Consider the following 288,358-nt stretch of genomic DNA (forward strand, 5'->3'; position numbering starts at 1 on the left):
TTGCATGCTCTTCTGACTGAGCCAGCCAGGTAACCCCAATTTCTCCTTTAGAAGAATGTGGGTAAAATGTGATGGAGATTAAAAGAAAGGGAGTTAGGAATAAGAAATTAACTTCAAGGTTCTTTCAGACATTTTTTTACTGCTTTCATCCTGGAATATGGAGAAATGATAACACAAGAAAGTACTAACCTATGTGTTTGCTCAGTGAAGTTCACAATTACTCAAAATATTATCCTGAATATATACTGTAGTCTCTTTATAACCCCTCTTGGTCTCTTAGCATTTGAGTTCTCAGTCAAACATAATTTTTCTCTTTAACACAAACCCCACATACACACCCAAATCTTTATTTTAGCATTCCCATGGGTGGCTCGGGCTCTCTGTTCTATAAAGAAATATTGGAATTGAAATACTTAAAAAAAAAAAAAAAGTTTAAGTAATCTCTACATCCAATATGGGGCTTGAACTCTCGATACCAAGATGAAGCGTTACAAGCCAGGCGCCCAAAAATTCACAACAGCCTCTCCCAGGAAGTTCCAAATATTCAGTATTTGTTCCATTTCCCCAATCCTGTTGTAAACAACTTAGGATCTCATCTTCTTAGGCCATAGTCACCACTTGACTCATACAGGTAGAGTTAGTAGCTGGTTATGAATGAACACCAAGGCAGCTATTTTTAGATAATTAAAAGAAAGACTTTCTGGCTAACCTTTATCAATCCAGTGAGTCACATTCTCTTGGTAAGAAAACATGCATAAGCTGCTCTTTAACCCTTTCAGATCCTTTCACCCAAGTTAAGTCTGCTCTCAGCCCCAAGGTTAGGACAGCTGACTCCTGGCTAGCTGTCACAAACAACTTTTAATTTCAGAATAGCTTGGTGCCTCTCCTTGTTTTGTTTTGTATTTAGATTAATTTAGGGACAGTTGATACAAATTTGTATATGGGGGCCTCTAGTTGTATTTTTTAAAAATAGAAAGAAATCCTATGAAGGGGATATGATGATTTTTAATGAACCTGAAGTCTTTAGTAATAAAAGAATATAAATTTGCAAAAGGGTGAAACATTGTAGTTGCAGATTCCTTGGATATTAGAAACCTTGAGAATTAAAGTTACATGTCCTAGAAAAGTAAATACCATCCAAGAACCAAGGATGTGTCTTAACAACAGCAGGTGACCAAATCAGATAAGTAGTGTGTACTGGAGGTGACTTGTACTGGCTCAATGCAATGTTTGTGCTCATTTTTTCTTATCCCTACCAGTGATATCACAGTGGTAGCTTGAAATTGGCCAGGGGTGGAGTGTTTAACCACAGAAATCATCAAACACTACAAATCAGAGCTTTTCCTCTCTCTTTCTCTCTCTCTCTCTCTCTCTCTTTTTTTCTTTTTCTTTTTTTTTTTTTGTCCTTCAAGGAAGTTATTAACCACTTTTTAACATGGACTAAAGTATACAGTTTTCAGAATTTTTAATAATATAACTAGTGGTAGGTGTGATTGTATGTGCCTTCAAAGTCAGTGCTATATAATGAAAAACTACACACAAAGCAGGATTTTTTAAATTAATTTATATTTTTTAAAGATTTTATTTATTTATTTGACAGATAGAGATCACAAGTAGGCAGAGAGGCAGGCAGAGAGAGAGGAGGAAGCAGGCTCCCTGCTGAGTAGAGAGCCCGATGTGGGGCTCAATCCCAGGACCCTGAGATCATGACCTGAGCCGAAGACAGAGGCTTAACCCACTGAGCCACCTAGGTGCCCCAAGCAGGATATTTTTTGAAGTCAATCTCTGATTAATTGAAGATATACATTGTAATTCCTAGGGCAACTACTAAAAAAATTTTTTTGTATAAATGGTAAGTCCATAGTGAAGATAAAGGAAATCAAAACAAAAATGCTCAATTAACCAATGAGATGGAACTGAAAGAAGATAAAAGAAATAAAGAATAGATAAAACAAATAGAAAATAAGATTGTAGATTTTAATCAAACCACACTAAAAACAACAAATTGTGAATGATCTAAACATACTAATTAAAAGCAGAGATTTCAAACTGGAATGTTTAAAGTATACACTATTTATAAGAAACCCCATTAATGTAAAAGCATAGATAGATTAAAAGTGAAGTGATGACAAAACATATACCATGCAAACACCAACAAAAGAAAATCGGAGTGGCTATACTGTCACATAAAGTTACCCAGAACAAGGAATATTACTAATGTTTAAAAGAAAAGTTAGGGGCACCTGGGTGGCTCAGTGGGTTAAGCCTCTGCCTTCGGCTCAGGTCATGATCTCGGGATATGGGATCAAGCTCCGCATCGGGCTCTCTGCTCAGTGGGAAGCCTGCTTCCTCCTCTCTCTCTCTCTGCTTCCCTCTCTGCCTGCTTGTGATCTCTGCCTGTCAGATAAGTAAATAAAATTAAAAATAAATAAATAAATAAAAGTTAGACAATAGTAAATGGGTCAATTCTCCAAGAAGACATAACAATTCTAAATGGGTACACCCCAACAACATGACCTCAAAATACATAAGACAGAAACTGATAATACTGAAAGGAAAAATAAATAAATCTATGACTATAGAACACTTCAACACTCCTCTCTCGGTAATTGCTACAACAAATACATGGGAAATCAGTAAAGATACAGGAGACAAAAGCAGCACTATCAATCAATCTGTCAATAAAATGTCATGTTATTAACATTTATAGGATACTCTATCCAACATCTTAATAAACATTTCTTTCAGTTGCATGTAGAATATTCAACAAAATAGACCACACTAGGGGCCCTAAAACAAACTTCACCAAATTTAAAAGAATAGAAATCATACAAAGTATGTCTTTTGACCACAGCAGAATTAAACTAGAAATTAATTAAGAGGCATATCTGAAAATTCCCCGGTATTTACAAATTAAAGGTGCAATGAATATATCATCATTGCAACTGAGCTTGATGAGTTTTTTAAGTACATGATTTTTTAAAAAAAATATGATGACTCTCCCCTACAGTACAATGAATTACTGCATATGCAGTCTTGCTGTTGTCTTATAGGACTAAATATGCCAGTTCTCAAAATGATACCTGGCAGAGTTACTTCAGTGTTAAGCTGACATTCAAGAACTTTTCCAACACTGTCCCCAACATACCTATGTCCATATGACAACCTCCTAGTAATCCTTTTGGACAAATTCAAACATCATTGAGAAGCCTTCCTTGACAACTGTCACGCCTGCTCCTCATCATCCCCCCAAATTAGACTCTCTTTCCCCCCATATTCCCATACAACTCTGCACATACCTTTTGTAACGCTCTGGTGTCCTCTGTCTGGTTAACTCCAGTTGTTGTTCAAACTTCAGTCCAGGTTCAACGCAAGCATTCCATGACTCCTGTCCCCTGCTCACCTTTATTGGGTTAGACACACCTCTTATATAAGCCCCAAAATGCAATGATTAGTGTAAGGTTTCTTAACAGCAGCACTATTGAAATTTTTGACCCAATAACTCTGTTGTGCAGGGCTGTTCTATGCATTGTAGGATGTTTAGCAATATCCTTGACCTCTATCTGTTTAGATACCAGTGGCACACACCCCCCAAGTTGAGACAGTCAAAAATATCTCCAGGTATGGCCAAATGTCCTCTGGATGGTGGGCAAGTTACTCCGCATTCGAGAACCACTGAATCAGTCCTACCAATCATACTGACTGAGATTAGTCTGCTTTTCTGTTTAATTATTCTATTTTGGACCATTGATAACTCATAGGAAGAAAGTGTATTCTCTTTCTGAAGCCCAGGATCTAGCACAGAGAATGGTACCTAAGTAAATGCTTAGATGATTTGTGACCCTATGGAGTGGTATTTTTAATATTAACCAAGGCAATCACTACTTCCAAGAAGATTATCTAGAATATAAGATGCTAGTCATGCATACAATTATTATTAGGCAGAAACTTGTCTTTTATATCTTAATTCTTGCCAGGAAATACACTCCATTGAAAATCAATCAGTTAAACAATTGATCGTTAGATTGAATAACTTTTAATTATCTATTTTGTTGTTTTTTTAATATTTTGTTGTTTTTATTATTAGGGAGCTTTTATTTTTTCCTCCTAAGTATTATATTTAATATTGCTACATATGTGTATTTTTAAAATTCAGTTATTTAACATATAATGTAGTATTAGTTTCAGAGGTAGAGGTCATTGATTCATCAGGCTTATATAATACCCAGTGCTCATTATATCATGTGCCCTCCTTAATGTCCATCACTCAGTTACTCCATCCTCCAAATCCCTCTCCTCCTGCAACCCTCAGTTTGTTCCCTATGATTGAGTCTCTAATGGTTTGTCTCCTTTTCTGATTTTGTCTTGTTTTATTTTTTCCTCTTTTTCCCTATTATTCTCTGTTTTGTTTCTTAAATTCCACATAGGTGAAATCATATGAAAATTGTCTTCTATAATTATTCACTTAGCATGATACCCTCTACTTCCACTTGGCATGATACCCTCTTATTTCACTTAGCATGACACCCTTTAGTTCCATCCATGTTGTTGCAAATGGCAAGATTTCATTTCTTTTTGATAACTCAGTAGTATTCCATTGTACATATATATACCACATCTTCTTTACCCATTCATCTGTTGATGGACATCTGGACCCTTTCCATAGTTGGGCTATTGTGGATATTGCTACTATAAACATTGGTGTGGGTGCCCCTTCGGATCACAATATTTGTGTCTTTGGGGTAAATACAAATTAGTACAATTGCTGGGTCATAGCGTAGCTCTATTTTCAACTTTTTGAGGAAACTTCATACTGTTTTCCAGAGTGGCTGCACCGGTTTGCATTCACAACAGTGTAGGAGGGTTCCCTTTCTCTGCAACTCACCAACATCTATTGTTTCCTGAGTGGTTAACTTTAGCCATTCTGACTGGTGTGAGGTGATAGCTCATTGTGGTTTTGATTTGCACTTCCCTGATGATGAGTGATGTTGAGCATTTTTTCATGTGTCTGTGGCCATTTGTATGTCTTCTTTGGAGAAATGTCTCTTCATGTCTTCTGCCCATTTCTTGACTGGATGTGTGTGTGTGTGTGTGTGTGTGTGTGTGTGTGTGTTTGGGTGCTGAGTTTGAGAAGTTCTTTATAGATTTTGCATTCTTGCCCTTTATCTGATAAGACATTTGCAAATATCCTCTCCCATTCTCTTGGTTGTCTTTTGGTTTTGTCAACTGTTTCCTTTGGTGTGCAAAAGCTTTTTATCTTAATGAAGTCCCAATAGTTCATTTTTCCTTTTGTTTCCCCTGCTTTGGAGACGTGGCTAGCAAAAAGTTGCTGTGGCCAAGGTCACAAAGGTTGCTTCCTTTGTTCTCCTCTAGGATTTTGATGGATTCTTGTCTCACATTGAGGTCTTTCATCCATCTTGAGTCTATTTTTGTATATGGTGTAAGGAAATGGTCTAGTTTAATTCTTCTGCATGTGGCTGTACAATTTTCCCAACACTGTTTTTTGAAGAGACTGTCTTTTTTTCCATTGGATATTCTTTCCAGATTTGTCGAAGATTAGTTGATCATAGAGTTGAGGGTCCATTTCTGGGTTCTCTATTCTATCCCATTGATCTATGTGTCTGTTTTTGTCCCAGAACCATACTGTCTTGATGATTACAGCTTTGTAATGGAGATTGAAGTCTGGCATTCTGATGCCACCAGCTTTGTTTTTCAACATTCCTTTGGCTATTCAGGGTCTTTTCTGATTCCATACAAACTTTAGGATTATTTGTTCTAGCTCTGTGAAAAAAGTCGGTGGTATTTTGATAGGGATTGCATTGAATGTATAGTTTGCTCTAGGCAGCACAAACATTTTAACAATATTCATTCTTCCAATCCATGAGCATGGAACATTTTTCCATTTCTTTGTGTCTTCCTCAATTTCTTTCATGACTGTTCTGTAGTTTTCTGATACAGAAACTTTGCCTCTTTGGTGAAGTCTATTCCTAGCTATCTTATGGTTTTGGGTGCAATTGTAAATGGGATTGAATCCTTAGTTTTTCTTTCTTCTGTCTCATTGTTAGTATATAGAAATGGAACTTATGTCTGTGCATTGATTTTATAACCTGTCACTTTGCTGAATTTTTTATGAGTTCTAGCAATTTTAGGCTGGAGTCTTTGGGGTATTTCACATACAGTATCATGTCATCTGTGAAGAGTGAGAGTTTGACTTCTTTGCTGATTCGGATGCCTTTACTTCTTTTCATTGTCTGATTGCTGAAGCTAGAACTTCTAGGACTATGTTGAAAAGCAGTGGTGAGAATGGACATCTCTGCCATGTTTGTGACCCTAGGGGAAAAACTCTCAGTTTTTTCCACTGAGAATGATACTTGCCACGTGCTTTTTGTATAAGACTTTTATGATATTGAGGTATGTTCCTTCTATCCCTGAACTGTGAAGAGCTTTAATCAAGAAAGGATGCTGTACTCTGTCAAATGCTTTTTCTGCATATACTGAGAGGAACATATGGTTCTTGTTCTTTTCTTTAATTAATGTACTATATTACATCGATTCATTTGTGGATGTCGAACCACCCTTGCAGCCCAGGAATAAATCCCACTTGGTTATGGCAAATAATATTTTTAATGTACTGTTGGATCTTATTGGCTAATATCTTGGTGAGAATTTTGGTATGCATGTTCATCAGGGATATTGGTCTGTAATTCTCCTTTTTGGTGGGGTCTTTTGTTTTGGGATCAAGGTACTGCTGGCCTCATAGAAGGAATTTGGAAGTTTTCCTTCCATTTCTAGTTTTTGAAATAGCTTCAGAAGACCAGGCACTAATTCTACTCTAAATGTTCAGTAGAATTCACTTGGCAAGCCATCCGGCTCTGGACTCTTGTTTGTGGGGAGGTTTTTGATTACTGATTCAATTTCCTTGCTGGTTATGGGTCTGTTCAGGTTTTCTATTTCTTCCTGTTTCAGTTTCGGTAGTTTATGTGTCTCTAGGGATGCATGCATTTCCTACAGATTGTTTAATTGTTTGGCATATAGTTGTTCATAATATGTTCTTATAATGGTTTGTGTTTCTTTAGTGCTGGTTGCAATCTCTCCTCTTTCATTCATGATTTTATTTATTTCGGTCCTTTCTCTTTTCTTTTTTATAAGATTATTAATCAAATTAATTATTAATCTAATTAATTAGTAATTATTCCTATTAATTATCTCAAAGAACCAGCTAATAGTTTTGTTGATCTGTTCTACTGGGTTGTTTTTTTGTTTGTTTGTTTCTATTTCATTGATTTCTGCTCTAATCCTTATTATTTCTCTTCTCTTGCTGGGATTAGGCTTTATTTCTCCTCTTTTTCCAGCTCCTTCAGGTGTAAAGTTAGGTGTTTGAGGCCATTCTTGTTTCTTGAGAAAAGCCTGTATTACTTGTATTACTATATACTTCCCTCTTAGGACCACCTTTGCTGCATCCCAAAGGTTTTGAACAGTTGTGTTTTCATTTTCATTTGTTTCCATGAATTTTTAGAATTCTTTAATTTCCTGGATGACCCATTCATTCTTTAGTAGGATGCTCTCTAGCATCCATGTATTTGAGTTCTTTCCAAATTTCCTCTTGTGACTGAGTTCCAGTTTGAAAGCATTGTGATCTGAAAATATGCAGGGAATGATCCCAATCTTTTGGTACTCGTTGAGACCTGATTTGTGATCCAATATGTGATCTAGTCTGGAGAATGTTCCAGGTGCACTTGAGAATATGTATTCTGTTGCTTTAGAATGGAATGCTCTGAATGTATCTGTGAAGTCCATCTGGCCCAGTGTGTCATTCAAAGCCCTTGTCTCCTTGTTGATCTTCTGCTTAGATGATATGTCCATTGCAGTAAGTGGGCTTTTAAAGTCCCCTATGATTATTGTACTATTATCAATGTGTTTCTTTAATTTTCTTATTAACTGGTTTATATAATTGGTTGTTCCCATGTTAAGGGCACGAATATTTATAATTGTTAGATCTTCTTGTTGGATAGACCCTTTAATTATGATATAGTGTCCTTCCTCATCTTTTATTACACCCTTTGGTTTAAAATCTAATTTGTCTGATATAAGGATTGCTACCCCAGCTCTCTTTTGAGATCCATTAACATGATAAATCATTCTCCACCCCCTCACTTTCAATAGGGAAGTGTCTTTGGTCTAAAATGAGTCTCTTGCAGACAGCATATCAATGGGTCTTGCTTTTTTATCCAATCTGATATGCTGTATCTTTTGATTGGGGCATTTAGCCCATTTACATTCAGGATAACTATCAAAAGATATGAATTTAATACCATGTATTACCAGTAAAGTCTCTATATTATCTCTATTCCTTTCTTGTCTATGTTACTTTTGGGTTCTCTATTCACTTAAAGGATCCTCCTTTAATATTTCTAGTAGAGCTGGTTTAGTGATCACAAATTCTTCTAGTTTGGTTGCCCTGGAAGCTTTTTCTCACTCCTTCTATTTTGAATGACATCCTTGCTGGAAAAAGTATTCTTGGCTGCATATTTTTCTCATTTAGCGCCCTGGATGTATCATGCCAGTCCTTTCTGGTCTGCCAGGTCTCTGTGGATAGGTCTGCTGCCAATCTGCTGTTTCTAGGTTATGCACCTTTTGTCCCAAGCTGCTTTCAGGATTTTTCTCTTTGTCTTTGAGATTTGAAAGTTTCACTGTTACATGTTGAGGTGTTGGCATATTTTCATTGATTTTGATGGGGGTTCTCTGTGTCTCCTGGACTTGGATGCCTATTTCCTTCTCCAGATTAGGGAATTTCTGAGCTATAATTTGCTCCAAATATACCTTCTGCCTCTCTCTCTCTTTCCTCTTCTTCTGGAATCCCAATTATTCTAATATGGTTTCACTTTATGGTATCACTTCTCTCTCAAATTCTCCCCTCATGATCCAGTAGTTGTTTCTCTCTTTTTCTCAGCTTCTTTATTCTCCATCATTTTATCTTCTATATCACTAATTCTCTCTTCTGCTTCATTTATCCTAGCAGTTAGAACTTCGTATTTTATTGCAGCTCATTAACAGCCTTTTTGATTTCAACTTAATTAGATGTTAGTTCTTTTATTTCTCCAGAAAGGTATTCTTTAGTGTCTTCTATGCTTTTTCCAAGCCCAGCTAGTATCTCATAATTCTTATTCAGAACTCTAGTTCTGACATCTTATTTATATCCAGATTATATATATATATTTGATTAGGCCCCTGGCAGTCAGTACTGCCTCTTGTTCTCTTTTTTGAGGTGAGTTTTTCCATCATATCCTTCTGTCCAGAGAAGAACAGATGAACGGGAGAACAAAATACTAAAATGGGAACAATCCCAGAGAAATATACACTAAACATATCAGAAGAGACCCAAAACCAATAAAAAAAAATAGATGAATAAATAAATAAATAAATAAATAAATAAAATAATCAGACAGGTGAACAGAGCAGAGCAATACACTGGATCCTGTGTGCATTTTGGTATGTTTATTAGAAAACTAGATCCCAAAAATGTAAAGAAAAATTTACATATATGCAAAAATAAAACTAATACAATGGAAGGACAGAAGGTAACTGTAAAAATGAAAATTAAAGGACAAAAAAATAAGGACTATAAACATACAGGTGAACAGAACAGAGCAATACACTATATCCTGGGCATTCTGGTCAGTTTGTTAGAAGACACTACATCCCAAAACTGTAAAGAAAGAAAAACTTATATATGTAGAAAAATAAAATTAAAGACATTGAAATGACACAATGTAACTGTAAAGATGAAAATGTTAAGACTTTAATTTAAAAAAAGAAGAAAATAGAGAGAGAATATGATCAGACAAGTGAAAAGAACAGAGCCATACATTAGATTGTGGGTGTATTTTGTTCTATTTTTTAGAAGAAACTGCATCTTAAAACTGTAAAGAAAAAAAAAAGAAAAGCTTGTATATACACAAAACTAAAATTAAATACAACAAAAGGATAGAATGTAAATGTAAAAATTAAAATTTAAAAAGATTTTTTAAAAAGATTGATAAAATAAGAAATTGGTTGAAAAAGGAAAGAGAAAAAATTAAAATTGAACTAAAAGAAAAATTGAACAACTAAAGAATCATGGGGGAAAAAACATGAATTCTCTATTTTCACCTAGCACTAGCGTTTTGCAGGTATCTATGATCAGAAACTTGGTCTTAGCAGGATGTTCTCGCTGATATTCTGGGGAAGGGGCCTGTTGCTCAGATTCTCAAATGTCTTTGCCCTAGGTATAATTGCACTCTCCTGGTCAGGGGCCAGACTAAGTAAGGTGCTCCAGATTGCTCTATGTGGCTTTTGTTCCTTGAAGGCTTTCTGAACCACTGAAGAGGATGAGAATGAAAATGGTGGTCTCCTACTCTCCAGCCCCAGAGCTGAAAGCTCAGGGCCCCACTCTTCAGTGCATCCTCAGGGTAAAGCAGTCAGTCACTCCTGTCTCCCTGGTCTCCATCCACACTCCGTGTTCACCCAGTGTATGACCGAGCATTTCTATCTCAGGCACGTGACCCTGTTACATGTCTTCAAACCCTGCACACTCTGGCACCAGGCACTTACGCTCCCTTCCTCTGGGGGGAAGCAGTGGGGTCTGGCCATGGTTCTGCCGCTTCCTGGGACCCTGCTTAAAGAGTAGTTGATCAACCCTGCCACAGTTCACAGTACATGCCAACCCCAAGCTGAGAGCCCACTCCTGGGCTTGCTGAATTGAAGCTGGTTTGCCCACTCTAATGCCTGGGTACTCAGCCACACTCAGGCATCCCCAGTCTTCCTATGATCCCGAGGATCCTGAAACCATACTGTCCCCTCTAGGACTCCACCCTGTTTCACCACCTGAACACCATTCAGGCAAGGATGTCCCTCACTGGAGCAGATTTCTAAAAGTTCTGATTTTGTGCTCCACTCCTACATCACTTGCCATTAGCCAGCTTACAGAGGCTCCCTCCTCCCATGGTTTATCTTCCCATATATCACCTACGTTTCACTTCTCCACACCTCCTACCTTGCAGAAAGTGGTTGCTTTTCTATTTGTAGAGTTGCAGCTATTATTTTCTTAGATCTCTGGTTGAGCTAACGGGTGTTCAGAATGATTTGATAGCTATCAAGCTGAATTCCTGGGACCAGACTTAACTAAGGTCTTTTACTCCACCATCTTGGACTATCCCTCTCTTATCTACTTTGTGTCTTTTAAAAATTATTGCTACAAAAGAAGCATATGTGCATTGTAGAAAATTAGGAAAACATAATTAAATAAATCCTTCACCACCAGGGACCACCACTACTAATTATCTTAATTCTATACTTCCAGGTCTTTTTAAACACACACACACACACACACACACACACACACACATCCCTTTGCAGTTTCATCTCAGTATAAAATCATATTGCACATATTTTTTTCTCAACCTGCTTTTTTCAGTAAATTATCTCTACTTTCTCTTTCAGTACATTTTATCTCCTCTGATATTGAGAGTATTTCAAAATTCCCCATTTAATCCCCAAATATTGCACACAGGAGGTTTATTCATTCAAATATCAAACGTGAGGATGCCTGGTTAAGTGTCTGCCTTCAGCTCAAGTCATGATCCCAGGATCCAGGAATTGAGTCCCACATTGGGCTCCTTGCTTGGTGGGGAGCCCACTTCTCTTTCTGCCTGCCACTCCCCCTGCTTGTACTCTCTCTCTTTCTCTGACAAATAAATAAAATTATATACACACACACACACACACATGTATATGTGTGTGTGTGTGTGTGTGTGTGTATATATATATATATATATATATATCTCAAACATAAGATCATGTATATATATGTCTCTGGTTTTTATGTCCCTTAGTTTCTCATAATCAACCACAATTGTCTTTTTCACAATAGTAACTTTTTAAAGAATCCAACCCATTTACCTCCTGCAGAATATCCCTGAATTTGTCTACTTTATTTGCTACACTCTCATTTAACTTGTTTGTCTATATTCTATATTTCTTGTAAATTGAACATCATATTAGAGGCTTAGTAAATCCAATTTAAATATTGTTGCCTAGCATAATTCATAGGCAATGGTGTGCAACTTCACGTGGTATTATATCAAAAGGCACACATTATTTCATTAACAACCAAAAGTGATGCTACAGTTGATTGAGTCTTTCACTAATTTACTTTGTCTTCTCCTCCACTGAAAAGGTAAGTTTTTCCCTTACTATTAAAAAATAACATGTGAGATTTTCTTTTAGCAATTAACCAAATTTCCAATTAACCACTTAATGATTTTTGACACAAATTAATAATTCTTCCCTTAATCTATATCATTTGAGTCTGTGAAATTATTCTTTTCTAATTCTGTACTTTCTGTTTTATGACTGACATTTTTCTGTAAAACAGTTCATTTCTTTAAAAATCGGGATATTTGGTTACCTTCCTTGTGAGGATATAAGCAACAGAATTCCCACAGACACCTGACGGGAATATTTGTACCATACTTTTGGAATACAATTTGGCATTATCTAGCCAAGTTGAAGACACATAACCTATGACCTAGCATTTCCATTTTAGTTGTGGCATTTCCCACTTTAAGGTGTTCTCCACTTAAAAATCAGAAATCTGTTCTTATAAATTAGACATTTTAAAAATAAATGCTAATCAAGTGTCTATTTATCAACATTTTAAATAAGAAAACTTGTAACATTTTTATGTCAACTCAATACCTCAACCAATTTCCTAAAACATAACTAATTCACAGTAAAATACCTATACATATAAGTGACAAGCTGTCAGGTTAAGATGTAAAATGGCTGAAGTGTTCATTAAATGATTAATATGCTCATTTCAAACAATTACTTTGTATACAGCAACATGCTGTATTAGTCTGGATTCTCTAAAGAAACACAATAATTTGGATATATGTATGACTTACAATTCGTTATAAGGAGCTGCCTTACATGATTATGGAGACTGAGAAGTCCCAGATCTGCCGTCAAGATCCAAGTATCTGCTGATGACCCAGGAAAGCCAATGGTATAGTTCTAGTCTAAGTCCAAGGCTGAAGGCAGGGGAAGACCTATGTTCCAGCTTGAAGATAGGCAGAGAAAGCAAATACTCCTTTACTCAGCCTTTTGTCCAATTGAGACAAGCAATGATTTAGATGAGGGTCACCCACATGGTAGAGGGCAATCTGTTTAATTTACTCTATTCAAATGTTAATCTCATCCAGAAATACCCTCATAGATACACAAAGAATAATATTTAACCAAATATCTGGGCACCCACCTCCAGCCAAGTTGACATGTAAAATTAACCATCACAATGCCCTTTGCTGATTCTGACAGCAACTTTCAAAATATTAACATTTAACAATTCTACTTAGAATATAACTCAAGACTTCCCCTACAATACCCACCCCCAACACACACACAGAGTTTTCTTGAAAATGTAGTACTGTGTTTGGGGATAAATATAAATTTTTCATATAAAACATCAACTGACAAGTGTATTACAAAGATACCTATATTCTAAAGTTTGAATATCAAAATCCAAGAGGTGTTGCACCAGGGAAATATTAAAGTATGCCAGTACCTACCATAAAAACATGTAAAGATATGTACCAGCAAAAGTGTGTAAGAATATTGGCAGCAGTTATTTACAGTAACCCAAACCCACAAACAACCTGGATGTCCACTTATGGTTGCATGAATGAGTTGTGAAATATTCATACAATGGAACAGTATATTACTGAGAAAATGATATAGCCAAATGCTCTAATATAGATGGCATTACAAATACAATATTGATCAAAAGAAGAAGGATAAAAGTAATTCCGATAGTGCACTTAGAGGTGTCCACCGAGCAGACTGGAGTGCACTCTCTGGAGAGTCTCACTCTCCTTCCTCTGAATCATGTCTGACAAACATCATAAGGCTGAGGTTGAGAAATTTGGTAAGTTTAAATTAAAGAAGGCATAAAAAAAATCTACTGTCTTCAACAGAAATGACTGAACAGGAGAAGCAAGCAGGAAAATTATAATGAGGTGTGTGCCACCAACATGTACTGTGTACTCCACAAGCACTACCTTCTTATTTTACTTATTTCAGCTGTTTAACTTTATAAGATGCAAAGAGGTTGGATCAAGTCTAAATGACTGCTTCCCCTTTTCTCACCAAAGAATCAGAACGACCCACAATGAACGTGGAGCCTGCTTCCCATTTGCCTGGTTGGCTGGCAGGGAAGGAAAAGAACTTGCATGTTGGTGAAGGAAGAAGCTGGAGGGTTTGACATCAGTGAAATCTAGAGTAAAAACCAAGTTGGTCGGAGGTGTCCTGCAAACTGTAAAATGCAGTTTAATTAGAGTGTAACTTTTTTTTGTTCAAATGATTATTAGAGTACATAATTTTTAATATGCAAATCAAAAGTTTAAAATAGGAAAAAAATTCCAACAGTATGATTCCATTCATATTAAGTTCAAAAAAGCAAAACCAGAGCATTGTTTAAGGATGTATATATGGGTTGTAAAAGTATAAAGAGAAAGGTATGATTATCACACAACCAGAATAGTAGATACCTCCAGGGCGGAGGGACAGGATTATAATTAGAGATGAAGCCAAGAACTAAGTGGGTATGCTTGGAAACTGCCCAAGTTCTATTTTTTGACATGGGTTACACTACTGTTTGTTTTATTTTGTTATTGTACATTAAACAGTACAAATATATTTTATAGACACCTCTGTAAGAGAGAGAGAGAGAGAGAGAGAGAGAGAGTGTATGTGTGTGTGTAATAAAAAAGGAAAAGAAATGAATGGAAGAAGTTGGGTTAGGCATAATGTAGAAGATATGACTGCAGAATGTTGTTGAAGGGCACTGACCTCTTCTTGCTGTGTCTGAGCATGTGTCAACACATATATAATTGAACTACGGGAGAGAAAAAGACAATTTAAAAAGTCAGAAGCAAAAGCATTTGTAACAGAGCTCACACTTATAGAAAATGCTCAAAAATAATACATTTGTTGGACTGGAAACTGATAGATGAAAAATCTTGCATATGAATAAAAAGCTTTAAAAAACAGTTCAGAAGAAGATAAAAAGTGAACAACTTAATGGGGACATAATAGGCATTCATAAAATCATAAAATGTAAGAATGCTATGAACATGGTTTTGTGCAATAAATCATGCAATTTTCAAAACATGAAGTAGCCAATGAACTTCAAAAGAAGTCATTTGGGGGAAGAGCAAGATGGCAGAGAAGTAGGAGACCTAAATATCATCAGGTCCCAGGAGTTCAGCTAGATAGTTATTAAAACATTCTGAACACTTACAAACTCAACAGGAGATAGAAGAAGAGCAGCAATTCTAGGAACAGAAAATCGATCACTTTCCAGAAGGTAAGACGTGCGGAGAAATGAATCCAAGGCAACACAGACTGTGGGGGAGGGGCTGACTCCTGGCAAGTGGTAGGGCAGCAGAGCACAAAATCAGAACTTTTAGAAGTCTGCTCCACTGAGAGACATCGCTTCAGAGGCTAAGCAGGGGGTGGAGCCCTCACAGGGACAGTGTGGTCCCAGGACCTGCGGAGTCTTAAAAAGACCAGGGGTGTCTGAGTGTGGCAGAGCTCCCAAGTATCAGAGTGGGGAAGCTACAGAGATGGAATCAAGGAGGAGCTCTCAGCTTGTGGTTATGTTAAACTGTGATCTGAGGAGCAGTTGGGCCACTGCTCTTCAAACAGGGACCCCCACAAATGGCAGACCTGGGGAGACCCCTCCTTCCTCCTCTGGGAGGAGTAGTGTGGGAGTGCACTGCAGGAATCTCCTGGGTTTGGAGACTCCAAACGGGGTTGTGTGCCAGAGATAGAAATGCTTGGTCACAGGGTAGGCACGGAGTGCAGCTGGAGACCAGAGAGATGGGAGGGACTGACTGCTTTTATCTGAGGGTGCACTGAGGAGTGGGGGCCCCAAGCTCTCGGTTCCTCCTCACTGGAGACTGGGAGGCCACCGTTTTCATTCCTGTCCTCCAAAGCCATACAGAAAGCCTTCAGGGAACAAAAGTTACTAAAAGCAAAACTGAACAGCTTGTTTAGCCTGGCCCCTGTCAAGGGTGGTACATTTCCGCCTCAGGCAAATACATTTGAGAATCAAAGCAATAGCCCCCTCCACCAGAAGATTAGAAAGAACATCCAGCCAAGACCAAGTTCACTACTCAATGAGAACTGTGGAACTCCAGAACTAGGGGAAAGCAACACATAGAATTCATGGCTTTTTCCCCACCATTTTTTACCCTTTCAAGGTTAAATTTTTTTAATTTTATTTTTTTCTTATCCTATTTTTAAAAATTTTTCCTGTTTCTTATTTTAACATTTTTAAACTATTTTATGTTATCAATAACTTCTTAAAAATCTTTTTAAATTTTCATTGTTATAGTCATATTTTATCCCTTCATTATATTTAACCTTATTTTTTGTATATATATAGGTTTCTTTTTTCTTTAAAATTTTGGGATACAGTTTCTTCTAATAGATCAAAATATACCCTAAATCTAATGCACAGCATTGTTATAGTCTCTGGCCTGATCACATTCTTTCCTCTTTTTTTCTTCTTTTTTCAACCAACTTCTTATCAATTCCTTTTTTAGACTCTTTTAAAATTTTCATCTTTACAGTCATATTCCATTTCTTCATTGTGTTTACCCTTATTTGTGTGTGTGTGTGTGTGTGTGTGTGTGTATATATATATATATATATATGAATGATTTTCTTTCTTTAAAATTTTGGGAGGTAGTTTCTTCTAACAGAACAAAATACACCGAAAATAAAGTGTGTGGCTCTGTTCTATTCACCAGTTCAATATATATCTTTTTCTTTTTCTTTTTTCCCTCTTTCTTCTCCCCCCAGTTTTGGGTCTCTTCTGATTTGGATAGTGTATACTTTTCTGGGGTCATTGTTACCTTTTAGTATTCCATTCTCTCATTCATCTATTCTTATCTGGATAAAATGACAAGGTGGAAAAACTCACCACAAAAATAAAAGAACAAGAGGTAGTACCGACGGTTAGGGACCTAATCAATATGGATATTAGTAATTTATCAGAACTAGAGTTCAGAATGATGATTATCAAGGTGCTAGCTGGGCTTGAAAAAAGCGTGGAAGAAACTAGAGAATCCCTTTCTGGAGAAATAAAAGAACTAAAATCTAACCAAGTTGAAATTTTAAAAAAATCTATTAATGAGGTACAATAAAAAATGGAGGATCTTACTGCTAGGATAAATGAAGCAAAAGAGAGAATTAGTGATACAGAAGACCAAATGATGGAGAATTAAGAAGCTGAGCAAAAGAAAGACAAACAAGTACTGGACCCCAAGGGGAGAATTCGAGAGATAAGTGATACCATAAGATGAACCAATATTAGAATAATTGGGATCCCAGAAGAAGAAGAAAGAGAGAGGGGGGCAGAAAGTATATTGGAGCAAATTATAACAGAAAATTTCCCTAATTTGGTGACAGGAACAAGCATCAAAATCCAGGAGCCACAGAGAACCTCCCTTAAAATCAATAAAAATAGGTCCACACCCTGTCATCTAACAGTAAAACTTACAAGTCTCAGTGACAAAGAGAAAATTCTGAAAGCAGCTTGGGACAAGAGGTATGTAACATACAATGGTAGAAATATTAGATTGGCAGCAGACCTATCCACAGAGACCTGGCAGGCTAGAAAGGACTGGCATGATATATTCAGAGCACTAAATGAGAAAAATATGCAGCCAACAATACTATATCCAGCTAGACTGTCACTGAAAATAGTAGGAGAGATAAAAAGCTTCCAGGACAAACAAAAACTTAAAGAATTTGTAAACACCAAACCAGCCCTACAGGAAATATTGAAAGGGATCCTCTAAGCAGAGAGAGAGACTAAAGTAACAGAACAGAAAGGAACAGAGACAATATACAGTAATGGTTACCTTACAGGCAATATAATGGCACTAAATTCATATCTTTCAATAGTCATCCTGAACGTAAATGGGCTAAATGCCCCAATCAAAAGACACAGGATATCAGAATGGATTAAAAAAATAAGAACCATCAATATCCTTTCTGTAAGAAACTCATTTTAGACCCAAAGACACCTCCAGATTTAAAGTGAAGGGATGGGAAACCATTTACTATGCTAATGGACATCAGAAGAAAGCTGGGATGGCAATCCTTATATCAGATAAATTAGATCTTAAGCCAAAGACTATAATAAGAGATGAGGAAGGACACTATATCATACTTAAAGGACACTATATCATACTTCCAATGAGAAAATCTAACAATTTTAAATATCTATGCCCCTAACATGGGAGCAGCCAATTATATAAACCAATTAATAACAAAATCAAAGAAACACATAGATAATATACAATAATAGTAGGGGACTTTAACACTCACCTCACCAAAATGGAGAGATCATCTAAGCAAAAGATCAACAGGGAAATAAAGGCTTTAAATGATACACTGGACCCGACGGACATCACAGATATATTTAGAACATTCCATCTAAAAAAACCAGAATACATATTCTTCTCTAGTGCACATGGAACATTCTCCAGAATAGATCACATCCTCGGTCACAAATCAGGTCTCAACTGGTACCAAAAGATTGGGATCATTCCCTGCATATATTCAGACCACAATGCTTTGAAACCAGAACACAATCATAAGAGGAAATTTGGAAAGAACTCAAATACATGGAGGCTAAATGGCATCCTACTAAAGAATGAATGGGTCAACCAGGAAATTATAGAAGAAGAATTTTAAAAATTCATGGAAACAAATGAAAATGAAAACACAACTGTTCAAAATCTTTGGGACACAGTGAAGACATTCCTGAGAGGAAATATATAGCAATACAAGCCTTTCTCAAGAAACAAGGTCTCAAGTACACAACCTAACCCTACATCTAAAGGAGCTGGAGAAAGAATAGCAACGAAAGGCTAATCCCAGTAGGAGAAGAAAAATCATAAATATCAGAGCAGAAATCAATGAAATAGAAACCAAAAGAACATAGAACAAATCAATGAAACTCGGAGCTGGTTCTTTGAAAGAATTAATAAGATTGATAAACCCCTGGCCAGATTAATCAGAAAGAGAAAGGACCCAAATAAATAAAATCATAAATGAAAGAGGAGAGATCACAACCAACACCAAAGAAATACAAACAATTATAAAAACATATTATGAGCAACTATACACCAGAAAATTTGACAATCTGGAAGAAATGGATGCATTCCTAGTGACACATAAACTACTAAAACTGAACCAGGAAGAAATAGAAAACCTGAACAGACTCATAACCAGTAAGAAGATTAAAGCAGTCATCAAAAATCTCCCAAAAAACAAGAACCCGGGGACGGATGGCTTCCCAGGGGAATTCTACCAAATTACAGAATTAATACTTATTCTCCTGAAACTGTTCCAAAAAATAGAAGTGGAAGGAAAACTTCCAACCTCATTTTATGAGGCCAACATTACCTTGATCCCATCAAAAAAGAGAATTACAGACCAATATCCTTGATGAACACAGATGCAAAAATTCTCACCAAAATACTAGCCAATAGGATCCAGCAGTACATTAAAAGGATTATTCACTGCGACCGAGTGAGATTTATTCCTGGGCTGCAAGGTTGGCTCAACATCTGCAAATCAATGTAATGTAATGTAATACAATGCATTAATAAAAGTACATGCAAATGTAATACAACACATTAATAAAAGTAAGAACAAGAACCATATGATACTCTCAATAGATGCTGAAAAAGCATTTGACAAAGTACAGAATCTTTTCTTGATCAAAACTGTTCACAGTGTCAGGATAGAGGGTACATACCTCAATATCACCAAGGCCATCTATGAAAAACCCACAGTGAATATTATTCTCAATGGGGAAAAACAGAGCTTTTCTGCTAAGGTCAGGAACACAGCAGGGATGTCCACTATCACCACTGCTATTCAACATAGTTACTAGAAGTCCTAGCTTCAGCAATCAGACAACAAAAAGAAATAAAAGGCATCTGAATCAGCAAAGAAGAAGTCAAACTCTCACTCTTTGCAGATGATAGGATACTTCATGTGGAAAACCCAAAAGACTCCACTCCGAAACTGCTAGAACTCATACAGGAATTCAGTAAGGTGTCAGGATATAAAAATCAATACACAGAAATCAGTTGCATTACTATACACCAACAGCAAGACAGAAGAAAGAGAAATTAAGGAGCCAATCCCACTTACAATTGCACCCAAAACCATAAGATACCTAGGAATAAACCTAACCAAAGAGGAAAAGAATCTGTACTCAAAAAACTATAAAGTACTCATGAAAGAAATTGAGGAAGAAAAAATGTTCCATGTTCATGCATTGGAAGAATATTGGGAAAATGTCTATGCTACCTAAAGCAATCTACATATCTAATGCAATCCTTATCAAAATACCATCAATTTTTTTCAAAGAAATGGAGCAAATAAAACTAAAATGTGTATGGATTCAGAAAGGACCCCGAACAGCCAGAGGAATGTTGAAGAAGAAAACCAAAGTTGGAGGCATCACAATTCCGGACTTCAAGCTCTATTACAAAGCTGTAATCATCAAGACAGTATGGTACTGGCACAAAAATAGACACATAGACCAATAGGATAGAATAGAAAGTCTGGAAATGGACCCTCCGTTCTGTGGTCAACTAATCTTTGACAAAGAGGGAAAGAACGCCCAATGGAAAAGACTGTCTCTTCAACAAATGGTGTTAGGAATATTGGACAGCCACATGCAGAAAAATGAAACTGGATCATTTCCTTACACCACACACAAAAGTAGACTCCAAATGGATGAAAGACCTCAATGTGAGAAAGGAACCCATCAAAATCCTCGTGGAGAACACAAGCAGCAACCTCTTCAACCTCAGCCCTCAAAGGCAAGGGAAGCAAAGGCAAAAATGAACTATTTGGGCTTCATCAAGATCAAAAGCTTTTGCATAGCAAAGGAACAGCCAGCAAAACCAAAAGACAACTGACAGAATGGGAGAAGATATTTGGAAATGACATATCAGATATAGGTCTAGTATCCAAAATCTATAAATAACTTAACAAATTCAATACCCAAAGAACAAATAATCCAATCAAGAAATGGGCAGAAGATATGAACAGACTTTTCTGGAAAAAAGATATCCAAATGGCCAGCAGACACATGAAAAAATGCTCCACATCACTCAGCATCAGGGAAATACAAGTCAAAACCACAGTGAGATACCACCTCACACCAGTCAGAATGGCCAAAATTAACAAGTCAGGAAAGGACAGACACTGGCGAGGATGCGGAGAAAGGGGAACCCTCCTACACTGTTGGTAGGAATGCAAGCTGGTGCAGCCACTCTGGAAAACAGTATGGAGTTGCCTCAAAAAGTTAAAAATAGAGCTTCCCTACAACCCACCAATTGTACTACTGGGTATTTACCCTAAATTTACAAATGTAGTGATCCAAAGGGGCGTGTGCACCTGAATGTTTATAGCAGCAATGTCCGCAATAGCCAAACTATGGAAAGAACCTAGATGTCCATCAACAGATGAATGGATAAAGAAGATGTGGTATATATGCACAATGGAATTATGCAGCCATTAAAAAAAAAAAAACCCAAATCTTGCCATTTGCAGCGATGTGGATGGAACTAGAGGGTATTATGCTAAGCGAAATAAGTCAATCAGAGAAAGACAATTATCATATGATCTCTCTGATATGAGGAATTTGAGAGGCAGGGCGGGGGGTTGTGGGGGGTAAGGAAGGGAAAAATGAAACAAGATGGGATCGGGAGGAAGACGAACTCTAAGGACTCTTAATCTCATGAAATAAATTGAGGGTTGCTGGGGAGGTGGACGTGGGGAGGGATAGGATGGCTGGGTAATGAACGTTGAGGAGGGTATGTGCTATGGTGAGTGCTGTGAAATGTGTAAGCCTGATGATTCACAGACCTGTACCCTTGGGGTAAATAATACATTATATGTTAATTAAAAAAAGAAGTCTTTTTAACAATTAAAAGCAACTGTATCTTACACAGAAGGCACTAAATTTATAATAAGTCATTATTATTATTACATGTCCTTAAATTTTGGCAGGTGACAGGAGGAAAAAATCAAATAAGCACCTAGTCAGAATATTCAACCTCAAAGAAAGTGTTTCACAATTTCATACCTGTTTTAAACACAACAAATAAAATTCCATAAATGTTTGTCAACAGTTTGATCAGGCTCTGGCACTGAGGCAAAACAAACCATAAAAAGTTCAGAAGCATTCCCCTAGAGACTTGTGATTTCCCGTAGAGTGCTGTCCTCTGCCGGGAACTGTGGCCACATCTGATCCCATGAATGAGTACTTTTCTGTGGTACTCCATTACCATTTTTGTTTTCATGAATGAAATGTATCTATCCTCCCCTTAAAACACTTTATTTGAAATTAGATGTAAACAAACTAAAGATGTGTTATGATATGTTTTCAAGTAAACTTAAAATTAACCTCTTTTTGTATTTAAAAAGAAAATCATAAAATGATAAGCTATATACTTTCCACTGAATTGCATTAATCAGAGTACAAGAACTAAAGTTTGAAATATTTCAGAGTAATTTTAAAAACAGGTTCAAAGCTAGATATATGAACAATAAAAATGAATTTAAAATTACATATTCCTCAATACTTGGTTTACATTAGTATACTATAATTAAGCAGCCATCATTAGAAAGTTTTCATATTTCAATGATGCTGTTATCATTCAAAACCAGTTTTGAACTGCTTGTATAAAATTGCCTTCAAAGTTGTTTAAAAGAGACATAAGACAGTCTATTTTGTAATTACAATGTTTTTACTAAAAACATTGCTAAATTTCATTGTTAGCATTATTTATGAACTTAATTTTGAATGTCATTTTTATTTTAGAGCAGATATGATTTTTAGAGCTAAAGATTTTCTATTACTGAGGGTATTCAAAGGACTGTGATGAATGATTTTAAGAAATTCTGAAAGAGGAATTCTAAAAAAAATTTTGTCAGTAACAATAACTTTGTCAAAACAATTATGTATATGTTTACATGTATATATATAAAAACATATATTTTATTATATATTATTTCCCCTTTATATTTATATGTAAATTTAAAGGGGAAATAAATATATATTCCCTTTATATATATAATGGGAAAATAATCATGTATATGTAAATGCCAGGTGTCAGCTTCCGCTTAGAGTGTAGAAAGTTACAAAAAGAACGCCATTCCTACCCTAACAATAACAAGCCAGATAACCAATAAAATCACAGTTTATTAAAATTCATCAGAGAGCTAAATATGGGGGGAAATACCTAATGAATAAAACTTAGAAAGTTACAGACCTCTCTCTGCAGTGAAGACACCCAACAGTTTCTTTCATCCTTGGTGAAGCAGTGGAAAGGAGAAAGCTGTCAGAGAAGTAGGTAAAAGGAAAACTGCTGAACTTCTAAAAAAAAATTTGTAGACCAAGTGTGGCCTGTCATGATGGTCGAGAATCCTTAAGACACAGACCATGGCCACCTACCAATATTTTCTCTTGGGCCTTCACAGAGTGGCCATGAGAAATCCTGGGGTTGGGGTAAGAATGCTAAGAATGACTTTCAAGCACTCAGGCTTTATGGTGATAAAAGGCAGCAGGCACCTAACTTCAGTGGAAAAGGGGCAGGAATGCTGAGAGAGATCTGCTCCTCTGAGGTACAGTGTACAGAACCTCATGAACTCTGAGGGCAGGAAAGGAGAACTGAAACAAGTTCTGTAAATTCTCAGGGCCCAACACTAAGTAAGAGACAGTGATAACTTATAATTGGAGAGGGGCAGGAAAGCTGAAAGGGACTCTCCTCTGAAGTGTAAGCACAGGGGGGTTATTGCAGTCTGGAAGTAGCAAAGGAGAAATGAACTGAACTCCTTAGGTACTTAGGGTCTTCAATGAGTAACACGCAATGACCGATTGGACTGGGGTAGAAGCAAGAATGCTGACACACACCCCTCTGAGATGCAGACAACCAGGATCTGCAGAAGGCTGGAAGCAAAGCAGGAGAATGGAAACAAATCCTCCAGACACTCAGGACCCAAGTCTGATTAAAAAGAAAATTCTGATCCCTTGCACAAATTATTTGAAGCCTGCAGTGAAATAAATCCAACTAAAGGAGGAGACAAGTCCAGATCCAACTTAATTATAGATGACATTGACTTATCTCCTTAAATTTCATCTCCTCTTTTTAGTGGTCTGACCAAAGGAAGGTACCCTTTGTTGGATATAAATATTATTTGCTTCAGCTTCTATTGTACTATTATCAATATCAAACCATCAATCACAGAAAAAAAAAGTGACTTGTTCTCAAGAGAGACAAGAGTCAATTAAAACCTGATCCAAAGACAGTCCAAGTGCTAGAATTATCAAAAAGGGACTTCAAGATAACAATAATAAATATATTAAGAATCTCGTGGAAAAGGTAGATCGCAGGTGTGAACAAATGGGGAACCATAGAATAAGGATGAAAACTATAAAAAGGAGCCAGATGGTAATCTAAAAATGAAAAATAAAATACAAGATTAAGAATTATTTTGATGGGCTCATTAGCATAATGAACATATCACATGAATCAGAGAATTTGGATTGAAAATTAAAATTAAAATTACCCAATTTAAAACACAAAGAGAAAATATTTTTAAAAGAAGGGTGATAAGAACATCCAATAACCGTAAAACAATATTAAATAGGCTAACATTTGTGTATCTGGGGTCCCACAACAAAAACAACAACAAAACAGAGAAGTAGTATCAGAAGAGATAATGAGTGACAATTTTCCAAAATTGACGGAGGATGTCAACATATGGACCTGAGAGGTTCAGAGAAACCCAAGAAAAGTAAATAAAAAGAAAACCATACCTAGTCTTATCATAATCATACTGCTGAAATCTAAAGAGTAAAGATAAAATCCTGAAATCAGAAGAAGAAAAGAAGTATTTCATACAATGAACAATGATGAAAGTGATGGCTGACCTCTTATCAGAAAAAAATGAAGGGGGTGAGCAATGGAGTGGCATCTTAAAGCTCTTAGAGAAAAAAGAAAAACTATTAATCTAGAATTCTATATCCAGGAAAAATGTTCTTTAAAAATGAAGTCAAAAGAAACATACTTGGAAGCAAGCAAAAACTGAAAGGATTCATCTTACCTCCCATGGACCTGCACCACAAGAAGTATTAAGCACTAATGCTCTATGGGGCTTTTTCAGTAATTTTTCTCTGTTTCATCTGTATAGTTTTGATTGCTGTGTCTTCAAGTTCAGTAATTACTTCTGTAATGTCTAATCTATCATGAATCCCACCTATTATACTTTTCATTTCACACACTATAGTTTTCATCTCTGGAAGTCCAATTTAGGTCTTTATAACATTTTTTTTTGTCTTTACTTAACATGCATAATATTTCCAGCTTCTTGAAATAGGGGTTGTAATTATAGTAATTGTTTACTGTCCTGGTTTACTAATTCTGTCTTCTGTGCCAAATCTGGGTTGGTTTAATAGATTATTTTTCATCTTCATATGGATAATACATTGCTTCATTGCATGCTGATAATTTTTGATTGGATGCTAGATATTATGAATTTTATCTTGTTGGATACCCTATATTTTTGCATTTCTGTAAATATTCTTGAGCTTTCTTCTGGATTGCTGTTAAGTTACTTAGGAACAGTAAGGTCTTGCTTATGAGTGTTGTGAGGAGGAACCAGAACAGCATTTAGTTTAGGGTTGATTTTGCTACTCTGAGGCAAAAAACACTTTTGAGAATTCTACCCTGATTCCAGAATTATAAGGTTTCTCACATCTTCAGTAAGCCCTTGTTATTGTTCCCTCTAATCCATTCTGGTGGTTCTTTCACCAGCCTCAATCAGTTTCTTCACCCTCACGCACTGATCAGTACAGAGCTGAAAACATGTAGAGGACTCTGCAGATCTCCAGAGATTTTCCTCCCTCTTTCTGCATAACTCCTCCATGATACTCTTCCTATGAACTCTGGCTTGGTTGGCCTTCCCAGATTCCCTGCTTTATCTTCTCGACTCAGGGAGACCACCAGGCTTTGTCTAGGTTCTCTCTCCCTAGTGGCCTGGGAAATCCACAGCAAATAAGCTGGGGAAATTATAGATCTCATCTCGTTTGTTTATACAGTGAAGGGAATCACTATCCTTCATTGCCTAATGTTCGATGTCTAGAAAACTGTTCTTTCATATATTTTATTCAGTTTTTTTGTTACTTAGACATAAAAGCAAATCTTCTCTTTCTAAATTTACCCTCCATCTTGACTAGTAACAGAAATCTTTGTATCATGCAATTTTAAATGTTCTAAATCCATGTATTCTGTATTTTATGACTGAAATGCTTTTCCTTTGAGACCCAAGTAAAAATCCTTTTCATTCCTGTATGATGTCAAATTTAGAATACAATATGAACTGTGGAGGGAGCGAAACTATCCATAAGTAGGGGCTCACACAGAAGAAGAAAGGCATATGAAAAGACATTGACCCTATGATATTCACCCCGTTTACCTATTTTCCATTTTGAAATTCTTCTCTGACCTGACTTGTCCTAAAGGTAAGTTCCTGCATTCCCTGTGATTAGTTTCTACTCTGAGGAAGAAAGGGGTAGCATAAAATGTCTAAAAGCCCTTTTATATACCAAACTTTTTTCAAATTTGTAAACTCTCTTTCTTCTAGGTAAGGTAGCCTTGCCTACTTTCTCTAGAATTTCTCTACAACTGACAAAACACAAACATATACAACACACACACACACACACACACACACACACCTATCAATTTCATACTAAGTGTTTACATTTTAGCTTTCAGCTGGAAATGTACTTTTAACTAAAATTAATCTCTGACGTCTCTCTTTTGGACATCCCTCCTTCACTTCAAACAAACGTTATTTACCACAATCAATGATTATGAAGTGATTAAAATATAAAGTAGCATCCTATCTTCCTAAGTACAGTGAAAAAAGGCAACATGAGTAGCCTATAAATCCTTCTATTCCTTTCAGTGTAGAGAACAGGCTACCAGCTGGTGTTCAAATAACTAAATCATTTTACTCAAAATTTAGGAGAGAGGGATTGGCTAGATGTGGATGATGCATTATGTTTAGATGATTCAGTGCTAGGTTCAGGGGTTGTTGTTTTGAGGAGAATGGTTATAAAGCTCCAATGACTAAACATCTTAATTTGAAACTCATACTACATGTTGTACACCAATGAAATAGAAAAAGGGGATTTCATGACATTCATGATAGAATATTTTTCTATTGCTTCCATTTCTCATAATAAAAATATATTAACAGCATTCATGAAATGTTTACTCCTCAAAAAATTTTTGAATTTCCCACTTTTAAAAAATAACAGCACATTTTAAATATTCTCTTAAATATTTTTTAAAGTCAAGCAGTTTAATCCTGTATCTCTCAACTATGTTTGAGTCTATTAAAGCAAAACCAAGGAGCCAAGATGGCAGAGTAAGAGGAACCTAAGCTCATTTCATCCCACAGATAAAACTAGAGAATACTCACATCAGTGTAAATAACACAGAAAATGACCTGAAGACTGGCAGGACAAACTACACAACCAAAGGTAGGGAAGAAGCCACATGGAAGAGAGTATGAAGAGAAGACACATGGTGGGGAGTGAAACTTTGGCTATTCACAAAGTTGGGGAAGGGAGTCGCAGATGTGAAAAAGGGTAAGAAACAGAATTATCTATGTATCTCAGAGAACATGTCCCAAAGAGGCAGTGTGCATGGAGGGACTTCTCCAGAAACAAAGAAGCTGGCAGGTGCCATCTGCCTCTCCATTCCCCAGCATAAACACATGGCCACCTGCAGGAACCAGCACAGCACCCACATTCACTACCTAGCTGGCTTAGACTAAGCCCTGCCCGCCTGCACTTTGTTTGATCAAACTAACCCTTGCCTCAGTCTAGCCTCTGTGGGCACTCTCTCCCAGAAGACTGCTGCAAACCTTGCCATTGCTGCTCTCCTGACCCCATTTTCCAGAGCCTCTGTCCCACTGGTGGTGGTGGCAGTGGTGGGCCCTATGGAAGCCCAAGGTGCACCTTGTTAAAATTGTCCACTCTGCTCTGGTGGAGGACCAGACAGTACCCACAACAGGCAAAGACAGCCTCTAAAGACAACTGGGCTGAAAGAAAAAGCAGCCAGGACACAACAGCTAGGTGCAAACAACATACATAGCTTTAGCTAAAGTGCCCAGTTATACTGAACAGAGGACATTGCTCTGCAAGGCACTCTTCTTTATAAGGTCATTACTTTCGCGAGCAGGAAATGTAGCTGACCTCCTTAACAAAGAGAGACAGACATAGAGTGTTAGATAAAATGAGAACACATAGGATTATGTTCCAAATGAAAGAACAGGACAAAAGGACAGCAACAGACCTAAGTGAAACAGATATAAGTAATATCCCTGACAGAGAACTTAAAGTAATGATCATAAAGATATTCCCTGGACTTTGGAAAAAAGTGGAGACATCAGTGAGACCCTTAACAAAGAGATAGAAAACATAAAAAAGAACCAGTCAGAAATGAAAAACACCATAAATAAAATTTAAAATACACTATATGTTTTGGGTAGTATAGACATTTTAACAATATTTGTTCCTCCAATCCATGAGCATGGAATGTCTTTCCAATTCTTTGTGTCATCTTCAATTTCTTTCATCAGTGTTTTATAGTTTTCAGACTGCAAGTCTTTCACCTCTTTGGTTAGGTTTATTCCTATGTATTTTACTGTTTTAGGTGCAGTTGTAAAAGGGACATATTTAAAGTAATCCTTATCAAACTACCAACAGCATTTTTCACAGAGCTAGAATAAACACTCCTAAAATTTGCATGGAACCACAAAAGACGCAGATAAAGCAATCTTGAAAATGAAAAGCAAAGTTGGAGGCATCACAATTCCAGACTTCAAATTATATTTCAAAGCTATAGTGATCAAAACACCTTGGTACTGGTACAAAAATAGACACATAGATGAATAGAACAGAATAGAAAACCCAGAAATAAACCCACAACTATGTAGTCAATTAATCTTTGATGATGAAGGAAAGAATATCCAATGGGAAAAAAGACAGTCTCTTCAAGAAATAGTGCTGGGAAAACTGGACAGCAACATGCAAAGAAATGAAACTGGACCACTTTCTTACACCAAACACAAAAATAAATTCAGAATGGATTAAAGACATAATTGTGAAACCTGAAGCCATAAAAATCCTAGAAGTGAAACAGGCAGTAGCCTCTTTGGCACCACCCATAGAAACTACTTTAGCGATATGTCTCCTGAGGCAAGGAAGCAAAAGCAAAAATAAACTACTGCCACTTCTTCAAAATAAAAAGCTTCTGCTCAGTGAAGCAAATAATCAACAAAGCTAAAAGGAAACCTACAGAATGGGAGAAGATAAGTGCAAAGGATATAATCTGTTAAAGGGTTAGTCTTCAAAATATATAAAGAACTTAAAAAACTCTACAGCCAAAAAATAAACAATCTAGTTAAGAAACGGACAGAAGACATGAATAGATATTATTCCAAAGAAGACACAGATGGCCAACAGACACATGAAAAGATACTCAACATCACTCATCAGCAGGTAAATGCAAGTCAAAACAACGAGATATCACCACACTGAACCTGTCAGAATGGCTAAAATAAAAAATCCAAGAAACAACAAGTGTTGGTGAGGATGTGCAGAAAAAGGAACTCTCATGCATTGTTTGTGAGAATGTAAACTATTGCAGCCGCTGTGGAAAATAGTACGGAAGCTCCTCAAAAAATTAAAAATAGAACTACACTATGATCTAGTAATTGTACTACTGGGTATTACCCGAAGAATACAAAAACACTAATTTGAAAGGATATGTGCACCCCTATGTTTACTGCAACATTACTTACAATAACCAAACTATGGAAGCAGCTCAAGTGTCCATCAGGAGATGAATGGATAAACATATGGTATACATATATACAATAGAATATTAAGTTATAAAAAATAAAAAATCCTGCCATCTGCAACAATATGGATGGAACGAGAAAGCATAATGCCAAGCAAAATAAGCCAGTCAGAGAAAGACAAATACCATATGATTTCACTTATATGTGGAATTTAAGAAACAGAGCAGGGAACAAAGGGGGGATAAAAGAGAGAGACAAACCAAAAAACAGACTGTTAACTACAGAGAACAAACAGATGGTTACCAGAGAGGAGGTGGGGGGGGGGGGTAAGGGGAATGGGTCAAGTAGGTAAAGGGGATTAAGAGTACAATTACCTTGATAAGCAGTGAGTAATACATGGAGCTGTTGAATCGCTATACTGTATACCTAAAACTAATAAAACACTGTATGCTACACTGGAATTAAAATTAATTTTTTTTAAAAAAAGAAGCAAGGAGAAAGAAATAAAGTTGGTAAATATACATAGAATAGGGTTCAAGCAGGATAATCCTGTGCTATACAATGTTCTTATGTTCTCTTTTTTTCTGTCTCTCTCCCCTCACCTCCCTCTCCCAACTTCTCTTTCTTCCCCTCACTCCCCTCTCACTTGCTGGCTTGTTCTTCCCCTCTCATTCTCTGTTACATCAGCCTTCTCTGGTTACAATGCAGTTATAACAACCAGAGTTAAAGGCAAGAAAGGTGACTCAGCAGATGACAGGTACCTGGAGCCTGTACACACTTGATCACTTAGAGATGTAGGAGCAATATTCCTGGTCAAGAGCTTGCTAATAATCCCCTGGGCAGCCCCAGCAAAGGACACTTGTGGCCAGACTGGATATCAATAATAGATTGTCAATTTAAGTCTATAACTGCCTTGAATATTTCATGCCTCATGAATGTTAAGTGCCTATTTGTTCTTTCCATCCCTCCCTATTGTTCAGCACACATATGCACTACCCAATTTACATATGCCTAAGCCGATCCACAGGTTACATGCTTTAGTTTTATTTAAGAAAGACTATTCTTAAATAATGTAGCAAATATACATAAACATGATTTGCAAAATGACTATGATTATTAACATACCAGTAGATTATTCTTGTATTTAAAAAATGTTAATTGATCACCCATCATGTACTAGCGATTCTCTTGGGTGTTGGAGACAGGACAATGACTAAAAGAAATTAAAATCCTTACCCTTTCAGAGCTTACATTTTAGTGGAAGTTGTATAGGTAAGAAATACAACACATGTGCATGGGAATGGGTATCTGTATTATGTATTCACAGACATGTATGTGTGAGCACTTGTACATGCAAGCATGTATGTGTTGCACATACTTAAAAATTTTTATTAACCTAGCTCAACAAGTATAAAACCACAAGTCTAATAAGAAGTATTTGAATATTGAGGATAACAATGAATTACATTACACTTTCTCAATATGCTGTGTTCCACTGACTACTGAATACCCGAGTGTTAGTACTGGCTCCGTCACTTACTATCTGGGTGTCTATGGACAAATCACTTAATCTTCATGAATCTTGCCTTCTGTGTATACAGTTTCTCTACAGACTTAGTGAGATAATATGAGGGATGTGATAGATACATTAGAAAGTCACACACAAATATAAGGCATTTTCTATATTACTACCTTGATTCGTAAAGTAAGCAGTAGTGTTATTTATTGATATTTAGTAGTGATTTTGCTCCTATGGTCCCAAACTAGCATAGCAGCAGACTTTTTTTTTTTTGTTTTTGCTTAAACTTTATCCTCTAGGCTTAAGTTTATATTTCTTTCTGTACCCAAATCTTCAGTATTATTTCTTTGCTCTTCAATAAAGATATGAGAACACATGGAAGTGATGATGGTAAAATGATGTATGGAAATGCATCATTTAGCTTCATTAAGTCCCATTTTGGGTTTTCACCAATAGTTACCACCAAAGTTGCTAAGAAAATTCTTACCAACCCTGTGCTCCCTCTACCTTCTCAACTTCACTGGCCAACTCCATTTCACCACATTCTCCTTTCTATTTGAACCCTCTAAGAATACTGTGCTCAGTACTGAAAATTTTTAGCAACCCAGGATTTACTTGCGTCGTTGCATAAAAAGGCATAACCCTGTCGGTGCCACATAAATGAGAACAAGCAAAGCAGTGCTCTCTTAATTCATTAGCATTCACTTTACAGCACTGGTCTCCTAATTAAGATTCATAAATATTCATATTCATTCAGGCTATTCTACATTTTATTTGCTACATTTGGTTAGAAATATTTAGACACATTAACTGTTCTTCCAGTCAGAACAAGTACTTCCTATGTTTGTGGATAAGCCAGTTGATAATTGTCCTTTGCCAAAAGCAAAATTTTAAAGCATGTTTTGTTCCCATTTTCAATTTTCCTTTATTTCTTTATATAAGTCATTGTATTTGGACACAGGAAAGTACATTGTTCTAAGAGTGAAATTTTGAATTGGTTTGTTAGCTTCTTCCAATGGTAATAATATCCTCAAGTTAAGCTGGTAAATATATTATATAAAACTATGAACTTGAGAAGTTTGCACCTTTGATAAAGAAAGTGATCAAATGAGGGGAGGGTGACTTGAAGCTCCAACACCTGAGTAACGGTTGAAGGTTGACAGATGATTATTTCCAAGGAAAGATTTTATGCGGTGGGGAACAGTTTTTGCTAGAACATGAGAGAAATTTGATTTATTCTGTTGTCTCAAAAGATACAACCAGGATTGATATGTAGAAATTATAAAGAAAGAAATTGTAGTTCAAAAAAGGAAGACCTTAATAATTATATTTGTTCAAAAATGACATAATCTGATTTTGGAATCCCACAGGATTATGGGGCCACCAAATTTAGAGTCTCCACATATCTTCTGAATACCATACAGATCAGAGACAGTAAATAAAACTGCCAATAACTCAGACCTACAACATGACTAAAACAGAGTAATACTTCAACTTACATGTGACTAAGGTAAACATTCAGAAACCAGAAGAACTACCTCTGGACTCCTCTGTAGAGCAGCAAGTGGGCACTTGAGGTGTGGAATACAGATATAATCATCTTCCAAAAGATAGAGTCCCACGATCTTTTGACAAAAATTAAATCTGGATGTTCAGAGTTCTGAACATCCAGATTTAATTTTGGATTAATTTAAATTAATCCTTAAACAAGTATTTGGTGATGTGAAAAAATTCAAAGAATATATTTAAAAGTTCACAATAAAAATTAACATGAGGAATTGAGAGGGAGGACCTTGAAAGTGGATGAAATCATACTGGGAGTTGTATCCCTTCTCCAGAAGAGTAAAAAGACTTAGAAGGAAGAATGGCTTTGGATTCCCATGGATTTGGGGGATAAGGGGAAAGGAGGAAATGAGTAGTAGAAAACAAAGATTTTATAAAAACAAAAGAAAATGGAAACATCAGAAGACATCAGTATCCTCTCTCCTATTCCCACAAAAAATGTGGACATTAACTAAAGAACCTGTAGTTCATCATACCAACAGAAGAGGGGACTCTTGCACTAAGAAATCTAAAAAGCCACCAAACTTCCTTTTCTCCTTACAATTGTTACTGCTGGCATAGGAAAATGTAAGATATCCCAAAATTAACAGAAAAAGGAAGACATCATCCATACTAAAGGTCTTGAATTAGAAAACCAAAATATGGAAAGAGAAACATTTCAGATGATGAAAATGATTCCCCCCAAAACAACCACAAAGCACAGAAAAATATGTCATTTAAATTATAAATCCCTGGGGCACCTGGGTGGCTCAGTGGGTTAAAGCCTCTGCCTTCAGCTCAGGTCGTGATCCCAGGGTCCTGGGATCGAGCCCCACATTGGGCTCTCTGCTCAGCAGGAAGCCTGCTTCCCCCACCCACCGCTCTCTGCCTGCCTCTCTGCCTACTTATGATCTCTGTCTGTCAAATAAATAAATAAAATCTTAAAAAAAAATAAAAATCCTTAAACAAGTATTTGGTGATGTGAAAAAATTCAAAGAATATATTTAAAAGTTCAAAATAAAAATTAACATAAAAATAAGAAGATATAAAATGAGAGTCAACTGAACTCAGGAACAAAACTGAAAATAAAGAAAAAAAAAACAAAACAGACACAAAATTGGAAGACATCCAAGTAACAACACATTAGACTGAGAATATAATATGGGACATAAGCAAAAATCAGAACAAAAAAATAATTTAAAATAAAGAGCAAGGTAAAAAGGATCAGCAAGAAAATAATAGAAAAGGGGAAAAAATCTAAATAAGGAAATGGTTATTAATGACGGTATTAGCACAAAGATAACCTAAGAACAAAAACAAACACTGAACATGTAAAATACATATTTTATATATAACATATAATATTCAAAGTATTAAGATAAGGAACATAAAAATATATAGACAACATAGAAAAAGAAATGCAACAAATACATAACACACAGTAAATACATAAATATTATTTAAATATATAATAATCATATCAATAAATAAAAATGAATTTAACTCACCTATTAAATAAAAAACATTTTCATATTGGCTCATGTAGCAAAACCCAACTGTTAAATAAACCGACCCACTTAAAACAAACTGATTCGGAAAAGCTAGACCTGGTAAATACAAGTGAATAAGAAATACTGGCATTCCATGGCTTGGAAATATTATATTAGACAAAAAGTTTACTTTGTAACGTTAAAGGACCCAATTTACAGTGAAGAAGTAATGGCTACGAACACATATTCACCATAAAATGCAGTAATTTCCTTAACAAAGTATAAATTACAGAAAACACAAGAAAAAACAGATAGCCTTCTACCAAAGCTCAAAGAATATGAAGGCAAACATACTTCCAATGAAAGAAAAATAACAATAAAAGGTCATCATACTATATAGTAAAAATGAACTAATACTGAAAATCAAGGGGAAAATGAGACAACATGAGAACTCTTCACAGTGCAAAATAATGATCAATATAGTTAAGCTACTGTGAATAGAAAAAAAGGATAGAAATCTTTTGACAAATGAACACTGATCTGAGAAATTGTAAGGCGTTAAAAACCACTAAGAATTTTGCTTGCTTTCAGATAGAATGTAGGTCACAAAGATTGTTACTGCAACAAGAATACACAGAATAAAATGAAAATTATACTTTAGGCCATCAAAGTTGGTACAAAAAGTCTAAATAAATTCCAAGGATTAAATAGGCTCTTTTGGTGATCAAAGAGCTGTTGCTTTTATAGAACCAACTGCCTAGTCTGGGTGTTGTGTGTGGAATATCACACCTGTCAAAAGAAGATAGATTTTGCTGGGATAAGAAAAAGACCACTGAAGCTTTTAATGATAATATGATTGCTATACTAGATTGCAAACTCCAAATGTGAACTCCAAATGTGAAAAAAGTAGAACTCCAAACGTGAAAATAAATTGTTGAGTCCCTGACAGGAATTTTGACAAAAGACAGAGCAGGGGTGCCTGGGTGGCTCAGTCGGTTAAGCCGCTGCCTTCAGCTCAGGTCATGATCCCAGGGTCCTGGGATGGAGCCCTGCATAGGGCTGCTCAGCAGGGAGTCTGCTTCTCCCTCTCTCTCTGCCTGCCTTTCTGCCTACTTGTGATCTCTGAAAAAAAAAAAAAAAAAAAAGGTTTAAAAAAAAAAAGAGAGCAGATCTGAAAAGCAAAAAACTGTCCTGATTTTGCTGAGGACAACTACAGCCACTAGAAAGGAAAAACGAGTCTCAAAAAAGAAAAAGCCAGGAAAGGGATCACTGAATTCTCTGTCTATATCTTTGGCTGAACTTTGTGTGAAAAACCAACTCAAGCTGCTCACTTAAATATAAAGATAAACTGAATGTAGAACTGTTGCTCAAGGAACAGAGTTTGCAATTTATGTCTAACCATGTTAACTGTTTAAACAAAAGGAAAAAAAGTCACACATTGGAGAAAAATAGCAGAAGCCAGAGTCTCCACAACTTAACATTCATATTTTTCAGAACACAAAATTCTGCAAGATACAAAAAAAAAAAAAAAAGAAAGAAAGAAAATGACTCTCATTACTTTAATTAAAAAAAAACAACAAAAAAGGACAATAACAAAACTAAAACAAACACTTCCAAATTTGGAAAAAGCAAACAAGGATTTTATTTTATTTTATTTTTTAAAGATTTTATTCATTTTTTTGAGATAAAGAATGGGAGATAAAGCATAAGCTGGCGGTGAGGGGAGGGTGGTGCAGAGGGAGAGGGAGAAGCAGACTCCCCGCTGAGCATGGACTCAGGACCCTGGGATCATGACCTAAGCAGAAGGCAGATGCTTAACCAACTGAGACACCCAGGTGCCTCAGCAGACAAGGATATTAAAGCAGCTGTTACAACCGCTCTCAGCAATATACAGGAATGTATGACCTCAATGAAAAAAAAAAAGAAAAAAATCTGAGAAGAAAAATAGAATTTTAAAAGACAACCAAACGGAAATTATAGAACCAATACAATAATAAATTATAAAAATTCACAAGACTGATTTAACAAAATATAAAGAGTTTGAAAACCTTAAGATTAATCAATTGAAATGATCCAAACTGAAGAACAGAAAGAAAAACAAATGCAAAGCCTCAGAGACAGCTTATAATAACAAATAATATAAACCATGTTGTTACACAATACAGACCCAGAGAGCAAGAAAGAAGAGGGAAGAAAATACATTTGAAGAAATAATGACCCCAAATCTCACAAACTTGGTAAATGACATGAATTTCAATATTCAATAAGTAGTAACTCCCAAGCTAGATAATTATAAACAAGGCCTTCCAAGACACACTGTAGTTAAACCATTGAAAACCAAGATAAAAAGTAAATTTGAAAGAAGAGAAAAAAAAAGTCGATTATATACAAAAGAATAAAGGTGTAATTGGTGAATAACTTCTTATCAGAAATTACAGAGGCTAGAAGAAAACAAAAGAACATCTTGAAAGTGATGAACGAATAAAATTGTCAACCCAGGATTTTATATATCTTGAAAAAATAAAAGACCACTTTCATTATTTTGTAATATGTTTCTTTTTAACTTCTCTTTAATATATATGAACTGTTTCAGCAAAAACTGTTAACTGTCATCTGAGATTTATAACATATAGTGGTATACTACACTTAACAGCTATAACAAAGAGTGGTTTGAAGAATAATGAAATCCACACAGTTACAACATTTGTACTTATTACACAAATTGGTGCAAGGTTAACTGTAAGAAAACTTTCAAAAGCTACGGAAATATGTTGCAATCACTACAGCAACCTCTAAAAATGAGGAGACATGCTAAAAAACACCAATAGAAAAACTTAAATCAATTTCCAAAAGACAATGAAACATCCAAAATAGAAAGAACAGAGAAACAACAATAGGGAAGAGGGGATAAACAAGTAATAAAATGGTAGATCTGAAGCCAATCATATCAATAATCACACTAAATGTAAATGATCTAAACATTCTAAGTAAAATGTAGGTATAGTACCAGAATGGAAAAGAAAAAGGCAAAATGTGCTATATTCTATCTACAAGAGATAAACTTAAAACATAAAGACAGATTTAGGTTGAATGGATATATCAGGAGATCAGTATTTTTTTAAATATCGAAGGGATTATATTAATGTTAGAGAACGAATTTTACAATGAGTATTATCAGCAAAAAGGACACATTAATAATGATAGGTAAGGGTTAACTAATCAGAAAAATATAAGTCGTCTATGTATGTGCACCTAAAAACATCATCAAAACACATTAAGCAAAAGTTGACAGTTAAAAAATAGGCAATTCTACATAAAGATTTTAATGCCTATTGGTAATTGATAAAACTACTAGATAAAAATCAATATGGGGCACCTGGCTGGCTCAGAGTGAGTGATCCTTGATTTTGGGTTCGTGGGTTCAAGCTCCATGTTGGGTGTAGAGATTACTTAAAAATAAAATCTTTAAAAAAATTATATAGCCAATATACAATATCTGAACATTATCAATTACTTTTACCTAATAGATAGCTATAAAATATTCCACCTAACAACTACAGAATATAAACTCTTTCAAGTGCATGTGACATACTTACCAGAATAGATCATAACTTGGGCTAGAAAGCAACGTTCAACAAATTTGAAGATTGAAATTTTAAAATGTTCTCTGATAAAAAGAGACATTGAATCAGGTATCAAGAACAATAAAATATATAGCTAACAGATTAAACAACACTACTACATAATCCATGGATTGAAAAGTAATCTCAAAGGGTTAGAAAATATTTTAACTGCATAATAATAAATACGTAATATTTCAAAATTACATGAAGCTAAAGAGGGCTAAGGAGGAAATCAATAGCTTTAAATGATTATTTTTAAAAAATAAAGGAACAGTGACACCTGGGTAGCTCAGGCAGTTAAGCGCCTGACTCTTGATCTCAACTCAGGTCTTGATCTCAGGGTTGTGAATTCAAGCCTTGTGCTGGGCTCCGCACTGGGCATGGAGCCTACTTAAAATAATTAATTAATTAATGTTTTAAAAAAAGAATAGAATCAATTATCTAAATTTCTACCTTAAAGAACTAGAAAAGAGAAAACTGAATAAAAATTCAAAACAAATTTTAAAGCAGGAAAGAATATTAGGGTATATATAAATCAATGAAATATAGAATAAATCAGCAAATCCAAAAGGTAGGGTTTTTTAGGAATAATAATAAAATCAATAAAACTTAAGTTAGACTGATCAAGAAGAAAAAAGATATAAATTACCAACATCAGGAATGAATGAGATGACGTACTACAAATATTAAAAAGAAAATAGGGAGACCTACTTTTGGCATAATAACATGAGTGGTTCTGTGGAATGGCTCCCTAGAGATACTGGAGAAACTTATTAAAAAACAAAACAAAAAAAACATTTAAAGTCTCCATAAATGGTCCCAAAGCATACAGAAAATGAAGAAATATTTTCAAAAAAAAAAAAAAAAAAACTACTAAAACTCAGTAAGAACATCAAGTGTCTGGGATTTGAACCAAGACTCACTCACTCCATCCTTCCTTCAAATCAGCAAGATGGAAACTCCAATCTAAACTGGGACAGCCAAGGAAGAAGAACCATAATACCTCTCTAAATTAGAGAAGTGTCTTCCTGGGAGGGAGATTGTCAGCATTTTCCATCCTGCCCTCAACTACATGTTGCTGAAGCCAAGTTCTGAATGAGTGTACCCAGGTGTAGGAACTCCCTTTTTCGGAGCAGCACCCACTCATGGATTATAGGCTGTATCTTAGTACTACTAAACTTTTTTTTTTTAAGTCTAACTCTAATCCTAACCCAAATACTGTGCTCTTATTATAATGTTAAAATCCCTCAGTTCTAATGAGATAGGAAATGTATATAACATTTCCTCTGCAATTTGTGAGGAGAAGGTCTTATAATCATGTCTTATGGAATGTTTTCTCTACGACTGTGGAATAGAAGTTGGCTTTAAAATGTTATGAACTTTTGGGATGCCTGGGTGGCTCAGTTGGTTAAGCCGATGCCTCTGGCTCAGGTCATGATCCCAGGGTTCTGGGATCGAATCCCACATTGGGCTCCTTGCTCAGCAGGGAGTCTGCTTCTCCCTCTGCCTCTGCCTGCCGCTCTGCCTGCTTGTGTTCTCTCTCTCTCTCTCTGACAAATAAATAAATAAAATAAAATAAAAAATCTTATGAACTTTTGGTTATGTGAAATAGCAAAAACTTCCAGGAAAATTATTTTCACTGAATTAATATTAAATAGGATATAAAGTTAATTTCTGTTTCAGGAAAAAAAAAAAACAAAACAGAAGCTGTATGACCATAACAGTAAGTGCAAAACTTCCAGGAAAATTATTTTCACTGAATTAGGATTAAATAGGATATAAAGTTAATTTCTACTGTTTCAGGAAAAAAAAAAAAAAAAAACAGAAGCTGTATCACCATAACAATAAGTGCAATTCCAATGAATATTCCAGTCTTTAAGCAGTATATTTATTAAAAATAGATAAAAACTTCTTTTTAATAACCAGTTAAGGACCCTTAAGAAGAACCTATAGAAAGCTTAGCAAATTTGCTATTCTCCACCAGGGCAACCTTTAAACTGAAACTAGAAATCACAAAGAATGAGAGAAGTACAAACTTGTTCTTTACAGAATTTAATATTTTAAAAAAGAAAATATAAAAGTCATCAAAAAAAAGTTCAGGGGCTAAATGCTAGCACTGAAACTTTTTTCTTGTAATTGATTTAAGGTAAAAAATAAAAATTATGTAAAAAACACAGCAGTTACAGCTGTCCCAATATAAAGCCCACCTGCAAAAAGGCAGGACAAAATTAGCTGAGCAAATATCCACATCATGACCTTAGTAACAAGTTTCAAGTGGTTTCAGTTCCCAAGGTCTAAAAGAAGGCTCATCTTGCATGCTTAGATTCTACTTCTTCAAGAATCCACTGAATGCCATTCAAAAAACCAGTTAGAGTTTCAGCCTCTGTATCCTGGACCTATGAGCAGATAAGAGAGACCACTGTAAGAAACTGAGCCCAAAATCTTATTATTAAAAGAAACTTTTTTCTAGATACTAAAAAAAGAACAGGATTTTTAAAATCCTAACAAACTTTGGGTGAGTCATTTTTCTTCTAGAGAACTTAGATTAAAAAATATGATCTTCTACTTATAATTATTACCAATATGAGGCTTATTGCTTATCTTGAAATTCAGTTTTGGGAAGGGGAAGAACTACCATTTCTATGACTTATTTGTATGTATTAGAAAAAAATTGCTCTAAAGGATCTACTTTGAAAACTAAAACATTTTTAAATGAACTCAGCTAGTCAGCTGATAAATGTGATATTCAGTATCGCAAAAATGTACTTTTTAAGACTGCCACTCTTCCTAGCCTACCACTTAGGAAGGTACACCTTTATCAGTAGCTTTCCAACTGTGTTCCAAAGAGTCTTCAGGATTCCACAGGAGGTATATGGGAAGGAAGGAAGAAAATCCTTTAACTTATTAAGCATAATCATTTCCAATTTTTATTTTCCTTTATTTTACTTAGGGGCTTCATGTAAAGTTTCATTTGAAAAAAAGATTCCATGATTAAAGTAAAATTTGGAAAGAAAAAATAAGATGAAATTTTTATTTCTGATGACCCTTAAAGCATATTTTAATGCTGAAAAAAAGTGATACTGGTATCTTAAAAAAAAAAATCTCCAAATGCTATCTCACTATATCTATGATAGAAGAGACAAGTAGTGAGCAAATGATAGGTGAAACATTGATACCAAACAATAGTCTCCCACTGATAAAGCTATTAAAATTAACTTTAGAATGCGATTTCGGGGCGCCTGGGTGGCTCAGTGGGTTAAGCCACTGCCTTCGGCTCAGGTCATGATCTCAGAGTCCTGGGATCGAGCCCCGCATCGGGCTCTCTGCTCTCTAGGGGAGCCTGCTTCCTCCTCTCTCTCTGCCTGCCTCTCTGCCTGCTTGTGATCTGTCAAATAAATAAATAAAATCTTTAAAAAAAAAAAAAAAAAAAAGAATGCGATTTCATTAAAGATAATGAGTAGAAAAGAATAAAATCAAACAGAGAGCATTGGAAAAAATAAGATTTTCCTCACCAGAGAAGATAGGACCTTACCATCCATGGGTGGTTTAGATGATTTAGATGCAGCTCATGAGCCAAATAAAAACAGGGCATTCTTTTTACATTTGCTTGAGAAATACAAGATAAAACCAGCATAGGTCTTCCTGAAGATCCAAAAGCTGGATCTGTCATTGCCATAATACGAGAAAATTCATCTTGCCATTCATGTCCTAGAGAATGTAGTCAAAACCCTTAATTTACATTGCTTATAAGGATTTTAAAAATAAAAAAAAAGGGAAATAAAAATATTACCAGGATCCAAACTTAACAAACTGCCCCTATTGTTGTTCATTTACAGCTCTTCATTTACTGATCTATCATAAAGGCTACATTAGGTAGCCTTCAAGGATAGGCATTTCAGTGAAATTAGAGAAAAAAAAAAATCTCAGTACCATTCAGATGTCTCCATATTTTAAAGGCAAAAATACATTGATATAGATATTTTCCTCTCATACATTTTATAGCTATCACCACCCTTTCCTTGAAAGACTAGTTTAAACAATTTAAACACAGACTTGGGTCTAGCACTATTATTCAAACTAACAATCTCTGGCTTTCATTGGACTGTGTAAAATCACTGATATTGTGAGGTAGTCAAAATTCTAAAAGGACCCCCAATGACTCACACCCTTGTATAATATATGAATCTAGAAGGGAGGAATCTAGAATCAGTGATGAAATATCATTGCCATAGGTAGGCTACATTATAAGACACAGCTGACTTGAAGAATGAGTGATCATCATCAGTGATGCTGACCTAATCAGGTAGGCCCTTAAAGAGATAAGGTTCTCCTGGTGAGAAAGATTCTCCATTGTGGATCTGAAGACAAGAGGGAGTCACAAGGCAAGAAATGAAGGTATCTTCTAAAAGATGTTATCAGCCCCCAGCTGACAGGTGGCAAGAAAACAGAAGCCTCCTTCCTACAATAGTAAGGAACTGAATTCAGTCAATAACTTCAGTGAGTTAGAAAGCACATTTTTCCCAGGAGCCACCAGAAAGTGCTGCAACCCATCTGCAACCCATTTCAACTTGTGAGGCCCTAAGCTGGAAACCCAGCCATACTGTGCTGACTTCTGACACACAGAACTATGAGCTATCAGGGTTGAGAACTATGAACTATGAGTGTTGTTTTAAGCCACCAGATTGGAGGAAATTTGTTATATATTAACAGAAAATGAATAAATATTTAATGTCATTATCAACAGGGTGCATTTAAATCTAATCATATACCTCTTGGATTTTGACTTGTCCCATCTGTTCTTTGTTCCTTTATCCCCCCTCTTTGGACTGAGATTTGTAATCATTCCATTTTATCTTCACTAATGGCTTATTTAATTGTACCTCTCTCACACTTTTTTTAGTGGTTACTCAAGGATTTACAATGTACATTTTTAACTTCCAGCGGTCTACCTCTAGATAGTATTACACAACTTCACATACTGGAGAACCTTATAACAATTTATCTCCATTTGTCCCCTTCCATTTGTCTGTATTGGTATCATATATCTTACTTAAAAGAATCATATGCCTGCAATAGAGTCTTACTATTTTTCCTTTACATATTATAAAAAAATTTAAATTAGGAAAAAAGAAATCTTATCTATAGCTACATTGCTTCCCTCCCAGGGCTCTTAATTTTTTTTATAAAGATCCATTTTTCCATCTGGTATCATTTTCTTCTGCCTTGAAGAGCTTTCTTTAATTATTTCTTGTAATATAAATCTGCTGATATTTAACTTTCTCAGGTTTTGTCTGAAAGTCTTGATTTTGCCTTCATTTTGAAGATATCTTTGGATACAAGATTTTCCCCACTTTGCAACACTGTAAAGATTTCCCTTAATTGCCTTCAGCAATTCTTTCAGGAATTCTCTGTCCTTATCTTTGGCCCTCGATATATATGATTCCTTTTGCTTTGGCTGTCTTCAAGATAATCTCTTTATCTTTGGTTTTCATCAGTTTGGCTCTAATGGACCTAGATTTATTTTTTATTTATGTATTATTATTTTTTTAATTTATTTGGAATCCTCTGAGCATCCTGTCATCTTTCAGTAATTTTGAAATAATTTTGGTCATTATTGGTTCAAAAATTTCTTTTTCCTTGTTCTCTTTCTTCATATTTTGGGACTCCAATTACACATGAGTTAGACCAGGTATTGTCATACTATGGTCTATGGATCTATTTTTATAAATAATTTTTTAAACATCCATGCCTATTCATTTATAAATTGTCTATGGCTACTTTTGCACTCTAACAGCAGAACTGAGTAACTGTGAGAGATCATATAGTTTATATGCCTAAAATATTTACTATATGGACTCCTAAGAGAAAGTCTACTAATCCCTGAGTTGGGAACCCCTGATAGGTTCCCCCAGTTCTTGGACACTCTGTTCCACACTCCTACTCTTTTTTTCTGTGTTTTACTTTGGATAATTTCAGTTTATCTTCAGATTCACCAAAGGTTTCTTTTGCTGATAAATCCACTATGGAAAATGTTCACCTCCTATATTTTCATATTTAGTATTCCCATTTTACTTTTTCACAGCATCCTTCTCTCTGCTGAAAATCCCTATCTATTCACACATATTTTCCATCTTTTTCCACTAGATCCTTTAACATATTAATCATAGTTATTTTAATGTCCCTTTCTGTGAATGCCAACATCTGAGTCATCTCTGGATATGGTTCCACTGATTGCTTTATCTCTTGAAATGGGTCATTTCATTTTGATTTTTTTGTCTTATAATTTTTAATTTAATGCTAAATATTTTATGTAGAAGAACAGTAGAGATTGAGGTAAAAGAATATATTCGCAGAAATGAGCATGCTTCTCCTGTTAGACCACTAACACTGTGGGTTGATTCCAACTAGTCATTAGTTGAGCTGGACTTAGCTTTTGTTGCTCTGGTTAACTTCAGTGCACCACAAACTTTAAATCCTTTCAGCAATGTTGCTACCTTGTTCTGAGTGAGAACAATATATTATATATTCATGCCCTAACTTATTCACAAAAGATTTGGGATAAAAATTATAATACTGGTTTGTGGCCCAATAGTATTCTGATTTGAGGTCTATATAGCATCGTGAAGGGCAATTATTCAGAATATGTGGAGAGTGTTCTTAACTAATCTACTTAATTAACACTCCACCCCACCTTTCTCTTGACTATCTGGGTAATTAAAACAAAGCTAAAATTTTCCAGTTATCTACATAAATTATTTGAATAGAGCTAGAAGCAGACAAAACATCAATAACAAGTGCAGAAGCATACAACAAAGAAATACTATGTACTTATACTATAAAACTTCAATATGCATCAGAATTTTGTAGTTTAAAAAAAAAAAAAGAATGCCCAAGAGACAACCCAAATCTATGAATTATAATCCATCGGAATAGGAATCAGGCAGCTATTTTTAACAAGCTCTCCAGGTGGGTAATCCCAATGCACATTAAGGTTTGAGAACTCCTTATTAGCAATAATGGTCATAGAATCACATTTATTAAATTAACCATCATGCTTTTAAGAAGCCACAGTAAAGCCTAAAAATGTATTTTATTTGCTTTGCAAAAAAGGTTTCTTAAAAAGAAAATAAAATAATGCTTACTTTTATGAGCTTCAGCATTAGCAACATAGATGAATCCATCAACAACTTCACACACCTTCTGAATTTGTGGAATTACACTATACCGGCTTCCTTGTTGATCATCTCCTTCATTCTGTACACTGAACATCTTGTTAACTGCACTTGTATGCTCTTCTCTTGCTCTATCTCTTTCCTTTCTGCAAGAAAAATGTAAATATAAAGCATAAATACTATGGAGGCTCCACCTCCCCCATAAAGTACCCAAGTCCTGATGCCCCAGGTAGGCCACTAAGTAGGCAGCCTTACCTGGTAGTTGAATATAGTATCAGGATGTTGAATTTATGTTGGTTGCTCAACTGAAAACTGACTCCAGATCCAATACCTAAAGAAGAAAATTATAGTTATCAAAACAAGTCATTAATAAATAAAGAAAAAGATCACACTGAAAAAAAATTACCCAGTGCAAGCAAAAAGAACAACCAAAAAGCCCATGACAAATTATATATAGCTTTGGAATAAAATGAAATGTTTATGTTGAAGAAAATGTGCTGTATGCAATTTTCATTTACATGGTAATAAAAACATGGATAAAGAACAAAGAACAGATAGGCTTATAGCATTCCTTTCTGTATCATCATATCAGTAGCAGCTGCATCATTAACAGCTACTATTTATCATCAAGACTAAGGCTCATTTTCCAAGTTTTTCATTTCTCATTAGTCATATACTCTGCATATACATTCAGTGTTTTCTCCCCCTGAAAATGTTTTTAAATTGATGAGAAGTCACCACTGGCACTGTAGAAAACTGAAGAAATATTCAGATAGTAAAATTTGAAATTAAACTTGGATTTGCCACATTTCCATTTTTTGTGAACCTCAGTTTTGACATCAAAATATAGAAATAATATCGGGCACCTGGTGGCTCAGTCAGTTAAGCATCCAACTCTTGATCAGCTCCATGGGGAGTCTGTTGGAGATTCTCTGATGCCCCTAATGTCCCCTCCCTACATGCTATCTCTCTCAAATAATAAATGAATCTTTAAAAACATATATATAGAAATAATGCATACTTCTTAGAGATGTTGTAAGCATTAAATGAGATTACATATATAAAATTCCTAGTAGAGTGGTAAATAACAGATACTAAATACTAGCTTCTTGCTACTTTTACCTGAATTATTCAACATTGTTACTTGTCCTTGTTTCTTAACCTCCTCCCTTCTTTGGCTGTGTTAACACTTGGGCCTCTTCTCCTCTTATGAAAAGATCCTTCTTTCTCCCATGGCTCTACTTCTTTTTGCTATACAAATGCCCCTTTAGTTCTGCCCATCCTCAATCTTTCATTTTAGTCTAAATTACCATACCCTCAACTAGACTTTTGCAATCACTTCTAACTAGTCTCCCACATCCATTTTTTACCCCTACTGTCCATTCTTCTGACAGCAACTGGAGAGATGGCTTAAAAATGCCTATCTCGGGACGCCTGGGTGGCTCAGTTGGTTAAGCGGCTGCCTTCAGCTCGGGTCATGATCCCAGTGTCCTGGGATTGAGTCCCGCATCGGGCTCCTTGCTCGGCGGGCAGCCTGCTTCTCCCTCTGCCTCTGCCTGCCATTCTGTCTGCCTGTGCTCGCTCTCTCTCCCTCTCTCTCTGACAAATAAATAAAATCTTTAAAAAAAAAAAATGCCTATCTCATTATGTCTCTTTCCTTCAAAGCCATTGCTCTTCAAAAACAACTTAATATAACCTTACCTCTACTTTAGGACAACTCCACTTTTCACACCTTTAATCCCTGCATCATAACCAATCTAGTTGTTTAAATTAACCTGTCATGCCATCTTATGTCACCATTCCAGGTAACACATACGCAGAAATCTTGGTGGCTGAGACTGCAAGCATGGCCCTAGTCCCCTGGCCACAAGGTTTGGTGCACAAACTCTCCAAAGAGATCAAAGAAAAAAATTCTACTATTTTCTCTGATCTTTGTTTTCATCAGTTTAATTTCCAGACATTACCTTCTTAACACATCTAACCTCAACCCAATACGATCTCTATGCTGTTCTGTACCACACTGCCAACAACCCATTCCCCCTTCTTCCTTGATCTTGCAGGGTTTGAGGCATAATTAGATTGGCATTTATAAACAATCATTTCTGCTGCTGTCTAGAGAATAAAATTGACAATTCATGATTAGCAAATTTCCCCATATCCTCAACCTCTTCTTTAGAGAGTCTTCTACCCCATGGCCTTACCTGAACTGGCCTACCCTTAGGGGCTGCTTCTCTTGCAGTACATCTCAAGTAACCAAACTGCTTCTTCTCACACATCTCAGGGTAAAGACGTGGGATCAATGTTCTCTTTACTCCTCACTGCCATGTCCGGTTCTCGCCAACCTTCTTCAAAACTCCATCTCTGAGATACACCATTCAGATGCAGTACCATCTCCCTTTTCTCAACCTCATCATTTATGAATCTCCTTTTGATAACCTCTTCCACCAAACATTCACTGAAGATTTCACACCTGGTTCACAATATTCCTCTCCATCCTCAGAAAATTCCAAGTCCATGTGGACACCATGAGATTCCCAAATCTTGATTCCTAACCCAGATCTTTCTCTTGAGATCTGGATGCATAGAGTAATCCACAAAGTTATTTGTTCATTTAGTCATCAAATCTATATTGAGTGCCTACTACATGCCTGAGTTCAAACACACAGCTAAGAACAAAGCTGGTAAGACTCCTGCCCTAATGGAGCTTCCATTCAAGTGGATTGCTTATAGCAGGCATCTCCATTTTTATATCCCAGAGTTATGAGAGTCAGCATATTCCAAAGAGCAGCCGTCCTTCTTCCTATAAAGATCCCTCAAAAAACTTTATCTTCCTCCTCCTTATCCTAGTGAATGGCAATATCATCCAATATGAAAACCACACAGAAATAACACTCATACATATTCAGTCAATGCTATCCTTCATGTTTTTACAATATTATAGTGCTTTCTTAACAGGTCTCCATGTTTTATAGCCTCTTCTAATCAATTTTCCACTCAGGAGCCAGATCTTTCTAAAATGTAATCTTGATCATCTCACTGCTCTGTTTAAAATCTTTCAACAGCTCCCAAATGCTTAAGCATGGCATACACATATCTTCTCACCCAGCCCACTCTGGACACATAGATCTACTTCAAACGTGTCATATGTATCCAGAGCTCTGTGCTTTTAGAAATGTAGTTTTCACTGCTCAGAATACTTCTGTCCCTTTTTTTTTTAATGGCCTACTTTAACTCATCATAATGACTCAAATAAGGCATCATGTTCAACAAAGAGCCTTCTTGGAGCCTTATCTTTCTACTCAGGAGCTAATTACACCATATTCTAACCACCTATATACTTGTCTTTGTCCTTATCAAGACCAAGTGTCTTCAGGGTAGATAAAAATTTTTGATGTTTGTTTCAAATAGCTACACCTCTAGCATCTAATGGGTGCTCTCAATAAATGAATAAGCAAAGCATAAGCTAGATTATAGTATTATTTATACCTATATTTCCTGCTTGCCAACTAACTATAGGATTATTGTTTTCACAGAAAGAGGAGAAAGGTGTTAATTTAGCTCTTTTTAAAAATTCCACTACATATCAAAGTACTTTGCACATAGTAGATAGGTTTTTGCCATCAACATTTTTTTAAAATATGTTAACTACTGTACAAACATCCTGATAACATATAATTTACTTGCACATAATCTTATATTCTAGATTACACAAATCTGAGGAAATAAGAGGAAGCTCACCTCTGATAAAAAGTAAATCAACCTTTTCAGTCCACTGGGACCTGGGGAGGAAGAGTGCCTATTCACCAAAATACTATATTTCATTACATCAATGAGTTAATAAAAAATTTCTTTTAACATTAGTGTCAAGATCAAAGTGTTTTAACTATTATATGCTACAGATTAACATGAAAATTACCATCAATCTGCCTCTGAGGCAAACCAGCTGTTGGGCAAAGTTCCTCAGAAGACATCAAGCTCAACACCAAAGATGTATTCAGTTCTTCCAAACCTGGTCCAAACATAGCAAATCGTGGTTCATTCTGAATGATCAGTGAGTGTAAAAATGATGTGACAGCTCCATACATAGGACGGCTAGATTTCAAGGATCTTCTTGTATATGGACAGCACATTTTATAGCTGCATAATATTGTCACAATTAGAAAATAAACACAGAAAAAAACATAGCCAGTTATTCATTCAACAATATATAGTTTATTGAGAACCTGCTAGACACATTATATTATTGTATTATATAATGCAATAATTATATAGTTCCAATCCTCATGGAGGAAGGTGGAGAACAGACACATTATAACATGTATGCTGGATGCCATCACATGAAAAAGCAAAGGCACTCTGGGAGTAGAAGTGGTCCAAATGTTAAGGAAGTCTTCCCCAAGAAATGGCTACTTACTTTCTAATTTTTCATTTAGATTTTCTCATGGAACTAACACTTGGTCTAACACTTGTTTCAGTCATAAAAATTCACTACACAGAGCAGTGATTCTCATTCTGGGGAGATTTTTCCTCCCCACCCCAAGAGAGCATTCATTTGGCAATGTCTGCAGTCATTTTTGCTGTTGTGACTAGGGGTCAGTGTGTGGTGTGCTACTGGCATCTAGTGGACAGAGGTCAAGAATGCTGCTCAACATCCTACAGTGCACAGCACAACTTGTCTGAACACTTGATCTAAAATGTCAATAGTGCCAAGATTGAGAAACCCTACAATAACCTATATGGATACTTAACATAAATGTCTTTAGAGGTTAAAAAAAAAAAAGATAGAAATTAGTAATGCCATCAATAGAACCAAATTTCTTAAGTACTCCTATTAACAGCCTCCAATGTAACAGTTTAGTAAGTGTTAAATATACAGGGAGGATCTAATGTTCCTTAAAGATAACCTAGCAAACTCAGAATCAAGTGAAAAAAACAAACCAACAGTTTCTTTCAATAGCTATAAATTTCTAAATTACCAATTCTACATGTTATCAAAAGTTAGAACACAGTAACCAAATCAAAATAAAACCTAAAGCCCTTTGACTAAAGGTGGTTAAGACAATTACTGACCTAACAAGACAATGATCTTTATTTAGGAAACTTATAATTCAAGAAGGAAAAAAAATAAATTTTTGAGGCTACGTAGATCTGACCACTTTATTTATATAAGCCACTTATACTATGAACTTACGTTTTTTCATCAGCATTATTTGAGCAGTAACAATTAACCCAGGGTTGTAAGGAACAAATTAATTTATATGATTTAAGAAACAAAACAATGAACAAAGAAAAAAACAGACAAAAAAAGAAACTGGTGGTTGGCAGAGGGGAGGTTGGTGGGGGGGGTGATATAAAAGGGGATTAAAAGTACACTTAAAAATGATGAGCACTGAGAAATGCATAGAATTGCTGAATCATTATATTGTATATCTGAAACTAATATAACACTGTCTCTTAATTTTACTTCAATAAAAAATACTTTATATAATCATAAATGGTAGCTACTATGATTATTACTATTCCCAGGGAAAAGCTGGTTCCACAGCATGATATACTTGATGCTATCGTTGGTTGTGGGACAATATATAAAGTAACAACCAGCAAGTGAGAGGACAATAGCACTTACTGAAATTATATATAACATATCACATACATTTTAATCAAGTAGTCTTACAAGACTTGGCATTTAGATTAAAGAAAGATCTGAATAACTCAAATAAAATATGAAAAAACATCCTGTATCTATATACTAAATATAGCAGAGCAAAACAGTTCTTTTCTAAAACATAAATATTTTTTAAATTTTATTTCCAATGCCTTAAATGTGGAGCCCTCAATAAAGTAGGTTATATCCAGATCCAATGACATTATTTTTAAGGTGGCATGACAGGGTTCCAATCTGAATAGTCCCTTATAAGCTATATAACTAGGTAAATCCATAACCATTCTGAACCTCAATTCCACATCTATAACACAAGGGTAATACTTTCTTATTGGGTGATGGCTAAATAACTAAACATACATAAAGCATCCCTCATAGAATTCAATACACTACAGTTGCTCTACATTAATTCTCTCAGCTACATGATATTTAAAAGTGTCAATGCTTCTGGGTGATAACAAAATCTTAGTTCCCAGAATCTTGAGAATGGTTTTCTTCCCTGCGAAAGAACTGGTGTCTGATCACTGATCATTCGTTTTTTTGGATACAGAAAAGTATTCGCTATTTAACAAAATGACAAATGTTCTAAAGATGATGAAAGCTTTAAGAAATGTTTTACTTCTTGGCATATGAACTGTCTACAATTATTCAAATAATTACCACAGGTAAATAACAAAATGTGAAAACTGAAAGGGTCATATGAAGGAATTCAAGTTAATCCCCAACTTTTACAAACACAACCAAATTCCATGAAATGTATTACTGGCAGAGCCAAGACTAATTTAGACTATTAACTTGCACCACAGGCAAATTTAGTATCTTCTTTTTAATTCATAAAACTAGATACTTACACTGCCATGTAGTCAAAAAATGCACCATCAGTGACCTCAGATATAGGCTTTTTTAAGATTTCTAGATCTGGAAGAGACTTCCAGTCAACAGAAGACCAGGAAGGAAGATCCCGCAGCAGAAAATATCTCCACAGAATTGGATCTCGTACAGTTTCATTCCAATAATGGCTTGTACTTCCCAGTTGACACAGATCGTGAGGTGAAAGAAATGACAAAATATATAGCTGTACGTCAATCTGAAATAGAAACGGCAAATGGGTAAAAGGGAGGAAAAACTTAGCTTAAAAATTTTCTGATAATTATAAACAAATAATTATTTTATTATACTGGGAATCCAAAGGTCAACTGGATAGCCCATCTTTTTAATAATTATATCTATCATGATGAATTACAAAACAATTATACTAGATAACCAAAGATCAATTTAACAGTATTTTTAGTAATTAAATCTATAATGCTGAAGTTATTTTCCTGCCATCAGAAGAGAAACGTATCTGAACATTTAATTGTTGACACACTGAAACATTCATGAAAGACCAATCATTGTTCTGGTATTTTTCAAGCAAAATAAAGAGGTCCTTTAATTTCTCATAGAATTTTGCCACTACATTACCTGAACCAACCACTTAAGGAAACAATCTAGTCTTCAAAATAAAACTTCTATCAAAGCACTTCTGATTTTGTCATTAGTTCTAATCAAAGAGTAAATCTGCCATCTCACTTTCTCCATAAAATCGGTATTTCAAAGAACTTCTACAAAAGGGAGAAGCTTGGAGGCGTCCTTAGCCTGCAGTTTTTAATTTCTGATAGATGTCAGAGGGAGAGAGGTGTCAACAGTCCAGCTGAGATACAGAATTTGTATAATGTCTAATTATTTCTCCTCTCTCCCATTTTCCCATCTGCCTGAAAAGTTTAACAATAAGTGGTGTGTATAATTCTCGTGGTCTCTTGTAACTTGAGGCACGACTTCGTCATGGTCAGTTAAGAGTGAGTTCTGTTACTTGAACTGCGCGGTAAGGGACCAGCCTCGATCTCCTCGCGGTGTTCTGGTACATTGAACCTCAGATCAAAGACGCCGAGCACCCAGCAACCGAAGGCTTTCCCAGGCTAACAAAAGTCTGCAGTGGGGGGCGCCTGGGTGGCTCTGCCTTGGGCTCAGGTCATGATCCCAGAGTCCTGGGATCGAGCCCCGCATCGAGCTCTCTGCTCCTTTCTCTCTCAGCCTGCCTCTCTGCCTACTTCTGATCTCTCTCAAATAAATAAAATCTTTAAAAAAAAAAAAAAAAAAAGTCTGCAGTGGTCTCCTCCTATTTCCTTAACCTGACGTTCGGGGTGTTCTAGGGCCAAAACTTGGTTTGGGGGGTGGAAGACTTGAGGGGGACCTGGCAGGTTACCCGGGCGTTTCGCTGCGACCTTCGGTCCGGCTGCGGAGCACCAAAGTTCAACGCCTCGGCGTTTCTGGCCAACTGTTGCTCCCAGGTGACGACACTGCCCGGAACGGCCTCGCGCCAGACACAAACTTCAGCGCGGTGATGCCCCCCGAGGCCGCCAGTGCGGGACGCCCCTCCCGGCCCGGCCCCTAGGTCCTCCGCGGCCGGTGGCCGCCACTCACCGGCAGCCGCGTCAGGGTACTGGACTCCTCATCCGCCTCCTCTTGAGAGGCTCTCGGCGCTGCCCTCTCCTTGCCCACCGACTGCCAGAAGTTCCTCCAGCCGCTTAGGATGGCGGCCTCTAGACGGCTCCAGTCGCTGTGGTGTGGCTGAGGGAAGCTGCCTCCGCTGCGTGGCTCGCTTCCCGCCATGGCCGCCAGCGTCGCACGTGACGCGCCGCAGGGTCACGCACGCTCCCCGCTCGGGGCTGCCGGCCTTCCGCATCGCGCCTCCCTCCTTCCACGTCTTCCCGAGGACGGCCTAGGGACCGGAGAGGGTACGGAGGTGTGGCCCAATCACGTGTCGTCTCCAGCCGAGCTTGAACCTCGCGCCAAGAGCTTAATCCAGGCCTCAACCCCGCGAACCTCGCTTCATTCACGTGCAGTCTCTCCCCGCTTTATAACTTCCCCCAAAGTCGTTCTCTCTGTCTGGGACCCATTTCTAGGTGGCCCCTACTTATTCGATAGCTGGCCCTCCTTCGCTACCGTAGGCTTAATAGCCGGTTGCTTCCTTCTCAGCACTGCCGTGCTGGGTGTGCTGGTTTTTTATTGTTTTTCGGTCTCAGATTTACTGTTAGTTTTCCTGCGGATTAGCAAAAATGCAACATGGAGGTGACCAAGCGCCCAATCACGAGAAACCTCATGCCAAGGAGAGGAGCCTATATTTTCTCTATAAAATTTTAGGTACATTTAAAACTCCTGAAGGTAGGCAGGCATCCCATAAAAGGGCAGCAAAATAGGGCTAGAATAAGAGGAGAAACCAGATATGGTACCGTTAAAATCCTCCTAGTTGTTTTTGTTAATCTGTCAGAACAGTTATCCATTTTACTTACTTTGTCCAGCCGTACTTTGAAAGGGTTTTAAGAAACTATACTATAGCCCACATTAAAAGATATTAAAAAGAAAAACTCAATTGAGTAATGTAAAAGAGCAAACTGGCTTTATTAAACAATTCATGAATCTGGAAGCATCCCATCCAGCAAATGGAAAGGAGCTGCAGGACAAGGAAGGTTTTTTAAAGATAGAGAGACGCGTGGGTAGCACAGTGGTTAAGGGTCCTATTCTTGGTTTGGGCTGAAGTTGTAAAGGCAGGGTCCTAATCTCAGGCTCAGTGCTGCGCGTGGAGTCTGCTTGGGTTTCTTTCTCCCTCCCCCTCTCCCTCTGCCACACCCCCTTGCCCCCCAAATAAGTAAATACATCTTTTTAAAAAATTGAAAATAAAGGCAGAAAATAGGGGCACCTGCCTGGCTCAGTTGGTGTAGAATGTAACTTTTGATGTCAGGGTTGTTCAGCTCCACGTTGAGTATAGAAATTACTTTAAAATAATTAAGTCTTTAAAGGCAGAAAGGAAATTGGGAAAAGGAAATTATTGAAAAAAAGTACACTACTGTAGACAAAGCCATCCTAGTGCTAACCAGGAATTCCATGTTGAAGGTTACTTTCTTGGGGTGTCTAGGTGGGTCAGTTGACTAAGATTGGAACTCCTGATTTCAGTTCAGGTCTTTATCTCAGGGTCTTGGGGTTGGGCTCCATGCTGGCCATGGGGCCTACCTAAGAGGGGAAAAAAAAAAAAAAAAAGGTTACTTTCCTGAGGGGTCTGAAACTGCAGTTAGGTTGGATATGAAGTATTGGTTTGCTGAAGTGAGGCCCTTAAAATAAGTGATTCCATTTGGGGCCTGTGGGTTTTCTTTTCAGCAAAGGTAACCTATTATTTGGAACTGGATATAGTCTCTACTGGTAAGACGGACACAAATACTTATTTAGTACTATGTGTCATTCATTTTTAAATAAATTACTTCAATCTAATCCAAAGAATACTCTGCTCAAACACTAGAGCTCTGTTCCTTAAAGGAATATTCCATTCTGAAGTTATAAATATAAAACTTTTAAGTCTCTAGGATTATTCAATAAAGAGCAAGACAGCATTATCTGTTACAACATGCAACAAGAAAAATACACATGCCACAAGAAAAATACATTCAAAATAATCCATTTTTGAGAACAGACATAATAGATCTCTACATAATCTGGTTTAAACTCATTGTCAAGCTTTGCACAGTGGCAGTATCGTAGCCAATGAGGTTTATCCGAGGCACGATTATTGCTAATTGAAACTCATTGTCAACCAGTAGTTGCTTACAATATCCAGATCTGCAATTATCCTTTCTTTTTGTGAAGATATCAAATATGGAAATTCCAAATTTCACAATCAACCTGTCCACCACTGTTATCTTGATTGTCAAAATAGTCTCTCACATATAACCCAAGTCACCTGTTGAAAAATTAATCCCCTTTTTTTAGTCTTCAAGATAAAAAGATCACCAACTTCATAAAGCTATTAATCTATAAGGATCATGATAAGCTAAAGGGAACATATATGTAAGTCGTATGTACGTACAAATATTTAAGTGCATAATTATATTTGTATATATAGATATGTATATATATAATATACATACACCTCTCTCACACACTGTCCCTTCACATATATTAAGCAGAGTGCTTAATGCTTAATAATGAACACAATACTTACGGGCTTGAATTTATACTTCAAAAGTAAATATCTGGGGATCTAAATGTCAAATAACAGAAATTCAGTAAAGCCTGACAACTGAGGTTCTATGAGATCTGAACTTAAAGTTTCGTTATTTTCCTTGCATGCTCTTGCTAATGGCCAATAACTAATTCAACTGCAAGCTTACTTCTGTGAGGCTGGCCGGACAAGAGAAAAAATCATGAATTGATTAATCATATGGCATTTCTTCTCCCTCTCTAGGAGGAAGAACGAACTAGCACAAGAAAAACAAGTTTCAATTCAAGTATGAAGTACTGAAATGATTCTCAGCTTTACAAAGAAATGTGGACACTTACAAAGGTATGAGTTATAATTTTTTTATCGTGAAAATTTTTAAAACATGTATAGGAGAATTAATAATGTAATGAAATCCCATGTATCCAATAGCTGATTCAAGTTACCAATTTATGAGTCTTGCTCCATCACCATCTCTACCTAATACACACATCCACATTATCACTCAATTATTCTGGCTGATGAGTATTATATTTTTCAGCATGATTAACTGATATATAGAACTAGACTTAAGTTAAATAATAACTATTTTGAGCTCTTAGATGTGCTAAGCATCCTAAGAATTAATCCAATTGAATTAAGCAGTTTGAACATTAACTCATTTAATCTTCAATAACCTGTGAGGTAGGTACTATTATTATTCCTTCGTTAAATAATAGGATTATTAAGAACAGAAAAGATAAATAACTTATGTGGAGTCACGTAACTAGGAAATGACAGGGCTAGTAATCAACCTCAAATCTCTGGTTCCAGAGGCCATATACCTAACCACTATACTACCTTGTCTGAAAATTATTAGAACCATAAGAAATAATATTCAGATGTCAATGTAAACTGACACAAAGTTTTCATTCTGACACAACACTCAGATATAAAAGAAAATGAACAAGATACAAATATGGGAATATGGTTTTATTAAAAAAATTTTTATATGCTCCAAAAAATTTGGAAATCTCTACTAGAAGTAGGAAAACAAAAAACAGCAAAGAACACCAGCATGAATACATAACAAATACTTTAATTGCAGATACATTAAATGTATTTTAATATAATACTTCCAATAACATACTATCTCATACTGTGTCAAAAATAATACAAGGAAGTGACACTAGAGAACTACAGAATCCTGGATTCTGTTGCAGATAGGGTATCATTATTAGAGCCAGGAACAGAATCCTGAAAGATGGCAAGAGAAAAGTGACACGTAATCCAAAACTAGCATGTCATCCAGTTGTGGGTTTTTAAAAATGCCATTAAAATAAATCTGAGAATTACCTTTAGACACATTTCCCACATTAATGAACATCACAGAATCCACAGTGTGAGTGTAAAAGTTGGAATGTAATTTTATTGCAGGGTTTTAGCCATAACTCACCTCACTCTACTGTATGCAAAGGTATGAGGGAAAGTCTTGTCGTGATTTACACCTTAATCAACATCACACAATTCACAGTAGCCAGAAACCGTATAAATGCCACAAAGCAGACAGGCCTTTAAGTTTTAAAGCCTACTTAACATCATCACCATCATCATCATCATCATCATCATCACCATCATAATTTGCATTGGGAAAGAACCACACAAATTTAAGGATTATGAAAAAATCCTTTAACAGAGTTTAAGTTTTGTAACCATCAGAGAACTCAAAATGTAGAGAAACCCCCAGTGTAATAAACAGTGTAAGAAACACAATAGTACTACTTTCCACATTGTAACAAGCCCTTTACCCTGCTTTATTTATAGTGTTAACCACTTAATACACTATAAAATTATTTTGTTAAATGTGTTAACTTCCTCCATTAGAATATAAACTCCAAAAAATTGGTGTTTTGCAAAGCTGTATCATCAATGCCTAAGATGAAACCTGGCATGTAGTAGGCACATAATAATTAGTGATGAGGAAATTATACTGCTTTCCTTATGCAGAGTATCTGTTATCTTGAAGATACGTCATTCTAAATGAAATAGAATTACTTAGGCTTTAACATATAAAAAAATCTGTTGTTCCTTGTTTTGTAATACACCACAGTTAAGAGCATTATAACTGCTATGGTCTACAAATTATTCTCCAATTGTTGGGGGATGTAAAAGTACAAAAAGCACCCAGTAGCACCCTCAGAACTATACCAATCAGTGAGGAACCCAAGTGGTTCACAAGGGTCATGAAGGCAAAATGGAAATTTCCATTTCTGAAGAGAAAGTTATGGTTTTCTCAAGTTCCAAATCTATACAATACTTTACTCCCCTGAGGAGTAATTCCTTATTTGCCTTGTCAACCACTGGTATAGAGGGCATGGCAGTTTGGAATCCAATAGCAGCAACCCTTTTGTGCAGTGTTTGGCACTTAAGAACCATGTCTCTTATTAATTAAAAAAAAAATACTAAGGGCCTACCATTCATTAAGTACAATGTGTAGATAATTTTTTTTTAAAATACAGAGTTCACCAACTCATAAAGAACTATAAAGCAGTGTTACCTGTTTAATTAACAACTGATCATGATGCTCCAAAAAGAGTCGGGGAGGGTGGTCTGTGGTTCTTAAAATCACACTAAAAATGATGTAAATCTTTATACTTAGAAAGCACAAAGGCATTTTTATAGTAAAACTTGTTGAAAAGCAATGTTAAATAAAAATCTTAGTTGCGTAAGATTAAGTGAAAAGATGGGGCAGAGATAGGGAGACATTTTCCTTATATCAAGATGCTCTATCAGAATGTTCCTATTTATCAAAATGAGCCTGGGTTATTAATGTTTGAGGACTGGACTAGAACTGGACTAGGACGTGATTACACAGGATACATTGCAGAGATAAAACAGGGAATGTGGACAGAAACTAGATTATGGCATTCCTTATTGCCCTGCACTGTGAAAGATCAAAACCACCAAAAACATGAACCAAAAAAGATTTTAGATAAAGATGAGGGTTAGTTATTTGGACATATTGAATTTAAAATTATCTAAGTGAAGACATTTAATAGGCAGTTAGAAAGAAGGCTCAGAGAGCAGAAGCTGGGATTCAAGTTGCAAGTCTAGATATAAGCTTAACATTTTAGGTGTCAGAAGCAGCCATGGCTATGAATGACATCACCTAAGAGTAAGTTTAAAAAAAAGAGAGAGAGAGAGAGAAAGGAAAAGGGGGAGAAGAGGGATAAAGAGAAAAAGGACAGACCTCCAGGGAAGAATAATACCTAAAAGGTAGGCAGAAAAAAAGAAAAGCCCCAGGGGAAATGAGGAAAGGCAGAGACTGGCTTTCAACAGCGTGCAGGCAATCTCTTTCCTTCTAAAAATGGGGAAAATGAGTAGGGCAAAGCCAAGAAATAGAAGTTTAAGTCCTCATAGTCTTAAATTTCTGTAAGATAGGACCAAGAGCCATATCCAAGAGAGGACGGGACAGAGGACCTCATGAGGAAAGTGAGAGGTTTAGATTAGTCACCATGGTAAAAGGAGAGGAGCCACACCAGAAACAAACAGAAGGCTTGTACTGAGGGCTCTCCTAAAGTTGAAGCTGAGATACTTATAGGGATTATACTTTCAACGGCTGCATGTACTTCACATGGGATGCAGCATTCCAGAAAAGGTGGGTGACAGGATTAATTCAACACTGACACTTGCAGAATGGTCAGACTGAAGGACAAGGGGACAGTGGACTTGAAGGGACTGTGAAGAGCACTTCATCTGTATCCCTAGTATCCCATATTAGGCTGAGGCTGGTTAGGAAGGAAGAAAATCTCAAAGGGGCTGATGGTTTAGGAGAAAGAGGAACAGTCAAGAGAAGGGGCTGTGAAAAAGCTAAAGAGATAGAATAGAAATAAAGGAGAAAGAAAAATCAGTAAAAATGAGAAAGTGAAAAGCTGGAAAGATGTGAATTATTATCAATTACTGAAATTTAAGATTTCAGAAAGAAAAACTCAGGATGGTGATATTCATTCAAGGTGTAGCCATGGGAGTTAAGTTCCTGGAATGTGATGAAGTCACTGATACAGAAGTCAAGGATATCAGCAAATTATTAGATCATCCCAAGATGACAATAGGAGTTGAGGTAGACAATAAGCAAGACAGCAAGTTAGGTTCTCTGGCCTTTATCACTCATCTTTACTATTAAAGACAAAAATATTAAAATTTCAATACACATGAAAAGGGGCACTCTAAACACATATGAGTTGATGATGGACTAACCTGATTTCATCTTCATTACTCATTTGATAAACCATCCATTTTCTTTTAAATAAAATTGGAAAATAACTTGAAAATTTTTACATAATGCCCAATAGCATAAAAATTGTAAATGCCATGAGTAATGGTAAAACAAAAAATGACACATTTCTTTTGTGGCACCTTTCATTATTTATCTATTCTGGAAATGGAGTCTGAATACTAGTCATAATTTTTTATTTTGCCAATTTTTACATCTTTAGAATATATCTAAAGTGATGAGGTGAGTTGATTTTAATCTCTGAAGCACAGCAAACTTCAAGACAGATTTTAAAATAATCTGAAGATATTTAAAATGGTCAATTTATGTCACAAAAAAGCTAATAATTAAAAAAAACTTATAAAGCTAAACTCTATTCCTACTTATTAGTTATAGAACATCTGCAGTTCAGGCTGAGTTAGAATAACATACATGCCATCTTAAACATTAAAGAATCATTCTTTCATAGATTTAAAAATATATAATGAAAAATGGTGATGGCATTAAAAATAGGTAACCACGCTGGGTATATTTATGTAGTGTAACATTCTTAAACAGTGTCAAGATGTCTTCTTTTCTGGAACTTTTCCATTTCATGGGTTGTTTTGTTTTCCTCTTTGAAAAGGAATAGATAACTTACTGGTTAGTGTGATGCTGAAAAAAGTTTAAAATTTGTTTTGCATTTGTTGTATTCCATTCTTGCTCTTTCAGGGGTCCTTCACACACAAATACATACTTTTTCAAAATTTTTTCTCCTACTTCTCGGAAATCCAGAGGTTCTTTTTGTGTTGTGTAGCTTGCTCCAGAAACACCAGAATCCACTTCATGATTTTCTGGCTGTTGATCTGCACAATGCTTCAATCCCCAGTAACACATTTCTCCACTGTACATCATAGCCAGCAAATGAATGTCACTAAATATTCCTGGGAAAATCATTTAGGTTGAGAAATTAGAATTTAAATGTTTAAAAAGATAACCTGGCTACTTAAACTCTAATCAATTCCTTTTATGTCATTCAGCATTTTTCCTCTTCATTTAACAATTACCCGAGAAAAGCCGAATTATCACTAATACATTCCTTATGTAATTGGCATCTCTCTCTATTTACTTATAAAAGAGGTCCATCACCCGCACCCTCCCAGGGTACTGTCAGAGAATTTTTTAAAAATAATTATTTAGACCACTTGTTCTTAACCTTTAGGGGATTCTCTTTAGGCCCTCTCTGAGAAGCTAATATAATCAATGGAACCTCTCCCGGAATATATACCCCAAATTCTCCATAAAATTTCAGAGTATTTGGAGACTCCCTGAATCTCATCCATGAACACAACTTCTATTTTGGGATAAATTCTAGGATCAGCAATACAGTTCCAGTCAAGTATTCTACACCTCCTGTATTTCTTTTTTTTTTTTTTAAGATTTTATTTATTTTATTTGACAGGCAGAGATTACAAGTAGGCAGAGAGGCAGGCAGAGAGAGAGGAGGAAGCAGGCTCCCTGCTGAGCAGAGAGCCCGATGTGGGGCTCAATCCCAGGACCCTGGGATCATGACCTGAGCCGAAGGCAGAAGCTTTAACCCACTGAGCCACCCAGGCGCCCCCTCCTGTATTTCTATAAGAGTCTACAGAAATTATCATACATAAATATAACCCTAGGAGGCCATATAATTCTAAATTATGAAAGATGTTAAATTATATCCAAGATACTTTATATTCCCAGAAAAAAAGGAATACAATGTAGGGTTGCCATCAAGAATTAAAAGCATTCTTATTATGAAATAAAGTAATTATATAATTAAATATTTATGGCACACTAAGTATATTCATTTGGTAGACATATAGACCTAGAATCAAAAGATTTGGGTATAAATTATTGACTATGATTTTGGAAAACTTTGAGCCTAGGTTTGCAAATCTGAAAAAACCCTTATTTTATGGAGTTGTCTTAAGGAATACATAAATAAAAATATATAAAAGAGTTTTAGAAACCATAAAATGCTATTAAGATACATTAACTTCTCGAAGCTGCTAGAATACAAATAAATGATTTACTCTAATGTATGATTAGAAAAGTTTTACCTCACATCAATGAGTATCATAATCTCAGCTGCTCACCTAATATGGCTCATCAGAAATTACTATGATGGTACCAGATATAAACAAATAGAAGAAATATCCAACATTCAAATCTATCATAGTCTCTATTGTCTTGAATCTACTGCAAGCTTTTTAGTCTCAGAATTTGTCCCTACAGTTATCCCCTTCACTTCACCTCAAATTGAGGTTCTAGTACCACCAAGAGAAAAACAGGTTTAGCAGGAGAGATGACTCGTTAAACCATCAATAAAAGAAATAGTCACTTAAGAGCAGAATCTGAAGCCTATGTTCATGAAAATGATAGGCTACTCTACATTAATTATGCTTTCTATGAATAAAACATTATATACATATTGTAAAAGTGTTATATACTATGTTTAAGTATAAACATTTGTTATTGTAAATGATATATAGATATTAATAAATATAACCATTTCTTTTCACTATTCCTTTAGTTAAGAGATCATAAACCTCAGAGAGGAAGCATTAGATGTTATTCAGAATTATATTTTGTATCAGTTATGGCATTTTGTTGAATGCATGTCATTTTTATTTTTGTGATCCTATACCTTGTCTAGTTATTCCTAAAAAGAATGGTAGAGGGGAATAAAAAGATAGAAACAAAAATGGAGGGAAGGATGAACTTTTAAGCAGGCTAGAGCTTTGGGAGGAGGAACAGAAGTATGTCTCACAAAGTGAAGCCGCTTGGGAAGGGTGAGAGGAGTGTTTGCCTAGGGGACATATGGGATCCAATTTGCGCCCAAGTCTAAGCCTCGTTCTTTTTATTAACAAGGAGTGGCTGCTGAACAGGGGACACAGGTACACCGTGAAAAAAATGTTACTAGAGAGAATGAATGGCTATATGCTAAAGAGTGGTTCTCAAACTTGAGCCTACATTAGGATTACCTGGACACGCTAACATGTTGATTGCTGTACCCCCACCTCTAGAGCTTCAGATTCGAGTATAGGGTTGAGCCTGAGAATGTGCATTTTTCACAAAGTCGTAGCACTTATGGTGATGCTGATCCAGAGACTATGCTAAGCTACTGCTGATAAGTATCAACAGAAGAGATGAACAATGTAAATCAGGTACTTTCTCCCTTTCAACTTCCCCAAGGATTCCACTACTCTCCAGCTGTAGAGTTTTTGTTCCTATGAACTTTCCTTGATATATTTTTTTAAGATTTTATTTGTTTATTTGACAGAGAGAGATCAGAAGTAGGCAGAGAGGCAGGCAGAGAGAGAGGAGGAAGCAGGCTCCCCGCTGAGCAGAGAGCCCGATGCAGAACTCGATCCCAGGACCCTGAGATCATGACCTGAGCCAAAGGCAAGGCCTAACCCACTCAATATTTTTTCTCTTAATGCTCTGCATGGTTTTCAATAAAACATTCCACTTTGCACTATGCAAGCCAGTGCACTTGGTAACACACATGTGATAATGGGGGATGCAGGTAGGGAAGAGGAGAATAACCCATGAAGTGAGAATGGGGGCAGAAAGACTTCTATAGGAAGGGAAAAAAAAAAAGGTGGCCAGATTGATATCCACTAGGAAGAGTAATGTATAAAATCTGGCACATCATATTATGGGAGCTTCCTTTTTTAAAAAAGATGTTATTTATTTATTTATTTATTTATTTATTTGACAGGCAGAGATCACAAATAGGCAGAGAGGCAGGAAGAGAGAGTGAGGTGGAAGCAGGCTCCCTGCTGAGCAGAGAGCCTGGGACACTGGGATCATGACCTGAGCTGAAGGCAGAGGCTTTAACCCACTGAGCCACCCAGGCCGATTATGGGAGCTTCTTAAAAACAAATTTTCACACTCCATATATTGAACTGACCCTGCAGGGGGTACACAGAAATCTGTTAATTTTTAACAAGCTACCCAGGCAATTAGTAATGCTAGTTCAGAGCTGCTTCTTTCGGGGATCTAAAATCCCAAGTTCTGGGGTAAGCTACGCAAAAATGCTGCTGAGAAGGCACCAGGGAGGTCCTCGATGGTATGAAAAAGGTCATAAACCAAGGGTGTGCAAAGCTCAGGAGTACTTTGATTTAATCCCTTGACTCCAGGGTTATTCTGACAAGGCTATTTCTAAAAGGGGCCACAGAAGAATAAGGCTCAGAAATGACATAAAGAGGATTACTGAAGACTTTATTTGGTAATTTTTAAAAGCTGAAAATTTAATGGCATATAAGTAATGTTCAGAGGACAAAATAATTATCTCATCTCGGAAAAAGAAATAACAATCATACTAAGTATTCGGTGCTTTGAGTTTTACCTAAAGTTGGGTAAATTATCATTAAGATCTGGCCACAAAAATATTTTGGTAATTCATATAAACTTTTTAAATTAATATTAAGGATTATTCAGAATTATGCTTCCCCCTCTCTACTGGGCTTTCAGGAGTAATTCAGCCTGTGAAAGACAGGCTTGCTAGCTTCTAACCTACATCTTGAAAAAGAAGTAGGGAAAAGCAAACTGCTTTAGATGACAGCAAGAAGCTAACACCAGAAGAGGACCTAGCCCTATGGCAAAAGTGCTAGGGAACAGATATGTTTTCCTTCTTCCTGGAAAGACTCTTGATTCTTCTGTTGAAGAAGCAGTGGAAGCTAGGGGCTAGTGCAATCAAATTATGAGTTAAGAGAAGACACCAGTGGGACGCCTGGGTGGCTCAGTTGGTTGGACTGCCTTCGGCTCAGGTCATGATCCCGGAGTCCCGGGATCGAGTCCCGCATCGAGCTCCCAGCTCTCCCTCTGACCTTCTCCCTCTGACCTTCTCCTCGCTCATTCTCTCTCTCACTGCCTCTCTCTCAATAAATAAATAAAAATCTTAAAAAAAAAAAAAAAAAAAGAGAGAGAGAGAGAAGACACCAGTACCAAAAATATCCTAGAGAAAATTCCAGGCCATAAAAGTATCCTACCCTATGACTAGAAATGGGAGAATAAGGGAAATTGGTGATCTTCTTACTTTCTTTCATTTTAAGTAGGCTTTGGTGCCAATCCTGCTGTTTCTCTTCTATCAATCCATGTGGGTGGGTAAGATTTTAGAAAGGCCATTGCCAATGCAGCTAATCATTGTACTAGTTATCTGAAAGAAATACTTCCTACAAATATGTCAAAATACCCCATGTTTGTCAAAATAGCATGCCCACTGGAATGGCACTTGGTATTCACGATTTTTAGGACAAACTACTTGCCTGAATTAACCGAAGGTAATAACTTTCAGTAGCCAGTTGTATGTTAATGATACTTAAATCATGTTTTTTCTAAACAATGTTTTCAATGGAAAAGCCTATAGAAGCTAACAAAGAAAAATACTTAAAAATATACTTATAAAATTAAACTATAGAATTTTCCCTAAGTTTTCTTCTTCTTCCCCATATTTGATATTTCCCCATCATGATTCCAGATAGAATAAGACAATTTACGCATATAGTGGAGTGTTATTCACCAGGTATGTGACCTTTAGCAGATCATCTGGCTTATTAGGACCTCAGTTCCTCCATTTATAAAAAGATGGTAAAAATAAGTGGTTCTTCCCTCTCGCACCTCAGTCTAAAACCCAAGTGATGAATGAGAGCATCACTTGGGTTTGCAAGGCTTTCACGTTATCTTATTTAATCTTCACAATACTTCGAATTTGTTTAAGAATACATAGCAAGTAAAAGAGCTGGAATATAAACCCTAACATTTTTAAATGCATAGATATTTATGACAGGAACTAACAGTTGCCACCCTATACTCATTCCTCCCTTCTTTCTTAGTTAAGAGATAATTTTATTTGGGATGGCAGTATATCAGGTAAAGGGCTATCCAGTACATCCCAGGTTCCCTTGTACGTGTATGAAGTCATGCGATTAAATTCTTGCCAGTGATATGCAGGTGGACATTTAAGTGTCAGAAACTTCTAAAAAGGTTGTTCTTTTAGTCTTCGCTGAAAGAAACATCCTTTTGCCATTCTATAGACTGAAACATAGGTGAGGTGAAAGGAGCTCTAGCGTGGCACCTGAGTGGCTCAGTCAGTTAAGCGTCTGCCTTCAGCTCTGGTCATGATCCCAGGGTCCTGGGATTGAGTCCTGTGTCCGGCTCCTTGCTCACCGGGGAGCCTGCTTCTCCCTTTCTGTCTCCTGACTGTTGTTCTCACTCTTTATCTCAAATAAATAAAATCTTTAAAAATAAAGAAAGAAAAAGAAAAAGAAAGGAGCCCCAAGAGCATCCTGAGACACTGAGAATGCAGTATCCTCAACAGGAAGTCTTGCTGCACAACTCTGGGAAGCGTTTACATGGTGGTCTATATAAAGTGCCTCCCTCTGAGGCCATAAGCTGTAGTTCTGAAGATGATGGAGGAAAAAGGTAGGAACCTGATGATGCCATAACCAGCTCCAGACCATTTTTATGTGACAGGGCAACATGATATATAATTCTCCCAGAATTGCTAGAAAGGGATTAGCAGTAGTTTTCTGTATTATAGGAGAAGATATTTAAATTTTTTAAAGGCCCTTTTATTATTTTTTGGTATATAATGTAACCTGAAATTCATTTAAATCAGAGTTAAGTCTAATAAATTTCTTACAATTTTTTAAAACTTCAAAAAGAGAGCACATTACCTTCACTCAGTAATTTAGCTGTGTCTAAGTCTTGGAAAGAAACTCCTTCATTTAACTGGACAGGACACCGATAATTTAACATCTGTAGCAAGTAACTGATTCCATCAATAAGGTACTAAATGAAAGTCAAAGTCAAAGAATTACAAGTATTACATGCAGAACTGTAGAAACTTCAAATACTAATTTCCACCCATTCTTTACTCAAGAGAAATCTGGCTAAGATGTAGACCTATATGGTTATTATATTACAATGGTAGAAGGACCCACCACCCCAAACACTTTTATAAATGTAACCTTCCAAATGCTCCAATTAGCAAAAAACCATGGAGAAAAAAAAAATTAAGCAAGAACACATGATTCAGTAATATTCTTGCCAAAATGTTATCAGAGGAAGAAAAGGATAAAGATAATAAAGATGAGTTCAATAACAATTTATTAAAATATGTATGCACTTATAATTTAGAAAAATTATGATCAAACTCTTATATCAAGTGTGACCTCTCACTTCAGGCCCACATAAACCATGTGTACAATTAACTCAAGTTAGACTTCCTAGTGATACTTAACACTAAGATTTACTGATTCAGTCAGAAAAGCCAAGATGAATCAGAGGGCTACAGTATTCTAGCAGCAGGGTCACGGTGGTTCTTTATGAGTGATCTGCTGACAGAGAGGTTCACAACCAAGTTTGTTTCCTTCAGGCCAAAAATATGCTTAGAAATTAATACAGACTGTCTAGCTTGTATTTTAAAAAATAAAATTTCAAAACTTAAAAAAAGCACATAGAATTTCCCAGTTTGCAAGGCTTTCACATTATCTTATTTCATCTTCACAATAACTCCAATTTGTTTAAGAATACATAGCTAGTAAGTGAAAGAGCTGGAATATAAACCCAGACTACTGACTCCACCACTTTTCTTAATACATCAAGGACAGCTTTTTGAAACCTATAAATGTTAATGATCAAAAATGTATAAGAAACGCACTTTTACCTTTTTAAGCAAATTGGATTTTCTTGTGAGCCACTCCCTCCTTTTGGTCAGAGAATGACAATACATATAAAGTAGGGCTCCCCGTCTCCAAGAGAGACATTCCAGGAGTTCATCCCCAAGCAAATCGCAGGGCTGAAACAACAAAGACATAGCTAAAAAAAGAAACCTTGCATCTGTAAAAATCAAAATTAATTTCAAAATATTGAGCAATTCAGAAAACTTTCATTTCACAAAATTTGCCCTTTACTTAGCTACTTACACATGAATGCCTTACTTTGAATCAGAAGTATAGAAATCTATTGCTACATGAAAATTAAAATGACTATTCCTACTTAAATTTTTTTTACAAAATAAATGTTTCAGTATGTTAGTAGCTAATTCTAATATATCTAAAATAAAAGTTTTTCATAATCTAATTAAAAAGATAACTTTTCATTCAATAAGTGGTGTGGGGAAACTGGATAGCTACATGCAAAAGAATGAAAATGGGCTACTTTCTTACACCATAAGCAAAAATAAACTCAAAATGGATCACAAATCTCAATGTAAGACCTGAAACCATAAAACTCCTAGAAGAAAACACAGGCAGTAATTTCTGTGATATTGGCCTTAGCAAACTTTTCTAGGTATGTCTCCAGGGGCAAGGGAAACAAAAGCAAAAATAAACAAAAGAAATAATAAAGAAAGAAAGAAAGAAAGAAAGAAACACCAAAATAAAAAGCTTCTGCATAGCAAAGGAAACCATCAGCAAAATTAAAATGTAACCTACTGAATGGGAGAAGATTATGTACAAATGATATATCCAGTAAGGTGTTAATATCTAAAACATTAAAGAATGTATACAACTGGGGGGCCTGGCTGGCTGAGTGGGTTAAAGCCTCTGCCTTAGGCCAGGTCATGATCCCAGGGTCCTGGGATCTAGCCCCGCATCGGGCTCTCTGTTCAGCAGGGAGCCTGCTTCCTCCTCTCTCTCTGCCTGCTTCTCTGCCTACTTGTGATCTGTGTCTGTCAAATAAATAAATACAATCTTAAAAAAAAAAAAAAGAACATATACAACTTAACACCAAAAAAACCCAAATCATCTGACCAAAGAGTGAACAGAGGACCTGAACAGATATTTTTCAAGAGAAGACATACAGAGATGGCCAAAGGGCACATGAAGATGCTCAACATCACTAACCATCAGGGATATGCAAATCAAAACAACGAGATATCACCTTGTACCTATCAGAATGGCTAGAATCAAAAAGACAAGAAATAACAAGTGGGGGCGCCTGGGTGGCTCAGTGGGTTAAAGCCTCTGCCTTCGGCTCAGGTCATGATCCCAGGGTCCTGGGATCCAGCCCTGCACCGGGCTCTCTGCTCGAGAGGGAGCCTGCCTCCTCCTCTCTCTCTGCCTACTTGTGATTTCTGTCAAATAAATAAATAAAATCTTTAAAAAAAAAAAAAAAAGAAAGAAATAACAAGTGTTGGTAAGGATGTGGAGAAAAAGGAACCATCATACACTGTAGGTGGGAATATAAATCAGTGCAGCCACTGTAGAAAACATATGGAGGTTCCTCAAAAAATTAAAAACAGAACTACCATCTGATCCACTGACGGATCCACTAGTATGTAATTCCATTAGTGTGTATTTACCCAAAACAAAGACTAACTTGAAAAAAAACACACACTCCTATGTTTATTGCAGCATGATTTACAATAGCCAAGATATGGAAGCAACCCAAATGTCCATCTATAGATAAATGGGTAAAGATGTGGTGTATACATACAAAGGATTATTATTTAACCATAAAAAAGAATGAGATCTTGCCATTTTTGACAACATGGGCAGACTCAGTATCATGCTAAGTGAAGTGAGTCAGACAGAGAAAGACAAATACCACATGATTTCACTAACATGTGAAATCTAAAAAAAACCAAAACAAATGAAAAAACAAACAAAAAGCAAAATCAGACTCATAAATAGAGAACAAAATGATGGTTGCCAGAGGGATGGGCAAAATGGGTGAAGGTGAGTACAGGCTTCCAGTTATAGAATGAGTTAAGTCACAGGGGAAAAAGGTACAATGGTACTGAAATAGCCTTGTAAGATGTAGCTACACTTATGAGCATAGCATAACATACAGAGCTGTTGAATCACTATCTTGTACACTTGAAACTAATGTGACATTGTATGTCAACAATACCTCAAAAAAAAAATAACTTTAAAAAAGGGTAACTTTTCAGAAATATGTTACCTGAAACAAGATCACACTTATCTGTACAACTGCTAGAATAAAATAATGAAGATATATAAAAAAACAGTTTTAATAAATCGAACTTTTAGTGACGCCTGGGTGGCTCAGTGCATTAAGCATCTGCCTCCAGCTCAGGTCATGATCCTAGCCTGCTTGTCCCTCTTCCTCCGCCCCTCCTCTCTCCACTCTTGCTCCCTCACATGTGCACACACTCTTTCTCTCTCTCAAATAAATAAAATATTAAATAAATAAATAAGGCTATTTCCTGAGTTAAGATTTCTAAAATGAGGCCGTTGTGATTTCATTCTTTATCCCTATTAAAAAAAAAAATAAATCAACCAAACTTTTACTATGATGTATCATTTAAAATTTGGGATTATGTGTTTCCACAGTTAGCATCCCCTGATAAACACATAGAGAAAAAAAAATATCCTAGGTAAAGAGAGGCAGCAGGCAGTTAAAGAATTATTTGCTTAAAAGAGTAGCTGGGTCTAGAGATAAAAATCTTGGAATCATCTAAACAGGACACCGAAAAGCATGTGAACAAGTTATGAAGCAAAGACAGAACAGAGAGGGTCAGAGATGAGGAAGATACCCTTGGCAAGGGCCTATCCTTCCAGGATGGGAGAGAGGGGAGATGCCTGGGAAAGAATAAGAGCAAGGCCCTGAGACATGAAGAGGAGCCTGCAGGACCTCAAACGGATGGGGTAATCAATGGGAAGGAAAGGAGCAAATGTCCAGGGGGATGAGAACTGTAAAAAGGACATAAGAGATGTGGTAATTAGATCACTAGGGACTTTAGGGAAAACAGTACCTGCAAAAGTAAAGGGAACAGAAACAGCAAATATCTGTGTTTAGAAAATGATCAGGCACCATCAATTCCAACACAATTCCATCATGCAAACATTCTGAAACATATATGTGATACTTTAGTTATGATGTTGGTCTGAAGTGTTAAACTCTCATATATCCCTCCTTTAATCTTAATTTAAAATAGAGACAAACACACATTCCGGAAGAAAAATTACAGACTCTGAAGAGCAATACAGCAAGAATCAGCACCATTTCACTAAAATTTACAGGACTGCAAAACTTACTTTTGGATGCATATTATTTTCTTTAACTAAAATTTCTGGTTCTGAAAGAAAACTGATCAGCTCTTTTACTTTCTGTGAAGAATCTTCAGGAAAATCTTCATCTACTAGTTTGTTCTCCTCAAAATATGTCATGTCCAAAATTGCCTGATATAAAAGGGAAAAAAAAGAATATTCATAAAAACATGAGTAATTCTTACAGTTTAACCTTACATATACAGATGCTTTATTAGACAGTTAAATCTTCAGCACAATATTTATATTTGAAAAGTAGGAAAAATGTCTAAAAAATATTATCTGTATATGTAAAGAATCTGTAAATATATAGAAAATATAATCAGATGCGCTTTATAGGAAACTTCATAGGTATTTTACTAAAATACTGAATTAATGATCTTGCTTCTCTCAAAAAAATAAGTAAATAGAATGGAGACTTTGGATAAGCTAATCACATATGATATAATTATGAAAAATAAAATTATGCTCTTTGCAATTTACACATAATACTTCTTGAACATTTTCTCAATGCTTGCTATATCAATTTAAGGTCAATAGCTCTAGTTTTACATATTTAATCTTCAAAGGATTTGTTTCCTCAAGTGCAGAACCAGCATTTGGGTGATATGTATCCTGCCACCCAATAAAGGTAGCATTATCACCAACATTATGCAATTTAAACACCAAATCCCTAGCATTCCTAAATACAGGGGTGCTCTCTCTGTTCAAGTACCTTAAAACTAACCAACCCTTTCTCTTTTTTTTTTAATTTTTTTTTTAAAGTTTTATTTATTTATTTATTTACTTGACAGACAGATCACAAGTAGGCAGAGAGGCAGGCAGAGAGAGAGAGAGGAGGAAGCAGGCTCCCCACTGAGCAGAAAGCCCAGTGCGGAACTCAATCCCAGGACCCTGGGATCATGACCTGAGCTGAAGGCAGAGGCTTTAACCCACTGAGCCACCCAGGTGCCCCCCTTTCTCTTTTTTTAATTTATTGGACTAAGACTAAGGAAACTGAGTTCTACCACTAATCACCTAACTAACCCAGGACAAGACTACTTTCTTTTGTTGGTAAAATGAAGAAATTGCTTTTCAAAGCTCCTTGCTGAGGATAAAATGAATTAACATCTGTAAAGCACACAGAACACGAACTAGCACACAGGATTACTTAATTGCTAAGTGTTCTTCTTTGGAAGGCTTAAGCCACAAAGGGCAAGATCATTATCTTATGGATAATTACCTGTTGATTCAGAACCAAAATTAGGGTCCAAGGAAGCCTAGAGAATTTAAATCTATATCTCTAGGCCTTTCATCTTATCTTTAGGAGTAAATTAAAACATTTAGGGTCACTTGGCTGGCTCAGTCAGTAGAGCATGTGACCCTTCATCTCAGGGTCATGAGTTTAAAGCCCCATGTTGGGCATGGAGCCTACTAAAAAAAATATTAATAATAAGTAAATAAAATGTTTAGAACTCTCCCACGTGAAAGACATGAAACAAGCATGGAGTCTTCCAAAGGGAAAGAAAGCCAGGCAAAGCTCTGTCAAGTAACAGCGGGCCTTTGGGGTTTGTGAGTACAGTTTTTATAGGCTCACTGAACCATGATATCTGAAGGCAGAATCCAGCTTCCTAACAGAAAGCAGAGTGCCAGGCACCTAAGTGCTACACATGTGTACTTTGGAAGCTTACCTAAATTTAGTTCCTATAACCACTTCATCTTTATTATATCTTCGCAATCATGTAAGAGCATGGGAAACACTCTGTCAACTATAAAGTGCTACAGGAATGTTAGTTACATAATGGAATTAGGTTTCTTAATGTCAACTTGCCTCAGCAGTGTTTGAAAAAACCAAGAAAATAGGTCTTGTCCACAAAGTCACTGGAATTTTAAAGTAAAAATGGGGGTGGGGCACAGAAAAATCTTATAGACCTACATGACACTTGCAGAAGAGTTATGTTGAAAATCCTAAGAAAAGATAAATTTCAGGGGGAAAAAATAATCAGGGACTTGACAGAGATCTTCATTCTTTCCTAATAACCTTCACGAACTTGGAAATTGCATGTATTTGAGTTGGCTTAATTATATACAAAGAGAAGCAATTCTGTGATCTCCAAGATTTTTTACCTTAATACATTAGATAATAACTCTTACTTTTTTGTATATCGCCTCAAAATTTCAAGTCCATATGTTTTATATATACAGGTCTTTTTGACAAAAATTAAACACTTTGTTTTTATTTTAAAGTTATTATTTAGAAGTAATCTCTACACCCAACATGGTGCTCTAACTTACAACCTCCAGATGAAAAGCTGTGTGGTCTACCAACTGAGTCAGCCAGGTGCACCCCAAGTCAAACACTTTAAATAGAGAATAAACTGGTTTCGCCACATCTAAACTTCGGAGTCAGTCATCTCATATAGGCAATGTTCTCCATAATATGTCAGAAATCACATCTGTTTCAGTACCTGTGTGTAAAGTTCTAGAAGATTTGATGGATTTGAACATTCTTTGTCTTCTCCACACAGAAGTTTCAATTTTTCTAGAGCTGCAGAGGCCCGAATTAGAAAGTGATCTGTAAAAGATAAAAACGTGAAGATTAGTTCATATAGTTTCAAAATGTTAAAGAGAAAAAAGTGTACCTGAAATGATACTATGTTATAGCACTGAAGCAGCATGGTATTAATAATATCTTTGTAAAACATGAAGTACTGGGGCGCCTGGGTGGCTTAGTCCTCAAGCATCTGTCTTTAGCTCTGGTCATGATCCCAGGGTTCTGGGACTGAGCCCCGAATTGGGCTCCCTCCTCGGCGGGAAGCCTGCTTCTCCCTCTTCCACTCCCCTTGCTTGTGTTCCCTCTCTCACTGTCTCTCTGTCAAATAAATGGAAAAAATCTTTAAAAACCCCCAAAAACATGAAATGTCATAATGCCTAATCCTTCTTAACAAATTTATCATGGTAATTTATTCTGGAGAGCTAGAATGGACTTCTAGATTCAGTTGTCATTTCTTAAATGCAATTTGTATTTTCATTTTCATGATGCTGCTTTTATGATGTTCACACAATGTTTAAGTAATAAATTTAACTTTTATTGGAATAGTACAAGCAATATACATAAATCTACACAAAGGGCTTCCACTGAACTTGTAATTTCATAAATGAATTTTCTAAAACATGATTAAATCAAATGCCTCACAAAATGTAAGCTGAGCAATTATAACTTTATCCCGTGTCTGTGTATTTATATATGCAAATAGCTGTTACAATTAATTAAAATTATATAATCTATCTGCATATTTTATTCCTTTAAAAACCTAGAAATGGAAAAAATTACCTAATTCTTTCAAAGAAGGAACTGAGTATTCTAATATGTCCTCTAAAAACAATTCACCCTCTCTCCCCTCTACATTGTCCACTTTCTCCCTTTTCTTTAATGTCATATTCCCTTTGTTTTTATGGTTTCACTTTTTCTTATGGATTTTTCCTCCCTAACCTACAAAGTGTTCATACCAAGGTGCTAGGTATCTACCCTCTGTACCATCTCATGTCAAATTTAGACATGGCCACCATTAAGATACTGAAGTCCTTGAGTTTGCCCCTCTGCGCTTCCTTTCTGAAGTATGAACCCTTTCCAACACTAGCCAATGGACAGAAAATGTAATACATTTGTAAATACAAATAGCTAAGCTGTCACTGTTGAAGTAAAGGCACTACCAGCTTTAGTGGTATCTGCTGGTAATCATATGATGACCTCAAGTTTTCCTAGGTGAGGCCTAATCTGTATCTAAATCAGATTCTGATTGCTTTTACTTTTTTTTTTTTTTAAGATTTTATTTATCTATTTGAGAGAAAGAGTGCATGAGAGAGAGAGAGGGAGAGAGAGAGACTGAACAGGGGCAGAAGGAGAGGGAGCAGCAGACTCCCTGCCAAACAGGAGCCCGTAGTGGGACTCACCCTGGGATCATGACCCGAGCCCCAGGCAGACGCTAAACCAAGCCACCCAGTTGCCCCTCTGATTGCTTTAAAAGTCCACTATTCACATGAACTTAAAGATACTTTGTTAGCACTGCCCTCCCTCCACAGCCCAGAAGTAGCATCTATTCAACCCTGAAAAAAAAAAAAGACTACTGTGAAGTGAAATTATATGGAACATGGCACTCCTTATTGTGCTTCTTTAGAAACTGAGTTGGTATTTTCTTTTTAAATTGCAAGATTATTTTAAATGTAAAGACTTGCACTGAATTCAGTAAACCATTGCTGAAGGAGTAGCTCACATAAACTCATAAGTACAGTGGAGGGGGGATAATGGCTCACATTTTAGCAAACTTTTATAAAATGCAATACTTTCACCAGAACCATTCAGTCAAAGAAACACTTGGCAAGGGACAGACAAGTGATTATTACATAATCCTGAAAAAAAGTCCATCTCGGGACACCTGGGTGGCTCAGTTGGTTAAGCAGCTGCCTTCGGCTCAGGTCATGATCCCAGCGTCCTGGGATCGAGTCCCACATCGGGCTCCTTGCTCATCAGGGAGCCTGCTTCTCCCTCTGCCTCTGCCTGCCATTCTGTCTGCCTGTGCTCGCTCTCTCACCCTCTCTCTCTCTGACAAATAAATAAATAAAATCTTTAAAAAAAAAAAAAAAAAGTCCATCTCATGGCATACCTCCATATAGTAAACACAGCATGTTTGTATAATGAGAAATAAAAATTGATTCAGTAATAGAGTATTCTTAGATGGAATATGTAGCCACATTCCATCTAATCTGATCTGAAGCAGAAAATAGGAACTATCAATCCCTATAACTTAATAAAAATACATAGTTGTTACATTAAAGGGCACATTTTGAGTGAATATTATTTTTGTTGTGTGGAAAAGAATGTCAAGTTCAGGGGCAGCTGAGTGGCTCAGTCCGTTAAGCATCTGCCTTCCATGCAGGTCATGATCCCAGGGTCCTGGGGTCAAGCTCTCTGGGCTCCCTGCTCAGTGGGGAGTCTGCTTCTCTTTCTTCCTCTGCCTCTCCCCCTCTGTTCATGCTCTGTCTCTTGATTTCTCTCTCTCTTGAATAAATAAAATCTTAAAAAAAAAGAACGCCAAGTTCAGTTCAAACATGAAACCACGTTTTATTTAAACTTCATAAAATAAAAATATCTTGCTATTAATACTGATTAATGGCTCATAACATGGATCACTATCATTTTAATTTTAGTAAATTTTCACAACTTTAAAGTGTCCCAACAAGGAGCACCTGACTGGCTCAGTCGGTAGAGCATGCAACTCTTGATCCTGTGGTTATAGGTCCGAGCCCCATGTTGTATGTAGAGATTCCTTAAAAATAAAATCTTTTGGTGCCTGGGTAGCTCAGTGGGTTAAAGCCTCTGCCTTCAGCTCAGGTCATGATTCTAGGGTCCTGGGATCGAGCCCCGCATGAGGCTCTCTGCTTAGCAGGGAGCCTGCTTCCCTCTCTTTCTGCCTGCCTCTCTGCCTACTTGTGATCTCTGTCTGTCAAATAAATAAAATCTTAAAAAAAAAATAATAAAATCTTTAAAAATAAAATCTCCCAACAAAAATATAAAGCACTTTACTTTTACTTCCACTGCTCATTCTAGTCTAGATTAAAGAACTCTTCCATGGGAAAATGAAAATGGCTTTTCGGGTTCAGTGATAAATGAATAAAAACACTCTTCCATCTCTTCAGACTGGTTTAAATGGAGCGGGGGTGGGGTGGAGATCACTGTATAGTTTATTTAGAGGTAATCTGGATACACTTTCTGGTAATAGCCACTACAATCCAAAACCCTGGGATACGCTTACCATGTACCAAAAAAGAAATGAGCTTCAGGGTGATCTGTCGGTTTTTAAGAACATACTCCTAAGAAAAGATAATCCAGCAAATAATTTTCACTGGAACTTGAGCCATTTCATTGTGGGCCCTACTCAATAAATTCACCAACAATCAATCATCTGGCAAAATGTTTCACTACTATTTTCCTGTGAGTCCGATGACAATGAGTCAGTCCACAAAAATTTAAAAACCTACCTGCATAATGGCTCAAAACTCAAAAAGAAAATAATGTAGAACCTATAGGAAGCTGAAATGTAATAAAAGAGAATTGGACTTAAAACTAAAAGTCGAGAAAAATAAATGTATAAATAAATAATAATAATAATAAGTAACAGTCCAGGTAATTCTCTAAGCCAGTCTGTCCGAAGAAAACCATTTAGACGCTTCCAAACAAGTGTTCTAATGCTACCCTTATGAGAATTGAGATGAAGTATATGAAAGAATCATCTAAACTATACCAATGTAAAGCTCTTCCGTAGAATACTATTTACAGTTGGATTCAGAATCCAAAACAGAAGAAATGTATAACACAGCAATGAAAAAGTGGAACTGTTAGGCGCGTCTAGCTACCTTCACTGCATCCAAAACAACCATTGCTGATTTGTGTACTACCAGGCACCTTCAAACACTCATTTAAACTTCTATACTTTTTTCCAGATCTTAACCTTTTCCCAGTCGCTAGCAAGATAAAGACGAGCAGCACGGATTTGAGATGTAAGCAGTTGTCATGGGTTATGAAAAGATGCAGTTTCGACGCAAATGCCCTAGCATAACGGAACGTGAGTTCCTGGAGACAACCGACCCTGCAGTGAGGGTCAGAAGCCCAACACCCTGGGGAGCTCTGGTCTGGGAACTATACTGCCCACAGGCCGAAGCCTCCAGCCTCTACCGCCATAGAGCGCCAGCTTTGAACTATGGCCGGCCCGCCCGCCCGCCCCCCTCTCCTCGGCTCCCTCACCATCTTCGCCGGCGGCTTCGCTAAGCTGCTGTATGTGGGCCTGAGCCAGGTCCCCGAGCTCTTCCACTCGCCTCACCACACTGGAACCAGCGGCCGCCATGGCCACAACGGGCGGGCGCGCCCCAGCCACGTGACTGCGCCAGCCCGCGGTCACCTGATTTCCCGGCGCAGGCGGGGCGTGAGGGCGGAGCTCGCCCGGCTGGTGGGAAGGAACCCCCGCTCCGTAAGAGGGCTTGCACTGGCGGGTAAATGTGGTTACCGTTTATTTTCTCCCTTTCTGACTTGCCCTCCCTCCCATAATCCCGAGCAAGAGGTATACTTTAGCGGCGAGCATGACGTCAGAGTACACCTCTCTCCCGCCCCCTCCTCTAAACCTATCGGGGAGCTGTCCACGCCCTCACATTGGTCCAATGGGAAGCCAGCTTTCTCCGCGGGCGCTGGGAGGAGAGGGTGGATGCGACTGGCTGGAGGTGGTTGGCTGGCGGATCTTGCTGTTGGGTCTCTGGCTCGAGGCAGCTGTGGTCTGTAGGGCAGACGGGAAGCTCTAGAAGTTGGGTTGTCCTCATTTGGCCTTGTAGTGAGGGCGTTGCCTAAAATAAAATGATTATAACCTCCCGGTCAGAAATGGAAAGCCTGACAGCCCCCTTGCGGCACATAAAAGTCTTCAAGGGGTTATTGTGTGTCTGGGTGGAGAGCTCCAAACACTAGTAGGCGTTCCTAGTCTGCTTGTGTTGAGTGTCCCTTTTCCAAATCCTAATTTTAGCACCTGGGTTTGTTTTATTTCTGAACTGCGTTGGCTGGCTCGTATTAATGTACTTTAACCGTCTCGCGTCCAGTAGTACCAAAATTTTGCATTTACAAAAAGTTCCATTGCCACACATCTCAACCCTCAATGCGCTCATTATGTGTGAAGTTCATCCTCTCAAGAATGAATTTTAAAGCACTTAGTCTACGAGTCTAATTTCTACTTTTCATTCTCTATATTCTTGCCTCTTGCCAAACAAATCTTAACTCGTGTTTAGTTTTTCATTTGGACAAAGTACATCTTGAAAAATTTCTATTCTATCTTACTTTTTATGAAAGATAGTTTTTCTTTAATAGGCAATACTAAAAATAGGGAATGTGATAGTGTTGTGATTTATAAGTGATTAATCACAGTGGCTTCTTAGCTGATCTTTGTAACAGTTTCTTTCTCCTTCAGTTCACTCTAAACATAGGGGATGGACAGGAATCATAAGTATTCAGATGTTTATTAGTTTTAAGATTCTGTGTTATCTTGTCAGTATATTACTGTCTTGTAATGCATGTAAAGGCCAGGAAGGTTGCATTTTATGATCAGTATGGCTAAAGAATCAAAACTCTAATAAACATTTGGCACCTCGGTGTTTATTTTAAATAAATTTACAATTCCAATAATTCATTCAACAACCATGGACTTTTAGTAGAAAGCATAGTTGACACTGGGAATTATTGCTCAACCGATAACTCAAGTATGTGCTTGTTTTCAGAGAGTTGAAAGGGATGTGAGAGCATATAGTACAGCCCTTCATCTCCAGATGAAGAAATGGGACAGAATTTGACTGTGAACTGCTCCAAACCCTACAGTACACAATTTTGTGATTTGTGCAAGACCATACCAAAGTAAGCATCTGAAGAAGAGTGTCTCACCATAGATATAAACAGGTAACAGCCAGCCCCACCATGAAAGGCACTGAAGAAAATACTTGAAGCCAAAAAAACCCTGGCCTAAAAAAGAAAATGAGTAATTTTCTCCAACTTTATAAGTTATTTTTACTTTTTTTTTTTTTTTTTTAGATTTTTATTTATTTATTTGTCAGAGAGAGAGAGAGGGAGAGAGAGCAAGCATAGGCAGACAGAATGGCAGGCAGAGGCAGAGGGAGAAGCAGGCTCCCTGATGAGCAAGGAGCCCGATGTGGGACTCGATCCCAGGACGCTGGGATCATGACCTGAGCCGAAGGCAGCCGCTTAACCAACTGAGCCACCCAGGCGTCCCAAGTTATTTTTACTTTTAAAAAAACCTGTAAAAATATGCTAGATTTAAAAAACTTCTCAAAGAAATTAATAACTCATTATGAATCTACCAAATTATCTTCTAAAATAAATGATTGATCTATTTGTACCATTATCCTCATCGCTAATATATAATTGGATGAAATCCAATTAGTTAAGAGGAAATTAATTAAATTTAATAAAATTTTGGACCAGGAAGACTTTTTGTCTCTTGCAGTGTCTCTCTAGTTCCCTCTACTGACAATGTTTAACATCGTATCAGCTTACCAAAAAATACTTAAACGGCTCATTCATTCATTCATTTTTCTCATAGAAGAGGCAAAAAAGGATAAATTTAGAGCTCATAGTCAATAAATCTATAACCAGAACAGTAACAGCATATGCAATGACTCTAAGTTTGGAAATTGCTTGGCAGTTTGGAGGAATGGAAGGAAGCCAAATGGTCCTAGTGTGAGGGGGAAAGTGGAACAAGGTGAGCTTTAAGACTATCTCTTAAGGTGGATGCCCCACTCATAACCATGGAAATAAACTTCAAACCCTGGAGTGAGCTTCTGTTGGCCATATCTATGTTAATTGACCCCATCTTCTGGCCATGGCCAATTCATTTATTCAATTAGTTGCTCATTAATTCAGTGTTTAATGAGCACCTACTCGATACCAGGCACAGGTGTATGGTAATAAACAAGACAGAAGGGCCTTTGTGGAGATAGATCAAATGGTAGATAATAGATAGATCCAGAGGTAAAAATCGGACAGAAACCAAGTCAATCAGATTCTTTCTCCAGGTAATTTGAAACACTAAAGAGAGAAGCACAGAGACAGGACTAATCATACTAATGTCAGTGCTCCAGGGAGAAACCCATCTGCTGCTACAGAGGTTCCTAGGGGAGGACTTGGGTTTCTTTGGCTCCCTAAATCTTGGTTACTCAACTTTTTCTTGATAATTTCCCATATCTTTATCCTGAAACTAATTAGAGTCAGTTTCTGTTGCCCACAACAAAAAAAAAAAATACAGAATGGGTATATGTTAGTAGGGGCATATCAGGCAAGGCTTCTGATGCCATGTTAAAGATTGTGGACTTTAACTTTTTGCGGGGGGGGGAGAAAGAGAGAGGGACACTGTAGAAGGGGAGGGGCAGAGGGGGAGAGACAGAGAGCATCTTAAGTAGGCTCCATACTCACCAAAGAGCCAGATGTGGAGGTCATTCTCACAACCATGAGGTCATGACCTTAGCCGGAATCACAAGTGGAATGCTTAACCCACTGAGCCACCCAGGCGCTATTAGGCAGAATAATTTTGACTGCAGTTCTCAGAAAAATCAACTACAATCTAAACAATGAGGAAATAAATGGTTTGGAAAATGAGTCCCAGAGGTAGGACAGGCTTCAGTGCTGACTTAAATCAGCAGCCCTAGCTCCATTTTTCTGCAAGTCTTTTGGCTCTGCATTTTTTGTATGTTGGCTTTACCCTCAGCCTGATTGTAAAAGGCTGCAGCTATTACAGGCCTCATATCTAAGAAAACTACCATTAGAGGAAGAGAACAGCAGTACGCAATTTTGTGATTTGTGACTGAAAGCTCACAGAGGGAGAGGGAGAGGCAGACTCACCACTTATGGAGAGCCCAATGTCGGGCTCGATCCCAGGAACCTGAGATGATGACCCGAGCTGAAGGCAGATGCTTAACTGACTGAGCCACCCAGGCGCACCAGAAAGGGCTTTTTTCAATTAGACATTCTATCAGTGAATTAGAATTAATTGTGAGTTATAGACAAAACCACAGAGGCTGAAGACAGATGCTCATTGCTCTCTCAGATTCCAGAAATCTGTAAGTTTTCAGTCCAGAGTTGTATAAGCACTCCATGGTGTCAGGGTGCCAGATTTCTTCCATCTTGTTGTTCTGCCACAAGTGTTTCCTTCCTAAGGAAGGAAATCAGCTCTTGATCTAAGGTGGTTTGTGGAAGTCTAGGCATTATATTCATATTCCAGCCAGTAGAAAGGAAGAAAGGCAGATCATGTTCTCTCCTCGTAAGGGCATTTCCTGGAAGCTGTATTGACCATTTCCACTTTTATCCAACTAGCTAGAACTTAATCATATGGCCGTACCAGGGTATAAGAAGCTAGAAAAATGTAGGCTTTATTCCCAGCAACCCATGAGCCTTCTAGCGTGACCAATGATCCTAGTTTGTCTGGAATTTAGGGCTCCCATGAGACACAGGATTTTCAATGTTAAACAGTTGGTCACCATAGTTCCATTACTCTGGAAAGAGAGGAGAATGGATATTTTCCAACACAGCCACAATCATTTGGGAGCTTTTTTGTTGTAACTGATAAGTAGACATAAAATGGCATAAGATACAAACAGAAAAAAAAAAAAAAACAATTTGCTGAATGATGTAACTGAAAAACAGAGGCCCAAATAAAGGCATTAGAACCAGGTCTTTCTCGAACTGCCTATTGCCCTTGGTTCTCTGTTGGCGCCATTTTCAACGTGGTACGAATGGTGGCAAAAGGCTGCCAGCAGCATTGGGCTCCCATTCTTTAAATTAGAAGCCAGTCAAAAAAAAAGATCCTTAATCTCCTAACAACCAGAACAAAATCTAAGAGCCTGGTCCTCACACACCTGAATTTAATCAGCTCCTCATCCCTAAGGTCATTACTGTCCCCAGGGTATCACTGTCCCTTGGAGCAGGTGGGTTCACCCCTCCCTGCCAAACTATTAGACCTGAAAGCAAAGAAAGGAAGTTTTATTTTAAAAACTGTCGGTACACAGAAAAGGGTGGTCGGAGGCTACTGAGCAGGAAAATCACAAATGTTCACTATTGTATGATCCCTGATCCCTTTGCCATGCCTACGATATCTGAAAAGCAGAGAGATTGAGATCACTGCCAGAAAGAAAATCTTGCTCTCCAATAACAACAGATACACAGGAGATCTAGGTGATGCTCTAACGTGGTTTTAAACAGCCTCTTCTGTCTGGCTTTTCCTTCCTCATTCCTGTCCCACCTGGTCTTCATGGTCTTAATCAATCCTTTATTCCTATTCCCAGTGAGCTATAACCAGTTTTCCTAAATGGACACAGAAGATTAAAAACTTCAGATTCTTCAAGTCCCTAACAGAAAATTATCCAAAAGGCCAATACACCCTTGCTCAGTTAATCTGAGCACAATTTATGGTTTAACATCAGTGGTATTATGCAGACAGTCTTCTATTTTTTTCAGTCTTACCAAACCCCCTCCACCATACCAGTACATATATCCTGCATAATATATGTTATGTGTCTATATGATGTTAATAAAACTTATGTAATTTTTTTCTAATTCAGATTTTGAGGCAAAAACACATTTTGGTCCATATGGCATGACTTAGAGCTCACATAGTAAATCAGAATGGTAGTTGTATCAGAAAAGAATTACTTGGGGTGCCTGGGTGGCTCAATCAGTTAAGTGTCTGCTTATGGCTCAGGTCATGATCTCACAGTCCTTGGATAAAGCCCCACATCAGTCTCCCTGCCCCGAGAAGGCCTTCTTCTCTCTCTACCTCTACCCCCCTCCCAGCTTGTCCTTTCTCTCACTCTCAAAAGAATAAATAAAAATCTTAAAAAAAAAGGAATTACTTTACTCTTCAAATAAATTATATTTGTATAGCACTTTAAACATCCCAGAAAATTCTTGCATCTTATCTCTAAGTCTCAACAACTTGGTGAAGCAGGTAGATATAAATATTTTCCATACTTCATAGGTAAAAACCTGAAGCTCAGAAAAAGTTACATGACTTGTTTAATTTCCCACAAGTAGCGAGTGACAGAGTAGAAATTAGAACCTCCTTTCTCTTGGTTCCTACATCTCTGATCATTCCACACGTGTGCCACCACTCTCACCTTCTTCCCCATCTCTCCACTTTCCAAAACCTCAGCTGATTTACCACTGGGCCTTTGGGGATGCTTTATATCACACTGTGCCCTCAGACTATGAGAGACCTAGGTTCGAACACCATCTCCTCTTCTTACTTCTCACATCCTTTCTGCTCTGTTTAACATTTCTCACTCTCATGATTTGGCTATCATGTATACAGTGTATACAATGATACCCAAATCTATCCTATCTCCAACCTAAACCTCTTCATTGAGTTTCATACTTCCATATATTGTTATATGAAATCACTTACTGGGCATTTCAGCTGTAAATGCCATAGGTATTTCAAATTTAAAATGTCCAGTCCTGGGATTATCATTTCCTACCCCATCTGTGATACCCCAGCTCCTATCTTGGAATCATTCTTGAATCCTATTCACTCAGCCCCATTCCAGTTTCACCCAAACAGACACAAAGTTCTGAATATTTTACCTCCTTTCCTTTCCAAGGAGAGGTGAGCAACTATCCAACCTGAGTCTTGATTAATATATTCGATTTTATTTTATTTTTTAAAAAGATTTTATTTATCTGTTTGGCAGAGAGAGAGATAACAAGTAGGCAGAGAAGCAGGCAGAGAGGAGGGCGGGGAAGCAGGACCCTGGGATCATGACCTGAGCCGAAGGCAGAGGCTTTAACCCACTGAGCCACCCAGGCGCCCCCAATATATTCAATTTTATTAAGAGGATAATTGACCCATTGTGGTAGATACAGCAATAGTCCCACAAACACATCCACGTCCTAATTTCTAGAACCTGTGAATGTTACCTTACATGGCAAAGGAAAAGTAAGGTTGCAGATGGAATTGAGACTGCTAATCAGCTGAACTTAAAATAGGGATGTTACCCTGGATTATCTGGGTGAACCCATTATAATCACAAGGGTGAAAAGTGGAAGAGGGAGGCAGACGTTAGAGTGATGCCAGAGGAGAACTGGACTCACCTTTGCCAACTTTGGAGATGGAGAAAGGGGGTGATGAACCAAGGAATGTGAGTAGCCTAGAAAATATCCAGAACCTAGAAAAGGCAAAGAAACTTAGCTAAGGCCTCCATTAGGTTTTTATTTGTTTGTCACAGATTGCCACAAAATCAGTGGCTTAAAACAACACACGTTTATTTCCTTATGGCTCTGGAGGTCGGAATTCCAAAATCAGTGTCAACAGGTGCCAACAGGGCACACTGCCTCTCGCAGTTCTAGGGAAGAATCTGTTTCCTGTTTTTCTCCAGCTCCTAGAGCTGCATTTTTTACATTCCCTAACTGGTATCCCTTTCATCTGTCTTCAGAGCTAGCCATGTGGCAGATTCAAATCTTTTGTGCTTTTATCATATCACCTTCTCCTTTCTGATGTCAAATCTGCTTACATTCCAGATTCTTGTAAGAATCCAACATCTAATTGTTTGCTCCCAGCTCTTAAAAGACTTGTTAGAAGCTATTCATGTCTAAAGGACAGCCAGCTCTTTTATTACTATTGGACAGAACGCTGCTGTCCAATAGAACTTTCTGTGATAATGGATATGACCTATACTTGTGTTGTATTTCATAAAAATTGAATCACATATGGTCTCTTATGATTAGCTGCTTTTGCTTACACAACGTCTTCAAGGTTCATCCATTTTTGTAGCATGCATTAGTACTTCATTCCTTTTTCTTACCAAATAAGAGTCTGCTGTTTGGATTTACCACATTTTGTTTATTCATCAGTTGATGGGACCTTGGGTTGTTTTCACCTCTGGCAGTTAATATAGCTATAAACATTTCCGTACAAGTTTTGTGTGGCCCTATGTTTTCACTTTTTTAGGGTAAGAAATGAACTGCTGTGTCATATGGCAACTCTATGTTTAATTGTTTGACAAACTGCCAGACTGTTTTCTATTTTACCTTCCCACCACTATGTTAGGGTTCTATTTTCCTAACATTCTCACCAACATTTCTTATTTTCTTATTACTTCATTTCTTTTTTTTTTTTTTTGCCTCAAAAAGTGACATTTTTTTTTTTTGCCTCAAAAAGTGACATTTTTTTTTGCACTTTTTTTTTAATATTACTTCGCTTCTTGATTCTAGTCATCCTACTGGGTGTAACTGGTATTGTGTTTTTGATGTGGATTTCCCTAAAGAATAACTGTGTTGAGTATCTTTTCATGTGCTTATTGGCCATTTGTGTATCTTTGAAGAAATGTCTATCCAGCTCCTTTGTACATTTTTAAATGGGCCATTAAAATTTTTATTATTGACTTGTAAGAGCTCTTTATATATTCCAAATAGAAATTGTTTATGAGATGTATGATTTTCTCCTATTTTTTCCTATTCCATAGGTGATTTTTCACTTTCTTAATGGTGTCCTTTTTCTTTTGCTGCTCGTGTTTTTTTGTTTTTCTTACTTTTCTAAGAACCCATCACCAAATCTGAGGTCATGAGATTCATCTGTGTCTTCTGAGGATTTTATAGTTTAGCTCATTTTACATTTGGGTCTTTGATCCATTTTGCATTAATTTTTGCTTCTGGTGTGAAGAAAGGGTCCAACTTAATTCTGCATGTGGATATCCAGTTCTTGGAAAGACTATTTCTTGCCCATTGACTAGTTCTGGCACCTTTGTTGAAAATCAGTTGATAAAGTCTATTGATATTTTTACCTAGTTACATTATCCATTACTTAAAGTTGAATATTGGAGTCTCTATTACTATTCAATGGTCTATTTCTTTGTTTCTGAGCTTTTACTCCATTTATTTGGCACTCTGATGCTAGTGACATATATATTCATAATTTTAATATTTTCCTGTTGGATTTTCCTTTTATCATGATTTGATGGGTACCCTTACAAAAGATCTGGCTATGGGGAATACTTTCTCTTCCTGCCCCACCCTTCAACTAAAAAGATGTAAAAATAAGCCTTCTCTTACATGCAGAGAGTCTAGTTTTATTATTACTAGGACTGACTTTCAATAGACAATTCAATTATTATTGCATACCTATCCAATTATTGTCAGAAAAGAGGGCCACAGATTATTCTAAAACACAAGATATTACTTTTAATTTATTCATTTCATTATGACAAGAACATGACTCTCTTGTTTCCAAATCATTAGATTCTAGCTCTTTTCTAAGCAATGCCAAAGAAATATTTCTTAGAAAAACTAGACGTCTAGGGGTTCCTGGGCAGCTCAGTCAGTTAAGCATCTGCCTTTGGCTCTGGTCATGATCCTGGGGTCCTGGGATAGAGCCCCATGGCAGGCTCCCTGCTCAGCGGGGGATCTGCTTCTCCTTCTCCCTCTACCCTTACCCCTGCTCCTTCTCTCTCTTTCTCACTCACTCTATCAAATAAATAAATAAAACAAAACAGAACTAGACTTCTTGTCCCATGAAAGGGAATAGATCTCATTTCTTCTTATACTGCTGCTGTATAGAAAAGAACCTGCTCTAGAACAAATGTCTGATGACTTCAAATTTTAAAATTGTTTTTATCACCTCTTCAGGAACAGATATTTATAGATATTTCAAAAAGAAGGTGGAGGTTATATAACTTTTTATCCACAATGAAATAAGAGTATTAATTAAAACAGCATAAGGAATAAAGTCAAATCACCTGAAATTAAAGTAACTCCTATTGAAATTTCTATAAATATTCTCCTGGGCATTCATGAATAAACAAAAACAATTTTTCTTTTTTTTTGTAGATTCTTACTGTCATAGGGCTTTAATCTGATTTTTTGACTTTTCGATGTCTTGGAGATATTGAAATGTGTCATTCTTATTAATATTTCAAGGTCTGCATAATTAAGAGCTTAAGAAATTTTATTGGATAATGATTAATTTAAAAATTACACAAATAGTATACAGTCACCTACAGTAAAAATTAAAACAAGTCAATGCATACAGATGGAAAATTATAAATTTGTCTTCACTTTGGACTCCTACTCTCTCTAACCTTCTAGAATAACCACTGTTTGTTTTTTTCAGATATCTAGGAATTTCCATATAAATACCACAAATATATAATTTTGGTTTATTCCTCTTTACATAAATGAAATCACATAATAAATATTATTCTGCAACTTGATTTCTTCAAAATATATCCTGGTGAAGTTTTCCTGTAAGTACATGTAGATCCCTCTTATTCTTTATGACTGCTGTGTAGTACCTCTAGGTAAAGATATCTATGAATTCCTCCCAGTACTTTCCTAACTGCATTCTAGTAAAATAGCACTTTAACACTTTTTGACTGGTTATGCTCTAGGACTCATCAGTAATATTTGTCCATTCTGTCCTCTTAGCAGAAGTGTTTTGTTAGACATCAATAAATGAGACAGCAGGTTACTCTGAGATAGGCAGAAAACCCAATGTAGATATGCCTGGAGGGTAGCCATGCTTCAAGTCACAGCTCAAGCCTAGAGGGAACTGGCTAGTGTCCATTAATAATTTTTAAGTGGGGAGATGTTTATTGTGTTGATTTATTTATTTTCCAACTTAATAGCTTTTTATCACTGAAGTACATGTAGATTCTTTTCATTGAAGGCTGCCACCCCCATTCATCTATAGAGAAATACATGTTGGAAGATCATCACTGCCATTCCATTGTGGGTCACCACAGGAACGATTAGTGTGTGATGTGAAACACAACGTTCAGTCTCCTGAAATGCTCCTCTGGATTCCTGGGTTAGGACTGGAGAAGGCAAAGTTAGTAACCAAACTGGAAATCATATTTGTACGTATATACATATATACATATGAAATATATATAAATATTATACACAGGAAGTATATAAATATGTATATTTTGTAAGAACACTTCACACGAGATAGACCCTCTTAACACATTTTTGACTGCACAATACAGTATTGTTAACTACACGCACAGTGTTGTACAGCAGATCTCTAGAACTTACTCATTGTGTATATGTGAAACTCTACACATGTTGGATAGCAACTCCCACATTCCCCCCTCCCTGAGTCCCTGGCAACCATCATTCTACCCTCTGCTTTTATGAATTTGACTCTTTAGATACCTCATATAAGTGGAATCTTACAGTATTTGTCTTTCTGTGGCTGACTTACTTCAATTAGCATAATGTCCTCCAGGTTCATTCATGCTGTTACATATGGCAGGATCTCCTTCTTTTGTAAGGTATGTTTATATCACATTTTTTTTATCCATTCATCCGTGAATGGATATTTCTGTTGCTTCCACATCTTGGCTATTGTGAATAATGCTGCAATGAATATGATGGTACAAATACCTTGAGATCCTGAAATGGGTATTTTGAACTCACATCAAAACTCTATGTATAGGGGTGCCTGGGTAGCTCAGTCCTTAAGTGTCTGCCTTCGGCTTGGGTCGTGATCCCAGGATCCTGGGATCAAGCCCCGCATCAGGCTCCCTGATCCCCGGGAAGCCTGCATCTCCCTGTCACTCCCTCTGCCTGTATTCTCTCTCTCACTGTCTCTCTCTCTGTGTCAAATAAATAAAACCTTAAAAAAACCTATATGTAAAACCTTAAAAAAACCTATATGTATATGTGCTATTAAAAGTCAATTAGAAGTTATACAATATTTTAAACAATGACAGAAAATACCTAAAGTCCTGCTCTCATTATATGTATTTTTTTTTCATTTTTTCAGTGGTCTTTTCCAGCTTTTGGCCTTATGTGAAACTATATGACACACAGCTGTGATCATTATACAGTTTGAATTCTGCTTTTTACAATTATCCTTAACATTTCCACATGCACTTAAAATTTTTACTTTTTAGTGGTGGCAAAATAAAACTTTCAAAAAGGATGTACTATAATATAATGAACTGGTTCCTTATGCCTGGATAAGTGACCCTGAATTCTGCTCTACTGAGCAGCTAAGATAATAAACATGGAACATGATACAGAAATAAAGGGTGTCACAATGACTTGGCCGTATTTTTTTGAAATATATTATTGCAGGCATTAGTTTTCTTAGAGTGCAACTAGTGGATGGTGTCACAAAAATAAATAAATAAATAATCAATCACCCAGTCAACAGGGTACATGAAAAGGTGCTCAACATCACTAACCATCAGGGAAATGCAAAAATCAAAACGACATTGAGCTATGCCTGTCAGAACAGCTGTTATCAAAAAACAAAAAATAGTAAGTGTTGGCAAGGATGTGGAGAAAAGGGAAACCTTGTGTATTGCTGGTGGGAATATGAATTCACACAGCCACCGTGGAAAACAGGATGAACTTTTCTCAAGAAATTAAAAATAGAAATATCATATGATCCCGCAATTCTACTTCTGGGTATTTATTCAAAGGAAATGAAAACACTAACTCAAAAGATATAAGCATCTCCATGTTCACACAGCATAATTCATAATAGCCAAGGCAAGGAAGCAACCTGTGTCTATGTGTTCATCAATGGATGAATGGATAAAGAAAATGTGATATATTGTTTTATACATATGTGTACATATACATCTTCTGTATATGGATATATACAAAATTCAGTCATAAAAGAGAGATTGTTGCCATTTACAACAACACAGAGGGAACTTGAGGGCATTATGCTAAGTAAAATAAGTCAAACAGAGAAGAACAAATACTTACCATCTCACTTGCATGTGGAATCTAAAAAATGAAAAACAAACAAAAATCCCCAAAGTCATAGAGAACAGAATGCTGGTTGCCAGAGAGGGTAGGGAATAGGCAAAATGTGTTAAGGGAGTCAAAAATTACAGACATCCAATTATAAAATAAATAAATCATGGGGTGTAAGGTACAGCATGGTGACTATAACTAATAATACTATATTGTATATAATTTTTAAGATCTCATAACAAGAAAATACATGCTATTTGTATGTGGTGGTGGCTGTTAACTAGATCATTATGTTGTATAACTGAAACTAAAATAATGTTATATGTCAATTATACCTTAATAAAAATTTTAAGTGACTATCTTATACCATTTTAGGAAGATGGCTTGTTTATTTTATGATTATCAGAGGCATTTATAAGAAAAGACCTAAGTTTCACTTACATTAATTAAACAGGATTTAGTCTTGCTTACATGGCCTAAATGATTTTGTTTGCTTAGGGAATTTTCAAGTTGGTCTCCTCTTTGCATTTTATTTTAATAATAGGAAAGAAGGCATGAGCAAAGACTCCATGTCAAAAGGCCCTTGGTATGTACAGGGAGCAGAAGGTGGGCTGCCATAGTTTACTTTTAAATAAAATTGCATTTATAACCCAAATAATTAGTAAACATTTATTTTAAAGTAAAAATGTATTTATAACCCAAATATTATAAAACAAATACAAAATATTATATTATTATAATATATATTATAAACATACATTTTATATTTATAATATTAAGAATATCATAAAAGTGGTACTTTATAATTTAAATGATTTTTTCATTTTAATTGTGAAATATTTTTTCTGTTATAAATGAAGTCAATGAAGATAACAAAACTCTTTTGATGAACAAAAACTTCACAACCATGGAGTTATGCCTGATGGTTTTCTTGTTTTTGTTTTTCTATTTGGGTGCACAATACTAAGAAAATTCTGATTTATACTACAGCTTGCCCTAAAATCCTTAAAATCTGTTTCAATTAAAGTAGATCAGAAGCTTAAAAGTAGCAGAAAGTGTTTGCTTCAATAGTCAATCACTAATCATATTGGTTACTTCTTGTTTGTATATACAAATGTATATTAAGTGAACAAAATTGAAGACAACTTCTAATGCTATCCATAATATGACATTATCATGAAGTGCTTTAGGTGCTCTTGTTGAAAAACTAGTATGCTGTAATGAGAAATAATGCTAGGCAGTAGACCTATCTGAGCAGAGCATCCAAGTATTATACATCTATATAAAATTATGAGTCAACATGCAAAAGTGAGAATGATAAAAAGCTAAGTACAGAGCCTCTACCTTTGTTAACACTTATTTATTTTTTAAGTTCTAGCATGGGCATTGAGAGGACAGAGAAACTTTATTAAGATCTGCCTCCTAACTACAATCTGGTAACCTTTAGTATGTTGAAATCAGAGATAATTCACAATTGAGTGCACATGCTACTGCTTTGTTAGAATTGACAGAGTAGCTCGAATATAATTTAAGATTTAATTTCAAAATATAATGTGTATGGAACTCTGAAGTACTTCTATAAAATCATTAAGGTTATATGGTTTGCTGAGCCTGGTTAGAGAGATGGCTACAAATGAATGTTGAACATTTGTAGCCTGTGAGGATTCCTGAAAAGTTCAGGAGAGTGTGTAAGAAGACCAGAGTTGTATTGGAAATGATCATTTAAGAGGTGGTTAACTCTGAGAGGGAAAGGAAGTTTATCTAGGAAGGGACTGCAATCAAAGAGATAAGAGAAACTGAAACTGAAGTTGGGCACTTGGGCAGAATGAGGGAAACGTAGGTCTGAGGGTCAGCTTCAAAGGCATCTCATAAAAGAGGGAGGTATAAAGACAAAAGTAATCTTTAATGCTGTATAGTCTAGGGTTTGAATCCTGCCTGATATTTTCCAGATCAGAAAGCATCTGAAAAATAGTTAAGTTCACAAGGTATAACCTTCTAGCACCTGAATACTGCAAACAGACGCTGGTCTGGACATGAGCTTAACATCTTGCATTCTGTGGCTCTTTTTAAACTCTTATCCACGGTGATCCCCATAGTTAGAGAATAGCATAACCAATATCTGAACCCAGGCAGGCTAAAAGAGTCCATGTGCTTTACCTTTTGCTACCAATTTTGTTGTGTGAATTCATCCTGAGGAAGTCGAGAGGCAAAAGCTGAATAGCTTGAAATATAAAGGAAATAATGAAGGGGAAGGAGAACCAGAAGAGATGATCGCCTTCTATGCCAGGGTAGGAAGCCTGAACTTTTAATCTTTTTTTAAAAAATATTTTATTTATTTCACAGAGAGAGAGAGAGGGAGAGAGAGCGCGCGAGAGGGTGCACCCAAGCAGAAGGAACAGGAGGGAGGGAGGGAGAGAGAGAGAGTAGTCTCCCTGCTGAGCAGAGAGTCCAATGCAGGGAGGCAGAGGCTTAACCAATTGAGCCATCTAGGTGCCCCTGAATTTTGGATTTTAAAGGCAGTGGGGAAAACCACTGAGGGGTTTTAAGCAGAAGTAACAATCAAATTTGAATGCGTACAAAATGGCTTTGGTGTGTTTTGCTCCTGTAAGTTTCTTTAGCACCTTAACATAAGTTTCATTTTCATTCTTGGAGTTGAACCCTCTCCAAACATCTCATGTACTTATTTTACTTTTTCTCCCCCTACATTGTAAGAAAAATTTAATTTACTTTTATCCACTGAATATTAAATGCACATTAGTTAATACAAGGCACTGCTTCAAAGAATCTATGAAAACACACAAAAGAAGTAAATTAGGAGATGATGATTTGCATTATGAAACAATACATTTACAGATTTATGTAAAATTTCAAACTTCTGTCTTTCAAATCCACTAGAGGAAAATTATTTCTCTGAAGGGATTTGTTTTTATGTTAACAAACCATTGTATACAATGAAGCACACATTTTTTTTTTTTTTAAGATTTTATTGAGTTATTCAACAGAGAGAGAGAGAGAGATCACAAGTAGGCAGAGAAGCAGGCAGAGAGAGAGGGGGAAGCAGGCTCCCTGCTGTGCAGAGAGCCCGATGTGGGGCTCGATCCCAGGACCCTGAGATCATGACCTGAGCCGAAGGCAGAGGCTTAACCCACTGAGCCACCCAGGCGCCCCGAGATGATGCTAATAAATAGCATCTTAGGATAATTTAAACAAAAATCTCTCAAGCAGAGAATGACAATTTACAATCTAACTTTGACAAATTGTCTATATTCATTCTACAGAGAGGGAATATATATATATGTATATATATACACACACACACACATACACATATATACACATACATATATATAAATGAATGTGTATATGTATATAAAAACAACATATGATATACATATATACATACACATATATAAAATGACATCATACAAAATAAACTTTCCTTATTGCGTCTCTGGAATCAGGCCTTTTGTTTAAAAGCTTTGAATTCAATTAAATTCTTCCAATTTTTGAGAATGTGTAAATTAAGCTGTGCAAGATTACACAAAGTTTCCAGAATATATTTGCCACAAGCTGTCCTTTAAAGCAAGGGGGAACTATTCTTATTAGATCAGAAAAATTCAGATATTCAAAAAAATAGGTTTTTTCACAGACTAAAATTGAAATGGCTTTGTGGAACCAGGAGGGAAATGTGTACAAAAGAACTCTTCTGTAATTTGTTCAAGTTACTCTTATTTTAGATAAAATGTATAAAACACAGCCATTGAGCCATTAAAAAATAGTACAGTGTCTTGACCATAGAGTAGTGAGGGTGATTTTTTTCCCCACAAGAATTAAGAGTCACACAGAGTACAACACTGGAAATGTGTGTCTTTAATTTAGCCAGAAGCAACAGAGACCAGCCAAGAAGAGTGAGTCATATGACCACAGTTAGATGAAGTTGCCAAAGTTGTTTTCCATTTCATATGCCCTCTGGAAGGGTGAAAGTGGAAAAGCAGACCCAACTGCGAATGTCAGCTTTTTCACATTATGTAAGCTACAGTACAATAACTGCTGTATGCTGTATTAGGGCTAGTAATGGGACTTAAGTTCTAATACCCGAGTTTCACCTCTATCCAACTTCTTAAGATGTGTTGACAATATAGAGCATTACTAAGTTAATTTCTCTTAATGTAATTGGATAGTCTAACTTGGCATCTTATTCCCTCATTGATGTTGATTAAAATGATAATATCCATGAGGGAAAAGGAGCTAAAAGAATACAATAAAAGGGCAAATGCTTTTATGGACAGACTTGAAACTGGACCATGATTGTTCATTGCATTAGGTGTACTTGCTGAGGAAGCTAAGGTTTCATTTAATTTCCTTGTGTGCTTTGCTTTGTTTCAAAACTAACACCCATATTCCCAGGACTTGGTCAGCACTTAATAAAATAAAGCCTTTCCCCTTGGTCCTTCTAATCTGCTAAGTGCAGAGGATACTTTTGAAGAAATCAGATTTCGCTCATGTCCTCAAGGGGTTGTTCAAAAGATAAGGCTTTGAGAGCATATATTTGCCATACCAATTCAGGACTGTAACTTGAATGATGCCTAACATCTATTGAGTGTTTATAACAGAGCCAGAAGCTTCTCATGAACTATCTCATGTAGATCTTAGATAGTTCTGAGATTTAAAATTTTCAGAGGAGGCGGCGCCTGGGTGGCTCAGTCCTTAAGTGTCTGCCTAGCTTGGGTCAAGATCCTGGGGCCTTCAGATGGAGCCCCACATCAGGCTCCCTGCTCAGCGGGAAGCCTACTTCTCCTTTTCCCACTCCCCCTACTGTGTTCGCTCTCTTGCTGTGTGTGTCTCTGTCAAATAAATTTAAAAAAAATTTTTTTTAAATAAAATAAAATTTTTCAGATAAGGACACTGAAACTTAGGAAAGTTATTGTAACTTGCCAAGGGACAGTCAAAGGGGTATACACACCTGCATGTTTACAGCTGCTGAGTAATCTCTGGAGGTTTTGGGACTCAGGTGCCAGAAAAATCCTGAAAAATACAGACTTGGATGATGGGGAAGAAGGGAAGGAGGAAAAGACGGTCCCAGAGGCCCAGCCCTAACCTAGTGTCTCTTGTCCAGGTACAGTGTTGCCTAGGCTTCCCTGGCCACACCTAATGACAGATGGCTTGTGGCAGGTTCTTAAGGCAAACTTAACTTTACGCAAGCCAGGGCCAAGTGTGGGGAGAGGTGACTGAGAAATGGAAGAAATGGGAACGCTGCCCGGATGGGTAAGCGAAGTAAGGCACCTCCAGCGGGTATCCCCTTTGCAGCCCACACAGGTGACTCCGAGACAGACCCTGTGGCGCCCGAATGCTAGGCCAACTCTTACCGCAGACCTTGGGGAAAGCAAGCCCCCGCAGCCCCTCAAAGCTAACGGACTGACGAGGGGTTGCAGCAGCAAGTGCGCGCCGACGCAGCTGCCTGGAACGCGTGGGCAACGGACACTGCCGCGGAAGGGCCACGGCGCTTCCGCCGTCAACCGCCCGGGCTGCAACCGGCTCACGCTCTCCGCCGGGCCCCTCCCTGCCCGCGTCTCTCTAACCCTGCAGCCTCAGAGGGCGGGGGAGTGGAGGACGTCATCGACGCGCGGTCGAGCCTCCAGCCCGCCCCTCGAGCGTCTTCCCTTCCCTTCCCTCCCTTCGCGTTGACGCGGCTGGGCCCGGCAGCGCTCCCACACCCTCACGCCCCAACCCGTCGCCTCCTCCACGCCCGGCCTGGAACATGGCGGCCCTCAAACTCCTCTCCGCCTGGTTCCCGCTCTGCGCCTCCGCCCGCCTCACCGGGGGCGTCTGGTCCAAGGTAAAGTGCCAGCGAAGAAGGCCACGCACCGGCAGGACGCAGACGAAACGCCGCGTGGTGCCCGCGCTCTCCTCCTGACTACACCCACCCGCTCCACCCCACCAGTTAGCCTCCGTGGCGCCGTCTCCGGGGGCACCGAGACGCGCCACGCCTGCCTTGCCTCGCTGCCCCTTCGGGTGTCTGCCTTTGCGCGGTTCTGCAGCCGCTGCCCCGGGCCGGGTGCGACCAGGCGTAGGAGCACGCGGAGGGGCTGAAAGGGGGCCGGAGGGCGTGTGGCAGCTCCGCGGCGCCCTTCTGGGCTCGCTCGCGTCCTCTGGGACTTGCGTCCTCTCGGCTCGTATCTCCGCCCCGCGGGCAGCCTCCTGGGAGGGTGCCCCGGTCGAGGGATAGGTAAGGGTGACGGCAGCAGGGGACAGGTTTGCGCCTCGCGTTGGGGATTTCAGAGCAGGTTAGCTACGGGTCCGCGCAGGTTCGTCGCGGAAGGGGCGGATGCTCGGCGTCGCGGGGGTGGAAGGCCGTGCCCTCCTTGTCCTCCCTTATTAGGCTGTGCCGCACCGTGCGGAGGAGAAGGGGAACCCGCCTGGAGCGCTCGTCTGGGCACGTCTTCCCCGTCGGGCGTGCTCTTGTGGCGCAGGCATTCGGGTTGGAGGATTTCCATTTTCAAACTCTTAGGAAACCTTGTGCCGCCCTTAGTGCCAGCTCTCCACCAAGTGGTATCCTGAGACACTTTTCACCGCGATCGTTGGTTGATAAGCCCCCCCTCCCCCCGCATCCCCGCTGGACTCTGTCCCTACCTGTACCACCACGCCCAGGTGGGGTCCCTGTCTGGAGCCCTAAGAGGCTAGTACAGGCCGAGAGTGCTAGGTCCTGGAGGGTGATTTACCTTGGTTATCAGCGTAACCGCGGGAGCCTCTTCCTTCCTAGGGAAAAACGAAAAGTGGCGTTTTTATTTAGTAGCGCATTAAATAGTTTCGAGCTTGAAAGCGTATCTTGCACAAGGTGCGTACTCCCAGGGACCTGTCGCGCCCCAGTTGCTCTGTCTTTCCCGCATCCAATCTCTTGAGAACAGTGAACGCAGAGGGGCCAGTAAGCCCCTTAGGTAAATGCTATGGGATGATTTAGAACTGGGACATTTTATTCATAAATGCATTTTAGGAAGCATTTTGGTAATTGCTGATAGCTTTGGGTATATAAAGCATTATTAAAAGGGCACTTGACTGACCTTCAGTGACACTGCTGCCCGTGCTGAAACACGCATACCAGGACACTGCCATACCCTTGGATCCAGGTCAAAAACATTCCCTCTTTTGGTAGTTAGCTATTTACCTAAGTGTTATTTATTCACTTTCCTATGGCGTTAAACCACTTCAGAAGCCCAGCAAAACTCTTAGGAGACAGATGAGATGGTGTGTGTGTGTGTGTTAGGCAAGTCTGTCGAGCTTTAATGAACCAGAATTACCCGGAGGTTTTAGCAAACCAGTTTCTGGGTCCAACTCTAGAGTTTCTGATTTAGTAGGTCCCGTGTGGGGTCCCACACTTTACATAAGGAGTTCCCAGATGATGTTAATGCAGTTAGTCTGAGAACTACATTTCAGAGTCATTGGCATGGACTTAGATTTGAGTACACCATCCGAAGTTCTGTTTCTTCCTCCATTACTGTTTCAGAAGGAGCATTTAATACTATTCTCTATCCACTTTGGAAAATTATTACTGGAAGAAGTTCCTAAAAATACCATTAACACTTACCTGCCTTTCTTCTTTGAACCTGTTTTTCCCCCAGATTTCTCACCAATTCCATTCTCCCCCTGGTACAACTTATCAATCCATTCCACCTGGATGACACTTAGTCCTTCAAGCTCTTTCTGACCCAAAGGGAACCAGTCATAAAGTGATTGTTTCCCCCCTTGTTTTGTTCTGTTTTCATTATGGCCCAGAGCATCCCTACCCATCCAGGGAAATCTTGGACCCCTTCTTTCCTCTCCTCTTCCCTCCACCTCCAGTGGATAACCAGTGTCATGTATTTACCTTTAACTGAAATTTCCTTGGGGATGTCCTTAGCACTCTTTCCCAGCAATTATCTGATTCTTCCTTTTAGCTCCCTGATGAGATATTAACATTTGTATTTAAATTTTTGTAATTATTTAATGACTGTTACCTTTGCTAGTTTGCAACTTTCATCAGCGCAGGGACTATGCCTGAGTGGTTTTTTTGTTTGTCTCAATGCTGTATTCCAGTATTTCGTATATTTTATACAAAATGATTATTTTTGAACAAATGGATGAGTGAATGAAAGAATGATTTCCTCTGCCTCTTCCTGTTTCAGGCTTTCATATGAGTTTTGACATCTCTGTTTCAAAAGCTTTGGTGTCCCTTCCTCATTGAAGGAAGAAGTCAAATCTCTAGTGAGGTCCTTAAGGCCTTCCCCAGTCTTCCTTTCCAGCCTGATCTTCACAAGCTTCTCTCCATGGGGCCTGATCCCGCATGTCCCTGGGCTTGGCTCCTCTCAGTACCTTTATTTATGCTTCTCCTCTTTCTGAGTTCCCCATCCTCATTAGTATTTTAACTCCTGGCAAACTCAAGCTTTCTGATACACTGGGAAGAATGCATCATGACTTCACCTCTGCTCCTTTCAAGTGCTGGGCATCACTCTATTGTTAGAATAAAAAGAACATGTATGTTCCCTCAAAAACAGTATGCTACTACTTTAGAGAATTGGCCTAGAGTCAGTAACTCCCTGTAGGGTCTTTGTGATTTATTTATTCATGTCGTAAGTGCATAACTGGTAGTGTTTAGTGTAAGGTAAACATGCCACCTTTAACAGATACTGGTACTGTCAATTCACCCTTGACATTGGTAAGCGTTACAATACATATTACCATCTCCACTTGGCACTGATGCCATATTCTTGCCAAGCGCATGTACCTACCTGCATATTATTGCCTTTACCTTCCAACAGGGTCGTCTTCATCTCTCTCCGTATGGCTTCTCCCCACTTCTGTTTATCAAACTTTGATACTGAAGTGGGCGGTATCAATCTTCCTGTGTCTGATTTTTTTAACTGCAAGGTAACAAGGTAAATAACACCTGGGTGTACAGTTCCGTATCATTAAGATAAGATTAATTTAAAAATAAAGCAGTATGCTGTATGGATTTTCCCTGAAAGACCTTCAGAAGGAAGTATATATTTTCTTAAAGTTGGGGAGTATTGAATGACAAGAAAAAAATAAATTTAGGCAAAAGAAAGAACAGTAGGAGTGGTTAGAAAAGAAGGAGATTTTGAATTGGGAAATCATGAGATAAAATTTAGGCTCATCAGTGCAATCAGTCCTCAAATTCTAAATGTAAGGATTTGAACTAGAGGACAAAGGGTGAAGATGGAGAGAATTTTAAAAGTAGAAATAGATTAAATAGAAAAAAAAGGCAATGTAAGAATTTTGATTATTTCTTATCTTTCAGGACCTTAACTGTTCTTTTGCAGTATAGTCATTATTATTTTCTTCCTCCAATAGTAAAGCAGAAACTAGGGGCGCCATAAAACGGAATTTTGCTGAAGGTGGGAGAGTGAAAAAACAAAATGAAATGTTACCCAAATGTAAAGGAAGACCTTGGTGAAAAAAATCATGCCCAGAATACATTAGATGCTGAAGCCGTATAATTCATTACTCTTCATTTTTTTAGTGACCTCTGCCGACTTGAAGGCTATTTGTTTATTTATGTAGTAGATGTTGCTTGAATCTTTTCACCTCACTATTTTAGCATTTTAGAAAGTAAAGGTCAATTAAAGCAGTTTAGAACCTCACTTTGAATTCAGTTATTTATGAAAACAGGACACCACCTCTGCTTTCTTAGGGGGTGTCAGCAGTGTTACTCCTTAACTCCCAAAGGCTGGGAGAATGGGAGAGAATGTGGGCAGAGAGGAAGCCTGTTCAGAAAACAAACCTAGAGGCTTTCTCTGGGGTGCTGCCTCCAAGGCTCCAAGCCTTGAAGATCCACAGGAAACACTCTGGTGTTTCAGACATTCTCCTTCCTCTTTGCCTCACTACCTGTGTTTGTATGGCCAGATTGCCCAGTCATTTCTCCATGCTTAGAATGGCATACTTGACTACAGACAAAATAAACATGTTAAAGTAATCTTAAAGTTTTCAAAACCCTCAGCAAGGATGGCGTGGATTAATTTGCTATAGCATAGGTCATGGTAAAAAAAAACTCTTAGTAGAATTAGTAATGCATGCTTGTGTATATAGGTAAGGTAGAGCGTGGGGGGCGGGGGGTTAAATGTGAAAACGAAAGCCCAGTCAATGGCAAGTTAATTGTACTGCCCTGGTGGGGAATGGAGAGGGTTGTGTTGCTTAAAGGAAGCTAACAACCCCAGGGCAACTTCTGCAGTTCAAGCACCCAGTGGTGCAGTTCTGATACACCATTACTTAATCCTTACTGCATCCTTAAGAAACAACTGCAATCCTTTCGTAAACTTAAAGTTGGCACCCCTTACACTCAGATTTTGCAGTTTTCCCAGTTTCTCGCAATTGTGGCTGAACTGGAATTTGAAACAAAGGTATTTTGACCCCGAGATTACTGGAGTATGGCCCATTATGTCACACTATTGCTTTCTTAGCCAATAGATATCAAATGTCAGTATAACAAATAGATAACAAAGGTCAACAAATATTAACTGAATGTGTGAAAAATGAAAAAAAACCCACCAAAGTTGGGTGTAAATTCTTCATTATCTTGAGTCATTCTCATATTGCCTGCAAACATTTCACTTTTATTTCTTTAAGCTTTTGATTATCTGGATAAATGTGAAACACTTGAGTCTTTTCTAAAATACTTCTGAAGTATTTTTTTTAAAGATTTTATTTTTTTGAGACAGAGAGAGAGAGTGAGTCGGGGAAGAGTAGAGGGAGAGGGACAAGGAGACTCTTTGCTGAGTGCAGAGCTAGACATGGGCCTGGATCTCAGGACCCTGAGATCATCACCTGAACTGAAATCAGGAGCTCAACCCACTGATCCACCCAGGTGCCCTCTTCTGAGGTATTTTTTTTAAGGTGTGGGGCAAGCATTTTAATAATTTCTGTTTGTAATGAGGACACTAATTATCAGCTAGAACAAAGGAACAGAATTCCTGACAAGTCTGTGCTTATATATTTTTGTTTCCCTTTGTGAATCTGAAAAGTGTCCTGGATCTGTAGGAGAAATGAGTTTTCTCTTAACTTCCTCTCTGTAGGATTCATGTTTCTCAGTTTACAGATAAGTAGTTCAGGGTTATTTTAACCCCTGACTACTTAGGTGTAGAAGAGTTCTTTTATTTTCTTCCTCCTGCTAAGGCACTGACTTTTCACCCCTTTTTATTTGGTAAGAGATACAGATTAAGATTCGTTTATTTATTTATTTATTATTATTATTATTTTTTTAAGATTTTATTTATTTATTTGTCAGAGAGAGAGAGAGGGGGAGAGAGAGCAAGCACAGGCAGACAGAATGGCAGGCAGAGGCAGAGGGAGAAGCAGGCTCCCTGATGAGCAAGGAGCCCGATGTGGGACTCGATCCCAGGACGCTGGGATCATGACCTGAGCCGAAGGCAGCTGCTTAACCAACTGAGCCACCCAGGCGTCCCAAGATTCGTTTATTTATTGCATGTTTTTGCATCTTTGACTTTTTCCAATTTTATTGAGATATAATTGGCAAAACAATAGTGTATCAGTTTAAGGTGTACAGAGCAATGACTTCTCCTTCACTCTTTAGAAAGAGGACAATAGAGTTCTTCATGAAAAAATAGGGTGTTCATAAAGATTTGTTGTCTGTAAATAATGAAATTGGAGTAGGATAAGATTGAGGGCTTTTAAAAATCATGGTGAGGAGCAGATTGTGGTAGAAGGACGCTGTGATGAAGGCTAAAATCCGGGATCTGGTCTAGCTGTAACACATTGTTGGGTACATTTCGAGAACTTGCTCAGTTGCAACAACTTGACCTGTGAAATGAATTGGTTGGATTAGAATATCTGTATCTTTCTTTTTCTATTTTTGAGCAGATACCCTCGACTTTATTTTATGATTCATCTTTTGGCCTCTTTATTGAGGCTATTGAACTTTTTATTTCCAAGATTTAAAAAAATATATATTTGCATGTGTACCTGTGCGTTTAAACAGAATCCAGTAAACCCTTGCTACTGAGGATAGGACAGAGAACTAAGCTCTCTGCAGCTCAAGCTTGTTCCTTGTTAGCTCTGCCGCCATGTATTTCCCACCGGGAAGAAACAACTGGGAATAGACAACTCTCTTCACCAGACCTGAACCAGGGTTGAATTTAAAGGGACAAAAGTAATCTAGGTAACCTCTACTTTGGCAGATCTCATTTGACCTTCAGTATTGTTCTCTTAAAGGAAATAGGCTTTTGTACTATTGGATACTTTTTATGAAAGAAGTTTATAGAGGAAGAAAAGAATGCTAGAAACTCCTTAATGCCTTTACCTTGACCCCACAGGATGTCTGTCAAAGACCAATAAGGCAGTGTGTGTGAGCCTACATTTATGAACTTCTTGTGGTGGCAGCATATGGGGAGTCAGGAGCCTTTCTCTTTGCTCCCTCCCTTTTTAGGTTGAATATATAATAAGAGTAAAGGAGAGGTGATAATTATTATGAATGATTACAACATATCAACTCTAATTATCTCCTATCCATGTTGTGGATGAAGCATAGGGAGGGAAACTGTTTAAAAACAAACTGATGACAAATGTTCACTAGATAACCTGTTATGCGCCTAAACAGGTCACTGTGGTAAGACTAGCCATGCCTTCCTTGCAGATAATAGTTTGCTGTTTTTCTCAGCATCTATAAACTCCAAGCCTTATGGGCATGGGTCTTATGTACTGTTCCTTACTTGTTCCCTTAGGAGGCATTTGTTGATTAAAGAATGGGTCAGGGTCCAACTGTGTATTTGTATGTTGGTCGCTCTGTACCTGATTTCCCACAAAGCAGCAGTCATGTCTTAATATTTACTAGATGGGAATAAACAGCAGAATAGTTGACACATAGTACGTTCTCAGTGAATATTTGTTGACTGAATGCAAGGTTAGCTCGCTATCAGAAACTGATGCATCATTATTGTGAATCTGAGTCCCAGTGTATGAGCTGTCTACTTTTAGTCTTTTGGGTGGCCACAAATGTTGGCCACAGAGTTTTCCTTTATACAATGGAAGACATTCATCATGATCACAAGGGAATTCTGGTGATAATCTACAGATAGAGTATGTCTTTCCTACTACTACTTCTTCTTCTTCTTCTTTTTTTTTTTTTTAAAGATTTTATTTACTTATTTGACAGACAGGGATCACAAGTAGGCAGAGAGGCAGGCAGAGAGAGAGGAGGAAGCAGGCTCCTTGCTGAGCAGATCACGGGACCCTGAGATCATGACCTGAGCCGAAGGCAGAGGCTTTAACCCACTGAGCCACCCAGGCACCCCTATGCTTCCTACTTCTAAGATGAATTACTTGCAGCCCCACTCTTTGTTTCAAAGAGCAGATAGTAAAATTATCCTTGTATATATGAAAAGTGAATATGTTGGTGTACATACAAAATAAAGATATGTCTCCAAATGATGATTCACTTAAAATTTTTAAAAATGTTTTAGGGATGTGTTTGCTACTTTTCAACCAGCATGCGTCGCCACACCAAATTCTATACAGATCCAGTGGAAGCTGTAAAAGACATCCCTGATGGCGCAACAATACTGGTTGGTGGTGAGTAATAGTATTGTTTTCCTTTTTATGATGGTAACATCCTTATGTTTGTAGCAGAGCAGGAAATCACAGTGGCAAAGCTGTGGAATTAGAAATGCCAGTTATTTTATTACTTATTTTATTAGTTTATTTTTAGTCATTTATTGCATGTTATGTAATTATTTTATTATGTAATTATTAGTGTCCTCATCTTGAAAACTCAGCAGGGTTTAGCACTTGGTGTTTTACTTTTTCGTTTTGTGTTTTTCCATTATTTTGAAAAGCTCAAGTTTTAAATAGTGATGTCTTGTTAGCTTTGAAAACATTCCTAGATCCTCGGGAATTCTGTTTAACTAAAACATTGGCATTGATCTCATCAGCCCTTACCTAGCCACTCCTTTTATCATTCCTCATTTTAGGAGCTAGAAAGCATATAAGCATCTGTCTGTTGTCGAGGCCTCTGGGTTCTATTGCTGCACCTTGTTTAGAACCACTGTCTCACACTCGTTAAACTTGCTGCCTGATTGAGATATATTTTATATATATATGTATAATTTTTTTTTTTTTTTAATTTCTAGAGCTTGGTTGCAGGAATCTAGGCTGGTTTTTAGGGCTGCTGTTCATTCATTCATCTGCCCAGTCATTGATGTCCGTTGTAAACCCAATACTATTTGACAAATTGCAGAAGTTATAAAGAAATAAAAGTCATTGGTCTGGGCTTCCTATTCTGCAAAATCTACTCAGGCATTTAAAACAAACATGCTTGAAAAAGTAACTGTATAAAGGTTGAATTCTAAAGGTGGACAATAATAGATGTGCAGTTCAGTGCAAGATGTGTGATGTGTAGCTATGTTAACTGATTGTACCTGGCTTTATTCTTAGCATTCAAAGGTTTTACAGTTATGTCTGGTGCTATTTAATGGTGCAAAACATTTGGGTAGAGCTATGTAGCCACTTACTGAGTTGTTGAGATACATCTGTGTATTTTGCTTAATAGATCTAATATGCTTAATAGATCTAATATGCTTAATAGATCTAATTATGTGTGTGTGTGTGTGTGTGTGTGTGTGTGTGTGTGTAAAAGAATAACATACATTTCTCTGAGAGAACATCACCCTTTTCACAAATTGCCTTTTTCACTTACAGGTTTTGGGTTATGTGGAATTCCAGAGAATCTTATAGGAGCCTTGCTGAAGACTGGAGTGAAAGGCCTGACGGCAGTCAGCAACAATGCAGGGTATGTGTGCCTTTAGAGAACAAGTGACTTGAAAGAAATGACAGTTCTCTATAATATTTATACAAAGTTCATGAATGAAATGAAAAATTTCCTCATTTTATGAGCAGTATGCTCAAGCATGAAAAGATAGTTTTTAACAAGCTCAAGAGTTGGAAGTTACATTTCTTCAAATATTTTTGGTACCATCCTTCATAATCATAAGTAAAGCAGACTTGCATAAATTTATATCTTAGTCTGATGTGCTTTTATTTTTCTAAATTCCAAATGCATTATTAAAGTTAAAATACAGATTTTCAAATTGAATCATGCATTTTATAATTTAGAGATGTCCCTTTATGTTACTATAAGTCATTATATATAGAGGAAGATTTCAGTTTTAATTTGTTTCAAGTCTTTCGGGTATGCCACATTCTAGAGGATATATAAGGAGGTCACTTACCATTAAAAATGTTGCTGGTCTGGGTAGAAGGAGGAGGATATGCAGCTAGCACTTAAGACAGTAGGATCTCATATCAAAATGGTCAACAATAGCTGTAACAACAAAATATTAAGATATATTTTGGGGGTGCCTGGGTGGCTCAGTGGTTAAGTGTCTGCCTTCGGCTCAGGTCATGATCCCAGCCACCTGGGATCAAGCCCCACATCAGGCTCCCTGCTTGGCAGGAAGGCTGCTTCTCCCTCTCCCACTTTCCCTGCTTATATTCCCTCTCTCACTGTCTTTCTCTCTGTCAAATAAATAAATAAAATATTAATTTAAAAAAAAGATATATTTTGTTATGAAGAAAAAATTCTATTTTTATATAAGATGATAAGTTATCAGCTCTCTTTCAACAATGAAAGACTTTAAAGATCTTTAAAAAATTTAAAAACTAAGGATGCTTGGGTGGCTCAGTCAGTTAAGTGTCCAACTCTTGATCTTAGCTCAGGTCTTGATCTCAGTCAGGGTAGGTGCAAGTTGTGCATTGGGCTCCATGCTGGGCGTGGAGCCTACTTAGAAAAAAAAAAAACAACTAAATTGGCAGTTTAGCCAAGTACCAGAAATGCAATTAGACTAAATAGTGCTAGCTATTCAGGACATGAACCTAATCCTACATTTGTGCTCATTCTTCCTTTGCTGAGTTTATTTACACTATTGTTTGCATCTGGAAGGCTTTCCCACCTCTTCTCTGTATATCTACATCTTTCCCATTTTTCAGGATCCAAATCCAGTTACACATCCTCAAAGAAGCCTTATCCAATTATAGAACTTCTCTAGCCTTCATTGATCTTGCCCCTTTCTGAGTTCCTTTGGAGACTTCTAGCCTTTCTTCATATACCAAATTGTATTCCTTCTCCAGTATATATTATGGACTGATCCTTTTGCTTAAAATAGTTTTCTCTTCCCTACCAGTGCTGGAGCTGGATGGGATTGTAGAGGTCATCTGTTCCACTTCCCTCATTTAACAGAGGAAATTCATCTGTAAATAGAGAAGTAACTTGTTCATGATCACTTGATATTTCTTAAACATATCCCGTGCTTTTTGAGCTTACTTTGTATTTATTAAAAATACTTTTGACTACCAGTACTTTTCTGGATAGCTAAGTGCTCACAAGGGGTGGTGTAAGTCAATGAAAATCCTTGATAGAGTAAGTACTGATAACCGTCATAGAATATGAAGAAAGCTCTTTGCACACCCTCACTGACAGCTGATACTCTTAATTAGGTGGGTTTAAGGCCTAGAGGTCTACAGGAATCAGAGTTTTGTTCTGGCCATTAGATCAGATAAATGAGGAAAACTTAGCACTGCTTTGTTGGAGAAACAGATGATTTGGATTATGGAGTAAATGGAGAAAACTTAGAATTAGAAGTAATAACTGCTTTCTTGGGGTACCTGGGTGGCTTAGTCAGTTAAGCATCCAGCTTCTGATTTTGGCTCAGGTCATGATCTAGGGTCCTGGGATCAAGCCCGTCATTGGCTCCATGCTCAGGAGTCTGCTTATCCCTCTTTCTCTGCCCCTTCCCCCCTATAATAAATAAAATCAAATAAATAAATAAAATATTTTTTTAAAAAAGTAATAACTGCTTTCTTATTTAAGAAAAGGCTTTTTGGGGCGCCTGGGTGGCTCAGTGGGTTAAAGCCTCTGCCTTCGGCTCAGGTCATGATCCCAGGGTCCTGGGATCGAGCCCCGCATCGGGCTCTCTGCTCAGCAGAGAGTCTGCTTCCTCCTATCTCTCTCTGCCTGCTTCTCTGCCTACTTGTGATCTCTGTCAAATAAATAAATAAAATCTTTAAAAAAAAAAAAAAAGAAAAAAAAAAAAAAGAAAAGGCTTTTTATGGAAGGGTCTACCTGAATTAGAAGACCTTCCAAAGCTCAGGGCTCTGATTGTCTGTGTTTATTTTGTTTTGTTTTTAGTTATCATGAGACCTGTTGCCATAAGGTACCACTTACCTTGGTGTGGAGTATTAACTATTAGTCTTGATGAGATAAACCTTCCCCTTTAGGATCACTCAGATGAATTAGGACTTTGCTACAGATTGATTAGGAAAGTAGGAAAAATAGAAAATACGCTTTTCACTGATTTTTTAAAGAAGACTTTGACATACGAATTACAAGCCCATAGGAACTAAAAGTTTTACAGTATACTATATATCAACCAATTAAATCGGAGAAGTAAGGGAAGAAGAGATGTATTTTATTAGTCACGCTCATTTCCTCATTACAAGATTATTTTAGATGACAGTTCTTGAAGGTGGGAATTGAGACAACTAAGGACAGCCCAGCTTCCCTGTGGACACCTGTAAGTACCATGTGGTAATACATGTGCCCTGTGCCTGTGGTGACAGTGCTATTACTTATATGTGCTTTATACTAGTCAGCTGTAGGAATTCTGTGAGGACCCAGTGAGCAGTTTTTCACTGTAAATAAAATTTCTGTTCTGTATCAGCGGTTTCGAGCCAGGAAATAAAGGCGGTGGCTCCTTCGCTGTGCCGTCTACTATTTGTTGAGGCAGCTGCAGGTCTGAAGGGCTCAATGGAGAGCTTAGGCCATCTTGTCTGATTATAAGCATTCCCCCAAGATTTCACTATTTTATTTGAGAAGGGCTAACCACTTCTGAGGATGTGTACTTGAACTTCTCTGCTCAGCTCGTGGAAATGAGTGTTCATTTGTTCCAATGATCTGTGACCTATGTTAATGTGCTGTCCAAATACAGCACTTTCTTTTGATATTCTTGGTATTATCATAGTAAGTACACACTGTTACTGAGATTTAAGCATGCCTAAAAGGAGAGGAAATAAGAGAAATACAGTTTGGTAAATGGCTGCAAATTCATTTTTATTAGAGTTTTGTTTTGACAAGAATTACCAATTAATGAGATTTCAGAAAATGAAATGTTGATTCAGAACATGAAAAATGTTTGTGGAACATTTGTGTCTTCCATAAAATGCTGTTTTGCTTTACATGAATGTATGTATCTCTTTATTGAATTCTTGACTTTAGACTTCTTTTACCAAAATGTTTGAAACCTGAGTTTGTTGTACCATAAGAGAATGGTCAAATCTCCTTCGGGGTGCTAGGAAAATGTTGGCTACTAAAGGCAAGCAAGATAATCTCTTTGAAAGTCCATCAAAATTACCTTTAATTTCAGAGAGCTACAAGATGTCTCAATGTGCATGTTTCTCTATTAGAAATACACGTTTCTCGTTTGTAAAAGATGACCTGTGTCTGTCTTCTCTCTTTATATTGTAAGGGGTTTGCCTTTTTCATTTTTGTATTCTCAGTGTCTGATACACAGTAAAGAAGGGATACATGTTTGCTGAATTTGTGAGCTGGAACGTTATGTGGCAAGCAAGACACTCTTACTATAAGCTACCTAACAGCATTTTTTGAGTCATGAACACTAACTTTGCACCTGGTCAGGGGGAAGCCTAGGCTGAGCATCTTAAGCACTGCTAGGTTGCCAGGCCAGGTGCTAATCCAAAAAGAAAGCAAAGGCCAAGTATATACATAGTTTCCAGAGCCAAGATCAACAAATACAGAGAGGTCGTCTCCAAACAGTTAAGTTCAAATGTGTAATGGGTGAAAAGTCAAACAGAGATCCATGAAAGAGTGTGTAATGGGAAAAATCTCCAAAGTCAGTGACCTGGGCAAGTACGTTATGGTTGGTTTATCATATAGACCGGTATACTTGGAGGGAGGTTTAGGTATTTAAGACTACAGGAAGCAAATGGACTATATTCACTTTCATGGATTATTTTATTATTACAACTTTATTTAGACAGGGCTCCAGAGGATATATCAATGGTACTTTCATATTGGGTAACTGAAGAGAGTTTACTAAAGGGACTGTTTTTAAAGGAAGGGTCAAGGTTGAGGGAAAGCAGTATTAGTATTGAAGTACCCTGGAGTTAATAACAGAGGAGTGCTGTTACCACCAGCCTCAGGCCTGAAGAATGAAGACAGGGAGCTGCCAGGACCTCTAAGAAAGCTTTATGGTGAGGGCTGTCCTGTGTGCTGTAGCTTGGGAGGGAGTCAGGGTAATATGAATCTTGACATCCTTCTTGCACCTGGTCAGAAGCCAGAGGGCAAGGGAGTCAGTCTACACAGTCTGCCATCCCAGTACAGGGCAAGCTGGAGATGGACAAATGGATCTAGAGGGGCAAATAGAAAACATCCAGCATAAGAACTTTGCGATTTTCATTTTGAGCCAGTGAGGAGAGGGGAAGTGAAATAAAGCAAAAAATTCATTCAATGAATGTTCCATAAATGTTTATGTAGTGACTTCTGTGTGTTATGTAGGCTTGCAGGTGCTTGGGGGCACAAGAGTGAGCAAAACAGACCAAGTTCCCTGCCTTCGTGGACCTTACGTGCCAGTGTAAGGAGAGCCAGGCAATAAATAGTAAACATAACAACTGAATTTTCCAGTATGTTAGGTTATAGTCTATGGACAAAAAGAAAAAGAACAAGAGAGGGGAACTGGGAATGTGAAAATGGACAGGCAGTTTTCAGTATAAAATCGGGCACTCAGGGAGGGACTGACTCATTGAGGTGATGGTTGACTGGAGACTTGAAAGAAATGAGGGGTGAGCCTTGCATTACCTGGGGGAAGAGTTTCAGAGACAGGTAAAGGACAGCGCAAAGGCAGAAGAAAAGTGAGCAAAAGGGAGGTGGGAGGAATGAGGTCTGAGATGTCAAGGGCATCTCATCTTATGGGGCTGTGCAGGCCACTCCAGAGACCTCGGCTTTTACATGAACAGATGAATGCCAGGGTGGCATTATGGGCAGAGTGGTGACGTGATCTGACATTTTGTTTTATTCTTAAGGTTTTGGCCGCCATTTTGTGAGTGGATTGCAGGGGGCAAGAATAGAAGCAGGACAGGTTGCCATCTTTAGGCAGGAGATGGTGCAGGCCACACAGGAGAAAGTGAGACATGCTCAGATTCCAGACAGATTCTGAAGGTAGAGTCAGGATTTTCCCATATAGGTGATGTAGACTTAGAGAGAAGTGACAGATCCACGGCCATTACTTCTGTACTAAAGATCTGCAGGGATGGGGCAGGCAGGCTGCAGGTGTAGCTGAATTTAGGAGAATGGAATTGTTAACCTGAAGAACTGAAGGCCCAGCTAGGTATCAGTTAGGAGTAAGTAAAAAACACAAAAAACAGGGCATTGGGTGTGAGTGTGAACTAATTTTCCAGGAGAGACAGAGAATCTCTGGTGATGTGGAGCCCTCTAGTGGCCAAGCATATTATTAATCTCCAAGGAATTCTCTCTGTATCTCAGAAGCACACTCTTGAAAATAGTTGTGTGGGTTGTAGTTTTCTTTTGAAACAAGTAAGAATAAATCATGCAGCTATTCCTTTTATACTCACAGTGAGAGGGAAATGTTATCAGACTCAGTATTGGAAGGCTAGAACTATAAACTAGTTTAGCAAATGGTTGATAGTTACCTGGACTACTTTGAGGTTGTCAGTGTGCCCAGACCTCCTGGTCTAGGTTAGAGGCTTGGAAGTGATACATCCTGGGAAGCAGGAGTCAGTTGAGCTGGGATGGGCACTTACGGGCATGAGGAGTGTGAGGACGGATAGCAAAGTGAAGGTGGGAGACAAGGAGGTTGTTAGGAGAAATGTCAGTGGTTTGTCACAAAAGGTACCATACTTATCTCTCCTTAGGTCAAACACTAGGGACCATAGACTAATTTCTCACCAGTCCATTCTCCCATGCTGTTCCATTGCCAAAGCCAGAATTCTGGACTGGGTCTGTGTCTATGTCAGGATGGGCAACAAACCTGTGATTTATTCCCCCCAAATATCCCTTGATTTGTCCCCTTTTTCTCCCCTTCTGTTGGGGCTGCCTTAGACCATTGTCTACTTATTTGGATTATATCAAGCCTCTTAACTGTTTTCCCAGCCTTTTATCACTGAACCTCTCCAATTGTATACCCCGTTATTTTCTACTTAAAATTTTTCACAGGGTCTCCCATTTCCATCAGGATGAAATCCTGATTTCTTGGTATGTGACACCTGTGACAGGTGACAAGCTGGCCTGCCTTCTACCTCTCTTGCTCCCTTTTGCTTTCATCCATACTGCAGTCACACTCAACATGGAGCTTGTCCCACCACTGTGCACCTTTGCAAAGCTGCCCACCTGCCTTTTTGGATCATTGCTTCCACACCTCTACTCTGCTCTCAAAGTCTTTTATCTTCAAGTCTGTTCAGGTGTCATTTTCCATAAGCCTTTTCTGGACCTCTTTGTCCTTTGTCGTGTGACTTCAGTGTTCTCATAGCCCTTGATGCAGACCTCTTAGCACATCTCCCCTTCTGTTGTAATTATAGTTTTACATGTTTATCCCTTGATATCTCAGAGCCCCCCGTGGCCCAAGACCTGGGATACTAGCCCTGGGTGGGGGGGTGCGGGGGGGCAGTAAGAACTTAGTAAAGGACTGTGGGATAAGTGAACCATGTAGGTGACCGAGGTTGCAGAGAGGAGAGGCCGTCAGAGCACTCGGGGAATTAGGAGAGAGAGATCATAAAAGAAGGCTTCTATTTGTGGGAGGTGTTCTGGGAGGCTTTATCAGTGTATTTCTGTCTTTTAAAAAAACCTTATCATAGTATTATGTAAGTAACACAGGAAAGTAATAATATCACAGGTATGAAGTTTGAAGGATCTTTACAGGCTGCAGACCCATGTAACCAGCCCCCAGATTCTTTCAGTGGAACATGACCAGTACCCCGGAAAGTCCCTCTCACGCTCTTTCGAGTCATTGTTCTTTTTTCCTACCACTGAACTTGAGCATTATCCTCACTTCTGATCGTATCCATTCGTCTTGTGTGACTTTGAACTTCATATAGAAGGAATAGTTCAGTAAGTACTCTCCTGTGGTTCTTTTGCTCACATTTTCCCTGTGAGAGCCCTCCATTGTTGCAGGGGTTGTAGCTGATTCCTTCTCACTGCTCAGTTTGTCTGCTCTGCTGTGGAGTAGTACTGGGGAGGCTCCACGTTTGACCAGGATAGTGCGACCGAGTATCCTTGTCTCCTGGGGAACATACTTATGCATTCCTGTTGGATGTAGCCCGAGGAGGAGAATTACTGACAAGGTGTGTCCGTATGTTCAGCATCTATAGATACTGCTGTTAATCTTTCAGAAGTGGTTGGATCAGTTGACATTCTTTTCTTCATGTGTGAGAGCTCTGGGTGTTCCACATTCTTACCAGCATTTGGTATTTACTTTTTTTTTTTAATTTATTTAAAGATTTTATTTATCTGTGTGTGTGAGAGAGAGAGAGAGAGCACACAAGCAGGGGGAGCAACAGGCAGAGGGAGAAGCAGACCCCCGCTCAGCAGGGAGCCCAACATGAGCCGAAATCAAGAGTCAGATGGTTAACCAACTGAGCTGCCCTGTTCTTCTCCCTTTTAAGTATGAGAATGCATGTTCACTTTTTAGGACAGAATGAATTTCTCTGTTTCCAGTGCAGGTTAAGAGAATGGCGTTGCCTCTGCATTTACGTACGCCTTCAGAGCATAGAGCAGGATCCAGTCTGCCTTACTTCTACCCTATTATCACTTGGGGGCAGTGGAAAGAGTGAAAGGTGTAGGGCAGACTTGTAGGACTAACGTGGGTTTGAATACCAACTATGTCACTTACTGCCCAAGATATCTGTTGGCAGAAATCACTGACAGGTCTTGAGTTTTAATTTCCTCAGCTGTAAAATAAGAAAAGAATAGCCACCTTGCAAGGCTCTTTGGGTGGTAGGAAACTACAAGAGAACATGGGCTCCCTGCCCAGCAGAGAGGATTCCTTTGAATGAATAATACTCCATGTTTTCAGAAGTCAGGGATATTAGTGTTCTAGCCAATGTTCCTTTGATTGCAAGTTGCTTGCATTTTTCCTCTAGGGTTGACAACTTTGGGCTGGGCCTTTTGCTTCGATCCAAGCAGATAAAACGCATGGTCTCTTCATACGTGGGAGAAAATGCAGAATTTGAACGACAGTACTTAAGTGGTGAGTTAGAAGTAGAGCTGACACCTCAGGTAAGAAAATTTCTGTGCTTCTCTTTTATAATAGTAACTTAGTTTAAAACTTCCCTATTTCCCTCCAGGAATTTTGTTTTGCAAGAGAGGTAAGGCAGAGAGTATGTGATTTTGCCAGGCCAAGGAAATTTGTTTGTAGGTCACACCTTTGGATTGCTAGAAGCCCAGTAGCCTCTGTTGCTGTGCACTGAACAAGGGAGGTATTTCTAGTGAACTATATCCAGGCTACAGGGTAAATTTTTAACTTTGGCACTGCGGTGTGCCATTTTTCTTGCTGAAATGCTTGGGGGTTGTCCCAAGAGTCCGTTTCTGTGAAACATACAATTAGAAATATGTGAGGAATATGTTCTTGCTGAGATATCAGGAAAGTGAAGTCCTTGGAGGGTGAAACTGGCCATGTCATGGAATATGCTGGAATCAGAGCCCAGGTCTCCAGGGAATTGATGTTCCTTACCAAGCAAGCAATTACTATACTTAAATCCAGCAAGTTTCCATTCATTTCAGAAACTGTGTCTTAACTGGCTAAAGAGTTTGTCATAGAGGAAACTTTTTGAAGCCATTTGAGTAAAACTAGCCATTTGAGTAGAACATAGAGGAAACTTTTTTAAAGCCATTTGGGTCTACAGGTTATCTGCATTGGTCTTCTTAATTTGACATCATCTGCCTTCATCTCTGAAATTGAACCCACCACTCTGCTTTATTTTTGTCAACAGAGTTATTGTTACCACCGACTTCACTAAATCGGTGATAATGTGAGATAGCAACATTTTAAAAATCAATGATGGGCTCCAGTATAGGCTTGTCCAGAAAGAGTACACAGCAGAGAACTTTTCTACCTGAGGCTTCACAGCATTATTCACATCACAGCCGATCATCCTGCAGTGCTGGCTATTGTGCTTGTTGTAAGCCTTGCACTGTGCCTGGTCTTTATCCGGTTTTTATTGAAAGTTTCTTGAAAATAATGAAAGGTATCCTGTCTTAGTCTGCTTGCAAGGCTATTAAAAAATACCACAAAATCGGTGGCTTGGACAAGAGGAAGTGATTTCTTATTGTTCTGGCAACTGGGAAGTACAAGGTCAAGTACAAGCTAATGTGATTCTTGGTAGAGAGGAGGCGGGGGAGGGAGAGAGCAAGAGCAAGTAAGGACTCGGGTCTGTTACTGTAAGGACACTAATCTACTGGATCAGGGCCCTACCATAGGACATCATTTAGCCTCAGTGACTTCTGTAAAGCCCTGACTCTAAATATGAGTCATGTTGGGGGTAAGTGCTTCACCACGTGAATGTGATGGGGACACAGTTCAGTGCATTGCATATACTTTTCCTCTTCACATTATAGATTGAGATACCTTTCCCTTGGGTTGTGGAGACCTTGAAAATAACCTGTCAATTACTTCTGTTATCTTTTACATTATTCCTTCTTTTGTCAGAGGGCGTATACATGGGAATTCCTTAGTATTTCTTTTATGTTCCTTCTTTAAACTGAAAGAGATCAGTGTCTCTCTCCCCAGCTTAGTGGCAGATAAATAAACATTGGCTCTGGCAACGTGTTTTGTAGCCTGTAAGCCAGAGAAGTGTTGATGAAGTGGTAGGGATTAGGACTCCTTTGGGGTTTGGATGTAGGGGGTTGGTTGTACCTGCAAAGAACCTGTCTGTAGAAATTGTCCACTTTTAGGTCCTTGCCCATGTAGATAGAGAGCAGGAATAAAGTATTCAGGGAGGGCAGACATAAAAAATATTTTATAGTTGGGTGTATTGTTATGGTTGATTTGATGATTTAATCTGTGAATGTTATTAACTTAAAATACAATACAAAACGGAGTTATCTCTATTAGATAGAATAAAGAAACTGTTAACTGGAAGACTGTCAGTTGTGCCTCAGATCCTGCCTACCCCAGATTATCCCACCTACTTCTGACACTGTATCTGATGTCCCAACTTTCAGTCCCTTCTTTGAGTTTAGTACTTAAAAGGACCCAGTTAAAGTAGAAAATTGTTTTCAGGTTGAGATAATTTCAACATAATATTATTAAGACCTAAACCAGTTCTTACTACTGATTGACCAGTTATGTAGTATGAATATGACATAGCTAGACTGTAACAATGGGTTTCAGGGTTAGGGTGGGTGATTGGAGATATTTAGGGCCAGAGTTATTCCGCTATGGGAGAACTGGGTTGGAAAGTAGTTGGGGGTAGGGGGAGCTAGGGAAATCAGGTCTAGACCGCTGGTACCTAGGAAGGGAATAAAGATGATCAAAAGAAGATCCAAAGAAATTTCGCATACAGTTGTTTCTACTCTGAGATAAAATTTGAAGTATTCTTAGCTTTTAAAAACCAAATTACCTGTATGTTGTACTCTTTGCCTAACTTTTGATTTTTCCTTAGATAATGTAGTAGATAAAATGCTTATAAGAATATTTTATTTTATTTTATTAAAGATTTTATTTATTTTATTTGACAGAGATCACAAGCAGGCAGAGAGGTAGGCAGAGAGAGGAAGGGAAGCAGGTTCCCCGCCGAGCAGAAAGCCCGATGCGGGGCTCGATCCCAGGACCCTGGGATCACAACCTGAGCTGAAGGCAGAGGCCTTAACCCACTGAGCCCCCCAGGCGCCCTTTATAAGGGTATTTTAGATAAACTCTTAAGTAAATGAATATATTATTATTATCTAATAATGCATTGTTATGCATCATAAACTTCAGGCTATATTTGCGTAGGGCACACAGTAAAACACAAAATTTACATACATGTTTTTAAATATATTTAGTGATATATATCAGATTTGAAAATTGATTTTAGAATATTACAAATAAACTGATAGAGAATATGGTGTCAAGAGAGCAGTGGGAGACCAGAAAGCTGAGAGCACAATGATGCAAAGAAGCAGTTGCATTTGAATGTGGATTAAGAATTGAGACATTGTTGTCTGGAGGGACAATACTTGTTTTCAGTTAATCCAGCATACAGTGGTAGCGAAACACACTGATAATACAGGTACTGTTTAGAAAGAGAAGCCTCTAGAGAGAGGAACCGTGTCTGCAGATGTTTCTGTACCTGCACGGAAGTGTGCTTGATGAACCTCTTATTGTGTGTTGGTCGCTCACTTGTAGGGCACGCTTGCAGAGCGGATTCGTGCAGGTGGGGCTGGAGTTCCTGCATTTTACACCAGCACCGGGTACGGGACCCTAGTGCAACAAGGAGGGGCACCGATCAAATACAACAAAGATGGCAGCATTGCCATTGCCAGTAAGCCAAGAGAGGTAAGACTTGGCCCTTCACCCAGGTGACACTGGAATACCCCCTTTTATAGCTTAGGATTCCAGGTGGACTCAGTGGGTAGATAAGATAAAATCTGCTGCGTGTGAGAAGAGACACTGTTCTCCATTTATGTGCGTTTGGCACGTAAAATTTCTACCTAAAGCTGAGCATCTGCCAATAATTAAAAATCACATAGAGAAACCAGAATAAGTAAATGAGAAGAAAAGAAACTATGTATGTGTGAGTCAAGATTAGTTTTATGGTGGGTTTTAACAAACGTAGGAGCATTTATAACTTCTGATCATGTTCATGTGGAAAAGAGAGTAGGTGTATGATATATATTGTATTAAACTTTTAATTCTCAAGCCCTTTCTAGATGTGGGTGAAGGAGAAAAAAAAAAGCCAAGGACATCACAGGTTTGTTTGTCTACAGTTCTGAAAAGAAGGGGTCAGTTGTAATTACATAGTAAAACAGAGCATTCATTCTGTCTCCTTTATCCTTCATTTTGTATACTGGACATACTTGAGCTGACTGAATAATTTAGTTTTATTTAAAGTGCTGGATAGGATGGAGTGCCTTTATACTGGGTAACTTCACTCACATATTAGAAAAGAATATGACTCGACATACAGGTATTTGAGATACTCAGATTTGAGCTAGTTGTAATAATTACACAGGCCAATATTCCATTACTGTATTTTTAGTCCCTCTCCCTTCCCCCAGCCATGTGGTTGAAGAGCATTAGTTTAGGCTGCAGAAATGCTGAGCTTAGCTCTAAGGAAATGACAGCTTAGTAAATCAAGGAATCTCTTACCACTTGCTTTTTGTGGTTTTTATAATTTTTTTTCTTTTTTTTGCTTATAGTGATGTAAGTTCTGAACCTCCATGTTTTGAGAAAAGATAAAAAGTCATTGAACATGCCCCTTGCTGTTCAGTGTTTGTCTCTAGCAGCGTCCTCCATCTGGAGCTTTTCCTTTCTGCTTAGAATGACCTATATTGACTCAAAGCTTTGATTAACATTTTTTTATATTCTATCTTGTTTCTTTCTTTACTGCCTAATTAGGTTTAAAAAGTTTTTGACAAAATAAGACAGGAGCCTAATTTTTAAGATGGATCTTAGTAATTAGATGATGCCCAAAACAAGTAGGTTAATACTTCAAGAGTTTGCTAGAAGTTAGAGCATTAACTTGCCCTGGGAAAACCTAGGATAGACTGGAGTCTGTCCATACTTGGGTATGGTAGAAAAGGGGATGATCTAGACCAAGTCCCCGACTAATGGAGGAACTGACAAGGACTGAATTAATAAACACAAAATGTCAATAATGAAAGTGCTGTGAAGAAAAATCGAGTAAGGTGTAAGGGCAGGGAGAATGGTCACTGACCAGGGAAGGTGTTCCAGATTGGGTCACGGGAAACCTCTCTGAGGAAGTGACAGTTGGTAGACATCACAATAAAACAGGAGAATGAGTGGGCAAAGATTATTGGGTTGTGCTCTGGTCAGAAGGAAGAGGAAGGACGTGGTCCTTAGGCAGGCTAGCCCTGTTTGTGGAACAGCAGGGCAGTGAGACTGGAACAGAGTAAATGAGGCAGAGAACAGTATGATGGGAGGCTGAAGGGAGGTGTGAACCAGATCACATGAGTTTGGTTTTACTGAGTGGTGAGAGGACAGCAGAGAGTTCAGAGGTGGGAGGGTGATGTGATCTGAGTTACATTTTGGAAGGATCACTGTGGCTGCCTGGTAGAGTTTTTTGGTATTCTAAGAACAGAAGCAGTGAGCAAGTGAGGTGGTTAACAGCAGAGCTTGTGGGAGATGGTTGGAATCAGGACATGTGTTGATAGCAGAGCTAGCAGGATCTACCAGAGGATTGCCTGTGGCGTGTGAGGAATGGCCAGAATCAAGCATACTGCTTACTGAGATGGGCAAAGTATGGGGGTAATCAAAGAGCCTTGTCAGGGACTGTGTGCATTTGAGACATCCTTTAGGCTCCAGCGGAAGTTGCTCAGTCATCTCCAGCTTGGGAAGGGTTTAGACCTGGGATAGGAGCCTTGGGAGTCTTCAGCATGTAGTATTGAAATCTGTGAGGCTAGCTGAGTGCCTAGGGCTGGAGTACAGGTAGTAAATACCTCTTTTGTATTTAAAGGGTGGGGAGAGGAAAAGGAGCGGTGAAGAATGGGAAAGTGTCTAGTAAAGTGCAGAGAAACCGAGGGGAGTTTGAGAACTTGAAAGACAAGGGCAGTTTTACAAAGGAGGGAGTGATCAGTTAACAGGACAGGGCTTTGAGCTTTGGGTTTAGAAACATGGAGGTCATTGGTGACCTTAAAGAATAATTTTTCTGAAAGAGAGGATTTTTCTGGAAAGGTGGAAATTTGATTGGAGTGGATTCAAGAAAGGGATGAAAAAAGAGAAAGTGGTAACCGGGAAACACACAGCTCTTTCCAGTGAGTGTAATAGCTAGTATGGCAAAATCATTCTCTTCCCTGTTTTAAAATTTTAGAATGGCTAGCATCAGCAGCTGCTGGTTTGTAGACCCATCAGGAAACTGTATAATTGGAATAGGGGAAAAAAAGTCAATTTTTTCACATTGCCTTGGACTAGCATATATTTAGATCTGTATGTAATTTTCTAGATCTGTATGCAACATAACTCCTCTGTCATCCTTGGTGTTTTCGGTAATGACTTTGAAATGCATGAAACTCTTTAAAAAGCTGTGTATTGATGTGAAGTTTATGAATATCTTTCATATGATTTGTCTAAGTTTCACATTAGTGAGATCTTCCTTCTTCGGGAATCCCCTGGATTCATTAATAGTCTCTAGCAGGAACGTGGGATAAGGTCTTTAAGGAAGCTGTTCTTTAAGAAAGGATTTCTGCTTTAAACCGTGGTTAAAGAAAAGTAGGATAGCGCCAACTTTGTCCCGCAGCTTTCTGTAATATGCGTGCGCTGTGTCCACTAGGGGGTGGTGTCGGAACGAGAATGGAGTTCTGCCTTCCTGTGTGGGATGGAGCACGGCGCGCAGACGTTCTTCCCTCTCTTCTTTGTTTCAATTCCCAGAGCTAAATGCCCAGGCAGAAAAAAGGAACAAAATGCCACGACCTAGTTTTACTTTATGCTTCTTCTCCCCTCTCCCCACTCCATCTGTAGTAGAATTGAAAGACAATACACGTACAAAAATCAATACCATTCCATTAGACCAGTGATGATGGAGAGGAGGTATAACAGAAGAACACAGAATACTCATAGTAACATCAAAAACCATGAAATACCTATGAATAAGCCTAAAAAACATATACAAACCTTTTTTTTGGGGGGGGGAATTAAAAGCAATTCTCAGAGGTAAAAGAAGACTTTAGAAAATATAGGCATATATTATGCTCCCAGGTGGAAAGCTATGGCATGTCAGTTCTCCAGTTTCATCTGCAAATTCCAGGAATTCCAATTAAAATTTCAACTGACAGTTATAAATAGGAGAGATGAATGGATTTTTATAACTTTTATGTACAAAATACATTGCCTATTTTACTCAGCTTATATAGTTTTGTCCCTCCTGCCCCAGGGGGAGGGAAAGATGGGCTATTTTCTATATTATATATACTTAATATATATAGTAATGTATATAATATATGAATGATAACAAATAATAAAAACATGTAAATGATGTATAATATATAAATATATTAATATATAAATATAAATAATAACAAATAATAAAAAGAGTGCTAACGTATAGCCTATGCCTTAAACATACAGAACTTTCAGTTCCTCAAGTTTACCAAGCTCTCTTGCTGCTGAGTCTTCACACACGCTGTTTCCTCGGTTCCCCCTCCACCACTTCGACTAAATCCTAGTTGCCTCCCACTACTCGCCCTTGAGGTCTCTGTTTAGATTGTTCTCTCTTGGAGAAACCTTCCCTGACAAGGCTTGTATCCGTATTCTCTGCGTCTGTCAGAGCACACACCTGACAATGCCTTCTTTGTCTCCTGCAGGTGAGAGAGTTTAATGGTCAGCATTTTATTTTGGAGGAAGCAATTACTGGAGATTTTGCTTTGGTGAAAGCGTGGAAGGCAGACCAAGCAGGAAACGTGATTTTCAGGTAGTGTGATGGTTTTTAAAAAAAAAATATTAACAAAATGCATGTCAAGAACTTTACATTTCCTAAATTATGATTAGAAAACAGTTATCTTGCTGTGTTTGCTGTTTAAAAATTCATGCGAAAAGTAGCTTACAATCAAGTCCACAGGTCAATGTGTGTATGATGTGGTGTACTTAGGGGAGTCTGTTCTGATTGGATGGTGCCCACATTGCACTGCTTGGTAGCTATTTTGAATCAATTTACCCTTGTGTATAGTCACGTACAAACTATTTTTTTCCATGTGTATTTTAGTTGCCAGGAAAAGTTACAGTGTTGAGACATACTTAGCAAATGTGAGAAAAAGCACACAATTATATTTAATTTTTTATATTATTATTAATATGCATTACCTAAAATGTCTAAATTTTTTTGATATTCTGGAAAGATGTTGCTAACAACCATTTAGGTCTGTTCTTTTCCAGTCCTGTTGGTGTCTACTAGGAAATACTTAAGTAGGTTTTATCTGAAAAGTTGATTAATCTTGATAGTCCTAAACTTTCATTCTGTTACTTGGATAGCCACAGATATTAAGCCATAGCCTTAATAGATTTCAAAGTCTTTTGATTACCCTGAGCGTACTAAATACTAAGTATTTAGTATGTTGGATTTATACATTATATGGTTGTTTTGAAAATTGTATCATCTTTGAATATACATGTACACGTCTTGAAGACTTTGCCTGTTAGCTTACAGAAATAGTTTTCTTTCTTATAATATGGTCATTTACTGTTAGTAATAATTTTTATCTTTACTGAATCCACCTCTGGTGAGATCACAGTTAAATTCTCAGTGACTATTCTCATGTTTTTGTTCATTTCTGAAGCTCTTATATCAGTGCTGTATTTGATTTTTTTGAATTCAACCAGGTTTTGATTACAACTGATCTTGGCAGTTACACATTTTGCATCATGCCTGCCTTACTTGACACCTTGGTGTAATGTTTGCAAAGTTTAGTTGCATTTTATTTTTTTTTAAAATATTTTATTTACTTATTTGACAGAACGAGAGATCATAAGTAGGCAGAGAGGCAGGCAGAGGGAGAGGGGGAAGCAGGCTCCCCACTGAGCAGAGAGCCCAGCGCTGGGCTAAATCCCAGGACCCTGAGACCATGACCTGAGCCCAAGGCAGAGGCTTAACCCACTGAGCCACCCAGGAGCCCTAGTTCAGTTGCATTTTAAAAAAGATGAATGAAATTGTATAGAAGCAAATGGAAATGAATTATCTAAACTATTTCCATGAGTTTATCGGGTGTTTGGTTGCCTGGCTCTGTTATCTGAAGACTGCATTGACTTAGCCTGTGGTTACTGATAGGAGATGAGACTTCTCATCAGCAGTGGTAAAGTGACTCAGATTCTTAAGATTCTGACTGCTAGGATGACCTTCACTGTTAATGGGACAATTGGTAAAAGGTCTGTCTAGGCCATTGTTTTGCAGCCCTGCACACCTTTGCATCTGGCCACACTGCCAGAGCTTTCGATGCTGGACATGCTGGATGAATCCAACTTAGCAACCTGTGACAGTACCCAAGGACTTCTGTCTCAGGGACACACCTGTCTTTAAATTTATCCTTGAATCTAAGTGAGATAAACATTGGTGGCCTAAAAACACCAGTAAAAGAGAGATATAATTCATTTCCCTTTATCAAATAAGCATTTTTTTTTATCAACTTACACTCTCAAACAAAAAAAATAACATTAAAATTTTTATGGATGGCAGTGAGTGATGCATTAATTTAAAAACTTGAGTGCAAAATCATCAGCAAAATTGGCACTTTCTGGAAATTTTTACACCTCAGGGTCTAATGTGGGTGTTGTACTTCAAAAAATTTCATTAGAATTTGGTCCCCCGGAATGATCTTTGTAGATGACTCACACATTACCAATGAATGTTTCATTTTATTTCAGCAATAAGTTTCTCTTTAATAGATATAATTACTATACCTTCCCTCATGTAAAGTACTGGGTACTTTTTTAATATTTGACAAGAGCAGGTTTGGTGAAATATATAACTGTAGAAACAAAGTGGGATCCCAGTTAAAAGATTTAGGCAAATTAGTTTTAAATAGAGTAGCTTTATTAATATCTATTTTATCTTTCTGTATGTGATCTATATGTTGAACATGAAAAATAGTCCCTCTTTCCTTCAACTCCATAGAAATTGTGATTGAGTGAAGTAGCCATTGCTTTTATTTATAAAATTATTTTAACACTTATGGAAAATATGATACATTCTTTTAAAAGTTCCATAGATTTTTAGTTAATAGAAATTCTTTTAATCTATAAAGCTGAGAGAAACTCTTCTTATTTTTGGTCTTCTTTTCCCACTTTCCCTGACTCCTAATATAGGAAAAGTGCAAGAAATTTCAATTTGCCAATGTGCAAAGCTGCAGAGACCACAGTGGTAGAGGTAAGAGAAGAGGTTGTTTCTGCTTTCCAGAGGTTGCTTTTTAAGCTTGCTATTATATATTAGTTCAGAAAATATATAACAGTTCTTTTGTCTTCTGGAGGGCAAACAATGACTGCTTTTAAATTTTGGATATCTAAGGATTCTATTTAAATATGTATTAGTTGAGGGACACCTTGGGTGACTCAATTGGTTAAGCATCTGCTTTCAGCTCAAGTCATGATCCCAGGGTCATGGATCAAATCCCACATCAGGCTCCCTGCTCAGTGGGGAACCTGCTTCTCCTCCTACCCTGCTGCTCACTCTCTCTCTGTCTCTCTGACAAATAAATAAATAAAATCTTAAAGAAATATATGTGATAATTGAAATTTTACTGTAACATTGGCTTTCTGCTTGGGTAGGGTCTCACTGGAATGCTCTCTTTGGGATCAAGCCATGAGACTGGTTAACGTATAACAGTCCTTTGGTACTTGAATAAAATAGGACTCCTTAGGTAAAATTATAGGATGAATTTTTATATAGAGAATCCCAGAAGAATAGTTGAATTGTATCATTATCTTACTGTGTTTGATACTATGAATTCTTTAAGGAAGAAGGAGTGTAGTACAAGTAATTGGCTTTGATGTGGTTCTGTTTGGAGCATTTGAATTAAGGAACTAACTGCCTCTTCTTTGGACATCTCATGGTGTGGGAGATACTTCACTAATTCCTTTCTAGGGCTAAAGCTCTGGGACAAAAATAGATGGCTTGCCACCCAAACATGCCATTTTGTTTATATGTATTTGAACCTGAAAGGAGACTTCAAAATGATTCTTAACTTGAGGCTTTGAGAATCACCCTGGAACCAAATTTTCATGAAAGTTTGAGATAGTTTGTCTTTGGGAGAGCTTTATAGGAACCTGTTATGGGATCTGGAAATGAGAATATATGTTTGAGGTTTTTCTCATGATGGTAGTGTTGTATGTGGCATCTTTGACTCCTTGCATACTTTTTGGCCAAGGTGGTATCTCATAGGGGCAGCATAGTGGTATTTTTGAAAAATCAAATGTTAGAATTCTGTTCCTCTCTTGAATAGTGAAATATGTTATTTTTAAAGTTCTGGAGGATGTGGTACTTCCAAAGCAGGCATGGTGGTTTCTTTTGAAATGGCTTTTGTGTATTTTCTGCATTCAAAATGGACAATGTGGTTTACTCTCACTGCGTAATTTATTTTTTTTAATTTATTAAATAATCTTAATGACCTGTCCATAGCACATCTACATACTACCACTGAAAAAAAGCCTATAACCTAGCTTAAAATAATTGGTAGTTTAACCCTGTTGATTTTACGTGCTTCTGTAACACCTCCTGGAACTAATATTCCGTCTTTGAATACCAAGGGCATTATGCATCGTCCTGGCCAAAGTTCTTCTTTTCTTCTTTTATAATCTGGTTCTTTTCAGCCAATCTTATTTCTTCTAAGAACAGAAAATGACCCTCTAGTGTCTGAGAATCACTGTAGATAACTAGAAAAGGGAGGAGTTGTTTTTGTTTTTTTTTTTTTTAAGATTTTTATTTGTTTATTTGACAGACAGAGATCACAAGTAGGCAGAGAGGCAGGCAGAGAGAGAGAGAAAGTAGGCTCCCTGCTGAGCAGAGAGCCCGATGTGGGGCTCGATCTCAGGACCCCGGGATCACGACCTGAGCCAAAGGCAGAGGCTTTAACCCACTGAGCCACCCAGGTGCCCCAGGAGTTGTTTTTTGTTTTGTTTTGTTTTGTTTTGTTCTTGTTTTTGTTTTTGTTTTTGTTTTTATTTTTGTTTTGCATAAGGGATAGGGAGGTCAATTCCCTTAACTGAGCCTGTAAATATGGTAAAGGCTAGCCCCCTCCTTCTCTGAGAACAGACATCTCTATCTGTCACTGTACTCTTTTCTGCTAAATGTAGACTCACTGTGGGATCCTTTTCAATACAGTGTTTCCGTTAGCTACTCCCAATTTACTATACCTACAATGTCCAGCATGGTGGCCACTAGCACATGTGACGTTTAAAATTTAAATTAATTAAAATTAAGATAAAATTCATTTTCTCTTCAGTAGCTGCATAGGGCTAGTGACTACTGTCAACGATAGTGTCAACACGTAGAACATCATCACTGTGAAAATTTGATTGGACAGAGCTTAGTTTTGATGATCAAGATGAAATCTAATTTGTCATTCTATCTTAGGAATCTAAGCAGAACAGCTTTTAGGTAATGGATTATCATAAGCTCCATGGTAGAAGAGGTCCATATGCTCATAACTTGAGTTATAAAAACTGTGTTCTCAAAAAAGGAAAATCATTTGGAATTGGGGATGGGAGTATTTTCTGATATGACGAGTCCAGTTTGACTGTGACTTTTGTATTATTCTGAGTCTGGTGAGTACTCTGGACCTCCAGCTCCTCCTGTTTACTGTGTTCTGTGCACTGTGTTACCTGCATGGACCTCCTGGATTCTCTAATTCTCTTCTGTTCTGTCCTGCTTTATTTGATGCTGATCCTAGTGGGATGGATGATTGTGAGCTGGTTTCTGCAGTGTGGTATCAAACAGGAATCTTCAGAGATCATCAATTACCCACTTTTTTCCTGCCTTCTAGTTATTAACAATATTAATAGCTACTGTTAATCAAGTATTTGTTATGTATTAGTCACTGCCGTATTCTTTATGTACATTATTATTGTTGTAATCCTCATAATAATCTTAAAAGGTAGGAACCAGTATTATCCTTATTTTACAGAAAAGAAATTTAAAGTACAGAGAGGGTTAAATATGTGACCTGATGTCACACAGTTAACACAGCTAGGTAGACCCAGAATTACAGAGAGATTGATTCCAGGTATCTGCTCTTTTCCATTATTTTATGAAATAACTCTCAAATCATCATAAATGGATGATTTTTTCAAACTTTTTGAAAGATACTGAATCTCTGGAAGTCATCCATTTCAATGATAACTATTAGAATCAAGCAGAGAGCTCTTTGGCTAATTTATTCCTCTCTCCTATTCTTCCTTGCCAGCCATCCTGATCATGGTCTTTTTCTCCTCCACGACTGTGTACCTTGGAGCTGGCTTTGCGAAAAGCTCGTCCTGGGATCAGTAGCTCTCTGGGTCCGTTCAGTCTTCACCTCAGTTCATTCTATCTTGTAGCCTCTTTGAACCTTGCAGCTCTCCACAAATTTCCCTTAAATATGGTGAAGGTCTGTTCTAGTATTTTCAGACAGTCAAAAAATATTTTTGAGAACTCTCAGCTCATCTCCTTTCTCTTTTTGAAGAGGAACTAGAGGACTTTTCTGAAGCAGAGCCTGGGTTCCAGACTGTCTTCTGAAGCTCCGGGCTGCTCTGTGGTGCAGCGTCTTTGCAGCCTTTTGCTCCGTTTATGTCCTGTGATTTGATTTTTAAGGAGGGTAGAACTATAAATATCTATAATATTAATGATGGTTCCCTTAGGCATCCCAAAATTGTTTTTGGCCTTAGAAGCAGAGTGACAAAAGAACATACAGTCACCTCTTGCTTTTTTTTTCTCTTTCGTTCATAGTTTCTTCTCTAATTAATTTACAGTTAGTGTTTTCTGTCAAGAAGTAAACCAGGATGTTTATATCTTGAATTAAAGGGAGTATCCAGTTTGCTCTCAATATGTTATTTCCAGTTTCTCTAAGAGAGGAATATCCTCCTTTCCAGAACACTTTTCCCTTTCAGATGTGTTCTCCATAAGCTTTCCAGTTGTATAAAGCTAATGAGGTGACTGAGTGTGTCTGTTTTCCCCTTTAATAAAATCGATAGGAAGATTGCATTCATGTTTCTTAAAACCTGCAGCCACTTGCAGCTTCACCTCAAAGCTGTGATCTGGTGAATGCCCGTCGTACCGCCCGCCCTGCCTGCCATCACCCCCTTCTGGAACTGGGTGGCTACTGGGAAAAACAATACAAGTGGGTGCACGTGTTGGCACACATGCCAGAAAGATGTTTCTCTTTTTGGCCCAGACAGTGATATTTTTGGGCTCCTTCTCTTTGAGTGGGTGCAGTCGTCTTCCCTGATAAACTTCACAAGTTTAAGTGCAAAACCAGCCAGGGAATGACTCTTGGCATTGCATTCTGTGTGTATAATGAGAAGTGAGGACTGTCCTGTCTTTCTAAGGGAACTCATTTGGGTTTTGGAGGGGTCTTCTTATCCCTTAATTCCCCGTGAGCCCCTCTGCCAGTCTCCTGGGTGCCTATCCCACCACTTTGGATTTTCCTTGGAAGGGACCTGTTTCTGCATTTTTTAAAAAGCACCTTATAATAGAAAACCCGGGGGAGGGGTTGGAGTGCTTCAGTCAGGAGACTGTTGAGCTTTTGTCTCCTGCAAGCAGCCTGGCATGCCTGCTCTGTCAGAAAAGGTCGTCTGACTCAGCCACGGAAGGCTCTAGAGGCTGCCTGAGACGGAAACAACCCTGCTGGTTTCATCAGGGTTGTGCCGTGGCTGGTGTTAGAGGGCAGCGCGGTTTACACAGAGCCTCTTCTCTTTTAGCTGATTTCAGCTTTTAGTTAAAACAGTATATTTATGATCACAACTTGAATAGAATTATTTTTATGATATTGACATTATGGTATATTTGCATATTTGCATATGAAAGACTTGCTTCATGCAACTATTGCGTGGGTATAGCCCATGTGGGTTAAGAAGCATAATAACACATTGAACACCTGTGAACCCACCTCAGGTGAGAATTAGAAGATTGCTCATATTCCTTCTCATCTGCCTGGGTCTCCTGCAGCCATCACCATTATCAGGAATGTGGTGTTTTATCAGTCACTTTAAGAAAAATGTACTAAGTCGTAAGGTACGGACATATTGAAATTACTTCCCAGAGTGCTCTCCTAAGACTTGTGTGAGAAGAGGCAAGCTTTGGGAACTGTGACTTCTGTGTTCTGTGCTAATGCCTGGCACATGCCGTCTCTCTTTAGGAGATTAACTGGAGGAAAAAATGGCATGTGTGCCCGTCTGCCAAGCAGATGTGTGTCGTTTCTGATTGGTGGGTGAGGAAGGGCGAAGATTAATTGCAGTATAAATGGTATTAAAAATTTTTGTTTTTGATGTTTATTATGAAGAATGATGAACCTGTGCAACAGTAAACAGAAGAGGATAGTGAAGCCCCAGGAGCTCATCCCTCAGTGGCAATGACTGTCAGCCTATGGTCACGCCCGCCTCATCTACATCCCCATGTCCCTGTTTCTCCTCCTTTATTATCTGTAAAGAAATACCAGATATTATATCTCAACCACATTTTAAGGAGAGGCACTTTTCTAGCTTCTGGAAGTCCAGCAGTGACCAAACAGAGACACACCCCGCTCTCACAGAGCTTACGGTGCTGCTCAAGATAGACACGAGATACGTAAGGGAGGTATGTAGTATGCTGTATGTTGATGTGTGAAGGAAAAAAACCAAAATGCATGAAAAGTGACATGAAATGTCAGGAGAAGAAACTGAAGTTTTAGATAAGGCAGTCAGTGAAAGGCCTTGTGAGTACAGACCCGTAGGGAGTCAGGACACCAGCTCTGCAGCTCCCGGAGTGGGAGCAGTGTAGGTGGTAGGAGAAGTAGGTGGAAAGGCATGTGGCGAGAGTATTCCTGGTGGGTTTGAGGACGAGGGATGACCTACTCTCCCTTGTTCGTTGCAGGGTGGTAGGCTGAGGAGCCTCCCATTAAGGTAGCTTTCTCGAGGGGGAATAGCAATGTCTCCTTCTGAGGCTATGGGAAATAGGATTTGTATTTTTAGTTCACTTTGTAATAATGCCCAAGAGATGATTAGGCCTAAGTCTGGCTTTAGAACTCTGAGATGAATGGAGAATGGTTCTAAGATTGGAGCCTCCTGGCTCTTGTGACTCTCTGGCCTTGTTTGGAGAACTTTGCATTGATAACTCCTCTTGAATTATCTTAGCAGAAGTGATCAAACTGGTTGTTACTTCACTTTACAATTAGAAGGTTGGAACACAGTGGATTTTAGTGACATGACTTAATCACTTCAGTGGATTCTGTGAACATTTAATCTCCACCAAGCAGGCCAATTAATGTATCCATGTTTTTAGAGACTTTGGTTATCTTCCTTCCTGCTTTAGAGAACACAAAAATGCCTGAGGGATAAACATAATTCCTTTCCTTGTAAGTGTCTTTTATTCTTAATCTTGACATTGCTAATGCCTTTTGATATTATGGCTTTTAAAGCAGTGAAACTCATAATTTTTGCAAGAGACTGTAAAAAGAAAAAACATAGGTATAAACAGAAAAAAGTTAAAGCTTCTCTCACATAAGACAAGCACTTCTAACCAGTTAAGAGACCTCATTAGACAGATTCAGTTTGGAGCACACGTATCTTTAGACAGGCTACTAGTGGTCACCCCTGTATGGAATTCATTCACACACACAAATCTCTGATTGACATGTGGAAACATGATATTTACGAGAAGCTGAGTAGACTGTCAAGTTGGACATTGACAGTGTGAGACATAATATGCTAAGTATCTCCTACTGCCCTTAAGTATTTACCTGGTAAAACTCTACTTCAGTTAGTTAACTAGAATGAGGACAGCAAGAAACTATTACTTTTTCCGCCTGGGCCAGTTGAGTTGAACACTTGACACAAATTCTTTTTTAAAAAGGGCAGGGAGGGGCGCCTGGGTGGCTCAGTGGGTTAAAGCCTCTGCCTTTGGCTCAGGTCGTGGTCCCAGGGTCCTGGGATAGAGCCCCACATCAGGCTTTCTGCTCAGCAGGGAGCCTGCTTCCCCTCTCTCTCTGCCTGCCTCTCTGCCTACTTGTGATCTCTGTCTGCCAAATAAATAAATAAAATCTTAAAAAAATAAAAATAAAAAGGGAAGGGAGAGGTAAGAGAGCTATTTGATACAATGTAGAAAGAACGAATTACCTTCTTTCCTCCAACCCCCATGAACCCTGGCAGAATGCAGTGGCTTGCTCAGGTGTTAACTTTGGGGATGGTTGTGGTAAGCAGTGGGTATCATTTACACTGATTTTTGGTTTTAGACCTGTTAAATTATGTAATATCTTTTTTTAAAAAAAGATTTTATTTATTTATTTGTCAGATAGCGATCACAAGTAGGCAGAGAGGCAGGCAGAGAGAGAGGGGAAGCAGGCTCCCTGCTGAGCAGAGAGCCCGATGCGGGGCTCTATCCCAGGACCCAGAGATCATGACCTGAGCGTAAGGCAGAGGCTTAACCCACTGAGCCACCCAGGCGCCTCTATGTAATATCTTTTAATTTACATTTCTTTCTCTCATAGTTTTTTAGTTGTAAGATTTTATTCATGCTTTGCATTTCAGTTTATAATTATTACTGAACTACTCTGAGAGAGATATCTGTAAGTTTCTTATGCTACAAATTTTGCCAGGTATGCAGTCTTTTGACAGATAAGATAATTTCCTTACACAGCTGAACTGACTGAACTGATCAACTCTACTTACTTCAAAGTAATAAAGTATTTAAAGATCATTTATGATCATTAAAGACTTGAATTTTCATGAAATGCTACATTGGTTTGAAAATATATGAATGCTAATGACGATGTATTTAATGAAGACAAATTGTAGTTGGGTGTTTTGGCAAAAAATAACCTCAGTAGGAGAATTACTATTATGTTAACTCTGCTGTGTCCACCAAAGAAGCAATAAATATTTAAAAAGAATGGACTTGGTGAATGCCTGCTGATAACTTTACTGGTTTCTTTCTTTCTTTCTTTCTTTTTTTTTTGCATCCTCTTATAGATTACTAAATATAATTCTTAGACTAATGACCATTTACATCCAGAAGAATAGCAGAATAGAAACATGGTTTATTGATGATAAAAATATATTAAATCAAGTGCTAATCCTGACATTTTATTTCTTGTTGCTTGGTAACAATGCAAGAGCCATGTGAGAGAGTTCCATTATCTCAGGTACAATGGACTTCATTGCATTGTGGGGTAGAAATACCAATTACAGCAAGTCATTCATATGCCATTATCCTTACAAAATTTTGATGCTATTTTTTAATGTTAGTGCAGAGATCCTGAAAGTCATTTAATAACACATGGATGGATGTTTTATTTTGATGGATTGGTGAATTTTATTCTATTTTTGGCTTTTTGATTTTGTGTCTATTTATAATTTTTGAGGGTTCACAAATTTGCATTTTACCAACTTGCGCTGTATAAACTTAGGCTTTTACATTTTACTATAAGTACGTACATTCTAAAGGATGCTTCATTAACTCTAAGTGAACATTTTTTATCCATGACCACCTAGGGAGGGGAAAAAATATCTGGGCAAAATTTTTTGCCTCATGAGAAATAATCAGGGTATATTCCTCATCCTTCTATAATACAAAACATTCCTAGTTTAGTATCTGCTTCAGGAAAAAAAAAAAAAAAACCCGTGGAACCAGGACAATTCATGTTAAATGAAAGACTGATTTATATTTTATGTAACTGTGTATGTTCTATATACTGTTAGTTCAGAGTTATTATTTAAAAGGGTTGCAGAACTTTAGCCCATGGCCTCTTTTAGTACCACACAGAGTTGAGAATGTTTTTATATTGTCAAAGGGTTATTAAAAAAAGAAGATTATGTGGCAGAGTCCACAAAGCCTGATGTATTAACTGGACTTCACAGAACAAGTTTGCAGACTCTTAATGTATAGTATGGTTTTCATTTCTGTAGTCTGAATATCTTAAATGTCACTCAGTATTATTTCTTAAAAGACCCAAGGGGTTTAAGTAGAACTGAGATAGACTAATAACTGCAAAAAAAAAAAAAAAATCAATGGAAAATTAAATTGAATAATAAGAATTTGTGTGGTAGTGAAATGAATGTGCAATTTGGCAGGTCTTTCTTGGGGGCAACCATAATGAAAGGAGTATCAGATACAGCAACTTGTGTATCTGTCCACAGTTGTTAGAATTTCTTTGAAATCTCAGTGCCTTTGTCTGTAAATCTGACTTTCATATTATCATGAATCAACGGACTGATTCTATTAGAAGCATCTCGCCTTGGGGCGCCTGGGTGGCTCAGTGGGTTGGGGCCTCTGCCTTCAGCTCCGGTCATGATCCCAGAGTCCTGGGATCAAGTCCTGGGATTGAGCCCCGTATCGGGCTCTCTGCTCAGCGGGGAGCCTACTTCCTCCTCTCTCTCTGCCTTCTTCTCTGCCTGCTTGTGATCTCCGTCTGTCAAATAAATAAATCAAATCTTAAAAAAAAAAAAAGCATCTTGCCTTTTCCTGCCTGTTTGACTTGTCTTGATCCTGAGGGCTAGTTTCTTGTGTCTGTAGCGCAGCCAGGTGAATGTCGGTACCTCAGGACTTCTCCAGGCGGAGCCATGCAGCTGCAGCTCCCCTGTCTGCCTGGAGTTGGAGTCATCCTGGGTTCCTGGCATTGGGAGGGACCCTACAGCCCTGGGCTTTCATCTTCTCTGGAGCTGTACCCTCTGTTTCCCGGAGAGAGGGAGGAAGAGAAGTAGAGAGACTTTGGGCATGGTGAGGCCGATTTTCTCAGCCTTTCGAACTATGGCTTTTAGCTTCCTGTTTTCTTTTTAGTCAGAAACACACTTAGGATTTGTCTGGTTATTTCTTACTTGTTGGTAAGGTAAATTGGGAAATCAGGGACTAAACCAGGGCAGCCCTGTGCTTTCTTGTACAACACTGGTCCTCAGAGGCGATAGAGAAGGCTGGAACCAGCCTAATGTATTCTGGTGACAAGAGGCAAAAGTCAGTTATGTTAGATAGATTTACTTAACTCCTCTTCCTGTAAACAGAAGCTCAGAAAACTCCATACCTAGGCGGCATTTCTGCAGTAGCATACATTTTATATCACTTATTGTTTGTGTCATGCTGTATGTTTTTCAAAGTACTCATTTCATCTTATCACCAGATGACACAGGAGGAGAGGCGCTTTTGTTACAACATTACAAATAAAACTGAGATATGGGTAGGTTTCTAGGACTAGATCACTAGGAAGTTGAATGGTCTAAAGAAAAAGACTCTTGGAAGACTTGGTTGAAGTCCTGAATTTCCAAGCTCCATCTGCCACTGGCAGGCTATGACGACTACCAAGGCTTTATTTTTGAGATGCTTATCAATAAGAATTGTAAAATTGAAAATGTAGGTAGGTAGGTATGTGGGATTTTACGGGAGGTGGGACTTCAGCACAAATGACAGGGTCATGGTTGTAGCGTGGGTCCTGTGTGTGGAATGGGTTTTACGACGGCACGAAGGGAGGCAGGGTGACTAGTGAGGAGATGACTGCACTGTCCAGGCAAGAGGTGATGGTGGAGTGCAGGTGGGAAAGGGAGATGGAATCGAGGTAGACAGTATTATGGGAGAGGAATCCATCAGACTTGCTGACTCACTGGATATGGGGTGCCGAGTAGAGGAAAGGCAGAGATTAAAATAACTCCTCGACCTGACTAGAGTAATAGTGTGCCACTTCCTGAGATAGGAAACCTGGCAGAAGGGGAAACAAGGGTTCTGCCACGGGTGTGTTGGCTTTTTTAGGCATTCAGGTGGTAACTTTACAGGTGTCCGTGGACACGTATGTATGGTACTCAGTGAAGAGGTCTGGAAGGGGTTATGCTATTGGGAATGATCTACATGTATTTGATAATTAGTCGTGGAATGGGAAAGACCACTTAGGGAAAGAAGTCCTGGGACTAAGCCCTTAGGAGTCTCAGTCTCAGAGTCTCAGGGTCTCTTTGTTTTTGTTATTTCTTTTTATGAACAGAATCTGAGATTCAGAATTGTATCTTTGTCTCTCACTAGCATTGTGACTTGGGACAAATCACTTTAGAATGTGAGCTTCTTTATAGTGTCTCCTATCTTCCCATTTCATGGAAACAGTGGCAAAGGGCATTTGAATATATTTTCTAAACCTCTCAAGTGCTATGTGCTCACCTTGATCCCTCCTGCTGCTTTAGTCAGTAAACCTCAGATGACTGCCAGTGTTCTCACTGACCCCGTGAGGATGACTTTGGAGCTCTGTGTAGTGGGTGGCAGCTGGCAAGGCTCACCCTCCTTATCCTTGCCATGTCTTCCAAATTTCTTGAAATCAAGGGAATGAAAATTCAATCACATCCCCAATTTCTAAAATCTTAACCTAGTTATCAAAAAACTAACCTAGATTGTGCTTCAAATATATTGTTAACTTTAATCATCAGTAAATTACATAATATTTAAGGCTTATTAAAATCAACCTGAATATGTTGATATTTTCATTCAAAAACTGTGATCACTTTTAAGGGGAACGTCATGGACACCTTGAAGAAAGGAAGGTTCTTATAAATCTGTCAATAGCATAAGTTGCATAAGCTCAAAATTTAATGACCTGTCTTAGCTGTCGGGTTTTAAATGAAGCGTTAGTTAATGACCTACTTATCTCTTTTTGTACTTTGGTCCGAAGATTTCAAATACTTTGGTTTGGGTTGAAAACTAAAGTTTGTTCCCTGAGGAAATTGGCTTGTGCTGACTATCCAGCTTGACTTCTTTTGAATGAAAGTAACATTTATTATTCTTTTGGAAGCAGGAGAAACAAAATGAATAAAGAGGGACTCAGATTTTCACGGATGATTTATGTTCAACCATGGGCACACCACTGCCTGCAAACACCAGAGGGACTAAGTGTTTAAAAACAGATACTTTCCATATTCCTTAGGATGGAGCACACGGTTACATAGAAATAAGTAAGACTGAAGGTGTGTTTTCAATGCTTCCTTATGAAAGCTTTGCCTTATTGAATTTTTACAAACTCATGAAAAAAAAAGTATGTCTCATTTTGTTTGTTTTTAGAGGAAAAGGTTTGAAACAGTTGCTTAATTTGGGAAAAATAATGAAAGATTAGAAAATAAGTTATTAGAATAACTTAACTGCTAGAAAATAATGGTTTTCTGCTCTGTGGTTCATTCCATGACAAAACCAAGACCACTCAGGTCCAAGAATGTAGGTCAGTTCTTCCATTCAGAAATTTAACATTAGGACATAGTTTCTGTCACTAAATAACTAAGTCCACATCTAATTGCTTTGAAGAGAATTTTAAATCCAAATCCTATGGGAGGGAATTTAAACAGGAATGTGAAGAACTCTGGTATCTTTTTCATGCTCTCTGTGAAAAGGAGCTGGGTTATTCATTTAAAGAAGCTATTTTAGTTTCCTTAATAATTGGGGAGAAAGGATACAGGTTTTGCCTTGTATTGTGAAAAAGTCCTTTTCAGTTTCGAATTTCATTTTAAATTTTGGAAAAGCTTTGCTGGCATAGACAAAACTTGGGGAAGAAAAATTCATTGTTACCAAACTCAGAAAAATAACAGGTTGACTATTAAAAGCTACGGGATTAAAGCTGTTGAATTTGAAAGTTTTTGTATAATTTAAATTTCTCTCAGTTTGAGGAATTTATTCGTCATTCATTTTGAGAGTTGGCATCTCAGAAGTGGAATTAGACCTTTAGAAATAAAGGAAGTATTAAATAGAATTTTAAAAGCAGTTCTATAAATCCATTCCTGCTACAAAAAGTTTTTTAGCCACTGAGTTATTATTAACTTTTCCCCCAGTGCTTTTGGCATTATGTTTGCATCCAAGAAGTTTTTATTTGTCTTCTTTGTTGGTTCATATTTTTTAATATACAGAGTAGCATTTTACATGCAGATTGATGAGAACATTTATAAAAATGTAGGAAAATAATAGAATGGAAAACTTTTCTTCATGAAATTTATTCCTAGGAAGTAGAAGGGGCCATAGAATGGTCTAAGTAGACTGAATACTGCTAAGGTATGCCTTACACAGAGTGCAGTAGACTCTGTCCCTGAAATATTTCCAGCACTGACAATAGCAAGTGAAGGAATTACAGACTTGTAATAATAAAAATAACAACAGAGGGAACAAGTACTGTTTATGCCATGCCCTTAAGTGCAGAGCACTTTACGTTATCCGTTGTAATTATCCATTGAGTTAAGTTTTACTATCCTTACTTTACAGAGGGGAGAAATGAGGATAGGGAAAAATTTTATCCAAACACATTTCTTTCTGCCTCCAAAGCTTATATGCTTAAGCAAAAGTAAAGGGTAGATGTATTTTAAAGTACATTTTGTTTTATACTTCGCAGTATTAACGTTTTATTTTAATTTACTACCTCCTTACTGGCAGGGTCATAGATCTTTAGTGAATTGAATTTTTTAGTCAACTAAATACAGCTGCAGGACAGAGTGAATGCTTCCATAAACACAAAATTAGATCATTCAGTATATTAACCTCTTAAAACTTTTAAAATAAGATGGTCCCCTAATAGCTATAAAATGAGAGCCTTCACATTTGGGGAGCTAGAATGGTTTTCCTCCAATGAGAATGAGGTCGATTAGTGTTATACAATGGTCCAATTCTAAGAAATTTTAGGATTCTATATAGTAACTATTGGCAATGATTATTTACTTAAAAACTACAGACGACCCCCCTCCCCATCCATAGGTTTACTTTGCACAGTTTCGGTTACCTGTGGTTCGTTGCTGTCCAGAAGCAGATGACCCACCTTCTGATGGTCAGTAGTAGCCTAATGCTACATCAAAATGCCTACATCATTCACCTCACTTCATGTTATCATGCAGGGTGACTGTAGTACAATATTTTGAGAGAGATCACATTCACATAACATTTATTACAGCATAGTATTATAGTTCTATTTGATTATTAATTGTTATTAATCTCCTAATATGCCTAATTTATAAATTAAACTTTATCATGGTAAGCATGTATAGAAATATACATGTATATAGGGTTTGGTACTATCTTTAGTTCATGCATCCACTGGGGTTTTGGAACACATCCCTCACTACTGTAGCACTTCCAGTTTCTTGGCTGGCATCTGAGGAGCCTGGAAGTCACCAAGCCTGTCCTTACAATAAGAAAAAAACTGAACAAACTGAAAATCAGCAGTGTTTCTTATAGATTCATCAGGGAATTGAGGTTGCAAGGAAAACCATTGCCTCCAGAATGGGGACAAATAGGCTGATACAGAGAATCATAGCATACTGGAGGAGAAACCCAGGAGCAGAAATCTCTGTGGGAACCAACACTCGGGTAGGAAACCCTAAACTAACTGATGAATTGCTGGAGGCTCAGTGTGGACAAGCCTGAGAGTTAAAAACTTTGAGGTGGCCGCATCTTGGGCAGGGTAGGGGCGTACTTGCCTGGGTTTTACCTCCAGGATCTCTAGCAGATTCTCGCAATAGACATTGGAGAAAAATCTTATGCTTCTGGCAGGAGGAGGGGGAAGTAGCCATTTTGAAATAGACCTAGAGTATTCTCATTATCTTCTTCTTGACAAGGCCTGCCTTCAAGAGGAACATTTTCACCAGAGCCTAACTGACCTGGGGAAAAGGAAATACCCAACTCCAGTTCTCTCTAGCCTTCCAGGTATGGGAAGGGGAATGACCAACCCTGCCCCCCTTTCCTCTTCCTGTCTCTCTTAAGGAGAGAGAAACCACAAAACTGAGAGGCACTGGTGAAGGTCAACTAGTGGGGGGCAAAGTCTCACCAGAAGACAGACCTAGTCACATAACTGTGGATGCTTCCCTGGCTTCTCTACCTTCAGAGTAGCCACCACACAGTAGAGTTCCTATATCATGATAGGGAAATACAACAGAAAGATCTTCCTACCTTGGACCTTATTTAAGAAATAGTCTCTAGGGAAATCTAGAGACAACAGAGGACACAAAAAAACAAGGACATCACAGAAAAATTTAGCCTCTGACACCTACAGCGACAGCAAACCGTCGGCTCACCATAAGGGCCTATTTACCTCAGGTTCTTTTACCCAGTACATCGTGTCTGGCTTTCAACAAAAATTTTAAAGCATACTAAAGGCAAACAACACTGTTTGAAGAAGAAAACCCACTTTTACTATGAAGACAGATAGATTAAAAGTGAAGGGGTAGAGAAAGAAATTCCATGCTAACACTAATCAGTCACAATAACCATGGAGTAGCTCTATCGCCCTTGGACAAGCAGATTTCAGAGCTAGGGATGTCATCAGGGATAGAGGGACAGTCCATGATGACAAAGGACCAATTCTTTATGAAGACATAACAATCCTCAGTGAGCGTGCAGTGGCAGTTGGTTTTTGTTCCTGTTATTTCCCCCCATATTTCCACTACTTGCCTCGTCTTGACGTCTAGAGATACCAGCACTCGCTTGCCCGTGCCATCTTTTAGCTCTTTGGACGCCGGCTCTGTGAAGCCCCTTTCCAAGGCACCAGTTCTAGTCACTGCTTTTGTTCCCTCTTGGACTTACTAAATTGGTGTCCCCTCCGTGCTTTTTTGCCTTTTCAGATCTCCACTTTCTTATTTAAATTCTCTTTATTAAAATAACTGACAAAAATTAACTCAAAGTGGAGCACAGGCCTAAATATAAAATGCAAAATTATAAAACTCCTTGAATATAACTAAAAGAATGCCTAGGTGACCTTGGGTTTGGCAGTGTCTTTTTAGATACAACACCGAAAACAATCCATGGCCAAAGATCTGTATAAACACCTCACCAAAGACAGTATACATATGGCAAATAAGCAACATCATATGTCTTTAGAGAATTTCAAATTCAAACAAGGAGATAGAACTATCCCCTTATTAGAGTGGCTAAAATCCAAAACACTGACAACACCAAATTCTAGAGAGAATGGAAATATGGGAATGTTCTTCCATTGCTGGTAAGAACGCAAAATGTAAAACTGCTTTCAAAGACAATTTGGCATTTTCTAGCAAAACTAAACATGCTCTTAACGTATGATTCAGCAACTGCACTGCTTGGTACTAACCCACTCTGCTGCTTGTGACCCTTCCTGAGAGATGAATAAATTGCTCGTTTTTTGTTTGTTTCCCTATAGATTGTATTGTGAGCTTGTTTCGTGCTCTCAGTCTGAGCCATAGTTGAATTTGGTATTTGGTTTCTTGTATTTTTTCTCCCCAATATCCAAGTACCACGTTCCAGGTATTGTGTGCAGACTTTTACAAGGAAATAAAAGTTTTATTCTTTCAAGAGGTTACTGCACATGTGACCACGTAGAGATAAAAACAACACTTCGCTTAAATATGGGATGTGGACAGTCGGCTAGGAATCCATTCTAGGTGCATGTTGAGTCAAGTTTGTAGCTTACCAAAACAACAAATGGGAGTTGTTCGGGAATATAGTAAAAAAACATGACTGTTAAGTTCACAGATGAGAGGGATCTGCTCTGTATGACACAAATTATTTTAGTCTCAGAATCTAGCTGATGAGATAGGGCTCACCTAGAAATGAGAAGTTGTATTTAGAGCGATGTGTGCTAAATTTAATGGTAAAGGTAGCAATTGCTGTGGGATCCTCCCTGCTGTTGTGGGCTGTGGGTTTGTGCCTCTAACCCCACAGGACCCCTTTCTATTTCTTGGCCTTGTTTCTGCAGATATTTACAGTGGTGTGTTGTGAAAGGGAGGCTAGAACTCCAGGCATTTGATATCCTTCCTCTTGGCTCACAGATCTAAGGATATTTGGGTGGGGATGGGCCAAAATGGGATGTGGAGATACTTCTTACCTGGAACCAAGGGCTTTGAAGGAACAATAGAATTGATTATCTCTTGGCTTGATTTCTTTAATTCCTGTTTCTATATATTATAAAATTATGACCATATTTTATATATATATATATATATATATTTCACTACATAAGACATTAAGAATGTTTTTGCATGTTATTAAATATTCCCTCAAAAGAGGCTATTTCAATAACTAATACACAAATTTATATTACCAAATCTCTGTTGTTGGACTTGTTAGATGAGGCTAGATGTTGTTTTCCATCTTTCCCTTTTACTGACAGTGCTTTAGTGAGTATTCTTGTTTCTGTGCATGTCTGATTATTTTCTTTAACAAAATTCCTAGAAGTGGATTTTTTGGGGTGCATGCATCAACATTTTACAAACTTTGGGTAAATATTGCTAAATTATTCTCTAGGAAGGTAATTTCAGTTATCCTGTAGTGATATATTAAAGTGTCACTTTTGAACCATTCTTGACAATATGGATATTATACTTAAAATTATTTTGATGATTTGCTGTGTAAAAAATGCTGTCCTATGGTTTTAATTTATTTATCTTTGATGATAAGGGCAGTTGGATATTTGTTGGCTATTTATTTTTCTTTTGTGATTTTAGGTGTTATAGGTATTACTGTCTTTTTTTTTTTAAAGATTTTATTTATTTATTTGACAGATCACAGGTAGGCAGAGCAGGCAGGGCGTGGGGGGTGGGGGGAAGCAGGCTCCCTGCTGGGCAGAGCAGGGCTCAATCCCAGGACCCTGAGACCACGACTTGAGCTGAATGAAGGCAGAGACTTAACCCACTGAGTCACCCAGGCGCCCCACTGTCCTTCTTTTAGTGGGAATGTCTTTAGTATTTCATTCCCAGGTTCTAGAGTCTCCCACTTAGATGAAGAATTGTATGAGGGAAGAAGGGGAAGTGCAGGATTGTGGTTCATGTGTGATCTGAAGCTAGGCTCTGTGGGTTTGAACCCAGCTTCCTGGGGGTATCTTCCTAGCTGCTCCACCCTGGGAAAGAACTGGATTGGCTCTGGCTAGTAAACTAGAAAAGGAAGAGCATCTTGAACCCATAGCAGTAATTTAGTTATGGAAGTAAAATGGCTAAGGCTCTCAGAGAGACGTAGCTGGGACTGGCAGCTATACCCACAGAACGGAACCCATTCCTAAAATAAGGTGTGAGTCAGGTGCTCTGTTGATACACAGTTTCGAGACAGCTCTCTAAAACTTAAGGTCATGATTTCCCACAAAATCATCTCACTGCAAATGAGGACATAGATTCTGTTGAGAAAGGGAGAGCAGGAAAAGGCCAGAGGGAATTTCTAACATAATACAATGATTTTGGAATCTTTACCTGTGATATTCTCTTCTAAAGATTATTGAGTAGTAAGGCACGGTATGACTGGTATAAATTGAGGGGATACTCTTTCACAAAACTGTCTTATTGCCAAAAAGGACAAAGATTACTTTTACTAATTTTACTTTCTCCTTTAGTTTACCTAACAACTTTTGACCTACTTATTGATTTATTCCATGTTGGTGTTAAGAATTTAGCGTGTGATTTTAAAGTCACTCCTATTAAAATAATAGTGGCTTTCCTCACTCCTTCCAGAGACCTTGTCAAAAAATGTTATTTTTTTCCACTTCAAATATAGATCTCATCTACAAATACTGAAGTGATAATTAGGGCTTATGCAAGATTGTTTCATTTTAAAAATTAGCTGCTTTTTTTTTTTTTAAAGGAGTTACTCTCCAAATATTTCTTGTTCAAGAGTATAGCTTAAAAAAGAAGACATTTTAAAGTCATGGCTTACATAAATGATTTAAGTAAGACGTGTGTGAGAGGAAAAGTGATAAGCATTACTTATTGACCCCTTTTGTGTTACTGGTTATATTTCTTATAAACACATTTCAGGATGTATCGTTATTATAATTTTAGCACATAGCATATGGCAGCCTTCTAAAATTAGACTATATCCAGATTTCCCAGTGGCCTTTCACTAGGCCCCTAGAAAATCCAGGTGCACAACCAAAAATTAATAAAAGTGAGAGGATGTAATTGCCAAGTTGTTAAAAATTTCTTTTCTGGAGAGAAGCAACAGTAATCAAAAGAAACTGCACTAGCAGTATATGAAGTTCAGGTGAACTCTCATGTAAGTTTTTTGAAATATGAATGAAATCACATTTCATTTTTGTTCAGGATAGCTGTTCGCATTTCTGATAGCTTTTCCAAAATTAGGCTTTTCATTTCATAAAATAAAATTTTCAGACTTCTTTCTGCTGCTCCTGTTCCTGCATGCTGTCTCTTCACATTCCCCCACATCACAGTCTTTCCTGACCCCAGGACTTCGCTCTTGCATTTCTTCTGCCTGAAATGCCCTCCCCACCCTTCTTTCTGTGGTTCATTTCTGCCTTCCCGGTGGAGCTTTCCCTCTGTGACCGCATTTATCACCAGGCGTACTGGGATTTGCTGTTTACCTCTCTCCTCCATTTGACGAGGAACACCTTGTGGGACCTTGTCCTACTCATCTTTGTATCCTCAGCATCTGGCCCAATGCTTGGCACATAATAGATGCTCATTAAATGAGGTTAGAGTCACTGAGCCAGCTATTTTAAAATATAAGCATTGCTTTGCAGGCTTAGAAATGTTCTGCCCATTCTACTTGATCGGCATCATTATCCTGCTGTGGTCTAAGGAAGCAAAAATGCCTTATCCTCAGTGGTTCTTCCTGACAGTTTTATATTTGAGGCCTTTGTCAGGCCCTGAGTTGAGGAACTTGATAATCTGCTGCCAGCTGTTCTGTAATTCCTTTCCTTATTACTGTGACCAGCTTCCTCTGACTTCCCTGGGATCATTTTATCTCAAGGTGTGCCTTTTAATGCTGGCTGGAATAGATAGTGTGTCTCATTCAGTAGGCTTTTCTTAGCAGTTAAAGTAGAACAAAAACAATGGTAGTTAACTAGATAGGTAGAGGGTTATCCATTGGTGGCAAATAAACTGGCCTTGTAAATGCAACTGCCTGTTTACCCAGGTGAGCGTTGGCCTAGCAAACATGGAAGTCCAAAGGAGTATTGAAGGTAACTAAGTGGCGCAGAGTTAAAATCATGTGTTGCATTTAACAAAGTACACCCAGTAAGAAGGGAATGATTTAGTGTTCAACAACCTGGAGTAATGAAAAAGATACATTAATTTGCATACTTTAAGGTCTTTTTATAGCACATCTGAGAACTAATATAGACTTACAACATGTAAGGACTGGAAAGAATATTAGGCATCATTTAAAACTCAACTTCCTCTGACCCTGTAATTGCACTACTGGGTATTTACCCCAAAGATACAGATGGAGTGAAAAGAAGGGACATCTGTACCCCAATGTGCATAGCAGCAATGGCCATGGTCGCTAAACTGTGGAAAGAACCAAGAGGCCCTTCAACGGACGAATGGATAAGGAAGATGTGGTCCATATACACTATGGAGTATTATGCCTCCATCAGAAAGGATGAATACCCAACTTTTGTATCAGCATGGACGGGACTGGAGGAGATTATGCTGAGTGAAATAAGTCAAGCAGAGAGAGTCAATTATCATATGGTTTCACTTATTTGTGGAGCATAAGGAATAACATGGAGGACATTAGGAGGAGGAAAGGAAAAGTGAATTGGGGTAAATTGGAGGGGGAGACAAACCATGAGAGACTGTGGATTCTGAGAAACAAACAGGGTTTTGGAGGCGAGGGAGGTGGTGGTATGGGTGAGCCTGGTGGTGGGTATTTTGGAGGGCACGTATTGCATGGAGCACAGGGTGTGGTGCATGAACAATGAATCTTGGAACACTGAAAGAATAAAATTAAATTAAAAAATAAAAACCTCAACTTCCACATTTTAGAGATGAAATGACTTTAAGTGGTTCACATAAGAACACAGTGCTAGATGACATTAGGGTTAAAACCAGAATCTTCATCTTCTTACTCCAAATCCAGTACTCAGTCATACTCTGTCATCTCCTTATTTTTTAAGTATAGGAGAAGTGGATAAAATAGATGCCATTAGAATCATATGGACAGAATCACTCTCTTACAAAGTATTGGCATCAACAAATTACTGTTTACCATCAACTGTAGCCACTTACTTTACTGGGGGAAATTCTGTCTAAAAGATCAGGGTGCTTCTTTTAATTATCATTCTTAACTTGTTTCAAATATGGCATTGAGTTTCAGAGATGAGCTGTATATGCCAAAAGGACATTTTAGGTTTGGGAGTTCATCAGCTTTATTCACCGTAGGTTTTTCAGTGATTGCTGGGAATGATGGCCTCAGAGGCAGGACTGGCTCTGCTTTCCCTGATGATAACTAAAGGCTGAAATTCTTTGTGGGGGGGAAAAGAAGGAACAAAGTGATGGCAGCTGTAAAATCGACTCTGTGTACCTGCTATTTGTATGGAGGGAATGGCCATTTGCTTGTTCTTACTGTTATCATCATGGCTGAGAAGGTGATAAATATGTTTGAATTTCCTTAGGACTTAAAGATCTCGTTTTGGGAATTCTACTCTGAGGGTGGGAAGGGTATGTTGTCTTGAAGTTTGTTTATTTTTGCATATTTTGTCTACTTTTTTTTTTAAGATTTTATTTATTTATTAGAGGGAGGGCAAGAACAAGGAAGAAAACAAGCAGAGGGAGCAGCAGAGGGAGACAAAGGAGCAGACTGTCTGCCAAGCAGGGAGCCCGATGTGGGGCTACATTCCAGGACCCTGAGATCATGACCTGAGCTGAAGGTTCAGCTGAAGGCTCATAACTGAGCCACCCAGGCACCTCTTTAAAAAAAAAAAAAGATTTTATTTATTTTATTTATTTATTCATGAGAGAGAGAGGCAGAGGGAGAAGCAGGCTCCCCACTGATCAGGGAGCCCGATGTGGGACTCGATCCCTGGGATCAGGACCCAAGCTGAAGGCAGATGCTCAACCATCTGAGCCACCCAGGCGCCCGACCTAGGTGACTCTTATGTATACCTTTCTTATACTAAATCAGGGAAAAAGAAACATGGCATTTTAATGTTCTTAATGAAATAAATAGGATGCCACTTTGCTTACTGCTTTATAGAATAAAAACATATAAAGAACATTTAAAAGGTGAAATGAAAAAAGAAAGCTCTTGTTCTCTCCCACATGGTGAAGGATTTTAAATTTAAATTATCGAGTCATTCTCAAGGGGAACACTAGTTGCAATCTCTGTTAGATTAAGCTATCATGAACTGTGTTCCAGAAATGCTAGTTTAACCCAATTCTGTTTTGCAGTGTACGTGTTAAATGCTGGGTTCTTCTATTGCAGAAAGCTCCAAGTATGATTAACAGCCCCAAATGGAAGGAAACAGTTTTAAAACAAAGTTTCAGTTGACATCACTAATAGGCAGTTTTTTGTTGGCTGTAAAAACTGAACACAGACTTTCTTCCACTTCCTATTTCTCCATAACTCTCTTCAGTGAAAAATGTTCCCAGTTTAATTCTTTTAATTATATCATGTCTCCCTGTTTTCCTTGGGGTATGTGATAATGGTGTAATTTTTTCCCTTAGTATTGTAGATAAGACTGGTGCTTTGAATGAACGTGTTAGAAGTGTTTTCATTCCTTTGGGTGGATGTGCTCCTTTTAATTACTTCTCTGGATTAGCTATAGCCCTAAAAAAAATTTCCTTTTAGAAAAAGATATGACAAATAAAATGTGGATATTTATAATACTGCCTGAATGTTATAAAATCACATACTTAGTGAAGATTGGCATTTTTTGGTCAAACTAAAACAAACAATGCTAGCAAAAAACCCAACATGGACTAGACTGTTTGGATATAGTACTAGAGTATGTGGAAATGAAAATAATATTTATACGGCTTTCAATTTGTTTTTATTATTTTTTTAAAGATGTACTTATTTTATTTTATTTTTTTTTTTAAAGATTTTATTTATTTATTTGACAGAGATCACAAGTAGGCAGAGAGCCAGGCAGAGAGAGAGGAAAGGAAGCAGGCTCCCTGCTGAGCAGAGAGCCCGATGCGGGACTTGATCCCAGGACCCTGGGATCATGACCTGAGCTGAAGGCAGCGGCTTAACCCACTGAGCCACCCCGGCGCCCCAAGATGTACTCATTTTAGAGAGAGGAGAGAGAGCATGAGCGGGAGGGGCAGAGGGAGAGGGAGAGAGAATCTCAAGCAAACTGTGCACTGAGCGTGGGGCCCAACGTGGGATCCAATCCCACAACCCCGAGATCATGACCTAAGCCAAAACCAAGAGTCAAACACTTAAGTGACTGCACCAGGCAGGCGTCCCGCTTTAAAATTTGTTTCTAAAATACAGTCTCTCTGTTACAAAAACTATTGGGGTAGTCCATGAAGTATTATTCCTACTTTTTTTTTTTTTTGGATGAATACTGTCTATTAATTTTGTGGCTAATCATAGTTTTAGTAAATTAAGCTATTTTTAGGTAAAGCTTTCTTTCTTTCTTTTTTTTTTTTTAAGGATTTTATTTATTTATTTGACATGGAGAAAGCGAGAGTTGGGGGAGAGAGTAGCAGAGGGAGACGCAGATTCCCCACTGAGCAAGGAGCCTGATGCGGGGCTTGATCCCAGGACCCTGGGATTGTGACCCGAGCTGAAGGCAGATGCTTAACCAACTGTGCCACTCAGGCACCCCAGGCTTTTCTTTTAATGAGCTCAAATGGCTTCATCCGTTTTCCTTCTCATCCATGTTTCAGATGAGATATTGTAGAGTGGAAGAATAGTTTTTGTTTTGTAATGAGGAACATGAGGTTTAAGGTGTTTATCCTGAATTCTGAGGCAGGACAGCAAAGGGAGAAAGGAAGATTTTTCTGGCATTTTTGGATGTTTCTGTCACATGTAGTCTTTGTGCTGGTGCTCAGTCAAACACTTTTATATTTCCTCTTCAAAAAATTATTAGACAGGTATTACTTTGCAATATTTGTTTCCTGTTGAATTTCATTCAGTTAATATTCGCCCATTTCATTTGCCTAACCAGTAGAGACCAGATGGTAGCCAGGCAGCCTGCCTGCCTGCCTGCCTTCCTTCCTTCCTTCCTTCCTTTCTTTTTAAGATTTTATTTGTCAGAGAGAGCACAAGCAGGGGGAGCAGCAGGCTGACGGAGAGAGAGAAGCAGGCTCCCGGCTAAGCAAGGAGTCTAGTGTGGGGCTCAGTTCCAGGACCCTGGGATCATGACCTGAGCCAAAGGCAGACGCTTAGCTGACTGAGCCACCCTGGAATCCCCAAATGGCAGTATATTTATCTTATCAGTGTCAGCTCTTTTTTTCGGCCTTGTATCATTCTCCAGTCTGATACATGCACTGTTTAATTTTTACCCATTTTGTTCCAGAAATGATGTAAAGTAGCTTACAAAACATGGAATATATACAAAACAACATCATTTTATTTTATTTTATTTTATTTTAAAGATTTTATTTATTTATTTGACAGAAATCACAAGTAGGCAGAGAAGCAGGCAGAGAGAGGGGGGAAGCAGACTCCCTGCTGAGCAGAGAGCCCGATGCGGGGCTCGATCCCAGGACCCTGGGATCATGACCTTAGCCGAAGGCAGAGGCTTTAACCCACTGAGCCACCCAGGCGCCCTATCATTTTAAAGTGGGGCTGTAAGAAGAAAGAAAAGCAATGGAGCTTTAAAATGGAACCGGAATTGGACTAGAAAAATCATACTGTCATGGCAAACATGAGTGAGCACAAGATGTCAAGTAAAAGTGAAAATACTGAGATGTAGTTGATAGTACATATCATATAAAGGAAACTAATGATCAGATCAGGTGAAGTACAACTATTCTTTGTATTAAAACTAGACAGAATTTTATCTTGGCACCTCTTTTTAATTGTATGAAAGAACTCATTTGATTTTGAGGAGAAACTGGCCCTTTATAACAATGGTATAAGGATACTGCTTTGCTCCAGTTTACTGCAGACTCATCTTGGAACATAAAAGGATATTTGGACTCCTTGAATATTATTTTTGTCACTTGAACTTTTGCTGAATACTTGGGAGGTCATGAGCCTGAAATTGTCTTCTCTGACAGAGATGGAAATGTATCTGTTCAGAATTGCCCATTGCACACAGACCCTTTCCTCTGAACCACAGTGGACTCTGAATGAAGACGGAGAATGTGTTCTCTGTCTTCATTTAAGGCCTTGATAAAGTTGTTTAACAGGATAGGACCAAAGATCTCACCCACCAGAGTGGGCTTTTCTAATCTGGGGTCTGGCTGAGGATGAAGAATAGGGAGGTTTTGTTATGGACCAAACCCCTGAAATCTCATGAAGGATTTTATAGACTGGGAGATTCTTTTGGATGTAGCTTTCATGGGATTTGTAAAGAACTACACATTTTCCCCTAGGTTAAAAAGCACAGTATTAGAGACTTCTAAGGGTTTGTCAAGCCATCAAGTACTTCTGTGATTTCTTCAAGTCCTTATCTACCTATCTGCACATCATAGCAGACTTTCTGTCTGTTTTCTTCATTGCTATATCTAGTAGGTGCTTAATCTGTACTGGCTGAATATAAGTGAATGTATCCAAGGCACATTTCCCTGCTGAATCTGTACAGCATTCATGAGGAACTTGGTCAGGTTCTTTGTGAAAATTACACAGTTTTTCTGATGGCTTACCAGGTGCTAGCCTGATCTGCCGATTAATGCAGTCCATTCTGCATGGTGTGGTCTAGGGGAGGCTTGTCCTGGTGCCTCCCAATATTCTATTCTCTGTTTCATGACCTTATAAGCTCTCTGTTTAATAACCCATTTAGAATACTGTTGTGAACCAAGCCTTATTTTAAAAAGGAGTCTATTTCCTTCTCTCTGTCTTTCAATGCCGCTACCATTTTTCACTTGACTATAATTCTGTGACCATATTTTCAGGCTCTTTAAGAATCCTGGTATATCATTTTGTCTAGGGCCTAGTATTAGTTCAGAGAATCTAACTCTTCTTGGAATTTAGTTCCTCCTTAGCCATATTAGTACTGCCCTTTCCTACTCGCTGATGGGGGAGTCAGGAGCAAAATGGAATCGAACTGCTTTCTGTCCTGTCTCAAGCATGCTGATTACCATTTCTAAATTCTTCATCTGCAACAGCAAAGTCACCCCAGAGACCACTCTCTCCTTATCTGTAGCATTTTTGGTTATGACTCATCTCATTTCAGTTTTATACCTTTTGACATACCTCTGAAGGTTTCATGTGACTCCCATTTGTCCTAGATCATACTTGTCTCTCTTTTGTGGGAGCCCTTGGAGATACGCAGAACCGCATAGCCATCCATGTTATACCTCTTACACTCTTCTTTGTGTGCTGTTCTCTTCATCATCAAGGTGGTCCGTTTTCCTCTCATCAAAATGGAAAAGTCTCTTAAGTTTGTCATTTAGGGTTCCTGACCACTTGATCCTGCTTCTTTTTTTTCTCAACTTTTTGAAATCTGCTTTTCTTCAAAGACCAGGATACATCTCTATGTATGTCCAGGATGCAGTTCCTGGTCTTTTACAAATTCCAGTTTCACATTGTCATTTTCTCTCAGGGTTTCCATCATTTCTACTTTACCAACTTTATCCTTATTGGTTAAAAGTCCAGAATCAGGATTTCTCTCACGTTTTCCTTATGAAATGCAGAACTTGTCAGAAGGCAATACAGAATTTATCAGAGGAATATGGTGAACAGATGATGTTCAGATAATTAGACTTCTCATGATATGACTGTCTTATTTCTGAGCAGTGCTGACATTCTATTAAAAATATGTCCTCTGCATCTTTAGTTTGGTGAGCACTGATTATGTGGCCACACTGTGATGTTCTTTCTCCTCTTAAACTCACGTTGAATATGCTTCACCGTGTTTCATCACTAGGTCTGTGGCTTTCCGGGCACGTGCATATTTTTCTTGAGATAGCTTCTTGTTCTGTCAGCTGGTTTTCACTGAACATTGTAGAGTATCTATGGGCATGAGATCCAGTCAATGAAGTTTCAGTAATGTTATATTTATCAGTGTTGTTAAGGTTCCAGGTTTCCTTAATAGCAACTCATCTTTTCAGTCTTTGTGCTTGTATGTATAGGACATCTAAGACCTTACATAATTTGTTCCAGGCCCTTTTAGCTTCCATGCTGTTGTAACTTAGGTTTTTGTAGTAATCATATCATCCCTAGCAGGAAGCTTAATACAATATGCATCTTCTTGCTCCTTTGGAAAAATTTTTTTTTTTCCTTTTTTGGATTCTTAAGAAGGATACCCTGCATGCTACTGACCTCCTTTTGCTCTACATTTTCTCATCTTATCATCCAGAGCACCTCTGGCTTCTAACTTGTAATGTTTTCTGTTATTGCTCATGCTTCCCTCTTCCATTTTTCTGGTCTTCCACAGCTCTTCCTAATTTGGGGTCAGTATTTTTCATGATTGTAGATATTATTACTTGTCGTTGTTGGCTTTTTTATTTCTTAGCAAAAGAAGAATGTTCATCCTAACCTGTTTTGAGAGTTAAAATGACTCGGGAAAAAAGTTTGCAGTGTGATTCTTCCCTTTCTTCCCCAAACAGCCCTCACTTTGTATCACAGTGAGGTTTGCAGGGTTGGGCCCATTTTTTTGTGGCGATCACGGATTCAGGTTGTCACTAAAAAGAGATTTAAAAAAAAAAAAAAAAGTCACTGCCTTGTAGCTCCTCTGTTCCCTTACCTGAGATATAAATAATGTTTGCCAAGGAAAAAAAAAACATTGTTGCCCAAGGATGAATTCTTCTTCTTGTCTGAGCTTTAAAATAAAACTTTTCAGAATGATAAACTAAAAGGGGTACAGGGCAGAGAAAGCAACCTTTTAAAACGAAGTTCAAATCAATAATAATTAACATTTCCTAGCCTCTGTTTTCCTGCTAATGACTGAAGACAAGTACTAATTAGAGAAGCCTCAAGTGTCTGGGTTTCTAGATGAACCAGATGGTGCTGCATAAGAACTATGCTTCGTGCCAGGGAGAACTCTTGGGTGTTCTTAGCTACCTGTCCTCCCTCTTGCTCTTGTCTGAGGATACCTAAATCTGCTCATTGCTTTGCACTGAGACTGCTTCTTTGTTCTTTATTTTCTGTCTCGCCCATTTCTGATGTCGGGAGGTGCCATGGTTAGTGAGTGCTCCTATGAGCGTTTATTTTTACTTTTTTCCTAACAAGCTCATTTTACTCCTCTTTTTCTTTTCAGGTTTCCTTTAGCTCTTATGTTATCGCCTGATCTCACTAGACTGCCCCCCCACACACACATTGATTCTTCCGTACGGTTCTTTCCAAATCACACAAGAGCAGTAGAGAAGGCTTCAGTCCCTTCAGTAGCTTGCATTAAGATAGTTCTGCCTTTCCAGGTTTTTGAAACCCTTTTCACAGATTGTCTGAAAACATATGTTTTCTTCTTTTGGTTTGTACTTCAAATATTTTCTTCCTTTGCTATTAACTCTGCTAACCAACTCTGAGAAAGCTTTGATTTTTGTTTAGAAGTTTTCAATACTGTTGAGTGTTGATGTTGTTTGGACAAATGCTGCACATGCATTTTCTACAATAGGAAAATCACTTCTATCAGGATGACAGAGTGTAGACTGATGATGTTTAACCAGATTCTTATTTTCTGTCAGAGTTCTTTTGTCAGGACACATTCTTTCACCTTATTTGTTGTGAAAGTCATGATGTCATTGTCCTTGGTAAAAAACAAAACAAACAAACAAAAAAAAACCCTGTCTTTTTTTTTTTTTTTTTTTTTTTTTAAGATTTTATTTATTTATTTGAGAGAGAGGATGAGAGCAGGGTGAGAAGCAGAGGGAGAGGCAGACTTCCCACTGGGCAGGGAGCCCGATGCCGGGCTCTATCCTAGGACTCCGGGATCATGATCCAAGCTGAAAGCAGCTGCTTAACTGACTGAGCCACCCAAGTGCCCAAAAGAAACTGTCTTAATATGGTGTTTTGGGACAAAACTTTCTTTTTTGGAATCAGAATACAATAACAATTGGTTATCATCAGCATTTCTGGTCTAAATAAGGAGGATTACTATCTTTTTTTCTTTTCCATTACGTTTCTTGTCCTTGCTGAAGGGCAGAGGCAAGGAGACCAATTAGGAAGCTGCAGTAGTAATTGAAGCAAGAGATAGGAGGGCCCGGACTTTTGGAACAGGATCGGGAGAATAATTCGCATTATCTTTAAAAAGCGTAGGCAAAAGAGTTTCCTTAATTCATTTCATAAGGGTGTAAGTGCTTTTAGAGTTTAGAAACCACAGTTTTTGTTTGAGTTCCTGTTTTCTTTTTCACATGTCCTTTTGGTACATGTGTAACTGGTTAAGGAATTTATGACCTCCTCCATTTCATGTAGTTTTCAGTTTGGGGAAACTCCTTACTTACTGTCTGCTGCATCTTAAAAAAAAAAAATCTAAGTTTTCATTGTAGAAGTAAAATGAAAGAAAAATAACTTGTGCTGTTACCCAGAGGCAGTAATTATTAGCATTTCTGTGTTTCCTTTCAGTTTTTTGTAAGTGTAGAGATAATTGTGCCAAAGGGCATATCTGTAAATATTTACTTGTACAAAATCTTGCATTTTTATGAAACAATAAATTATGATGTGTCATTAAGTATGATGAAAGCAAGGTCTTGGTCCCTCATGTGAATGTACCACATATATTTTACCATTACTCTATTGCGGATAACTTGGGTTGTTTCCAGCACATTATTTTACCAAATGCTGTGGCCAATATTTTCATGAATAATGAGTCTTCATTTATATCCTCAGGATAATGGGTTAATGTATAAACAAATTTTTTTAAGTCTGGACCTCTCTGAAGGCTTGAATTAAATAAGTATAAAAATATGGATGAACTTGAATGGCTACAAGTTCCAACTCCTTGAAGTAGTAGTGATAATGCCTTGTGGCTCTGCATTTCCTATATCCCCCTGCTCTTTACCTGGTCACCACCTTGAGTGGCACAGAGGTCCTGGGGGGAGGATACAGATTCCAGTGGTGGGGAATCCTATGCCTTCTCTAGAGCTAGATTCTCAGACAAAGGCAGATATGCATCTCTACCCACTATTTCAAGTTTGTTGCCTACATGTTTACTGACTCTTACTTGGAGCAGTGCTGTCTGGGAGCAGTGCATAATAACAAAATAGCTCTTGTATCCCCTGGTATTATTTCATTGGAGGAGGAGTATGGTATGAGTGTACAGGGTAAAATAGCATAAAAAGTGCTACTTGACCTCAAAACTTCCAGAGAGTTCGGTTATTAGTGTGGGAGGCATGTTTACTACAACTCAGCTTGCACAAGTTAGTTCATTTAAGCAAGTAGTTCTTTACTTTGGATATGGTGTATATTGAACTGAGCACCCAACAGTCTTCAAGATAATATTTTTTCTTGGCCCCAGAAAGGTAATTCTTTGACCCCAACAACACTGACCTTAGTTTTTGTTTTTAAGATTTTTTAAAAATTTATTTGACAGAGAGAGAGAGAGAGAGAGAGAGATCACAAGTAGGCAGAGAGACAGGCGGAAGCAGGCTCCCTGCCGAGCAGAGAGCAGTGTGGGGCCCGACCCCAGGACCCTGGGACCACGACCCGAGCCGAAGGCAAAGGCTTTAACCCACTGAGCCACCCAGGTGCCCCAACCTTAGTTTTTCTTGATCATTGTTATTCTGAGGTTCTTTTTATATTGATATAAAAATACTATTTTGTCTTTTTTTAATGAATTATAAAATAGCAGACTAACTTGGAGCTTTTCATACTGCTGTAAAATGCCCTTTTGCTCTGTGAATGACTTTGATTCTAATTACATTGAGTATTTCTAGTTATTAGTTAGTATTTCCTTTTTGAATTTCCATATTGAAATTAAGATTTGTCTTTAAGTAAAATTATTTCAGCAATTGCAGTTCTATCACGATCCTAGGAAGCTAATAACAGAAATAATTAAAAACTGTTACAAATGGCATTTGTATCTATGTTTAAAAAGCTCTTCAATTGACCAAGCAGATGTTGGTACAGATTTTTGTCTTTGATATGATAAATCTCCAATTAATTTTGAAAATCTGGGTTTAAGGGATGTGCTTTCACGTTTTGAGCTGCAATTTGTGAAAGTTCAAGCAGCTCTACTGAGAAACCATTTGACAAATTTGTGACTGAGACTCTTTTAGGCAAAGACTAAGTTATGGAGCTTTGTGTTCTGTATGTTATGTTCAGACATAAGTATTTGAATTTCTTCTTTTTTTGTGGGTCGAGAAGTGTGTGTGTAATATATTGTCTCTTTTTGATATATATATGTGTGTGTGTGTATTATTTTTTTAAAGATCCATTGATTTGAGAGAGGGAGGGGGTCAGAGAGAGAGAGAGAGAGAGAATGCGAGCGAGCATGGGGGGAGGGGCAGAGGGAGAGAAGAGAGAGAATCCCAAGCAGATTCCCTGCCTAGTGTAGAGCAGGACGCTGGGCTCCATCTCACAACCTGGAGATCACAACCTGAGCCGAAATCAAGAGTTGGATGCTTAAGCAACTGAGCCATCCAGGTGCGCGCATACACACACACACACACACACACACACACACACACACACACACATATTTACATTGTATACATAATCTAAATTGGAGGTAGCAATGCATATACTTCACTTTTTTAAGAATTAAGCTCTCAGTATTTATTTATTTATTTATTTATTTATTTATTTTTTTGCCTAGGTTGAAGAAATTGTGGATATTGGATCATTTGCCCCAGAAGACATCCATATTCCTAAGATCTATGTACATCGCCTTATAAAGGGAGAAAAATATGAGAAAAGAATTGAGGTAATTAACTTAGCTTCTTTGTTAGCAGTTATAAATCCGATTATCAGAGATATGTGCCCCTGGAGCCATTCCAGATGATAAGGAATTAGAACTGAATGGAAAGTCTTGCTTTGGATCTTAGTAGGAGCTTCTTATGTGTCCATCCTAAGGGAACATGATCATCTATGTTATTGTCCAGTCCAACAGTGATTGTGTTTACCAAATATATATCACCAAGTTATGTGACATACGTGACATCTCTGGGCTGTGTTTTCAGGCTTCTGTAACTGTCTTAATTTACAATGCATAGTTTTGACTGGCTGTCCTAGGGTAGAGAAGGTTTTAGCCCTGCTGGACTTAATGTTTGATTATTCAGAAATGTCTATCTTAGAATTGCTTTGCACTTTTTAAGTCCAGAATGTCATTCCCATTAGCATCAGGCTCTGGGCAGCTGGTGGATATGAGATCATGGCAATGAGTAGGTACCAGGAACAGTGGAAGTATTCTAAGGCTACTGAGAGCATAAAGAATGTTCAGTTGGGCCAGAATTGATATCGAGATTCACAACTGTCTCGGGAACAGCAACAGAATGGACGACATCCAGTAGGAGATACTGGGCAATCAGAGATACCCTCAGCTGTGTGTCAAACAAAGATATTTTGTAATCTAATACTAATGTTAGGGGGCTAGGGAGAAAGGATGTGGGACATTTGCAAATAGAAACCAGAGTCTATGTCAAGGAGATTTAGTAATGGAAGTAGTTTCCTGGCTGGTTTCTGGATATTTTTATGATTCCCGTGGTACACTTGTAGCAAAACCAGTCCAGACTCTGCAAGTGGAAATATGCACTTGGCAGTAGCAACACCTGGTAAAAATATTCTGACAGCCCTGCAAAAACAGAGTCCCAAGGTCTCTTCATTTTCTTTGTTCTGGCTCAATCCTTGAGCACCTGAGAATTCAGTTTCAGAAGTCTTAAGAATCATAGCAGTAGCAGTCAGTGTGACAGTAATAGAGGGATTATTTGCTTCAAAAAACCAGAACAGAACAAGTATATCTTCTTCAAACAAATCCGACCTCTTTCACTTTCTAAAAAATTATTTCGGTCATCAAATACCACCCATGTTATTCTTTAAAAAATATAACCCTCTCTATTATATTACAGATTTGTCTAATAGTAGTAATGAGAGAGACTTAAATTTTTGCAGTAAAATTCTATATTTCAGTAGTGATAAAATACAAGGTATACCTCAACCATGAATAATTTATTTCTGTTTATTTTAAAGCGTCTATCAGTCCGGAAAGAGGAGGATGTAAAAACCAAATCTGGTAAATCTGGAGATAATGTGAGGGAGCGGATCATCAAGCGGGCAGCTCTTGAATTTGAGGACGGCATGTATGGTATCCTTTATCTTCCTGGGGCTGGGCGCAGACATGGCCCTCACTTTTTCTGTATTCATCAGGCTACTAGGCCTCCTGCATAGTGATTCTTTTCTAGTCTGCTGTAACTTTTAAAGCAATGAATCAATTTTTACAAAATGTGGCATATAACCTAAAGATATTGAAGTATATAAAATTGGAATTATAATCTGTTTGCCTTCTTGAAGCAAAATGGCAACCAAAATTTGCTTAGCTATTTTATAGTATACAATGGATTTCTAATGTACAATTTGGCATTTTGCTAAAGGTTATTAGGAAAAGAGATTACCCAAGATGAGGTTTCAAATCTCAGAAGTACTAGTTATAACAGTGCTATTTGCTTTCTCTGTGTTCTGACATTTGCATACTCATTGAAACATAAGATCCAACTTCTTAACAACCCCTGTTTCCTTTGGCAAGGGTCCCATGAGCGCACCCTTCTATGTCTAACGCTTTGTAAGGGTATTCAATGAATGATTCAAATTCTGCTTTAGATACTTTGTCCAAAAAAAAAAAAAAAAAGAGGTAGGTTGAGATAATTCAGTACAGTTACCATTCAGTTTTTTAATGTGTTTAACAGTGAGTCTCTTTGCCATTTTGCTGATTTTCAATGCATCAAATATTGAACTATACAATAACAAATACTGCATAAAATACAAATAGTGTTTGATAAAATAAATACTTGTTGAGTAGTAAATACACAAAAGCCATACTTAAAGGCCTAAAGGCATACTTAAAGTTCCTAAAAGAGAATCTAGAAACATGATAACTGTCTTCATTCTGCGAGCTTCCCCCAACCATGAATATCCTCTTTCAGACTGATCCTGACTGGGGAAACTCTGTTTCTACTTTATTTTTACTTCCACCACCTCATTTTTCTTTTTTTTCCAGTTTATACCTTGTGTTATAGTGAGAATTCACATGGGGGAGGAAAATATAGTAGCACCTCTCTTTACCTCCGATATCAGCAAGATAGAGCATCAGCCAAGTTAACTGAGCAGGTAAAAGCTAGGCCCTGGGTTTTCTAATGACCATCAGTCAGTTGTTTTCCCACTGACATTTAAACACTGACTGTATGATACCACTAATTTTAGATAATAATGGCTTTTAGGTGTTCTTTATTTGCTGTTATTATATTGCCTATGAAAAATATTTGCAAGTTAGTTCATATAAATGGTCTTTCCATTCCACCCACTTTTTTTCAACCCAGAGTACCCAGACTTCTTTATCCCTGGCATATTTGACCTACTAAAAAGCATTGAATAACTGAAAAAATTATAGGATATGATGGAAGAATTCAGGTAAGAAGCTTGTCATTGGGGTTGCCCTTATCTAAAATACTTGCTCATAATGAAATTAATATCTCAGTGTGATCTGTATATCACTGTGAGAAATGAAGTACAAACAACACTGTACTAGATTGTGATCTGGTAAGAAATGAACCAAGGAGCTTTTGTCAGAGCTGCTTAGAATTACTGTGTCTACAAGCAGTGTCTTGGTTCATTGACATCTTGCTAGCCTTCATAGTCTATAATATTGCAGCACATACAAACTTTTTTTTTTCTGGCTCTGATTCACAAAGATCTTACTGTTCCTGGAATCTCATCAAAGTGCCATAACTCTTTGTTCTAATTCTAAGGCCAGTCCTGCAGTCTGGGGTGGTTGTGTACAGTATAGACAACAGTTTCAGGCAGTGTGAGTATCTCTGATCTGATCAGCCTGTTTGTGTTGAGAGGCAAGTTTAAATCTACACCATTATACAAATCAGGACCCAATTTTGATCATTTGAGGAATAAGAGTCAAACTCTCAGCCCTTCAATGGACAAATGAGTGTAGAAGACATGGTCCATATATACAATGGAGTATTATGCCTCTATCAGAAAGGATGAATACCCAACTTTTGTATCAACATGGATGGGACTGGAGGAGATTATGCTGAGTGAAATAAGTCAAGCAGAGAGAGTCAATTATCATATGGTTTCACTTACTTGTGGAGCATAAGGAATAACACGGAGGACATTGGGAGATGGAGAGGAGAAGTGAGTTGGGGGAAATTGGAGGGGGAGACAAAGCATGAGAGACTGGCCTCTGAGAAACAAACTGAGGCTTTTGAAGGGGAGAGGGGTGAGGGTTGGGTGAGCCTGGTGGTGGGTATTATGGAGGGCATGTATTGCACGGAGCACTGGGTGTGGTACATAAACAATGAATCTTGGAACACTGAAAAAATAAATTAAAAAAAAAAAACAACAACTCTCAGCTCTGTGATGCCTTAGCTCAACTACTTTTTATGTGGTCTGTTATATTCACTGAAACTTAGCCACCTCCTCCATCTTTATATCTTAGAGAAGATTCAGTTACCAATGAACGTTATCTCAGTGACTCAAAGGAATCATTGCAGTTTTAGACAGACCTTTTGGTATTGTCAGAAAACTTTCGTTTTAATTTAAAAATGATACCCCTTTTTGAGAATACTAAATCATTGTTATTTTTAGGTGGAGTTTTGAATAGTGAAAATTACTTTTAAGCAAAGGTCAAGCCTTGTTTAATAATGTGTCTGTCATAATAAGTCATAATATACCAGTTCACATTTGCTGAGCACATTAATGAAAATAAAATGTCTTACAATAAAAATGACCTGTGAATCCACCACTTTGATACCTTTACAGGAAAGCCTACTAATGTTATTGAAATTAGGGATTTTGTTTTTTAAAAAGATTACAAAATAGCGCCTGGAGAGTGATGGGAGAATATGTTCAGTGATTACATTCAGAGCAAGTGCCTTTAAAGATCAGAAGTTCAGACTTCTATATGTGGCAGATTTATGGCATAATCTTTCTATCTTTTATACGGTGGACCTTAACATCTTTTTTCCCCAGCTAATTTGGGCATAGGAATCCCACTTCTGGCCAGCAACTTTATCAGCCCAAATATCACAGTTCATCTGCAAAGTGAAAATGGAATCTTGGGTTTGGTAAGACAGAAATTAATGTTTTATTTATCCAGTCTCGATAGAAAACGAGATAGTCCATACAGTGAAATCTTCTGAGAATTGTTAGCTTGAAGTTCCCAGCCTTATTTTTAAGGTAGTTTCCTGACTATCTGGGCTTTCTGGCTGTTCGTCCTGTGCCATCTTGTCAGTGTCTTCCTCCCCTGGTGTGCCTGCTTCAGAGAGACCTCACAGTGTCCTCCTGTTCAGATGAACTTTCTTAACTTTTGTGTGGTTGGACAAGGTAGTGAAGGTCATAAAGAATTCTGTAGTAAACAATGATCTGTAAGGCTCTGAATGAGAAACTGAAAAGTAAGGTTTTTACTCGAGGAATAGGGACATGTTTTGACAAACGATTAATTAAAAAAGTTCTTCTTACCTAATTCTCATTTTGAGTCCATGTTGTTCAAAAGGAAAGAATTTTTCTCTTCCTCAAGACTAACCTTCCAGATGAGCTCAACATTCTCACAGAATTTGGATATACTTTTTACTCAGTACTCTAATAATAAGAAATACTTTTGCTTCCTGGATGACATTTTTTACGTAATGTTAACTATGGCAGAGATTATTTATAGTTTGGCCAGTTTATAGGATTTCTAATCTCCTGTTGTTCTGAGTAGACCTTAACTGTTCATGCAATAAAAATTGTGTATATGGAACAGTATATCTAGTCTTTAAAACATAAATAATGATCAGGAGCATATAGTTGATACTGATTGTGGTGGTAATCATGACCATCTTCAGATGTGCAAAACTGACATGAGTCTGGATAAAAGATTCATGTTGCAGCCACAGAGGGACCAATTCCCTCATTTAGAAGACAAGGGAAATTAGTTGATATATCTTATCCATGGTCAGTGTTTAAAGGGAAAATTTACATAGTCCTAAAATACTAGTTGCCACTTCAGTTTATTTAAATGATACATGTTTGGTCCCTCATTTTGAAAGCATGTTAGAATTTCCTAGCTCAGATTTCCTCACTCGTGGTTCTCTCTTATGCCTCCCACCCCTTTTTTCCATTTCCTCCTGTTTTGTTTACTGTATGTTATGTTCTAAAACAACTCACCCCATTCAAGTAATGTAGAGATGCCTTATAAAAATACATGCAAAATTAAAAAGCAAAACTGAGAGTAACCAGGCAAAGGGAAAATAAAGGCTTCAAAACTTAGGTGTTGTGAGAAATAAGGTTAGGACTCCAAATTTGAGCCTTTAGGTGCTGCATACCAAAATGATGAAAATTTGCCTCTCTGCAACCCTCTAGTCAAATAAGGCAGCCATTTTGTTTGTGGTCATGGATGCTACCAGGAAGAGTTACAAGTAACACTGACTGCATCGTAGGCACTAAATAATTACTTTTGGTTTTAGTGACGTGTATTTCTAATATTAACATTTCTTTTCAAACTTGGTAATTTCTAGGAAATAATTTTTTATTTATCACAGTTATTAGTATGGGAAAGACTAATCAATATGAGAAATAGCCATGAACGTACTGGAATTATTTTTAGAAGGTTCCCCTCAAGTCTTTTGATAGTACTATCCCAGGGTTTTTAGAGAAGTTATTTATATTATGATTTTAGTGTGTGACTCAGTGAGAAACTTCTTTTACTAACTCAGTGTGCTTTGACAGGGTCCGTATCCACTACAAAATGAAGTTGATGCAGATCTAATCAATGCAGGTAAGCTCCCTCACATGTTTTTCCAGTGTTTTCCTTGGCTATTAATTTAGTTCTCTGCCAAATAAGAGAAAGGAGTTGGGCTTAATTGTCTTGATTGTCTTTTCCTGGAGAGTGCTCCATTGTGTTTTTCACTGCGGAGGGTAGAGAAGCCTTCTTAGTCTCTTCTTTGCCTGGCTTGCTCTTCAGAGATCATCTCTTACTTAGGGAAAAGTAAGATAATAGAGAAATTGCAGGTGGGGCTGCATATAATGGCAAGAACTTTGATGGGTCAACCAGTGAGGGTCCTGCCTATACATAAGGGCACTCCTCAAATGGGGTAATGAGGAGAATTAAAGGAAAGGACCATTTACAAGGGTATGACCAAGATTGAGAAAAGGATGGTGAAGTACCACAGGGAGTTATTATCACCCTGAGGTCTTAAGGGACAGCAGGGGGGGAGGGCCACCTAATCAGATCTAAGGCCTTTGGTAGAGGAATGCAGCCATCTTGCAGAAACCTGGACGAGGGGTAGAGGTCTTCTCTGCTCAATCTTCTTCTTGCACATTCCATTGGCCAATCCCAGGCTGAAATATGTCTGCCTTCTTGTGATGAGAAGGATGACAAGTGGATCCGTAGAGGCAAGAAGAAAAGATTGGCACACTGGTGTTTTTGTTCTGAACAATACTTACTGTCCCCCAGTCATCACTGGAGGAGAAGAGCATCCTTCAGAGGTTCTGGGGTATTTAGAGATGTACTCTGCCCCTAAGTATAACCCAGTGATGTGAGTAATAGGGACTTTTGAACTGGCACTCTAGCCTGTCTTCTCTTATTCCCACATTTATATGCTTTGCCTTTTATTATAAGCCTTTTTTTTGACTGTGACATAGAGTTGCTTGTAGCAGCCTAGAGGAGAAAAAAAACAGGCCAGACCCTTTGGCCATTGTTACCATCCATGCTTGAGGCAACATTCCCACTTTCTGGGGCTGAAGGTTATTCTTACATTGGGGCTGCTCACAAGAAGCTGATTTTTATACTCTAGTGTGATTTTTTTTTTACCCTTCTTTTACTCTTGAATTCAAACTACCCCCACAAAAGTATTATTCTTACTTCATATTCAAAAATAGTACATGTAAATCTCAGAAGAGCAGCAATATTAGCTGAATATAAAGGCCAGCTGCCAAGCAGAATTGATGTTTGACACTTAGAATTTTTGGAAGTAAAAACGCTTCTGGTTGAATAGTTGAATTAGCTAACACTACTCAACCCTGAAAGGCCCACTGTGATAAAGCAATGACATTTAACTAAGGCTGTAATTTAATTGTACTGTACCCTTTAGCAATAGCTCATTGATCTGTGAAAATATTTGCTGCTTGGTTTAATTAATTTATGATGTTAGTGAGTTATTTGCAAAATGAATAACTCCATTTTCCACATTTTAGGCCTGAGTTCATAAAACCCACTTTCCTTGGAAAAGTAGTTAGTCTTTTCAGTGATTATTGGACAGTAGGCATTTTTGATTCCATGAGCTTAAAAGTAGCTCAATTGTAATGAAGCCACTAGTTTTGTTTTTTTGTTTTTTTTTTTTTAATTTATTTATTTGACAGACAGAGATCAATCACAAGGAGGCAGAGAGGCAGCCAGAGAGAGAAAAGAAGAAGCCGACTCCCCGCTTAGCAGAGAGTCCGATGTGGGGCTCGATCCCAGGACCCTGGGATCATGACCTGAGCCGAAGGCAGAGGCTTTAACCCACTGAGCCACCCAGGCACCCCTGAAGCCACTAGTTTTATATTTTAACTCCTGAAATACCATGTATAATCTTAGACTGCTTTATAAAACAATAATTCATTGCTTCTTGGAAGCCAAGTTGCAGATCAGCTTATTAATATTTTAACTCTTTCATCAAAGTTGTGCTTAGGATTTATGTTGCTTTTGACTTTGGAGCTATCTAAATTAGGGAGGAAATACTTTGAGCTAAAGAGCCCAGAATACATATTGGTGATCTCCCCGACTCCCCAAATTTGGAAGTTACCTGGAAGATCAGCCCCTTCTAAATAATAACCTCAAGGTTATGAAAAAATGAATGACCCCACCTTACAGCACCATTTTGTTTGCAGCATATTTTTTCATACTTCTATACCATTTGAGTCTCACGTGAAAACTTACCGTACAGATTGGGAAACTGAAGCCCAGAGTAGTGATGTAATGTCTCCAGGATCCCATTGCTAGGGACTGGACTCACACAGTGTCTCCTGGCCTTTTCCTCTACACATTGGAGCTATACCCACTGCTACCCTAAGTTTTAAAAAGGTGGAGAGGGCCATGCTTACAGCAACATTTCAGAGGTTCTGTTAAGATTTGCATTATTCTGATGCAATTATGAAATTTCCAATGGGTCTCACGTTTTAGCTTTCCTATTAATGTACATTTTGCATTCTTCTCATTTCTTAATTGTTTTCTTTTAATATACAATGTTTTAAATGACTTACCTTTGATTAAAACTGCCATAGAAAGAACCACCATGTTAATCTCATGTCTCATAAATATCCCTGGCCTCTGCCATGTGCCTCCAGGGCAGTGGTTCTTAGTAAGCAAGCGGGGATATTTGACAATGGGCGGAGACATTTTTGATTGCTGGTGTTATCAACAAGTAGTCGGTAGAGGTCAGGGCTGCTGTTAATTATCCTACAATAACCGAAACAGCCCCCCTCAAAAAGTTATCCAGCTCCAAATGTCTCCAAATCCAGCTCACAATGCCTTCTCTGGAGCCATTTGTGCCACAACTGAAGAATCGCAGGCCTGCACACTAAGGCACAAAAGAGTACAGCATTCAGGACCTGTCGGATAGTTGCACCTGCCCTTTCCAGCTTTATCTTCGCTACACCCTTCAAGGACTCCTGTGTTCGCCCATCCCGGACTCCTGGATCTGTTCTGATCATGCCTCAACCTTCCTTCCTCCATACCTTTGCTCTTCCTGTGCCTATCACCAGAGTTTTTGTTCTGTCCCCTTCTTTTTGCATCCCCATCTCTTCAGTAATTTCCTATTGAAATGTGTTATACGCATTCTCAAAGCTCCAATTCATTTGACCTTCCATGGTTCAGAAATGCCCCCTCCTTTGAACCTATAACATCTAGTGTCTCTCATCTTGCCTTGTAATTATTCATGTATATTTATCTCTCTATCTGAATAGCATATTCCTTTGGCTTCGGGCAGTGGTTCTCTGAAGTGTGGTACAGCAACAGTGTCACCATCACCAGGGACCTATTAGAAATAGAGATTCTCAGGCTCCATCACAAGCCCACTGAATTCCAAACTCTGGGAATTTGGCTCAGAGATCTGCTCTCCATGTAATTCTGATGGGTGTTAAAGTTTGAGAACCATTAGTTTAGGGCATCTGTGTTTGGTCTGTAACACTGTTTAAGGCACAGAGCAGCCGTTTACTTGATGTTGAGTAAACCACATGTTAAATCATGAGCCAAAGGACTCAGTAGCTATGAAATTGAATAACCACGTTTGCCCAAATATCATGAAAGGATCTAGACACATGCAGAGAAAAACTGGAGGAAACAGAAATCAATCAGGAATAGTCAAATAAGAAAGTTCTTATTCTTATATATTGATTGTACATTGATTACAGTTCTTTCTTGACCAGATTTGGGCATCATATTTGAAAAACATGGATTCAACTTTAGGATATCTATTTTTATTTAGATATTGGATATTTAAAAATACTAACAACTAACTTGGCTTCCAGAGAATGTAATTTATAACACGCCAGAATGTATTAGCAGGTGCCTGACAATAACTATTTTTTATGAGAGTTGTTTTCTGGGCTCTTAAAACTATGCTCCATAAATCACATGGGGAGAGCCAGAGCCTCGCACTGATCTCCAAGTTTCCTGTGTCTGGTAAATAATGCCTTCTATGTACTGTCAGCTGGTGGAGACTGCCCTTTAGAAGCCATTGTGCTTTAGCACATGGAGAACAAAGAATTGAAATTTTTATGTTTCTCTGCTTTTTTGTCCCTACACATTCTTGGTCCTTGCTTATCCACCTCACAGGACCAGTGAGGAACCGGATTTGCTAGATATGAAAGTAGTGTTAGGATCAAGTTTAGGGGCACCTGGGTGGCTCAGTCAGTTAAGCATTTGCCTTCAGCTCAGGTCATGATCCCAGGGTCGTGGGATGGAGCCCCATGTTGGGCTCCCTGCTCAGTGGGGAGCCTGCTTCCCCTTATCCTCCCCACCTGTGCTCTCTCTCACTATCTCTGTCACTGTCTCTCTCTCTCTCAAATAAATAAATAAAATCCTAAAGAAAAAAAAAAAAGAATCAAGTTTAGTTGTATTACGCCTGTCCTGAAACCTAGAGCTCCCAGGCTGGCTTTTAGCTCTGCTGTATGAGACAGTGGCTGGGTCCTGTAGCATTTATCCCTAGGGCGGTGATGGCACTGTCTCTTTTATAATTAGGTTTGGAGTGAGGGATAAAAAAAATGGCAATAGTAAAAGCTTGTCTTTGGAGTCTGTTCTCTGTGCCAGGTGCTATAGTAAGGATTTTGCATGCAATATTTCATTTAATCCTCCAAATTTTATGTGCTACCTAAAAAAGCCCCTACTGACCACACCAGAAAGTATTTTCCAGACCTTTCATCTTTATAGTACTTTGGAAGATGTGAAAATGTTACCCCTGTTTAGAATCCAACTCCTTTGGGGAATAAATATTTCAGCATGATATAAATAGCCTCTTTCTCTCTACTTGAGCTCCAGTGGAGAGGGATATTAATAGAGAATTTAGCTTTCAGGCAAGGCTTGAGAAGCTGAGGGTACAGCTGTGTTGCACACCTGGGCATGATCTGACCACTCTGATTCGGCTTTACTTTGTTCCAGCCCTGGAATCATAACTTTTCTTCCTCTTCCATTTGACTGCTTTATTACACTGGGATAATGCACGGGGTATTCTCATACAGTTGGCTTCTCTTTGGCAGAGTGGCATGTGGGCACTTTTCTGGTAAAGACTAAGCCTCCTCCTCGGCACTGTACACGCAGGAAATGGATCACAAAAAGAGGATGAAATATACAAGTCAGGTGGTAGGATTGGTTGTGTGGGGACTGCGTGATCTTGGAGATCTTTCCAGCTCTGAACTTTTTATTGTGAGGTATAAGTTTTGGAAGAGGTCTTTCCAAGGGGACCTCTTGGAAGTTACCATTAGATATGTGAACCAGTATTAGGATGTTATTCCTTGATCTCATCAAAGTCCTATAATTTTAACAAACAGGAGCAAGAAAGGAAATATGAGGCAGAGAGAGAGAGATGAAAAGAAGAGGTTCAGGCCTAATGATATTATGAAATTAAGGGGCAACTTGCTTTCTAGATCATTTCTTGATTTTTAAGAAACATCCGAGGAGCATCTTCTGTGTCATTCCTTGGAAGTTGCATTTCTTCCTGCTTGTTCCACGGTCTCCCTGCTCCACTGACTTACAGTAGCGCTGAATTCTGACAAGTGCTTTCCAGGGGCTCCTTTTCCCTCACTCTCATCAGCATTTAGCAGGGGCTTGTGGAGGGAGTGGGGCTGGAGAGGGGTGGGAATGGTTAGAGGTGATGGGGGTGAGGGGAGTGCTTTGTCTGTAGAGAATTTCAAAAACAGTAATAAAATTAAAAGTCGGTCTGCTTTCTGTCATCACCATGCAGGGTCAGATCTGAACAATGCCACTGACTAAATACTCCTCTTCACAGGGCAACAGTTCCCACTGTACCCCACAGCCCCATTGCCACAGCAGTCTGGTTAAAGGGACCTCAGTTCTTTAGGAAACAGAGAAGGTACAGACCTCTCTCTGCATGATTTCCACTCTTAGAAATCTAATAGCTTTTTCTTCTCTTTGCTTCCTTTCTTGTGTATGTGTGTTTAGGCAAGGAAACAGTTACTGTTCTTCCAGGAGCCTCTTACTTCTCCAGCGATGAATCATTTGCGATGATTAGAGGGTATGTAACAACGGAGCCCCCATGTTTCAAATGGCATGGAATGAACTGAGTCATCCCCTGAACGTGTTAGCAGGGCTCCGAAACGTAGCCACGTCTCCCAGCCAGAAAATGGTCATGGGCTCATTCAGCTGCACCAAGATAGGAAATTATTCACATTGAGCATTGGGAATTGGAACATTGAGCTCACTGTTATTAAAAGAACCCCCCAAATGGAGTATTTATCTATGTGCTGAGAATACTGAAGTAAACATTTTTAAAGTTCTTTCTGAGGATGCTAACATTTTCTACAAAACTGTTTTCATTTTCTAGCTAGCGTTTACCTTCAAATCAAGCCACATTACCCCTCACCAGAGGAAACAAACTCACTGTGTACACCTGTTTTTAATTTGTTTTTGGAAACAATATAGGCTATAATTTTTTTTAAAGAACTCTTAATGGTTATTTCTCTACATCGGCTTGAGCTGATTGATTTGGAAGATCCGGGATTGGGTGGGAGAAAACAAATTTATTTTGGAGGGTATAGAATTATTTTAATTGCTGGCAATTTCAAGCAAATGAGACACAAAGCTTGTGAAATTTGCTTTAGATTTCCTTTTTCTCTCTCAGGGGACATGTCAATCTAACAATGCTAGGAGCAATGCAGGTTTCCAAATATGGTGACCTGGCTAACTGGATGATACCTGTAAGTAGACATTTTTCTTCTGAATTAAGCGTGGGTCAGCATAACTATTTTTTAAGAAAAATCTTGTTGAATTGCTATGAGAGCACAGCATAATTATTATAAAAATAAGGAAATATTTTAATAATATTTAATATTTTAGTCAAATTTTGGTAAAGCAGCTACTGAGAACTATTTGGCTTTACTTGTTTACTGTGTAGTTGGAACTAAAAAGGTGGGATCAGGGCCAAAACATAATTTTCCATAAGGAACAGAGAACTGGGGAAGATGAAAAATAAATGGGTTAATTCTGATAAAAATAAGGAATACCAGTATTTGTTATAGCTAAATTTTTATAACCAGAAAGAATAATTAACAAGTTCATTAATTTTGTGTTGATGCTCTATTTTGTTATTCATGGTGGTTAAAGACCTTTCTTGATTGGTTGATCATGTGACCTCATAAGTAATCAATCACATTGTCTTCTGTTAGGGAATATAGAACTTGTGATGTTTAAACATGCTTGTAAAATGCAGTTTTCATTTACTAATGGCTTAAATCAAGGAAAAACCACTTACAATCAGCTTTGGAGAAAGGACTGTAATCAGTTGACTTAATTTATGACTGTGGTTTGTTACGTTCCAGGTTGTTGCTTTGTGATATGCGTATGGAAACAAGAAATAATGCATGTCCATGAGTATGAGCTCATTCTGGCTGGTGGCTCAAGTTACTCTTTCTGTGTGTATACTTAAGGGTTTCTGTGATTTTTCTGTATCGTCCGCTAAAAGGAGTTTAAGTAACTGATGCTGATGTTCTATGATTTGAAAGTTTTTCTGAATCTCTTAGGTTTTTTTTCTCTAGTAATTTTTTGAGGAAGGTGGATTAATATAGTTGATGACAGTGTCAGAGAGCTCTTTTGATCTAATATACCATGAAATATTATTTTAAACTTTGAATAATTATTAAAGCCCTGGTGCTCAAACTTGCTTGCATATTAGAATCACATGACAGTTTTAAAAAATATTGACTGCTGGGTCCCACTCCCAGAATTTCCACTTTACTTAGTATGGGATATAGCCTAGCTGGCTACTGGCTGGCTCAGTCGGTAGAGCATGCTGCTCTTGATCTTGGGGTCATGAGTTCAAGCCCCACATTAGGGATAGAGTTTACTTAAAATAATAATAATGAAAAAATATATAAGGGAGAAATATCACTGAACCATTAATAGTAAGAACCCTTAGCAGATCATGGAATATGTTGTTATTTTAGTTTTAAAATGTTTATCATTCTAAATCAGCCATGGTTATAAGAGTTGGCAGCCTTTGAAGGCTTCAGAGGAATTAGGGAGGATCTCCTGAATGTTGTACAGTGAATCAGATTGACAATTTATGGGAATACTTATTTGTGTAGAGAATCAGAATATATATCTGTTTTCAAATTTTTTTAAAAGGCCATATGGAGTAAAAGGAGTTAAAAATATAAGCCCTGGGTTCTAGCCCTGACTCTACCCAGTAATCAGTGTGACCTTGAACATGTCACTTAAACTATTCTGGTTAAAGCATCCCAATCTATAAAATGAGGATTTGAAACTAGATGATTTCAGATGTCCTGTCTGGCTCTCATAGCTTGGTGGGTAAGAGCAAGGGCCCTGTAGTGAGACAGCTATAGGTTGAAACCCAATTTTTGTGCCTTGCTAGCAGTGTAAATGAGGCAGTTGCCTCCATTTCTTCATCTGTATAATGGGAATGATAGAATACTACCTACTGTATAATAGGATTATATAAAGGAATAAATGATACAATGTATACAAAGTACATACCACTTTACGTATGACGTATATGAGCTTGACATAGAGTACAAGCTAAATGCTTATTATTATTTGACAACTTAAGAATGAAAATTGGGGGTACCTGGCAGAGAAGGGAATAGAATTAGTTACTATGAACAGAAACAATCTAGTTTTAAATACGTCTGTTTCTCTGGACTGTTAACAAGTTTTGAAATCAGTTTGCACAGTGGTCATTAGTATGGAGCAGAAACATGTTCAACACATTTTTGCCTTCGGGGAACATGGGCATTTTTAAAAAGTCAGTATATGTTTTGTTTATATTATGGTTTAGCGCACAGGGAGGCTAAAAGCTCTTACAGAGTATATATTCTGTATTCCTGTGTAGGAAAGATTTTTCAACATGTATCACTTTTTTATATATCCTGTGGGGATTCCTGTGAGTGACTAAAATATCAGTGTTTGTTACTTTATAATTTTCTTAATACTCTCAGAGCTCATGTGTTTCCAAATGACTGGACCTAGTAGGACGGTGATGGAGAACTCTGGAGTTCTGAAGAAACAAAAACTAAACATAAAAAGTGTTCTGTGTCTGGTTCTATTCTTTTGGTAGTGGAAGTTGGTAGTGTCATTTCCTTTTTCTTTCTTTCTTTCTTTCTTTCTTTCTTCTTTCTTTTTTTTTTTTTTTTTTGAGAGAAAGAACTCGAGAAGGGGGTATGGGGAAGGGCAGAGGGAGAGGGAGAGAGAGAATCTTGAGCAGGCTCCATGGTTAGCTTGGAGCCCAACACTGGGCTCAATTTCATAACCCCGAGATCATGACCTGAGCCAAAACCAAGAGCTGGATGCTTGATTTCCTTGGACCTGAGCCACCCAGGCACCCTGGTAGTGTTATTTCTGATGAGCTTCTCTTTTGTTCCTTTAATAACTGATAAACATTCCTTGGATTCCTCGTGTGTGATGCATAGTGGATATTTTGACTCTTTCGAATGCAAAATAGGTTAAGAATCAAGACCATGAGCTTTAGCTTGTAATAAACTTGAATTTCAGTTCTCTCCATAACAGATCATACAATCCAGAGTACATGTTTTTGTTAGGATTAATTGAGAAGAAAATGAAAAGTGGCCGCCAAAAGCACTCCATAAATAGTGGCTATTTTTATCTTCTTCAGTGCTCTGTTGCTTAACATTAGAGAGGAAATATTTGCCTTAAAGTACACTGGTGTGAGCAAGACTATTTTACAGTAGCTAGTACAACCTGCTTATCCTGAGTTCGTATTCAAGTACCAAAAATTAAACCCTTCGAGGGCACATTTCTTGCTCTCACTGGTTATGGATAAGATATAGCCTATCCTCTTTATATAAAGTTTCAGTGAGAAATCTATTGCTCTTTGTCCCAAAGATTTATGTTGATTATTAAAATTCAGATATATTTTTATTGCAAGATCTGGCAGTTAAGCTGAAAAGTTCAGCTTTATTATATCATTTTTCATTTACTTTTATCTTTTTAGTCAGTTGAATAATCTTTCAGAGGCTGTAAAGCCTTGAGTTTCTCTGCATCATGGTATCCTCATCAATTACCACGATGTCAGATTACAGTAAACATTGTGCTTTTAAGGCAGGCAAATGGTATGGATACTCTTCGTCTCATCCTTTCATAGCTTCTTAGTATGCGGTGTTTGTCTCCTGTACACAGAGTTTTAAAAATTCTGCCCTGAACATCCAAAGAGAGAGAATGTGACCAAATAGTCATTGGCTCCTTCAAGTTCCCTGATTATTGTGATGACGGTAAGACCCCAGGCAAGCTATGATAATGTAGACAGATGTGTAGCCCTTTGAATCTGCATTCAGAACTGCTCTGGCTTTCCTAATACCTATTTTTGAAAAACAGCTGCCATAGATTATTGACTTGTGAGGGGAAGCAGATGTGTATGAGCAGTGATGGGAACTAGCTACAGAAAACGTGCAACCGCGGCCGACTGGCCACGGCTGCTGTATGTGAGCGACACGACAGCCAAGGGCTTGCCCCTTCTGCATGGGGAGAATTGAAACAAGGGAGTCTTAAGGCAAAGGAAAACAGGATGTATTTTGTTTGTTTTTCCTTCACATTTTAAAAATTTCTTTGTACATTTTAAAAGAAGAAATATAAGTGGGTGTAGTCATGTATGCTAGATGTATGAGTGCACAAAATTGGTTTGGTATTCTAGTTGTGTCTTTTTAAAATAAAGCTAACTCTAGTCTTCTGTTTGTGACAATGAAGGAGGTTTGTGTTCAAGATTTAACCAATGTGATGTCAATGATATCTCAGTAAAGTTAGGAAAAAGTTAGAAAATTAAAAAAGGATTTAATCTAGTGGTTTAATTGCATACAGTATAGTCTAAATATTAAATCCATAGTTACAGATACAGAAATATAAAGATTAAAGCACAGATATAAACACACAGATACAGAGCTGGATTTAACACACTTGTCTTGTTCTACAAACTGGAAATAAGGAAAATGGCAGAGAAAATATGTATGTGTGGTATTATGCTTTTATAGTTACTCAGTAATACGTTTGCCATCTCAGTGTAATGTAGTGGAAAGTGTACAGAATTTTGGGATTAGACCTAGGCTTAAATACTGGCTCTGTCACTTATTGGTGGTATAGCACATCATTTTATTTTGGTATACTCATTTATAAAATAATACTGTTTAACTCATATGCTGTTCTGGGGATTAAACTAATTAATTCAGCAAATATTAGGCATGTATTAAGGGCCGTGTACTGTTCTTGCCTCTTAAAGATGAAGCAGTTAACAAAAGACATGAAATCCTCTGCAGTTGGGAGCTGATGTTCTAGCGGGCTCCACACATATGGCCCATGTGCTGACTGTGGCCCACTGCCTCTTTTTGAAATAAAGTTTTACTGGAACATAGCCACATCCATTCATTTGTGTATTACCTGTAGCTGCTTTTGTGCTGCAACAGTAGGGTTGAGTAATTTCAACAGAGACTGTATGGACTGCAAATCCTAAAATAGTTACCATGTAACACTGCACAAAGAAGCTTGCCAGCTCCTGCCTTAGATCATTGGTTTGAAACCTTTCTTATTTTCTAATATAAGCAAGTAATGCTATTAATTTCTCTCTATGCACAGTATTAGTGATATCCCACAAATTTTTATATATTGTGCTTTCATTTTCAGTTCACGTTTCTTCAAAATATTTGCTCATCTCCCTTTGTGATTTTTTTCTGTGACTTGTTGGTTATTTGGAAGTATGTCATTTCACTTCCAGATACTTGGTGATTTTCCACATAACTTTGTTAATTTCTAGTTTAGTTGTCTTGAGGTCAGAAAACATACTTTATGTAGTTTCCATCCTTTTAAGTTTGAAATTTATTTATGGCCTAGAATATAGTCTGTCTTAGTGACTGTTGCAGCTGTACTAGGAAAGAATATGTATCCTGCTATTGTTGGGTAGAACGTCCTATAACTCAGTCAGGTCAAGTAGGTAGATAGCATTGAGGTTTTCTATGTCGTATCAGTTATTGAGAAAGGAGTAACGAAATCTTCATCTGTAATTGTGCATTTGGCATTTTCTACTTTCAGTTGTATTACCTTTTGCTTTGTATATTTTAAAGTTCCATTATTGGTTGTATTACACAGTTAAGACTGTTATGCTCTTTTGACGAATTAACCTCAGTCATTATAGCCCACCTTATTTCTGGTAATATTTTGCATTCTGAAGTCTATTGTCTGATATTAATATAGTCAGTCTGCATGTTATATATTTTTTCCATTCTTCTACCTGTAACCTATTAATGTCATTATATTTAAGTGAGCTGTATAGTTAATATATAGTTAGGTCTTGATCTTTTATCTAGTTTTATCTCTGACCTTTAATTGGAGGTTTATGCCGTTTATATTTATGTGATTATCAACATGTGGGCTTAAAGCTATCAGCATATGATTTTTTTGCCATTTGCCTAGCTGAGTTTGGTTTTTTTTTTTTTTTTTTTCCTCCTCTATTTTATTTTGGGTCAGTTAAGCATTTTTTATGATTCCATTTTATCTTCACTATTGACTTATTTTCTTAGGTTTTTTTCCAGTGGTTCCTCAAGGGTTTATAATACATACCTTTTACTGATCACAGTCTAAGTAATACCATATCACTTTACATATAATGTAAGAACCATCCCACTGTAAACTTCTGTTCCCTGCCCTTATCCTGTTTGCTGCTGTTGGTCATGCATTTTATTCTGCATTTGTTTTAAACCCCATGATACTTTGATATTTTTGTCCTAAGCATTCAACTCTCTTTTAAAGAGATTGAAAATAAGAAAAAAAGTATGTTTTGTATATTTTTATTTTGTAGTATAATTTATATATAAAAGTTATCTATTGCCCAACATGTTTGCTCTTTCCTACACTTCTCCTTTACATTGATCCAGATTGCCATCTGATGTTATTGTCCTTCTGCTTGAAGGACCTCCTTTGATGTTTCTTACACTGCAAGTCTTATAGATGTCACTCAGGTTGATTCTTTCAATATTTGCTTTTCAACTTTGCTTTAAGGTTAGTTGAGAGAACCCTTTAGTTTCAGTGTAGTTAACACCACTACTAATGTGATTTCCTTTTGAGCACTTTACCTGATGCCCCACGTATTACGAGGCCTTTCCCCTCTGGCTAGTAGGAATATGAATTGTTCCCACACCTGTGTGAATTCTGGATATTATTTTGGTTAATACTTCCTGTTGCTTCTTTTCCAGGCCTTGAATAATTTCTTTTCATATATATACATATCAGTACTCTGCCAAAGACTTGAAGTGAATCCTTTGAAAATCTTGTGAGCTCTTTCTCTGTATAGCAACCTGTTTTGGTGTTTTGAGATTTCTAGTCAAATTCTAGTTGACTAGGTCTCTCTGAACCCAGCAAGGTTACTGGGTCCCACTTGGGTGTCCCTCCCTGCACTGGGTTCCTCTTTCTAATCAGTAGGCTGGGGCATTTGTAGGCCTACCTCATTGGTTTTCCTTCTCTCAGAGATCACAGTCCTGTACTGCCTGTTTCCTAAATCTGAAAGCTACTCTCTCCTGTATTAATACCATTAATAATATTTTTGAACTTTTGTCTTCATATAGTTTTTAGATGATTTTCTTAGTATAAATTCCTAAAAGTAGAATATGTTGGTCAGTTTTTTAGGGTTTTTGACACATAATGAATTACTTCCCAGAAGAATTATCCCAATTCACGCTCAAACTGTTTTCATTGTGTTACCAGTGCTGGTATCTTTTCTGTTCTATTATTTTGCATTTCTTTAAAAACTGTCATCTAGGACTGTTTAAAGGGTCAGCAGTGCCTTACTCCCCTGCCTTACTCCTCACTTAATCCTCTTCTCTTTTGTTCTGGAGGCCACTCTTTTAGCTTTTAGCAGCTATTACCTCTTATCAAATATTGTTGGGTGCTACTGTCTTTGGTCATTTTAAAGATCACATCGAGGGTGATTTTTCTCTGTGTTAGTGAATGTGTCTGAACAGACCAGCTGTAACAAGCGTGTGTGTGTGTTTTCTGTATCCAGTATGTTGAACAAGCTCTACATGTGGGATGAAATAAAAACAAAGCTATTTTTATCTCCTGTGGTGTCTTTAACTTTAGTTAGGGAAGTTCTCCTTCTGCGTGACATTTCAGCTCATTCTCTGACGATATAATAACTATCACTGGGTCACTTTAATTCACAAACTCTGTTTTGATTCAAGACTTAAAGAGTCCAGTTCAAAACAATGAACATTGTTTCACCATACGTTTAAAAGTGGCACATCTCCTCTCCCTTTGACTCCCCAGCTAGAGACAAGCCTGGCTGCCTGCATTTGGGAAAGGTTTTGTGTGGTGGTCTGCTTTTTTTTCCTTGACCTCCTTCCCCGGTTCACTATTTGGCACCTACCTGGGTAAAAATTCAGGAGAATGAGAAGGCAAGGAAATAGGGCAGAAAAGTTCTTACATGGCTGGTAGTGCTACGAGCTGATTCCTTTTTCTGTGCAGGGTCTTTGGAGAGCCCCTTTGCCCCTTCTGTAGCATCTGTCCTGGAGAACAATGGCCGGGTGCTTCTCCTGCAGATCCCGGTTTTCCTGTGGTCTGCTTCACACAGAAATTCTCATTTGCCTTAGCATCCTGTTGAGAAAATGTTAAAGTGTCTTTAGTTTTGTCTTCTTATGACCACACCTGGGAAGCACTCATGTCACGCATTTCTTGTCCACTTCCCCCAGTCACTTCAGGTTTCTCAGGTAGAAGTCTGGTGCCCTGTGCCCCAGTTGTTTCCTGACTCTTCTCCTGGAGATAGGATGCTCTGAAGTTGTCATCCAGGCTGTGCTGTCATTTGAGTTAGGTGCAGGCAGACACTTCCCGTCTCCATGTTGCTGGCGTAGGGGAAGTAGGACCACAGCACGCTTTTCTTCAAAGTCCTTCACACACAATCCTCTGTGCCTGCTGGACTCTGATTTTGCCAATCGTCCTGGGTCTTGGGATTTGTTTTTGACCATTTTCTCTGTAAATTGTGCTTCTGAGATCTATCTCACATAGTCATATCTCCTAGCTATCATACTCGTACATTCATGAAAAACAAGATAAAAGAAGTTCCGATTTAACATCTGGTTACTGGCGCGGTTTCCTTGCTGCTGTAAAGTCTTCCTCTGAGCTCATATTCGGCTAAGCCTTCATAATACATGTAAGGGTGTGTTCATCTATGGTTTCTGTACATCAGGGCGATCCCCCAGCCTATTCTGTTTACCAGCTGCCCTAGACAGAAAAGAGAACCATGGAAGAACCTATCCACGCTCTGTTTATTCTAACTGGCTAATAAAAACTGACCGATCCCTAGCTGGCAAGGGGTGGGAGAAGAGGAGGAAAAGGAAGGGGAGAGAAGGGGGAGTGTCAGAAAAACAAACAAACAAAAAAAACCCCCAAACTGCTCAGACCCAATGGATGGACCTTTATTTCCTGTGCCAATTTAGAGACCATTTAATGCTTGCAAAATTTCCAAGAGCAAAGAATGATTCCTTCTTGTACAACAATTTAACAAATGAGCATACATTTTTAAAAAGACAAGTTAGTATTTATGAAAATTATTAGAAACATAAGCTGTTTATTATTGCTCTTTACTTGGAGACTATATTTAGTTATTCAAAAGTGCTTTTTATCTGTGACTATATGGAAAACATGTTGAAAATTAATCCTTAGTTTTATTATTTATATCCAGTATTTTTTAGGCTAAAATCATATTTATAGACTAACATGTTTGATACATTAGTTTTATAAGGAATTTTCCTTTTACTTGGAGGATACTGCTTGTTGGTGATTAAAAGCTATGATTAAAGTTTAAAAGCCACAGCTAAATTGTAAATCTAAAATTTTCACAGGGAAGGAACCAATAGCTATTAAGCACATGCCATTGGCCAGGTTCTGTTTATTTGTATATGTATTGTCATTTAATTGGTATAGAATGTTATAGAATCCCTGTTATTATAGATGAAGAGGCAGATCAAGAGTTAACCATTCAAGTTTGCAATATGTAACCCGGTTTCAACATAGGGATTTAATCATAGTTTCCTTTGCTCTTATGCACTTTGTATTCCACCACACGTTCTTTTGGAAGTATGTAACTAATGCTTTTCATGATAGAAGTAAAACTACCTGCAAAAAAAAGAAATATTCTTACAGCATTCCTATAAACTTGATAAAGAAATTATTGTTGCATTGTGTGGGATAAAGCTTATTGCAATTGGAAGGATACAGGCTGTATATATGGTCTTAGTTCAACTTGGGGTTTTGAAAGGTGCTGGATTCACCATTTGCATGTGCTCTTTTTCTGCATCTTATCATTTTTTAGAGCTCTCACACCCAAATTCCAAAGTCTTCATTACCTAATCACATATAACTAGCATAAATTTCATGTATGAAGTACTTTACCCATTTTATTTACCATTTTGTTTTTTATAATTTACCAATTCAAGGGTTCTTTGAAAGAGTTCAGGGCTTCTACCAGGATTTTTAAAATAATTTTAGCTTTTAATATTTCTCAAATGGGAAATATTGAAACATAACTGGAAATATGAGAATCATTGCAAAGGGGAATCCTAAATAGAAGTTAAAAAAAATTGAGATCAGACACAAACAGTAGCAAATTTATTGGCAAGTGAGCTCACTCAGCCTAGGTCCCCACCAGTGTTAATCTTCTAAGTAGGCAATGGACATGAGAATGTGAAATAGATTTTTCTTTTTGGAAATCTCAATTTTCATTGATCTTAGAGAAATTTTTTCTTTTAATTGCTACCTGAGATTTTTTGCGCTCTGGAGGAAAAGAAATACTTTCCTCCTTGCTATGTCGCATATGATATGTTTGTGAACAATTGCTTAATTCTAAGAATGTCAACTATGTACTGAAACTCATGTATACAAACCAGAGACTGAAAAAAAAGGGAGCTAGACTTCTGATTGATTCCAAGTCCTATGCTACCTGGCCTCCCAGCAGCTATTGTAAGAATTTCTTTGATTATATACCCTCCATTTTCTCTGGTGTCAGAAGGCAGACTTCTGTGCAAGGAGTGTGAATTAGGTCGTCGTTGTCTTCATCTTCTCATTCTTCCTCCTCCTTCCCCCTCCTCCTCTTCTCCTCCTTCTCATTTGCCCCAGCATCCTGTTGAGAAAATGTTAAAGCGTCTTTAGGCTTGTCTTCTTATGACCACACCTGGGAAGCACTCATGTCACGCATTTCTTGTCCACTTCCCCCAGTCTCTTCAGGTTTCTCAGGTAGATGTCTGGTGCCCTGTGCCCCAGTTGTTTCCTGACTCTTCTCTTCTCCTTCCCTTTCCTCTTCCTCCTCCTCTTTCTTCCCCCTCCTCCTTCCTCCTTTCCCTTTCTCTTTACAGAGAGGATGAGCAATGAGTGAGTTTGATATTTTCAACTGTTATTATCCCTTTGGCTAGTGATGTATTTGTATGACTGCAGCAGCCCCTTCTCATTAAACAACAACCCACTTAAAAGAAAGGGAGGAAACAAATGCTAGATGATGTCTCTTAGAAAACCATTATTAGTAATTTCATAAATAATGCTGCTGTGGATGTAACTTAGCAGGGAATCAAGCTAAAGGGCTGAAGACAGTGTGACCCTGCTGCTAAAGGCTAATGAATCTTGAAGACTAAATTTTATTAAAGAACGGGATTTGGCATTGCTAGTTGATGAAATCTGTACTTCTCACTTTACTTTTCTGGTTTAGAGATAATTTTTGGTCAACACTTTGATTTACTAACAAGAAAAAGTTTTATCAGAGAAAATGTCCAATATATACAAATGTAGAATAGTAAAATGCATATATTCAGTTTAGACACTTATCCATTCATGGCCAATCTTGTTTCATCTATACTCCGGTTCACTTTCCCCTTCTCCCCAGATAGCACATATATCATTCCATACCTTAACGTTTTCGTTTTACCCCTCAAAGATTCCTTTTGTAAGCCACTGATCTGTTATCTCTTAAACAGTAAGGAATGAAGGATATAATTTTAACATCGTCCAGCTATACAGCACCTTAATTTTATTGATGGAAAACTTGAATCCAGAAAAATTAAGTCACCTGACTCAGGTCACAACACTAGTTAGTAACCAAGCAAATCCTGGAACTCATCCCTTCTATCATGTAATCTGTTAGGAATATTGTTTCCATTATGAGGAAAAGTTTACTTGTGAAATGCAACATCCCCATATACAGAACCTTCCATTTTCCTTTCACAGATAATTCCTTTTGAATTATCTGTCTCTGTGAAGGTCCTTAACCTTTCTAGACCTTAGCTCTTTATTTTTAAAATATGGTGAATGACATGGGGTTTTTTTTCAACAAATTTATTAGGAGTTTTGTTTGTTTTTTGTTTTTGTTGCTGTTGTATTAGGTATATTAACCACTTTGGATAGAGTGGTGGGCGGACTTAATTTCTGTGGTGAATATGGTAAAAATAGGGGTGAATGATGGTACTGTGCAAAACATTTTATGCCCTAAGCATTAAAGATATTGATTTAGGAATAACAAATAGGTTTACAAGAGTTAGTCTCTGGTCCAGGAAAATGGTATATTTTGTCATTTATTCAGGGCTCATTTTACGTCCTTCATTACATTTATTCCTAATTATTTTTCAGTTTTTGCCAGTGTTTCAAGCTGGGTATTTCATTTCAATTTCTAAGTGTTCTTGCTAATATAAAAGAAAACTATTGGTTTTGTATACTTATCTTTTATTTATTCACTTTTAAAATTCTCTTATAAGCCAGTATAGTTTTTTTTAGAATTCTCTTAAATATTCCACAGTGTTTTTATCTATTAATAAGAATTCTTTCTTTTCGGGTGCCTGGGTTGCTCAGTCATTAAGCGTCCGTCTTCAGCTCAGGTCATGATCCCGGGGTCCTGGGATCCCTGCCCACTGCTCTGCGATAAGCCTACTTCTCCCTCTTCAACTTCCCCTGCTTGTGTTCTCTCCTTCGCTGTGTCTCTCTCTGTCAAATAAATAAATAAAATCTTAAAAAAAAAAAAAAAGATTCCTCTTTTCTAAAAGGCATGTCACTTAGTTTATTTTCTTTAAATAACAAAATATCCAAAACACTATGAGTAAGTAGTAGTGTTTAAGGATTTTCTCGATTTCGGTAAGAATTCATTTGGAATTTTAACTTTTAATATTAGGCTTGCCGATTGTATTTTTAGTAGAATGCCCTTTATATTGTTTTTTGGAAGTTTCCTTTTGTTTATAGTTTTAAAAGTGAATGGCTGTTGAATTTTATTCAGTGTGTATTTTTTTTTTTAAGATTTTATTTATTTATTTGAGAGAGAGAGCCAGAGAGCATGAGTTGGGAGTGGGGGCGGGGGGTGCAGGTGGAGCAGAGGGAGAAGCAGACCCACTGATTCGGAAGCCCAAGCCCGGGTTGGATCCTAGGACCCCAGGATCATGACCCGAAGGTAGCCACTTAACCGATGAGCCACCCTGTCGCCCCTTACTTAATGTGTTTTTAACTACTGATTTAATCACACAGGTCACCTTTAATTTGTTAATGTCGTTATTTAAGTTGATAGATATTGATAGATGTTATTACTTTTTTATACAACGATCAATTTTTAACAGTCTGTAAGATATTTTTATACTTATTGGTCACCTCAACTTTTGCGACCTCGTAGCAGTTTTGTCAATTTTTATTTTGCTAGAAAGCAGTCATTTCTTTTGGATTTTCACATTTATTTGTCCAGAACAATATGCAGTATTCTTGTTTAACTTCTTTAGTATCCTCAAAAACTGCTACTGTTATCTACTTTTTATTCCAAATTCTGTAAGGGTTAATACTCTCTCCTCTCTTTTAATTAGGCTTGTAAGAAATTTGCCTATTTTAAAGTAAATCACGTGTACTTTAAGAAATATGTTATTTGGGGCACCTGGGTGACCCAGTTGATTAAGTGGCTAGGTCATGATCTAAGGGTCTTGGGACATGCCCCAGCTCTCCTCCCAGCCCCATGTTGGGCTCCCTGCTCAGTGTGTGAGGGAGGTCTCCTTTTTCTTCTCCTTCTGCCTCTCCCCTTGCTTCTACCTGCACACTCTGCTCTGTCTCTCAAAAAAATAAATAAAAAATCTTTTAAAAAATTAATTTATTAATATCCTTTTTCTTACTTATCTTCTATTTAATATTATACTAGTTATAGATTTATATATTGAATGCTTTATTTTTAAGCTTTCTCTTTTAATTATAAAAACATTTAGGGCTCTCCATAATTTTAAATTGCATTCTATAAACTTAGACATAAAGTTCTTTTTTTTTTTTTTTTTTTTCAAAGATTTTTTTTCTTTATTTGACAGAGAGAGATCACAAGTAGATAGAGAGGCAGGCAGAGAGAGAGAGAGAGGGAAGCAGGCTCCCTGCTGAGCAAAGAGCCCGATGCGGGACTCGATCCCAGGACCCTGAGATCATGACCTGAGCCGAAGGCAGCGGCTTAACCCACTGAGCCACCCAGGCGCCCAGACATAAAGTTCTTATAGTTATTCATTTCTTGGGTAATTTTTAATTCTAGTTTTGATTTCATTTTTGATTCCATAATTTTTTAGAAAGACTTCCAGCATTTGATCATATTAGCACTGTTATGTGTATGAAAGAGACTCACAGGAACAGTGCCAGATCCGATCATGGCTGTGCTGTTAAGAACCAGACAGACAGTTGGCTTCTATTTAGGTGTCATAAGATCTAACAAATCTTTCAACCCTAGAGTTATCTTGGTAAATTTACATTATTAGAGGCATATGGAGTTGAGATTGAGTATCAGTTTCCCATATCACATCTTATCCTCTTTCTAGACCTTCACTATCAAAATAGAATGCCAGGCAAAATCATCAGGATTTTACATTTAGCTTTCTTTTTCCTTCCCCCCCCCCCCCCCCCCGCTCAGCCATAGTTAAATTTTATAGTTAAATTTTCCTAAGTAAAAGATAGCATTTTTTTAAAGATTTTATTTATTTATTTGACAGAGATCACAAGTAGGCAGAGAGAGAGAGGAGGAAGCAGGCTTCCTGCTGAGCAGAGAGCCTGATGTGGGGCTCGATCCCGGGACCCTGGGACCATGATCTGAGCTGAAGGCAGAGGCTTTAACCCACTGAGCCACCCAGGCGCCCCCAAAAGATAGCACTTTTGAACTTTATTGTACAGGTAAATTCAGCATTGCTCATCTTTTCACTTGTTAACTCAATTAGATCATTAGAATATTTATGATAATACTTTATTTAAACAGAACTATTAAGAATAAGATATTCCATATATGTCATTTTTTCAGATCATCCAAATTAAGCTATGTAAGTACCAATTTCTAAAAAAAATTTTTTGGGTGGAAAACATTATTAATTTTCTTACAATTGTGCATAAAAAGTAAATATGTTTTGCATGAAGGCCTGGCATAGAGTCCTTTGACGGAGACTCATACACTTTAATTTAGGAACATGAGACTTGACATGTTTTTTTAGCCATTCATTATGTGTTTTGCATATTTCTAGATTAGAATTACAACGTTTAACACTAACAGTATTGGATAAGGAATTTCTGGTTGATGAGTTGTCACTATGATTTAGGTCCTAAAGGATCTGACTTCTTTTTAGAAGTTGTTTAAACTGAAGCTACATAGGGCATCTCTAGGCTTTCTTTGTGCTTCTTAACTAAATCTATTAACATCACGCAACAGATTAGGAACAGTAAGAAAGAAAAATAGTGCAATAAATTCAACATAATGAATATTTTAAAATAGGAAGCATCTTCTTTGGGGATTCAATTACCTCTTTCTTGAAACTAGGGAAAGACTTTATCTAATTCTTTTTCTGACTTGTTCTTTAACTTCAAGTAATGTACTTAAATTTTTCTTGTCAATTTTTATCTTTTTGTAAAATAAAACTTGAATTATATCTACTTTCTGCAAGTACTATTTAGGTAATGAGAAATTATGTTCATAGAATTGTGTTTATTAAAAGGTTCTCAGTATGGAAAAAGTAAACCATAACAAGAAAAATGAAGTAGCAAAAGCAGAAAATAAAAATGGGATTTTAAGGGTGCCTGGGTGGCTCAGAGGGTTAAGCCTCTGCCTTCAGCTCAGGTCATGATCTCAGGGTCCTGGGATCCAGCCCCGCATCGGGCTCTCTGCTCAGTAGGGAGCCTGTTTCGCCCTCTTTCTGCCTGCTTCTCTGCCTACTTGTGATCTCTGTCAAACAAATAAATAAAATTTTTTTAAAAATGGTATTTTATATGTCATAGAACAAAGGTGCAGTCTATTTTTTTAGTTTTTACGAACTTGTAATAATCTGGCTGCAGAACATGGTTTTGTATAAAGGTTCTCATTACCATGTTTGATTTTTTTTTTTTTTTTAAATACTTTCTCAGAAATCTAAGCTATCATTAGGACAAGCTAATCAAAATAACAGTAACTTGGATAGTAGAGTTTGTTGGGAAAAATAAAACACAGCAAGGGAAACTATCAACAAAATGAAAAGGCGGTCTACCAAATCAGAAAAAATACTTTCAAATTATATATTCCATAAGGGGTTAATATCCAAAATATATAAAGAACCTCTATAACTCAATAGCAAAAAGAAAAAAAAAAGAAAAAAGATTAAAAATGAGAAGAAGAGGGGCACCTGGGTTGCTCAGATGGTTAAGCATCTGCCTTTGGCTCATGTCATAATCCCAGGGTCTAGGATCAAGCTCCGTATTGGGCTCCCTATTGCCATCTCTGTCTCCCTCTCTCAAGTAAATAAATAAAATCTTTAAAAAATTTTTAAAAATTAAAAATGGACAGAAGTTCTGAATAGATATTTTTCCAAAGAAGGCATCCATATGGCCAACACACAGGTGAAAAGATGCTCAACATTAGTAATCATCAGGGAAATGCAAATCAAAACCACAGTGAGATATTGCCTCATACTTGTTAGTATGGCTTATCAAAAGGACAAGAAGTAACAAGTGTTGGCAAGATTTGCAACAAAGGGAGTCCTTGTGCACCGTTGGTGGGAATGCAAACTGGTGCAGCCACTGTGGAAGACAGTTAAGGAGGTTCATCAAAAAATTAAAAATGGAACTACCATATGAATAAACAAATCTCTTTTTGGGTATTTATCTGAAGAAAACAAGAACACTAACTCAAAGACATATATGCACCCCCATGTTCATTGCAGCTTGATTTACAATGGCCAAGATACAGAAACAGCCTAAGTGTCCATTGATGGATGAATGGATAAAGAAATGGTGGTATATCTATAATGGAATATTATTCAGCCTATAATATGAAATCTTGATGTTTGTGATAACTTGGGTGGACCCTGAGAGCATTATGCTGAATGAAATGTCAGAAAAAGACAGATACTATATGATCTTTCTTATATGTGGAATAGAAAAAGAAAACAAAAAGCAAAGTCATAGATGCAGAGAACAGTTTGGTGGTCGCCAGAGGTGGGTGATAGGGCTATGAGAAGTAGGTGAGGAGGGTCAAAAGGTAAGAAGAAAAAATAAAATAAAAACAGTAACAACAACAAAAACCCACATATGCTTTTCAGAACTATCTTACTCTTTATCCAGCTACTAACTTGTAGTTTTGTTAGAGTACTCTGCATTGGTAAATGTTGGGTCCTGCAAAGAAATAAAGTTTACTTATGACAAGAGAACATCGTAACCAAAAGGAAAGCACGGATTCATTTTAAGAGTCATAAATTTAGGGGCGCCTGGGTGGCTCAGTGGGTTAAAGCCTCTGCCTTCGGCTCAGGTCATGATCTCAGGGTCCTGGGATCGAGCCCCACATTGGGCTCTCTGCTCAGCAGAGAGCCTGCTTCCTCCTCTCTCTCTCTGCCTGCCTGTCTGCCTACTTGTGATCTCTGTCAAATAAATAAATAAAATCTTAAAAAAAAAAAAAAAGAGTCATAAATTTACTTGTTTTTAGGGAGTTAGAATTTACAGAGGTTTTTAGCAATAAGCTGGAAGAGTTATTAGGAGAGGCCCTCACAGAGGGAAATCGGAGAACTAATCTCCGTTTTGTTTTGATTTTGGTGAAAAAACAAAAACCACAGGAACATGCCACATACTGATATTTTTAAAAACATAAACTATATTTTGGAATAACTAGATTTTTAGAAAAGTTTCTGAGCTAGCACAAAGAGTTTTCATATTCCCTCACCCAATTTCCCTCATTATTACAGTCTTCTATTAGCACGGTACATTTGTCAAAAGTAAGAGACACACATTGCTATATTACTGTTTTGGGGGTGGGGGTGGGGTGTTGGTCTCTCTTTTTTTAATTGTCATAAGAAGACTTAACGTGAGATCTACCCTCTTCAATTTTCAGGTGCACAAAACAGTATAATTGTTAGGTGCACAATACAGTATTATAGCTGTAGGCACAGTGTTGTACAGCAGATCTCTAGAATTTATTCATCTTGTATAACTGAAACGTTATACTCATTGAATAGTTCTGCATTTCCTGCTCTCCCCTAGCCCCTGGCAGCCATGGTTCTACTCTCTGCTACTGTAAGTTTGATTATTTAGATACCTTGTGTAAATGGAATCGTGCAGTATTTTTTCTGTGACTGGCTTATTTTATTTAGTATAATGTCTTCTAGGTTTATCCATGTTGTAGCATATGGCAGGATTTCTTCTTTTTAAAGGCTGAATAATATTCTATTGTATGTATACACCACCTTGTCTCTATCCATTCATTTGTCCGTGGACATTTAGGCTGTTTTATATCTTGGCTATTGTGAATAATGCTTCAGTGAACATGGGAGTGCAGGCCATCCCTTTGATATCCTGATTTCAGTTTTTCTGGATGTATACCCAAGAGTGGGATTGCTGTATCACATGGTTGGTTTATTTTGAATTTTGAGGGAAACTACCATACTATTTTTTGTGAGCAGCTGTACCATTTTACATTCCCACCAATAGTGTACAAGGGTTCTAATTTCCTCACATCCTTGTCAGCACTTACCTTTTGGGTTTATTTGTTTGTTTGGATAATAGGTATGAGGTGATACTTCATTGTGGTTTTAAGTTGCAACGTTTTTTTTTTTTTTGAGATTAGTGATATGGAATATCCTTTCATTCAACTGTTAACCATTTGTATGTCTTTGGAGAAATATCCAAGTCCTTTGCCCATTTTTTGGTTGAGCTATTTGGTTTTTTGCTATTGTAAGAGTTCTTATGTATTTTGGGCTTAGCCCCTAATCAGAGGTATAGTTTGCAAATATTTCCCCCCATTCCTTAGGTTGCTTTTTTATTTTATTGTTTCCTTTGCTATGCAGAAGCTTTCTAGTTTTAGGTAGTTCAACTTGTCTACTTTTGCTTTTGTTCGCATTTGTTACTCCTATAGGATTCCAACTTTACTCTTTCCCATGTGGATAATCCAGTTTTTCTAACACCATTTGTTGAAGAGACTACCTCTCCCCATTGTGTATTCTTGGCACTCATGCTGAAGATCGGTTGGCTATACGTGGCTGGATTTATTTGGGGCTCTCTGTTCTGTTCCATTACTTTTTGTTTTTATGCCAATATCATAATTGTTTTAATTACTGTAGCTTTTTAATAGGTTCTGAAATCAGGGAGTGATTTTAGGAAAATAAATTCAGCTTAGCTCTTCTTTCTCAAGATTGTTTTGGCTATTGGGGTTTTTAGTGCTTCCATATAAATTTCAGGATTTTTTTTCTATTTTTGTAAAAAAAAATGCCATTGGTATTTTGGGCATTGCTTTGAGTCTGTAGATCACTTTGGGTAATATGGACATTAAAACAATATTAGGTCTTCCAATTCATGAACATGGAATGTCTTTTCATTTTTTGGTATCTTAATTTGTTTCATCAATGTTTTACAATTTTCGATGTAAAAGTCTTTCAGGTACGTTACTATTAATATCAATTCTTCCATTAATGTTCTCTTTCTTTTCCAAGATCCAATTCAGGATACCACATTACATTTAATTGTCATATCTCCCTAGTCTTCTCTGGGAGAAGACCATTTCTTCTGAGAAAAAGACTTCTCTGTGGCAGTTTCTATCTTTCCTTGTTTTTCATGACTTTGACAGTTTTGAGAAGTATTGGTCAGATGTCCTGTAGAATGTCCCACAGTCTTGTTATACATTTTCATCAGAATTCCTGGGTAACCAGGTGCATTGTCAATGAGCAGTAGTATTTTGAAAGGAACCTTTGTGTGTGTGTTTGTGTGTGTGTGTGTGTGTGTGTGTGTGTGTGTGTGTGTGTGTGTGTGTGTGTAGGTCTCAACAGTAGGCTTAAAATATTTAGTAAACCATACTGTGAACAGAGGGGGTATCATCCAGGCTGTGTCCATTTATAGAGCACGGAGTAGATTTAGTGTAATTCTTAAGGGCCCTAGGCTTTTCGGAATGGTAAATAGGAATAGCTTGGAGGACATTAGGAGAAGGAAGGGAAAAATCAAGGGAGGAAAATCAGAGAGGGAGACAAACCATGAGAGACTATGGACCCTGAGAAACAAACGGAGGGTTTTAGAGGGAGGGGGTGGGGGGAAGGCTTAGCCCGATTAAAGAGGGCACATATTGCATGGAGCACTGGGTATCATACATAAACAATGAATCATGGAACACTACACCAAAAACTAATGATGTACTGTATGGTGACTAACACAACGTAATTTTAAAAAATTAAATAAATAAGTTCAGCAGCAATGTTAGCCCCTAAGAGAATCTGTCTGTCCTGTGAAGCTGTAAAGCCACTCATTGACTTCTTCTCTCTAGCTATGAGAGTCCTAGATGGCATCTTTCAACAGAAGGCTGTTTCATGTGCATTGAAAACCTGTTCAGTAGAGTCATCTCCATTATTTTTCTGCAGCTAGTTCGGGGTTGATGCACCTTCTGCATCAGCACTTGCTGTTTCCCCTTGCAGTTTACATTATAAAAACGGCTTCTTCCGTTAAACCTCATGAACCAGCCTCTGTTAGCGTCAGACTTTTCTCCTGCAAGTTCATCATCTCTCCCAGCCTTCATAGAATTGAATAGAGATAGGGCGTTGTTCTGGATTAGGCTTTAGCTGAAGAGGATTGTTGTGGCTGGTTTGATCTTTTATCCAGACCACTCAGACTTTCTCCACATCAGCAGTAAGGTGTTCTACTTTCTATGATTTGTGTGTTCACTGGACTAGCACTTTTAACTTCCTTCACGAACTTTTCCTTTGCGTTCACAGCTTGGCCAACTGGCACAAGAGGCCTAGCTTTGGGCCTGTCTCAGCTTTCAGTGTACTTTGCTCACTAAGCTTAATCATTTCTAGCTTTTTATTTAGAAAGCTTTCTTTCACTTGATCACTTAGAGGCCATTGTGGAATTATCAATTGTCTTCATTTCAATATTGTTGTGTCTCAGGGAATAGAGAGACCTGAAAAGAGGGAGAGAGATGACCGAGTAGCCAGTTGGTGGAACAGTCAGAACACCCACAACATTAATTAAGGTCTTTATCTTATGTGGGTATGACTGATGGCACCCCAAAACAATAGTAAAGTCAAAGATTACAGATCACCATAACAAGAACAAAAAAATTTGTCACCAGAATTACCAAAATATAACACAGACATGAGCTGAGCAAATATGGCTGAGCAAATATGGAAGAATGGCTCCAGTAGACTTGTTCGATGCAGGGTTGACATGTACCTTCAATATGTAAAAAATAGAATATGTGCAAAGTACAGTAATATAAAATACGCTTGTACTAACCCACAGTCACACAGCTTTGAATAATAAAGAACTTTCCTGAGGTTAGAGGAAAAAAAATAACTCTTCCCTGGACAGCTCTGTGTCAGAGTGATTATTAAGAGACTGTTTTCCTTTGAAATACTGGACCTAAACACAGCATTCTTGGGAATAAAAATAATTTCTAGCAAGTACACCCCAGCTCTGTGTATTTGCCATGCATGAGTTCTAGGTGAATGTGAATGAAGTCATGTCTGCCCACGAGGTGTTGTTAACAATAAAAGCAATAAAATTCTCCTTTCTTACTGTAACTGTGGCTACTCACCAGAGGATGTACTAGATTTAAAATACCCTTCAACTTAGGCTCCAGATAACATGTATCTGAAATAATCAAGTTTTGTTGTTTTTTTTTTTAGATTTTTTATTTATTTACTTGACAGACAGAGATCACAAGTAGGCAGAGAGGTAGGCGGGGTGGTGGGGGCGAGCTGGCTCCCCACTGGGCAGAGATCCGGATGCGGATGCGGGGCTCAATCCCAGGACCCTAAGATCATGACCTGAGCCAAAGCCAGAGGCTTAACCCACTGAGCCACCCAAGCGCCCCATTTTTTTTTTTTTTTAGATTTTTTTTGAAATAATCAAGTTTTTTTACTCACACATTGGCTTTTAATACTATTTTGTCATGTATGTGATACCCATCTCTAGTAGTATAGAAGTTAGAGATAAAGTATCAGAACATCAAGATCAGAAACTTATGAAATTTAGGGGGTTAAAACCCTGGTGGATTAGGAAATGAGTTAAAGTGTATTTGTTTCTCTATATTTCTACTCTTTTAATCTTTCTTTGTATTTAACTTCAAAAGAATATTTTTACTTTTTTATTCCGTTCCAGTATTTTAATTTCTACATTACCAAGATCTTCCTCCCGACCCCAATTTTTTTTTTTTCTTATTACTTGTCTTTAAAGACACTTCACTTGGGGTGCCTGGGTGGCTCAGTTGGTTAAGTGTCCAACTCTTGATTTTGGCTTAGGTCATGATTTCAAGGTTGTGGGATCAAGCCTCATGTCGGGCTCTGTACTGGGTGTGGAGCCTACTTGAGATTCTCTGTCTCCCACTGCCCCTCCCCTCTGAGCTATCTTTCTCCCTCTGTCTCTCTCTTAAAAAAAATAAATAAATCTCTTTTTTTATAAAGATTTTATTTATTTATTCGACAGAGGTCACAAGTAGGCAGAGGCAGGCAGAGAGAGAGTGGGGAAGCAGACTCCCTGCTGAGCAGAGAGCCCGATATGGGGCTCGATCCCAGGACCCTGAGATCATGATCTGAGCCGAAGGCAGAGGCTTAACCCACTGAGCCACCCAGGCACCCCTAAATAAATAAATCTTTAAAGATACTTCACTTTTCATTTTTTTCCCAGCATCATCTCTCTCTTCTTTCTCTCTCTCTCTCTCTTTTTGGTCACCCAAGAGCTGGCTTTTGAAAAGATAAGAAGGTAGAGATTAATTTATGCTCCCATAATATCCCTTGTTATAGATCTTCCAAAAGTATTAAATTCATGGCAAATTCCCTGAAGTAATTTTCTCAACTTCTTTTAGTGTTTGAAGAAGTTCTTGGTTTCCACCTTATTCTCCCCAGTTTTAGGAGGAGCCATTTTGGCTCTTATGCACTTTCAGTTCCAGAGTCCTCAAAGGAAAAATTGTGCTTTTGATTTCTGGTCCCTGTGATGTTAGGGCTCCCCACCCCCTCAACACACACATGGTGACATGGCTCTCTAGCTTTCTCTGTTGTTCTCAGGATGGGTTATTCTCAGAAAGATGGTGTGCTTCTCCCTCTTGGGGTTAGACCACATACTGGCCCCAGGATCTGAATCTCTGTGGAATGATGTTGCCCATGGTTTTCCTAGTCTTGAAGAATAGGGTATGCTTTCCTACCAGAGGTGGGAGTTTTCTTCACTCTGACTTCATGTCAGAGTCATCAGGTCAACATGTTACAGATCGGAACTTGGCACAGGAGGAAAAAAAAGACTCTTCAGTAATGACTAAAGGGTTATCAGTTTGACATGAATGTTTATAGCTGTTAACTCCCAGGAGGTATGGGGCAGTCATTAAACTGTGTCATCAGGTGACTCTGGAGGATATCTTGGGAAGAAACAGAGTACTTATTAAGTGTTGAGTCAAAGCAGTCTCATGTCCTTGCATCTAACCCTCTAACACTTGCTTAATAGGGCACCCACACTTAATATACATAGCATACTCTCACAATTTCTTGGAAGTGATATTTTTTTGTCTTGTTTTTAACTTTTAAATGATCTTTTAAATTATTTTAAAAATCTTTTCTACTGTGGATTAAAAATGCTGGTAATGATTTCCATGTATTCCTTAATACTGTTCCTTTGGTCCCTGTGTCTCTCTCTGGGAATTCTGTCCAGCTGTCAGAGATGGTGGCATAATTGCAGTACCTCTGGTACTACGTGCCTTACAGCTTGCAGACAGAGGGAGAGGGTGATGGAGCAACTGTGTTCCAGCCTGTGGTTCTTGTTCTCAGACCTCTCCCTCCATCCCAACCAACCCATGTCCCATTTTAGGAATCAGAAAATAAAATTTCCGAAAACAACTATTTTCTAGTTCTGAAAAGAAGTAGTAATAATTTTGTATTCCATGTGAATGAGTTGTTGAAATTGATATATTTTATCATTTATACACGCAGACAAATAAAAATGATTGTTACCTTTTAATTTGTATTTTTACATGACACGTTGTGATTATCTAGGGAACTCCTAAATATAATATCAGCCTTTGATAAATTCTGTGTGATAGTAAATGGAATCTGTTTTCCCATTGTTAGAACATGAGTTTGAACAGACCATATGGAATTCCTGTGTTTGTAGGTCACACATGGTCATACGTGGCAATTTCCTGTGATTCTAATACATTTCTGTCTGTGATCCAAGGGAAGGAAGAGGTTGTTAATGTAGAAGATAACTTACCCTTGCATTTTAAGTATTATGCTTATTCTGTTTCTGGATAATTTACAAGACCAGAAACTCCAGTACTTAGTTGTTTTTAATAAATTCAATTAAATATTACTTATTCATATGTAATAATCCTTAATCATTTTAAATAAAAACAAATCCCCTTTTATGTATCCTGGAGCACTTGCTCAAGCTCTTTCCATCAATGTCTTCTGTAGGAGGTTTGATAAAACAAGGTGAAGTCCCTTGGCCAGGTTCTTTGATGTCTGTTTTCATCTTGGCAGAATTATGAATTGACTCTATGAAAACTGAAATTATAGCTTTGAAACAGAGCTAAGAATAACAAAGTTTTTCTCCTGTCCATTTTATTAATTCGGTAAAATAGAACAGAATGTGAGTCTGTCTGATCTTGTACAAAGAAGTTAACCTATCCAAAGTGCCTCATTTATAACCAAAAGAGACCTAGTCACCCATTGATTATAACTTAGGAAAAGAAAATGTGAAAGTTTCATACTTCTAACTATTCACCTAGTAAATGCTTACTGATCTCCTGTACAAAGGTGGAGTTAATGATTCACAATCAATTTTATGTGCGTTGCAGTTTTTTTCTTTACTTGGAATGATGAGGTTTCATAAGTGAACTCTGTAGACACTATTGAGTGGTATTTATACTTTTACAAAATGAGAGAATCAGGGTAGTTAATTGCTAGAAGCAACTCACTTTTTCTGTGTGAAGTTAATTGATTTCTTTAGTGTATAGACACCGATTTAATCCGAATAAATGTGATCGGTCAGAACAGAGGGTAGTCATAGCTGGATAGGGTCTTGGAGGCCCACTGTTGTATTTTCAGTAGCTAGATGGTGGTGGCGTTGGGAAGGGAGGGGCTAGGGTGTCTCTCATAAGGAAGAATTTCAGTTATAACTGCCTGTATGGCCTGACCACTAACTGCCAGTGGAACATCAGTCCTGATGTTCGTGCAGGTCATTTGGCAGATTCTACAATAGGGATAAGCAAGGCTGCTGTGGGAGCATCCAAGAGAGGTCCCTAATCAAATCTTGTTGGTGGGATGGGGCAGAGGCCTGTGAAACTTCCTGGAAGAAGTAGTCGAGATGTGATACATAATGAGTGATCTGGAGTACACTTACTAGAATGAGGATGGGTGCTTAGGGCATAGTGTGAAGCCATATGCTATGCACAAGCAGCTCACTATTCCCGACACAGAAATGGGATCTGTTTTGGGAGGGTTGAGGCAAGGTTGTCCCAGGCCTCGTATTCCGACTGAGGTGTTTAGACTCTGCCCTGGCACACTAGGGAACTACTGAAAGGTTTTAAGTAGAGGAATAACATAAAATATTCATTTTAGAGAGATTATTTGCATGGCTGTTGGAAAGGTTTGAGAGAGAAAAGGCTGGATGTAGATTGACTATTAGGGATGTTGTTACAGCACTCGGGAGAAATCACAAGGATCTTCGGTGGCAAAAAGTCAAGAAATACTAGAAAAATTGGAGTTCTTTGTGAATGGCTGATTGCACATAGATCATGAAGGAGAGTTAAAAGATATAAGGAAGTCTCTGATTTGGACCTTGATGTGGATGTTTGGCCACCAGCTGAGATAGGGAGTTAGTAAGTAGATGATATTTGACTTGGTAAAAGACACGTTATTTAATTTGGACTATACTGAGCAGAGGCATGTCAAAATTAACATAAAGAAGTTTTGGTTTCTCACACAGAACCCAAAGGAGTATCCATGATTGGCAGGCAGCTCTCTGTGCACTGATTTGAGGATTCAGATTCCTTCTATCCATGGCTCCACCATTTTCAACGTGTAGTTGGCACAAAGGGGAAGAACATGGAACCATAGTGCTTGGAAGGCTTTGTGGTCCAACCCTGGATTTATTATATGTCACTCTCACCCACTCTCTGTTGGCCAGACCTTATTCACATGACCAATCCTAACCTCAGGAAGGCTGGAAAATGTCTAAATGTGCCCAGGGATAAGGGGAAAAGATTTTGGAAATTAGCTTGTAGATTGTGCTACCTGAAGACTGGGAAACTTTTGGTTATTGAAGTCTGAGACTTGGAGGAAGGATCTGAGCTGGAAATGTGGCTTTAGGTGTCATTGGAGACAGCAACAGTTTATATCAGGAGAGCAGATGAAGTCACTGTTGGAGAAAAAGTAGAGACAAGAGCAGAAGGTCAAGGACAGAACTTTTAAGTTGGCCAGCACACAAAGCTGGGGTGGGAAAAGGGATCCTGGGAAGGAGCCAGAAAGCCTTGAAATAGAAGGACCAGGGGAGTATCTCAAGGAGTTGGTTAAAAAAAAAAAAAAGCAAAGAAAAAAAAAGCATAAAATGTAGTAGAAAGGTGCAGGAATATAGTAAAGTAAACCCACGAGATGTCTACTGAATCAGGTAGTTAAATGTTAGAGACCTGAGAGAGTAATTCTCACTTCGAAAGCATGGTCAAGGCAGATGGAGATTTTAATTTAAATCAAGGAGATTTTAGCGCACAAGGAATCAGCAGGGAGGAGCTACAGAGTGGGGAGGATAGAGAACCTGGAGCCAGGGGGATAGTTGATGTAACAAAGTCCCCCAGAGAACAGGAATGAGAAAGTTTACTAAATGAAGTTTTGAGTTTGTAGAAGTGCTGCTTTTTTACCTGCTTTCCTTTTTTTTAAGCCCATATTATGATTGATAACTGAGATTTGTTACAAACGATTTTGTTAACTTACCTGGTAATAAAGACTGCAGTTATATTTCTAGCTCTGTATTAGCTGGTTTACGTGATCAGTCTGCCTGTCCTGGGAAATACAATTAATCTTTGAAAGGAAAATCACATTTTTCTTGGTTTTGAATACAAAGTACAATGCAGCAAAGAGAAATATTACTACTGTAACTTTGTTATAACTTGGAAAAACTAAGGCAAATTGTAAATCTTTTATTTTCTCTAAAACGGAATTCTAACCTCTCTTTTACATTTAAACAAATATTGATATTATATTTCTTATCTTCCTCATTCCTAGTCTTTAGCTAGGAGAGTGTGTAGAGGCCCTTTCTTTCACAGAATATTTCATAATGGGGAAGTGAGATAGAAATAAAGAGGCTTACAACTTGTGATCTTGTTCTGTCAAATAAATAAAATCTTAAAAACAAAAAAATAAAGAGGCTTACATTTGGACTGAGGTAGGTACTGAACTTTCTGATGTTTAGTATTGAGCCACAAAACCTAGTTTTATTATTAAATCACTCCACAGCTATCTTTCCCTTTTTCTTCTAGTCAGTTAACATTTTCCAGTAAGTCACATAACATTAATTTAAAATGCTTTAAAAATTGTTTCTGTAGGGATACCTGGCTGGCCTGCTCAGTAGAGTATGTGACTCTTGATCACAGGGTTGTGGGTTCAAGCTCCATGCTGGGTGTAGAGATTACTTAAAGATAAAAATCTTAAAAAAAAAAAAAAAAAGGCCACAAATTTTTAACAAGTCAGGAAATGACAGATGCTGGCAAGGATGCGGAGAAAGGGGAACCCTCCTACACTTGGTGGGAATGCAAGCTGGTGCAACCACTCTGAAAACAGCATGGAGGTTCCTCAAAAAGTTGAAAACAGACCTACCCTATGACCCAGCAATCGCACTACTGGGTATTTACCCTAAAGATACAAATGTAGTGATCCCAAAGGGGCATGTGCACCCTAATGTTTATAGCAGCAATGTCCACAATAGCCAAACTATGGAAAGAACCTAGATGTCCATCAACAGATGAATGGTTAAAGAAGATGTGATATATATATATATCTAGATATATATAATGGAATACTATGCAGCCATCAAAAGAAATGAAATCTTGCCATTTGCAACGACATGGATGGAACTAGAGGGTATTATGCTGAGCGAAATAAGTCAATCATAGAAAGACAATTATCATATGATCTCCCTGATATGAGGAATTTGAGAGGCAAAATGGGGAGTTTGAGGAGTAGGGGAGGAAAAAAATGAAACAAGATGGGATCGGGAGGGAGACAAACCATCAGAGACTCTTACTCTCACAAAACAAACTGAGGGTTGCCAGGAGGGGGGCAGGGTAGGGAGAGGGTGGTTGGGTTATGGACATTGGGACGTTATGTGATATGGTGAATGCTGTGAAGTGTGTAAGCCTGATGATTCACAGACCTGTACCCATGGGGCAAACAATACATTATATGTTAATAAAAAAAATTCTATTACCAAAAAAAATTGTTTATATTGTACATTGTTTCTCACTTAAGACTAGAATATAGGTAACAAATCTGCAAATAAGCCATTTCTACCTATATATGAATGATAAAAGTGATGGCAAGAATCATTTTTATTATGTTTTATATTGTATTTTAAACAGGATTTCACAGAACTATTCAAATATATTCATTTTGCCTTTCTGTAAAAACCTTTTGAGCTTGAATTACTGTCTTTGGGAATGAAATTTAAAATTTGTACTTGGGTAGGGGCGCCTGGGTGGCTCAGTGGGTTAAGCCGCTGCCTTAGGCTCAGGTCATGATCTCAGGGTCCTGGGATCGAGCCCCGCATCGGGCTCTCTGCTCAGCAGGGAGCCTGCTTCCTCCTCTCTCTCTGCCTGACTCTCTGCCTGCTTGTGATCTCTCTCTGTCAAATAAATAAATAAAATCTTTAAAAAAAAAAAAAATTTGTACTTGGGTACATTGAGTTTTTTTTTTTAATGTCATGTTATTAACATTATTTCTTTATTTTCTTTCAAATTCTCCTATTAGAAAATAGAATCAAAGTAACAAGTAAAATATATTTAAAATATTGACTTCAGTTTAAATCTACTTTCTAGAAAAAAAGTAGATAACCATATTCATCTTTTATTCTTAATTCCTATTTTGCTATCTAGTTTATAATTGACCTTGAATAAAAAATATTCGTGAGTTGATGACAATGCTTCAGTTAGTATCTTTTATTTATTCTTAATTCCCATTTTGCTATCTAGTTTATAATTGACTTTGAATAAAAAATATTCGTGAGTTGAGGATAATGCTTCAGTCAGTATCTTTTTAGAAACATTTGTAATTGTGACATAATAGAGCATACAACATTTCTAGTTCATCTTATTGCTGTGTTCTTTGCATACTTGATACCAGAGTCTGTCTTTAACGGCAAAAAGATGAGTTGGCCACGAAGTGAGTATCCAGCAATCATCTCTCCATTATGCTAGCCAAAATACATTTCAGAGCTAAAGTTGCACCATTCAAGAAATGTATGTTTGCTGATGAGATTTTAAAGAAAGGCACGCTTCGTGTCACCCTGGCCCAGTGCTTCAATCATGCCCAGAATCTCTTCTGCATCACAGGCCTATTTTTCTCTGAGAATCAGTTTCACTCTTGTGATTTATGTAAAGGTGTATTTTTAGCTTCGTAACTTCTCTGTCTTATCAGTGTCTTGTTTTGTGTGTCAAATAGGTTGTTGGATATGGGGGAGGGAGATAGAGATGGCTGTGAGGTCTGTTTCTCGTCTCTGTAAACTGGCAAGCATTGTGTTGGACATGTGGATAGAGAGGTAAATTTTGGTATCTGGCATAGTCCCCTCTGTCAGGGAGAAGTAGATATGGTGTCCCTGCGAGAGACCTGCTCCTTCCTCTCTTGCACAGATATAACGGTTGTGATTCTACATCCAGTTCTGTCCCTTCCATAGAACTCACTTGGGCGTCATATCATGATATTAGTCACACTAGCTGCTATAACGAATAAGACTCCCAATTTCAATGGCTTAGCACCCTATACATTTGCATTTCACTCATATCGAACAGTGCAGTGTGTTTCTGAGTAAGTGGGGTCTATTGCACACAGTGATTTAAAGACCCAGAAAAACCCCGAAGGATGGAGGAAGCTCCGTCATCCTCCAAGGTCACCTTGGATGTCAATGTCCAGATTGCAGAAGGCAAAGAGCCTAAGGGGCCTGGAAATCACAGGTATCCCCTTCCTCGCTCCATTGTCAAGAACTCACAGGGTCACCCCTACTGCAGTGCAGACCGGGAAATGCAAGTCGTTGAGCCCCAAAAGCGTGGCGGCTAAGGTGGGTTGAAGGGCAGTGATGAATTTCCCACCATTGGAGAGTTAAGTCTCATCTAACCCTGTTTCTTTCTGCTGGGATAGATAGAATGAACTGTTTTCCTTTAGTAATTGATTCTGTTTCAGAAATCACCTGGGAACTGAAGTGGAAGGGAAAAGGTTATTTTCTTTCTCCAATACAATGAACTTACTTTAAAAAACAGGAAAACCAAGTATTTGAAGGTGTTCCTATTAACCTGCTGGAAATACTTTCTCCTAGGCGATGCTGCTATTCTCTGGGCCATCTGGCACCCTGCTCTGGGGAAGTACCTCCTCTGTGAGATCCATTCTCCACCCCTCCCCAGCTGCCTCTTCCCTCTCCTGCTTCCCCAGGCATAGTCACCCCTGGCAGCCTCACTGCCCAGCTAGGACTTGTACATGCCTACGTCCGTTTAATCCTTTCACTCCTCACTCATCCAAGCACTTACAAGATGAAAAAAAAAAGTTGAAATTCACTGTGTTACAATCACAGACTAATTAGCAAATGTGCCAGGGTAGAAGGGGGGAGGCACTCAGCACCAGGCTCTTGGGGATGAGGGAGTTGTGGCAAGGCTTCTTTTAGAGGGAGGAAATTTGGGGTGCCTGGGTAGCTGAGTGGATTAAGTATCACACTCCTGATTTTTGGCTCAGGTCATGGAGATTGAGCTCCGAGTCAGGCTCCCCACTCAGCAGGGAATCTGATTCTCCCTCTCCCCGCTTTCTCACTCTTACTCTCTCTCTCTCACTCAAATAAATAAATAAGTCTTTGAGAGAGGAATATTGGTCCAGATCTCCTTAATTACTCATGGATGCTTTTCCTCCCCCTAATGATGGAGTTTAGGAACAAAAGAGGCCTGCTGTGGTCATCTCTAACTCTAGCACACAGTACAGTGACAAGCTCTTACTAGACAGTCAGTAAACCAAATACACTGGATGATATGTGTCAGTGCATTTATAAATTTTATTTATTCTGCAATTTTCCATACATTATCTCATACTCCTCATTACAGCTTTAGGAGAAGAAAGATACTCTTACTCTTGGTTTATAGATAACAGATTCAGAGATAGTTCAGAGAATTTGCCAGTGTTCACGGGGTTCATGGGCCAGATCTCCAGTATTCTGCTCCTGAGCTGGTGTATATGGGCAAGAATGTTCTTTTTAGCAGAAACAAAGTGACAGTTCTTCTACCATGTTCTGTAGCTTTTTATATTCCTGCCAGTACAGTGTTTTGTACTCAGTACATGTTCTATAAATATTTCTTAAACAATTGACAATGATTTAAAATGTATAAATCAGATTCATCTGAATTGGACAAGCTTCTTGTTAGAGGTTGGCATAAGCTTTTACCTATCATTGTTGTGTCACAGGTGAAAAAACTTTGCCTCTAGTATATTCTAATTCAAGGATTTTTTTTTTTTTTAATTCAAGAAGTCTTTAAAATGATAGTTTAGTTTCTGCTTTTCTTTGGCTTCTTCATTCTGCTAGCACTTATCCCTTTAGAGTCTTCCCAAGGACAATGTGAAAGCTGAGACTGGATGAATGTTCTTACCACAACAGGTTAATTCATTTCTATAATGGACTTGCTTTAATGTCCTTTGATGCTCTAAAATCTCAAACTTCCTTAGTACTGGAGTTTATGATAGACATTGATTGCTTCCATCTCTGAATTACTTACATTTCATCCCATAAAGGTAGAGAATATATATTTCTTTACAGAAATATTATGAAAATAATAGACCTAGCTTATTAAAATCACAGCTAGGAATGAAGGCATGGCTCATGGAAGCATAAAATTACATAGATATTCTGCTTCACTGAAACGTACGTGTCTGAAGACAGAATTACTTTGTACCTTCCATGTCTGCCCTGCTCCCTGCTCCTCTCCCGCTGCCGTGCCACTCCGCAGCCACTTCCAGCCGCTGCCCATCTCATTTAGCAGAGATGGACCACGAAGACATCCTGACCACTTGCTCCTTTCCTTTATATAATGCACACCTAATTCATGTTTGTGTGGTGTTGGCATTGGCTTCTAAAATGTTTCTGAAATCAGAGAACTTGAGACTTCTATGTTTGAAAGCCAGGTGTGAGTGCATTGCCTCTTCTACTTGTCACTGTGAAAGTATGGAGAAGGAGCTGAGAGTTTACTGTCGAATCATCAAGAGGACTAGGATTAAAAAAATAAAATTTTAAGGAGGTTTCAATGTTAGAAGATATTTCCCTTCAATATACTTGAGTAAGAATTTATTTCATCGTCTCTGGCAATACCTGCTTCTTCCAAGGCTCTGGAACCAGGAGACAGAACAGACAGTGGGAATTATTCAGAGTGGCCCATAGAATGTGGCTGCTAAATGTTTAATGAATGAGGAGATGGACAAGTGAACAAAAATAGAATGGTGATGGTGAAAGGCCCTGAACTCTGCTTCTGTTTTCTGTTTTTGCTTAACAGCAATATGCTTTTTGTTTTGTTTGGCTTATTTTTCTAAGAGCAAGATAAATGCTCAGTTTTAGAAAGACAGATCCACCTTTTCATATTAATGATTACTGGCGAAACACCGTAAGTGCCTTAGCCTACTACCTAATGACATTTTAATCTGTAGGAAATCCAAGAGAGTGCTTTAGAAAGTGTTTGCAATTGAAGACTCAGTGGTGCCGATTTTGTGTTTAAAAAGAAGGAAGTGGATGTCAGGGATATGTGAATTTCAGTCTCCTATCATTGTAGTAATAAAGTGCCAGAATTCTGAAATGGTTCTTAAGATTTTTCTTTAAGATTTTTTTTTTAAGATTTTATTTATTATTTGACAGAGACACAGCAAGAGAGGGAACGCAAGCAGGGGGAATGGGCGAGGGAGAAGCAGGCTTCCTGCTGAGCAGGGAGCCCGATGCGGGACTCAATCTCAGAACTCTGGGATCATGACCCAAGCTGAAGGCAGATGCTTAAGGACTAGGCCACCCAGGCACCCCTTAAGATTTTTCTTACCTACTGATTGTCTTATTGCTAGTATATCATCAACAAAATAACGTTAGCCACATTTAATAAAAATGACATCAAAGTATTCATCCTGAACTTATCCTTCAATCATAGAATAATAGAATAACAGATTATTAATATTCTAAAGGTTCTAGTACTAAGCAATAAAGGTCAGTGAGTTATTCTCACTCATTATTCCAGTGACTTATTCCTGCCAGTTAATTTTGTTCTGCCACATACCAAAAGAAGTGAAAAATAATTACATCCTCTTTTCCATTTCTGTTTTGCAGGGGAAGATTGTGAAAGGAATGGGAGGGGCTATGGATCTAGTGTCCAGTGTGAAGACCAAAGTGGTGGTCACCATGGAGCATTCTGCAAAGGTAATGTGTGCTGCGTTTGGAAATTCCCAGTATGCCAGAATCCTGTAGGCCTGTCATGCATCCATGGTTTTTGTTGTTTTCTCAGGCTCTTCCAAATTGATAGCATTTATATTTTAGAGAGAAAGGTTGCAAATAAACAGTTATTTATTCTCATTCAGCTAAATGGTTCTTTAACTTTGAGCAGAAGAAACAGTGGGGTATTCCTTAGTTATTTGCATACACAATAAGAGTAAAAGCTATAATGTCTTCAAACTCAGTGAAAAGATATCAGGGCAGATGTTACGATTCAGGTTTAAAGATTATTATAGTAGTTGCTCTCTGCATGCAAAATGAAAAACACAACAAAATATGGCCTTTCAACAACAGTTATTTTCAAGTGGATAATACGGACTCTTACCAAGACTCTGAAGTGCAATTTGGGGAAGGGTGAAAATGGTGGACTTGATGATAGCAAGTGTCCTTATTCTGAAAAGTAAGATACTTTTATTTTGGTAAATCATTAAATATTTATGGAGGGGCGCCTGGGTGGCTCAGTGGTTTAAAGCCTCTGCCTTCAGCTCGGGTCATGATCCCAGGGTCCTGGGATCGAGCCCCGCGTCGGGCTCTCTGCTCAGCGGGGAGCCTGCTTCCTCCTCTCTCTCTGCCTGCCTCTCTGCCTTCTTGTGATTCCTGTCTGTCAAATAAATAAATAAATCTTTAAAAAATAAATAAATAAATAAATAAATATTTATGGAGTACTGATTATGTGTTAAGTACTTCTCTTATTTGGGATGACAAACCACACAAAAGTCATGGACCTCATGGAGCTTACATTTGGTGGTGGTCAGGTAATGGTTGTGATGATGATGATGGTTCATCATGCTACAATAAAGAGAGCTACCATTTATTGAGCTTACTGTGTATCGACAGTATACTAACCACTCTGTGTGTATTTGCATGTATAAGCCCATGAACCTGATATAGGTGTTTTTTTATGGTTTCAAAACAGCTTCAGAGAAGTTAAGTTACTTGCATGAGGTCGTATAACTAGTGGAACTGAGATTAGAACTAGGTGTCCGTGATTCCAAAGTTCAGTCTTCTAACTACAGAGCTGTCAGTATAACTTTGCTCCTTGTTCCCAACTCAGTGTTTTTGAACCAACTGAGCTTAATTGCCTTTCTGACCTGAATCCATGGGTTTCTGTTGATTTGCAAAATTCATACTGGGTGGTGCTCTCTTCATTGTCTATGTTTTGTTCATTCTTCCTTATTTTTTATAATTCTTAATTTTAACACAAAATCTACCTGTTCTCACCTTGAGACCTGCTAATTTTAATGGAAATGTTAGTTCAGTTGCCCTGCGTTTTGTTTTTTTGTTTGTTTTTTGTTTTTGTTTTTGTTTTTGTTTTGTCTTGTCTTTTTCTGGGAGACAGAAAGAGCATGAGCGGGGAGGGCAGAGGGGCTGAGAGACTCTCAAGCACTGGAGCCTGACACAGGGTTGATGTCAAGATCTTGAGATCATGATCTGAGCTGAAATCAAGGATCAGATGCTTGACCAACTGAGCCACCCAGACATCCGTTGCCCTGTTCTTATTTAGAGATACAGCATCGTGGGAGAGCATAGAGCTAGAAGATTCGCGTCTGTCTTGCTTCCCAAGAGGGAGTTCTGTTACAGAGTGATGTGTTCCATGAAATGGTTTTGTTGTGAAAACTGTAATAAATATGAAAATATCATGAATTGTTTTATAAACAGTGGAAAGGAAGCAGAAGAGCATAAATATGGAACAAAAGAATGAAACCAATGCAGGTGACTTCTGAGAGATGTCTTGCAAAAGCATCCAGAATACTTCATTTCAGAGGCAAAAAGGATGCCAAGCATGCAAATCAAATCCAAATCTTTTCTGGAACATGATGTCTAATTTGGAGAAAACTCTCTGACTTCCTTTTTGTTGTTACTTCAATGTTGATGCATATGCATTGAAGTCCACCTCATTTTAGATTATTTTTGTGCATTCGTTTTCAAAACATTAGACTTGTATTTAGCAAATTCTCCCCCCCCACTCTCTTTTTCCAAAGCCTTTTCTTTCATCTCAGCCAGAATTTCTGAAACAGGAAAATAAATGGTTCTTCAGATGTTTAATTAGAAATCCCTACTTAAAGCTTTTTACAAAAGCAAAATATTTTCACTATTTTCTTCTTCCTAGGCAGTTTTTTGGTGTCTAGCTACCTTTTTTCTTAGGCTTCTTGATATGTCCTTCTTCTCCCCTCTAAAACTGTCAGGAAAACGAAGGAAAGTAGTAACAGTTTGAGTCCTTATGAGGCACATCGCCCTGTGCTTGGCGTTACACATAATGAATCTCATTAGCTTCTCAGTGCCCCTCTTAAGACTGAGATGTGGGCAGGTTAAGAAACTTATCCGGGTGTGGAGAGAGCCGGGAGCTTCATTCAGCTTGGTCCAGCTTGTGTTCATTATAGTGTACAGGCTGCATCCTCACCAGAGCACACTCTGCACCAGTTTCATCCAAATCTGCCCTTTTCTGGAAGCTTCAGGTTTCAGAATGATCACTTTCCCTTTTTAAGTTTCCCCTAAGGCTTTCCTTGCTTTGATGAGACATTTACCTGCAAAAATAACTGTTCTTCTCGAGGCCTGGAATGCTCTACCTCACATACCCGCTTGGCCTGCTCCCTCAATTCACTCAGGTTTCTACTCAAAGAGAAGCTTTCCCCTGACTATTCCATAAAACAAAAGTGTCCCCCCACCCCCTTCTGATGGACCTTCACCACCTTCTCCACCAGAATGTAAGTTCTGTGAAGGAAGGGGCTCTGTCCATTTTAAGAGCTGAAGAGTATCATGTCTAATGCACATTAGGACTCAATAAATACTTGTTGAATTCGTTAATTCTTCAAATAATACTGAGACTTTGAACATGTAAGAGCACTTTTAACTTTTTCAAAGCCGTTTCACAAGTCCTGCCTCCATATCTCATCATTACAATGGTCCTATGAGGAAGGTCTTGTTGTTTCCCCTGCAAAGGAAAACAAACCCAGTGCCACAGAGGTTGAAAATTCCTGTAAAAGTCAAGTACACAATTAGGAGCAAAAACAAGCTGAGAATCCATGTATCCTGCCTTTGGGCCCCCATTTTTTTTCTAATAACCTTTTTTGTCTGGCAGGTACCATTACCACTAACAATATAAAAGAAAGTGCTTTGTTCTCAGTATTGTGTACTGGAAATATTTCCTAAGGGTATAACTTTTAGAGCACAAAAGCAGAGAAATTCAGTCATGGTTGTCATTTATTGGAAACAAGCAAAGCTTGGGTACCTATTTTAGAGAACATAAATGAAAGCCCTCTTTCTGAAAGAGGTTTAGATTTTATTTTACAGTAGGAGGTCTGGATTCTGAAAGGATGAAAAGAATCATAATTATATTGTTAGGATGTTGGGGATAAGTCTTTATGAATAAGGTTTTGATTACATCTAATCCTTATCTGATAACAAAATAGAAATCTTGAATGTGGTTTTACGTTGGAGAGGAATTATATGGAGAGGAATTATATAAAGTAAATGAGGTTTATTAGTCCTATTTGTTTTGGACCAAATGTGTTACCAAAGGCCAACAAATGTGAAAGATTTTTTTTTTAAATTATTTCCTGAGAAACATTCTTGGATTAATTTTCAGCAGCATTGAGAAGTATCCAAGGTAAATAAAGTATTTCTTTGTTGGAATAATTTATAATTAACACAGTTTCAACTGGTTTTTTTTTTTTTTCATTTAAAGAAGCTTGTCAATATTTTATAATTTGTTAATGAGACTATTTTGTGGCTAGGATCTGTTTAGGAAAAAAATATTTACCTTTAAAAAATAGAAATCCTTACATGGTTTTCCCTTTTTATTTCTCCATTCATGATGGAAATGCCTGCCAAGAAAAATTTTATAATGGAAAAGAAAAAAAGCAGAACACAGTCCAACAACCAATAAAGCTGTTTAAAATGGTCTTATAGAAATTTAATTAAGCTAATAACTCTAAATTCTGAGGCTTTGAGCATCCACAGTTCTTAAAAGGAAAACTAGCTCACAGAGAAGCTTTCTGATGTCCAACAGCAATTCATGAATGGAAAGAGAAAGTCATTCCTGTTCATGCCTGGGCTGTGCCATTCTTAGGCTAGAGTTCATAGGATGCAATCTTTAGAGAGAAAATAAAAGGCCGTGATAAAGATTTTTGTGTTATATGTAAGAAAAATGGCCTTCTATTCTAAAATCTCAAAGCCCTGAAGACTGTTTTCAGGGAAATGCCTTGCTGTATGTACCATCTCGTTTGGTTAGCCTTCCCCTTGAGAATGTGCCTGTAACCACAAATGGTTATTACATCCACATATAAAAACCATTTGTAATAGCAACGGTTCTCTACTTCAGAGCTAGCTGAGTCTTTCTGCTCAAGTCCTTTGTGGATTATTGGAATCCCTGCCAAATAGGTACTGTGTAAAGGCCAAAAATACCCAGGAGTATAAACTCAGTGTGAATAATAGCATCTTGTCCTTTTACCCTGTATATCCTGATTTTCTTTAGTTAGCCAATCTCATGTTTCTTTTCTGTGTTTTCTTTTCAATCTTCATAGCGATTTGACAGTCCATGTGTTTTGTAATACCACATTCCTTGTGAGGTGTGTGTTTGTGTGTGTATGTTTATAGATGCTTTTTCCCTTAATTTAAGTATCGAGACAAGTGGGGAGAAGGAAAGGCAAGGGACAGTGACATTCAGGCTTCTTTTATATTTCGGCGAAAACCCAGAGAGAGATCTGTCCTAGGTTTCACTGTGCCAGCAGACGAAGTATTGAATATTCTCTTGTCAAGTTCAGCTTATGTAGTGCCTCTTTTCAGTGCATTAATGCAGGCCTTGCAGTTTTAGGACTGAGTAGGCAGAAGAGGGGGAGTAACCATAATTCACTCAGCTCCTCTCTTGACTTATAAATTTGTATGTTTCATACTGCAGTCTTGAGATGTCTTTGCTTCTCCCTTTGATCATACCTTTACGTATCTCCCCAAAGTCTTGTAAGCCCTGTCACAGACTTCTGCTAGCTTTGCTTCTCCTCGTGGGTTCAGAGATGTTGGGAATGTACAAGTACCTATCTTGGGACTAGACAGCAGCCTCCGGTGGGCCTTAGAAGCTCAGTCACGTGGTGTTTTACAGCTCTAGCTCTGTTGGAGTTCTTCAATCAGAATTACAATATTCACACCCCATGTCCTGAAGACTAGGGGTCTTGAATGTGGGGTGATGGAGTCTGCGGTGGAGTGTGGTTCAGGTAGCATGAATGAAGGCCTTAAGACTCCGTCCCTTAAGGAGCAACCAACTTCTAGAATTTGCCTTTTCTGTACTTGATCATTAGGGCTTTCCCAAGGAAGTTTCCTGAAAGAAGAAATATATTGCAGCCACATTTAAAAAGCACTTAACAGAAAAAGATGGGCATAAAATGATGTTTTATGTAAAGCAAAACCTTACTACATGCACGCTCCATTCCCTCAGGTGAATAAAATGCTGCTATCAAATGCAAAAATCATTGTGTCCTGAAAAAGAGAGCTTGTTGTTTGGGATTAAGTTCATTGTGATAACATAAAGCTTACCATCATGACAACAAGGGAGATTTATTATCATTTAACCAGAGTTGTTTGTTGCTAAAGAATTTAGGTGCAGGATTTCACACAATTATCTAAAGAATTAGAGATCACCATGAAGCAAGTGATAGAAAGTACTGGAGACACTAAATCATTGAGAAAGAAAACGGTGACTTCCCAGGGCTTCCATGAAGCCTGTAAGTGACCAAGGGGGAAAAGAGAAAAACTGGAGAAGCAGGTGGAGGAAAGAGATTTAGCTCTTCCTCAGGGCTATGACGAAGTTAGCAAATATAAGGGCGAAGTGAAATCACGAGCCCTTGAGGCTAGTCAGAGCATTTTAATGCTACACTTTGTATCCATTCCTCTGCCTTTTCTGGCATTTCTTCATGAGGAAAGATAGAAAGAAGCAGAATGATAAGGAGGCACCAACCCCACTGACCCTCAATATTTGTGTGTGGATCCACTCCTCCTAGTTTACTGCACTTTCAGAACATTTTGTGTGATTCCTATAGTGATCAGGTAAGGAAGACGAGGCGGTTGTAGAGGAAACCACAGCACTAAGAATTGAAGGGACCAAAATGACCGTTCAAAGGCAGATGCAAGAGAAAAACATAAATGGGTCTTTGGACCCTTAAGACAGTGTTCTTTGCTACCGCACTATCCTGCATCTCTCTTTTAGGATTTTTTTTTTAAAGATTTTATTTATTTATAAGACAGAGAGAGATCACAAGTAGGCAGAGAGGCAGGCAGAGAGAGTGGAGGAAGCAGGCTCCCCGCCAAGCAGAGAGCCCAATGCGGGACTCGATCCCAGGACCCTGGGATCATGACCTGAGCCGAAGGCAGAGGCTTAACCCACTGAGCCACCCAGGAGCCCTAGGATTTATTTTTAAATGCTAAAAACTCAGCACTTGTTCCTCCTTTGTGAATCATTAATCTGTGCAGCTGCCATTCCACATTGTAAGGCTCAGCCTGGCATGGTTAGAACAGAGCACTAAAGTGGGAGTTAGTCCTGTTTTGGCTTCATAGCTATCCTGTTGTTGAATATTGAAATTGTGACATTCTTTGATCTTTTTGTCTCTCATTTTCTCTTTTTCCTTGATCTGTGTTGTTTCTTGGAGCTAAATGTGAATGGAATCCTTTAGCAACATTGTTCTCCCTGCAAGAATGCACTTGGTGGCAGTTTCCTAGGTCAGCCATATGTGATTTTAGGAATTGTGTTTAGACCATTTTCTGCACAATTACGTGTCTAACTTCATATTGGAACCTAAGAGCTCCTAAAGAATTTCCTGGTAGACGGTAGAAATGTAAATATGTTTTGTATAAACAATAGTAGCTAACATTTATTGAGCACTTGTTAAGTGACAGATAATTAACATGAGATGAATCCGTTTTTTGCATCTCATTTTGCAATAACCCCGTGGGGTAAGGCTGATGGGGAAGCATAGGCCCAGGAACTTTGCATAGCCAGCATGGAGCAGAACCAGACTTACCCCCCGGGTGCTTTGGTTCCAGTCCACACCCTTACCCATACACTATACTGTTTATACAGCAGATAGTCTATGCAAGGTCTCTCTACTAGGAGCACACAGTTAATTCTGTCAGTTGAAAATCCTGATTCCTCCTAAAATGGAGTTGGTTGGTCATGAAAATCCAGGTCGTTTCTTTCACACCAGACGTAGATCGCGCTCAAATGAGAACAAGGTAAGAGCTCCCTGCAAAAGCTGTTCTTCAGAGGCCCCCAGATTGTTCACTTTGTTCCCAGGCAGACCTGCAATTCACTGTGACATGCCTTATTTGAGTTACATTAAATGTAAGGAGACCTGACAACTGTACAAGCTTGAATATTCATCATTAATTTCAGCTCTTTAATTAAGTTTCTCTGACACGTGCAGACTTTCTTTGAAACTGGAGGGAAAATAGAGCATTAAAAATTAAGTGAAAATGAGGTTTTTATTTCTACAATTATGAATGTTCTTATACAGTAAGATCCAGAGCATATAACTTGTTATTAAAGGTGTAATGTCTGTCCATTTTATATGTATTTCACACTCATTTTGATTAAATTAAAGTAATACAGTTTGGCTTTTTGAAATCCATCTGAGATTCCCAGTAGATCTTCCATTTTCCTACCCATTCATTTATTCAAAAAAATACTGAATGCTTTTTATGCCATGCACTGAGTTAAGTACACTAAAACCTTTTAATTACTGGTGCATTGGTGAGTTGACAGTTTATGAAGGAGCAAAGTCTTCTTAATTAATCTTAGTTATCTGCCTAAGACTATATACTTGGTCTAGCAGAAATCCTGAGAGAAAGATAAACTAGGTAGCAGGTACATATTTTAGTAGTAAAACAGTCAGATGGCTAAAGATGATGACATCATGTGGGGTGTTTTCAGATCCAAAAAGAAGCAATAGAAGCATTTTGCCATTTTTTTTAATAGAAGATCTAGAATATGATAGGGTAGCCTTCAGCCTCAAGGGAAATACTAATTTAAGCTCCTGTTGCTTGATACTTGGAAAGGACCTTAATCATAATCGTAGTCAGTTAGATCATCAGAGCTATTGTTTCAAGTGTGTTCCATACATGTCCCAGAGGCCACCTCCACACCTGGGATGTGGGGATGTGGGGTGGAGGATGGGAGATAAGTGGGGAAAACCTGCTTTCCACTATTTTCTTTTCTTTTTTTTTTTTTTTTTTGCGTGTATAGTTGACACATAGTGTTACCTTAGTTTCAGGTGTATAACACAGTGACTCAGCAAGTTTGTACATTATGCTGTGCTCACCAGAGGTGTAGCTGCCATCTGTCCTGAGACACTGCTACATCGCTAGTACTGTATGATTGACTATACTCCTTACGCTGCGTCTTTTATTGCCACAACTTATGCATTCTGTAACTGGAAGCCAGTACCTCCCACTCCTCTTCACTGACTTTGCCCAACCCGCTATTGCTTTCTACTTTTAGTCCCTTTTTATTTTATGTTTGAAGAAAGGGTACAGTAGCTAAAAGAAACTTTGAAAAAAATACGAATTTTAGCCAGCTCACACATTTTACGAATGAGCAAACTGAGGCTCAGACAAACACCAGGAAAAGCAAATAGCTGTATGGGCATGTGAATATAAGCGTGGTGAACTACACTGCCTTGCCCGGCAGTGAACAGTTTGACACGGTCATTTAGGCAGAACCATGTACATTCTAACCACGGAGTTAACTACGAATTGTGACACAGCTCTACTGAAGAACTGCAGATGATGGAGGAGGCTGGGATTTTGTTAAGAGAGTTAAGTCCTCAGGTGCCGTAATAAGAAGTTAGTAGAGGGAGCGCCTGGGGGCTCAGTGGGTTAAAGCTTCTGCCTTCGGCTCAGGTCATGATCCCAGGGTCCTGGAATCGAGCCCCACTTCGGGGTCCCTACTTGGTGGGAAGCCTGCTTCTCCCTCTCCCACTCCCCCTGCCTGTGTTCCCTCTCTCGCAGTCTCTGTCAAATAAATAAATAAAATCTTAAAGAAAAAAAAAGAAAGAGCGTGGTAAAGACAATATTTAAAAATGAAGAGGTAACAGGAAAAATGTGTAGAGATAGGGAATGCTAAGAAAAATAACATAAAGTGGATTCCTGTTGAGAATAGGTCTAAAAGTAAGGGAGGGAGGCTAGGCACTGCTGTTTTCACATATGTTTTACTTTTCTAGCAAACCAAATTAATTTTAAAAGGGTATTAGACATTCGTGTTTTATGTGTGCTTCCTTTCCTTGGTGAATAATAGCTTGTGTTTGTCAAGGAGACCATTCCCTGAAAGAGAAAAAATAAGCAGGACCCTAGAAGTGAAATTTTTCATTATGGTATATGAGGACTGAGACTTGAGAAGTCCAATTTGTGGCAAGGTGTTTTCCCAACTAAATCATGTATGACTTTGGTCATTCATTTGGTATTCTTCCTAAATTATTTTAGGGACAGAAGCTGTCTCCAGAAAGAAAGCAGAAGTGTGACTGTGCAAACATTTTGGAACAGCTTGTACCTAAGAGACAATTTCTCTGGTGGTTCCTGTTTGTCCTTTTGTTATTCTCCTTCTAAACAAGAATTGGTCCCTAACTACTCTTTTTGATATTCCTTCTTTAAAACAGGGAAATGTACATAAAATCATGGAGAAATGTACATTGCCACTGACTGGAAAGCAATGTGTCAACCGCATCATTACTGAAAAGGTACAGTGTCTGTTTTTATTCCCACTAATGCCTGCCACCACTTTTTTAATTTATAAGCATTTTTAGAATTTTGTTTTGTTACCCTCTAAAACTATTGCGTTCGTTGTCATAGGATTAATTTAATCCATGAGTAGACTGAATAGGATAATTCATCAATTTAATGTTTCTAAATGTAGAATTCTTAGCATGCTACTCTGGAAATACCCATATACAGACTTGAACTGCTGGCCTTGGTAACTTTTTGACAGTATGTATAACCAAAGAAAAGTTTTATTCATCCTTTTACTTGGACTATTAAGATGTCTAAGATGGATGATATATATAAAGTTAAGTATATATTAATCATTCCTACCTTTCTTCTTTGCTTTCCCAAATCACAAGTGCAAATTGTTGGATTTCATTTTGAGAAAGTCAGCCAAAATTGGGTTTTAATCATTTGGGTTCAAATTGCAGTGAAAGTTGAACAGTGAGCCAAGAAATTTGTTCTGTGGTTCTTGCATGCTTTCAGCTCTCTTTTGTAAGGTGGACTTCAGAACACACCAGCCATGTTCGTGCTTCTCTTGATTTTCTTCTTAAATAGAAAATGTTGGCTAATGGCACAACTGGAAATGACTCAGATCTGAGAGCAGCCTCACTGACAGTTGTCTGTAGTCATTTTTCTGGCCCAGATATGAACCTAGAATGTTGGAATGACATAACTCTCTGCAGTGTGAGTTAGGAGGGCATCGTTTTGATTCAATAACTTGGTTAAAGCAAAACAACAAAATTACCTGTATCAGGCCTGGTTTGGGTGCTGTTCCTTTTGCCGAGAGCCATAGGGATAGCATCCTGGCATTCGGCTGGTTTGCTGCCCCTCACCAGGGTGTGGTAAGAAGCACCCTAAAGCAGCCCTGTGAGGGGGAGGTTCATAATATCTTACAGAGCCACATTTGAAAAGCATTCTGTTCTAAATGATGCCTTCCCCTAGGACTGTTTATGTGGAATTCCATAAAGATGACTTACAGAGAATAGAAGTTGGATGAAAGGGCAGAATATTTTATTTCACCATTTATTCCCTGAGTCTTAGCACTTCTTGAGCCCCTCCCAAACTGTGGTGACAAGATTTACTGAAAAGAATCCATTACTTTGAAAAGAAGAAGAGAGTAGGGGGAGAAGAGATGAGACAGAGTCTAGTTAGAGGGCTCCTGCAGTGATCTAGACCAGAAATATCGGAGTTTTAAGCCACAGGACAGAAGGACAGATCTGAAAGACCCAGATGGACCCAACCTAGCGAGATGACGAATTGAATATGACTGCTGCAGCAGAGGTGCTTCCTAAGATTTCCTCAGGAAGCCCAGACTGTGGGAAGAGACGGGGAGGAGCAGTGGGAGGTAGGAAGAGAATGGGTTCAGTTTGGACACACTCGGTTTGATTATTCCTGAATATGTGAACATCCGGTGAGAGATTTTTTTTTTTTTTTAAGATTTTATTTATTTATTTGAGAGAGAGAGAGCCCATGAGCAAGGGTGGGGGGTTGCAGAGGGAGAAGCAAATTCCCCCTGAGCAGGGAGCCTGATGTGATGCCAATGCTGGATCCCAGGACCCTGAGATCAGGATCTGAGCAGAAGGCAGATGCTTAACCAACTGAGCCACCCAGGCACCCCTCCAGAGATTTCTGGTAAACAAATAGAGATGTGGATCTGGAGCTCAGAGGGGAAGTCCGTATTGGACTAAACCTGTGGACATCATTAGCATGTGGGGATAATTGGAGCCTGTACTGTAGATGATAGCAAAAAATGGGCAGAGTGAAAGGCAGCTGTGGAACCTTAGGGAAGGGAACGGTGCATGTTTACCCCTGTGTTCTAGATACAGTATGTGCTCAATAAATCTTTGTTGAAGGAGTGAATTAGAATGCAGTGCCATGAAGGGCGATGAATGTGTTCAGCCCTGCCATGGCAGATATGGGACTAGAATTCCATTTTCAACTTCTAAGGAAAATTCCATTGGTTTGCCATTTGAAAGAGGCTTTGGAGATGTTTTGAACCTGATTTCCTAGTTTTGTGCTGCTAGAATGAGATTGTGAAAGATGCTTTCCTTGACGCATCTGGGCTATGATTAACTGCTTTATCTGTAATGGAGTCTCCCATTTTTATCAAGGTTTTATTTGTACTTTATACTGCTAAATGGAATCTTCCTAAATATTTCAAAAGTAAATTTCCTTCATTTTAATAATAGATGCTGGCTTCCTAGTAAACGACCTTGAGAGCTAATTAGGGTTTGATAAAGGTGTTAAAAGTTTTTAAAAGCAGTAAGTCAGTTTGCCATAGATTTTCTCTCCCTGATCACTGAAGCCTTATATTCATATCACACTTGTCTTCTCCTCAAATCCCTTTCCTGCCTATTCTTAATAACATAATCTGGAGGCTCCTTTTTAAAAAAAATTTGTTCCATTTTGATAAATTTATAGCTGTTCATAATGCAAGGGAAGGAAAATCAGTGTGAATAATGCCCCAGACACGTTTTCTGCAAAATAAAAGTATCCATTTAAAAAAAATTTTAAGTTGTCATTTTGGAATTAAATAATCTAATGCAGCACACAGACATTCCTAAATGACCATTTTCTGCCCTCTCAAAACATATATTTCTGTTGAAAAAAGTTTTTTTTAGGAACATTTTTTGTGTAAATGAAAAGGATGTTTGGCAGAATATTTCCTCCAAAATTTAAATCCTCTTTTCCAGTAAAATCAACCAAGTTATCCGTGAATTTATCAAACAGAGAATGCAGGTATTACTCATCCTCTTAATGTTTTGCTCATGGGGGAAAAAATCAATTAACTGGAGATTAATAAGCATTTCGGGACTTTGACTTGAGTTCACACACAAGTGACAATAAGTTAAGCTATTAAGGGGAATAAATGTGCGGGTGTGGTGCCCCTTCTGAGTTTTAGGCATGATTCCAGGTGCTCAGAGTACGTTTATTTGTCCTGTATAGCAATCTTGGGAAGTGGGGTGTTTTGATATCCATGTGTACTTGCAAAGACAGGTTCACCAAAGACCACTTAGCTAGCACGTGGCAGAGCTCACTTCCAGTCCACCTCAAAAGCCAGGGTTTTCCTCTTCATGTGGCTGTATCTTCATATTAGTCTTCTAAGCAGGAGTGTATTTAAAATGGCAATTTAGAGTTTGATTTCCAAGCTAACTAAAAATCAAGATCAGCCTGCGAAAAATAGTTGAATGTAAGGTAAATCTGAAGGACGGACGGAAGAGATATGGGAAACATTAAGTCTGGGTAAAATGAAACTAGCTGTGGAAGCCTAGAAAGAGAGTAGTCCTGTTGCTCTGGAGGACAACTCGAAGACCTAGCGAGTGACAGAGGGAAGCTGTCGAGGGCTCTTACGGTTAGAGCTTCCTAGCCATAGTCTTAATTGGCCACGAGCCAAGTGAGCCTCCTGAAACAGAAGGCTTCTCAGCAGAGCCCCAGTGACCATCTCAGAAGAATGTTTTTTCCTGAGTGGGAGTTTATACTAAATAACTTCGTTGGTCCCTCCCACTCAGGTTATCATATTGCATTGTGACAACAGGTGCTCTGAATCAGATATGGCAGATTGAGTGTGCCTGCTGAGGTCACACTGCACCAATTGGTACTACCGTCACCTGTTGTTACCAACCAGAATGTTGTAAAGGAATGTTTAGAGCGCTGGTTAGTCTTTGCGTACTTGTCCCAAACACAAGCATCTTCATTTGAGGTGCATACCAGAGGGGGATTCTCATGCTGGCCTCTTGCACCCGTGTGTCTTCACAGGACTTAAAGGCAAAGTTTTAATACTTACCTGGGGGTCTTTCAGCAGTTACTCATCAGGACTTCCAAGTGCCTGCCTTCTTTTATTTCCTGTAACTCTTTACGCAGCAGCGTTGACTAGCTTTCCCCGCCATCCTTGTGCATTCGCCTTCCAAATTTCTCCTCCATCCCCACTTTTCTTCATTCCTTTCTTTCTTTAAATCATCATCATTTTCTAATTGAAATTTTGACCAGAAGTGTTAGACCTAACTAAAGGAAGGTAGTTAAACAACAACAACAACAACTGGTTACAAAAGTGGCAAGTGCCATCAATAGTCAACACTCCTTTATTTTCTGGCATCAACAATGTTCCACAGCTAATTGCCGATTAGGGAGCTGGCATTTATTCTCACCAAAATATAATCGTTAGAGTTGACATTTTCTCATTGCTGATTGTCAGAGTCTTTTGTCCTGGGTCTTGTCTCTCCTTTAAGAACTCGAGAGGTTATTTCTGTTTTGTGTTATAAAATTATTACTGTGATAGAAATTGTCATTGTTGTTTTCTTGATTCTGACAGGCTGTGTTTGATGTGGACAACAAAAAAGGACTGACTCTGATTGAACTCTGGGAAGGCCTGACCGTGGATGACATAAAAAAGAGCACTGGGTGTGATTTTGCAGTAAGTGTTTCTGTGAACAAATCCAGCCACTTGTCCTATATCATGAGCTTGATTAATGGGTGTTTACAGGACATGAACCATTAATTTGTGATCATTTTTGGAGTTGACCTTTACAGAGAACAGGAGTGAAAAGGGAGAGTGCCTTCAGATGAGAGCAGGTGGGAGCAGGAGCGGGCTCTGACTCATGGCCAGCCAGCATTTGGCTCAGGAGTGAGAAGCAGGAGGGGGGGGAACCACCAGGGGCTGCTGGAAGCAGAAGGTGGAGTTTTAACTCTAAGCTACTTTCTATAAAGTCCCTTGCGATCCTTTGTTCTTGGTTACCTATCAGTGTGGCTAGACTAAATTAACTCTAAAATGTGAGCCACACAGGGAAAAATGATACTGCCTTGTTTTAAACCCAGCTGTGGCTTATGGCTTTCTCTTTGATTAACTTTGATGCCTGATTATTCTATCCATGGACCATATTAGAAGGATGAGCTCTGACACTGACTGATAGTCACAAAATAGGTGTATCCTGCATTTAAAGAAAAAAACCTAGTTCATAAAAACTAAGACTTACAAAGCACATATATATATGATACATTTAGTATACATTTAAGTATACATTTAAGAAACCCACAAATCTCTTTTTAAAACAAAGAGAATAGTACTATAATATAAATAATCACCCTTTAATGCCAATGCTTGTTAATGAATCACCGATCACCTACCTAATGGGAGTTGAGAGGATGGCTCAGTCCATTGGAAGTGAATCAAAAGTAAAGGTAAAATGTCTCTGAAGAACTGAAAGAAAAGAATTTCCTTCTCACATACCTTTTCAAGAACGGATTTACTAGTTAAAATGAAATATATTTATAACGGGAAGATGTTTGAAACTACCCATCCTAGAGAAAGTGATTTAACAAAACTTATTCGAGAAATCGTGCGTAGATTTCATAGACTTCTTCTTCCTTGGCTGGTACCTATTAGTGCATAACAAATTCCTGTAAAAACAATTCTGCTGCATAATTCATTATCCACATTTAACTGTTTTGGTACTGTATGAGGGTCTTTGTCTATTAACCTTTCTTGAATTTCCCTTTGGAAAAAAGAAGTCTGTCAGCAATACCTCGCACAAAAAGCACATCTTTAATTAGCTTTTCAATAACCTCAGGGGGAAAAATGAGATTTGTTCATACTTTAACTATTTGGAATTCCTTACCCCGTTGATAAAAGCAAACAATTCTTACATATCAGCTCTTCTTTATATTTTTTCCCTATGTGAATAAATTCACCTCTTCTTCATTGGGTAACAATTTTGAGATCCACATCATGTTCAGTTCTTGGCTACAAAAGAGAATATGCAAAGAAAGGACCCTTATTGTTATTATTTTTTTTCATTCATGTAGATAAGTCAGGATGGACAAGGTGGAGTTTTACTGTTTTTGCACTTTTATTTTTTTTTTAAGTACAAGTTTCCATGTCTCAATGCACCAAAAAATACCTCTTGGTTTCCGTTTTATTACCATATCACCCCTCCTTCTCTCTTTTTTTTTTTAAATCATTTTTTTAAATTTATTTTCAGCATAACAGTATTCATTGTTTTTTGTACCACACCCAGTGCTCCATGCAGTCCGTGCCCTCTCTAATACCCACCACCTGGTTCCCCCAACCTCCCACCGCCCCCACCTCTTCAAACCATTCAGATTGTTTTTCAGAGTCCTTAGTCTCTCATTGTTCACCTCCCCTTCCAATTTCCCCCAACTGCCTTCTCCTAACTCCCCATGTCCCTGTGATCGATCTTGTTTCCTCCAAACTAGGGCGTTGAGATAAAATGTTAATTTGTATGTTCCTGTTGTCCTGAAAATGACAATGTGTGGTAGCAGCTGAACCGTCTCAACAAAAGGACCCACTTTTGAGGATCTGATGATCAATGGCTCTCTTTAGACCCCGACAGATGAAATCACATATGACGATTGTTTTTCCGTAATGCTAGGGACTGGAATGCTCTAATTAATAACTTGTTCTGTTTAATAGCTGGGTTATCAATAAAATACATGTAATCATAAAAGCACATTGAGGATAACACTTCTTGATCGTTCAGAAGGTGTTTCATGTCATACTTCAGAAGCTATTCCATGTGGTTATTACTGCATAGGTCGCATTTTACTCTATATGTGACTTTATGTCAGTCAGTCAAAATTTCTTCTTGAGAAAAGGCCCACTCAGTCTTCACTGTATATCTGGAGATAAGCATTCTAGAAGGGAATAGTTAGACAACCAGGTTGTTGCATAATTAAGAAGGGTAAACACCTAGGTCAAAGTAATTTTGAAAATGTGTTGAGTAACATTTTCTCATATTAAAGCTGTGACCAGCTAATGAAAATGTTGGATTTCTGTATATCAGTCTGTGTGTTACTTACTGCCAGTTACTTGTTGGGCCAAAATAGAAAGAAAAGGGGAAATCCCACCACCTAAATTGCATTATCTCCAAAGTCTCTTTCCACTGAGTAGTTAATTCAAACAGTTTCTCATTTGTTTCTTTTCTAATGCATGCTTATGTTACATAAAATACGGTTTTTTTTTTCTTTACCATAAATGTCTGTGGACCTTTTTTGAAACAGAATATTTCCTTCTGTTTTTATTTTTTAATTACAAATTTTTAAAAAAATTTGAGTCCATATTTGAACATCATGTGGTCAAATAAACTTCCAGAGGTCATTAGTCGTCCATGATTATTTATTAAAACATCCAGTTATATCCCATATTGAGTTAAATGTGAATAAAATAGAACAAATTGGTATAGTTTCTACTCCCAAGAGCCTTGGTCTTATTCTCCAGGCAGGAATACACCTAAACCACCACTGGCAAAAAATTAAATAAGAATACCGCTTATTTATATGTTTGCAGTAAAATCTGAAAGAAAGCAGCTGGAGATATTTTTTGCTAAGTTGAATAAATTTACACTCAGTATCTATTATGAACTGGAATTATACCAGAATTAAAGAGTATATACCATTGGGATTTCAGTGAACTGGGCAGACAAATTGTTGGCTTATCTTCTACACTTAAATCATATAATCTTGTGCCCCCCTGTAGATCACCTTGGCAGATTAAATCTGCTTCGGCTTGCATGGGCTTAACATGTTGGTAAGACTGAGAGAATAGGATGAAAAATGGTGGTTTAGTAGATGTTTTTCATTATAAAAATAGGCCAAGTCAATCTGCATAAGCTTCTTTTCTGTTTTTATAGAAGTCGGAGTCCACATTGAGGATATAAATAATAGAGCCCCAAACAGGGTCAATATGCCAAGGAAAATGATCAGATGTTTAGTTTATAAAATTAAGGTGTCCAGTTTCCTTTTAAAGAAAATGCTACAAAGCATCTATTGGATGTGATTTCCCCCCCCCCAAAAGAGTTTTATTTCATTAAATTATTTCTGCAGATGCTCTGTTGTTTTAAAAAAAGAAAATGGGTTGTTTGTGAGACACACTTTCAAAATACACAGAGCCCATATGTCTTTTATTCTCTTCAGTAGAGTTGAAGATCTATCCACATGTGGGCTGTGATTTTTGTCTATTTATTATATGTCTATTATTTTGTCTATTATTATGTATCTGCTCTTGGAACTAGCAAATCTGAATGAGCTGTCATTTATTTTAAGCTATATATGAAGCCATACCGATCCTTTTTATTCTGATCATGTCATTCTTTTAGTAGAAAAATGGAAAAGGGGGCATTAACTCTTGACATTATGAAGAGTTAATACAGAAACAATTTATAAATGAACTAAAAATATTTAACCTCATCAAAGCCAAATAATTGCCTACTCCTTCTATTTTTAATACTGTCTTAACCTCTATTAAAACTTTAGTTCTAGTTAGAACCTCTAGTTCTTTGAAGCTTAATCTTTGTTTCATTCGTTCATTAATTTAACAAAATATTAACTGTTTATTCTGGAAGGCAAAATGCCAGCTAGGCCCACTTCCATCGGTTCATTGTTGAGGGGCTCAAAGAATCATTAATATCCATCCCCTCCTGGCTTTCTGTGGACACTGTTACTTACTAGGACTCAATAGATATTTGCCAGATTGAATGACATCTGTACTGACATTGCACCTTGAAAGATCAGTCAAAATTAAGCCAAACCACTTATGTTTTGTTTAGGTTTCTGCCACCAGCTCTCCCATTAAATGTAGACCTGTCCTCATTTTTCTCTGCTTCAGGGCTTCTAGGAATGCATGTACTGTTCTGTACATTGAACATAATTATGGTCAATTTTTAATATTTCTAACTGTTACCTCCTTTTTAAAAATAACTTGGAATCTTTTTACTGCCTTTATATCATTTCCATTCTAATTTTGAAATTTCTGACAAAAGTTGTCATTGATCATATTTATCTTCATTAATATGTATCCAGTTAATCCAAAGACTACGTTGTCTCTTAACAAAATTATGAATTGACTGGGACTTATTTTGACCATTTTGAGACTTGAGCCTTACTCTATGTCTCTGTTTTAAGTAGCCTCAGAGGTATCAGTCTCAGAGCTCAGTGATCCATTCAGTAGAGAGCTTGATTATCTGAACCCTTTTTGTCTCTGTCTGCTCCTCTTCCACTCCCTTTCTTGTGAATCTTAATGATCCTTAATTTAGGAGGTGTAATGTGCAAGAAGGTTGAGAACTACTAAATACACAAAATGTGAACAGAAGAGTTGTCTGTCTTGTTGGTTTAGAATGGAAAATAATGAGGAAACTCTAGGTGATGTCCAGGGCAAGGCTGTTTGTTACCAACATCCTTCAAGTTTGGAGATGCTTATGCCGTGAGGTTTTTTTTTTTTAACAATTTGGTCATTTTTTTTTCTCTTTCTTTTACCAGGTTTCACCAAAACTCATGCCAATGCAGCAGATCACAACTTGAAATGTGAAATAGACATTTGTCCTAGACTGTGTGTTTTTCATTTTAATCACATAGGATTTCATTGAAAGGGTATCAGTAATCGTAATTGTATGTCTCATGTAGTTTTTGACTAGTTTTCTTCAAGCATTTTCCACTGTACCTAGCCATATAGACTTTGTTCTCTCAAGTGTGCTATGACATCTTAATGAAAGGCAATAAATAAATAAATAAATAAAAATTTTAAAAAAATATATATATATAATAATCTTAATTGTTCTATAAGTGCCAAGAAGGCTTATCTTTAAAATAGGTGCTCACATTGGATTTATCTTTATCTTTTGTGGTAGGTACATTAATTGTACCAGGATGGACCCTTAGGAAGACTTTCATTGATGTGCCTTTCCTCCTAAATCCTGACAGAGAAAAGAATGAGGGAGAAAAATAACTCCACCCAGAGTATGCAGCATATTGTACTAGTCCTGAATGATATGTGAATTTTGAATAGGAGAAATGCTGTCTTAATGATTATGTTTTTCTTTTGGCCTCCCCTGACTTTTCTTTTAGAGCCTCTGATTTTGTGATTGTATCTTCTTTCCCTAAAGCATCCCTTCTCCTCCCACACTTCCTATAACTAAATAGTTGCTCAGTTAGGCAAAAAGGAACATCTCTGTATGGGAGAAGTAACTGGTTCATGGGAGAGACCAAGGGGTAGAGGGTTTATTGGTGCTGATGTCCCACCAAGACGCTGCCTTTATAAACCAACCACCGGTGCTTTGCCAAAGACCAAGGTTTATTATGACAAGAGGGTTGTAAACCTAAATGATCTAGTCAGCTTTCTCATTTTAAAATAATGCAGTATTTCTGTGTATCCAGAGAGATCCCTAAGAGACTTTCTCTATGTTACTGAGGCCTAGTGGGCTACCCAAGATGACCTCTTCGGGCACAAGTGGCTGTGGGATAATTTATCATAAGTCCAGTCACAATGACAACAAAATTTAAATTTTTTCTTTCTTTTCAGGCTCTCTTACTTCTGTTCAGAAAAGTTTCTAAATATCGAATGCCTTTTTCTATAGAACACTGTTCTTTTTTCTGCCCAGGCTACTTCCTTGAATAAAGTATTTTATTTAGCTTTACCAAAATAGAGGAAATACTGATGAGCATCCAGGATTTGAAGAGCAGTGAACTTCTATTGTTAGAAAATAAACATGGGGGACTAGGTTTTGTAAGGAACTTGTCCTCAGAGCAGTCCTCCTTACCACCCAGTTGCCTCAGGGGATATCCTAAGCATCCTGGGTATCAAATGGGAGAAAAGTCCAGGCTCCCTAAAGACGGGTCAGACAGCTGTCCTCCAGACAGAGGTAGGCACATAAACAGTGCAATATAATTATTGCTCTGGCACCAGAGATAGGAATTTATGCATATGTTTAGGAAACAGTTATCATTTAAACTCGCTTTTCTTCAGGTAGGACTATAATTGCGTCATGTATGGTATTGGAGGCGAGAGGCTTTTTTGGCCTCACACTCTCTATCTAAAATAGTCTTAACTGACTGGCTGCAGGATTGAAAGCTTATTTTCCCAGTACTGACAAAAAGGACTCTTATTGGAATTTGTGAGGTAGGAGAATAATACATATCTGTTAGAATTATAATTTGAAAAAATGTATGTTATTGATGGTTGCTATATTTGCAGACTTAGTTGCTTATCATTCCAGTCCATTACTTTAGGATAATGTGGTTCGAAGTGTGTTCCCAACTTTGAGTGGCAGAACCTATGTAGATGACTTTATATTCTTGATTAAAGAGTTCCATGGATATTAAACACATTTAAAAAATAGCATAAATAATCGAAACTGTTGTAGATCGCTGTGATTGTCTTTTTTCTTGTTTGGGAACGGTGTGACCAGTTATGGGAATAATATACTAGAGACTGGTGGAAAGACCAACAATAAATAGTTCACATATTTTACTGCTTCAATCAAGTTGTCGCTTTTCTTTTTATCTTACCAAAGAACAGATACCATTTTTCATGAAAGAAAAAATGAAATGTTTACCTAAATGAATTCTGATTTTACTTATTGTCAGAGCCAATCATTTATCTATAAAAATAGACTTCATGTGTTAATATGTATTTTTTTGTTTTTATCTTACATTCTTTTAGGATATACATACATTAAGTAGCTTCCCAATGGTGCGTGGAGTTTGCTTGGATTTTGAAGTGGCTCTAGTATAGTCTGCCCAGCATCTGTTATCCCTCTGGTTATAGACTCATCCCCTGGCCAAGGGGTGGGGTGTGTGCCCAGATTATGCCTCTTTTGATAGCTCTCATTTGTCCACACTTATACCCAGGGTGCGCTTATGACCCAGGATATACCAGTAAGGTTATTTCTCCCATGTTTAAAAACAGGAGATGAAAGAGAAGCTAATTTTCTTATTCTTCTCTAATGACTAAGCAATAAGAGTGTGACTGTGGAGCCAACACCTCCTTTCCCCCTTCTTTCTCTCTCTCTCTCTCTCTCTCTCTCTCTCTCTCTCTCTCACTCACACACACACACACACACACACACACACACACACACACCCTACCAGCTGAGGTGCAGTTAGAAAGAAGCTGACACGCAAGCACAGTGAGTTGTAAGTAAGGAATATCCTAGAGGTATTTGCGTTCTTGGTTCTCAATGTGCCTAAGGCCAGCTTCCCTCCAGCCATGCTTGTATATGAGCCCCAAAGTCTCTCATTTTACTTTGGCTCAATCTTTGTGGGTCTTTGTCATTTGCAACTAAAGTATGAACTCAAACACCTTTGTAATTCTTGAGTCTTGGGAGGGATCTGGTCTGCAGAAGTGGCATAGAATGTTAGGAAAACTGCTTGTAGCTGGGCAAGAAGAACACATAAGAGCATTTATAGGTGTTACCTGTGGGAAGGAAGGTTATGGGTAGGGGTGTTCTTCTTCGTACAGTGTCAGTATATTCAACACAACTTTGAAAATTATTCCAGTGGAAAAATAGGCAGAGATTTATTCAATGGATGGGTTTCTTAGCACTAACCTTTTCCTCCCAGGGTGTGATCTTCAGTTTCTTTCTTTCTTTTTTTTTTGATCTTCAGTTTCTTAAACTGACTTTCAGGTTCTCCATCTTTAAAATAGGCAGAATGTACTGCTTTTCATCATGGTTCTGTAAGGTATAGTTAACATATCTGTAAGATTAACACATAGCAGTATATTAATTAAATATACATTGAAAAATGTTGCAAAAATACTGACAGACCCAATCGGAGAAAGACAACTATCATATGATCTCCCTGATATGAGGAAGTGGAGATGCAATTTGGGGGGTTTGAGGGGTAGGAAAAGGAAAAATGAAAGAAGATGGGATCGGGAGTGAGACAAACCATAAAAGTCTCAATCTCAAAAAATAGACTGAGCATTGCTGGGGGGAGGGGGGACGGGAGAAGGTGGTGGGATTATGGACATTGGGGAGGGTATGTGCTATGATGAGTGCTGTGAAATGTGTAAACCTGGCGATTCACAGACCTGTACCCCTGGGGATAAAAATACATTATATGTTTATTAAAAAAAAATACTGACAGACCTTTTTTCTGTGTCATAATATTACTTTGGGACAGAATTGTTCCTGTCTTTTTATTTGTTAATAACTACAGTGCCTTCCACCTGAGACCATACTAAATTTATCAATGTGGATTTAAGTACAAATATCACTAGATGTTATGTGATCTAAATGCATGTCTGTGCGGCATACTCTTGAATTCTCTTGTTTCCGTTATGTCTGTGTAAAATCATCCAAAGACACCCTTTATGGACCATGCAGCAAGTCCCATGAGCGTGTTGCCTACACCAATCCAGTAACTCATTGATAAGACAGTTCCTTCCCTCAAAACCATAATGAAACAAAAATGATACTTTGGCTTTAGAGGTTAAATATGCTTAACTACCATGGTCATCATTACCTTTAATGGGATGTTACTCTGGATAATCCACTTAGGAATGACCTCAGGCAGCTTTCCTCGTCCTTCTGTCACATGACCCCACTGAGTCCATAGGAAACACTCCTGTTCCCACTGATAAACTGTAGGAACCCAGGTACCCAACACAGTCATTTTATTTCTTTGGCTCATTCCTAGGCATTCTGTCTCTTGCCCTTCCCTCTTGATCTGGGCACAGGAGGTAGCATCTCTCACCTAGCCTTCTTGATATTAGGGTGTCCAACAACTCCTTCCAAATTTTCTCCATAAATACTCCTCTAATCTCCATGTTCCAAGCCTTGTACGTACTCAGTGTGGGTAAGAGTTTAAGAGCTGTCTAACTGGTTCTCAGCCAAATACTACAAAATGTGTGCATAACAGCCTCACTGGGATGTAATATACACTCTGTGTGTGTGTGTGTGAGTGTGTGTGTGTGTGTGTGTGCGTGCACGTGTGTGTATACACAGGTGTGTTCTTGCATGTGTGTGTTTGTATTTTTATGATGACTCCATGACTTGTCCATGGTAGGTTTCCAAATGTATATATTAAATCAATTTACTAGTTGAAAACATGAGTTGATAGTAGGCCAGGCTTGAGGATTTCCCTCAGCTAAATAATTAGGTATGATCTCCAAGGAAGAGATAGGAAAAGAAAAGGGAAGACACAAGAGGTGGACTCTAGAAACTGCAACAAAGGAATACAGAGACCTGTGATAATCACATTTACTTAGCATTTCATAATTTACAAAACACATAGAATATGCTAGCTAGCTTATTTCATTTTCAGTGTAACCTTCCAGGGAGACATTATAACCGCCATTAAAATTAACTTCATTAGTCTAAGAGAAGTAATGTCCATCAATTCTTTAATCAAATTAGCCTTCAAAGCTAATGTTGAGTTTTGCCAAGGTAGTTAATGAGATGTGAATTAAATCCCCTGAATAGAACTAGATTTGTTGCTCTCTGGTAAGCTATAAAACAGAGAGTCCAAAACCTTTAAACCTAATGGGACAGATCTTGAAGTATTGTTCTCCCTGTCGTCACAGCTCTTCTGTATAGCCCAGTTTATAAGAAAATGGATAGTTGTCAAAATAAAAAGGATAATGGCACCCACCAAGCAAACTATCCCTGTGGAAGACTTGAAATTACTGAGTTTGCTCACATGAAAGGCCCTGTGTAGGCAACCACAGGTCAGAATGCTAAGCTGACAATAGGAGTGGCTGATGGGCATTGCTTCATTTCTATGACTAAATACCTTTCTAATATTTGTTTCCCTTGGTAGTAGCCTGTACCCATGTTCAAAGTCAGAGTTGTGGTTCAGACACATTCAGCTGACCTCCAGAGATGAGGTTGAAATTGGCAACCTGAAAATAAATGTTATTGGTGACACAAGGAGAGTATCACTCAGTGAGATCTAGTGCCATTCTCTTTACTGGGGAAGAAAGGGTCCACGGAAAGAAGAAAATTGGTCACAGCTCTGGAGCCTGTGGAGCTACTGGGGGTGAGTGTGGGGATGGGAAAGCATTAGGGCCATCAAGACACATACCATATGAGAATATCTTTTACTACCCTTTCTTTGAATATTAGATACTATCAATTTTTTATGATAAAAGTATTTAACATGAGATCTACCCTCTTAACAAATTATTGTTAACTGTAGGTGCAGTGTAGTACAGCAGATCTCTAGAACGCACCTTACATAATTGAAACTTATACCCATTGAACAGCAACTCTTCATTTCCCCCTTGCCCCAGTTCCTGGCAACTACCCTTCTACTCTCTGTTTATGTGAGTTTGATTGTTTTAGATAGTTCATATAAATATAATCATGCAATATTTGTTCTTCTCTGGCTTATTTCACTTAGCATATTGTCCTCTAGATTTATACATGTTGTTGCATATGGTAGGATTTCCTTTTTTTACGGCTGATTAATATTTCACTGTATGTATATACCATATTTCCTCTATTCATTTATCTGTCAGTAGACGTTTAGGTGGGATTGTTGGATCATATGTTATTTTTAATTTTTTGAGGAGCCTCCACACTACTTTCTCTAGTAGCTGCACCATTTTACATTCCCACCGGTAGTATGCAAGGATTCTAATTTACTCATGTCCACGTCAATACTTTTTCTTTTCTCTTTAGATTTATCTATTTATTTCACTTTTTAAAAATTATTTATTTGACAGACAGAGATCTCAAGTAGGCAGAGAGGCAGGCAGAGAGAGGGAGGGGGAAGCAGGCTCCCTGCTGAGCAGAGAGCCCGATGTGGGTCTCGATCCCAGGACCCTGAGATCATGACCTGAATTGAAGGCAGAGGCTTAACCCACTGAGCCACGCAGGTGCCCCTATCTACTTATTTTAGGGAGAGAGCATGCACATGTGAGTGGGGGGAGGGGAAGATGGAGACAATGAATCCCATGCAGACTCCCTGCTGAATGTGGAGTCCAACACAGGGCTCGATCCCAGGAGTCTAAATCATGACCTAAGCCAAAATCAAGAGTTGGACACTTAACCAACTGAGCCACCCAGGCACCACTTGTTCTTTTTTTAAATAATATCTGTCCTAATAAGTGTGAGGCAATACTTTATTGTGGTTTTGATTTGCATTTCCTTGATTGGTGATGATGAACATCTTTTCATACACCTGTTGGTAATTTGTGTGCTTCCTTTGGAAAGATGTCTGTTCAAGCCCTTTGCCCATTTTTTAAGGGGGTTATTTAAATTTTTGCTATTAATTTGTGGAGTTATTGTATCTAAGTAGCCCCACTAGTCAATTTTTGCTTTTGTTGCCTGTGCTCCTGGTATCATTATCTTAGAAGTCATTGCCAAGACCAGTGTTCAGAAGATTTTCCCCTATGTTTTCTTCTAGAAGTTTTATAGATTCCAGTCTTAAGTTTAAATCTGTAATCCACTTTGAGTTGATCTCTATGTGTGATGTGAGATAAGGGTCCAATTTTGTCCTTTTGCATATGGATATCAAGTTTTCTGAACACCATTTGTTGAAAGTATCCTTTCTCCACTGTGTATTTTTGATACCCTTGTTGAAAATCAGTTAACTATATATGCATGGATTTATTTCTGGGCTATTCTGTTCTGTTGGTCTTTATATCTGAAGATACCATCAAATTTAAAAGGCACTATGATTGCATTTGCTTTTCATCATTTATAAATTTTGTTGTATACCAGTCTCAGATGAGTTAGCGTAGTATTTCCTTTTTGTATTTAAAACAAAAAGAGTTGTTAATGGGCAGGTTAGGGATGTGAATCAGGTTGGAAGAAGGATGGGAGGGAGCTGAGGTGCTTACCTCAGCCTCTTCAAGAGCAGTGGCTGCTAAAAGGTGAAGGAACCAAGTCAATTGTAGGATGCTGTCATTTGTGAAACGCATTCCAATTTCAGAGATGTTAAAGTATGGGATATTGTTCATCTTAGAATCAGTAAATTGGAAGGGATCATCTAAGGCCTTTCTCAATTAGCATAATGTCTTGTTTAAGAATATTTTAAAGAAACATTTTATTATAACTTTGAGTATATACAAAACTGATTTCATAGGAAAAGACTCTTATGAACCCGCTTTATGAATAGGAAAGAATTGATGATTATATTAGTGTATATGTAAATGGTGCATTAAAACAGTTCTTCCAAGTAGTCCAAGTGATTATTATACAATCTTTCTGTCATTATTTGCCTTCCAAGTAGCTCTCTATGTCCTTCTGTCCTTGCAACTCTTATCCTTCCCATAAACGTAATTTCTATCTTAGGTATATTGCAAGTTTACCATAAATGTGAAATGTTTTCATTATTTTTATTATGTTACAGTTAGCCAGCATATAGTACATCATAAGTTTTTGATGTGGTGTTCAATGATTCATTAGTTGCATTATAATACCCAGTGCTCATGACAACACATGTCCTCCCTAATACCCATCACCAGATTACCCCATCCCCCTACCCCTTCCCTTCTGTAACCCTCAGTTTGTAATTAAGGGTGTTCAATGTATCACAGATACCCGAATACATGAACAAACATATAGAAGGCCAAAGCATTTGAGGAGGCACTTACATGACATCACTAGTATCAAACTCTATATGAGCTTGTCACAGAATGATGGCATTTGAGATGAAATTACCACTAAATAAATGTTTGTGTCTCCACCCCCTGCCCCACCTAAATTAATATGTTGAAACCCCAGTCTCCGTTATGGTGGTATATAGAGGTAGGGCCTTTTGGCAGTAATGAAGTTTAGAGGAAGTTAAGCAGGCAGATCCTTCATGGTGGGATGAGTGCCCTGCTGAGAAGGGGGCCCGTTTTCCCTCTGCCATGTGAGAATACAGCAAGAAGCCACCATCTGCAAATGAGGAGACGGGCCCTCACCAGACACGGAATCTGCCAGCACCTTGATCTTGGACTTCAGCCTCCAGAACTATGAAAAATAAACGTTTATAGTTTAAAACATCCAGTCTTTGGTATTTGTTACAGCAGACTGAACTAAGACACATGTGATCAACTTGGAGAATGCTCAGGAAGACAAAAAATTTAGAAGAATCAAACTACTGGGAAAGGATAAAGTACCTGGTATATTTAACTGAACAAGAGAAGCTAAAGGAGTAATTTAATAAGAACTTAAGGAGGTATTGTGTGTAACTACTGAAGAATGCCCTAGGCCTAGGAAAGAAGATGAAAAGGAGGGGCAAGGAATTTAATTTTGACATTAAGCAGCATTTCCTGACATTGAGATTTTAAAGAACAAGAATTAAATTACCCATCTATTTACTCATTCATTTATTAATTTACTTATTGGTAGGAGTTGGAGGGAGAGGGACAGGAGAAGTATTATGTAGTCTGATTTAAAGGCATCGTAAATGTTCCCTGGAGTCTTGATATTCAAGGAAATTTCTGTGGGCTTTATAGTCTGGATTCTCTTTGTAGACTCACCAACTCTCTCATTATCCCAAGAAACTTACTGATATATGCTCAGCAAACTCGTTGCTCAATAAATCTTTAGTGATGGGATGAATAGAGTGGATGAATTATTGAAAAAGAATCCAGTGGCACAGGATCATAAATTTCTGATTCCAAATAATAGCAAATAAACACACAACTATTTTGGGATGTGACAATAATAATTTGGAGTTCTTTCTATTTCATTTTTTTTCTCTTTTTATTTTCTTTCAACAGACATTTTTTGAGCACTTTATCAGGGTCCAATCTGTAGACACTATATGGTAAATTGAACAGAGAAAAATTTTTTTAAAGATTATATTCATTTGTCAGAGAGACACACAGCGAGCTATGGAATAAGAACAGGAACACAAGCAGGGGGCATGGGAAAGGGAGAAGCAGGCTTCCCGCTGAGCAGGGAGCCCGATGCGGGGCTCAATCTCAGGACCCCGGGATCATGACATGAGCCAAAGGTAGTACTTAACTGACTGAGCCACCCAGGCATCCCTGAACAGAGAGATTTTAGTGTAAAGAACTGTAAACTGTAACAGAATTGGAGTATTGAGGAATTAGCTAGTAGGAAGGAAAGAGAAGTCTCAATAACATATGAATAGTAGACTTAAGGAGCAGCCATACCCCTGGGTTTGAGATGGAACATCCAAGGAAGAGGCTTGTAGGAGTAGATCCAGACCTTGTTAGAAAGTGCACAGCTGTGGCTCATGGATGGCAGAGGAGTCACCATGGTGCCATGCTAGCAAAACTTGCTAGAAATCGGTCTTTGAGGGGCACCTGGGTGGCTCAGTGAGTTAAAGCCTCTGCCTTTGGCTCAGGTCATGATCCCAAGGTCCTGGGATCAAGCCCCGCATCGGGCTCTCTGCTCAGCAGGGAGCCTGCTTCCTATCTCTCTGCCTGCTTCTTTGCCTACTTGTGATCTCCGTCTGTCAAATAAATAAATAAAATCTTAAAAAAAAAAAAAAAATCGGTCTTTGAGGAGCCAGAGGAAGCTGAAACCAAGGGAATGCCACCCTTCAGAGGTAGCCACAAAACCAACCGAAGAGGTGATAGGGATGTCACAGGGCAGTGTCTTGTGGCACTCCACTGCAAGATTCCCTGGAGGAGTGCTGGGGGAAACTCCTGGCACTGGTCCCCATTGGCCACCCCATTCTGCAGGAGTCAGGATCTAGGTAAGCCATTTGTATTGGAGATTTTGGATTCTGGAAAAGCTGTGTTTGCTGCAGGGGCTGGACAGTCGAAAACTGAGCTGCTGGACCTTGACAAGGCAAGTATATCACAGTGGAGGAAAGCCTCTTCCTATTCAAGTGTCTCTTCAGAAAGTTCTGTTGACAAGGCTTAATGTCATGCTAGTTGGCAAAGAAGTGTTGTTTGCAGGGTCCACTCCCATTATTCTGGAGAAGACAAGGGTGTATTTGGAGTTGAAAGGCAATAAATTGATAGCTGATGTAAGTACCTGCTGTCAGCCAGCAGTGTGCTAGGTTCTAGGGTTATAGCAATATGAATGTAGAGAAATGGTTTTTAATCAAGTAATTATGCTTAAGAGTAAATTTATAATTGTGCTGAGTTTCCTTTTCTGTGAAGCAAAAGTACATGAGCCATGAGAGCCTGTTTAGAGGGTCTTGAAGTTAGATTTCATACTTGCCTCTGCTCAGCACATCCTTAAATATCCCACAGGTTGTTCAATAAAATGTGTAACCATGTTTAGAAAAAAGCTAAAGTGACTCTTAAAACCAAAACAAAAAAAAAACATGAAAAAACAGAGAGCTAAAGTAATTCATGAGTTGTTATGAGCTGTACAAAATCAAAAGGCATTCTGCCACAAACAATCCTGTACTCCTGGTAAGGAGCAGTTGGAGGACAAAAATTAACCATCACTTAGGCTTGGTTTAAGAAAATCTGAGTTTAAAGTTTCAGTGAGATAATAGTTATTGAAAAGATATGAACTAGAACAATCCTGGTCCAGAGTAAGGGACATACCACTCAATGGCTATTGTGGTCATTTGATTTGGGATGTTTTATTTTGAAAGTGTATTACATGGATGTAATCTATTCTGGGGAAGGGTCAGTTGAAATACTGTGGTGACTTAGGAAATGCAGCAATGAGAATGTTGCTGACCAAACTAAGCCAGCTGTGTTTTCCAGAAAAGAAACAATTGTGAAATAACCTCATTGTCGTAGAGTAGTGTGGAAATGCAGAAACGTTCCCAAAACAGCTGAGCTTGTGGTAGGACTGGACATCTTTACAAAAGTTAACTCAGGCATAAACTTAGAAGTCATATTCTTATGGGAGGAGGGGAAAAACGAGGACTTAAAGTCAGCGTCCTATGCATACAGTAGATGGATAGGTTTATCTCCTATGACTTTCCATTTAATAAGGAAACATCTTTTTCATTTTATTAAGACCATAGCAAAAAGATTTATCTACCTATATGTCTAGAACATGGGTGTGTAGTCCAGAAGAAGAGTAATTAATTCAATAAAATAAAATAATTCAATAAACTTTCCAAGAGATACACCTGCCTAATTGATCATGTTCTGAAAGCATGAATTTGTTTTCCAACAATACAAGAAAGCATTTGAACCTTTGCTCTGTAATCAACTTATGTCCTCCAGCTTATGACTTGAACTCATCAAGAAAGGTATTCATGGTAGAGTTATATGACAAGGATTTGGTTTAAAATACTCTGGCAAATGGGAGTGCCTAGTGGCTTGGTTAAGCTTCTGGCCTTCGGCTCAGGTTATGATCTCAGGATCCTGGGATTGGGCCCCAGGTCTGGGTCCCTGCTCAGTGGGGAGTAAGCTTCTCCCTCTCCCTCTGTCCCTCCCCCATGCTTGTACTCACTCTCTCCCTCTCTCTCTCTCTCAAATAAATAAACTCTTTTAAAACTACTCTGAAAAAAAAATTAAAATTGGGGAAGAGATAATAGATGGCAAAATTTGGGTAATTATTGAAGCTGGGGGTGATTGGTATGTGAGAGTTCATTATGCTATTCAATTTATTGTATGAAATTTTTCATATCAAAAAGGTTTTCAAAGGAAACATAAATGAATGTCCATTTCAGCATCCTTATAATAACTACAGTTCTGAAAAAGATTTGAAGGAGATGCAAAGGAGTGATGTTTCCAGGGTCCACTCCGATTACCTTGGAGAAGATGATGAAGGGTGCATTTGGAGTTGAAAGACAGTAAATTGATAGCCAATGTAAGTACCTGCTGTCAGCCAGCAGTGTGCTAGGTTCTAGGGTTATAGCAATATGAATGTAGAGAAATGGTCTCTTGGACTTTGGATGAGAAATTTAATCAAAATGAACTGAAGTCTCAATGGAGAAGAGAATATGAGGATGGGTTTTTAAAAATTGTTTTATTCTTCCAATTACCAATAATGCAAATTTCAGTGCTAAATGGAATTAAAACACGTGCAAGAAGCATGAAAAGACGACAACATCATTAGCCATCAGAGAAATGCAAATTAAAACCACAATGAGATACCACTCCACATGTCTCAGAGTAACTACAATTAAAAACAGTGACAACACCAAATGCTGAGGATGTGGACATACTAAATAAGTCTGATGTTGTTGGGAATGTGCAATGAGAGAGCCACTCTGGAAAACACTTGGGCAGTTTCTTTTAAAACTAAGCATACAATTACCATATGGTCTAGCAAATACAACTGGGCATTTATCTCAGAAAATTTAAAACTTATGTTCATACAGAAACCCATACATAAATGTCTATAGCTGGTTGTTTTTTTTTTTTTCCATAAAAGCCCAAAACTGGAAACAGCTCAAATGTCCTTCAGTGGGTGAATGGTAAACTGTGGTAAATCCGAAACATGGAATTCTGCTTAGCATTAAAAAGGAAAGAACGTATAATAACAGGGTGAATCTCCAGGAAATTTTGCTGAGTGGAAAAAGTCAATACCAAAAGATTATAGACTAGATGACTTCATTTATGTAACATATTCGAAATGATGTAATTTCAGGAATGTAGAACAGAATAGTAGTTGCCAAGGGTTGGGGACCTGCGAGAAAGAATGGAAGGGAGGCGGGTGTGGTTAGAAGAGGATCATTCCACGGGTCCGTGTGGTGATGGATCTGTTCTTTATTTGACCGGTGGTTGCGGCTATACAAACCTACACATGTGATAAAATGGTATGGAACCAAATGTCCATACACACATATATACATAAATAAGCACAAGTAAAAACAGAGGAATATGAATAAGATGGTGGGCTGTATTAATGTCATTAGCCTGGATATGATATTGTAATATAGTTTTGCAAGATAGTGTCATTGGAGGAAAACATGTACCGGGGAATTGGACATCTTGATATTCTTACAATTGAATGAGAAGTTAAAATCATCTCAATAAAAATTTCAATAAAGTAAATGCGAAAATTAAAAGTTCAAAGACTTTTGAATTTGCTCAAAATGTTGATGGATGTTCTCGATTTCTTTTCCACTTGGAATAAAGAAAAGGTTGTAATCTCCATATTAATTAATAATAAGTAGTTGTTTTATCTAGGAATGTCACCCACTAGTTGGATGTCTCGGAACAAGTTTCTTGAACTCATTGGGTCTCTTCTAATATGTAAGTGGATATATCTTTCCTCAAAGGTCTGTGTTGGTATTAAAAATGTATCTTAAGTGCCTGATACATAGTACGCACTCAAAAAATTCCCTTTCACATTGGAGATAGTTTTTTCATGTTTAGATTGTTTTTAGGACCCCTGCTTTTCTACTTCTGCTCTCTTTTGTCTTTGGAAGTTTTCTTATGTGCTTGTATGTCTTCTGGAATATGAAAAATATTTATGTACAATAAACTCTCTTGTTTAAGAAAATTGAGTTTGGAGAGAAAGTTTAAAACCAGTGGCCAAAAAGAGAAATTGAATTATCTGTGGTTTTTCAGTGATCTGTCTCTTCCTGGCCAAGTAGTATATGAATTCAAGAATTACTGGCAATGTAAACTGTTGAACAATTAAACCATTAAAGATGATGGTAAATTCTCATGGTGGTCTCTCATCAGTTCTCATTTATCACCAAGGGATACCTGTTGATTTAAAAATATGAAAGTACTCAATGAGAGCCTGTTCTGGCCTTATAAAGAGAAGTTATGAAAAACCAGTAATCATGTACATTCCTGAGTCCATGTATTTTTGTGAAGCAAACAATGAAAAAGCAAAAATGAGTACTTTTTTTGAAGGTAAAATGAAAACAAATTACTCTTTTAAAAAGCAAGCAAGCGAGGAATATTATGGTGGTGGTATAGATTGCCATAGATAAAACTGACCACAGAAAGCAACCAGGTAAGCTGAATAAAATACCCATCACCACCACCACAAAAAAAAAAATGCTGAGGGTATCAAGGAGTATACAATGCACCAAAATTTTCTGAAGCCAAAAAAGCAGCACAGTGCAGTTCATCTTATGTTCTTGAGCTTGCCATTCCATGGCATTTTTTGTTTGAGGTATTTGTTAATTTATAAGATTTGTGGATCCAGAGCCCTGGGAATGTAAATCTAAAGTGACAACCTAGGAGTCTGAAAAGATTGGAAGAGCTAAAACTGCCTCGTGAAGTTGGGAAGACAAAAATTAGAAATCAGGGCCAGCCAAAAAGGAGAGGTCCTAGTAAATAACTTAAAATTTAGTCCCCCAGAAGGGCTAGACCTAAGAAGAAAGGGTGGACCAGAAATAGACAATCCTTTGTAAGGGCAAAAATCCATCTTCAAAACCTCTCAGTCCCTGAGTGTAATAAGGTGATCTATCCATAGTATGACCACTCAACAGAAAGAAAAAACTTTTTTTTTTTTTTTTTTTTTTTTTTTTTTTACCTCAGAAAGAGCCTCAAATTATTGCCACAACTTTTAACAGACAGGAGATTGAGATGTTGGAATCAGTGGACCAAGGTTTTTAGAAAGATTAATATATTCAGAAAAGTAGATGGTATAGAGAACATAACCAGAGAAATTCTAACATATAATAAATTGAAATTAAGAGTTCAGTAGATGAGTGTAAGAGCAGATGAGACAGTGAAAGAGAGGATCGATAAACTGGAAGATATAACGAGGTAAGGTATCCAGCTGAAGCAGAGAAGGAGTAAAAGGATAAAAAAAAATACTGAAAAGTGTGTTAAGAGACACATGGAACGCAATAAAAACATTGAATATCTATAAAAATGTTGGAGAAGAAGAAAGAGAATAAGACTAAAGATTTAATGGGCAAGATATTGGCCAAGAATTTCCCAAAACTTTCAAAAGAATTTAAGCTGCAGATTTAAAGAAGCTCCACCAATACTAAGCAGGACTAAAAACAAAAACAGACACCCAAGCATATCAGCAGCCAGTCAATAAAAGTCAAAGAATAAGAGGAATCTTAAAAGCAACCAGAGGAACAAATACATTAATTTTAAAGGAGAAAGAATAAATTGGGAGAGTGAATTCTTGAAAAAAAACCTGAGAATGTAAATTAGGTTCTACCATCTGTTGGGGGGGGGTTGGCGGGGGGGGAAGTGGGTTGTGTGTGGGGGGGTAATCCCACACAACACCAAGAATTCAATCCAACTCAATTCTGACACTATCTACCTGGGTATAACATCCAATTCTATTGGTTAAGGGTTCCTAAAAGACTGCTCCCTCTACCCTCCTACTTCAGATGCCAATCACAAGCCCAAATGGTTACCTGTACTTCTGACTGGCTGTAAATCAGAGTTTCCCAAGACCATCCCCCTGCTTTGGGTTCAATTAATTTGCTAGAGTAGCTCACAGAACTCAGAGAAACATTATACTTACTAAATTAGCAGTTTATTTTAAAAGGATATAACTCAAGAGCAGCCACAAGGAAGAGATGATGCATGGGGTAAGAGGTCAGAACTTCCATGCCCTCTTTAGGTACACCACTCTCCCAGCATCTCCAAGTGTTCATTAATGGAGAAGCTCTACAAAACCTGTTCTTTTGGGGTTTCATGGAGGCTTCCTTACATAGTCATGATTGATGAAATCATTGGCCATTGGCAATTGATTCAACCTCCAGCCCTCTTCTCTGTAGCAGTCTGGTGTGGAACTGAAAGTTCCAGCCCTCTAATCACAGGGTTGGTTCTCTTGGTCCCTAGGTGGGACCCCCCTCAAAAATCACCTTATTAACATAACAAAAGACACCTTGATCACTCTTGACACTCAGGGAATTCCAGGGGTTTGCGGAGCTGTGAGCCAAGAACTACGGATAAAGACCAAATATATATGAAAGATAATCTGGATAATCAAAGATGTATTTCTTATAAATCACAATATTGCAGTCTACCCCCTGGTCTTCAAACATGAATCTCTTACAGGCAAACAATCATAAAAATCAAAGATAGTAGCATACTACTAAAATCTCATTCAGCTATTAGTAACTATTCAGTCTAGCTTTGTATCACATGAAAATGTCTCTCAGAGTTAGGCCATTCATGTTTGTGGGCTTCCATTTGATCCAGTTAGGTTTCAAAAGCAGAAGTGGTCTCAGTAATACTTAGCTTCACTCTTTACCTTCACATTTAGCAAGTCCAATTCATAGTGCTTGAACGGCAGATTTGCAGGTCTTCTGTTTTACAATACTGGGTAGGGGAAACATTCCCCAGTGAGACACAGTGTCCATACCCATAATATAATCAGGTAAAAGAGTTGCAACCACTTCACATAAAGCCTATTTGAACATACAAATTCTCCAACAAACTTCTACCTTAATTCCATCAACTCTTACATTCCTAACTGTAGCCTCCATTAGGACTTTATCAACAGGTTTTGATTTTACAATGCTGGGTAGGGGAAGTGTTCCCTGGCCAGATATAATATCAATTCCCATAAAACTTGCAAGTAAAGTTAATACAACCTCTTTATATAATACCTGCTTAAACATTCTGACTTTCATAACGCTATTAGCTCCTGCACTTTTACAGTTTCTCATTCTAATTGTAGCCCAAATCAGGGCTGCACAAATGGATTTTGGTACCACTCTCCCTGAGACCCCTAAATCAAGAGGAAACTTCTCTAAACCCTGGTCATTTTAGCCACTTTTGGGCAATCCCCAAATTCTTCCCCAGTGAGGTATTGAGGGACCCAAAAAATAATAAAGGAAAAGTTACACTAGAATAAGTGGAAATAAAATCATAAATTGGCATATGTAAGCCTAAATACATCAGTAACCACAGAAATGTGAACATATTTGTTTTGTTGAACTTGAGTAAATTAAAGGTTCATGAGTGTAACCACTAAAAAAATAGTGAAAGAATGTAAAACTAACAACAAAAGTACTGGACTTATTCAAAAGAAGGGGAAAAACGGAAGTGAAGTAAAAGGAATATTGAACATATGGAACAAATTGAAGAAAAAGTGGTATGCAAATATAAATGTATCAAATAACAATACAGAATAAATATTCCAATTAAAAGATTTCTTAGTAGTTATGAATATATAAAACCCAACTTATGAGCTTATAAGAGAACCACTTTAAATATAAAATATGAAAAGTTTACAGTATGGTATTTCCTCAAAAAATTAAAAATGGAATTACCATATAGATCCAGTAATTCCACTATTGGGTATTTACCCAAAGAAAATGAAAAGACAGCCATGAAAAGATATATGCACCCCTATGTTTACTTCAACATTATTTACAATAGCCAAGGTATGGAAACAACCCATCTATAGGTGAATGGATCAAAAAGATATGAGATACACACATACATACATACATACATACATACATACACACACAATGGAATATTACTTAACCATAAAAAAGAATGAAATCTTGCCATTTGCAACAGCATGGATGGATCTAGAGTATATAATGTTAACCAAAATAAGTCGGAGAAAGACAAATACCATATGATTTTACTCAAGTGGAATTTAAGAAACAAAACAAATGAGAAAAGAAAATAAAGATACAAAAAACCCCAGACTCTTAAATATGAAGAACCAACTGGTGGTTGCTGAAGAGGAGGCAGGTTGGGAGATGGGTGAAAGAGCTGAAGGGGATGAAGTACACGTATCATGATTAGCACTGAATAAGGTATAAAATTGTTGAATCATTATATTGTATCCCTAAAAGTAGTATAACACTGTATGTTAGTTATACTTGAATCAAAAAAATTTTTTTAAACAGATATGTAAAGTTTGAAAGTACAATGACAGTGTTCGGTTAGGGTTTATTCAATGACACAGAACCACTATGAGAAAAAAGGAGTAAGGGCTTCCATAGGAATTAGAATTTATACAATTAACGTGGGAGGAGTTAGGGTAGAATTTTCTGAAAGAACATTACCTCTGTGTGTGGTGGTGGCCTAAAGTAGGCTAGCAAGGCAGGCACTTGGGAAGAAAAGCGAATGTGAAACTGGGGAAAGTGAGGACAAAATGGAAGCCATACAGATAAACTAGAACCCCTGTTTGTGTTTCCCCCACCAACTTTGATCCCAAGTATGGCTTGGAGGAAAAGCCAGCATCCTTCACCATGGAGTGACATGCACACCTGGTTCAGGACTTGGAGAAGCTGAAGAAGGACATCTTGCAGAAACTGCAGGAGCTACAGTCCTGGCCGTGGACCCATAGCAACAAATGAGCCAACAGATTAGTAACAGTGTCTGTAACTTTTGCTTCATTTCTGCTTCCAAATCCCGTGGAAATTTCTTTTATGGCTAACCCAAACTGGGAGCCAGTTCTGACAAACATAAATCAGGTTCTGTGGTAACTTAGTGCTCACAATCTCTGCTAGGGCCTATGGAAAGCCAGAATGTGTTTAAAAAAAAAAAAAAAAAAAAAAAACTCTGCAGAGGATGGGTTAGCTTGCTTCAAAATCCTAAAGGCTCATACTGTTACTCGTTTATAGAGAAGGGACCCATAAAAGATACCATACAGTGTTCTTATCTGCTACCGTCACATCAGATGCCATTGAATCTTTGTCATGTGACTCAAGCAACATAACAGCTTGCATAGTGGCCTGGACAAGTTACAGAGCCTTTTTATTTTGGACCCACTGAAAACTGGCCAACTTTTGGGTTACTTGGTAAACAGGTATGAGGAGCATGCCCAAATTAATTATATGCTGCCTCAGAAATCCAAAGAGACTTAGTATGTGTTATGCCCCCTTTCCAGTGGTAGGATGGACCAGATGCCACCTTGTTTTTCACCTTGGAAGGAATATCATGACATACCCCAGATAACTGGGGCTCTACAAGTTTCACCAAGGTCACAAGCTCCTGAATGTTTGGAGGATTTAGGCATACATATATTTTACAAAGTATCTAAACTAGTTGCTGCTTCCTGCTCGTCAGATTCAATCAGGACATTATCATCAATGTAATAGAGCAGTGTGATATCCTGTTTAATGGGGACATGGTCAAGATCCCTACAGACTATATTAAGATATAGGACTGGAGAACTGATAGACTCCCTGAGATAAGAGAGTGAGCTCAGTGAACTACAAAAAAACAAACAAACAAAAACAACAACAACAACAACAAAAACTGCTTCTGATGGTTTTTACCAAGAGATGCAGAGGAAAAAGCATTCGCCAGATCTGCAGCTACATTCCAGGTGTCAGTGGTTGTACTGATTTACTCCAGCAATGAAACCACATCTGAACAATAGCTACAGTTGGAGTCACTACCTGATAAAGTTTAAGATAATCTATTATCTTTCTCTAAGATCTGCATTTGGTCACCCAACACCTTTTTTTTTTTTTTTTTTTTTTTTTTGAGCTCAAGAGAGAGTGCTTGTGCACGCACAGGCTTGGGGTAGAGGTACAGGCAGGGGCAGAGAGAGAGGAACAGAGAATCTTAAGCAGCCTCCACGCCCTGGGTTGGTCTCCATGCCAAAATCAAGAGTTGGACACTTAACTGACTGAGTCACCCAAGCACCCCAACACATTACTTTCTGTAAGCGCTTAGTCACAGGTGTCTACAAGTGATGATTTGACTGACTGTTCTGCTCCTGCATGCCATATGCCATCAGTGTTCCCTTTACCTCTGGACAAAACAGCCACTGATGTTCTTAATTCTCCTCAAATCAGAAAATCATTTCTGGATAAGCCAGAACGAAGTTAGAGAACCCATACTTGTAGTTCTGTTCTGCTAGAACTACTTCTGGTACCAATTTCTGTATCAATTAGGAGAGCAGAGCCATACTGAGTGATATGGAATAAATAATTTATTATAGGAATTATAATGGACACAATATGGGAGCTGGTGAAGAATCCTGTGGAAGACTGTTATCTCTGCATCTGGAAATTGAGTGTGGAGTCACTATAGGTCAGCACAGTTGGTAATCAAGAACATTTCGACATGAAATGGGGAGGGAGGACAAACTGGGATCCATGAGAACACAGTGGAATCTGCACCTGTCTCTTACCATCTCCAATCTGATAATATCATTGGCCTGTAGAAGCAGCTTATCCCTGTCATCATGGAGCTACAAATTCATCTGGTCCAGGACTCAAAACCTGAAGGAGGAAATCCAGCAGCTCTTGGAGGGCTGGCTACTTTTCCACACTGTAAAGTGAGCCAGCAGATCAGTTGCTAAGTAAAAGTAATAGGAACTTATAATTATTAGTAAATAAGAAAACTAAACAAAGGGCACTCACATAGAATATATTGTAAAGGAAATACCCTAAAGCTTGTTTAGGGAATGTGCAGAAAAAGAAAGAGTGCCAAAGAAAGTCTTCAATCTGTTAATTAGGAAACTGGAAGAATGATATGGCCAGAGGCCAAAATATGAAAGGAAGGAAGAGGGGAGAGTTATGGGATATTATGTTTGCCAGGGTAGAGGTGACTTGTAAATATTTAAAAACAGAATTAAAGAAAGTTGCAATGTAAATGGCTCTGAGGTAGTTTAACATATTAATAACTTAAGTTTCATAACAAGTACTTAAATCCATGATCTAACTCACAAGGGTGATACACACTGGATGGTATATCTATCTTTGGATAAAGATATAGATATGGACATATAGATGAGTGTGTAGATATCTTTTATGTATGTCCAATGACATTACTTTACCTGAGAGTTACATTAAATTTACTTTAAGCTTCCATTACCATCAAATGGAAATGCTGATGTACTCTCCAAGATTTCTTCAAATTCCAGGGAGTTGACATTCTTATGATCAGACTTTACTGTAAGTTCTTATTCTTTCTGAATTCCTCATTTCACTCATGCCTCATATCCACCTGCTGTTCTCTTCTATTGGTATATTCATGGGATGCAGCTTGCTTTCCTTAATTTCCCCATATATCTACCCACACAAGTAACATCTGTGTGTAGAGATTTAGCTTAAGTTTGGAATGACAGAGAAGAGGTGTTCACCAATATTTAATGGTCATCTGGCTATCCCTGCCCCCAAAAGTCTCTATGTGATACTGTTCTGGAGGTCCCTCCTGCCATTATGATTAGCCACTTCTTCCTTTCAATCCCTTCCCACCCCCACTTTTTTGTACCTGCAAATTCCTTTTTATTTTGTGTTTGTGGAACAGTTTGTTCTCTCTTTATATCTGTCTCCTTCCAAATTGTTATCTGGGTGCCCAACCTAATTGATTAGGGTATTTGACCAAACAAAAAGCCATCTTCTCCCCTAAGGGTCAATAAAGGCACTGTAACCCAATTATGGGTTAAATGGCAAATATAAGGTAATGCATAGATAATAGATGATAGATAGATAGATAGATAGATAGATAGATAGATAGATAGATAGAAGAAAGGAGAAGAGAAAGAAGGAAAAAGCCAGAAAGGAAGACAGGGAGGGAAACAGGGAGAAAGAGCTGACTATTCACCTACTCCTTTCACCATTACTCTCCTTCTTAAATATAGAATTTGTTTTTTCTTCCTTTCCAAAAATGTCAGTACTGATAAACATAATCATAAGCCTTTAAAAACAAACCAAATAAGGAAATTTGCCCTAGAAACAAGTTTGCAAGTTGCAGCTGATTTACTTGAAATGGGGCAAAGGTCCACTTTACCACTGCCCAGTCTACAGGAAGGCACAAAATGTTATGAAAGAATTTAAGAGTGAAATTCAGCTCTCAGAGTAAATCCATGGGTCTTGTATCTCCAAGCCTGGAAAGTAAACCAATTTCTTTAGGAAATAGGTTCTTTTAGGTGGGCACAGCTGAGGTCTGTAATGACAAATACAACTTGTATATGGTGGTGGGGATAGAGGGAGTGCTTATCCTACAATGGAATACAGTGTTATTAGTAGAGAATGCCATCATTAAACAAAATGAACAAACAATGTTTATTTTAGGTTTGGGTTATTTGGCTATTTTTATTTTATATTTTTATGTATATATTAAATGTTTTATTTATTTAATTTTATTTTTGATTTGGTTATTTTTAGATTTAGATACTCAGTCACTTTCTTGAAAGTCATTCAGCCCTAAACACTATGTCTTGTCCCATCCTACCTACTACTTTCCCACTGCTACTTCCCACACATTCCTATAATAATTAAGGACCACTTATTTGTAGCCTATACATCCTCTATGCCTGCTCCTCTTTTGGTATAAATTCTCATGCATTTTCACTACTTTCCTTCCTTTTCACTTACCTGTAATCTACTCCTACTTTAACACCCAGGTGGAGTCCCATCTCTTCCAAGCAGCCTGCTCATTTTAACCCAGAGCACTCTATTAGTCTCATTACTGAAGTCCTGTATTTTCAGTTAGTCTCACACAGATTGGAAAATAATCATTCCCTAGGCCCTGTTTTTCTTTTAGAGACCCTATAATGCTCCCTCCCCCACCACACATACACACAAAGAGAGTCCATAATTTGATGATCAATCTTAATTAATCGGTTAATAGACTGATAACAGAATGATCAAGTTCTCACGTGCTTTGACCATTCTCCAATAAGACTAAAGTTTAGCCATGGCCAACATTAAAGCAGTGGAATTTTCCAGTGAAATTCCATTTTCAACCAGTGTTTTTTCAAGGAGTAACAGTTCAATTTTTAGATGGGAAGGATTCTAGAGAAATAAACAAAAAGTGATGCAAACTGTGAAATTCCACAAGTGTGTTGACATCTCTGTGCTTGGTAGAATGGGCCCTGATTAAACTTATTACCACCATTGTTCTAGAAAGTAACAGTTTTCCCTGTAGCACTGAAAAGGAAAAGAGGGAGGTGGGAAAAGCATGGTCAGCATGGGGTAGTGAAAAAAGAGTTCAAATGGAGGCTAAGGGATATAGGTTCTGTTTCTAGTTTGCCACTTAACTGTTTGTGACCATGAGCACGTGCCCAAATCTTGGAAGCCTGTTTCCCTCTTCTGTTAATAAAAATGCGGACTTCCATGGTTCTCTAAAAGCAGCCTCCTTGCACCCAGTAGAAGATGCCTTTGATAATGGACCAGAAAGCCTCTCAGACTCTTATCATGGTCATTCCAAACAACACAGAAAACAATCTAGGGTCAGGATGAGGGAAATTATTTAATTTGATAGCATGAGTAAGTATACCTAATGCTTCATGGAAAAATTAATCTTTAAAATCATGGATTCAGAATTATAAAATATAGATGTTGTTACAGTTTCTATAAAAATGACTTTACAACTGTACAGAATTTTATGTTTTTCCTTTTCCAAATTAATCTTGAGAAGTCTTTTATGTTAGGGACAGAGAAGAAATGGCTGTGAGGAGAAATTTAAAGCTAAGAGGAATATATAATGGCTTCAATGAAAGTCTCAGTAGATTTGACTGCCATGTGCAGATTTTGATACTTAATGGAGACCTGAATATAATTACACAATTTTTTATGTGTCTATATTCCCATGTATTAAATGGGAAGAGTACTTTATGAAAGACTTAGAGTATCACAAAATCAAATGTCTATAGAGAACAGACAGTTAAAGGAAATGGATAAAATGAGCTGTAGTAAGTAATAGGGAGTGGTGGGGAGTATGGCACATTAGAGAGTTCAGGCCCAGTTTAACAACTTGACTGACGTCAGGCAAGCAAATTGCTTGGCACAATATTGTAATGTCATTTGATTTTTCATATATATTTGATATGTGATTCTTTACATTTTTGGCATTTAGTTTAAAAATTTTAATCACTGTGCAGATCAAACAAAGCCTATGTATGGGTCACTATGTGAACTCTACCTTAAAGTATACCATCAACAAAAGGACATTAAGAGAAGATCATACCTGATTCTGTCTTCAGTTCATTTTATAAATACAGAGACAAAACCCAAAAGATAACCTGACCAGTAAACATTTTATGTATTCAACAAATATACCAGACATTATACTAGAGACTGGGAAATATTTAGTGAATAGGAGAGAGACGTAGCCTCTAATATCATGGAACTGTCCAGCTGGACCAAGGAAATTATATCCTAGATCGTCAAGACTCTTTAACAGCCAACTTGGATTCCTTCCAAATCCATTCCCACCTGCCACAATACAGAATCTGATGTTGCCCTAGGCTGGATCAGGCATTCTCAGTCACTGGAGTGTTCAGATAATCTGAAATGTGCAAGGAAATTGGACTATGTCACAGCCTCTTTCTTCACTACTTTAATAAGAAAGATGAGTAAGTGGTAGTAGAAGAAATGTATTGAAATGATGGAAAAAAAATTCTTTTACATACTTGATAGAAATGGCATTCATAACTTTAGCTTACATGGTAATTTCCTAATGTGATATGGCTTAGATGTTTTAAGTAAGTCTTTGGGAAATAAAAATTTTTTGGAGATAAGTATTGTGTTACCACTTGGTGAGTAGTTGTAGAGATAGCAGAACAATTAACACCTTGTTTGTACTCACATGGTTGGTCTCAATCCCTTCCCACATAATAGCTTTTGCTCATTCTGTTCTCTCTTTACCTCTCTGGAAAACAGCTTTTGCTCATTCTGTTCTCTCTTTACCTCTCTTACGCATGTTTAAATCCTGTCCATTCATCAAGGTCTAGCTCAATAGTCTCTTCAGTAAAATGGGTTATCTCTTCCTCTGCTCAATCCTTATTTGTGTTTATTTCTTATTTTAGTAACATGATGAATTTCTTAAAGGCATAGATATGTGATTTTTTTTTGGTCCCAAATTATGGAGTATATCCTCCTGTAATTAGAATAGTAGAATCATCTTAAACTCTGTGTTCACTTATAAATCTATTCTACTGAAGTTCTACTAGGGAAAAGACATAAATACAATAAATCAGGTCATGATCCCGAGGTCCTGGGGTAGAGTCCTGCACTGGGCTCCTTGCTCAGTGGGGAGTCTGCTTCTCCCTCTGCCTGCTGCTCCCCCTGCTTATGTGCTCTCTCTCTCTGACAAACAAATAAACAGACCAATAAATAAAATCCTTAAAAAATATTTATAAAAAACAATAAAAATTAAAATAAGTCCCCTATGGCACTAGGAAGGGCATACATAATGCCCCTCTCCCAGTTTAAAAGGAAAACAAAATCTGTTTGGAGTGGAGGGATAGGAAGGGCCAGGAGAGAAAACCACTCTTTTAAAGAAAAACAAACAAACAAACAAACAAACAAAACTAATTGGATATTAGTTACTTCAGTTTAGGCAATCCAGAAATAAGTCATTTACTCTTTTTGTTGCAGAAGGAATATCCTTTTGCTTCTCAATACTTTTTACATCATTATTCCATTTTCTCTTTCTTTTGTAAAGATCTGCTAGGTTCTATACAAACAGAACTAAGTTTGTTTTAGGTCCTAGTCTAGGTGAGCAGAACATTTGGGGAAAGAGAAAATATTGCCTTATCCATACTACTCATATCACAATATGCCCGCTCCTTCATAATAGCAGAGCAAACATTACATGATGAAAGGACAGAACACAGAGCATGGGAAATAGGGAAAGGAACTTTTGGAAGGAAGCTGTTGGAATAACACAAAATCGGAGGACATTATCAGCTATATAAGTTGTGAAACAGCTCATGGCCCTATTTCTTCTAGGAAGATGTAAAAAATTAGATTTTTAAAAACTAGGCAAAAACTAAGGTCAAAGAAAAAATATGAGCACAATCTTTCAGAGAAACATGGATTAGCTCTGAGGTTAAACTGATACAAGACCAGTGTCAATATGTAACTTCTTAGGGATGTGACAGAATAAAGGACTAATATAAGACCAAAAAATGAGGAACTTCTAGAAGTGTAGAGAACCATGGCATCAGGAACTTCATTTGAAGGGATCTTTAAGGTTCCCTAGTAAACTTTAACCATCAAGTGCTGTTGGAGTCAGAAAGAGAGCTAGGCTTAAAGACAGAGCCAATGGTGCCTTCCTTTCCTGAGGGACGTAAGGGATCTTTAAGGCCTCAGCTGCTGAAGACAGCTGCAGGTTCAGACTGAGATAAAACACAACTCATTTCTGTAAGGGCCTATTTAGCCAGAGTGATTCCATCTTGGATTAAACAGTCATTTTGTTGTTTATGCAATAAAACTTAAACTGACCCTACCCACCCCCACCCCCACCCCCCACCCCCCGCCAGGTAACAAAGCCCAAATACAAGGGTGGGTCAGGCCAGGTGGAGGTATCCAATCAGTGGGGGCTCATACTGTCTCCCTAGCTACCAAGGAGTGTGGGTCCCTTCTTTTGGGCCAATTCTGACCAAGGTGATAGGCTAGTGCAAATATCTACTATACGGTAAATTGTAATTCAGTTGATTCAATTGGCCACCCGTGTGTGACCTAGCACGACTGTGCAGCTTTCTCTGTGTGTTACAATCTCATTGGCCACCTGTGTGTGGCCAGGCCCAACCACATGGCCTTTGCTCTATAAAAGTTAGTCTCTAAGGCAGGGAGAGGTCGCCTCTTTGTAAGAGACGGCCCTGACCGGTCAGTTCAATTATCAATGCTTGGTGCGAAATAAAGCTTTGCTTGACCTTCGCTTTGTATCAGTCTCGTTCCTTTAATCACGGACCCATTAGTGGGGGACCTTTCAATTTCTTCAGGAGGCCGCTAGAATATAGCTAGATTTTCTAGAGGCACTGAGCCTCATTTGAAAGATTGTTGGCCTAATGATCCTTCAGGAAACTAGCATTCCTATCTTAGCTCCTGTGATTATGGAATGAATCTACCTACAAAAACTGTCAAATGACCTAAATCCTACCCATCTTTTGAAGAAAGCATCTGTTGAAAGAAATGGATTCTGTTCTCTTTCGTAGACTCTTCCTCTTACCCCCATTCTCATATTCTTCACCTCTAGATCAGCCAAATGTACTCTGATAATAATTATTTCCATTTAGTGAGTATCTATTATGCATCAGATACTGGTGGGAGGTGTCTTACCTGTCTTATTTCATATTTTTTTCGTCAACCCTACAAAGTTGAAACAGAGGCTCAGAAAAGTTAATGGAATCGCTCAAGGCTGGTTAGTAAATGACAAAGGTAGAATTTGACCCTAGACGTATTTACTTCCAAAGACTGCCATACATCAGCTTGGGAAAAGAGTAGGAGTTAATACACCTTAAATAATTGAAACTATCACCTTAGTTGGCTAATCCTCAGCTGCACCAACAGAATATCACAAATAGTGCTCAGGCAGCCGCTTTTTAACCACTGCACAGAAGTTTCAAATGAAATACTGTTGTTATGCAGATGGCCTAGTTTAGGAACAAAAACCAAACAAAATCCAAAGCTTTAGCAAGGACTTTGAAGATAAGAAGCCTTTAAAAAGGAAAGAATGATTGCTTAAAAATGCTATTGAATGAGTTTCCAGGAGTGGCTATTGTTATGTTTAAAATCAAAACAAAACAACTTTGTGTTCTTTTAAGGAGCCTAGAACTGCTAGCAATTTCAAGAGGGAGGGTAGGAGTCCGGTTCAATGAACTTTCCCAAAATGTGAGCGGCAATGTCATAGCAAGCCCAGGTTAAGAGCTCTCCTGGAAAAGGCAATTTCCAATCAAATGCTATTGCTCATTGGTTCATTTACTCATTGAGTGTTCTTTTTCATTTTTCATTTTTAAAGTGTTGAAATACACAAAGGAGTGTATTAACCACAATCTTTAAAGAATTATTTTAAGTCAAACACCCAAATGATAGAAAGAATATACTCTTAGCAGTTCATGCCCTCTGAGTGCCTTTTCCCATCAGGTCTCATTGAAAAGGTCACTTTTGAGTAATGGAGAGAGTTGTGTATTTCTAAGGGAAGAGCATTGTAGGCAGGGGGAGCAGAACTTCTAAAGGCCCTGAGGCAGTAGCAACTCTGGCGTGTTCAAGGACAGTGGAAGTCCAGATCAACTGGAATACAGATAATGAGGAAAAGCATTATGAAATAAAGCCAGAGACAAAATGGGGGGCTCAGTTATGTGGGTCCTGAATATATGGGCCTTGTAGATCTATAAGGACTTTATGTTTTATTCTAACTGATTTGGGAGCTATTGGAGACTTGAGCAGAGGAGGGCCATGAACTGATTTACATTTTAAATGGATCAGTGTGGCTGAGGGCAGAACCAGAAAGACACTTTAGAAGGATCATTGCAACAATCCAAGCAAAAGATGATGTTGGTTTGACTTCGGGTAGCAGTAATGCAAGTAGCGAGAAGAGGCCAAAATATCTATGTGGTCTGGGCCAGATGTGCTTGCATTTCTATTATTACTTACCTATGCTTAAATATGTTCACTTATGTGTGCTCATACTTACCAGTTTCTATGCTTTTTATTCCTTCTTGCATCAAAGATATGTGTTCACTTTACTTCTTCCTTTAGAATCTCCTTTTTTGGGATGCCTGGGTGGCTCCGTGGGTTAAGCTTCTGCCTTTGGCTCAAGTCATAATCCCAGGGTCCTGGGATTGAGTCCCACATTGGTTCCTTGCTCGGTGGGGAGCCTGCTTCTCTCTATCCCTCTGCCTGCCATTCTGCTTGCTTGTGCTCCCTCTCTGTCAAATAAATAAATAAAATATTTTTTAAAAGTTGCCTTTTGTGAGAGTCTGCTTTTCTTCTTTTTTCTGAAAATGAATTTATTTCTCCCTTAACCTTTTCCCCCTCCCTTATCTTGGTTGGCAAGTATTTTCTCTGCAAATTGAAGATTTGCATTCTATTCTCCTATAGCTTCCATGGTCTCTGTTAGTTGAAATGGTGCTTCTTTGTGGTGATCATCTTTTTCCGTCTGACTGCCTTGAGTCTCTCAGTGGTCTTTGTTGTTGGGCAGTGTCTCTATGATATGACTAGATATGCATTTTTTTTTTTTTATCCTGCTTGGGATTCCTTAAGATTCCTATGTCTATGAATCAATGTCATTTCTCAGGTATGGAAATGTCAGCCATTATATCTTCAAATATTGCCCATTTCTCTTTCTTCTTCTCCTCTTTCTGGAACTCCAGTTATACGTGTGTTACAACTTCTTACTTCATCTTCTCTGTCTCATAGCTGTACATTCAGACTCTGCATCTCTTTCGTCTGTGCCACGTGTTGAAGTGTTTTGTTTGGCCTATTTTTCAATTTACAATGACTTTGTTCAGATGTATCTGATCTGCTGGTAAATCCATTTAATATGTTTTCTGTTGCAATTATTATATTTAACATTTCTGAAAGTACTATCTCATTGTCATTCAAATCTCATCATATTTTATATTTCATATTTCCTGAAAATATTTTCAATCATGTATTTGATTTATTTTAAATCATGAGTTTTTTTTATTTCAACATTTGGAAGTTTTAAGAGCTCCATTTCTGTTGGATTTTACTATGAAGACTTATTTCCTTGGACATTTTTGGGTTTTGACTGTGTGCATGCCCTGACAAAAATATTTGTGGGAATTCTCAAGGCCTAGAGTGTTGATACATTCTTTCAGAGGGGACTTGAAGAGAAGAACATGAAGCACTTACAGTCTGGAACATTTTCAAAGATTGCATTCACTTATTTGAATGATTGAGAGAGAGAGAACAGGGGGAGGGAGAAGAAAGTGGAAAGAATCCCAAGTAGACTCACACTGAGCACAGAGCCCACCTTGGGACTCACTTTCACACCCCTGAGATCATGACCTGAGCTGAAACCAGGAGTTGAACCCTTCACCAGTTGAGCCACCCACACACCCCTGGAGAATTTTTAAGGTAAAAATTCAGTTTTGGATTTTCAAGAACTCTTGTAGTTAACTTTTTTTTAATTAACATATCCCCTCTCCTACCATACACAGCCTCCCCTACCATCTATATCCTATACATGTGTGGTACATTTTTATATTTTCTTAGTGAATTTAAATTTAGCTTGCAAACTATCATAATAGCCAACTTTTTTTTTTTTTTTAAGATTTATTTGAGGGAGGGGGTGGGGGTTCCATGCTGAGTGTAGAGCCTGGCAGGGGACTTGATCTTATGCTGAGATCATGATGCAAACTGAAACCAAGTGTCAGACATTCAGTCAGCTGCACCACCCAGGTCCCCCGGGCCAACCTTCCTTAAACAACTTTTTAGGGACATTTTCCCTGTCTTTGTTCAGCACCCAAACAACTTTTCTTAAAGTATCCTCATATTGGGAGAAGAGGTAGTTTGCATCTGGTTCAGATTTAAACTACAAATGGAACTTTATGAAGAGAAGGGCTCCTATTAAAGTCCTCAGCTGGCAGGTTCTGAGTTTGGCTTCTGTTCCTGTAACAGTGAGGCCGTGAAAACTGACGTTCAAGTTTGCCAGGTTCAGCAAATCCTCCCAGAATAAAAGTGATTTCCTCTCATGAGGGAAAAACTGAGTTTTCTCCTATAGATAGAATTTGGCCTGAAGAATCCCCACATTCTTACAAGGTCTTCAGTGCAATTAATAAGGCTTAACAAGTATTTTCCTCAGTCTTTGTAGTTATTTTCAGTTGGATACCTGACCGAACGTTTGCTCAGAAACACAAGTCCATTCATTTTTTTCTTTTAGTCAACAAATAATATTTGAACCTCTACTATCATGCTGGATATTTGAGGAGGCAGTCATGTGTTGTATGTTGTTCCTGTCCTTAAGGAGGTTTCAGTCAAGTGCAAGAAGAAGTTCATAAAAACTATTTAATGTAAAATTTTGCTGAATTGTTGAAAAGTTCAATATTATAATGCAGTGTCCCTGTGCTTTCTCCAAATGCATTTGGAGTAATTAAGAACTCAGCTCTGTGGCAAGAGATCTGTGAATCATTACTCTCTGTACCAGCACCTCATTTTTTTCTGGAGATAACCAAGCTCCAACAGAAGAAAACCCAGGAACAGAAGGGGTGGAAATGGGTTTCTTAAGGATATTGTTACTGGCTAAAACTCTGTTGTGTTGGGGCTGTTAAAATGCTGATGTATTTTGCTCTTTCTGTCATCTGGACCTGCTTCTCTTATGTGAAACAGGAGTATAACCTTCCTGGGGAGCCTACTATCACCAAAATTGTCAAGGAGATCTTATAGGTGTCACTTCCAGTGCTAATCATAACAGTGGGACCGTTATTTTATGCTTTCATGTGATCAGAAGGTAGTTCTATGGACACTGAAAAAAACCTATATCAGACCTGCACCTGCCATAAGATTTGAGTTTACTTGACACTTCCAGGTGTACTTTTTTAATCCCAGGAAAAATACTCAATGCATTTTTCATGATTAGGACATTAGATTTTATTTATATAGCATAGAAAAATCCAACAAATCAACTTTAAATAGTGACATATTTGATACCATGTCTTTATTTACACAGCATTCTGGGAACAGCAGATCTGAAAGGCAAACCAAGGTTAATGTTCTGGCAATCAGCTGAAGTTAATTGATGGAGACGTTTCAGGGTAAAATAAAATTATCTTGACAGCTTTTCATTAGGATAACAACCTGACAGTCAAGGACTACCTAATTTTTTCCCTAATCACGACAAATTATTATTAATAGCAGCTTACGCATGTATTACATCTTGAGAGACAGATTCGTGCAGACCTTAGAGCATAAACTGAGGAAGTATCCCCCTCCCCATTAGCTAGATCCCGGGCATTCTTTAAATAATGATATAAGACTAGTTTATTCCAAATAAAGTTCAAATGGTGTTTAGCTTCTTAAATTTAGACCATAAGGCAAAGATCTAAAAATATGAGAAGTGTTAAGAAGTAATGTTCCAGAAACTTTCACCAAATAATTGTAGCCCACATGAGTAATTTGTCTTTTCTGTTTTGGAGAGAATGACTCGCTGATCAGAAAACTTTGCTTTACTCACAGAATATACATTATATACCTGATGTGAATAAATGTTTTATGACTTTGGAATGGGTCATAACGTCATAAGATGAAGGGGAAGAAGGAAACTCTTTATTTGGACACATTTCCTGAGATAGACTTGGAAATATTTCCCCAACTTTCTGGTGAGAATTTGATGGCTTTCATCCCACTAAGCCTTGAGATCATGCCTTTATATATTGATGAGTGCTGGAAGAAAGCAGAACATGGAAAATAAAATCCTGGGTGGAAGCTGGAGAAGCTTCATCATCACTTTGGTCCATCTTTATGTCCTTCTGAGAATCCAAGAAAACTCCAAAAGAGTAATATGCAGAGAGGAGCCTGACAAGAGACCATCCAGGTAAAGTGAAACTGAATATAAAATTGGGAATTCCTGACTAAAGCTGAACAGGCCTGCCCCTAGCATTTATGTGGCCTAGGAATTTGTCAGTTAAAAATCAGTTAACAAACTGTTAAATAAAACACGTTTTATCTTCCTATCTTGAAATTATACCATGACAAGTTTCAGAGCAGAGCACCCCAAAATAAGCCACTTTGGAAATCTGATGACTTTGAATTAGTTACGTAAAGAAACAGCCAGTAAAATAAGAACACTCTGACTGTTCTCTGTCCCCCTGAAAGAAGGAAATAAATTTCCCTTGTGAAGTGTACTCTACCTGTACCCAGACAGCAACAGGCATACTCCTCACCAGAGAGGGAATTCAGGGCCAAGAAAGCTGGATAAACAAACTTTCTTTGTCTTGTCTAATCTTCACAAATTGTTTCTTTGTCTAAAAGTTATAAAAGCTGCCTGCTTTGGTCCCTTCCTTGAGTCTCATACTTTTATGAGCTCCCAAATGTATGAAATTAAATTTCTTTTTCTCCTGTTAATCTGTCTTATGTCAATTTAATTATTAGATCAGTCGAAGAGCCTGGAAGGGAAGAAAGGACAGCTTTCATAATGACAAATAGAACATTTGTGTAAAGCCTTTGTTTTTATACAGCTTCATAAAACTCAATATTCATAGTTATCCATTAAATTTAAAGGTGAAAATATGTACTTTAATAAATATCACATTTTAAATAAAAATAAATGAAGGTGAAATTTTAAAATATTTAAATATTCAGTTTTACTAAATATTCTTATAAAAGTATTTGCGATTATATTATTCATCTTCCAGCTAGTTGTCAGTGTAAAGAAATGGTATCCTGCTTCTTGGTGTTATGCCTAGATGTACAGATCTAAGGGAAAAACGAATTGTTTAATATTGCAAAGTATTCCTCAGCCAAGTAAAACTGTTGTGAATATTGCACCAATCCATGAATATTTTCAGAATCATGAATTGGAACACAAAGAAGAGCAAGAAAAAAGATGTTTAGCATTACTGGGAAATGATGCTTTATTCTGTAGGAATCTATTGCTATCTGAATCTCATGATGCCTGAGTGGAAAGATCTGACAAATTAATTAAATCATCTTAAAAAATGTTTGACAAAAGAAGTTTAAGAATTCCAGAATCATTGAATCTTTTTAGAAGCCTCTGGGAAGCACACCCATGTTGCATAAGGAGCTTTCTTTCACAGATGACCTGTGGAGGCAAGCACAAGTGTAGCCCCAGGGCACCCTGGAAGAGAGGTTCAGGAGGGCTCCTTGGCTGATGGTTTGGGTGGGGAAGGGGCTGAAGATGGGATCAGGGATGGGAGCAAGTCTTTTGTGGGAGGTGCAACTCTTTTGTGAGGTTTCCACACCAACAAACTTTGAAATAGAATTGTAATTGCTCACGTGACCCTCTCTAGATTTGAAGTGTATGGTATGTTTCATGGAGTGTTTTTCCTTCATCAGAGTCTGTCAAGGATTCTTCAAATAACCCAAGACTCTCCTAGAATCTATTAAGAAGCAGTTTCAGGAAAGCTCTCCAGAGCCCCATTTCAGCTGCCACAATAAGGTAAGATAAAAGGAGTGGACGCTAACTACCTCGATCATAGGCTCAGTTTTTAAAGTATTTGTTACATCTGACCATCTGGCTCCTGGTTTTGTTTTGTGTTGTTTTGGGTTTTTTTTGTTTTGTTTTGTTTTGTTTTGTAAGAGGACAGAGTTTAAAGCTGTGAAAAAGAATAGCATAAAGCTACATGATAATGAAAAACTGTTTTTGGTGTTTTGTTTTTTTGTATATTCTTTTACTTCCAAAGACATCAGAATTCAGAATGAATTCGATTTTTTTTGGGGGGGAGCCTGTGATTTTTGCAACCAAACAACCAGATAATTAGTACTTAAAAAAGATAATACTAAAAATTTAAAGAGAAAGAGCGTTGCTATGGAAATTATTCTATGTGCATGTGATAGGTGAGTGACTTGATTTGAAATGAGAGGTAGTCTTGTTATATCTAGAGCAGCAAGTTATACAGATGGACACCACATTCAGTAGGCCAAACTGAGGAGTCTTCATTAAAAAGCCGGCAGCTGCGAGGGGCTCATGCACTCCAAAATCTTGCAGCCCCGAACGAGCTCAGGGGTAGACTTAGAAAGGCATAAACCACATCTTGTTGCCAGTTTCTAAAAATTGCCAAGCACAGTACGGAAGCAAAAATGCTGGGTTAAGCAGATGTTTAGGGTAGGGGTCCATTTCCTGAAATTGTTATGTCTGGAGTATTTTGCAGTTTTTTTTCGTCAAGGCTGTAATAACACGTGTATCGATATATGACCGTATTACGAAATGCCCACTCTTTACAAAAATGGCATGACTTATGCCAAGGCCATCTCTTAGGTATCTCAGTCTCAGAAGAAATGCAAGTTTAAACTGCATTAATAGTATTTTAAAAATCCATTAACCTACACGAGAAGGACACTATTTGTGTTGAAGAAACTCTCACATTATATTTATTCAACAACGAGTACATAATCCTTTATGATAAAAGAACAAAATCCTTTATGTTAAACTAAAATTGTGAAAATTCCCCTTCTGTTATTTGTGTTTTATTAGTTAGTACATAAACATCAAGTTTGGAAGAAAATGAGCACATGTCCCCTTTTAGGACAGGAGTGGGAATGGTTCACTGATAAATACTCAGTGTAGGGGTGGCATATGTGCCAAAATATCAGGGTCTAAATCAAAATCACTTTGCTGAGCAGATACATAGTCTCTAAGGGGGTCTTTCTAGACAAATTAGAATACCCTCTGCTATGTTGAAAGGATTGGGCATGATGATATATGCTCTAAGTACAAATATTCCATGATCCAAGTGGGCTTATGTAGACACTAGAATTCTCACAGCACTGAGAAAGAAGTCGGACAGGTTAGAAAAGGCAGGGATCCTGTTGGAAGGACCCGGGTGTTGCTTTGACTATTTGTTTAATAACTTTTCACTGAGAAGCTGGTTTCTAGACCCATAATATAACACCCTTCTATAGTCTCTAATAACCTGTAAATTCTAGAGAACTGACTTCTCCTGGTCGGCTTCTTGAGGGCTTTGGAGTTCTTTAAAATGTGTTTGCTGGAGTTATCAGATTTAAGAGACTCTGACTCACAAGGCCTGTGCCTTTATTATTTAGCAAGAGTCCTGGAATTAAGTACAAAAGAACCAGAGTTCCAGCTTGACTATGACTGTGCTGCCAAAACTCTTCGGGAAAAATTAAAATCTTAGCTGCACCCAAGGAGAGGCCCACAGATGGCAAGACTTTTTGTTTTTATTTTTTTTAAGTAATCTCTACACTCAGTGAGGGGCTTGAACCCACAACCCAAAGATCGAGAGTTGCACGCTCTACCAACTGAGCCAGCCAGGCACCCCAAGACTATTTTTCATTGTATCTCAGCGCACAGATCATGATCACTGTTCATATCACTATTTTATATTGTCACCTGCACGGAGCTCATGGTTTTCTGCTCAACACTGAAAGAGGTAGATTAATTTTTTCTGGACAGTAGGTGTCTTCAGCCTGCTGTTGTTGCTATGCCTTTAATGACACCCTAAAGACTTGAAAGAGTTAATGTTCCTTCCTTTGTATCAGAAAGTAACTTAAGGCTCCACAAAAAGTTAGATTCTCATTATTATAATTAGAGATAATGAGGATAAATGTGCAGAGATAATTGGTGCATAGCGACGGCAAAAGGACAACAAGCATGGACAACACTATTTGGCAGGAACACACATTAATACATGGGGAGCAGCTGACAAGCTCTGAATGCTTTAATTCCTAAATCTAGTCTGTTTCAGGTTTATACAGTGCCCATCACCTGGGCCCTATTCTTTATGACTATGTGCTGAACATTGACTGAGTCAAAATTGTTTTGTTATGAGATATTCATATCACCTTAGGGAGGTTGGCTTATATTATGACCCTCAATTTTCCTATAAGCTGTTGAACATGAAAACATATCTTAGAGTAAATGAGTTCCTAAGAGGAGAGTATGACACCATGAAACTGTTATTGCTTATTCTCCCCCAAGCACTGAAGTAGGAAGCAACTTTTAATATTTTACTCCCTCTGTCAGTACTATTCCAAGGTAAGAACACCGCCATAGATTCAGTGGTTGTAGAGAGGCTAGGGTGATGTGAGGGGGCTGGCCCAGACTTAAGAGTTAAAAAGACCATGACCTGAATTATTGTATGGTTTCAGTCATGTGTGAAATATAAGGAAGAATGCAGAGGACCACAGGGGAAGGGAGAGAAACCTGAATGGGAGGAAGTCAGAGAGGGGGACAAACTATGAGAGACTCTGGACTCAGAGAAACAAACTGAGGGTTACAGAAGGGAAGGGGGTAGGAGGATGGGCTAACCAGGTGATGGGTATTAAGGAGGGCACGTGTTGTGATGAGCACTGGGTGTTATAAGCAACTAATGAATTGTTGAACACTACATCAAAAACTAATGATGTACTGTATGTTGGCTAACTGAACATAATTAAAAAAAAAAAAAAAAAGAAAAGAAACCCCCCCAACCCAAAAAAAGACCATGACCGGAGAAGGCAGTTGGCTTGAAAGAAAAGGGATGGTAGCACTGTGAGTTAGCACTAAAAAAAGACCTAGAGTTGATGGCTATCAATTACCTGTACACCCTCTTATCATCTCCAAGATACAATAATGGATACTGCTTCCTTCTCTAATCACGTAACATATCTTCTCTTGTCTATGATTTTCCTTTAACTGTACGGCTACCCTTAGTGTTCATGTTACTGTGATTTAACTTGAGTAAATTCATGGAGGAAGGAGTAAGGGGAACACATGTGTATGATATACCTAGAGTCTATATCCCCTTACAATTATACTTGCCCACTAATACTTCTATACTTAAAGACTATGATCCAACAAGCATTTTGCCTTCTCAAAGAGCCAGTCTAGAATAGAGCTAGTCTATTTTTCAAATTTGTTACCATTTCTTCTTTAAACATTTTATCATCCATCATTCAGATGCAAACATCTAAGTTTATAGTATTTTAGCAGCCAGTGTGTCTCTTTTGTATCCCAACAAATGCAAGTGGTTTAAGAGAAACCAGAGGAGCAAGAGTTTAATCTTCCACACTTTTTCCCCTCCCCAGATGATCTTGAAGAAAACTTCAGTTTCAGTTTTACCAGTTGTCAAATGAGGACGGTTGTGTTTGTAATGATTACTTGAGATATGTGGGAAAATGCTAAGTATCATATGAACACTGTTACAAAAATGTAGCTCCAACACATGTAAGAAGGGAATCCTCTAGACTGGAGAACTGTCTTGAATTTCATAAAGAGTGAAATTTAGAAAAGGTTTTATATATGTTTGTATGTATGTATGTATCTTAGTCTTTAAAGTGTTTTTAATCAATTTTATGAAAATAGTAAAAGGATAACTTCTACATGATGAACACTAGTGATTTAGGGCCAGGGACATATTCTTTATTGAATAAAATAGAATCCAAACCTTAAGTTAAAATATGCCATGAGCAACCGTGTGTGTGTGTGTGTGTGTGTGTGTGTGTGTGTGTGTATGAGAGAGATTGTCAAAAATCAATGTCAGTTTCTTTAACATTTATTTCTTGATTTAAAGCATAAAGCATTTTTCACATGTCAGTCTACAGTATCATTTGGCAATTATCATTTGGCCATGTGAATTTCTTCCTATCCCAAATGTCATAGTATTTATAGCCCACATCCTTCATGGGTTTGTGGGAAGCCCATCTCGCTGCTTCCTGACACTCACACAGGAGACATAATTGAAGTATGAACTCTGATTGCTTCTTGTCTTGATGAATAGTGCTTTGCTTTTGTTGAGGTTAACTAGACAACGAGAAATGAAGGTTATGAGTTCTTGGTCTTCCCTGCCTTGATTTCCTTGGGAGACTCACAAGATACCTCATGACCTTGGACAGTTTACTCCAGATTATGAAAATGGCATATTTATCTCTCACATGACTGATAGGGAACAGGATTTTAATAGCATTATATCCACAAATCACTTATGTCCAAGAATTTGATCTCACTGGTAGTTCCTACATGAAGAAACAATGGATATTCCTTAGTAATTGAAATAGCTATCATCTTGCTTGTGATCTGCAATTGGTTGAAAATTGTCATGTGACCTGCTATGGGGAACTCTGGCATCTCTTCTCTCCACAACCATTAATGGAGTGGTTCTTAATCAAGGATGATTTATCTCTCCCACCCTAGGGGACACTTAGAAATGCCTAGACACAGGGACACCTGGGTGGCTCGGTTGGTTAAGGTCTGACTCTTGATTTCGGCTCAGGTCATGATCTCAAGAGTCCTAAGATGGAGCCTCGTGCAGGGCTCTGTGCTCAGTGTGGAGTTTTCTTGTCCCTGCCTCTGCTTCTGCCTCCGTGTGTTCTCTCTCTCTCAAATAAATAAATAAATAGATGAAATCTTAAAAAAAAAGAAATGTCTGGAGACATTTTTGATTATCGTGACTGGGAAGGTATTGCAGACATCTAGTAGATAGAGGTAAAAAATGTGGCTAAACATCCTACAATACACAAGACACCTCCTCCTCTCACATATATACACACACCAAAGAATTACCAGGTCCGAGATATCAATAGTGCTGAGATTGAGAAATTCTCTGTTTAAGGGTTCAGGGTAAAGGGTTTCCATTAGCTGACTTAGGGCAGGGAGAAAGAACCACAAGTCTGGGTAGGATCCACTGCACATTGTCTATGCAAAAGAGTCAGGTTTGGTGATAAGTATGATTCAGAGCATTCCTGTTAGGAGAAATACATAAGGCTCCCATTTTCCTCTTGTAACCACATTACTACTGCTTACACTTCACTGCTGATTCTCTAAAATAAAGCATTCAGTGTTTACTTTCCCATTTCTCGATCATCTTTCAGGCAGGAAAGAGATCCAGAGCAATTAATGACATGCCACATTTTCACCATATTCCTCTCTACCCCCAGCCCAGATATACAGGGGATTGTAAATTGTGCATATGTGGTGACTTGAACGCCAGCCCGTATGAGGAGGTTTCTAGGAGCTGCCCATCATCCACACACAAAATATGCAGGTGGTGTGGCAAAGCAGCTGCAGAGTAACGGATCGACCTCCTAGGATGATGCCGAGACTCATTCATATTAAGTCAACGTGGGATCTGCAATCTACTATAAACTGAATGAATTTAATAAGGGCATCTGTTATGTTTCCTTCCACTTTGCCTTCAGCGGGCCTTGCTTTTTTTCTGGTGATTGAGGTTTTCGTTTCTGTGTCTCATGACAGCGCCTCTTCCCTCCATGAAGCACTGAGCTTTTGCCAACTTTCCAGCGACCTTCTGAATAAATCAGCTGTGTTCCGTCAGGTGGCAGAGAGGGCATTTTGAATTTTCTGTGGCAGATGGTTTGACACACCTAATTGAAGTAATATATCTTCTAGATAGTCTTGATATGCTATAAGGAAATGTACAGCATGTCACATTGTGACAAATCTCTGATGGCTGAAATAGGAAATTTGGAGTGAATGTGCAGCACTCTGCATAGACATTGCATTTTTCAAGGGAGAAAAAACCCCCACCTCTGGACATTCAGCTTTATTAAGGCAGACATTTATGCCAGTTACATATAAGAAGGGCATCAAGGGCTCTATTAGCCAATTTGGGAAGAGTGTTATAATGAACTGAATAAAGAAGGCCACCTGTTCAAAATTAGGCATAATCCAGGAAAGGAATGGCTTTCAAAAAGCCCAAATAGAAGTATGTAATTTAGAGAACTAAACTCCTTTATTGGCTTTCAAGATCCACAAAATGGGACTACATTTTCTTATAATAGAATCTCACTGGGACATGATGGGAAAAAAACAACTGACTTCGAGCTCTAGCTTCTGAGAGAGTTTTCAGGTATGCTCCAAATTATCCGTGGAAAGACATTCCATGAAGAAATTTTCAGCTTCCACTAAGTGGAAGCTTTTATGTATTTAGGTCTGGGTCTTTAGGTGGAAGAACTTTTGTGGTGGAGAAACAGATGTAAAAAAGACTGTCCTTTTTTAAAAAAAATGTTTTATTTTTTTATTAATATATAATGTATTATTTGCCCCAGGGGTACAAGTCTGTGAATCGCCAGGTTTACATACTTCACAGCACTCACCATAGTACATACCTTCCCCAATGTCCATAACCCCACCACCCTCTCCCTATCCCCTCCCCCCGGCAACCCTCAGTTTTGTGAGATTAAGAGTCTCTTATGGTTTGTCTCCCTCCCGATCCCATCTTGTTTCATTTATTCCTTTCCTACCCTCCAAACTCCTCACGTTGCCTCTCAACTTCCTCATATCAGGGAGATCATATGATAATTAAGACCGTCCTTTTATCAGAAGCTGGATCATGACTGTCTTCAGCCTCATAAGTTCTTTTGTGGGGTTGGTGGTTGGTGGTACCATGAGGAAGCCATTGCTGAGAGAATTGCTATCACAGAACTGAAGTGGGACTGTGGTCCTGAGAATCAGCCAGGAGTAAATGTTATAATAATGTATTCTAGGGGAAGAAGAAAAAAGAGGTTTATAAGAGCAGGAATAACCTGGAACCTGCAGCCTCCCCACACCCTACAACTTAGCACTGTTTAGACTATAATGATTGATAGCTTGGCCCCTTCATCTGGCCTGGGCCTCACACATTCACCGGTCTCACCCTGTCCCAGACATTCATAGAAAGACAGAGCCCCAAGCCATTGTCGGTAGGGCTTCCTGCAATTTCTTAGAGTCCTGGTCCTTATTACTTTTTATTTTTTTATTTTATTTTTTTTCAGTGTTCCAAAATTCATTGTTTATGCACCACACCCAGTGCTCCATGCAATACGTGTCTGCCTTAATACCCTCCACGAGGCTTACCCAACCCCACATACCCCTCCCCTCCAAAAACCCACAGCTTGTTTCTTGGAGTTCACAGTCTCTTTTGGTTTGTCTCCCACTCTGATTCCGCCCTCCCCCGCTTCACTTTCCCCTTCCTTCTCCTAATGTCCTCCATGTTATTCCTTATGCTCCACAAGTAAGTGAAACCATATGATAATTGACTCTCTCTGCTTGACTTATTTCACTCAGCATAATTTCTTCCAGTCCCGTCCATGTTGATACAAAAGTTGGGTATTCATCTGTTCTGATGGAGGCATAATACTCCATTGTATAAATGGACCATATCTTCTTTATCCATTTGTCTGTTGAAGGGCATCTTGGTAATTATCAGTTTGGAAGACACTTCCCCACCTGAGGGCTTGCCAAACATTTTCCAGAATTCCCAACATATATAGAACGATCTGTATAGGTCCAAAATATAGTGTTTTAAAATAAATCTGGTTGCTATTTATCCTATTTCTCTCTTCAAATGCTCAAATGTCACCACTCCAGGGAGGTCTTCTCAGATTATTTTGTCCAAAACACCAGGACCTATTATTCCTCTCTATATCATTACACTGGTCTGGTTTGATTTATGGTACTGTTACTACTTGATATCTTTTTGCATATCCATTTGTGTATTTTCTGCTCTGCTTCCCTGGACATCCTCATTTCCTCTCTCTACCCCCATCATAAGACCACAAAGGCAGGAACCAGATAAGTCTGTCTTGTTCACTGTTGTATCCTCAGCATCTAGACTAATGCCTGGAAAGTAGTAGCTGAAGAAATAAATTTTTTAGATCATTGCCATGCTGATTGTGACTTTCTGACCTAGCCCCTACCTAAAGGGTGGGTATGCTTGACATTGTCACGTATGTTACATGAGTCAAGAGAGGCAGACACAGCAACAGGTGTTTAAGACCCTTAAATGATCTTTTCATGGATGGAGGGTTTATTTTTCTGACCTCTTGTCTTCCAGATCTTGACCCTGACACGATGAGGTTCTCTTTCTTTTTTTTTTTTTAATTTTTATTTATTTGACAGACAGAGATCACAAGTAGGCAGAGAGGCAAGCAAGGGAGGGGGCAAAGCAGGCTCCCTGCTGAGCAGAGAGCCCGATGTAGGGCTCAATCCCAGGACTCTGAGATCATGACCTGAGCAGAAGGCAGAAGCCTAACCCACTGAGCCACCCCAGGTGCCCCGATGAGGTTCTCTTTCTTCTTCAAACCTCTGTTCTTTCTGACCTTAATACATCTTTTTGGCTCAAGCCTTCTGCCTCCCCGACTTTGATTTCCAGAGGCCTGTTCTGCTTTGTCCAAGATTACAGTCAAATTTCTGATTTCATCATCCCCGTCCGTTGGACCTATTGTTTCTGTCACCAAGTCCTTCCTGTTGCCAGATCCACTTGATCCTTGTCTACCTTATTTGCCATTGATGCAACATTGATGCAACTCATAACACTTCTCCTCTTGAAATATTTTCCTCTTTTGGTTTCTGTGCCCTTACTCATTCCCAACCTTTCTCTTTCCTTAATGGCCACACCTCTCCAGTCTCATTTATAGGCTTCTTCACTCTCCAACCATTATGAAGTGGAAATCTCTAAGCCAGTGCTTCTTGGTTTTTTAATGTGCATACACTTAACGCAGGGGATTTACTAAAAGGAAGATTGAGATTCAATTGGAGCCTGTGGATCTGCATCTTTGATGAGCTCCCAGGTGATGATCACACTGCTAATCCAAGGCCATCTATACCTAGCGATCAGAGGGATCGTTTAGAAAGTGAATTGTATCATGTCACTGTCCTACTCAGAGCCCCTCAGTACTTCCTACTACACATTGAATTAGGTCAAGTTATTTATCATAACCCTTTCATGAGCTGGTCCATACCTACCTCTCCAAATTCACTTTAAGCCATTCTTCCGGCTCTGTGTACTCTAACCACATTACCATCATCCTGTTCCATAAATACTCCAAGCGTTGCAGTTAAGAGTGTGGGTGTGAGAGCCAGACTTCCAGGGAGCCAATCCCAGCTCCACCACCACCATCTTTATGACCACTGGTGAAGAACTTAGCTTCTCTGCCTCTGTTTCTTCTTCTATAAAATAATAATGATAACATCACCTGCCTATAGGAAAATGTGAGGTCTAAAAGAGCTAATACATGTAAACAATTAGAATATAGTATGTGGACAGTGTCTACTAAATATAAACTATTATTAATTCTTCCTCCTCATTTGTCTTTCTCCTTGCCAGCCTTTAAGAGATAATACTCTTTCTGCCAGGAAATCTTTTCCCTTGCTCTTTGTATTGCTGGCTTCTTCTCATCCTAATGAATGAATGTCTGTTCCTGACCTCAGTTTATATGCTGGTATGGCCTGACCTGAATTCCTAAAATCAAAGGAATCTAGACTCTAGAATATAGACACTAGAAATTGACTTAAAGCCCTTTTAGCTCAACTCTCCTATTTTATTGATGTAGAAAGTAATAACAGCATCCTCACTTTGATGACTGAGCTAATATTCCCAAATGCCTCGTGCCCTGATGCTGATTAGCTCTGGTATGCTAGTTTAGCAGAAAGTATGCAGAACTCCTTGGTGTTTCCAGATTCTTCATTCAGCACCCTGACCCCTTTTTCACCCCAGGCACCTTGGTCTATTCCACATGAAATTGCCTGGAAGGAAAAGAATTAGTCAATGTTTGGGTGCTTTTGGAAGGAACCAGGAGAGAGGCTTTATGGAAAGACAGTTGAGAACGAGATGGAAGGAAGACAGGCTCATTTTGATCAGTGGCCAACTTTCTAGATCTTAAGAATGGACTCAAAGTTTGGTATGCTGTCCTCTTCTTTGTCCTAGCCCAAAGAATGATTTACTGTCACCTCTTCTTTCATCCAAACCCACCTCTCTACTTTTCCCTATGCATCATTGCCAAATTAATTTTCCAAGGACTCATCTTTGTATATGTCACCTTCCTGTTCAACAATATTCAGTAGACCCTTTCTCCTTATATATTACTAACTATTGGCTTGGAGTTTAAGGCCTTCCATATTATAGTCCTATCCATCTTTCTTATTCTGTGTCATATTCCCATTATGATCCAATCTATGCTAGAAATTTACTTCACTTAGTTCTTCAGATGCTCTCTTCTGCCTCCATTCCTTTACTCAAAGTGGTGTTCTTATATGCAAGATTCTCTGTTCATCTCAGGGCGTGACCCAATAGTTCCTTCTAACCCTCTGGTGTTAGGTAGTCCACAGGATGGTACAGGGCATGCTATTCTAAAAGCTCCTTCTAAATTTTGAATTTATAAAGATCATCTAAGCTGTAGTATCAGCCATTAGCAGACATTAGCCTGAAAGATAGGATCACAGCAGATCTGGAAGGAAAAAGACTTAGGATCAGGCTAAAGCTGCTTAGTCTAAGGTACTGAAGAAAGAACCTTTTAATTAAAAAACGAGAGGTCTGCATGGAACAAAAATAAGAAGGACTTAAAATTAGTAGATAGTATATTTAGCTCAGCCCAGGAAAAAGAGAACTTTGATGTGATGGACACAGGAAACCAGCATGCTCTGGAAGGGTATGGCCCGTGCTGCAATAATCTCATCTGAGACTATTTAACTCCTTTGGCATATGACTGTCTAACTCATTTCTCTTTGATCCCACCTCACTAACTACATCTGATTATGAATTCAGGTTCCTCTCTTCCTCTCCTATCCTGTCAGGTATCTTGAGTCCTAGCAGAAAGCTACCTTCCCCGGTTCAATTGGGTTTTATCACAGGAAACGAATATGCCCTTGTAAATATTTTGATATACTGGTTTATACATTGCTCTTTTGTGAATACGGTTACTGGGAGTCAGTTCTCCACTTTTGGATCAGCCCTGGCCACCATAACTAAACTGAGCTTCTCAATCTGTACATGTGATGCCAACAGTTTGGAGAAGTGTAACCCCACTGAGTTCTTCCCTTGTGAGTGAATGGCATCCAGGGCTCCTTCTCAGGCTTTTCACCTCTATCCTCAACAGTACTCAGCAGTAACATTCACTGGCCTTTAGTAAAGGTGCCAGTTTTATGTAACAGCTCAGCCTCCCCAAAGAGACTGGTATTTCTGATAAAGTACGTCTTTTTGTCTTAATCCCAGGGACTGACACACTACCTTGACAGACTATGGTTGGTGTGATGTTTATATAGTTACTGCTGATCTTCTACCGCTGGAATAAAAGGTCCGTGTCATGATCTGTTGCCTCTTACGTTCACTGCTGTATCTCCAATGCTTAATAAAGATTGCCTGGCCCATATTTGATGTTCAGAAATATTTGATGAATGAATTGTCTGAGAGGCCATGATGTTCCTTTCCTCTTAGGGTCTATTTTATTTTATTTTAATTTAATTTAAATTCTAGTTAGTTAATATATAGTGTAATATTAGCTTCAGGAGTGGAATTTAGTGATTCATCACTTACATATAACACCCGGTGCCCATCACAACAAGGACCCTCCTTACTACCCAGTATCTATTTATTTTAAAACAAGCAAGAAAGCCAGTTAATTTAACCTGATCATGCCCCCGACTTCCTGACACCTCCCTCCCTGCATTGTCAAAGTTTTAAAAGCACTTGCTCTGGTTCCTGGTCAAATGTAGTTTTTTGTGCATGTATGTGTCATGGACTGCGGTAAGTACTTTTTTTTTTTTTTTAAGATTTTATTTATTTGACAGACAGAGATTACAAGCAGGCAGAGAGGCAGGCAGAGAGAGAGGAGGAAGCAGGCTCCCTGCTGAGCAAAGAGCCCGATGTGGGGCTCGATTCCAGGACCCTGGAATCATGACCCGAGCTGAAAGCAGAGGCTTTAACCCACTAAGCCACCCAGGCGCCCCCGGTAAGTACTTTTTATATGCTCACTTTTTCGATCTTCACAAGCGCTCTGTGAGGGAAATCCGGTAGTTAATCCTCTTGTTGCATCGAAGTAAATAGGCACAGGTAGTGAAATGATAGCACTGCATGTGAACTCAGGCAATCTGGCTTCAGAGTTTGTATGTTGTTTTTTTTTTTCTCTCTCCTTAAGATTTTACTTATTTATTTGTCAGCGAGAGAGTGGGGGTGTGCATAACCAGGGGCAGAGGCAGGCAGAGGGAGAAGCAGGCTCTCCACTGAGCAAGAAGCCCGGTGCGGGATTTGACTCCAGAACCTGAGGAGCATGACCTGAGATGAAGGCAGATGCTCAACCAACACCCAGGTGTCCCAGAGTTTGTGTTCCTAATCACTATACCAGCTGCCTCTCTGATGGTTATGGCACCTGCCTCTTTATTTGGAAACTATCTAATTCATGAGATTCTAGTGCATGTATTAAAAGGGAGGCTTGGCCAAAACATGTGGGAAGAAAGACTTCTTGGTTTATGGTTAACAAATCATGTTAATAATGAGCATAGTTTATTTGTTCACAACATCATGATTAAACGAGCAGATCATCAACAGATAGATAGGATTAGATCAGACAAAGAGCTCAAGTCCTGCTAACCTAATGGCATAAAATACACTGTGTGGGCTCTGAAAGTAAGACCAACCAGGCTTGAAGAATGACAGAGAATAATCACCCCTCTCCACCAGCAAAGGGCTGTCTCTATCACCCTGCATGATGGAAAGAAAATTGGCCTATAATATGTTCTTCCTATGGTTCTCTCTTTTCAGACCAGAATTGCCTTTGCCAGTTGCTGCTGATGAGGTTCAGGCTAGTCCAGTATTCTTGGAAGCTGCTATAAGCCTCTCCCCACCCCCACCAAAAGGCTGAAGCCCCTGCTGCTTGGTGCCCTGGGCTCAGGGAGCCACTTGAATTTGTGTTAAGGAGCATACATTTTGGAGTTAGACACTTCGAAGACTACTTAGTCCTAATTAACCTGGTTAATTAACTACCTATAATCACTGTTCTCTCATCTATAAACTATGTACCTCATAGGTGGGTCTTTAGGTAACTTAGGCCATTGCCCAGCATGTAGTTAGCACTCTATTATACACTGTATATGTATGGGTGTGTGTGTGTGTGTGTATGTGTATGTGTGTGTGTGTGTAGAGAGAGAGAGAGAGAGAGACAGGGAGAGACAGAGAGAGAGATCTTCTATTCTCTAGAACAAGGCATCATGTTCCAGAAGGAGAAGGAATTTGCATTCCTGACAGATTGTTAGGCTCCAGCCCAGGCACTTAGCTTTTTCACTGTTTTCTTACTTTTAAAGTAATACCCAGCCTTAAAATTACTGAGCAGTTACCCTGTGTCAGATGATGCCTGCCCTATATTTTAGACTTCCCAGCAGAACAGAGATGGCAAGCTCAATTAGAATAAATCATGGAGAATCTAATAAAAGGACATTCACAGAAGTGTAGATAGGGTGTAGGGAACCCACAGAGGAATAGGGCAACACCCTATGGATTAGTAGGAAAGAATGAGAGAAGCCTATTCAATGCTGTAAGAATCAGGCTTGCCCCCACCCAGCTGGAGGGTATTGGACCAGCCTGTGAAGTGACCTTGATGGGAGAGACTCAGGAAATATATTACCTCATTCTCCTTTCCTTACGACCTTGTATTGGGGCTCCACAGTGATCAGACACAACCTGGTCATGCACTATTCTATGTGCCTTACAATTATTAACTTGGTAATTCTCATAACAATCTTATGAGGCAGGTACTATTATTATGCCCATGATATAAATGAGAGAGGTTAATGACCCTGAATAGTCAAAGCGATCTTGAAAAAGAAAGGCAAAGCTGGAGGCATCACAATTCCAGACTTCAAGCTGTATTACGAAGCTGTAATCATCAAGACTGTATGGTACAGGTACAAAAACAGACCCATAGATCAATGGAACATCATAGAAAACCCAGAAGTAGACCCACAGCTATATGGTCAAATAATCTTTGACAAAGCAGGAAAGAATGTGCAATGGAAAAAAGATAGTCTCTTTAACAGATGGGTATTGGGGAAACTGGATGGCATGCAGAAGAGTGAAACTGGACCACTTTCTTACACCATACACAAAAATAAATTCAAAATAGATGAAAGACTTAAATGTGAGACAGGAAACTCAAAATAGATGAAAGACTTAAATGTGAGACAGGAAACTATCAAAATTCTAGAGGAGAACACAGGCAGCAACCTCTTTGACCTTGACCATAGCAACTTCTTAGTAGACATGTCTCCAGAACAAGGGAAACAAAAGCAAAAATCAACTATTGAGACTTCAAGATTAAAAGCTTCTTCAAGTGAAGGAAACAATCAACAAAACTAGAAGGCAACCTACAGAATGGGAGAAGATATTTGCAAATGACATATCTGATAAAGGGTTAGTATCCAAAATCTATAAAGAACTTATCAAACTCAACACCCCAAAAACAATGATCTAGTTAAGAAATGGACAAAAGATATGAACAGACATTTTCCCAAAGAAAACATACAGATGGCTAACAGCCACATGAAAAGATGTTCAATATTACTCATCATTAGGGATCTACAAATCAAAACCATGATGAGATACCACCTCACACCTGTCAGAATGCCTAAAATTAACAACATAGGAAACAACAAATGTTGGTGAGGATGTGGAGAAAAGGGAATGCAAACTGGTACAGCCACTCTGGAAAACAGTAGGTTCCTCACAAAGTTAAACATAAAACTATCCTGACCTAGCAATTGCACTACTGGGTATTTACCCAAAGGATACAAAAATACTGATTTGAAGGGATACATACACCCTGATATTTATAGCAGTATTATTAACAATAGCCAAATTATGGAAAGAGCCCAGATGTCCACCAACTGATGAATGGGTAAAGAAGATGTGGTGTGTGGGTATATGCATGTGTGTGTGTATACATATACATACAATGAAATATTACTCAGCCATCAAAAAGAATAAAGTCTTGCCATTTGCAACAGTGTGGATGGAGAAAGAGTGTATTACGCTAAGTGAGATAAGTTGGAGAAAGACAAATACCATATGATTTCACTCATTTGTGGAATTTAAGAAACAAAACAGAGGAATGTAGGTGAAGGGAAGAAAAAGAGGGAAGCAAACTATAAGAGACTCTTAATGATAAAGTATAAACTAAGGTTGATGGAGAGAGGTGGGTAGAGGGGATGGATTAAATGAGTGATGGGGATTAAGAAAGGTACTTACTGGGGCACCTGGGTGGCTCAGTTGGTTAAGCAACTGCCTTCAGCTCAGGTCATGATCCTGGAGTCCCAGGATCGAGTCCCACATCAGGCTCCCTGCTCAGCAGGGAGTCTACTTCTCCCGCTGACCTCTCTCCTCTCATGCTCTCTCTCTCATTTTCTCTCTCAAATAAATAAATAAAATCTTTAAAAAAAAAAGGAAAGAAGGTACTTGCTGTGATGAGCATTGGGTGTTATATATAGGTGATGAATCACAAAATTCTACTCCTGAAACCAATATTACACTATATGCTAACTAACTAGAATTTAAATAAAAACTTGAAAACAAAAGATTTTAAAGAATCCCTCCTCTCCCCAAAAACAAGAAACTGAGAGAGGTTAAGTAATTTGTCTAGAGTCAAATATCTAGTGAATGTTGTAGTTCAGATGCAAATTCAGGCATTCTAGTTTCCATTCTTAACCATTCTGCTCTACTGACTCTCATTTGTGATAGATAGATAGATAGATAGGTAGATAGATAGATAGATAGATAGATATAGACAGGGATGATTGCAGAGTTGAAATTGTGTTACACATTCCCATTTCCTACCTTTGTTTTGTTTCTAACTGTTGTCTTCAGCATTCATTTTGTTGCAGTTATTTTTCTTGATTATTTTAATCTCAACTTGGTATGGAAATAAATATTTCAGCAAGAAATAGAACATGCTAGTAACAAGCCGTTAAAAAATCAGGTAGAAAAAAAATGTACTCCCCAACCCATACACACGCACACACACACATGCATGTACACTGAAGAAGCCAAAAGAAAAAAGTTTATGATTTTAGTCAAATATTGAATCACTTGACATGTAGTTACCCTCACATGAGTTACTTAAATAAGACTCAGTGTATTTAATTGGTTCTATGTGTTTGATTAATTGAATAGAGGCAGAAATAATTCATTGGCAGTTAGTTAACTGCTAATTTGTTAGCTGGCATTTGTTATGTACTAGAGGCTTTGGGGATTTAGGGATATATAGGACAAGTCCACAAAACTCTCATACTCATGGTCTAGTTGTAGAAGTAAGATATATCTGCATAGAGGAATGTTATGGACTGAATGTTTATGTCCCCTCCAAATCCATATGTTGAAGTCCCTAACCCCCAATGTGCAAGTATTTTGAGATGGGGCCTTTGGGAGATAATTGGTATTCGATGAGGTCATGAAGGTGAAGCCCTCCTGGAGGGATTTGTGCCCTTATAAGAAGAGACATCAGAGAGATTTCTCAAGCTCACTCGCTTTCCCTTGTGCCTTCAAAGAAGAGGTCGAATAAGCACATGGCAAGATGGCAGCCACCTGCAAGCCTAAAGAAGAGACCTCTGAATGAAACCTACCTGGACAGCACCTTGGCCTTGGACTTTCCAGCCTCCAGAACAGTGAGGAATAAATTTCTCTTGTTTAAGGCACCCAGGCTGTGGTATTTGGATGTCATGACCACGTAGACTAATACAAGGAAGATAATTTTAAAAAGTAGCTTAAGGCAGTAAGTACTTAGCACTTAGTGAAGGACATAATATGTATTTTAGAGGATAAAGGCATCTAAGCAGCTGTGGTGGTTGGATAAGGCTCCCAGGACTTGGGGGGATTGGGGTGGAGACAGAGGTTGCAGACTCGCAAACAAGAGTACTTAGTGACCATGTGGATTCTAAACATGCCTACTTAGGATTCACATGCTTGGTCTGAGCAAACTGAGCTCCTCTCAGGGCTCTGTGTCTGTCCTTCCCTGTGACTGGCATGTTCTCCTCCTCTTTACACAGTTACTGTTAGCATCTGCTTAGCCTCAGAAATGTCTCATCCTCAAGAAGCCTGTATTGGCTCCCAGCCTTCATTATGCTCCCAGTTAGAGTTCCCTGACCTTCTTCAGGGCACTTTTCATAGTGATATTTAAATTATTAATTTGTGTAATATTTTGTTAGTGCCTGTCTGCCTCATTGGACTGCAAGCTCTTTAAGTGTCCAGTTTGGATTTTTTTTTGCTCCCCATCGAGGTCCCAAATCCTGGCACAGTCTTAGTAGGCATTACATACTTGATAAATGTTTGTTGATTGACTAAATGGATGAATGGCTATCTCCCCCAGCCCCCATGAGAGAGCCCTTACTTACATAGCAGTAACATGTTTTAAAGACTTTCTCTCTCTCTCTCTCTCTCTCTCTCTATATATATATATATATATATATATATTCACACATATAGATACTTTCTTAGACCTGAAATAAGAACACATATATAATCAAAATCAAAATGTTATGGTCTCTGAGGGTGTTTTTTAATAAAATGAGTTTATTTATTTGTTTGAGAGAGAGAAGAGAGAGCAGGAGCAAGGGGAGGGGCAGAGGGTGAGGAACAAGCAGACTCCCTGCAGGGCAGAAGCCATACACAGGGCTCAATTCCAGGACCCTGAGATTATGACCTGAACCACAGTTAGACACTCAACCAACTGAGCCACCCAGGAAACCTCTGAGGCCAAGTTTTAAAAAATACATTGGTTTGCTCTGACCTGTCATAGCCCTCTTTAGAGCTTCAATTTGTTTCTGACTTACAGAAATCTGAGAGGATGGGAGCCTATGATCAGATGACAAAATAGACTTTGGTAAAATTGATGGCCACATAATAGCTAAAGGAGAGCTGGGGTGTGGTTCAGACATCCCTTCAAACTTTTGCAACTTGTCAACTTATCACAGGATGAGAAAAGTTTTTTTTTTTTTTAAGATTTTATTTATTTATTTGACAGGCAGAGATCACAAGTAGGCAGAGAGGAAGGCAGAGAGAGAGGGGGAAGCAGGCTCCCCGCTGAGCAGAGAGCCCCATGTGGAGCTCGATCACAGGACCCTGGGAACAACCTGAGCCGAAGGCAGAGGATTTAACCCACTGAGCCACCCAGGCGCCCCAAGTTTTTTTTTTTTTTAATTATTATTTTTAATTTTTTTACTCTCTGCTTAAAAACACAAATATAATGGACTAAACTGCAAACATTTTCACTAGAAGCCTTTCCAGGTAGTGGAGGTAAAACAAATGCAACTGCATTTCCTTTTTTTTTTTTTTTAAGTGCTTTAAATGGGGCTTATACTCATAACCCTGAGCTCAAGACCTGAGCTGAGATCAAGAGTCAGATGTCTAACCAACTGAGCCACCCAGGCACCCCCATTTCTGGGATTTGAGCCCCTTAACTATTTAGTAAGAGAAATGGGGAGCTAAGCCAAGGGCATTTCTTCCTTTTCTGTTGGGTTTCTCTGTGAGAGTCCTTTGATTGTATTCAGCCACTCCCATTTCCAGATTGCTATGGTATCAGATGTTTGGGAAAGAAGGCAAAATCTGTTTTTCAAGACCTCTAATTAACAGTGAGCTCAGAAACTCCCACCTTAATGGCTTTGAAATAAACTGCTTCTGTCTGATATGTTTCAGGACAGGTTTCCATCTTTCTGAGATGACCCTGGTAGTGACAATCTTACCCAGACACTCAAAGCTCTAGTTCCTCTTCACATTCTGCCTCCACAGCATAGAGCCACTCATGCTCATTCCGTCTAGGTTGTGGAGGTGAGAAAGCTTGTCATGGTCAAAGCCCCTTTCTCCTTTGGACATTTGTGGAACTATAAGGCCTTCCCTAACCAGGACTCTGTGTAGGAGATAAAAAAATAAAAAAATGTCATGAAAAAAACATGACTCAAAACCATCTCAGATGTCTAAATGCTGGAGAATGTCTCTTTCTCACTGGTCACTTATTCTATCAGCTATTTAATAGCCAGAAAGTAGTATTTTAAAAAAAGCCTATAAGCAACCAAATAGATTTCACAATACCGATATATTAAGTTCATACATTTTATTTACATAGTTAAGATCTTCACTTTGTCCCTGTGTATTCTTGCTGTGTACAATATTTTAACAAGTGTAGGAGTATGTTTTCCCAGTTCATAATATATTAGAAACAATATATCAGAAAGGGAAAACCCATTAGAATGAGCGAGAAGTCATGATGGCCATATTGTGATGGAGGATCCAGAGAAATGAGGACAGGCATATTCAAGGGGCGCCTGGATGGCTCAGACATTGGGCATCTGCCTTTGGCTCAGGTCATGATCCCAGGGTCCTGGGATCGAGCTCCCTACTCAGCAGAAAGCCTGCTTCTCCCTCTCCCACTCCCCCTGCTTGTGTTCCCTCTCTCACTCTCTCTCTCAGTCAAATAAGTAAATAAAATCTTAAAAAAAAAAAAGGCATAGTCAAGAACTTCAAAACAAAAAATAGCAGAGTAGTCTGGGCCATTTCATACAGGGACATGGCCCTCTCCCCCTGGATTGGAAAGCATTGCTGTATGACAACCATGCGGGACAACAGGATGTTCATGGTGTTGACCCTGAATTATCAAGCAAAATAAAGAGACAAAATCATGACAGGTGATCTCTGTTTATGAGACAGATAAATATTTAATATATGTTAGAAGTATTTGCAAAGAAAATAACCATTCAAAGGCTGTAATGGATAAGTTATGGTTAGCTGGAAAATTCATTTATGTGAAACACCATACCTGGTGATAATGTCAAGTAAATGAGGTGAGTCATCTTGTAAGAGTTGAAGAGTACAACTAATACAATCTTGATTTCATAAACATACTGAAATACCCATGAGATAAATCTTCCTCAATACAATTTAATAATAATATATTATCTCTGTTTCTAACATGCCTGGAGTTGGGGCTGGGAGTAGAGAGCAAAAAACAAACAAACAAAAAACAAACAAACAAACAAAAAAAAACCCCAAAAAACCAACAAAAAAAACAAACCAAAACAACAACAACAACAAAACCCAGCAAGGTCTCTATCCTATATACAAAATGTTTGCACCTGACTGGTTACCTCCAATTTGTAAGCTCTGGGAAAGATAAATTCTCCAATCTCTGTAAACTTCAGACAGTGCCATTAACAACAGATTGAAATAATTCAGTTAACAAATATTTCAGTAGGGTGCCTGGGTGGCTCATGGGTTAAGCCTCTGCCTTCGGCTCAGGTCATGATCTCAGGGTCCTGGGATGGAGCCCTGCATTGGGCTCTCTGCTCAGCAGGGGGCCTGCTTCCCCCTCTCTCCCTGCCTGCCTCTCTGCCTACTTGTGACCTCTCTCTCCCTGTCAAATAAATAAAATCTTAAAAAACCCCAAAACACTATTAAAGAATAGTATATATATATATATATATATATATATATATATATATATATAGACAAAAAAAACAAATGTTTCAGTAGAATAGAGGAATTGCATTTAAACCACCAAAACTAGAGGAAGAAAACCTTAGCATCCTAAAGAGTTTGGCTAACATATTTCAGTCTTGCATTTGGGAAACAGAAGGTACTCAAATGCTGCTGGGGTGGTTCAGATTCACCTGGTTTCTCTGTAGGAGACACCAAGGATATTTTCTTTCCCTGTTATTAGATTTGTCTTTGTCTGGCCTCTTGGGTACTGTGGAGATAAGTGCTTTGAAATTACCCCGAGAGAAGCAGATTAATGGTTTTGTTTTTCAAATATCTTAGTAAAGGATTCGAAAATTATTATTTGTTAGGTTGTAAGTAAATACTTAATGAAGCATGCCAAATTGAGTATCCCTCCAGACACACTGAATTAGCACCATGGACCAAAGACCTACAATATAACCATATTCTAAGCTAAAGTCAGAAGTTCTTAGGATTCCTCATTTACCTCTGCTTCCCAAATTTCATTCCTGGGAATGATCCCTGTTGTCTGCCAGACACGTTGTTTTGAGTTTGCTCTACCTCACAGCCCACGATGTGGGCTCTATGGTGCTGGTGGAGCACAGGCAATGTCTCATCTATTCAATTTGGGGAGCTTAGCACAAGCTGCTCAGCATCCCAGGGTCTAAATCACTGCACATCTCTTTCATGCATCCTCTACCTGTCCAGCATGATATGTATCTGTCGTGATGCAAGAATGAGTTGCTGATGACAGCTTGAGCTCCTCTAATAAGTCAAGGAAGACTCTAGAGTGCTATGACAAAAATTTGCTGATGGAAAAAAGATTTTTCCACTCAGAAATATCCCACCCCACTCCTGCCTGTGTGCCACAAATTCAGTGGGTGCTCCTTCATTTGAGGTCCTCCCTTAGTGGCTGCCCTCTGTAGCCGTTCTTTTTCTAACTCTGATGCCATTGATGAGAGCCCATTTCTTTTTCCACATCTGGTCCACCTGCTTTGGGAGGGAATAAATAGGCTCTTGGAATCCAGTCTCCATAGGATTCTCTGTTATAAGAGAGATGACCTCCTCCCACTCCAAGTCAGTGATTACATTGTCCTAGTAGAACTTAAATTATCGCGTACTACCTCAGAATGTACCCCACTGGCTTTTACCCATGATTGATGGGGGAATTGTGGCTCAAAATGGTGCATGGAAATAACTGAAAGGAGTAATTTTTCCAAGAAAAATGTTTAATGCATTTTCAAATGTTTGATCTACTGTGAACTTCAAAATGGTCCTGTGTGGAAGGTACTACAGGGATTCGTTTTATCATCCTTATTTTACAGATGAAGAAATTGAAAGAAAGTGACTTATCCAGTGCTCATTCCATCAGTTGCCCTCCTGAATGCCCAAGCAGTGGGTGTTCTATGCAACTGATGAATCACTAAATTCTACCTCTGAAACTAAAAATATACTCTATGTTAATTGAATTGAATTCAAATTTTTTAAAAAAGAAATTTTCTAGAATTAAAGCCTTTGGATAAAAAGAAAAAAAGTGACTTATCCAAAGTTACACAATTAAGAATTGGCGAAAAGGGGCTTCTGGGTGGCTCGTTAAACATCTGACTCCTGATTTTGGCCAAGGTCATGATCTCAGGATCCTGGGATTGAGCCCTGCGGCCCACTCAGCGGAGGGTCTGCTTGTCTCCCTCTCCCTCTGCTCTCTCTCTTTCTCAGATAAATAAATCTTGAAAAAAAAAAAAAAAAGAATTGGCAGAAGGAAAAATGGACAGAGACCTTCTGGGTCAGCCATACTTTCTATTTCTGGCTGCTGGCTCTCTTGGCCATTCTAGAGCATCATGTGATGTTGCAATATGACAACAACATTAACAACAGCAAGTCAATGCTTTCCTTCAGATATGAAGGTGATAGTATGGATCGCATGAATGACAGGTGCAAAACTCTTCATCTTCTTGCCCCTCATGTGACAATGGCAGACATTTCCAAGCTGTTTGGGATTCATGAGTAATGAAGCCTTGAAGTGAGGTAAAACTAACTGGTCCTCCTGGCAATGAAGTCTTTGACCTGATTAGCATCAGACTCTATCTAATCAAGACAGTCCTGTGTAATGAAGAGATTGATAAGCAGTTTACATTAAAGGGTAGAGAAAACCCGAAAATGCCTACAAATGTGTGGCATACCAAATCAAAACTATATTATGTGCCCTTCCTTATTTGAAATCTGTTGAACTAAGTAAGTTTGTTTATATATCTCTTCTTTGGAGCAGAAATTCTGGAATGAAACCTGGCAAAGGCAAGGCACAAATGACTCTGTGTTGCTGGGACTCCTGCCTCCCCTGCTTTCCCTCCTGTTACAAACACATTTCAAAGGAATCTTAACTCCCACTCTCCTGTGGTCCCGCTAGCTCAATTAGAGGGGCCAGCCTGGCCTTTTTCACCGTGCCCTGTGGGAATACCCTTTGAGATCAGTGGGGATCCTAGGGCTGAATGAGAGAATAGAATGAGAAGCTGGCTTCAGGGGACTATTTGATCTCAGAGTTGGGTCATGGTGAGAGCAGACGCCGCCTGTGAGGATAGTTTCATGCCAACTGAGGCGATCAGCCTCTGCCAGACTGACTGCAGTGGAACGCAGGCGTTTACCTTAGCTAAACCCTGAATGACTGCCTGTGTATCCTCAATGAGCATACGCAGGGAGTCTAGAGTTCCAGACAGTCATAATGCCAGATCTGCTTTCTGAAGCAGGAAGTTTGTTCAGGTTCCATACTCAAGCTTCCTGCTGAAAATGTTACAGAGAACACGTGCGCCATATAACAAACCCCAGAGCCCGATCCAGTGGCTGAAGCTACAGGATTGCTTCAACCCCATCCCAACTTTATCCCATACTATCCCTGAGAGTACCTGAGTACTCTCAGGATCCCTACCTAGATCCTGAGAGTACTGGCCTTTTCTCCTACTGTCCACATTGACTGGAGAGAAGAAAGAGAAGAAGTAAAGATGGAGAGAGATGAAGAAATGAAGAGCCAAACAGGGCACAGAGGCGGAATGAAAGATGGGAAATGAGGCAGGTTTCTGAGTGGTTTGTAAACCTGGGGCAAAAACAAATATTAAAACAAGGCCCTAGGCCAAACAGAAGACTTTCCTTTCCTTGGTATTTTTGACCTCAGACAACAAAGTTTCCTTCAGTAAAGACCTTGCCCTCATCCACAAAAACACACTCAAGATTGATCTCACTACCTCTTGTCCTTGGAACCATAGGACTGAAGGCAATCCTGTTCCAGTCCAGGCCATCCAGGAGTGCTTGATGGAAAAGCAAAGTGCCCATCCCTCAGTCAGTTTCAAGGCATGCTTTCCTCTCCTCCTGTGCTAATAAGTGACCACTACAGTATACATAGTGTCACTGTCCATCTGATGCCCACTCGACAGACAGAGCCAGCCTCTCTTTGAAGTACTTTAGTAGGAGACAATAATGGCACAAAATAAGGAAAAATGGAAGGAATGGGCTAGATTAGATGAACGCTCTCCATCTCTATTTGGTTGAAGCAAGAAGATTGAAAGATGAGAGAAGTAAATAGACATTGTTTTTGTCATTAAAAAATGAAGGAAACTGTAACATTGGAGCCCATTCTGCTGGGAGGCAAGTGTGCAGACTCCTTATAAATATGGCATATGGTTCAATGACTGATACCAAGAAACCTCATATAAAAACACACTGGAGGAAAACAACAAATTAAGGTCCATTTCAACTTAAATTTATGAAGAATCATGGTGTCTCGCTTCCAAAAAAAAGGAGCTTCAAAAATATTTTTGGCTCTCCTGGGCTGGGAGGATTAGTTTTGCCCAAATCAAATGGCATTAGTGTCAATCAAATGGTGCCATTTAGAACCATTATCAGGAGATGATAAAGACCATCTCCAATGTGGTCTGCAAGATTTTTCGGGAAACATTTGCTTCTGTAGCAAGGCATGCTGCTCTGCGTGACCCACATGAGTTGTTTCCATTTTCAAAATGTAGTACTCTGCTGGGACAGAATTTAAGGAATAAATTATTTTCTGTAGTTAATACCTCAGGTCAGACACCTTCCTGAATCAAGTATTGTTACTGGCAGAATTGCCTAAAAGCATAATGCATGACTCATGAGCGCATATGGCAATGATATTTAAAACAAAGCCTGGGTGTGGAGTTCCATTTTTACTTATTGTGCCATTTGCACTAATGAGGGCTTCACAATGAAGACCAATACTGCCTGGGTAGTTCTAGCCATGCCTAAGGGATAAATGAAACATCTATTATCAGGAAGACGTATCGCTCAGTTACTCTTAAGAAAATGCAGAAAGAAAAATATAGTGTTAGCTTTTTTTAAAGAGAGAAAAATAGAAAAATATTGATTTATTGTTATTTACTGACTTGATTTTTTCCCCCCACCATACTTGTTAGAACCAGGATGGCCTGAGCACAAGGCTTGAGGATGTGAGCAAAGCCTGGGTTCAGAGAGGACCATCTGGTGTCATTCAGGCCCAGAATCCATGGGGAGGCATCAGTTCAATTTCAGTGGAGCTGAATGTCCCATCCAAAGGGAGTGCACAGTATTGTGAAAGTCTCCCAGACTATGCTTGAATACTCAGAGGCAGAGGGGGCATCATCATGGCTCTAGAGATGTGGCCATGTGAGGGCGAAAACACTGGTTCTCTGGGGAAGCCCATTAACAAGATCCATGAGGGGCCTCAGAGCCTCCATGAGCAGTCAGTGTTCTTTCTAAGGTCTCACCCCAATAGCCCTTGCCATATCTCTCTGTGCTTCTATTTGCCATCCCTCAGGATCAGGGCAGGATCAAATCTGAGCCAAAGAAGACTTTTTAATCTAAAGTGACATTGGGGTTGCCTGGGTGGCTCAGTGGGTTAAGCAGATAAGCATGTGCCTTTGGTTCAGGTCATGAACTCAAGGTCCTGGGTTTGAGTCCTGCTCAGCAGGGAGCCTGCTTGTCCCTCTGCCTCTGCCTCTGCCCCTTCCCCTGCTTGTGCTCCCCTCTCTGTCTCTCTCAAATAAATAAATAACATCTTTTAAAAAAATTTAAAAAACTAAAATGACATTGGGGCTGGGGATAAAATGAAGTGAGTAAGGTGAATCATACAAGGGCAGAGTCAGACTTTGTCTTTACGTAAAATTTCAGATTTTATTCATCATGCATTTGGGGCAATTGCTTTTTTAAAAGTATTGCATAAAAATATTATTTAATGTTATCCTGATTACTGAGTTTTATTGAACATCATTAATTTTGTACCTGAGCTGAGTGCCTCACTTGCATCCCCCTGGTTTCATGTTTTGATTCTTGCTTTGTCTTAAGGTATGATTTAAACAATTAACAGCCCAAACTGATGCTTCTCAGTGGATGCTCATGGAGTTTAGGGAACAGTATCTTTAGGTGGCATGGGACAGATACTTTCTGCCATAAAACATAGAAGAGATGGTAAGAAATCAACAATTTTCTGTGGCTTTGATTTCTGTTAAGCATTAGTCCTCTCTTCAAGGACATTTTTATATATGAAGTTTAGTTAAAATCAATTGAATTTATTTAAAAGTGGAAATCAAACCCAGTCATGTTCCATGCGTGACCCAGGCATGGGTTGATTTAGCATTAAAAAAATATAGGAATCCATTGCTCTTGGATTCAAATGAATCTAGTCATTTTTTAAAAAATTTTCAGCATAACAGTATTCCTTATTTTTGCACCACACCCAGTGCTCCATGCAATCTGTGCCCTCTCTAATACCCACCACCTGGTTCTCCCAACCTCCCACCCCCCGCTGCTTCAAACCCCTCAGATTGTTTTTCAGAGTCCATAGTCTCTCATGGTTCACCTCCCCTTCCAATTTCCCCCAACTCCCTTCTCCTCTCTAACTCCCCTTGTCCTCCATGTTATTTGTTATGCTCCACAAATACATGAAACCATATGATAATTGACTCTCTCTGCTTGACTTATTTCACTCAGCATAATCTCTTCCAGTCCCGTCCATGTTGCTACAAAAGTTGGGTATTCATCCTTTCTGATGGAGGCATAATACTCCATAGTGTATATGGACCACATCTTCCTTATCCATTTGTCCGTTGAAGGGCATCTTGGTTCTTTCCACAGTTTGGCGACCGTGGCCATTGCTGCTATAAACATTGGGGTATAGATGGCCCTTCTTTTCACTACATCTGTATCTTTGGGGTAAATACCCAGTAGTGCAATGGCAGGGTCATAGGGAAGCTCTATTTTTAATTTCTTGAGGAATCTCCACACTGTTTTCCAAAGTGGCTGCACCAATTTGCATTCCCACCAACAGTGTAAGAGGGTTCCCCTTTCTCCACATCCTCTCCAACACATGTTGTTTCCTGTCTTGCTAATTTTGGCCATTCTAACTGGTGTTAAGTTGATATCTCAGTGTGGTTTTAATTTGAATCTCCCTGATGGCTAGTGATGATGAACATTTTTTCATGTGTCTGATAGCCATTTGTATGTCTTCATTGGAGAAGTGTCTGTTCATATCTTCTGCCCATTTTTTGATATGATTATCTGTTTTGTGTGTTTTGAGTTTGAGGAGTTCTTTATAGATCCTGGATATCAACCTTTTGTCTGTACTGTCATTTGCAAATATCTTCTCCCATTCTGTGGGTTGCCTCTTTGTTTTCTTGACTCTTTCCTTTGCTGTGCAGAAGCTTTTGATTTTGATGAAGTCCCAAAAGTTTATTTTCGCTTTTGTTTCCTTTGCCTTTGGAGACATATCTTGAAAGAAGTTGCTGTGGCTGATATCGAAGAGGTTACTGCCTATGTTCTTCTCTAGGATTCTGATGGATGAATGAAAAGGGAGAGATCATAACTAACACCAAGGGTAGAAACAATCATCAGAAGTTATTATCAACAGTTATATGCCAATAAGCTAAGCAACCTAGATGAAATGGATGCATTCCTGGAAAACTATAAACTCCCAAAATTGAACCAGGAAGAAATTGACAACCTGAATAGACCGATATCTAGTAATGAGATTGAAGCAGTGATCAAAAACCTCCCAAAAAACAAGAGCCCAGGACCCGATGGATTCCCTGGGGAATTCTACCAAACTTTCAAAGAAGAAATAACACCTATTCTCCTGAAGCTGTTTAAAAAAATTGAAGCAGAAGGAAAACTTCCAGACTCTTTCTATGAAGCCAGCATTACCCTGATCCCCAAACCAGGCAAAGACCCTACCAAAAAGGAGAATTTCAGACCAATATCACTGATGAATATGGATGCTAAGATTCTCAACAAGATCCTAGCAAACAGGATCCAACAGCACATTAAAAAGATTATCCACCATGACCAGGTGGGATTCATTCCTGGGCTACAAGGACGGTTCAACATTCGCAAATCAATCAATGTGATAGAACAAATTAATATGAAAAGAGAGAAGAACCACATGGTCCTCTCAATTGATGCAGAAAAAGCATTTGACAAAATCCAGCATCCGTTCCTGACTAAAACACTTCAAAGTATAGGGATAGAGGGAACATTCCTGAACTTCATAAAATCTATCTATGAAAGACCCACAGCAAATATCATCCTCAATGGGAAAAAGCTTGCAGCCTTCCCGTTGAGATCAGGAACACGACAAGGATGACCACTCTCACCACTCTTGTTCAACATAGTATTAGAAGTCCTAGCAACAGCAATCAGACAACAAATAGAAATAAAAGGTATCCAAATAGGCAATGAAGAAGTCAAACTCTCTCTCTTCGCAGATGACATGATTCTTTATATGGAAAACCCAAAAGACTCCACCCCCAAACTACTAGAACACATACAGCAATTCAGTAACATGACAGGATACAAAGTCAATGTACAGAAATCAGTGGCTTTCTTACACACTAACAATGAAAATACAGAAAGGGAAATTAGAGAATTGATTCCATTTACTATAGCACCAAGAACCATAAGATACCTAGGAATAAACCTAACCAAAGAGGTAAAGGATCTGTACTCGAGGAACTACAGAACACTCATGAAAGAAATTGAAGAAGACACAAAAAGATGGAAGACCATTCCATGCTCTTGGATCAGAAGAATAAACATTGTTAAAATGTCTATACTGCCTAGAGCAATCTATACTTTTAATGCCATTCCAATCAAAATTCCACCAGTATTTTTCAAAGAGCTGGAGCAAATAATCCAGAAATTTGTATGGAACCAGAAGAGACCCCGAATCGCTAAGGAAATGTTGAAAAACAAAAATAAAACTGGGGACATCACATTACCTGATTTCAAGCTTTACTACAAAGCTGTGATCACCAAGATAGCATGGTACTGGCATAAAAACAGACACATAGACCAGTGGAACAGAGTAGAGAGCCCAGATATGGACCCTCAACTCTACGGTCAAATAATCTTCGACAAAACAGGAAAAAATATACAGTGGAAAAAAGACAGTCTCTTCAATAAATGTTGCTGGGAAAACTGGACAGCTATATGTAGAAGAATGAAAATCGACCATCCTCTTACACCACACACAAAGATAAACTCAAAATGGATAAAAGACCTCAACATGAATCTAGTCATTTTTATTATCCTCTATTTGCTTGGCAATGAGAAAGCTTTTTTAAAGCATAAACATAATAATTGGTTCAAAATTAATTTAAGAGTTATGAAATGAGTTTGCATCTAATACAGTAGAAACATAGCAGCAAGGAACACTTTTATGTAGAGAAATAGGAAATCTGTCAGAGGAAGGCAGCTCGGAGTGGCTTCTTAAAATATAGTCTGTCTTCAGTCCTCACTGTAGGGGGCTCCTTCCAAGGGTTAGGCTGGGTCTGCGATAGGTGTGAACATGGTCAAGTTTTTTCTTCTTTTGTAACAACCTTTTCCCATTTACGTTTTTCCTAACCCTTTTGCGCCCTGTCTTGATCAGTCTATATGCTCCAGCCAACAGCTTGTGCTCCCGATGCTTCCCTTTGCTTGCTCTATCTCCCTCCGTCAGTCAGGACTGCATTTGAGTTGAGATAATAGAACCCCAACTGTATTAGCTTGTTCAAATATAGGTCTATTTTCTCACATCCAGAGAAAAGGATAGGATTGGGATTATTTTAATCTAGGCCTATTGATAAGGATTATTTTAATCTAGGCCTATTGTCACCCCAAGCAAAATTGGATCAATTAAAAAAAAAAAAAAGGGAAGGAGAAAAAAATTGGTTATGCAAATAGTAGCATCTGCCACACACTTCATTAAATCTGACTGTTCAATGTTCTGTTCTTAAAACAACTAATTTGGTCCCTAAAAGACATAAGAAAATCTGCTCTAAATGCCTTAAAACCTATTATCTCATTTAATCCTTACAGCAATCTTACAGCAGTTAGGGTTATTTTACAGAATAAGTCAGAAGGCTGGTGAAGTCAAGTGGTTTGCTTCAAGTCAGAGTACCTGGCAAAGCACAGCCTTTGGCTTGATAACACTCTCTGTTATCCTAGTGTGATGAACAGATATGTGCCTTGTATTAATGATCTTCAGCGTACTTGTTGGAACTTTTCCTCTTTCTTTTAGTGGCCAATACTTTATATCAAAGGAATAATTTTAATCACAGGAATTCAGGAACTAGGTAACTTTTGAATGGGTAGGGTATAGTCCTCAGCTGATGCTGGAGGTCTTGAAGATAATACTAAACTGGGTTTTACAAGAGAGGCTGACAAATATCTCTATATTCTTGGTGGCTCGATACGAATCAGGATAAAGTGGTAAAAAGCATTGCTTATTCAATCCTTGGTTAAACCTCAGATTCTGAAAGGTCATGAAATCCCACCATTACCACAGAGAAAATGTATTTATGATGAGCGATCACAAACTTAACAACTTGGAGGGCATAGGCCAAGTGAACGAAGCTAGACAGAGAAAGACAAATATTGGATGATATCACTTATATATGGAATCCAAACAAACAAACAAACAAACAAACAAAGTTAAACTCATACAATCAGAGAATAGAGAACCACTTGGTTACCAGGACCTTGGGGGTTGGTGAAATAGGGAGAGGTTTGTAAAAAGGGTACAAACTTCCCGTTATAAGATGAATAAAGTCTGAGGATCTAATGTTTAACATAATGACTATAGTTGATTACATGGTGTTGTATAATTCAAGTTAGCAAAGAGAAAGTAGTAGCTGAATGTTTTCAAACACACACACACACACACACACACGCGCGCGCGCGCGCACGCGCGCGCAAAGGTAAACACATGAGAGGATAGATGTGTTAATTAACTCCACAAGGAGAATTCTTAAAATGTGTGTGTGTGTGTGTGTGTGTGTGTGTGTGTGTGTGTTTGAGATATCATCAGGTTGTACACTCTAAATATCTTACCATTGTATTTGTTAATTATAGCTCAATAAAGCTAAAAAATTAATAAAGCTAAGAAAAAAAGAAAAGAAAACCTTCATTACAATGAGACCAATTATGCAAACATTTATTTTTAGGATATTTATATGCTTTCCTATTACTTGTTTTAATTACTTCAGTTTGTGGAATAAATGTACTCATTTCTCCAAAATATGGAACCTGCAACTTAGGTGTGTGGCCACCAGATATCAGACTGCATTTGAGTCACGTTTATGAGTAGAACATGAGCCATCTCAACAAAAATATATTAAATCCTTCACTGAAAGTGTTAAGCTAAAAAAGAGAAATATTATGTAACCATTAAAGTGTGTACATTTTTAGAGGAATAGGGTTTTGGAAATAATTATTGAGATGGTCTTTCTTTTATTGCTGGAGGATCTCAAGATGACTTTGCTACATCTCAGAGCATCCTATCTCCTTCCCTGGTTTACATTTAATTAACATAAAAATTCTTCTAGCTGCGGAAGTATGTTTCTCTTCTCTGCAACATGTTTCTGTTTCATGTTTATATGAGATGTAAAGTTTTCAGCCATGTTTAGATTTTATTTTTCCAAACACGTCTAAATAACATACATTCTTAAAACAGACATATTAAGTGGTTTTCAACCCATTGTTTTTTGACTGATTTCATTGCCATTGACATTTTCAGTTCGGGTTGTTTGATGATTTTTTTTTTTTTTTTTTTAGAGGATCGACATTTCTAGGGGAGTAGTATCCCTGAAGAACAGAATTCTTTTAAATTACATTCATTTCTGACTGACAGAAAACCAGAATCATTCATATTTTGATGGATTTGATCAAATACTAGATATCTTCACTCAGTTGTTTTAAAAGATGTATTTATTTATTTGAGGGGGTGGGGCAGAGGAAGAGGGAGAAGGAGAGAATCTCGAGCAGACTCCCAGCCAAGTGTGGAGCCCCACTCAGGACTTGATCCCGTGACCCCGAGATCATGACCTGAGCTGAAATCAAGTGTCAGACACTTAAATCCACTGAGCCACCCAAGGGCCCTTGACTCCAGTTTTTGAATAAGTTTTTATTATCAAAGGTGTTCAAGTAGTAACCATCACTTTACCATTCTTAGTCTCATTTCCACTCCCCCTATTTTGCAACTGCTGTGTTTGTGTATGTGTGTGTGTTTCCTAGAGTTCTTGGTTGCTGTTTAACTTCAGTTTTCCAAATAATTCTTCCTTCATCTTCTTATAACCTTCTCTGTGTCCCTGCTTTCCTCTACTACACCAAAGACAGGTTCTAGCCAATCCATTTGCAGTGGTCCTCTTCTCACACTCATACTACACATCTTCACGGCACAAACAGCTCTCTGCATTATTCAGCAGACTTCTGTGTTTGCCTTTCTCTTGCCTGATGCCCGATAACAAATTGGTATTAAAAGCATCTTGGCTTTTTTCCCCCTCTATCTTTATTGAGATATAATCAATAAAATTATATATATTTAAGGTGGACAATGTGATGATTTGATATACATATGCATGGTGAAATGATTATCACAATCAAGTTAAGTAACACATCCATCCCCTCTCATACTTACCACTTGTGTGTATGTATGTGTTTGTCGTGAGAACATTAAAGATTTACTCTCTTAGCAAATTACAAGTATCCAATACAGTATTATTAACTCCAGTCATTGTGTTGTACATTACATCCCTAGAACATCTTATAGCTGAAAGTTTGTACTCTTTTGCCAAAATTCCCCCCTTTCTCCTAAAACCTACTCCTGGCAACCACAATTCTGCTCTCTGTTTTGATGAGTTCTACTCTTTTTGCTTCTACATATAAGTGAGATCATATAGTATTTATCTTTCTCTAACTTATTTAGTATAATGTCCTCCAGATTCATCCTTGTTACAAATGGCAGGATTTCCTTCTTTTTATGGACAAAAATACTTTGAGAGAGAGATATATATTACATATATAATATTATTATATATTATTTATGTATATTTATACATGTCATATATAAATATATAAATAAAGAGTTATATTATATATTATTTGTATATAATTATATATATAAATTTATTTATAATGTACAAAACATATATAAATTTATATATTTATATATAATATATATATATTTTTAAAATCTATTTTCTTTATCCATTCATCCAAGAACAAACACTTTGGTTGTTTCCATACCTTGGTTATTGTGAATAATGCTGCATTGAACATGGGAGTTAAGATATCTCTTCAAGATACTGATTTCATTTCCTTTGGATGGGGTGCAAATATCTCTTCAAGGTTCTGTTTTCATTTCCTTTGGATATATTCCCAGAAGTGGGATTGCTGGGTCATAGGATAGTTCTAATTTTAATTTTTTGAGGAACCACTATACTGTTTTCCATAGTGGCTGTGCCAATTTACATTCCCACTCAGAGTGCACAAATGTTTCCTTTTCTCCATATCTTTGAAAAAATCTTGGCTTTTTAATCTTTTATTTTTTAAGTGAAATTTAAAAAAATTTTGTATGGTCAAAGGATGGCTGCTTTTTGTTTAAATGAGTAAAAAGGAAAAGGGAAAAAAGTAACCAAGAACAGCTCTCTACCTAAGCAATGAATATTTGTCTTGTTCTATAAATACTTAAAACTTGAATCAAAAGGGGTGAGCTGCTCTTTTGGATGCTGATGATCCTCAGAGTGGAAACTTATCGACTGATTGTTCCCAAGATAAGCTCCTCAGATCGTCCAAAAGTAGCTTAAGTGTATGAGGGTTGGGGCAGGGGGGGGGGGGGTGGTCTAAGTGTGTGTTTTTACATTACGCAGCAAATGGCATGGTTTTACTGAGGATACGGTGAGGCCACAACATGTCCCTCTGAAGGGAATTTATTGCCATTCTTCAGGTTAATGTTTTTAATATTAGAGTATTTATTATTTATTTATTACCAGTGAGGTAATGTTTAAA

The 288,358-nt window shown here is 38.2% G+C and overlaps 3 protein-coding genes across 4 annotated transcripts; 1 reads left to right on the forward strand and 2 right to left on the reverse strand.

The window, feature by feature from the left end:
- Positions 1–40,241: 40,241 nt before the first annotated feature.
- LOC111141109 (F-box protein 4) lies at positions 40,242–53,681 on the reverse strand. Of its 2 annotated transcripts, XM_022493448.1 has the most exons (7): positions 53,493–53,681; positions 51,881–52,116; positions 49,284–49,504; positions 45,623–45,698; positions 45,338–45,513; positions 41,728–41,903; positions 40,242–40,591 (listed from the first exon to the last, which is right to left on the reverse strand). In XM_022493448.1, exons 1-7 carry the CDS (start codon positions 53,679–53,681, stop codon positions 40,502–40,504), a joined length of 1,164 nt encoding a protein of 387 aa, XP_022349156.1. In that variant the 3' UTR covers positions 40,242–40,501. The 2 variants fall into 2 exon arrangements, with proteins under 2 accessions (XP_022349156.1, XP_022349157.1); XM_022493449.1 differs by lacking the exon at positions 41,728–41,903 and having other exon boundaries at positions 40,506–40,591.
- A 3,340-nt stretch (positions 53,682–57,021) lies between these two features.
- LOC111140938 (chromosome unknown C5orf51 homolog) lies at positions 57,022–78,245 on the reverse strand. The gene is made up of 6 exons (XM_022493207.1): positions 78,134–78,245; positions 73,800–73,906; positions 71,341–71,484; positions 68,004–68,135; positions 67,012–67,126; positions 57,022–61,233 (listed from the first exon to the last, which is right to left on the reverse strand). The coding sequence occupies exons 1-6, from the start codon at positions 78,231–78,233 to the stop codon at positions 60,947–60,949; spliced, it is 885 nt and encodes a 294-aa protein (XP_022348915.1). The 5' UTR covers positions 78,234–78,245; the 3' UTR covers positions 57,022–60,946.
- An 18,075-nt stretch (positions 78,246–96,320) lies between these two features.
- LOC111141198 (3-oxoacid CoA-transferase 1) lies at positions 96,321–222,276 on the forward strand. The gene is made up of 17 exons (XM_022493605.1): positions 96,321–96,470; positions 104,101–104,209; positions 105,335–105,425; positions 113,801–113,936; positions 117,046–117,195; positions 121,179–121,285; positions 123,670–123,730; positions 155,022–155,129; positions 156,392–156,506; positions 159,401–159,495; positions 161,138–161,186; positions 167,067–167,139; positions 167,746–167,821; positions 201,111–201,200; positions 210,908–210,988; positions 215,323–215,424; positions 220,281–222,276. Exons 1-17 carry the CDS (start codon positions 96,393–96,395, stop codon positions 220,320–220,322), a joined length of 1,563 nt encoding a protein of 520 aa, XP_022349313.1. The 5' UTR covers positions 96,321–96,392; the 3' UTR covers positions 220,323–222,276.
- The last annotated feature ends 66,082 nt before the right edge of the window (positions 222,277–288,358 follow it).

This window comes from Enhydra lutris, unplaced genomic scaffold (assembly GCF_002288905.1).
Source record: "Enhydra lutris kenyoni isolate GAN:26980312 unplaced genomic scaffold, ASM228890v2 scaffoldscaffold5, whole genome shotgun sequence".
Taxonomy (NCBI): Eukaryota; Metazoa; Chordata; class Mammalia; order Carnivora; family Mustelidae; genus Enhydra; species Enhydra lutris.

What these genes read in the sequence shown, in the direction of transcription:
- LOC111141109 (XM_022493448.1), bottom strand. Translation starts at nt 53,681, where the DNA reads ATGGCGGGAAGCGAGCCACGCAGCGGAGGCAGCTTCCCTCAGCCACAC. An exon ending in TTTTTTGACTACATGGCAGT is followed by an intron (nt 49,505 to 51,880) that starts GTAAGTATCTAG and finishes AATATTATGCAG; the next exon opens with CTATAAAATGTGCTGTCCAT. An exon ending in ATACTATATTCAACTACCAG is followed by an intron (nt 45,514 to 45,622) that starts GTAAGGCTGCCT and finishes TTTTTCTTGCAG; the next exon opens with AAAGGAAAGAGATAGAGCAA.
- LOC111140938 (XM_022493207.1), bottom strand. Translation starts at nt 78,233, where the DNA reads ATGGCGGCCGCTGGTTCCAGTGTGGTGAGGCGAGTGGAAGAGCTCGGG. An exon ending in AATCCAATTTGCTTAAAAAG is followed by an intron (nt 67,127 to 68,003) that starts GTAAAAGTGCGT and finishes ACTTTCATTTAG; the next exon opens with TACCTTATTGATGGAATCAG. An exon ending in AGCTAAATTACTGAGTGAAG is followed by an intron (nt 61,234 to 67,011) that starts GTAATGTGCTCT and finishes TGATTTTCCCAG; the next exon opens with GAATATTTAGTGACATTCAT.
- LOC111141198 (XM_022493605.1), top strand. Translation starts at nt 96,393, where the DNA reads ATGGCGGCCCTCAAACTCCTCTCCGCCTGGTTCCCGCTCTGCGCCTCC. An exon ending in CAGAGACCACAGTGGTAGAG is followed by an intron (nt 123,731 to 155,021) that starts GTAAGAGAAGAG and finishes TTTTTTGCCTAG; the next exon opens with GTTGAAGAAATTGTGGATAT. An exon ending in CCATGGAGCATTCTGCAAAG is followed by an intron (nt 201,201 to 210,907) that starts GTAATGTGTGCT and finishes TCTTTAAAACAG; the next exon opens with GGAAATGTACATAAAATCAT.